Source organism: Numenius arquata, chromosome 14 (assembly GCF_964106895.1).
Source record: "Numenius arquata chromosome 14, bNumArq3.hap1.1, whole genome shotgun sequence".
NCBI classification, from domain to species: domain Eukaryota; kingdom Metazoa; phylum Chordata; class Aves; order Charadriiformes; family Scolopacidae; genus Numenius; species Numenius arquata.
This window is the reverse complement of record NC_133589.1, coordinates 7432241-7719607: the sequence shown is the minus strand read 5'-3', so window position 1 is coordinate 7719607 and position 287367 is coordinate 7432241. Positions and strand designations below refer to the sequence as shown.

Genomic DNA, 287367 nt, shown 5'->3' with positions numbered 1-287367 from the left:
GCGATAGGACGAGAGGTAGTGGTTTTAAACTGAAAGAGGGGAGATTTGCATTAGATATTAGGAAGAAATTCTTTACTCTGAGGGTGGTGAGGCGCTGGAACGGGTTGCCCAGAAAAGCTGTGGATGGCCCATCCCTGGAAGTGTTCAAGACCAGGTTGGACAGGGCTTTGAGCAGCCTGGTCTGGTGGGAGGTGTCCCTGCCCATGGCGGGGGGGGATTCTATGAAGAAATGGGCCACAGCTGCATGAGTTACCTGGGGCTCACCACTGCCTCTGCCTCCTTCCTGACTTCGCATTTTTGGATCCACTGCCTTGTCAGAGTGGTCCAGCCAGCAGCAGCACGACATCTCCTCTGTCAGAGACAGGCTCTTCTCATTTTGCTTTTAAAAAGGTGGTCAGTCCTGGGCGAGACTTCAGCTGGAAGCCAAACCAAGCCTACTTTGCATGTGTGCTCTGGGAAGAAGTCACGTAGCCTCTCTGATGGTTACTTGGGGGCAGTTTGGGCTGCCAAAGAGCTGAGCTGTTCCTGCAGGTGCCTCTGTGCCCTGACCCTGCAGGGAGACTGATCTGCTCCCCAGTGTACTCCACATGCCTGAGAGAGGAGTCACGGGGATGGGCCGGAGAGGACGAGCACACAGCATTCCCTTCAATTATTCATACGCAGAGCTGGATGGCATGCAATTTCCTATGCTGGGACGTAGGAAACACATCTAGGCTGACACCATGACTCCAGTGAAATGTGTCACGGGAACTGTAATGGTAGGGTGGTTTATATCTCACCATAATGATGCAGTAAATTACTTAGAAGACTGTCTGAGGTTTAACAAGATGAAAGGTCTTTCCTGTGAGACCTTTGAGGCCAATAGCTTCATGCCCACTTCCAGCTGCAACCAGACTGTGAATGACGTGGCCCAAGGCCAAAGAAGTCCCTGTCCTACCTGCTCCCCATAGCAGCAGGGCAGAAGACTCAGCATGACTGCATGAGCTTTGGACAGACAGAGCTACCTGTTCCCCTGCAGTTCGTCTGGTATTTTGCTTTACAGTCAAGAAATCAAGCCCAAATGCTCAGTGGGTCTGAACGATATAAATTTATAGATCAGGCATACGCAAATCTCCCCACTTCCTCCTGGGCAGGAGAGATGTTTTGCTCCAGGCACCCAATGCATTAAAAAGCTGCATCATGCTACTGATTTTGTGCACGTCAGCTGAGGGCACAAGTTACCTGGAGATTAGTTTTCAAAGAACACTAATTTAAAAATGGTTTTGTCATGATTATTTAAAATGCTCCTAAACACGCCTGAAAATGTATCTATTTGCTGTGTCCACGTATCAGTGCAGAACAGCAGAGACTCGCAGTATGAGACATTCTCCAGAGTCATTCTGATAACAGAGAGACCCGAGGTCTCTTGCTCTGGACCGACACTGACGTCTCTGCCTTCCCTGTTACCAGATGTGCCCTGCATGAATCTAATTCATTCCAAGCCTGTGTTGACTTGACGAAAATTGCAGAGTATATCCCAAGTATTTAATTAATTTTTGTCTATTTTCATTTACATCTCTTACAAAAGGCTTATTTTTTTTTTCGCTTGGGCTTTTTCTAAATAAGCTGCTCTTGGTTTTCCCTTTCAGTTTGGTTCTGAGTGTTACAGACTTTCTAAGAGCAAAACTGAAGAACTCTTCCTTTTCCACCACACTGCAAAGCAAATGCATTGCTTAGAGACAGGCTGATGTGAGGTTTTGAGAAGTACACCTTCAGTTAGCTGTAAATGCTGTATTTTCACAAAACCAGATTGTTTTACCTTATTAAGACTATCCACCTTAAATCATTGAAACTAAAAAAAAAGTAAAGACTGCTCTTAAATTCATGTTGTTTTTTTTTTTTTTTTTTTTCGGATAAAACTAGGGCAATTCAGGCTCGTTCCACTTGGACTGTGATGGTTTCTGTTAGCAGCTCTTTGGGTGCTGGAGGATGGCAGCTGGGGCAGTGCAGGCTGGGTCCCCAGGAGAGCCCTCCAGCATCCCCCAGAACTTTGGGCTCCTCTCCCGGGGCTGGCAGCCCACCCGCACCACTCCAGCTGCCATGCCCAGCACCGGCCCTGTGCTCCCAGATCCTCCTCCAGACCCTCCCAGGGCTGGAAACCTTCCTCATCCTCCTCCTGCTGCTGGATAAACTCCCTGCAACCAGTGTCACAGGACTGGCAGCCCAGCTCCTGCTGCCTTCCAAGGACACCTTTATCAAAGGACAGGCTGCTCCTGGAGACATTTTATTTCTGGACAAGGCTAAGATATGCAGCTTCTGCCCTTAACAAAGTCTTCACTGTTCTCCTGTCATCCTCTTCTTTTCCTCCTGCCTCACTTTGTGCTTGGAGAGCGTGCAGGGAGGCCCCGGGGAGAACCACGACCTCAGCAGTGGCACACCATTGCACCCTTTTGGGGCCCCCTTTTGTATCCCCTCCCAGCTGCCTCCCCACACCCTGGGGAAGGTTCTCCAAGAAACCAGTCGTCCAGAGCCAAGGACAACAGTGCCTGGAAACGAGGGTCTCCGCTAAACCTGCATGAATATACCTACGCATGCAAGTGCCTACTTTTGGATATATCTTTGCACACTTAAGCAGATGTGTAATATCATCACATTTTCTAAGCCTTGAACTCCCCTAGAAACAAGGATGGATACTGCAATTAACAGATCACACCCTCCAGCAAGTTGGCTTCAACCCTGCCTCCCTCGGCGGGAGCAGCAGCCACAGGAGGGAAGGAGCAGTGAGCTGGTGACAAGGTCCTGGCTTTGGGCTCCTTTTTCACTCCAAGCAACTTTTTCCCCAACCCAGGGCTGGGATTTCAGTTACTGGGCTCTGCAGTTCAGCAAATCCAGCTGTATCTGAACCTCATGCTGTGAAAATGACACATCTGACTGGGAAGGAAAATCTCAGGTACACCTAGATAGCGGGAGAGAGAAAGAAAATGTCTCCCCCCAGCTCGTTCCTGCCTGTCTGACAGACTGCAGCTGGTGCAGACCCATTTTCGCTGGCTCTGAGCAGGGTGATCTCCAGCCTGGGGGGCTTTTCTCCCAGCGCAGGTAACAGCCAGCTCCGCCGAGCAACCGCACTTTGGCTGGGGGGGGGGGGCGAGAAGAAAAGCCAAGAAACAAAGTGTTCTCGCCCCGATTAAATCACATATATTTCTGACCAGCTATTTCACCAATAAAACAAAGGCTGCTTTGAAATGGATGCCTGGCCTGGCCGGCTGCCAGCGCCGAGCAGGAGACAAAGGCTGGGAATACAAATGCGGTGCTGGAAGTGACGAGCCAAGGATGCCTCTGCGGCAGGGAGAGCGCGTTGCCATGGAGACCACGGCGGCCAAACTGGAGGAAGGAAGGACCTGCACTGGGATGGACTGGGAGCCACCGGAGCTGAGAGACAGGGGCAGTGGTCCCTCCAGCACCCAGCTGACCCCCCCCCCAGAGAAGAGGGTTACACCGAGGAGGCAGGACCAGATGCCAGCTCCTTGTTGTGCGGTGCCTGGGACACAGGCTGTCCTGGTGGGCGAGGACAGAGAAGGGGGGGTCTCGGAAAGCACATGTGCTTTAAACAGAAAGGTGGAAAGTTGGGGGTTCTTGTACAGCTGCTGAGCACCAGGTTGACCCCATGAGGTGCCCCATCACAGTCCTCATCCATGCTCCCTGCACCAAGGGATGAGGCAGGAGAACAGGGTGGCTCGGCTATGAATAGGTTGATCATAAAAGATCAACAGCAGCTCTCACCTGAGCAGAACAAAGCAGAGTCTCAGCTCGGAGGAAAAGCGCTTTCTTCACACTCTGTGCAGCTCTCCAGGTGTAAAGCAGGGAAGCGAGGCTGCTGCATGCCCGCAGGAGAGCTGCAGCACTGGCTTTTCGAAGATGAGAGCCTTAGGATGGGGCAGAAGAAGAGCAGGTCAGGCAGCAGAGGGGCCATCCTCCAGGGAAGCCCGACTGTGGGCAGAAAAACTGTGGGAAACAGAAGGTGAGCCCTGAACCCCCTGAGGATTGTGACCAAATCTGAGTTTTATACATTCAGATCATTAGAAAGGCAGGTTTTAGTCTCTGTTGTAGCCGTGGGTTAGATGGTTATTAGCTTTCCCCCACTGCCCACAGCTATATAGACACACCTTCTGACTGGGTACTCAGATACCACGGGGAGAAGTAAAAAGGGCAGCATCCTTACAGACTGACCGAGGGAGAGCTTCCCAAGGGTAAAGTGTTTAAAGGTGAGACAGAAACTCTATGGAGAACTTCCCCGAGTAGACAAGGGAGCTTTTCCAAAACTTCACGGAGCCCACCAAGGCCCCTGCTGGGCTGGTCTGACTTAGGTGGGAGGGAGAAGTCTTCCCTGCCTGGAAGGTGCTTTGACTGGTGGAATTGGCCATAGAGGTACATCTCAATGCTAAAATCACAGTCTCTCTCAAACACAGCAGAATTTGTCAGTGCATTCCCAGTGCTGTCTTCATCTACTAAGGAAAGCTCTGTGCTGCCCAAGGAAATTAGAGCCAGCCCAGGGCAGACAGATGTGTGTGCTCCTACAGCTTCCACAGCTGCTGAGGGTATGTGCTAGTCTAAGGAGAGGACAGGCAGAATGAATGGCATCCTTCAAGCAGACCGTGAAAATGAGGGGGAGGGGGGAGATACAAGGATCTTCCCCCCTCATTTCATCAATGCAAAAGCTGTCTGGGCGGGGGAGGAATTGCTTTAATCGGTTAATGCAGCAGGCACAAACCCCGCTGGACTGGACCGGGTGGCAATACAGACTGAGCAACCCACTCAGTACATCCAGCCCCTGCAGAGCTCTCAAATTATCTGAAAAAGATGTAACAGTCACCATGCAGAATTATTTCAACAAATTTTGGCTGCTGGGCTGCTCATGAATGGCTTGTGGTGATGAACATGATTTCTGTGCCTGGTGCAGGGTGATTTATCATTAAAAACACAGGAACTGCTCCCATGTCCTGTCTGAATAGCCTGCAAGTCCGCGCAAACAGCTCCTGCATCCTGCTGGCATCTGGGCTGAAGCACTGGCCAGTTGGAAAAAACATTGTTTTCCTCTGCTTTCTCTGGAAGCACACCCTGCCTTCACTTTCTGCCTGCCCGAGGCTCACATCAGCCAGGGGCTAATGCCAGCAGACCAAAGTGTTTTTGGGGCCACCAGGGCCACCAGGAGGTCTCTGCTCCTCAGCAGCACCCACCACCAAATCTGTGACAGCAGCATCCCAGGCAGCAGGGAGAACTCCTGGACATCATCCTGCCGAGCCCCTGTGGCCAGACCCCCCCCCCTCTGCCGTGGGGGACGGGGTGGACCCTTCACTAATGGTAACTGGGATGTGAATGGGAAAAAAAATCCTGTGCACTTTTCATAAATCCCAAAGTCCTCGCCGGCTTCGCAGAGCAGGTAAGGGAGCAGGAAACAAAACATCATTTTTTAAGCAATGGGAGGCACTCAGGTGCTGCCGTGATGAGGGCTATATAAATAGCTAGAAAGACAGATTAGACAGAACAGAGCACACTGTCAGCACACGACAAATAATAAACGAAGGATAAGAATCCCTAGGGAGGCACTTTTCTAATAAATGACATTTTGATCTATAGCTTTAACAACTCATCCCAAGCCATCATGTACTGAATTAGGAAAAGGAAACCTGTAACCCGCCCTGTCAGTCCTGAAGAGGGTCAGAGAGGCATAAATATAGCTGTGTGGAAGGTAATGAAGACATTTACTGCACTCGCAGAGTGCCCATTCCGCCAGAATTCCTTGTCAGCTTTACCGCTGATAAAAATAACCAGCTAGTTTTCTATTTTCAATATTGAGCCGCTAATGCTCCTGCAGCCGCCCTGGGCAGAGGAGCCAGCTCAGCCCTGCCCTGAGATCCTTTTTATTCCTGCCCTCTGCGGTCTCTGCAACGCGCCGTGGAACAACAGCAAAAGCAACCAGAGTGTCTTCACAGCTTAACTGTAATTAACTCCTTCTGGCAGGCTAAAATCTCGAGGCAGGTATTTTTCCAGTCCACGCTATCTCTGCAAACGTCACCCCCATTTCCAGGCGGTCGTGATAAACCAGGATGTGATTGGAATGGCTCTGAAGGCCAAAGAGCCCCGTCCCCACCAAATCAATTAGCGAACACCTTCTCCCAGCCCTCTCACTAGCAGCCTGTGATCGGCCATCTCTGGGACTCATTTGTTCTCGTGTAGCAATCAAAACTTCATTTATCTTATTTTAATTAAAGCTAAAAAATTCAGTAGCCTTCCATTTCTCTCATTGCTTTGCAGGGGAAAAGAAAAAAAGCCTGGAGAATAAAGTGACGGAATGGAAAGAAAGGCCTTTGAAATAAACATGTGCCGGTTCTGTTGGCTTTTATTTAATATGTAGCCCTTTTCTTAAAAGAAATAATTATGTTTCAAAACCTCCTTTCCCTGTTCAGAGAGCTGCCTCTTTCCACATTAATGCTATTTGCATGCGCCATCTCCTCCTACCCTTCAATAATTTAAACCTTCATTTTTTATTCACTCAGTTGTCAGATTCATTTACATATCATATATCTATATTTAACACTGAGTTCGCTCGCCTTTTATTATTTTTTTTTTTTTAAACAGGAAATAGATTTCCCTTCTAATTTAACAACATCTCGGGGAACGGCTTGGCTGTGAAGAGAACATTACTTACATGCGTGTCAGTTAGCAGCGATGCTAAACTCCCATTTGATGGGAGGCAGAAATGCTGAGCGGGGCTCGGCAGCCTCCCGCGGCCAAGCCCGGACCTTCCTCTTCTCCACAGGAGCTCGGCTGAAAGCGCATCCTCCTCTCCATGTGCACGGGGAGAAAACGACCTCGTTGCCTGCCGCGGGCCGGGGCCAGGGGAACGCGTTGGCAGGGGATTGCTCCAGGCTCCCGCTCAAATATTTGCTGTGGTTTGACATCTCTGCCTTTATTAATAGCGCGATGGCAATTAACGTGATTGCTGTTAACACTTTGTATTAATTGTCGGGTTTGTGGCATGTGTGGCTGCCGGCGGGGTGGAGGGGGGGCATGCCAGGAGCCTGCCCGACTGGAGTGAGAGCTTTGGCATCCCGGGAGCCATAAAACCCCTCGTACGGGTGTTGATCCGGCCCCGGCTGCAGCCTCGGGGGCTCCGGGAGGGCTCACGCCGGGGGGTCCTGCCTCTGCGTTTATTTAGGGAAGGCAGCGAGAGCTCAGTCTGACCTTCAAGGGCATCCAGCCAGGTCTGGCACAGGTTTGTGCCCCGGCAGACGCAGGGGTGATGAGGAGATGGCAAGCAGCCCGCGGGGATGGCTGATGGCCCGGCTGACCCCACGGGTGGTGCTGGGGAGGGATGAGCCTGGCAGCGAGCCCCGGCGTGGGGCAAGCCTCGGGAAGGCAGCTGGGTGTCTGCGGGGAATTCTGCATCCGCACAGCTCGGGGCTGGTCGCCTTGCAAGGGAGGGGTGTCCTTCAGCCGTCCCTACTGTAAATTCACTCAGAAAACCAAGGGAAATCACCAAGTAAGGGTTCAGCTGACCTCACAGCTTCATCCAGAGAACAACTGGCACCTTACCACATGAGCAGTCGTGACGGAACTCTGGGATCAGCTGTCTCTGACATTTCGGAGAGGGCTCTGCCTGCTGGCTGCCCGCCATGACCCCGGGGAGCAAGGGAAGGCAACAGGGTAACACCAACCAGGCTCCTGCAGAAAACCACGGAGCGAGCCCATACGGCAGCACCCGGCAGTGTGCTGCGCCCAGACCACGGTAGATTCGGGCATCCACCTTGGTGAGCCCAGACCACGGTGGATGGTGACATCCACCATGGTAAGGGTCAAGGCTGTGACAGGGGCAGGGCATTAAGCCCTGAACCCCACCATTCCCTGGCCCACTGACAGCAGCCTTTGGTTACTGAGACAGGTGAAGAGCCAAAAGCCCCCTTCTCCACCCTGCCCAGGCTTTGGTCTCGGACCATCCTGGCCTGACCATGGGTATCATGGGCCCATTAGAAAGCATCCCTGTTGTGCTAGGATAAAAAAATATGTAGCAGCATCTGATCTGTCCCATAAGCACAGTATCATGGGAACAAAGGGTTATGTTCCATGTGGATAGACTTAAGACCTATGGAAAATAAACAATATTAAAGGCAATTTGAAAGAGAGGACATGAATGTGAAAGGGGTAAATCAAAGAGTCGGTCACTGAGAAGAGGCTCAGATCCCCCTCCCTCATTTTCCACATTACTAGAAAAAACAGTGAACTGATATCAGACAAATGAGCCCTCTGGACCCAATTTTTCAAGTTAATGAGCTCCCCTTACAGCTCTTCCCCAGAACAGAGACTCCCAGCACCTACCCTTTGCCACAGCCTCTAATGAGCAAAGCCACCGTCATCTATCTCAATATCTGCAGAGGAGATGGCTTCCGGCTGATGCTCAGGATTTACACACCACCCTCGGCACGAGCAGGGTGAGTGTGCGGGGGAGAGACACCCTCTCCCCCCATCCCACGGTGGGCAGCGCTGGCAGGGCAGGCACCGAGCCGGGAGCCTTGAGGGACCTGCAGCACCTCCAGCTGGGAGCTGACACGGTGCCTCTCTAACCCAGGGACCGCATTTTGGCTGGTGGAGGGGTGTGCTGCCCGGGGAAGCTCTGCAAAGGATGACACAGGGACCTGGGACCTGCTGGCATTTTAAAAGCCAGGATGTTTCAGTGGTAGCTGCCTTCTGGGTGGGCGCTGACAGCTCTCCTGGCAAGCCTGGTGCCTTCCTGCCTCTCCCAGGCTTTCAGCATCAACCTTCAGCTGAATCGGTGTGTTTGCTTGGTTCAAAATAACCTCTTGTTTCAGGAGGAAATTGCTTTTGCTTGCCCCCAGGAACCTCTTTGCAGTCTTCGTTGGGAGATTTCAAATGGACTTTAGTGTATTATTAAAATTCTCCCTCGTAATTGCCCTTTGCAAGGCTGCGGAGAGGGAGGAGTAGGAGGTGCAGGACGGGGCTCCCACACTCACATCTCTCTCCTACTATTATGCTTAAATTAACAGGGATTTTTTTGTAAATTGAAGACTAATTTTCTCTTGGGAATAGATCATTAAATTACAGAATACTAATGAAAATTTACAGCATCTGGAGAAGGGGCCAGGGGAGGGGCAAAGGGAGCGTTTTGTTGTTTTTTTTTTCCTTTTTTTTTTCCTGGCCCAGATGGCCATGGCCAAAGCCAGAGGAGGGGAGCTGCAGCATCCCGGTCCAGGAGCAGAAAAGCTGGGAGAGGAGACAGACATATCCATGGGGGCTCGGAGGACGGATCCAACAACCCTCCCAGCCCACGGAGGACACACATCGAGGCTGGGGCTGCCATTCTGCAGACCCTGAGAAAGGCAGTGACAGGGGACGAGACCCCTCCACCCTCTTGTGTCGGCAGTGGGAGCTCGGCTGCCCGCTGCCATCCTCCCCTGCGGCAGCTTTGCTCCCCCAGCCAGGGCTGCAGGCAGCGCGGGGCTGCAGGCAGCGTGCTGGCAGTGAGGGGCTGCCTGGGCCGGGGGCTCCTTCATCCCCACACCGTGCCCATCACCCCTCCTCAGGCCTGCCCTGTGGCAGCGGCAATGACCATCACCCTGGCAACGGCACTGGCTGGAGATGCAATGCATCACGGATTTATTAAAGAACAGCGGTTGCACTTGACGGCCGTATTTTTCCAGTCGAACTCAATTTCTTTGGAGCAATGAGGCTCAATAGATCTGGGAGTGTGGAAGCGAGGAGCTGCCTTTTGGGGAGGGGACGCTTGGGAGCATTATGTCTGGGGGCTTGGAGTGAGGAAATGCAGATTTCTTTATTGCTTTGATCATACATAATTTAAATATTCAAACTACTCTGGAATTCATTGAATTATACATGAATTGCACAGGCAGCATTTTTGTAACTCCTGAAAGGCATTAATATTTTTTTTTTCTCTCCCGTCAAAACCTTGTCTAACCTTAAAAATTTTTTTTTTAATTTTTAAAAATCCAAATCAGCCATATCCCAAATCACCTTGAGAACAGCTCCTGTGCCAGCCAGTAATTCCACCGAATTAATGAGTGATTTGGTGATCACAGTTTGCCGTTGGCTGTAATTTAATGTATCTTGCAGCAGTGTTTAGGGTCGGTCTAGCACAGTGAGAAAGCTCCTCCAAGTCTTACCTTCCCGGCTGGGTGCTCCAGTATCAGCCAGGGCAGCAGCCACCACGGATCCCCCTCCAGCATCAGGGCTGCACCTCGGATCTTGCCCTGGCTCTCTGGGATTATTTTGGGACACAAAGCTTGTGGAGCACTGGTCACACAAGAGGCTGAGCACCAGGGCTGAGACCCTGGCCCGGCTGGTGAGGCCAGAGAGCAGACCCCAAACCAAAGGAGGTTTGGGGGTGACCCTAAAAGCAAAACTCCTCCTGCTCAGGTAGCCAGAGCTGGGTAAACTAATCCCAGGGCTGGGCATGGATTCATTTCTGCCCATACCAATGGGAAAAACATGGGCTGTTTATTCGAGGCCAGAAGCATTTAAGATGGGCTCACAGGGGTGCTGTGGCTCTGGCAGGTTCTTCACACTCCACCGAGAGCTGTGAATGGATCCAAAATGACACCGCTGCCCCCACTGCCATGCCCAGCCCGTGCCCGCCCTCCACTCACTGCTCCTGCCCTGCCAGCCCCTGCCTCCACCAGCACAGCTGCAGCAGCAGCTTTTCTGGGCAGGAGGGTGAAGCTCAGCCCCGCTGTCACCAGCTGGGGGAAAGGAGAGACTCCACGACAGCGGAGCAACTGAGCATCCCTCGCTCCTCCCTGCACACACCGTCCCTCTTTCCTGTTCTCATTTTCCATGGCACTCTAAACCAGGAGCGCGGGACGTGCTGCGTGCATCTGGCCCTCAGATGGCAGCTTGTGTCTGTTAGCAAGCCAAGCGGCCAGATGTTTCGGGGCGGGAAGGACCACCACCAGATGTTGCTCTGCAGATTGCTGTGAACACGCTGCACGGCTGACAACACAGGCACGGCAGGGCCATGAGTGCTGCTAGCAGGAGCCCGTTGCCTTGAGCAGGCAAGGTGGGATGCAGGGCTGAGATTGCTCCTGGGTCTCACCAGCAGCCAGGACCCAGCCTGCTGCGTCTCCTCCAGCCCAGAGCTGGATCCGCTCACACGGAGGCAGCAATGCTGCTCTGAAAAACATGCAGGGTCTGGCGAGAACTAGGACTACAGAGAGCTTTTCCTCTCCCGCAGGAGGTGCTGACATGCAAACGCTGAATCAGACATCACTTTTCTTTTGCACCTTGTTTTGCTTTCGCAGGTCCTGCCTGGTGCACCATGTCATTGTGCAGCTGCTTCCTGGGAAAGCCTCATGGAACACGGCTACAGGTCCTGTTCAGCTGGGACTAGACTGGGACGTATGTCCACTGGCTAGGAAAACACAAGGTGTACAGCACAGCCAGCCAAAACCTACCCTGCCACTACCAGAGTTTGCGACACGGTGATTAAAGCCTGAATGAGAGACACTTTCTCTCCCAGGCTGGACTGTGAGCCTGCCCTATTGTTTCCATTAGACCCAGTAATGAACCTCCCAGGCAGGGATGAAACCAGGCAGCACTTCTGTGGCACACAGGATCCTTGTTTCCAGGGAGAACATTTTCCAGACCCAGAAAGCTCTCTGGGGAGCAAGCAAGAGCCTGGAAGAGAAGCAGGGATACACAGAGCCCTGTTTGCAGTCTCTCCCTAGTTAACTCACTCTTCATTATCCTTCTCTACCCTTTTAATTTCTCTCTAAACTCAACCAGCTATTGCTGTTCAAACTGAAATAATTAATTGGAACAAAATTGCCACTGTAGGAGAAAAGAATGATTAAACCCATCCCGCGGACAATGGGGCAATCATAGCCTAAGCATCTAATTACAGGGTTAGAGAGTGTGGATGCGGGGATAATAACAGAGCCTTTTGTAAACTGTGGCTGGATGAGCTGGGAGGAGGGTCTGTGCTTGACTTCACTCCAGGTTTAGTGCATGATTCCTGGAGTAGAGATACAAATGCAAGAATAAAAGATCATTAGGGAGTGAATACCCAGAAAGGTCTGCTGGAGAAACAAGAGCAGCGGGAAGCACAAACACCTCCCTGCGCAGCTCTGCCTCGGCCGCACGCATGGGACCTGCTCGAGGTGTGAGCCATTGCAGGATGCCCAGGGAGGTGGGTCACCAAGACTCCAAGTTGTAGGAGCACAAATAATGGTGAGTTTAACTGAGGAAATTGTCAAAGCACATCGCACACTCATGCAGGTGTGGCCCATTTCTTCATAGAATCATAGAATGGTTAGATTTGGAAGGGACTTTGAAGATCATCTAGTTCCAACTCCCCTGCCACGGGCAGGGACACCTCTCACTAGACCAGGTTACTCAAAGCCCCATCCAGCCTGGTCTTGAACACCTCCAGGGATGGGGCATCCACAGCTTCTCTGAGCAACCTGTTCCAGTGCCTCACCACCCCCACAGTAAAGAATTTCTTTCCAATATCTAATCCAAATCTCCCTTCTTTCAATATAAAACCACTACCCCTTGTCCTATTGCTACTCTCCTTGATAAAGCATTGCTCTGGTGGTCTGGGAGACCTCCCCGCAGAGCAGCTGGACAAGTATCAGGGCAGAGAAACAGGAGGAACTGTTATAACGGGACTGCTGGGAATTTATGGACTGGGAACAAACAGAGTCGCAAAGAAGGGGAGTACCTGCAACATTGCATGGGCGATGGGATGCACACCTGAGTCCCGGCCTTTAGGGATACCCAAGCCCTGCGCTCTTCCTGTCGTCCCCATGACTTACAGCTCTGCATTGAACCAGCCCATCAGCTGCGGAGCAGAGGCCACCTCCTCCCACACCTGCTGAACCGTGAGGTGGTGGAGAGTTCAACAGGCCACCTTGCTGGCCCAAAGTAAATGCCATCAACCACCTTGAGATGGCCAAAGCAGCAGGAAAACCGTAGAGAAATCCTTTGTTTGGAGTTACTATGCCCTGCCAGGCTCCTGTGGGAGCTCCGTGACCAACGCGGCCCTCCCCCCCTACACTCCATCCTGCCCTCCCCACTCACATTAAAACACATTTAGCAGCCAATCAGGGACCTGTGACTTCCCTTAATAAAGACATTTTTCATCTCCCCAATCTCAATGAGAGCGAGTTTAAAGTGGTGTGAAATTGCAAACGGTCACGGTGGGCTAGTGGTGGAGGCTTCCCCAGGTATCCTGGCAAATGGAGTTCCAGCTGCCCAAAGCATATAAATCTTGGGCAACTCCAAGTCACTTTGAGTAATAGTTCATTTTCTGATTTAATTTTGACTGTGACCGGAGCTTCTAAAAGGCATTTTCAGGAATGGGCTCATCCCAGGGGAAGGGCGGGGGTCAATCCCAAGAACTAAATGTAGAATATAGGAGGCTCCTCCCTGGTTTATGGCTGGATCCCTGGGGCAAGACCGTCTTGGGAAGGTTTTACCTCATGCTGAGTTCCCCTGTGCCTTCCAGGCAGAGCTGGGGAGGAGGACGGGGGGGCAGATTATCTTCACCATGACCCAAGCCCTGTGCTCTGACACAGGGCAGGGCACACACGTCTGCCCAAACTCAGCACAGGTTCCCCGGGCAGAGAAAGGCTCCCTGTGGCATCATTTCCCTCCCAGTGCATCCCTGTGTCAGAGAGGAGGTGTGTAGGGCTCAGAAACACAGCACAAGCTACTTCACAGACCTGATGAGAACCACAAATGCTGCTTTTCTCCATGGACAATACTGTGCCTGTAATTCGGAAAGTCTCTCCTGGATGCAAAGAGTGCCCTCCGGGGTGTCCCCTGCACCCCATGGCCACTTTCACGTGGGCTGGCACAGCCCCCTCGCCATGCATGGGGCAGGACTGTCGCCTTGGTGCTCAGTCCCACTTGCACCAGCCATCCTGGCCAGAAGGAATAAGGAAGCCCCAGGGCCACACTCACTGCTAGTGGAAACTCCCAGAGAGTCACAGCCCCACATAGTAGACACCAAGAGCCCAGGGCTGTGGCACCACCAGTGCCTTCGCCTGCTGGAGACGGGATTCCCAATCCCCATAGCTCAGGGCAAACAAATAAATGTGCAGCAGCAAGCTCTGAAAAAAGAGCTTGTTGGTCATGAGCCTGGCTACTCTGTCCCAACCTGCCCTCATCATGCCTAATTTATGGCCAGCTCTGCTCCATTTCCCCACCGAGGCCACGCTATGGCCTCGCTCCCCCTGGGCTTCCCGCACCCCCTGCCCCGGTACAGGGGGATGAATGCGGTGGCCACAGCGTGGGACTGGCACAGGTGGCTTTTGGCAGCGCCAGGTGATCCCACCACCCCGTGCCTGCTGCATCTTTTCTGCCATTTCACTACAGCCACACTTAGGTAGGTTTCTGCACGCCAGCACACAAGATAGCAGACCTTTCCTAGTGTACAAAAAGTACGTGCTCCATCCCCAGAGCTGCTGGCAGGCTCTCTCCCCTTCTCCCACGCTGGATCAGCGATCCCAGCGGATGCACACTTTTGCCAGCACAACAGCCCCTACACCAGGGTTTTGCTGGCCGTGCCAAGGCAGAGGTGATGACCCTCCTCAGCATCGTGTGTCTGTGCTGGGCTGGGAAGTGTGGGGAGCCCGAGCCCGATGGCTGCAGCTCTAACGATGGCTGCAGGGAGCCGCAGACAGACAGCGCTGCTGCAGAGCCCTAACAGCGATCTGGCAGGGATTGCACACTTCAGGCTGGGTGCCAACTGCAGCCATTGGCATAATTAAATCAAGGTCCCGCGCAGCCAAACAGCCGCAGCTGACCCGTAGTGTGTCTGTGCCGCTCTCCGCCTTTGTGTGAAACCGTGCAGCAAAACATCCCCTCGCTGCCACTTCGGCTCGGAGCCAGCCCACACAGGGCAGCCGGCCAGGGACGCAGGGAGTGGGGACTCTGCCTCCCCCAGAGCCCACCAAAGCATTGCGAAAGGTTTGGATTTCACCTCCAGGTGCAGAAAGACGCTTCAGAAATGCCAGAAACTTTAACGGGTTCGGGTACCTGCTTCCCTCTGCAGGCAAGGATGCAAAGGGATCACCTGGAGCAGCTTCTGCTCACCTTGATGACACCGGGTTGGATCCTGCACCCTGCCAGCTCTCGGTCCCCCAAGGCGCACAAGTCACACACTTCCAGTCAGACAGTAAAACCACGCAGAAATGGCATCCCCCAACCTGCCCTCAGCCCCAGGTTGGGTGCTTGCAGGACCACCGGTCAATGGAGCTGCAATTCAGCCCTTGCCCCTTCAAGAAGGGCTCCCAGATGCTCTCAGAGGGGTGAGTGAGGCTCCAGAGAAGCCAGGACTACCCTCCTCCGGTTCCTGTCATTCCCACTGAATGAATAACTTGATGGGAAAATTGCAACTCGAGATCTCGAAGCATCACTGGGAGGACAGGACAATACCCCATCAACGACGTGATTGTTTGTGTGACTGCCAGGGTTAAATTACGTGAAAAAGCAAAGAAACAAACCCTTGCAATCAAACTCGTGACAAGAAGGAAAAAACCGGCTGGAGTAAAATCAATGTACATGCAATCAAGCAGCAACCATTCAGGAAGAAAAAGCAGCTGCCTTACTGTTCAAAGTCTTCTTGCACCAGAGGGTGGAAGGCCTCTTCTTGGCACTTAAAGGACGATGACTCTTCTGTGACCTTTTGGAAAGAAAAGACAGAAGATGTTTCAGCTCCGCTGTGATGACAGGAGCAGAGTTCTGAGAGCAAGAGGCAGAAAAGGCAGCACAGGTTCCTCTCGCCCCGCGGGAAGCCTGGCAGAGCCCGCATTTTGCAGAGGTTTGGTGATGCTGAGCTGGGGGACCACAGACTTCCCGGGTCCCATTGCCAGCTGTGACATGGGCTGAATCCCCAATGCCGAGCAAAAGCGCCCAGCAAGCTGGGGAGGCTGCTGCTTTTGTCAAAAATCTTTTTTTCTCTGAATATTTTCACACTGCAGCAAATTTGTCCTGTCTTCACACCGTGCAAACTGACAACTTATCAGGATATCGCTTGTGACAGTTAAAGCCACTTTGTGAACCTGACCCCCACAGATGGCGTAAGCCAGAGACCCCATTCAGCACAATTTAGATCCCGTACTTTGAGCTTGTAAAAGGAAAATAAAAATGAGTTACAGGAACAGCTTCATTTATACACTTTTTAAGAAGTTCAGTGAGAGCAGACGAGCCTCTGTGATTTATTTTAAGTGTAATTCACCCTTGCAGTGCTAAAAGCGATGCCAGCACGGTCCTGGGCTCTGAGACACCGGTGGGAGCCAGCCTGGGTGGTGTGATCCTGGCTGCCCCCGTGTGCGGGATGGTGAGGGCAGCTCCAGGGCAGGATTCAGCCCCTCCAGCCCATTCATCATTGTCCTGCCACCACCGAGGGTGTGCTGGTCCCCAGGAGCTGATGCTACAGCCTGGCAGCCAGCTCTGGGCAGCATCTCAGGGACCGGCCACAGCCAGGAGAACCCCAGCAGCACCCATCCATTCCTGGGATCAACCACCCTGCAACGGTGGCTGGAGACAGCCCTGCTCCCCTCTCCCCCGCTGCCTTGTGGCTCCCTGGCACGTGAAGCGCAGCGTATGGAGTTGTATTTTTCCCCCAAACGCTCTGGAAGAGAAGGAACGAGACCGAGTCCAAGCTACAGATTTTGCTGCCTGCTCTCTGAGCCAGCCACTTCCATCCAAGAACAAACACAGCAACAGAACAGGCCCGCAACTGTAATATATACAGCCTAATTAATCACATTACTCATGAAAATATATTGGTATAATTAATAACACAAGGCATCTATATTGGCCTCTGTGGCGCAGCAAATTATGAGGCAGTAATACTTGGACGTGTTGACCTGGATTTCATACATAATCCATCAAGCCATTCCCGCCAGATCGGGTCTCTGGAGACACGAACAATATGAAAATGATAATTAAACAAAAGCAAGATGGACAGCAATAGTGTCACATTAATCAATCCCAATATTGTGGGGAAAGGATGGGACACCCTGATTTTGTCCGGTGTATTCTTACACTTTTCTCCATGCAGGTTTTGGTAGTTTAATAGGACCAGAAGGGGTTCTATTGCTGCTCATCGTATGTAAGAACAGATTGCAGTTTGGTGAGAGAAAGCATATTGCGGGGTCGTTAGCTAGGAGCAGCAGGGAGGAGAGGCTGCAGCTCCCCACAAGGATTCAGGGAATGGGCAACATGTAGGGACAGTGTGGTCACCGGGGAGGGCAATCCTTAACGCAAAGGGAAGAGAGAGCAGCTCGGAGGGAGAAGGGAACCCGATGGTCTGGGTGAAGGGAGGAAGGAGCAGTCAGACGTACACCCGCAGGGTCTGTGCTGGAGCCTGAGGTATTCCCGAAGCCACCAGGGATGAGCCAGGAGAGGGGCAGGAGGTGCAGGAGTGATGCAAGGCTGGTGAAGGTGCCCGGGTGAGGGCTGGAGGGTGACATGCACCTGATGGGGAGGTGACAGGGACGGGCCAGGGCAGAGATACAGAGTAAAGCCCAGCAGCGGCGGCCAGAGGAGCTCTCGCATTGACCCTCTGCTGTCAAAGGGGAGACAGGGTTTCCTGCTGACCCCCCCCAAGGGCAGGAGGCTGCTCCCAGCACGCAGCTCACCCCGTGCACCTCATTCCCCGTGCCAAACACATTTACACAACTGGACTCCACCACCGATGCTGCAAGTGCCACCTGAAGTCCTCCATACTGACACACATATTGCCTATTAATGCCATTCCCCCTGTCCTGCTGCAAATGAGCGATCCCCATCGAGGAGATCCCAACCGCGGTGATGCCACCTGCCAGCCAGAGCCGACTCCTGCCCTGTGCCCGTGTGTGGACCAAGAAGGGTGAACGCCGACATAAAGCCACCCCAGGTACCAAAAGAGGAGCAGGGCTGAGCAGAGTCCTGCTTCACTGGCTGGGAACAGCGGTTAGTAATTACAAAAGAGTACTGCACGCAGGGATGCGAGTCCCTGCCGAGCCACGGGGGTTGTTTGTCAGGCCAATCTGTCTGACTGTCACTGGCGGCTTCGGCTCAACAGCAACACAGCAGCCAGGATATACATGCCTTTTGTATGGAAAAAGAGCTGCTGGGAATCCTCGTGCCCTGACATACCAATGATATTTCGAAAGTAGCACGTGTTAATAATAACAACAACAGTCTTGAACAGTTAGATTCAACTTTTTACAACTATCTCGTAGGCTGTAGCTAATTTATGCTCTCTAGACCCAGTCAACTAAGCAGCATGGCCTGCTGGAGGACTGGAGCATGGGAAAGCTCGGCAGCTTCCCAAGGCCACGAAAGGAGGTTGTCTCAAGAGTGGTTCGAGTGGATCCCGAATTCAGACCCCATCATCATCTTGGTCTTTCACATGCGTCTTCCCCGGCCTCACACCAACCTTGCAAGACTTTTGCTCTGCCAGGAAACCACCTGGGGGGGAGAGCTCACACCCCAAAGCGGTAAGGGCTGCAGGACAGACTCGATGCTACCCTGAGCTCACGCCTGCAGCCGCGGGCACGTGGACCCCTGTCCCTGCTCAGGGACCACAGGGCTCTGCCCGCTCGATGCCTGCTCCCCGCATGGCACAGCACTGCAGTCGTGCTTCGTCCAAATTTCAGCCATCCCGCGCCTGGTACCATCCCTTACCCCAACAGCCTTCCAGCACTGAATGCATCTTCTTTAGAGAGGTCCTCAGACATATTTCACTGGCTTTATATTTCATTACTGTTATCAGTTCTTGAAAGACAAATGCACGTTCAGAGGGAACCCTTTGATGAGCGGTATTGGATAAGGTATGAGGGACGTAGCTGGCTATTAAGCGAATCTGGATTTAGTATCCCATTAGTGAGATGATATTTGGCAGTGCTAAGTAAAAGCTTTGTAGAAAAGATACAAAAATATTTTCAATTAAAAAAAAAAAGGAATCCTCTGGTCAAAACAAAACAAAAAACAATCATTTTGCTTAATTCAAGAATGACAGCAAAGACAAAATGACAGCATTTGCAGCATGGAGACTTAGTGCACAGTCCCCCAAGGCTATACCTGGGCTTGGGAGGGCTCCCATCAAAGCTTCACCTACTAAATTAGTTTAATCATGTCTGTCATTAGTCATCTTTGTTCGAGCCCTCATTTGGAGACCATTTAAAGGGGATTAGAGAAAAATCTCCTCTCTTTATTCCTGTACAATAGTGATTAACTCTCAGGACTCACAAGGCATTTTCATATTGATGGAAAGAAGCGAAATGAACTCATAACCACAAAAGCCGGTGCCCGCCACCACGAACCAGGACTCAAAGCCAGCATTAGAGGAGGAATTATTGGGATGACACCTGGGGTGCTAATTTATACACAGGGGAGCTGCCAGTACAGGGCTGAAGATTAGAAGGCTTAGGGAAGTGCCGGTGCAGTTCAGCGTGACAGGAACCGATGTCGGGCAGGATCCCGCACTCTGGCAGGGGACCCACGCCAAGCAGGTGTTTTCCTGGTGATGGTGCCGCCTGGTCCCTGCACACCCGGTCTCAGCTTGCCCAACTAGTGGTTTGGGCAATGTCTGGCCATCCCCTGAAAGGGCCACCACAGCATCACCCCCTTCTATTAGCTGCCTGCTTGGCACTTTGCTGCCTGTTTGAGCACCTGTGCTTGTGCAGGGCTGTGTGTGCGTGGATGAAAACTGCTCTTGCTGGAAAGTAAAAAAGACAGTAAACATATTTTCTTTAAAAAAATCCAATAAACAGAAAGATATGCAGAAATATAACTCAGGATTAATCTGACTGCAGCTACTCCAAAATCCATCAAACACTTTGAATTACATGGAGGAAAACCTTTCGCTAGAGATGCAATTCATGTTTTTCCAACAAGTGAGAAGTCCTGCAGAGGAATCCTTTCCCTGAGGAGGGACTCGGCTCCCCAGAGGCCCCCGCAGGCACACTGGGCACTGAGCAATTACCTTCTAACACAAACCAACTCAAAACAACATGTAACAAAATGTTCGGAAGCAAATCAGGTACACAGAAGGCCAGCAGGACACGGACACTATGAGCCAGGGCAAGAGGCATTTTATTCAGGCTGGTTCCTTTTCCCACCCTTCGGTTGTGCCCCGGCAGTGTGTGGCTGAGCTGTGCCAGCAGGCAGCTGCCCGCCACAGTGCCATGCCTTGCCTGCCATCTCTCATCCCTGCCTGCATCAGCCCCTGCCTGCGTCGACCTCTCCTGCCTTGCAAAGCCAAAGTCAGCCAATCTGAGTGACCAGAGCCCGGCCAGCATCCCTGCCGCCCGGGGCCGGCTACCTCCTCCCTTTCACCAAAGAAACACCGCTGACACAAACAGCCTTTTAATGTTATTTACAGAGCCACTGTCATAAAGTGTGTTTGCCCCTTTGCCCCTCGCCACGGTGCTCTCGGGAGCCCCCCGGCCCAGCTGAGCCTGTGCCGGCATCTCCGGCAGGGCAGAGCCCCGGCTGAGGCACGGCAATCCCTTCCTCCGGCGGAGAGGAATGTGCAGCGCTGCAAACAGCCCGGCGCACAGAAGGGACCCTTGTTTAGAAAGCTCATTAATCTTTAACAGAGCGTTTGGGTTAATTTGAAAGGTTACTCACCCGTCAGTGCGAAGGGATCCCGACGGGAACGCTCCTCCAGCGAGCACCGCAGCCTTCGTGGGAAAGAGAGATGGGCAAATGAAACCCTTTTACAAGAGTACAGTGGCACTTGCATCCTTTGCCTTAAAATCGGGGGTGGCCAGAGGTGTTCCTGGCACCCCGGGCAGGGGAGCATCCTTCTGCCCTGCAGCCAGACCCCACCGGACTGAGAGAAACTCCCCCCCGGCTTTCATTACCTCCTCCCAGGGCCGGATACTGACCTTTCCTTGGCTCGGCTCCAGCCACCAGCGAGCTCGGGGCCCTCGGTGTGGCGTGGAACGAGGGGTGCATGGTGGGGGACACGGGGGCTCAGCGATGCTGCCGCGGGCTCTTCCCCCCCGACAGGCAGCCGGCAGCAGCAGTGGGGCTCCCCGGCAGCACGGCGGCTCCCCAGGCTGCCGGCAGCAGCTCTGCCGTCTCTCTGCCTGCGCTAGCCTTTGCCATCCCGCAGCCCGGCTGCCCCGCCACGCTGCAGCGGCCCCTCGCCAAACATATCTTAAATAAAAGCCACCGCCCGTGCCCGCGTTTGAGCCGCTTTCCTGACTTCAGCGACCGCTCCGGTTTTGGGTTTAGCATCTACTGAGACAAGTCCTCCGTGCATTCTGTGTTAAATAACTAAGGTTAATTTGATTTGATGCACCGCTTCATTATCATAAACAGCTCACAGTATGTCAGTCCTCTGTAATTACAGTTTCCTACAGCCGGCATCTTGTTCATTTTCCTTCATTGATGGTGCTTTCCTATGATCACCTCACAGCTAAGCACTTCTGCGTGAACTTCCCCGAACAGTAATTAGGTGTCATTTATTTTGTAGCTGACGGTTATACTAATTTACAAAAATAGGGGCAAGGATATTAAATTTACTTTTCATTACAGCCACATTTGCCTCTGATGACTGGGATGAGGCTGCATGTGCAGGAGGGCAGGAGGGGAGGAGAAGGGACCTTCAGAAGGAAAGATGCTTCTGGAGAGAGTGATGGCACAGCCAGGGTCTCCTGGGCTCTGCCACCGGCATGGAGGCATCCAACAGCCCCAAGTAGCCCCAGCGTAAGCAGGTCTGGCTCAGCAGTCCCTGCAGAGAAGCAGAGGGCAGAGCACGGTGCCAATCTCCACACTATGGCTGGTGGGCCCCCAGGTGGGAATTCTGCCAGCTCGGCAAAGCGGCACTGCTCATGCCCACGGCTGCCAGGGAGGGAGGTGCTTCGCCACCACCGACGGCAGGAGAGCAGAGCCAGCATGCCAGCACATGGCAAAATAAATATGCAAAGCCATGGTAATAAACACCCTTCTCCTCCTTGGCCCTTTTGGCCACCAGCCCCTTTTCCAAGATGGGCACTGCCATTCTGCCAGCAGCAGCACCCCGCCTGCCAGCCCACGCTCACAGGGGTTCTCATTTCCCCCAAACACTACGAGCCTGTGGATGATCCTGCCAGCCTGCTGCCCCTCACCGGTATCCCCACAGACCCCCAGCTGTGGGTCCTTCCTCTCCCAGTTAATTCAGATATCGGCCCCGGCCATGGCACCTGGCAAGGAGCATCACCCGCAGAGGCAGTGCTGGGTGTGCGGGGGGGTGAATCTGCCGCGCTGCCTGCCTCCGTTTGGGTGCCCGCAGCAGCGATCCCAGGCAGACAGAAAAGCCAGGGCTGAAGCCAGCGGTGTTTTAGAATCACAGAATCATACATGGTAGTGAAAAGCCGTCCCCGATAAGGCACGTGAAGTGCTGTGGGTCAGGGCCACCGCCACCGAGAGCAGCTACAGCCAGGCAGTCCCTCCTCCCCCTCGGCCACATCTTCCCATTAGAGTGAAGAACCAGCTGGGAGTCAGTGACGAGGAGGGACACTCCAGCCTGTCACCCCGAGCCCTGCGCTGCTGGAGCGGGGAACGGACCTCCCCGTGTAGCCGGGGAGTGGGGGGGAGCTGCTGATCTACCCTCCAAAATGGCAGCGCTTCCTCATTGTCTCAAACTTAATTACATCCTCGCACTGGAGGTGCAATGCTGGAGATGTCTGCCATTGATTTTATTTGACAAATGACTCTGGTGTTTGGTGTCCTCCTGATCCGCAGCTACAGAAACACGACCGCGTTGGCCCATCCTACAGACACGGCAAAGCAGTTGGTGGGACAAATCCCACAGCACCACGCGGTCAAAACAACATCGGCCTGCTGGGATGCAGCAGAGGGCTGTTAACCTCGAATTAATGATGCAAAAAAACCTTCAAAGAAACACACTCTGCCTATGGGTAGAGTTGCAGATGCCATGAACTGCCTGACCCCCCACGATGGCAAAGGTTAGAAATCCTAATGATAAAGCAGCCCTGCCCTGGGCCAAGTAAAGCCGCTCCCAGTGCCAGCACTGGAAAGTGGTACGCAGCGTGCAACGGGAATATCCAGTACGGAAGAGGAATACCCAGTACACAAGAAGAATATCCAGTAAATGACAAGAATACCCAGTATACCACAGGAATATCCAGTACACAAGCAAAATACTCAGCACACAAGAGGGACAAACAATACAAGAGAGGACTACTCAGTACACAAGAGCAACACCCTGGGACAGCCCTGTCCCTCGTCCCCCCAGCTGCAAGCTGGGCTCCGTTTGCTCCTGCTGCCCTGGATAGCCGGTGGCAGTGACCGCAGACCCATCCCCAGTGGCCTGGCTGCAGCAGGTGGGTTCCCCTGAAGCCACCCCCAGCCTGGCTGCCCCCAACCACCGCTCTCCTGTGCCGGCCACCACCACAGGCTCCGTCCCTCCTCACTGAGCCGTGCTCCACGGCGGGATGCTCCGCAAACAAAGTGCTCACCCAGCAAAAGCCACTCTCCGTTATCTTTTCTATTTTTTTTTTTTTAATTGAAATATCCACAGAGCTGAACTGATGGTGTTTCCACTGACTGCAGAATTAGTAGGGTACTAGACTGTAACAATATAAAATATATATTGTTAAAAGCCACTTAAGACTTTCTCTGGAAGGGTTTGCTGAACCTTTGAACAAGAGCCCAGGGGACAGCCCTTTATTACCACTGTGACCAGGTCAATTACTCTAGAACTGAGCAAATTATTTATGAGGTGGTTGGCCTATTAAAACATTAACACATCCATCACTTAGCTGCTGATCTGGCTCCTGTCTTTATTGCACTGGTGTTGGGCTTGGGAATTTACTGGTATTTTATTTGGTTCAAAGCTACATTTACAAGAAAAAAAGAACAAACCCAAAACAACTCACAGCTCTTACTTTCGCAGAGCCGGAATTACAGAAGGACCCTCTGGTTCCTCCAAACTCATGTGAACTGTTTTTCATTTTGTTTTTTGTCTTTGTTCCTGTTGCCTTGTTGCATGGTCTAAGCAAAGGCACAATTGCAAGTCTTTAATTTGCAGAGATACTTCAGAGCATCAAAAATCAAATTTAGGTATTACCATCAGAATCTCTATCTGCCCTTTAAGTGTAAGTGCTTGCAGTGGGAATGCATGATGAACTAGCTGAGCTGCTCCTTTGAAAGTGATAAAGCATCAAATCTTGAGAATAAATGGGCTGTTACAGCTGTGGGCACCCCGTGGTTACAATACAGCAAGGAGAGGCAGATAGTGCTTCACAGGAAGAAGGGGCATTTATTTCTGTCTGTCAAGACACAGGAAAGATGGAGAACATACAAGGGATGGGAATTAGTGTCTTAATCTACTACGTTTACACTCTTCCCTTTTTTAAATGCCTTTTGGCTAGTCATTTTCCTGCATCTGATATTTTATTATCACGTCTTTTATGACATTTCCAGAGACTTATTAAATCAAGATGGAGAGCTCTGCTTTGTGTGCCGGCTGTTTGATGGGGAACCCAGAGACCAGGTTGGAGCCGACAGGGACACTTGGACACGAGGGTCTGGATCTGGCCATCCCCTGGCTGGTGGGGTGCTGTTGGGGGGTCTAGGGGCAGAGGACGTGGGGCTGATTTTGTGGCTCCAAAGGTATATCAAGGGGACTGGCAGGGGCTTAAGACAAGATAGAAAGTGCTTGGAGGGGTTGGGGCACTGCAGCAGGACACACTGCCTGTTGTGCAGCTGGGCAGCGGGAGAACTCAGCACCAGGGGACAGGGACCCTCCTCTAACAGAACCATGGATGAGCTTCACCCACACGGGCTTAAATCCATTCCTATACCACGTGGCACTGCATCCTGGGAAGAAATGGATCCCTGGGTTTTAATCCAGCACAATCCCGGCAGCGCAGAGGCTCAGCACAAAGTCTGCGAGGGGGGTGGCTGCTTCCTCCACCTCCACCTCCGAGCTACTCTCGGGTGGGACACATTTCCCATACGCTTGAGGTTTTTCTGCTCTGGCCTCTTCTGAGCCTCTGGGCTGTCCCCACGAGGACACAGGGGTGGCAGTGCTGGAGCTGGGTACAGATGTGGCTCCAGGCAGCTGCTGGCATTATGAATTGTGCCTCGCCCCGGCGTGCAGAGCACACAGACACATGTGGATGCCCCACACAGCCACCCTGAGGCATCACCACGACCCCACCGTGGCTGCAGTGGGGCTGAGCTTCTCACCCAGAGCCTCAACCAGGGACCCTTGCATACTCCTTGCCACCCACCCCACCGCCACTCGATGGGAGGTAGCACTCAACGATGGGGGGCCCCTTCAAAGAGCAGCTGCTGGACTCGGGAATGAAGCAAGAGCCTGTCAGAGGGCTCTGGTGGTCACAAATGCCTAGAGCTCGGGTATGGAAAGGGCAGGCACAGCAGGATGTGCTGCCGAGGAGCTCTGCCTTCCTGCTCGGCTCAGCACTGCACCACAACCAGCTTCAGGGGATGCGCATCCAGGAGTGGGCAGCAGAGAGGGGGCAGAGGGGAGCTGGGGGCGGTTGGAGGACGGGGAACAGGGTAAGAGGAACAATCGTGTGAACTGCGCTCATTTGCGCTCAAAGGAGCAGGAGGAGAAATATAACCATAGTCCAAGAAGTGCCAGCAGATCCTTAGCTGTGAAACCACCTTTGGTGCACCCTGCTCCCGCCTGCTGCTCGTCTCTCCAGCAGCACACCCCGCTCCTCTCGCCACAGCTCCTCCTGCAGCTGGGTCCTCCTTGCTCTGGCTTGGGTCTTGTCCATCCATCCCTGTCCCATGCAGACAGCAGAGGCCATATGAACTGTCCCCAGAGCTGGCTGCTATCCCAAGGGCTGCTCAACCCTCTGCAATGGACAAGGAGCCGCTGCAAAGAGGGATGGAAAAAGCTGCTCTTGGTGTCCCCTGTCAATAGGACGAGAAGCCACAGGTGTGGATCTCTGTGAGAAAATTCAGCTTTAGGTGAACAGATTGTGCTGACTCTGGGACCACCATCATGGTCCTTCTTCCCGAGGCATGAGCAGCGGTGAGGCTGTCTGCCCCATGGACTCCTTCCCCCCGTGTCAGCACCCCACAAGCATGTCTGCACGCCTGCCGCAGCAGGACACACATCCCAGGAACACCTCCCACTCACCCTGACCCTGACACCCTCCCACCAGCCTCCCCGGGGGGCTGCATGCAGTAAACTCTCCATTTGTTGGTGGCCACCTTAATTACTGACCATTTGTTAGCAGCCTTTGGTGAATTAATTCTTAATTCCTGTTGCTAATGGTGGAGGGCTGCTCTCTGGTGGTTCCTGCTGCTCTTGGCTGGGAAACTCTGGAGCCTGGACAGGTCCTGGGTCTCTCGGCAGAGTTCTGGTGTCCTGCAGGGTTTCAGCTCTCACGTTTGAATGTTTAATGTCGGCAGCACCCGCAGTTATGAAGCAGACTCAGGAGCAGAGCCAGCTGTGGGACCCGCGCTGTACGAGATCCATGTGGATGGAGCACCTGGGTGAATCGGAGTGTAACAGTTGGGAAGGTCCCAGGGGCCGGTCCCTGGACCTGGGGGAAGTTCCCTGGCGCTGGTACCTGGTGGCTCCTGGAGGGTGGCTGTGTCCCCTCTTGCATGGGGTATCTCTGCTGATCTGCAGCTCTCTGAGCTCCTTAGGAGAGTAATCTGCATGTGACCTGCTCTGGAAGGCAGCAATAAAGCCTGGAAGAAAAGCGTGCGTCCTCCCTGGGGAGCTGGGCACAGAGAGCAAGAGCTGGCCCCAGCAAGAGGGGCTTCACTGTCAGCCCCCTTCAGCAGCCCCAGAGCTGGGAGGGAGGTGATGGGGATGAGGAGGGAAGGGAGGAAGCTGGTCTGGCCAAGCACAACTGGTGCACAGCTGGAGGTTTGCACCCAGGGGTGCAAATGTGGTCACCTGAGCACAGGGTCTGCAGCCACCCCATCCCCGACTCAGGGGTCCCTGCGGCACAGCTCGCTGCTGCCCCAGCTGGAGCCCCCAGGACCCCGGCATTCAAAACACCCTTTTAAACCGAAAAACACCCGAACACGACTTCCCGCGTCCTCTCTCTTTGTGGGGCTGGTGGCAGCAGCCTCGTGGTCCTCGCAGGAAGCACAACCTGGGCTGTTTCCCTGAAAACATCGGTCTCGGCAACCTGTCGCATCCCCCGTGCCAGCAGACAGCGGGGGGCACAGCCAGCCCTGCCACCCCGGCCGTGCCACGCACGCCTGCGCCGGGGCCCGTGCAGCTGACGGGGATCAATTTTCCTCATTACTTATCTCCTTCGTACCACAGGGGAACGCTCACATGAGCAGGTTTTGATGGGAGCAGAATTGCTTGCCACGAAACTATTAAGGAGCCAATTAAACGGAATAAAAATACAGGGTCTGAGGAAACTGCTACGGGGAGAGCTGGAGAAATGAGCCGGGGGATGGCGCGGCGCGGCAGGGCCCGGGTCACTTGTTTGTTTGTTTAAGTGCTCGTTCATGGGGACAGCTGGCTGCAAGTCAGAAAAAAAAAAAAAAAAAAAATCTCTACGAGCAGCAGAGAAAAATTATTCTCAAGCAGCGACGCCGCGGAAGCCGCTTCCTCGCGATCAAATTAAAAAAGAGTTAGACTTGGGAGAGCCAGCAAATGTGAGAAAGGGGCAGGGCGGACATTCGTGCCAATTAAAAGCTTGCATAGCTCATTCCCCCAGACGGCAAATCCCGACTACAAACACGAGCCCGTATTTACCGAAGCCGCCACCGCCGCCTCGCATTCCAGGCGAGCACAAGAGAGCCGGCGCGGGATGCCGGGTGATTGGCAGCCGCATTCAGCAACACACAGAAATCCCTTTTTTTGTTGTTTCTGCAAGCATCTTTAAAGATGTCTCTGAAACATATGGCTTCCTTCAGCGGCACAAAGGGGCTAATGATCGCCCGGGAATGCTCCCAGTATTAAATATGGGATCACTACAGTTACAATGCCACACCAGAATGGCAATTCATATTCCATGTCAGCTCAAAAGATCTTTTGTAGATAATTAGTTCAAGGAAAAAAAAATAAAAATAAAACCGGTTACCGATGCTTAAAACTGCGGTGGCTGGCGCGGCGCGGTCCGACCTGCGAGCCGGGCTCGGCCCATTGTCTGCCCCACATCGTGGGCTGCGCCTGAGCCATTTTACTTTTTTTCTCCCATTTCTCCTCTGACAATGCACCGGGAACAAAGGCTTGTGCCTGAACAGGGGCAGTAATTCATCCGCACCCTTCAACGCCTGCAGGCAGCTGCCCTCTTCCCAGCACGGCTGCCAGCCGTACCAGACACCGATTCACCCAGCCCTCCTTTCCCATCGTCTCCAGGGAGATGGCGATGGACCTGCATCCTAATGATGGGCAGCCGGCATCGCCCGCGCCTGCCGACCGGCAGCCGGCTTCCTCCGGCCCCTTCCAGGCTGGGGCTGCACGGTGCCGGCACCGGTGCTCCCAGCATTACGGATTCATCCCCTGTTCCCTCACGGCGGCTCGCAGGGGAGAGAGCCAGCAGCCCCACCCCTGTTGGGGACATCGCCGGGGAGTGCCGAGGCACCGGCCGAGCGCCGAAATAAAACCCGCATTGTCTGAGAGCCACCACTTCTGGACCGGCAACCCAGCATCGGGTGCGGATCACCGGCGTGCGAGCACCCGGCACCAACCGCCCCTCGGATGCGGAAGGAAAGGCAAACAGCCCCCCCAAACCCACCCCACCCAGGAAACATCATTTCTTAAATCTCAGCACGGAGGCAGCAAAAACCGGTGGCCGTGGGGTGCCTTGACCCCCAACTGCGAGGAGCCCTTTGTGGAGCATCGCAGTGTTCGCAGGGCGGCGGGAGGACAGGGACACCGACACACGCCAGCGAGCCCACGCGTGACCCCCGAGCCCCCCACGGAGGGCAGTGGCCGTGGTCCATCGGGGGCCGGCGAGCGGTTCCCGCGGCAGCATGAGGCTGCACGCGGCGGAGCGCCCGCTCGCGCCCTGCATGCTAATGAGCAGTGCCGGCAGAGCCGCGCCAATTAATTGCTGGAAGGATCTGTTAACTTACCAAATGGGGAGCCGTGGTGCCAAATTGGAGGGCAGGGTTTCGCAGCGCGGCGGCGGCACGGAGCTCCCCGCGCCCGCCGGTCTCCGGGCGGCAGGTACGGCTCAACCACAACAGGGCAGGTGAAGGCAGGAGACAGACCTGCTTATATTTTTGTATTTAAATTCTTTTTTTTTTTTTTTTTTTTTTTTTTTTGAGCTCACGTAGCATTTAGGGTCACATGCTGCCGTGAGCATCGGTCGGCACCGTCACGTGCCCGGGGTCAGGGCTCACGTGATGAGCAAACCTGATGAAGTGCCACCACGACCCATTTCACATCGACCCTAAAAAACTTAGTTGTAAAAAATCTAATTTCTAAGGGGTTAATGAAATAATTAATTTTTGAAGTAGGCTTCTAACCTTTAGAACCAAATAATTTCGGGGGGGGGGGGGGGGGGGGGGGGGGGCGGGCGGGAGAGCGAGAGATGAGAACGAAATGCCAAGATTTCGATGAATATTTAATACACCCTCCGCGCTCCTCATAAGCTCCTGCGCCTTGGAGCCGTGCCAGCGCCATTTGAATACCATCCTTTGTTAATAACTAAATTGACGCCTCTGTTGCTATTCGGTGTTTGCGGCTCTATCAAGCTGTAATCTGTCACAGCGAATACTGGGGGAAGCATAACTCAATGAGCGCCCGCCCGTCCCCGCCGCGTCGCCCGGACAAAGCCCGGCGGCACCGCGCGGCACGCAGGGCGCTCCCCCACCCTTCCACCTATGTAGAAACCCATATATATATGTATATATATACACACACATACATGTATATGTAAAAATACATTATATACGTATTTTTTTTCCAGCCAGAATTATCGACAGGAAGATTCGGAAGGCTTGTTCCAGCCGTATTAACTGCAGAATTTCGCATTATTTGAAATTTTCTTAATTTCAAGCAGAAAGTAACAGGGCACGTACATTTCTGTGATTCCACAAATAAACATCTCTTTCCCCCTCCGCCTGACACGACCTCTCCCTCGACGCCTGCGGGACCAGAGGGGGCTGCTCCTGCTATCGGCAAGGACAGCAACAGTCGCAACACCCCCCGCATGGAGGGGGCAGGGACCGCGACCGCCTGTGGGGCCAGAACCACCACCAAGGAATGTGAAATTTGGTGAAAGGACTGGGCTACAAACCAGACACACCCCCGTTGGGCATCGACGGGCTGAAATTAAAAATCTAGCTCTGTGTGCGCACAGAAACACAAACCAGATAAATAAATAAGAAGATTTTCCCCATGGAAATGGAGCAGTACAACAAAAACAGACACCTTGGCTCCACAGAGAGGATTCAGGTACGGCCCCGATCCTGCGGTGGGGCTGGGTCTGTGCCGATGGGGACACCGCGCCTGCCACAGGGCACCCGGGACACCGGATCCCTGGTAGCCCTCCGTACTTCGCAATTAGTTTAACTAATTGGGCAACAGCTCCAGCCTAATTCACTTGATTCCCCCAAACCATTAATTATTCCGCATTCAGGACAAACACGCTCTGCAGTTTGCTGCGCGCGGCGTGCCGGCAGCTTCATTGGCATTCCCGGCACACGGCAGCCGCTGGGAACGGGTGTCTGCGGCTGTGCTGGGCTCTAACGAACCGCAGCGAGGGAACACTCGATTGGCCACACACCGGAGGAAAAGGAGGGGGGGAAAGAAGAAAGAAAAAAAAAAAGAGAAAAAAAGAGAGAGAAAAACAAACCCAATTTTCATTTCGTATTTGATCAGCTGCCTGCGTGGCGGGGAAGCGGTGGCTCCTGCGCAGGGGCGCTGGGTGGCCGCAGCTCCCGCTCCCGGCAGCGAGTGTGGGCAGGGCGCTGGTGGCCGTGCCAGCACTTTGCCACACACGAGGGGGCCGGTGGCTCATTTCCATCGTGGGGCGTATTCGGTTCTGGTGGCTAATTTGGCGTGTGCCGCCCCCCTAACAGGCGCTGGCTGCGGTTCCCCGAGCATCTCGAGGGCTTTGGGCTGGTGCAAGAGGAGATGAGTCTCCTCACGAGGAGGGAATCAATGCCAGCACCGTCCTCCTCTGGGGAGCCAAAACTGGTGGAAAACCACTGGGATCAGGCAACTTGCAGCCCTTGGCACCCATGGACCAGCTCTGCAGTGCCAGCCTGGCCCATCGTGCAATGGTGGGTCCCTCCCCGAGACACCTTTGTCACTGAAAGGGTGACCTGTAGCCATAGCTCCCGTCTGAGAGCAGCTCATTCCCGCACGCTCCTGCTCGGGCTGCTCCAGTCCCCATGTCCTCTTCTCCCTGTTGGCACCAGCCAGTCAAGGCACAGAGAAAACTCAGCTGGTCTCATGGCCATGCTGCTGGTACGGGGTGGGAAGGACGAGAACCCCCTGCCTCCCTCTGGTGCACCATGAAACCCCCCCTCGCACCCAGGCGTGAGCGTGGCACAAGTGCAGCAAAGTGCTTCACCAGTCATCCCGAAAAACATCAAGCTGTCCCTCACGCCGCCACGTGCTGAGATCACCGTGAGTCTCTCCTTGGTGCTCGAAGGCCCAGGAGGGCAGGATTTAACAACGCTGGTGCTGTCAGCATGGGGGTGAGTTGGTGTGGGGGCAGCCAGAGCCCATGGAGCAGGGTTCCCGGGGTGCTGCTCATGGCCTCCCTCCATGCACGGGCTGTGGATGGAGCAGGAGCTCCTGTGCCGGTGCAGGTTTGCAGCCTTTCTCCCCATGCTGCTGCTGGGATTCCCAGGACGTGGTGGACGCAACCAAAACCAAACGCTCCTGTGCTCAAGCCCTGGGCAGCCATGCTGGCCTCCCCGGCTGCACCCTCTGCCCCGCACCGGGATGCTTTGCTGATGTCCTGCGCCGCATCCCAGCCTCTTGCTGCAGAGCCATGGCATCGCTGGGCCCCCCGCGCCTGCTGGGCCCCCACTCTGAAACCACAGGGCGGGCAGCAGAGATGGCAGTGGCCACCATCCCCGGGGAGCGGCAACACCTTCCCATGCCTGCCTGTACCCCACGGGCAGGTCACCGGCAGCACCGCTCCAAAAGGGTGAACATGGAGCCAGGGCAGGGAGGACACCGGGATGTGTGGGACAGCAGAGCAGGGCACAGCGGGCACGCGGTGGCAGGAACACGGCAGGGACGATGGGGACATCTCACCTACCTGCTGTGCTGGCGGAAGGGGAAGGAGGCGAGCGTGCCCTCTCCTCTGCGGGGAGAGGGGACCCCGTGTGCTCGGCCGGCGCTGCCCCCGCACGAAGCGACCCGGGCGGCTGCCGGGTACCGGCTCATTCGTGGAGGCGAAAGGGAGCGGCCGGCTGGAGACCCGGCATTTTCAGGAGCTTTTCTTCCTTCTCAGCAGAGATGAAGGAGCGCCCCGGCTTCATCTGTCACTCCAGCGCTGCCGCACAGAGCCGTAGGCGCCGTGTTATGTCCTTGAGACACAGACCGATGCCATCTGGGCAAAATGCCACGAGATCCCTGGAGACCGAGGAGTATCGCGCTGCATCCGAGAGCCGCACAGAGCGCCGAGCACGCCGCCGCGATCAACAAATATTAACTGCTTTGTGGCTGGGGCGAAGCGTGGGGGGGAGACGGCTCGGCAGGGAGCCGGGGAGCTGGCATGCTGTTAACCCCGTGTCGGGCATCTCCCACGCATGGGCCAGGGGACACCAGGCAGGTCTCGGTGGGGCCAGCAGGACGCGGAGCACTGATGCACCTCGAGGCTATGGGACACAGATGCTCAGAGTGCCCCATCACCACCGCTGTGCCCTGCGGGGTTTCACAGCTCTCCTACGAGGCCGTCTGGGCACACAGGGCTGCCCGAGCATCCCCTCCCCACAGGCGGTGGCCACGGGACCACCACAGAGGGGAACTCAGATGAGGGCTACATGCACTGGTCACGTTGTCACAGGGGAATCAAGCACCCCAACATGCCCAGATGAGAGCAGGAGCCAAGGGGCACCCAGAGGGCTTGTCCCTGGCTGCGGGGGTGTCCCTGAGCATCAGGCAGCAGCTGAAGGGCAGATACCCACCCCCTGCTCCTCCTCACCTTCCCGTGGCAGATGTCCTGCACGTGGTGCCAGCCGAGCCACTGCCACAGAGCGCCATGGCTGCAGGTGACCAGCAGGCACAGCCACAAACAAGCAGCTCCAGTGCACAGGTCCCCACCAGTGTCCCAGCCACAGAGAGATTAAAAGAAAAGCCAACCGAGCACCAAAACTGAAGGAGGAGTGAGACCATTCAGCACAGAGGGATGACCAGTGCTTTTCCCGAGGGAAAGGGCAGTGCCAGCAGCTCTGCCAGTGTCCCCAGCGCTGGCTGTGCCCTGCACTGGCGCTGTGCCCTGCACTGGCACTGTGCAGCCGGGGCAGGGAGCTGCGTGCTGCACAAGGCAGGGCCGGTTTGCAGGGACACCCCGCTCCCTTCCTCCCACGAGACGTCCAGGTAAGAGCAGTCTTCCCTAATTTAGGGATTGTAAACCCCCCCAGGTTCTGGCTCCAGAGCAGGCACCGGTGAGGCGGGCAGCTGCACAGCCATGCGTTGAGAACTCTTCCTTACAGAGACCTCTACATTTTGTTACTTGGCACCGAAACCTCAGTAGGAGATTTTTACAGTTGTTGCATCCTCCCCACTCTTTGGGGAGGAAAAGCTCCAGAGAAAATTCCACTCCCACTGGCCTGCAACGCGGGTGCCAAGCACCAACTGATGAACAGACTCAAATCCCCATCAGCCGGCTTGAGGATCTCAGGCAAAGCAGAGCGGCCACGGTGAGAGCCGGGACCAGCCATGGGCACATCCTGCTCCCCTTCTTGTGCGACGGAACAAACCACCCCAGATCAGTCCCCTGGTAATGAAGCTTCACAGCAAATCCCACCTTCAGCCTCTCCTGGGCCAACCCTCAGTCACTGTTTGTACCTGCCAGGGAACTGCAGCCCATTAAAGGGGGAGACCAGAGGAGAAAAGGCCTGACCCCCTCAGCTGCCGAAGCACGTGCTCAGCATCCCCGCAGTGCGACGGGTGGCCACGGGTACAGCAGGAGCCCAGCAGCACCCGCTCGCTCTGTGGGACCACCCAGCACAGCGCCACGAGCGACACTGGTGGGGCATGAGGCAAATTGCATCCACATTTTAAAAAAGAGAAAATTCAATATTTGGGGGGAGGAAGTAATGTAAAGATAAGGAATAGTCCTGGCAACCCTAAAGCTACTTCAGGCTCCAGAAGAGCCATTATTCAGAGCAGACTGGTTGAACGTCTGCAGAGCTGAGTTATTGCTGAGACAGACCCAGCTTGTCCTTTTAACATATTCATTCGTTTTTATGGGTTGATTTGTACTAGTTTCTCTTTTTGTTTATGAATTCGGGCCCTCCCTGGGAGCAGACAGCATCATCCACCCAGAGGAGCCACAGGTCTGGCTGCCTTCACCCAGGGATGAAAGCGGCAGGAGGGTCTGTCTTGGGGGTGCCCGCAGGAGCTATCTCAGCCCCTGCGACGCCTGAGCCAGCTGCACCCACACCCAAAATCGTTCTTCACAGATGACGTGTGCCCCGACTGCCTTCATGTGAGGCTGAGATCGACTTTAAAACCAGACTTCAAGCAAATTGCAGCCAAAGCAGCCCTGTGCCGTCCCGCGCCGCAGAACTCCTTTCCTCCCTCAACATCCCGCGCCCAAGAGCTAGAAACTAGTCCAACACCAGGGCGAGCGGGCAGAGGAGCTGCCACAGCGAGGAGGATGCTGCCCATGGCCCGGTGCAGGGACAGCCGCCCCCGTGCAGCTTTGACCTGGAAAAACGTTTTTCTGACCAAAAAGGGTTTACGGGCGCTCTGTGCTGCGGGAAACCACGTCTGCTCCCAGCAGCTCAGGCTGAGGACGGGCTCAGATCACACCAGGCTGCAGCCAGCACAGGGCATCCAGCCAAGCCTCTGTGTCCCCTGCCTACCCAGGCCCTACAAGAAATAGTGATGCTGACAGAAGGGATTTCACTGTATTACCCTAAATTAGAAAGGTTTGGAAGCAAAACACTTCCACGCTTACTTTCAAGAATGGCACTTGAGGTGGGAGGTTTCCTTTCCCTTGCTCAGCACCTTAAATCCCGACGTTTTATGATAAGACAGAAGAAGTGAGATGTTAAGAGCACTCTCGAGGGATGGGGACATGCACCCCACAAGGACCCAGGAGCTGCCGGGGGACCGGGCAGCAGCAGCACAGGGGTGCCAGGCGGGGTGACCCCCCCCTTTCCTGCCCATGCAGATGTCTGTCTGCCCGGCCAGAGACCTTTTCTCACTCCACCACCTTCCCGACACAGGACCCTGCCCTGCCTGCATCTCGCACTCCGTTAGTCACCGCAGCTGTGAGTTGGGCACATGGAGAATTTGCTGAAGCCCAGGAAAGAACCACTGCATACAATTAAAATGTACATCCAGTTAATTACTGATAATAGTGTATTTCCCTCTCCAACACAGCTTCTAGAAAAGCTTTTGCTGAGGACAGCAAAGCAGAATGCTTTGTTTCCAGTAGTTTTTTAAAATGAAAAAGGCTAATTTGTCTTAACATGACACCGAAAGCCAGCAAAACATTCTTCGTCTCCAGCCTGCGCTCACTAACAATATCTGTGCAGTCACATACCAAGGAGATTCAATTATCTGGCAGAACATGTCCCAGAGGCATTTAGATAATTGCAAACATAAGTACAAAATCTGCCACTAATTATTAAAGAAATACCAAATAAGGAGACCAAATGATAGAAAAGTGGCGTTACTGGGTGCAAAACCCATTCACACACGCTGGAAGGGACGGTGTTTTCACAGGGGTGCGTCTCTGCCATGCTGGGAAAGCCCAACCCAAACCCTGCGGAGTTGGGGGAAAGGCACCACTGCCACCGCAGCCCCTCGTCCTGTCCCAGCCCCGAGCCTGGGGGGGGGGGGGGGAGCTGCGAGGGGCAGCCCTTATTGCCTCTTCCTGCACAAAACCAGCTAAGCTGAGCAAATCAGGACAAAATGGTCCGAGGGATAACGTGAGGGATGGGGGACAAGGCTGCCTGGCACCACAGCCTGGAACGCACCTTGGGGTGAACTCCAAACCCCCCATCTCCCGGGAAGCCCCGGCTGCAGGGCAGGTCCCGGCGAGGCAGCCCCCAGGCACTGAGGTCCTCCACGCAGTGAGCATCACAGTGGGATTTACCTCCTCTTCTACTTAGATTCGCTCTGTGTTTTCTTTAGGGCCGCACTCTCTTTACATCAAGATTTTGGGAAGCAAGAGTTCCCCGATGGGAAATTCAGGAGCAGGGAGGGGCTGGCAAAGCAGCTGGAGGCTGCTGCTCCGCTGCTGCCTCCCTCCCCTTCCCAATTACCTCTCGCACAACGTGATGCAGAGACAAGAACCGCATTCTGTGGTACTTGCACTGACATTTCCACTACCTACCCTGCAATAACAGCAATTACGCTGAATATAGGTCACAAATGATTTTTGTTGAATATTCAGCAGCTTGAATCAGAAAACACTCACATACAAATGGGTGGTTTTTCCTATCTCCTCCGTGTAATAGCTACAGATTCCCTTCCAATACACCAGGCAGCGATAGCAGAAGCATACAAGACGCTCATTAGACGACATCAAAACATACATCAGAGCTTCAGTGTATCCCACACTGAAGAGCAATCCTGACCGGGGAGGAAAGCACTGCTTTGCTGCAAACATGCTCTCATACCAGGGCTCTACTTTTCTTTGCAGCTTTTTAAAGAAAGGCTGTTTCACTAACCTAATGCAGGGCTGCTGGGCTCTGTCCTCTGAGATTCCCAATACCTTCCTACCTGCTCCTTCCCTTCAGCCTTCCCGAGCTGCCTGGGCCCTCGCAGTCCTCAGGGACACCAGCTGACATGCGAAAAGGACCCCGTTGTCAAAGAAGGATCCCAAACGTAACCCTGGCCCCTCTCAAGTCAACATAAGTTTGGATGCTGAGCTGAGCAGAGGCAGGAATTCATGCTATCTGCCTGGGACTGTCCTGCTGTCCTGCCCGTGGCACGATGGAGAATTCCCCCTGCTCGCCCGCTAAGGGGGTCAGGATGCCAGACCCGGGTCCCTGTGGAGCATTGCCTGCCTGGCTCTGTCCTGAACCACAAGACGGCAAAGCATCAGCGGTAGGTGGAAATTCACAGCTGTTGAGAGGTGGTATTTCCAGCTCCAAAGACAATTCAGGTGCTGTTTGACTGTGATTTAAAAAAAAAAAAAAAGAGACAGAAGGGGAAAAAAAAGGAATGAAAACCAACCCCACACTATGATTTGAAATGAGAACATGTCCGCTTATAATTCAGTGCAAGTGCGGGTTATTGTTGCTATCTATAATTACGGGCTGCTTTTCATCCCTCGAGGTTCAGCTTTCTTCCCACCAGTCCTCTGAGTTCAGCCATTTACCCTTCCCGTGTTTGCAGATGCCCTTTGGATCTGTTCTCCCTTCGCCTCCCAAACTCCTCAAGGCACACCAGGGTCTGACCGGCTGCAGGACATTCACTGCCGAGACCTTCAGCCCTGCCAGCCTCCAAGAAGAAACACTAAAGGTCCATGTGGAAGCATCACAGAGTTCCCATTTGCCCTCCTGGGGCCAGGAGGACTGTCCCTCAGCACAGAGCCGCGCTCCCGGCCGGGGAAGGAGCAGGAGCACAAATGATGATGATGCTCCATGCGCCACCGAGCCGAGAGGCTTGGAAGGAAGCCCATGTTTGAGGGCTCCTAAAGGGAAAGCAGCTTCTCCGTGACAGCATTTTGGCAAAAACAGTGTTATTTAAATACAACATTTTTTTCAGTCAAAGTAAATAATAATTAAGTAAATCCAATTAAAATCAGGAACGCTCAAAAATATTCTCAGAAGTGTCTGAGTGTTTGACACGGCTCCTCGCTGGAGGAGCACGGGCTCGTTTCAGAGCTGGAGTGCTGGGGACGTGGCCAGGGACCACCGAGCACCAGGGCTGGGCACGGGATGCAGGAGGGCAAGAGGTTGGAGGGTCCGGCTGCAGGTGGGATGGGATGGGATGGGATGGGATGGGACGGGACGGGGGTGCCTCTGCCACCTCCCCACATTGGGACTGCTGCGTCCCAGCCCCTCTCAGCTTCCCAGCGCAGTTTGCTTCTGGCCCTCAGGGTGGAGGATGCAAACTCTCACCACCTGAGAGTGGTCAGCCTGACCATAACCAGCAGAGGAGCAGCTCTGGGGGCACAGCCCACCCCTAGCATCCAGCTTTCAGGCCACCCCACATCCACAGGGCAGAGCAGGAGCTGCCCTGGCTCCCCCCCCGCCCCTGGGGGTCTCTGGGTTAGAAACAGCTGCGAGAGATTTATAGGAATCAGCCAAAACAGCCAGGGAAGAATCTGGATGAAGATGGACCCATGTGTGTCCACCTCCGCCGGGCTGCAGGGCAGGGGACACTGCGAGAGCGTGTCTATCCACGAGGACATATCCCTGAGCAGGATGTATGTCAAACAGAACATAATTATATCTCGGTGGTGACTATTTTCCACCATGTCCTCATTTCCATGCCGTCCTTAAAACAACGCAGAGTGTTTTCATCTGTGACACCGAATATTTAATTTGCTCAGGTATCCTTTTGTCAAAAAAGCCCTCTCCTTTCATTGGCATAATAATGATAATTAAAAAAAAAAAAAATTAAATCAAGCTCTGCTTGAGACTATCCTTAAGAATCCCAGGCATTTTGGAAAGAGTGGTAGTGCTGGAGCATCACTCGGAGCAGGACTGCAGGGCAGAAAGCCTCCCGCCTCATTTAGTCTCTGCTTTGGTTCTCAGCTTGCAGAAAATTGATGAAGGCTGCTGGCTTGGCACCTACAGACGTCAGCTACGTTTGCAGACATCTTTATTTATTTTCCTGCGAAAACATCACGATGTGTCTATGCTGATGGCAACGCTGAAAACAAAACAAAACAAACAAACAAAAAAAAAATCCCACCTCCGGCAGACCCCAACCCGAAGAGCTGGGGGGGGCGATGCCAGAGCCGGCCACCCTGCCCAGCTGGGGACCACCGAGGGCACGGGCTGAGCCCCGAGTGGCAACCCAGACCCCGGGCGGGCAGGCACCGCTCGCACCCACGGCGGTGGCCGGCAGCGCTGCCGTACAAAGGCAGATCGTACAATCCTCTGCTGGCCTCGCCTTTACCAATCAACAGTCAGCCAGCATGACAAATAACTGTTTGCAGCTGTCATTAGCTGAAAACAAGGCGAATCTGCATATGCTTAATCTTAATTAGGCAGACTTGGCAAGGAGCCCTTGCTCGTTGCTACCAAACAACCGTTTCGCACACAAAAAGGGCGACAAAAGCCCGAGCGTCTGCATGCACACGCACACACACACACGCGAAATGTGGATGGAAAAACCTCCTGCAAAAGCCTTCTCCTGCCCCATCCCGCGGAGGGGTGATGGGGTGGGACGGTGCCCGGCCAGAGCTGCCCCCCGTCCTGCCTCCCGCCACCAGCCCGGCCCGGATGGGAAGCACGACAGCGGAGTGGATCTAAATTAAAGCCGAGGAATTTCGCCACCGAACGCATCGTTGCTAATTATTCAACTCTCGTTTACCTCTCGAAGGAGCTGGCGTTGGCGGACCTCGCCGAGGCATTTCCACTGGCGGAGGAGGAGGAGGAGAGGACTGTGGCCGACCCGCCGGGGCGGGCTCTGCCGGCAGCCTGGCGCTGGATTAGGACTTTGAATTTTTGAGCGAAGCCCTCGCTGCCTGGGGAGGGAAAGCGGGTCAGGGGCTTGGCAGCCAACGTGTGCGGCCCCCCCGTGCCCGGCGGTGACATCAGCCCCGCTGAGCTGGGGCAGCTCCAGGGCCAGGTGTCCCCCGTGGGCCAGCAAATGCAGGTGAAGCCCTGGACTCCTACTGGGCACCCTGTCCTCCACACAGCATCTTCCTCCTCATCACCATCCTCCTCCAAAACCTTCTCACCGTCTCCCCTACCCAGATGAGACTGGCATGACCCAACGGGGTGTTGTGTTGCTGCCGCACAGATCATGAATACAGCTGTGATGGGTCTGGGAAGGTGTCCTGCCCCACGTGCCATGGAGCTGGGACCATCTACGAGGTCACCGTGGGTCACCTGGCACCTGTACTGCTGGCACTGCGTGTCCCAAATGTCCACCCTGGGTGAGGCAGTGCCAATTCATGCGTTCCATGCACCAAGCCCAGGAGGAAGAAAGCCGTGTGAGTCCACCTGCAAAACACTGGCCCCGAGTCGGTGCCCTGAGCCCATGAGCTCTTACCTGGGAGCTGGTGGGTGGCAGAGCGAGCAGAGGCACCCGCACAGCACATTAGGCAGGGAGATGCTCGCCGGCAGAAACAGGGAGCCGTCAAGGCAGTTTGAAGGTGTCGCTACACAGAATCCGCGTAAAAAGATGCAGTAACTCAGACCAGGAATGGGAAAATACGTTTCCTGCAAAAAACCACTGCGCTGATGGGAAACAAAGGCGCTCCAGAGCTACGGGAAAGTCTCCCCGAGATGACCAGGGTGACCATGGGACCTGCATGAGCCGGTGCTGGGCTGGAGGGGCCTTGGATCTGCGGCTGGATGGGAACAACCAGCTCACCCAAGCATCCCAGTGTGCCTCTCCAGCCCCCGCCGGTGGGAAGGGGGTACCGGTGCCTGATGGAGGCGGCCGGCCGGGTTGGTGCCACTGCCTTGTGCCCTGGTTTGTCCGGGTTTGGTTTTGCACTAGGGAAGAGCCAACAGGATTGAACACTGCGAGAAAAGCAGTATAACGTGCGTAACGGTAAATGCTTGGAGACCCACCCAATATTTAGCAAAAAAAGCCCAACAAGGTACATTTTGGACAAAACCAAGCCCACTATTTTATAAACTCCCCCCCTCCTCCCCCCCCCCGACAAGGCAGCGAGAAGCGCCTGCGCTGGTTTTGCGGTGCCTAATTTTATGCTTTATCAACTTACAGCATATTCTACACAGAGGGGAATTAAAATAAGGCTGGGAATCATCAAAACATTTCACTTTTAATTGAAATTGACTCCAAGATTATACATTAGGGAGGCTAAATGAAAGACATTACACCCAAGCAAACTACTCTACCTGCTGTCTTTAAACAAATGGCAGCGTGTCAGCTCGCCGTGCCGCCCCGACTCCGCGCGGGCATCGCCGTGGCTGCGGGCAGAGCGCTCGACAGGCGCCGAAACAACCTCACCAACAGCTATAGTTCAGCAAAAAAAAAAAGCACAGAGGTTCAAACATTTAAAGCAGAAACCTCCCAGCGCCTTAAATAACTGTAATTAATATATTCCACGCGAGTGGTGTCAAAAACTAAGAAGTGACGGGTAAGGAGGAGCCCCCAGCTTCCCCTGTTTGGCATCCAGAGAGGGAGAAATGTCTGCAGACATTTAAAACATGAAACGTATTTCAGAAGAGGTGACGACTGCTGTATTATTTTATTCTGCCCTCACGTGGGAGGTATTTTTCAGCTAGAGAGGAACAGATAAAAATGAATGCACGTTTCAGGTGTAAGAGCCCATTGTACAGATGGCAGCCCGTCTGCGAGGACCACAGCTGCGGCAGAAAATAAACAGAGATAAGGAAGAGGTGTTATCTTCATAAAATATTTCCTATCAGATTATATTTACGAATAATTCAAGCACACCGGAGGGGGTTGGTTGTGGAGGAGGACAGTCTGGACAATAGAAACAGATATGGAAAATAGAAAATGAGATGTGAAAATCATAATTGGAAGTAAAGACCATGTCCTTTCTGAAGTTACAGGCTAAGACACATTAAATACGTGCCCCTCTCAGGGCAGCGTGGGAATTGGAAAGTCTGAGCTGTTTTTCTCCTGTTTCTCAGGTATTTGATTCTCTGACATTATCACAAAAGATTTAATCAATATTGTTGCTGAAAATCGTATAAAAACATAGAATTAAAACCCAGCTCAGCAATATTTTGTCCAGGTCGGTAAAAACAATTTAAAGTACTGGCTGAGGTTCCATTGAAAGGTAAATTGCAACAAAAATCCTAACTTAATCATTTGCAAAGCAAGACTTACAACAAAATAAGGATCTTACACACTCGCTCTATACGCAGAAGCATTTCAGGGACTGACTCTGCCCAGGCAAATTCGAGCAGCCTTCACAAAGCTGCAGAGATTTCTCTTGTTATCTCCGTGGAGGAACCCTCCAAACCCATGAATCGCTCATGCAATGCAATTACTCAGCTGTAAATGGAGCTAAATAATTTAGAAATTAAACAGTGGATGGAAAAAAAAGCCCTACAATTTCCCAAACACACCCCTGCCTCATCCCCAGAAACAAGCCAGGGTTGGGAGGGTCAGGGCTGCCACATCCCCACCTGCCCTCCCCCTACAGGGCTGGGACAAGAGCTTTGCCCCAGGACCGCCCATCTCCGTGCCTCCATTTGCCAGCTCCATCCCTTGTTGCCAGCCCAGCCGGACTTCCTGGGGGCTGGTACCCTGACATCCCACAGCCACCTTCCCAGCCGGAGCCCAGCTTCCCTGTGCAAGCCCTGGATTAATCATCTTGAAGCTGGAGAGCAGGTGAATCTGTCCTCCAACTGGCCATGAGCTTTACTGAGTGTTTCTTGAAGGAGTTAATTACTCATCAACCCCGGGCAGGAGTCCAACTCCACTCTCCTGCCCCAGCCACACCGCGTTGGGACCCTGGCTGCCATCAAGCAGCAGAGTGGCTACGCGAGGGTGATGGTCCCAAAGCTCAGCAGAGCTTCCACCACCCCCACCACTGAGCACTGCTCTCCCTTTTTAATTAGGGAGTCTCCTCCCCCCAAAAGGTGCACTCCCCCACCAGCTCACCCAGCATCCCCCAGCCCAGCGGGACTCCTGAAAGCTCCAGGCCTTGATTAGCTCTTCCTTTTAATTAGTCTCACTCAGAGGTGTTGCCTCCTTCAACCTTGGGCTGCCTTTGCTTTCTCTTCCTGACCCGTTAACTGAACCTGGGGGCAGCAGCTGCCTCCCCCCACCATGGGCTGGTGCCCACCAGGAGATGACCTTCCCTGCCAGGTCCCCTCCTCACCAGCCACCCGGGGTGTGATCACAGCCCAGACCTGGCTGTGCTCCCACCCTCTGGCTGCACTGGCCACCCTGCTCACGAGCCACCGTACCCCAGAGCTGCCCCATGGCCAGCTCCAGCTGGCTTGGCTCACGGAATGGCTTCAGGGCTGCTGTCATGCAGGAGTCACACCGAGCGGCCGGCCGAGCTCTCAATATGATTATTTTACATTAAAATTCTTCCTCTGGAACCCAAGTTCCAGGGTAACAACGTGAAAAGCAAATCTCAGTCGATCCCATTTCGATATAAATCCCAGCCTCTAAAGAGCGAGCCCCTCGGCCGGCCAGGAGAGAGCACAAGAAACAATTTGGCCACCATTTCTGTAAAAGCTGTGCTTCTGCCTGGCTCAGCCGGGAACTTATAAAAAAGTTCAGTGACAAACACTACGGTCTTGGAAGCTGCCAGGCCGCACACAGAAATTAATCTCTGTTTCCCTCCTTCCACAAATAACCAACATTTGACCTAAGATGATGACCGGGGTTAGCTGCTTGTCTAACCCCTTTAGGGTAAAGATCATTTCACAGACTGGACAAGGTTTTGCTACCTTAAGAAAGCCTAAAAGATACTAAATAATATATAGTAGTGCCTTTAACTATGGCGACCAACCCACACGGGGACTGCGAGGTACATCAAGCCCCCGACGGCCAGATGCTTCTCACCCAGAGTAAAAGTCAAGCTTTTATGGACTCAGACCCTCCGTAACCCATCTCAGTGTCCGGGTTTGTCTCGGCTTACACAGAGCGAGGAGGGACAGCAAAGAGCAGGTTCTGCTCTGGCAAACTGCCCTGCGAGTACGGCAGAGCCTCTCCCTTCCATCTCCTGCTAACTGGGGGGATTTGGGAATTTGCACACGACCATTTCTTTTTCGTTGTTAATACCAGTCATAGACACAAATTACCCATTTCTTTCTTTGCTCCGGGGCAGATCAGATGCCCAACACGTTTGTCTCCATCACCTGTAAGGAAGGAATCCTTATGCTTCCTACAGCATCTCCCTGAGCCCGCTGTTCAGTTGTTTCCCATCAGACAATACAACCCACGCGAACAACTGACAAACCCACCACCGCCTTCTCCATAATCACACCGACAAACCCCATTTTGTATCAGAAAAAGCAGTTGGCAGAAGCTGCCAAGAATGGAGCTCACCCAACGACCCTCTCCCAGTGCTCCCAGTTGACCTCCCAATCCTCCTGGTGGACACCTACCTTCTGCTTGGCACAGGAGGGTCTGCAAGAGTCGGTGGACTCCAGCCCAGTCCTTTGCCCATTGCTATTGATGGCTACCCCGAGGTTTCCTTCCAGAGCCTCAGGCTCAACGCTTCCATGTCAAAGCCCAGATTCACCCCTGCCCCATGGAATGTCCCCACTGCTCGGGCGCTCCCTCAGCTCCTCTCAGCTCCCCATGGCTCTGGCTCGTTCCTTGAGGTGCAAGGAGCCACACAGCTCTGAACCTTCAGGCTGAGGGCACAGACTCCAGACCTCCAACAGCCCAGCCAAGCCCCACCATTCTGAGGCACCATCACCACCTTCCCAGGTGTGTTCCACCATGAAGCAGCTTCACCTTCGCTTTGTGAGGAGCCCATGGGGCATTCCCAGAGGGGTCAGCACCAGCACAGCGGCCTGCCCCATGGCCCCACAGCCAGATGTTCTCACCTGCAGCACAGCTGGGGGCCCACCCCCTGCTCTCACATCCAGTCTGGGTAGACAGGGCTGGGTCCAACTCTTGTTCTTCAGTCTGCTAAGGACTGTTCTTCATCCTATTAATCTGTGTGTTTGTACACTATATTCAGCCAAATTTGGGTTGATGTTACAACAAATAAGTAAATACACTCCAATTCTTTTCCCCTTTGAAGGTAGGGAGAAGGTTTGCTCTTCAGTTGTGATACGTAACACCATCCCTCAGTTTAAAAAAAGCTCTTTGGCCAGTAAGTACCCTGACTATTCACGCAGAAGCTTTCTCTGAATGTTAACGCACTCTTTTTTAGCCCATGATCCTTGTATTTTTCTAAACTGAACTGCCCTAAAGCTGGTTACAATCAACCTTTTCTGGTGAAAACTCAGGAAAAGCGCATTTGCCGTTTCAACCACCATTTCTTCTCTCTCATTAAGAAACTGATAAAAGCTTTTCCTTTACTTTTAAAATGCAACACAATTATTTGGAGTTCTAAGATTCATTTTTGTGTCCTCGGTTTCCTAATTTTCACTCTACCCGCGCGTGGCATCGCCATGCACCTCATGCCCTTGGTCTTTTCCACACCGCTCCTTCCTTTCAGAGCTGTGGACGGTCACCTGCGAGTCTGTCACCCACGGTGGGGTAGTTTCTGTTTGGTCATTTACACTTGGATTTTCCAACCGCCTTTTTTCCTGCCCGAAAAAAAAACATCTGTTCAAACCATCCAGAGCCATTCCCATGGAACGGGCCACACTTACCTCGAGCAATGACCAAGCGTTAAGCATCCCGGAAGGAACATACTACATTTAGTCCCTGGGACAATGTCTCTTTCTTACGACTGAGCAACGCTCAAAGCTTGTTTTGCTCCACAGGTGCCTCCCTTCACTGGGGGTAAAACCATCTTCACCGTATCTCACCACCTCATGTCAAAAGCCCTTCCAGGAGCGTTCACCCTCCCGCAGAGCCCCCCCGTGGGGATACACAGCCCTTCACGCTGCTGCAGGCACCGCATCCAAACCTCAGAAGTTCAGTCCTAACCACGACTGGGAGTAACAATCACCAGCTCAGGGCTGTGCGTATTCCGGGTGCACAGAAGGCTTGGAAAGAAGTTATCATAAGAAACTCCATGTGCAGAGTAAACTAAACTCACAGGAGACTGAAAAGTCATCAGTAATGCAGCTACAGCGCTCTGCAACAGGAAAGCTTAACGGAGCATTAAGACAGGCATTGGCTACAGCTTTTTCAGCACAAGGTTATATAAAAATACACAATTTTGCCCGTTTTTATAGAGCTATTCCATCAACTTCCAAAACTTTACTTCCATGCAAGTTTACTAATTATCCCAAACCTCGATAATAAAGCACACTTAACACATTCCAACTCAAGGCACAATCGCCATTTCACCGAGCCCTAAATTTTGTGTCTTTCATGCAGCCAAAGGGTGCTCACAGAGAACGGTGTAAAATAAATCTGGAGTTTTCCCTGGCCCCATCCGCAGGAGCACAAACCCTGCAAAGGGAGAGCCTGAGGCCGCGTCACGTTCCCACACATCTGGGGCTTACTCTGGTGACAGGAGTTCCCTGCATCCACACAGGAGATGCTGGATGAGCATTTTTAACAGCCACTATAGATGTGCTTTTTGATTCCGGGAAATATAAATGGATTGGTTTAATTGGAAATCCTGCTGTACCTTGTGCAGAAAACACCTAAAATCCACCAAGAATGCCCCGACATGAAAAGGTACAAACTACTGGCAGGGAAATCCAGTACTAATTCTGGTTTGTTCTTGTTCAGAAGTACAGGATGCTCAATCTCCAACCCAATATTTAAAATGTGATGGTCACCCCCACTGAAAAGCAAGAGGAATTACTATTTTTCTATTTCTGTACTGCTAAAGTCCCCAGTAACAGCACCTATAAACAATGGCACTTTCTGAACAAAATAGTCTCTGCAAGCAGGGAGCCCCAAAATGCTGCTTTAATTTATAAGCACTTCCAAACAGAACTCTTTTGGGGTAAATCCCATAGCCAACAGTTGAGGGCTGTCACTCCTGGATTCAATTGTCACCGGGACGTTATGCCCTTAATGCCCAATGAGAAGTATTTCTTACCAGGCTGGCTTTTGGACACGGCAACACCCACCACTCCCACTTTTTTTTTTTTTTTACACATTACATCTGTCTTAAAGTTATCAAGCTAATTAAATTTACATTTTCTAGCTTTCCTGTTGTTGTTCAAAGCAGATGCCTGCCTTTCAAGTGGGCCGCCTTCTGCCAAACTCATTTGCTGAACCCCACATTTAATGGGTTAGTTCTGTATCAAGTGGCACCAGAGTATGAAAATCCTAATAATAAAGCTTCTATTTAAAAAACACAAACCTCTTGGTGGTCAGCATTGTTGAGAGGAAATACAGATTACAGGGCATCCTAAAATATGTGTAAATGTTTGCTGGCGAATGCCAACAGCTTTCTGAAGCCACTGGAACAATGCTGAAAGGTGACAGCTTCCTACCTAACGTTAGTTTAGAACGGTCAGTACCAGCTTAACCAGTAGCTCTATTTGCGGGGCCATATATTACCTATTACAATAGAAAACCAAGTCCACTTAGCACATGAAAAAACCTGGCTCTTGGCAGCACCTCCCCACGTTCCATCAGTTCAAAAGATTTAAAGTCCTACCAGGCTTTTCAAAATCAAACCTGCCGATACGTTATTCTTCATCCACGTTAGCGATCAACCGGCCTCCATGGGCAGCTTTTTTTTTCCTACGACTCCTCTTTTCCTTGCTGACGTTCAGCTCTCACTGGAAATCTCATCACATTGGATAGTTTACTGAAAACTTTTTTTATTGTAATCAAAAAAGTGACATAACAGGGCTGTAATGTATTCTGCAAATCATTCTGCTGATATTTTATAACTGATACCAGCTTCTTCTGCCAGGCAATTAAAAAAAAATTCAAATGTGAAAATTTTCACAGTACAGTAAACTCCACCCAAACTAATTAACGGTGGTTAAAAATAAGATGCCCCAGCAAAACCTTTCATGTTACATGGTCACAACTCACAATTCTGTACAAAATGTTCACTTTTATAAAGCTCTGATGTAAAAATCAAATAATCAAGCAGCAATATTTTAAGTGCAGCACAGGGTCTTTCATGTCATTATTTACAACGCTTGAATTCGTTTACATTTTAACAAAATTTAATACAGATGACTTAGGAATTAAGTCATTTTTCTATTATCTGTCATTCTATGTAGGGACAGATTTCACTTTTTGGTCATCTTTCTCTTTATCTTTGCTCTTCTTCGATTTTTTCTTCTTGTGTTTGTGTTTTTGGCTCTTTTCCAATTCCGTCTCGTTCCCAACGTGTTTCTTATGCTTCTTGTGTTTCTTATGCTTCTTGTGCTTCTTCTTCTCTTTCTTCTTTTTCTTTTTCTTGCTGTCTTGACTCTCTCCCGAGCTGGCGCTGCTGCTGTGGCTTCGAGTCTGACTCTCGGAAGGGCTTTGACTGCGGCTGCGGCTCACGCTGGGGCTGCTCTGGCTTTGACTTCTGCTCGCTTCAGGCTGCTCGACTGCCGCAGGGGCTGCCGTATCCTCCTTCACCTTATCAACAGCCTTTTCTTTCGGTTCTTTAGGAATTTTTGCTGCGGCTTCCTCATCTTTTGCAGATACATTACTCTCACTGTCACTTTCGTTGTAGTCTGGTACAAATGCAGCCTCGTCAGTCTCTCGAGTTAGATCAGAGGAGAGCCGGGAGGAGGTGCTTACCTGAGGCTTGGGCTTGACAACATTTTTATCGTTTTGCCCAGTCACGTTGTTCTCTTTCTCATTTTTTACTTCTGGTGATTCTTGTTTCAAAGGTGGTTTATTAACAATTGGCTCTTTCTCTTTATTGCTCTTTACTTCTGGTACATGCTTCTCTTTCTCTTTTCCTGAATTTTTATCTAGAGGTTTGTGTTCCTCCACCGTACGCTTGGAATCGTGAGCAGCTTTGTGATCAGTCTGCTTCCGCTCCCGCGGAGGGCTGTAGCTGCTCCTTTTGGCGTCTCCAGCGCCCTTTTTGGACGGCTCCGCTCGTTCCTCTCTTGGCTTACTCTTCTGTACAGACGTAGATTCTCTGTTTCGAGAAGGAGACTCTTTTCTCCTTGCTAATTCACTCTTTTCATCTCTACGCTTGGAACTAGAGTGATCTCTGTTGCCATCGTGGTCAGATTTTTTGTCTCGGTTAGGAGTAAAGTCTTTAGCAGTGGAGCCACGGCCAGTATCGTGTTTCTCTGAAGATCTGCTGTCTTTGGAAGATTGAGAAATATTTTTTCCATTTCCTTGCTCAGTTGCACGTTCCGAGTGGTCTTTTTCTGGCTGAACACTGCTCTTTCTCTTCTCAGAAGTGTCCTTGTCTGACAAAGAATGATCCCGGTCTTTGGTTTTTCCTTTTTCATTTGACATCGAACTTTTTGAACTTTTTGCATCATGCTGGGAGCTTTCATAACTCACCTCTTTTGTAGTTTTCTGTGTTTTCTCCAAAGGCTCCGTCTCTTTTTCATTGTGTTTTATGGGGTTTGGCGGCTTAGCACTCACATTTTTTATAACACTCGCAGGTTTTCCTATGCTTGTGGGCACCTGGGTAGATTTAATGTCCTCCTCTTCAGACTCAAAGTCATCTTTATCCCACTTTGACTGAGGGACTTGGATCATAATAATGACGTCTTCGGCAGGGGCTGTTATATCATTATTATACTCCTCCATGGTCTTAATGACAGTTCGTTTTGTGTCTGGCTTTTCTTCAGTCTTTCTAACGGGGCTTCCTCCAGTAGAACTAGTGCTAAGAAAAAAAAACCAGTGTGCATGAATAATGGGGGAGATAGACACACCGCCCTCTTTTGTAACATTTCATAAAATGGCTTTTGGTTCAATTCTAAATCTTCAGCATTTTTTCAAAAAATGTTAAATTAAGGGAACAGACAAGAGAAAGGATGAGTCCACTAGCTAAGATTATGAGCAATCAATTAATTTAGTATCTTGCTACTACACATTTAATTAACAAAGACACAAGATTATCAGATTGGGGACTGTCTGATCTGGTAATTCCTTCATGTCCTATTTCTACCAATGGCAGATACATGTTGAAACAAGAATGTGTACCTAATTTAAGCAAGCAATTATGGGGAGGTAAACACAACTGAAGTCTTAACCTCATGTCCCAGCATTGTTCTTTAGAAGAATGTATGTTTTAAAAACTTTTTAGAATATCAAGACACCACATTAAGTCTCCAGCGATGTCTTAAATGTTTTGAGTTTGCTTTTTTCTTTTCCTTAGACGCTTAAATGTAAGCAGTAACAGCCCCACACTAGATTACTGTTTTTTTTTTCCTCACGTCACACAATAGCATATAGAAGAGAGATCTCCAAGGTAAGTGCCAATGAAGTTGGCGCTGAGCTGGAAGCAGTGCAGCTCTGTCAACATGGGACTGCGCTCACAGCTAAAATCAGTACAATATACTGGCAACCAAGCTGCTATTTCTGCAAGGTATAATTTCACATCATACTGACAAAAGCATATCATTACAATTTTTAAAATGCAAAATATTGCAGGGTATAGGCATGCCTGTTATCCTTGCCTTTAGCAGTAAGCTGGATTTGAAGAAAGACATAGAGGGGACTCCTCAAAGAGTCAGCATGTAATGAATAAGAAGAGGGGAAAAAACGTCCCAGAAGCAAGGGTGAAATGCATCACCAATGAATTAACCTGATTACCTTTCTGTGCAGTAGACTGCTTGCTTTCTTTAACAAAATTTGATTTCCACCCAAGCACAGTTTAACAGAAAAGATCAGAGCTTATTCACTCAGTTAGCACAGATTTAGCTGTTCCTTTCATTTGTCACCATAAATAATTTTACAATTGGGGGAGGAGGCGGGAGGAGGAAGAAATTAAAAATAGGAAAAGAAATTATGAGATACCTGGTGTAATCTACAAGAGTTGAACTAGATCCATCAGCTGCTGTTACTTTTCTTCTCACTTTTCCCTTTGCTTTTTCTTGTTTAACTTTGCTGCTGCTTGGCTCAGGTTTCTCAACAGGTTCTTTTGCAGGTGGCACATTTTCCCCACTCACAATCTTTTTGCCAGTTTCTCGGTTAAGTTTAATCTTTTTTGCGGGGTTGTTAAGAAAAGCAGATTTATCCTTTTCTGGAGTTCGCTCTCCTTTTTCACCATCAGGCTCAGTCTTCCCCTTTGGCGATGTTTTCGACTCAGCAGGTTCTGGTTTCGAGGCCTTTACAGAAGTGGCTTCATGTTCTTTATCAGCCTTTTCATCTGCTTTTCTTTTTCTTTTTTCAGGTTTTGCATCAGAGGGTTTGCTTTTTTCAGCAGGTTTTTTTGACTTGTCCTCTTTGTTGGAGGCCTTCTCCGACTTGGTTTCTTTTGGATGGTCTTTCTTTGCCTTTTCATCCTTGGCTGGTCTTGTTTCTGGGTGATCTTTCGTCACTTTTGGGTGAACTTTCCGTGGGGTACCAAGAGCCTTCTCATCCTTTTGAGAGGAAGATGTTTTAACACTCTCTGTCTTTGGCAACTCCTCCTTCACTTTTTTCACAGGAGGTTCCGTTCGAGGAGATTTTTCACGATCCGCATCCACCTTCTCTTGGGAAGCTTTAGCTGGTTTTGTTACATTATCTTTCTTGGGAGGAACAGCCGCTTCTACTTTTCGCTTTGTCTTGTCCACTTTTGCTTTTGGCTTATCCTTCTCTTTTTTCTCCTTTTCAGACACTGGTTTGAAAGCAATAGAATCTGCTTCCATAGGTTCATCTCTTACAGGGGTGGCATCATCTCTGCTTGGCAGCATGAACAGAGAGTCCGTTTTAACGTCTTCTGTTGTAACTGGCTCTCTTGGTTTTCTTGCACCTTCTAACAACTCGGCATTAGGAAATCCTTCATTTTCATCCCCTTTTCTTCTCTTCCGATGTTTTTTATGTTTATTTCCCTTGCCATCTCCCAGCGGATTTTCCACCTCCTTCTCTTTTGATTTTGTAGGATCTTTAATGCCATGGCTCTCTCTTCCAGAAGGTTTTTCAGGATAGTTTCCTGCTAGATTACGATTTCTGTGGCTCTGTCCACCTGGATAATCCTCCCTACGTCCCCGAGCATATGGTGAATTCTCTCGTCTGGTCCCAGGTGGACAAAACCTATCTGGAGAAAAGTTCTCTCGATTTACTGGAGGTCGAGGTTGAGCGCCGACAGCATAGCCCTTGTAAAATTTTTCGTACCATTCTCTATAATTCCTTTCCCATTCTCTGTATCTTTCTTTTTCAAATGGATCTCTAAAGTCAACTGATCTGCCATAGTAAGCTTTAATATCATATGGTGGAACTTCTCTGTATCTGTTAAAATACTCCCTTTCTCCTTCCCCTTGGGGTATTGTCCGTTTAGTGGGAGACTGGCCTCTAAATACTGGAGACCTTGACCGTGAATGGTACCTCCTGTATGGGGGTGACCTTGACCTTGACCGGTGATAACCATGTGACCTTGACCTAGAACGATAATTACGACTCTTCCCTTTGCCTCTTCTTGGATACGGCGGTGATCGTGAGTAGGAACGAGAATGGGAACGGCTAAATGATCGAGAGTAGGAGCGAGAGCGGGAAGAACCTGATCTTGACTTGGAGTAGGTATACGAACTTCTAGAGTAAGATGATGCACTATAGGGGGACTTGGACCTTAAAAAAAACACAACACAAAAAAAATAAATGAAGTTAATTCAAAACAGTCACTCTTCCCAGTTTTTTTCCTCCCAAATTTGGTTTGGTTTTTTTTTTTTTCCTCTCCATATGCTTATGTCAAAGCTTCTTTCAGCTGCTGACATAATGCTACTGCAACTTGAAGAACTTGATAACATGTAAAAGTTTCTGTTTACAAGACAGAACAGCTGCTGCTTTGTTAGCGTAAAAACATACAGGAAGGGCAAGTCTATTTCCACTCACTTCTATCGCATGAACTACAATAGCTATTGATTGATTTAGGACGGTGTATACTGTCCTCTACTGGTACGTGAACGCGCACATTTTTCACTACTCGGCAACCATGAGCAGTGCGAATCATTTTTGTTGCAGTAAGATGCAAAGAGAGCAAGTCTGAATGGCTACAGTATGGTATCAAACCAAGAAAACACAATTTATGCCACCTTAAAACGCTAATGCCATCTTAGTCTATTTAATTTCACTACTTATTTGGCAATTTGTACAGGATGCAAAATACTTGTACTGCAGTCCTACAGACAGTACTATTCAATCAACACTTCTAGCCAGATGTCCCAGCAAAATTCTGCACGTACCTCTAGCTCTAACCAAGGGTAGTGACCACATTGCAAGAATTTTTTTATCTAAAAGCTACTAAACATACTCTCTGGTAATATGACTCAATGCCATTACTCTAGGAAAGATACTAACAGCATTACTAAGAGAGCTATTCAGACTCCTGCCCAAGTGATTTTTGGGGATAGAAAACATCAGCTACCCCGAGTCTGTTCTTCACAAGTTTTTCTTTCATTATATTTTAAAAACCATTTCACATTATTCTGCATATGTTCATTAGCATCACTCTTCCTCTCAAAGTCCTTCACCAATTTAAGATTTCCTTAAAAACAAGTCTGATCATTTAATTCCTAAGAAAAATTTAACAATGTCAACAAAATCCTAGCAAAAGCCATCAGTTTGCAGTCCAGGTTAAAATCTCTCCACATGAGATAACTAAAAGAGGAAATGATGACAATTTCTCTCACATATCTCCTTGCTTTGAGGTAATGGTTACAATCAGAACAGGGAGACGCAGAAAATCCAGCAACTACACCCATTCAGTTTCTAGCCTCCTCACAGCTGTCAGGAGGTGAAGGATGTCATTACAGGGAAGCTTACTTAGTAAGAGACGCCTGTTCCTTAATATCTGCTGCCAAATTATAACTATCAGGCAACTAATCTCTGCCATTTTTGAGCTAGTAACCTACATATGAAACTCCTATCACTGCTAATCCCTTGAATCATCCAATCCATCTAATGATAGAGAGGTGGAGTGGAACTCCTCCTGATTCTTCTAGACAATCTGCTTCTCCATTACGGACATGTAAAGCAGTTACCTGGAAAACGAACGCCTACGCTCCTTTTGAATCTTTTTATATTCCATCAATTCCTTAGCAAAATCATTTGTAAACTCATCAAGTTTGGACTTTTTCTTTTCCCTGTTAAAATAAGTTTGACCTTTATTACAATTATAGTTTGACCTTTATTACAAAAAGACATCAAGAAACAAAACATGGCCAATATGAGAAAATGTATACTGCATGCAAATGCAAAAGGTGAACATCCTATTTAAGCAAAAACAGTTTAGAATTCCTACAAGTTTTAGGGAAAGTTTTAGAATTACATTTGTCTTGTTTTAGTTTTGCATGTTTACCATCTCCAACGAAAAAGTATATTGGAAAAAACACTACGTCATTTTTGCTTATGCCAGATGCACTTTAGTGTAACTGCAGCTATCGAAATACAAAAATGAAAAACAACGCAACTTCATTGAGCCAAATACTTACTCCTCTTTAAGTCTCCGTTGTTCTCTGTAAAACTCCTCCCTAGATAAGGGAGGTGCTTGTGTCGTTGGGATGGCATTTGAATGAGCCGCTGGTACTGCTGTTGGTACCCAAGCTGATGACATGTTTGCAGGAGCTGGGGGATATCCTGGAGGGGGGACAGAGTACCCAGCAGATGGAGGTTGACCAGGTGGAAACTGAGGAGGAAACTGTGGTGGTGGTACCCCCGGTGGAAGAGGAAGTGCATGGGGTGGTGGAGGATACAAGGGAGGTGGAGGCACAGGCACAAAGACTGGTGTTGATGCTGGTAGTGATGGGGCCTGAGTCCTTTGGGCACGGTCACTATGCGGGCGTCCTCGATTTGCACTTCAAAAGAAACCCAAAAACATGTGTCACTTTGTTACACTCTGCCCTGATTTTCAAGAGGAAAGCGAACAAAGCAGGAGCATGGTGGCGAGCACTTCCTGTTCTCAACTTAAGCGTTTTTCCTCCTGCTTTCTGTTCATCAGAGACTACACTCATTTCCTTACTCTCCTATTTGCCTTCCACATCCTCACCCCCAAGAGTTCCCTCGGCCTTCTCCCCTTATACTCAGCTTTGCAATTGTGGACGGAGACTGCTCATGCTTAAAAGAGACTCTCATCTCCCATGTGCCCACTGCTCCTCTGCCACTCCTTGATACTTCACACTTCTCATCTTCAAAGTACTGCACAGATACTAAATGATCTCTCGAACGCCCTGTAACTCCTCCCGCATACATCTCCTATGTCGTTCCCTCATGATGATGTATTTGGCCTGTTCATGTCCCCAAACTGTTTTTGTCTCGCTTACTTAATTTGAGATTTTAGGTAATCTGTGGGATGGATCCTGGGTTTTACCTTTAGGATTTTATGAACACAATGCATCCTTACAATCTATTTGTAACAAATATATAGCAAAATGAAGGACGAAATTGACACTGCAATAACAGATAAAACAGACTCCTCTCTCCAACTGAGAGCAAGCAGCTCGGCTATTTGAGACGACTAAACTGAAGAAATTCAAAATCATCATAAAATAACAGCGTTGACTTTTCCAGTAATTTGCTCAATTGGTATCAACTAAGTTGTTAAAGAAAGAATGTTGGAGGCTGATTTCTATTGGGAAATCAATTTCTTCAGCCCTATTCATCAGCCAGTAATCAAAAGGGTGGCTTTCCATCTGATGTTTTAATTATATTTAATTTTTATAGGTAATTATAGTTTCCTCAAAGTGTGCATTTTTCAGAGTCCTCTTTTCAATTATGTACTGGAGTTTTATTTTAAATAATCTTACTGCAAGCACAGATCCCCTTTGTTAAAGCTAACTCAAATTAAGCCATTTAAAAATTAATTACCACTTGTATTCTCCACAACTATCTGCACATATTTACTTCATTATAAATCAGCTGTTGGATGTTATGTGTTATGGCCTAATTTAACAGGTTACAAGTAGCAATATATTGAATTTCTGTAGAATACTTACAGCTCCCAGGCTGGTCTGCCACCTGCTGAGCGAATGGTACTGGCTCTCATTGGATGACCTTTTGAAGTGGGGAGAGGAAAAAGAAAAAAACCATTCAGTTTATCCAAAGATCATTTTTCAGAAGAAATTCTTAAGCTATAGTTACTTACCAGTTGTGGGTATTGATTGTCCTTGGGGGCCCAGAAGACTTGGCAATGCTGGTTGTCTTAGCACAGGAACCTGATAGCCCTTGCAAATAAATGCAAACAGTTAGAAAATAATTTCCACTAAAATACAAGAGTCATTGCATATGCTGAAATAAAACTTACCTTCTCTTCCAACAAACTGGTGATTGACAGAGGGGAAGATTTAGAAAGTTCCGCAGCAGTCACGAGAGCAGCGGGAGGTAAAACAGCATCAGCATCACTACAAAAAACCCCAGATTTTTATCACTTCAAAACAGTTAGAATGATACTTGGAATATAAAGTCCAAGGAGAGAAAAGGCTGACTACTGTAAGTGGAAGAAAATAAAGGAAACATCCTCCCCAGATTTACAAATGTGAAGCTGGCCGATTCCAAATGAAGCATTGATGAGAAGTCTATTTGGACTACTGGCATTTAAAGAGAAAGCTCACTGGAAACATTTTATTAAGCTAGTTGCTCATGAAAGGATTAGGGTATATATAACCCCCGCACTGAATCTCAGTTTTGGAAGATACAAGAACTGAAATTCTATTAAGAAATGTTTATATGCTAGTTCAGAGGCTGCCCTAGATGTTCTTTTGAATAGTGATCTTTTGTATTCAACAGTACATCTGAGCCTGACAGTCTTCTGGACAGAGTGGCTACTTGCATTCAAGGCATAAAGTTGACAGGATATAAGCCCTAAACAATTTTTAAGGTTTGACATAACTAAGTGATTAATTTAGGAATTGCTAGCCACTTAAAATCAAAGGCTCCTGGGGAAAAAAAGGTTCCTCATTCAGGGTAAACCTGTACTGAATGACTGATAAGGGAACCAAACAAGAAACACTTCTGAGAAAACTCTTGTATGAAGCACACTTCCAACTATCAAAGAGTCCTCACTCAAAGTAAACACAAAAGCCAGAACTTCCACAATTATCTGGAACTGTCAGTAATGATATATAAATTGCTAGCTGAGAAGCTCAAGAAGAATAATCTGACTTAAGCCTTTTGGTGTCTTTTATATTCACGTTGATCTACAGATTTACTTACCGAAAAGGTCCATCATGCTTTTCACCTCGGAGAGATAGGGACACTGCTGGAGGAAGATCAGAGACAACAACAGAAGACGGATTTACTGGCAGCCCAGACTGACCAGGGCCCAAGGATGACAAAGCAGAACGAGAAGCCAGAGAAGCTAATGGTATCATTAGCGGATCCTGCTGTCTGGCAATTGTTGGCCGGAGCAGAGGCTGCAGGTTGCGTGTTATTGTTTGTCTCATGAGGGGTGGTGGAGGTGGTGGTGGTGGTGGAGGCTGTGGCTGCTGCTGTTGCTGCTGCTGAATTTGCTTACGGAGCCTTTTTGTGTAGCCAGTTTCATTTTTGAAGTTGTTCACAGCCTAGAGGCAGAAAAATATTTACACAATGGTAGTATGAAACTTCAGTAGATATACAAACAAAAGCCTCCAGAGTAAAATTACTTGTGCATTCCTGTAAATGCTATTAATCCTAAAGAAATCAACATACAGATATACGAACACATCACATTAAACACCGATATTAATGACTGGTAACTGAGTATCTGTATTTAAAGTACTTTGGTGTTAACACCGAATTTGAAAGTAAGGCAATCATGTTAAACAAGCGTGAACTGAATTTTCCAGGTTGTCTCTCAAGAGCTGTAACAATAGGCAATATATTTAAAAAGTAAATTTAGCCTTATTCAATTTAGCCTTGCTTAAGGAGATGTAAATATTTTCTTCCCTTTCCACTTTTTACAAATAGACTTTTCTTACAAACAGTTTACATAAAAGTAATGGTGTTACCTGGCGTAGGAACTTATTGGCAATTAAAGCATCAGGAGAAACATCTGTCTGATGACATGTTGGGCACGTATGTTCCTCAGATTCCAGTAATGCTGTTCTAATACCTGTGAATAATTAGAACAATTGAAATAGTTTTTAGCCAAACTAAGGAATTTTTTTTGGTTCTAATCAATTATAAAAACATGTATACAATTAATGAGTGAACATGGTCTTGAATTGAGAGCAAGAAGCTATAGATGTTGAATAGTGTAAAAAATTTCTAGTATGCAGGAAATAACCACACAGTTTTGGTATTTCACTATTGTAACATTTGAAGATGTAGAGCAGGCTGTGTCTCGATGTTTCACAACTAGTCTTTTTTCCAGTATCTAGTACAGTGAGAAGTCAACAACCTCAAGGTTAATGAACAAAACACATTTAAAAAAAGCATTAGCAGATTTGAGTTCAGAAGGTTTTAACCAACTCTCCCATGGAGAAGTGGATTAAAAGCCTAACTATCTATTTGTTGCAGACCACACTAAGTCAACAGAGTTGGACACGTCATTTTGTATGAGAGAAAGGACTGTGGACAAACCAAACGCATTCAATATCTAATACTGTAATCACCTGCACAATTATCACTTTTCTCTTACTCATCCTTCCGCATGTAGAGCAGATTTAACTAGATACACAAGAAGGGAAAAAAGCTTTCTGCTTTTTTTCTTCTTTATATGAGAAGAGTCCTTTCCTATTCAGGGTATACTCAAGCGTTAAATAGAACTGGTAACAAAGTGATTTCGTTATCTCCTATTTCTGCTCTGAGAAGATCAGATTTGATGTTTTGAATTAACAAACACAGGACTAACACTTACATTCGTCACAATAACTGTTTCCACAGCAGGGAATTACAACTGCATCAGTCATTATATCTTTACAAATGAGACATAACAACTCATCTGGAATAGGATCATCTTCTTCTGAGGAAGACGATGGGTCCTCTGGTAAAAAAGGAGGCTTTTCCTTCTTTCCTATAGCATAAGCTTCCCTGGAGGAGGCAGAAGGAAAAGAAAAAGTTAAAGATGGGCAAGAGAAAACTTTTGGAAGCTTTGGATTTTATCAAAGGAAGATAATAGATGGAATACTTCACATTAGCCTTCTAAAACATCTTTTCTATAGCCACAACAGTAGAAGAGGGAGGGGGGAACAATTTTCCTTCTGCAGAACTCTCCCATTTGTTGGATCAACTACAAAATTAGCTCAGACTAGAAAAATATTTTTTTGACAGCTAGAAACCAGGTGAAATGAATCCCATCTCTCCTTTGCCAGAGGGTAAATGTAAATTGCAGGCTCAGGATAAAGCTAGTCTCTGAGTAATTACATTTTATAAATGAAAGAAGACTTATGTTACAGCTTCTACAAAAGGAGATCCACGATAGGAAAAACAGAAGTGCTACCAAGTGCATTTTAAACAGCCACTGTTCTCAATACACAGTATTATTTTCTTAGTCTATAGCAACAGGGAAAATTCAGTCAGGTTTCACACATGAGATCTGATAAAAATCTCAGTCCAGCAGCTATTTGTTAAATTTTGCAAGAAGCCTTCGAAAAATAAAACAGAAGCAAAATGAGCTTTCAAGGAGAATGACTCCAACTACAAACACTACCGAAATGTTTTGCAGAAATACAGATTCTTAGCACACCACAAGTTTAACCAACTTCCAGGGGTATGAACAATAAGACCATCCTTTTTTAACATTAGAAAGCATCACAGATTTTAAGGTTGAGATACGATGACAAAGCTTCCTCTCCTGTAATTATGGACGCTGGCCAACTTGGTTGCATTTCTACTCAGGCATTTACACATGGTTTCTCTTGGTTTACTTTTCGGTCAGTCCGATTAATTCCATACTTACGCATCAATAGTTGGTATCGCATATTTTCCAGTGTTTGTCAGCATAGCACCCTTTGTATTGGGATCTTTCACCTCCATCATGAAACTCCTTGGAATTCCTGTGCTCTTTTTAATTCTGGGAACAGACTCAAAATTTTTGTCCTGTTAAGAAAAGAAATGCAGATGTAGCTCATTTTAAAACCCACACTTAAAATGAGATTTCAGTGATTATTTTCAATAGCAAAACCCTTTAATCCTCTCCTTTTACCTAGTGTAAGGGCTGCTTGGATTGCTCGACTAAAATACTTATTTCCCTAAATGAATAAAGCCAGGATGTTCCACAGACTTGAGCAGTGTTTTGAATTCAAAAGACATTCTTTGGCTTCACTTCAGGTTCCTTACGGGTGAAATATCCCTTAGCTCACCTCTACACAGAGGAGAGGCACAAACTTGCTGCTCCTCCAAAGCACAATTCAGAGCGAGAGCTTAATTCAGTGATCTCAATCACTCGCTGGAGAAACTTATATTCACCATCTACATACCAAGGTTAAATTCGTATCTCATGCCTATACATTCAGTGACTAATATTAAATAGCAATTTATACTCAAGACTTGTGTAACTAAAACATGCAAATATTCAATAGATGGGGTCAACAGAAACATCATCTTTTTATATGAAACATTAAAAACTGTGAACTGTCATAAAAAAGAGTTAAAAGGAGAGAAAAAATTCTAAGAATACTGAAATATATCAATATATATATGAAAGCTCACAGGGAAAGATCTAGACATGTTTAATGCCCATGACCTAGAAAAAAAAGAAGATTTTGCATTTAAAATTCCAGGTTTCCCTTGAATTTGAAGGGCTTTGCAACACTCCCCTCTGTATTTCACCCCAAGAGGAACAACTCCTAATATGAACATTCATGTATTTGTTAAGTACCTGCCAGGGTGAAAAAAAATTAAAAACTAACCAATACCAGAAGTTCCCCATAATCTTACCCCATTTGTTGGGCAGTTCTTTATATAGTGGCCAGGTTTTCCGCAACGAAAGCACGTGTATGATGGTGGAGGTGGACCCAAGGGTTTCTTCATGTAACTAGAAGTTTTGGGGGAAAAAGAGAAAAAGGTATGCATGTGTGTCTCTTGTTAAAACAAACATCTCTTCAATTTCTTGATAATCTTCAAAGAACAGATTTGACATTATCAACACTTACTTGATTGGATCATATTCATGGCCAGACTGTGTCATCATAGCTTTTATTTTATCTTCTTCGGAAGCATTGGCTTCAGCCAGATTGGCAGTCTGTTTAACAGGTAATTATTTGACACACACATTAGAAACACATTTAAGCCCACACAGCCAAAGACAACACCACTCATCCAATCCTGTAAAGAGCAGCACAACACTAGCTGAGGTTGCATGAAAACAGCTGCTTATTTAAAATATATTTGTCCTGAAGATGTTCTGGGGAGTCCTTACGCCATTACATGATGTTTATGTGCCTGTTAACCTACTTGAAAAGAGCATTCTTGGGCACTCAAAACCTTAGGCTCTGTTTGTACCTTACATAAAGACTTGTGTAACCAATCCAATTTTCTTCAAAGCGGACTGAAGCTACGTGAAGAAAAAAATAATACTATCCAGTATTTTTAAACTGATTTTTAAGCTCCAGACTATTTGAAGGAAAAGATATCCACTGTACATTTAATTGAGAAATACGTACGTAACTATCATTATTTACATTTTGCAGCATTAAAAGGACACACAACTTAAGAGCCAGGGAAGTTGTTCTTGCTTGCTGAAATCCAGCTTCTGACACAGAAGCATTAAACGGAATCAAGCTTTTTACAATCCCTCAGCAAGACAAACCATTTTTTACCATGTGCTGTTGGCAGAGCAAACTGCCTGTTGCCCCCTACTAGCTTCTTCATATTGTGATTTAACTACAGTAAGCAAAACCTGCATTTTTCTTTTTTTTTTTTTACAGTTGACTGTGTCCTTTTAACATACAAATTGTAATATAAACCTTATGCAAACTAGATCTTCAAATTATTGAAGCCAGCTGATTTTTTAAGTAGTATTTGTTAAAATGTTTTTATTATACACTAGTCCAGATACAAGCAGGGTCTAAGGGAGTGACTGTAAATGATTTGGACCTTCAAGCACCTATCATTCAGATCAACCACTCGTGTTTTTGTTTTTATATGCATTCATTCACAAAAGCAACCAACTAGTTTCAACATTTTATTAAATGGTTGTTTCATATACACAGTTTTTTCTCAACAGTAACATAATCCAGATTGACAGCTAAGAAATCATTTCCATTAACATTTACAGAAAACTTTACAGATACTTGACTAATTTGTTTGAACCCAAACGGTTTACAAAACACATCCAAAACCCACAAAACATTAGTAGGAATAGACCAAAATTCAAATATGGCATTTAATACATAGTAATAATAAACCAGAAAACTGTTAACACATTGCCTCCATGCTAAGCCAGTCTGCACTAAAGAGGTTAGAGTAAGTAACAGTTTTGAGCTGCTTTATGTTATGTTCCTGTATTTTTTCTGAAATGCTTAAATTTTCTTGAAAGCTTAAATGTGTACACCACCTTGGACAGTTTTTCACATTTTAGAGTAAAACTTCACGAGTTTACAGAACCAAGGACACGTTTAGGGACAGCACTAATGGAGACCAATTTCTTTTGGTGGCTACCTTCCAAACCATTTTTTCCACCCCCCAAGAGTACACAATTTAATTTCTGCAGTGAGAGAGGGAAGAAGTTATCAGTGGGCAGAGATTTCTCTTTCTCAGAAATGAACTCCAGCCTTTATTTTCAGAAGAAAGAACTAGCTACTCTGCATTAGGTCCTGCCTTCTCTAATCTTTGTAACTTTAAAGACTAGAAATTTAATTGGCTAGCACTATGCCTTTTCACAAAGTGCAATCACTAGTGCTTTCCCAGACAAAGTTACACAATGTTTAGCAAAAAATGCAAGCAGTTCATAGCAAAACATGGCATTACAACAGTTTCAGAAGGTCACATCTGCTAATATGCCACACATACACATTGGTATATTCCTATAAACAATTAGGTACATTTACACAATTTACACAGTCTGCGTTCAAACAAATTAGATCATGTCGTCCACTGTATATATACTACAATTTATGAAATTGTGCAGCATTCAAAGAATGGATCTGTAACTGTAATGTCTAGAAATTCAAAAATAGCCATGCAATTGTCCATGTTACAAAAAAAGCTTCTATTTTGGCTGTTGCAACCCCCCCTGGAATGTCCATAACTTACAGCCAATTAAATTCTTCTGCAAAATTGTGTTAAGTTTCCAACGCAAAATTAACGAAACGTATGAAAAAACGGTAAACAGCTTCTGAAGAGCTTCTTCTTTGTGTCTTGAAGATGAGTAATACTGCAACATTATGTTGAGGCTGATAAGGTACTCCCCTTCTATCTTCCCAAACTGGGAACTACTCTTTACAGGATAGTATCAAAATATACACACATTTAAAGTTAAAATAAATACTTTAAATTATTAAAAAATATTTTAAAATTTTGTTCAAATTACAACAGTTATCCAGCTATAGATCACAGTATAAATTTAAAAATATGAAGCAAACACTTTTTTTTTTAAAGTATTTGACAAGAATATATATATACCTTAGTAAGCTGGGCCAGAGAAATAGATGCAGAAGAGTCATCAATCTGTTCACAAAAAATTAAACACATATTCAAGTTCTACAGTCAAAACATAGCAATAGTTAACCTCTACCCTAGTCTGAAAGTCTGCACTATATCCTCTGAGTGTCACCGAGTACAATTTGTATTTATTCAAAACAAAGCCCAAATCTATGGTAGCTTAAGAGAGTGCCTATGTGGTTAATAAGAAGAAACTAAAATAACCTCCTGAGATCAACTTATTGCTCCAGAATATCTCAGAGAGGGACCCTTCTCAAATGTTCACAAGTGCTTAAAAGTCAAAGGGGTAAGGAAGTTGTCAATTCTCAGCTAAAACAGATTGAAAGAAAAATATATTTAAGTTTCTCTGAGAAGGAAGCATCATTACAGGAAACTTATTTTCAGTGTATTTTGTAAATTACATGATTTATAAATGCACATGGTCATGCTTTTATGAACACAGTAGTTGCCTGTCAGAGGCACAGGCATATCTGCCCTTAAACATGAACTCTGTCCCTCTTGTCAATAAGTTTAAAAATGCCAAACTCACCATACCCCACAAAACCCACATAAAAACACCAGTCTAAAACATCAGCCATAAAAGTAACCCACCACTTCATCTAGAAAAAAAACAACTGCTTAAATTATTTAAATAAAATGTGTTTATCATGATGGAGTAGCCTATAAAAACTAAGAAAACTGATTTATTGATGATTTTCTTCTTAGACCACAGGCCATACTATCCAAATTAGTTTGGCAAGTGTGAGAATTTAGTAACTGTTTCCTTGCTATCCAAAAGCAGTTTTTAATAGCAGCCTAGTACTAAACAAACAAAAGCAAGAAAGTGTAAAGCATAGTCTTTATGATGAAAACATGGATTCAGAGCACAACTTCGTGATTTTTTTAATCCATTGCAACAACACTCCTCCCTCCCAGCTACCTACTGGAACAGCTTGCAGGAGTGAACTCCCTAGGCCACTAGCTAGAGACAGACTTCCGTGTTTATTGAGAACTAATACCGAAGTGCAGTTTTTCCACAAGTAAAAAGGGTAACTCGTATCTTGTTCCTTTTCCAGTATATTGAATTATATTATGCCACAAGCAGCAATTAAGCTTACACTAGTAAAACATCATCAGAAAGACACCTGAATCATGGTTATTATGTCTTAAGTTGCTCAAAAATTTAGAAAAGCTCTCCTCAAGAGGTCACTAAATTGATCAGAAGAGAGATTAAAATTCTTTAATGGAAAAAGAACTTGTCCTTCATTACCTAATGCAGTGGAAGAATTCAAGGGATTAGCTTTAGCAGAGTCTGGGGCAAAAATATCTACATGCAGGAGACGATTCCTCACTCCAGTTAATCATTCCTTCTCTGTATGTTCAGGAAAGCACATACAACATTACTGTATTGCTAAACTAAAAAGTTATTGAAAATGTGCCTTTGGAGAGGAACACCCCAATCTGGAAAGAGAAACCTTCTTTCTGTTGCAAATTTTACCAGAAGATTCAACTTTCCTTCTTTTCAGAACATTTTGTACCTAGTAATGTTAAAAAGGAAGTCTGATCAAGCATTTTGCAGTGTCATGCTCCATATGCCACTCTTTTTAACATGTGGAAAAACAGGCCTATGTTCTCTCAGGGCAGGCACAACCACTATCGTTTTGTGGTTTTTCAGTAGCAAACACGAAATTAGGAAAGCTCTCTACTGGAGTCTAGCGTTAAACCACCTAGTACTGACCGATAACTGAAACATAACAGTTAATAAACTATTAATTGGCTCTTGTATTTTTTTAGGAAACAGTTATTACATGGCCTGCAGGCAACAGTCTAATTTCTTAAAGGAGGCGATAGCACTCCTTTCTACTAAACAGTTATCAAAAGTAGCAAGTAGATAATTAATGTACTATTTAGTACGTTTGCCCAATGGCCATCTTCCAATAATCCTACATTCTTTTGTCTTTTTTTTCCCTTTAAATTTCTACTGAAGTATTTCCTGCCAGTACCTCAAATCAGTCAAGCAGAAACAACATCTCCATGAAACTTGTATACAACTCTAAGATAATACTGCAAAAGAATTGGGGAAAGAAACCCAAAACCCCCAACCCAAAATCCCAGAATTGACAGTCAAAGTATTAGCTCCCATTTCAAACAGGAGACTAAACAGAAACCATCACAAAGGAAGTTGACAGAAAATAGGAGGAAAAGTCTAATCTCACTGCTGGAGTACTACGTTTAAAGTGGTTTCCCAAAACCCGATAGCTTGGCTAAACTAGAAGTTTAGCCAGGAAGGATGACAGTTGTGCTTGATGGCGCTAAAACAATGGGCACGACTCTGCATTTCTGCAGCCTCTAAGGACAAATACCAACACGAGATCCTTGCAGCTACTGAAATGGTAATACTAAACCAAAAAGAATCCCCTTTTCTGATTTGGCTGTAGTAACAGTAGGACAGCAGCACAGATTTGGAAGTGTAACATAAGAGCAAGAAAATGAAGAAATATTCAAAGTATAAGCTTCTGTGCAATCTTTTTTTAAAAAAAAAAAAATTAACTGATTTTAATTTTGCTGCTTTACTGTTCCAACAATAATTGGCAAACTTTCCAGCGATTTATTCCTTCCACACTAAGATCCAGGTTCTGCTGTGAGATACATACAGAAATGTGTATTTAAAAAAAAACCACACAAACAAAAATCCCACACTTTAGGCCAAGGCTTGAGTTTGCTTTAAGAATAAAACTAATTGTGTCTCCAACACCAGACGCACCTGAAACTGCAGGGTTTATACAGTGAGAGATAGACAGAGGACTTGTAAAGAGAGATGCAAGACTTCCACCCTCCCTATGGCTACCCACAACCCAAACCAGGTACAGTCAGAGCAAACAGGAGGGGAATGTTTTTGCTTTGCCTTCCATTTACTTTAATTAGTTCTAACTAAGTCAAGTCTTCCCTCCCGCTCCAGGATTTATTTTTCCTTTTTTTTTTTTCTTTCTTTTTTAAGACATCTATGTTAGCTTATGGTAAGATGCTACTTAGAAATGCAATACAGACATGCCAGGGAACACACGAGGCTAAAAGAATGTTAACTTTATTTATGAAACATGTGATTTGTGTTTATACACATGCTAGTAAACAAAAAGAAAAATAACTGTTTTCAAGAAATAAAAACCCATCTGAATTAGATCAAGTACTATAAATGTGGTTTACATAAATGCATTACATTAACTACTAGGGTCACTGGGCCAGTAAAACTAACTCAAACTCACAATGAGAGGCATTCATGTCCAAAAAGGAATTCAAATCAATCAGCAATATAATTACGGATGCAGATTTAGACTTAGTGTTTTTAGACCTACACACAAAAAGTTTTCAATTTTAAGTTGGTTGTATACCATTCCCAAGAATCAGAGGCTGTATTCTTCACAGAACACAGACCCAGAGTTCATGAATTTCTAGATTAAGTTATCCTAACAGCTTATCAAGTCATCAGATCCAATGATCCAGGGTTAGTGTAATGCCTCACACCATTCTAGTGAAGAAAAAGCAGTTATACTTAAAATAAAGATGGAAAATAAAAAACACCAAATAGTAATTTTTATACTATAAGGACTATTTGGAAATGCATAGTTACACATATTATTCGACCCAAGTGCCAAATCAAGATCTAGACCATCACCAGTCAAGTATTTCCTTGTGTTACTTATTTATATTCTAGCAGCAGAACGACAGGGTTTTCAAGCCTGAAGAAAAATGCTGCCCCTTTTCCAAGTGTAAATTCAAAGTGGTGGTATACTAAAGAAAGGCTTAACCTTTGGGAAATTAAAGCAGCATCCAACTCTGAAGTCACCCAGATCCAAAAATGTACTGCAGGCAGAAGTTAAGAAAAATAACAGGAATTTTACCCATAAATGCACCAGGCTCTGACCTTGTGCCAAAATTTGTACACTGGGTTTTAGGTATTTTCATTTGCAGAGGAACTATTAAACTAAACTGCTTCAGCAGATAAAGTGGAAGGATCAAATGCAGAACTTTAGAATACCACTTTGTATAGCAACGATATTTAAATTCATGGCAATCTATTAAAGACATTTATGCACTCAGAGGGGCCCAAACAATATCACTTCAATTATACAGTTTTAGGAACAAATACCCAAGTATTTAAGGACACAAAAAGGAATCATTTAGCTGCACAGAACTGTCCTCAAAACATATGGGATATGTTGGTTTTGGTATTTGTTTGAACCCCCAAGTTGAAAGTAAGAAACAGTACCAAGTTTAACAATAATGGTTTCTCAGTGGTTTTTGATAACATTTTCAAAAACCATTAGGCAAAAAAAGTATTTAAAAACAAAAGCTAAGTGATACAATGTGAAAATGGCAAAAAATACACTCCAAACAATTTTTATTGCAAGAAACAAAAAGCACACAACAACCTATACAAACATACATATCACTAGCTATAGACAGACAGATGTAGAACATGGCACCGTGTTCAACTGAGCAAACCTTGAACCTACATGATCTAAAAATGATCATACATTATCTGTACAACACAAAGTCATACAGGAAATATTCTAGCATATTCAATATGAAATACAATGCATTACTAGGCACAAATACCAATATTCACATTAGAACTCTGCAAATGATAGCATTACTCAGTTTTTACTATGCTGAATCAAATACATTGTATTTACAACATATACTATGTTTCACTAGAAAAATATATTAAATTAATGTTTGGAAAATTATTAAAAGGCTACATTGTTTAGAATTAAGTGCAGTGTGTAGAAAAAAGTGTGAGATTGTGTTTTTACATACTGCTTTTGATGTTCCACTCACTGGCTCAGTTCGACTTCTAGAAGAAGAAACAGAAGTGATCAGAATTTAAAATATAGCACATGTACCCAACATAAAGCATTAAAAACACACTGTAAGACCTAAACACCAAAACATTATGTTCTGATAGTCTAGTGAATGTGGAAATTTATTTGTATACATAAAATTGTTCTCTCTTGGTGCATTCAGTGCAACTAAAAAACCCCCAAAGTCACATTTCTTGTTTGTCACAAATTATTCTAAGACTTACAGTTAAGAACACAACAGTGCAAGAGGAAGTCCTCAGGTATTTAGGCTCTGCTATCAAAAGTAGAGTATCCAAAAGTATCAAAGTATCAAAAGCATTAAGTCTGTACTACAGTTTTGTGTTCTTAAATAATCAACAACCTAAATATGAAGGTAGCTTTAGCCAATCTGTATACCCTTAGTCTTACAAATAGGTACCAGATAAAAGTACTTTTATTTCTAAGAAAGAACAGTGATAAGTCTAGACACTTTGAAGTGCAAGTTTACTTAAGTGAGAAAAATCAGTTCTCTGACAAAGGAGTAACATAAAAATGTCAGCAGCGTAGTCTTTAGAACTGTGTCTCTTTGTGGAAGCCCAAGCACTGTGTTCAGTTATCTACTAGATTTAGCCATGAAAGTGCCGAAATACTAAATGTGTTACATATGCTATATTGACTAAAAATAGTAGTAGAAATGTCACCTGAAAGCAGTTTCTAGGATTTTGTGCGATTTAGGAGTCCTGTGACAAAAAAAAAGGTCTTAATTGCCAGAATTTGATTTAAGAGCATCTTGAAAATGCTACAGTATTTTAGGAAATATTTATTACATTTGAAAACTTGCTGAGATTCCACATACTCATTGATCTGTATCTGCATGCTACTCATTGTGAATCAGACATGCAACCACTGATATACTTAACAAACAATTCATACATCATCCAAAGTGTCCCATGAGCAGAGGCAATTCAAAGGCTGCTGTGGAATTTATGTACAACTAGAAAGGCTCGTGCTTCCTGCCACTATTAGAACGCCACCAGGCTCTCAATTACAGCCACGTACCTCCTGAAGATGAGGAAGTACAAGGAAATACTTTAGATTACCACACAATGGTTTCTTCATACATCTATCCTAAAGAACATACTACAAGGCCAGTAAAGCATTTTTGAAGGCCTCCCCACCATTACAGCGTACAGTTATAATTCCCAAACATTAACCACTCTACCAGTTGTTTCTACAATGTTTCCAGCTACAGGAATAGAAAGCTAACCTGTCTGGTTAATTTTCAACATTAGAACAGCAGTGCCATTCTTTGCTTATCCCTGCATATAGGTATTTATTTGATCTTTGATGCTAGCAGCATCTATACTCTCATTTTAGGGCAGCAATACCAGAAGAGGGTGCCATCCAACCAGAAACAGAGGATGCACTGACAAGGCAGCACTAAGATACATACTGAAATGAACCCCCAAATCAAGGCCATGTTTGTAAGCACAACGCTGCAGTGTCCAGAATTACTAGGGTGTGCCTGAAAGCAATGCAGCAACTACTGCAGTAATATGCCTCAAGTTTACACACAGAGCCACATAAATTCATGGTTTTTTGCTTGCAAATGCTTCATGAGTACCAGGATGCTGCTGTACTGTTTGTTGGATACACACTGTAACTCATCAGTATGCTTTATTTATTGAGAATCAGCATGAGAAAGACATGGCAAAACCAAACACTAATAATATCTACTAATTGTGGTAGAGAGGCAGATCTTTAAGAAGCCTGGAAAACATGACCATTCAAACAATGCTAATGTAGCTGACATAGAACTGGACCGTATGAATACATAAGTGATAGCAATAATCCTGTAGTTGGGACTGCATTTGGATATCTTTAATCAGTACATCTGATTCTCTGTCCTCCATAAATCTTAGGAATACGGAATTAAAACCTGGAGCACAGGTATCAGCTTAGGGGAAAAAAAGAAAGATAACTAGTAACATTTGGTAATGTGCTAAACTGCTTAATCAGTTTCAAATTTGGAATGGATTAACTGTTCCTTTACCACATTTGCACAAAAGGCAATGCACTTGAGGATATTGTTCTTTTTCTCTTGTCTGAAATGGACATTGTCTTCAGGAAATTGACAGGAGTCACTTATGAATGAAACTTCTTTGCATGGCTCGCCACCTGGCAACCCTTGGTCCTTCCTCTATAGCTAGTATGCAAAAACCCCAGATTTGGAGCTTAAGAATAACTGTCATATCCCACCCACCCCCAAGTGCAAGAAATAGTCAAGTACTGGGAATCAGACTCTTCTGAGACAGTAATAAATTATAAGTTTACACTGCAATGGATGTGTCTTTACTATACAAGCAATAAAAGCAAACACAATAAGGAATCTCTCCATGTAGAAGAAAGAGATCATTACTCGGGCCTCAGAAAAATCAACCCCAAGAACAAACAACAGAATCATCTTAAAAGTTACCATAGCTGGGAGTTTGAATCCCATGTCCCAGTAGGCCCAAAAACCTAAGCCTACTTTGGGACAGATACATTAAAATCTACCCCATTACAACAAAAACTAACAGCAGCTTTAACAAGAAAGATAGAACCTGAATGCCTCTGTAAACTAATAGAAATAGAAAAAGTTAACACACTGAAACCCCTCACAAAGAATACAATGCTTTATGGATACTTACATAACATATGTTTTGCTGGTAGCTTTAACTCCTCCAATAGGGATTCTTCTAACAATTACCGAAGAGTTCTTCGGAATCAGGGCATTATCATCTGTGTATTCTGAAAACAACACAAATACAGGAAAAAAAAAACATTAGCCGATTCATAAAAATGTATATTAGTATGTAATTACATAGCACTTCAGAGAAATCCTTTACAGATACAAAGGCAAAATTTTATATGTAACATCGTTCTTTTATCATCTCAACACACGAACAGTACGTTTCAAGAAATATTCAGGTTTGATAATCAAATACAAGCAGCAAAGTATTTTTATTTTATACCTTCAATGCCAACAGTAAAATGGTCTGAAACGTCATTAAAGGAGAGTCTGCTAATACACGAGGTTCTTCCCTATCTAGCTTCAGTTGCTTTTGCTTCTGTTAGGCTACAAAATCAATAGACCTTTGGAGAAAAACAAACTGCAGCAAAGTCTCACATGCATAAATCAGATTCTGACCAGCTTGCCCTGCAACAAAACAGGCACTTAGCTAAAGCATGAAAACTCTGAGCCATTGCTTTCATAGCTGTTAACTAAAAACGATTCATCTATGCTTCTAGTGCTTGAGGCTGACAGAACCCAGAGGAGAGCCTGCCATCTCTGTCTATTTCTTGGAGCTTAATCCCTCAACCACCACATTTCTCAGCTGCTCAGTGCTTTACATTTAAATAGAAACGAAACTGGCAGTGCTAGAATTTGGATCGCAGAAGTTTTGGGGGATTTTTGAGCTTGCTTTCACAAGTAAGGCAGAATTAGCTCAAAATAAAGTGGTATAACCCCTCTTAAGCTAACCATCTAGTTTAAATTAACCGAAGGGACGAGAATTCTTTCAATTCACTTTTTGCACAGCAGAGAGAATCAAATGAAATTACTTATGAGGAAAGCCTTTACAAGCCTTTAGAAAACAGTGTGTGCCTGAAGCTACCTACGCTTTGCCTTGGCTTACACCGTTAGTCTTTCAAAAAGGAAGAAAGCCTTCTGACCTTTTACATAAGGCCCAAACAAAAAACCCCAACTACCTGAATATTTTGATGGAGTAAGCTTAAAATGCAAAGATCTCTCCATGAAAATGGATTTTATATTGTACTTATGCAAGCTGGATATGACTAAATATTTTAAAGCACTATCAGCAGCCATTCCCTGTAATCTGCCTACAGTTTTAAATATTAAAAGCCTTTACCTTTGCAGACCCAATCAGAAAAACAGTCTGAAAACCAAAGATGCTGTATATCTAGTCAAGCTCTGTCAGGGTGGTTTTGCCCAGTGACGACAAACAAAATATGAGTATTTCACAATTTATGCTCCAATTTTCAGTATATTATTCCCGCAGGCAGGAACCTCCCTTCTACCAGAAGACATCATTTCAACGATGAAATGAAAACTTCACTTCTATTTCCAAATGACAGAATGATTCCTCAGAAAACTGAGAAATCATTTAACTGAAACTAATTCCTGATCTTCACCCCTAGGGAACCGAACTGAAGATTCCTCTGGACTTCAGAGTAGTTTAACATTGGAGGAGAAAGGACTAATGTCAAAACCAGAAGCTTTTACAGAAGCCACATCTTGAAACCAAACCCTAGAACTCTTCTCAAAACGAAAACCTAACCATTACACAGCCACCTGTCAAGAAAGGCTTGCACTGGGACTTTCTGATGGAGAAGGAGCTCAAGCAGTACCAAGACAAGTAACTAGAAGATCACAGCAGCTGCAGTTCTAGAAGCCCAAAGCAGCTGTTTCTACCTGCTCATACAGAGTATTCTTTCTGGTCCACATCACAAACCGCTAGATTGAGATTTCAGAGACACAGGATAAGCAACAGTATCTCCACAAAGAGGCAAGAGTTTGCTATGCCTGTGCCAAACTGAGGATTGCGGTGATTCTGCAGAAGATTACAAGGGCAGCACCTCTCCTAGAAAGAGACTGTATGTACGAGGACAGCAACCAACAGATTTATTCACAAATTGTTCAAGCCTGCAAGGTCAATCTGAACATGAACAACAGGTATATGATGCAAAAAAAGATAAGTCCTCTTTTAGCACTTTGCAACAATGCATTGACCACTTGAAGAGAAGCACTAACATCTGCCTTCTGAACTCCCTATCCTTGCATGTATACATCCATAGATACATGCTTGTTTTCAGGCCGCTTGTTAAGTGCACAGTGAAGAGAGCTCCAGCCATCTAATAATAGACTGATATAAAAATGAATCCACCTTAAAAGTCAATCAGTACACATTTAAATGGATCAACTGAAGAGTGTCAATAGCTTGGTGAAGTCAAGGCTTCATTTGTATAGGACACATCACAGCACATATTTGGATTTGGTACTTAAGTATCTCACTAGTTTAGTTACCATCTCAGAGAACATGTGGAAGCGTTTACATACAGCAGAGTACATCGTTAAGTTAGTTCTGCGAAGGGACTTGATACCAGTTGGCTTTAATACATTTATTTTTCCTTCACCTCAATTAATTGAATTCATTCTGGTGATGAAATTTTATTAAAGGTGAAGTCAAACAATAGAGACTAAAAAGTTAACTTTTTTTTTTAATAGGAAAGGACTAAAGCTGTAGCACTATTCCTGAAGTCCCTGGAAGTTTGGGTTTGCTTGATCAGCAGATGCCAGCTTAGTCTACCAGCTCTCAGACTAAACTAAACTCCGAGCAGGAACCTGTTCCCCACGTGCCCTACATCCCCTAGCACAGACTTGGCAACTACCAGAGCCGCAAAGCAGTGACACTCTGCCTCACCACATGACTCGACATCTGCAAAGCGAGCAGTGACACCATGCCCGACAAGGCTACTTTTCACATTTGATCAAGCAGAGGTCCAATAGAAATTTTTAACAAAGCTGCACATAACAACATCGTTGACTCCTACTCCCTTACAGCACAAACTTGTTTTACTGCCAGTGATGTCCAGTAAGTGGCTAATGGGCTTTTGTCAATCTGACTTGTGATTAAAAATTAAGGATTCAGTTAACTCAGAAAGCTTGCAAAAGCAAAGCAAGATTTGGGTGTTATATTAAAATCAAGACAAGAAGAGACATAAAAGTTCTAAAACTTGCTATCTATTCTACAACAAAAAAAGTATGCTTGAAAGAGTCAAAGGAAAGAAGTGTTTCAAGAAATGGAGACAGACAAATTAAACCATAGCTATATTGACTTCTGCCTCATGCTGACTTAGAAATCTTAAATCAACAATTGCATTAGTGTCCACCACCTTCTTCCTGCAAAAAAGTACAAAAAGCTCAGGTTATGCTCTGAAGTTTATACTGCTTTGCATTTAATGCATAATTTAAAAACTCCATTTTTAAATTCCTCTACAATTCTGGAAATCTGCTTGTTTTAATAATTTGTGTCATATGTACGCTATAAACAAGTTACTGAAAAAAGTTCCTATTTTACGGCCTGCTTTAATCCACCATTTTGAGTTTGACAGCATTGCAAAAGCATCTCTCTGAGCTTTTGCTAGAGAAGTACTTTCATCAAGATAAATTACAACAGCTCATCAAAACAGAAGTCATCAGAAGGCAAGCCTATATGTGAAACGCCAAAGAAAAGCCTTTATTAGGCTTAGATGCCTTGCTAAACAGCTGTTATGGTACTGGGGGAAGGATCTGCAGAGTAAGACGTGAAAATGATTACAAACATGCCAGACTGTCTCTGCCAGAAAACAGTGTAACTCTCAAGAACACATTTTCTCCCCAGTGCTTAAAAATATGCTTTCTCATTATGTGATTTTTTTTTTTTTTAAACTCTGTTCTAATCAACACCACTTGCACGCTTTGTGACAAACAAACCATCTATGTAGCTGGTACTTACAGCACTGCCTCAAAACATCCCGATTAACAGATTGGACTACTATTTCTGGATTTTCCGCTTCCACCAGAATTGGTTATCAATGATTTGATCTATGACTTGCATACCATAATTTCTTGAATTAGCCAGTTCAGTAGGCCAAATGGTTCACGGAACTTTCATTTGCATTATTATTATACAGTACTGTGCTCCAAAAGAGCACCTATATTGCTTTGAAAGGATGAGTTAATAAAATCTAACATGCTTTCAATCATTTCAATCTGATTATGCAGACTGCCTGATGCCTTAACGTCTTATTGACTCTGCTTGCCATTTCAGTGCGTGACTGGGAAAGAGACCGCCATGCTGGAGACAACATGGTAATGAACCAAACCGAGCCTGCCCCAAGCATCTGGCCAAGGGACATTAACTATCTGACAGCACACCCCTGAGAGGTCCCAAACCTGCTGGTCAAAGTCAGCTGGTCAAAGCAGCTGACTCCCAGACAGGTAGCAGGTGAGCTCCACGATAACATAACAGTTTTTGGATAGGTACATGGCTTACCCTCAATTCAACCAGGGAACTCCACACCCTTTCCCAAAGCTCTACGTAGTAAGGCTGCACGGCAGCCCAAGAACTAATTGCACTCAGAGGTGTACCCAAAGTAATCCCCCAAACTAGCAATGCAACACAAAATGGCACTGTGAAGGGCAAGCTTTAAAAGTCGCTTAAATGTCTTCTCTAAAAAGACATGTTTGCACAGTGTGGAGGACATTCCAGTAGACAGACAGATGTCAGCCAAATGATTTCATTCAGTTAGCATGAGATGTTTTGCAGACATCGTGGCATTACTAAAATTCCCAAGTGCATGCTGCAACACTGAGCTCAAGCAAATTCTGAGTGCAAGAGACAGCCTTATAAAAGCAACGTTCTTCCTTAAAACTATTCAACCAGTTCAGAGTGACACCTTTGGTTTTACATTTTTTTGTATTTTGCCTGATAAGCAGAACAACACTTTCTCCAAGTGTTTTGAGTAAGAATGTTACAGGGCAGGAGAGAGCAATTTAGAAACCTCAGTTCTAGAGTTTGCAGTTCTTCCACAATACTGTGAGAATGTCTATTATAAAGGACAGGTCAAGAAATTCAGACCAAATTAAAAGAAAGTAAGTCTAAATGCACCATTCTTGAGTATAGGCTTTTTGAAGGGAATTCTGCCTTTATAGAACATGCCTCTATAGTAAGCATAGACGAGGACACATCCCCCCTTTTAAAAATAAGCCTCAACCATCCATTTTGCCTTCTCAGCATCTTAAGAACAGCTCATCATATCATTTTTTCCCCACTGATATTTAAAATCCTGTTTACTTTTAGCTTATATTAGCATTGCTTCTGTTACTAGGTTTTCATTCTGAAAACTCACAGTTAGTGAACAGTAAAAGATTAGAGTACTCTGAAAAATCTGAACAAGTAGGCCATCTGCATTCAACTTTCACTTTGTTCTTTCCAAGATCATTTTAGCCTTTAGTCAGGACTCCTGCACAAACAAAGTTATAAAAAAACAGTATTTTATGTCCACACGTAAGAATTCCAAACATGCCATTTAGGCAGAATACCCTCGTCTAGTTTTTCTTCTTTATCTTCTGAAGGTGAGTTTAGGCATCTACATCTGATTAATAAAACATGAAATTCATGGTTATGTGTATAACCCAAAAATCTGGCATATGTATGTATTCCACTGAAAATGTATTCTCTAGCTTTGCTCTGAAAACTACTGGGGGATTTTCGTATTTTCACAGGAAAAGCACCCTTATGAAAACTTCTGTAAGCATCTGTGTAAAAAATACATAATTTAAAATTTTATACCCATTTTACAAAGGTCAAAAATGCAACACAATCTACCTAGAGAAGGATCTTGTCCCTGTTAAAGAGTGATGCTCTTTAAAGTATGAAAGATACTCCTTCTTTAACTTCACCTTTAGGCAACAACACATTCAACATAACCTAGTGAAGCAAATACAGATGTTTCTTTACTGGATTCTGATCATGTATGAAAACAAAACAACACACTTTGTAAAACTTATATTACATATATTAGACTAACACTTAATGAGATAACATATTTATAAGCATAATTTTTTTCTTCTAAACACTCTGCCTTCTGTTCCTCACCTGCTACAACAGAATCCACGTTCGCCCCATTTCAAAACATTTTTTTCTTCTGGTGATAATAACTGGGCTCCATCACAGTTTATTACCATCCAACATTTTGGTTTTAAGGCTCTTTTTTACACAGACCCAACTATTACATTAACGACATCAGCTGGTTGGCCATTCAGCCTGCTAGCATTTGTGAAGCTGAAAGCACATTAGAAACTGAAGGCAAAAATTCAGAGACCCTGCTGCAGCAAAGCCCTTAAAGCAAACTAAACGTTTTTCAAAAGCTTTTGATAATTTTATTCAATATAACTAGAAAAATTCAAGACTTCTGAAATGTATCTCTACCTACTTATGTCATGCAACCCAATGGCATCCCTAAGACCCCAACACGGTACCGGTAAGTCTCTTCACAGACATCCTCCTGAAAATACTTTTAAGTATCTGTAGATAAACAGTGTGCTTTAGGTCCAACCACTTTAAAGGCTAATGCTGAAGTTACAGTTACCATAGAGTACGTATTATTTTGTTATAGTTTTAATACGTGAAACAGGAAGAGGAAAAAAAACCACTAGTACATATTTTAAAGAAAACCTGTTGTAAGAGTGTCACAGAGCCACAGGGAAAAAATAATTAAGAAATGAAAACACTTCACAATTCTTTTTATTTCTGGAAAGTCACATCCCAAAGTCTTTAATCACATTCAAACTTAAAGATGGCAGATTACCAAACTGAAGTATTACAGTGATACAAAGCCATTATCATCCCTGAGAATCAAGCACCATTTATTAGATTTAGAAGAATTTATGACTTCTCTAAGAACATTTCTTACTTATATTCACTATAAACGTTCTGCCATAAAACTTCAGTATTGCCCTGAAATAGTTAACATGTAGTACCAGGAAAAAAACCCACAAAAGGTTAGAAACGAATGAAGTGATGCTCAATAGCATCTGAATGACAGTGTCTTTTGTGTAGAAAAGAAGTTACATTAACGAGAAATTCCACAGTATAATTTAGATACAGAGAACAGTCATGTGCAAGACGGCTTGAAAGGGTCTACATAAATCGTGAATTCTAACTCAGATACACTCTTGATCTAAAAATGTTGCTAATGAGCAATTTCTGCAACGAGCACAAAATCAGTTTTCAAGAAAAGTGGGGTAAAAGAAGTCAAAGACAAAATTAAGTCACCAAAACCACCATCTTCAAATTAGCCACCTGTTCTATTTCTATCGCTTTCAGCTTTCTCTGCCAGATTTCAAAGAAAATGTGGCAAACTTCTTATTATGAGATATCCTCCCACACTTCCTTATCATTTTACGGAGAAGAATTCCAGGAAACCAGAACTTTTGTAAGCACTGTACGTCGCACATCAAACACGTATTCTTCTACGCCTACCTCCGCGTCCAAAACACAGATCTAAAGGTAGTTGTCAGAACAGCAACTACAAAAGAACAGCTCTGTGAGGCCCCCAATACAAGTCACGGCTACCGATGGCGGCCGAATCGCACTCTCGCTTCCCACCCGGCGCCGCTTGCCCTCCCGGTACACCCCGCACGCCGGCGGGATGGGCCCCGGGCTGACTCACGCTACGTCGGGACGAGCCACAAAGAGCAGGCCGCAGCGGGGCGGCCTGCGACGCCGCCAGCCGGGCGGTCCCCGAGGCCCCGCGCCCGCCGCCCCCCACGCACCTTCTTTGGTCTGGGCGTTGGTGATCTGCAGGTCGCAGTCGGCCGCCTTCAGCTTCTCACGGCCCATGATCTGGCGCTTGAGGTCGCACAGGGAGATATGGAGGCCGTCGAAGGTGACCGTATCATAGTTCAGCTTGGAGGAGAACTTGTAGTGTACGCACGACATGGTCGGCGCCAGGCGGTGCCGGTTCCGGAACAGCGGCTTCCGCGGCGGACGGCGTCGCGGCCTCCGCGCCGGTTAAGGCCGGCGGAGGCGCGGGGAAAGGCCCACTGAGGGGGCCGGGGCAAGCGGCGCGGGCTGAGCTCGAGCGGGCCGGCGGCGCTCAGAGGCCGCGGCGCTCCGCCATGGCCAGGCCCCGCGGCCTGAGGCAGACTCGGCTGGCGGAGGCCTCAGAACTCCATCGCGGCGGCGCTGCGAGGCCCCGGCCCCCGCCCCCGCGACGAGACTCCGGCCCGCGGCGCTCAGCGATCGAACTGGGCCGCGGCGGCGCCCGCCCGGCTCCTCCTCGCAGCCCGGGCGGGCGGACGACGGGGAGAGGCCCCCCCACCGCGGCCCCGGCTCGGCCTCCGCTTCCTCTCCCGCAGGCAGCGCTCCGCGGCCCGACCGCTGGCTATGGCGACTCGGGCGCCCCTGCCTCAGCCTGCGCCGAGGGGTTTCCCGGCCACCAACCGCACGGGCCGCCGCGAAGCGCCTCACTGCGCAGGCGCAACGGCTCACGGCGCACACCCGCACGCCCCACGTGACTCAGCGCAGTATGACAAAAGGCCCGCATCACGTGGACGCGGCGGTCCCGCCTTCCCCGTCCTGGCGCCGGCGCCCCCTAGGGGAGAGTGGTTACCGGTGGGCGTCTCCGCCCCGGGCCGATGGTGTCGCTCATGTCACCGCCCGGTATCCTGTCACGGCCTGGTATCTTGTCACCCACCCCCACACGGTGTGTGGTATCCCTCCTGTTACCCCCCTGGCCTGTCACCCCCTAGTATCCCTCCTGTCACCCCCTGGGCCTGTCACCGCCCAGTGTCCTGCCATTCTCTGGGCCTGTGGTGTCCCTCCTGTCACTGCCTGGGCCTTCACCACCCAGCGTCACCTCCTGCTGGCCCCAGGGCCTGTGGTGGCTCTCCCAACAGCCCTGGGTCCATCACAACCTGATGTCCTGTCACCCCCTGGGCCTGTCACTGCCCAGTGTCCCGTCACAACCCCAGGTGTGTGGTATACCTCCTGCCACCCCCTCGGCCTGTCACCCCCCGGTGTCCTGTCATGCCTGGGCCTTCACCACCCAGCATCACCTCCTGTTGGGCCCTGGGCCTGTGGTGGCTCTCCCAACAGCCCTGGGCCCATCACCGCCTGATGTCCTATATCCCTCTTGGCCTGTCACTGCCTGGTTTTCCTCCTGTCACCCCCTTGGCTGTCACTGCCTAGTGTCCCCTCCTGACAGCAGCCAGACAGGGCAAGACAGCCTGGGGGAGATGCAGTGAGGGGCCAGTGAGGGGAAGGGACATCCCTCCTGGCACCGCCTGAGCTTTGGGGGGCTTCCACCTCCCGCCTCGGTGGGAAACAACAGTGGCTTTTCCCTGACTTCCTAGATTAGTGAACAAACGACACCACAGGTCATTAGGTTTCCATTTCTGCTCGGAGGGGGCCACACCAAAGCAGTGGCTGGGTAAAGCCCCCCGGCACCAGCCCAATGCCCAGGTCAGAGGAGTGACCCCCATGCCACCCACGCCACCGCCCAGCAGGGACAACAGCACCCAAGTGGGGAGAGGACCCAGGTGAATGGAGAACAGGTGGGAAAAATGGCAAAACAAAATCATGCTATTGTATCTTTGTGTCTGCATCTCAAAACATCCCATGAAAACCCAAATGACTGAATCTATAAAGTAGTTACGCCACTGACACGCAGCTGAGCATCACCCCAACATCACAGACAGGTCTGACAAGGCTGACTGGAAAACCAATTGAGAGCAGATTTCAAAAGGATTAGATATGTTCTCATTTTCAAAGGGAAGGATGGTTAGTCTGGACTAGAAATTAGAAAGAAATTAATTAGAACAGGGAACGGAACTTGAGCAGAAATAAGGAAATTAAATGCTGTGTGTAAACAGCAAAATAAACTGCATGAGGACAGAAAAATCATTATCATCTTATAGTTTTCATTATGCAGGCAATGACTGCAACTTAAAATATCTATTAATGTTTCATTATGCAGATTATTGCTTTTTAGTAAAGGAGCTATTTGTTATTTCCACAAATCTATGATGCAGACTTTATTTTCTTTCCAGGCATCTAAGTCTTTTACAAGATCAAGCAATTTATACCATGTACATTTCTGTATGAATCCTCATTTTTCCTTTACCAGTTATTTGCCCACTAATATACTGCAGAAAATTAAATTATACAACTAGTATTAGTAACTTTCTTGTGGATTTCATATTTTTATTAATGTCATGATTAACCCCCCCAGCTGTTTAAATTTTTGTACTGGTTGCACATCCAACCCGCTTATTCAAACTTACAAAATACAATCTTTCACTTTAAAAATACTTCTCTGTACTGCAAGCACAGAGAAAACCTTTTGAGTATCAGCTGGCGTGGTGCTATCTCAAAGAAATCACTCCAAAGACAAGTTTGAGCAACCTGGTTTAGTGGGAGGTGTCCCTGTTTACGGCAGGGGGGGTGGAACTAGATGATCTTTAAGGTCCCTTCCAACCTAAACCATTCTGTGACTCTATGATAAGTACATTTTAATAGTAAAAATAGTGAAGACTAATGGACTTGGAAAAAACACATCTAAAATTTTAGGCTAGGAAACCTCTGATATCTGAACCCTACAGGTAACATTTAGGGATTTCATCCACTCCAGAGCAAAAAGGATCTACATGAACAAGGGGACAGTTAGACACGTAGAGCCTCCAAACTACATAGGTTCTGTGTAAAACAATTTGTCTCCATTAGAGATGGGGGAGTATATTATCTTTGGTTTAGTTTTCCGTAATTAGAGAATGTCAGCATACCCAGATTACCATTTTTTAGACCAGCTTCCACCTAAGTACCAGATCTGTGCATTGCGGATCATCACCGGCTGTATCGACTTGTTCTGAAGCAGGTGTGGGCGCAGTGGTACCGTGCTGGTACCTGTAAGGTATCATCTGGGTAAGGTCTGCTTGGACAAGTTTACCTCTTCAATAAACTTCAGCAGAGTTTGTGCCAGGTCCGCTCACTGCATCAGGTTGTCCCAGCCCCTTTAATCTGGTGTTACGTGTCCTAAAATCAATGCAATGTCTGATGAAGCCCAGCCTTAGGGTCTGCTCACACGACAAAGAGATGATGTGTCCGAGGTGGCCGATGTCTTTATGCCTTCCAGCTCAGCCCTGCCCTGCCCAAGATTAATCCCCCTCCAGAGCCCAGCAGAACCTGCTTGGTGGCTACCTCAAGCGTTTCGGCCCAAACGGCCTGACCTGGTGATGATCTGCGGCTCGGGCTGTTCGAGTTACGGCTGATCATTTAGACTCAAGCAGGTTAAGGGATGCTCCCGTGAGCAACTGAGCTGTGAGATTGAGGGAGTAACCTCTGGCAGGAGGGTGGTGAGAGGAGTTACAGACTGCAATCTGGGCAACCTGGGCAATCTGGGCAGCGGCCAGACAGCTGCACCCAGAGGAGGATGTGAGACCAGATCCTCACTGCCTGGGAATGCTGCCGGATCTTTACTTAGACAAATTCACTTACACAAGAGGTTCGACATGCCGGTTAAAGGATGTTTACCACACTCAACAGAAACGCTCGCGTCATAAGAAACAATTAGCTTGCTGTTGCAACCCATAAAGTATTCTCAATTACCCACATTTATAACTTCAAAAAAACGAATCAGAACCTCCTAGGGAGGCAAGCAAATACCCCTTTTCAGAGGGAGTTTCAGAGGGAGCTGGGTTACCTTCTGAAAGTCATTCAAAAAGGGGAGCATTAAGGCTTGGTGTTCTCTGTACACGTGTTGGCATCAAGACTATTTTTTGTAGCTTTAAATTACTTCTGTAACTCTTTTGCTTTCAAATGCATTCAGCAGTAAATTGTTTTTTAAGTTCTGCAAAACAACCTAAAATGTAAGTTACCTAAGTTTTGTCACCATTTTAGGTCATACTCACACATTAGTTAAAAAAGGGGAATAAAGAGAAACTATTTGCCTAAAAATGTAGTTTCAGTGTTTTACCATTACAGATTATTAGGAGCTGTGTAGGGAACTTCATCTCATTTACCACTTCATTGATTTAGAAACAGCTTGTCTATGTACAGCAGTGCTGCGCTGCACTGAGCACCTTTTGCTGAGCGCAGTTGTCTGTGCTGCTTTAATTCTGAAATTCTGAGGGCTGCCTGGGACGGAATTGTTCTGGAGTGTCTGCAAAGTACCTGTCGTACAACTGAACGATACAAAAAGAAGCAACCCCTCCTGTTAAAACCAGAAAGGACAAACTATTTCTAATAGCTTCCGAGCTGCAGGAGCAGGTCTGTTGGAAACGGACACGCAAATAAGCAGGTTGGCACAGGGAGAAGGAATGTATTTGCATTTCCTTCTTCAATTTGTTTCATCAGGAGCAAAAACTCTACTATTTTTTTTTATTTTTTTTTTTAACTTTACCTGTGAGTTCTGTGCAAGAGAAGAGGATGTTGCGTTGTCATGTGTGCTCGGGGCTGGAGTGATCCCAGAGCCCAAATCATCGCCTGCAGAGCCCAGCGCCCACATGGCCAGTTTTGCTGGAATATCCACATTGCACTGTAAGTCACAGTTCCTCAGCTTGGTGTCATCAGTCCAGCTTCCGAGGCAGCACAGCTGCTCTGAGCAGGCACTGGTTAAAGCTAAGCTTTAATTAAGAATGACAATGTCATTAACACACTTAAAAAACCCCAAACCAAAACATAAAACTCTGATTCTTATCTGCTCCTGCTCTTTTCTACTTGCTCCTCTACACCCCGTGTGCACACACCACAGTCACACTAAACAGTGTCTCACCACCACATCACACCAGCTTATTACCATTGATAAATTATCACATTTTGACCACAATGATCAAAATTTGGGGCCTAGAGGGTGGCAAATGAAGGCATCTAATTAGACAAGAGGAATACCATGCAAATGTCTGCACTTTTGCATTGCTGAATAAAGGAAGAAAGCAGATCTTGGAACCAGCATGCCAACATCTGTGCACAGTCAGCAAGCACGTTAGGGATGGCAGCATATCCCGTTCACCAAATTTCCATCTTAGTCTTTACATCCATAAACTATTTATGTTTATTGCCATAAACCGATGTACTCCCCAAGTGTGGCACACACACACCCACAGTTGCTTGAACTCTCGCTGTCTTTACTCAAATGCTCACAGACTTTAAGACCAAGAAGCAAACCATCATAATTTAGAATAATCCTCTGCATGCTGCATTAAAACTCAGCGCAGTGGATGAGTCACACATGATCTTGACCACATTCCTCCACCTCTAAGCCTGGTCCCTTAGGCATGATGAGGATACTTCAAAGATTCCAAAAAGGTTTTGGCGCTACTCCTTTCCGAAACCAAAGCCAGCACTCAGATATAGCATTGTGGTCTTCTGGGAGGAGGTACTCACTCGAGCTGTATTCACCATTTGCTGGTTCTAATTCCATATTTTAGCTGTGGGATTTGCTATCTGTTGATTTTCCCTTAAAACGCTGATCACCCTGGATCTAAGCCAGTCTCATGTCGCCAGGCTCTCCTGTTTACAGTGGAGTCCCCAGCTGTCTGTTCAGCACACCTTCCCAGCGACAACGCACAAAAGCAGACAGATGAGGATCTTTCTGGCTTTGTTTAGGAATTTTAAAAACAATTTTTTGAAGGGAGAAAGTGAAGAAGATTTTGTCACATAAAAGACGAAGGGGATTTTGTCACATAAAAGACGAAGGACCACTAACGTTGGACCACACTCGGCTGATTAGAACAGGAGGAAGGATAATCTATCTGCAGAGGGAGAAGAGATCCTGCTTTCTCTGAGCAGTGCAGAGCCCCCATCACCTGCTTGCACCTCACTCTGGCACCTTTCTGGGTTAGGAAGGAGACTGAGGATTCCCCGTGGGCGCTTTTAAACCCCTAAGATATTTTCCAGGAGGAGTCACTGAAGCTTTCTAACTTCCAGCTTCATGATTCCCAAAGCTTCCCAAGAGAGAAATGCCTTTCCAAGGGCAGAGGGAGAATCCCAAATGCCAGTGCAGGAGGGGAGGCACATGCCCTGGGCTACCCACCCCTCCAGATTTCTTTCCTAACACAATACTATCAGCTGAGAAAGAAATCCAGACTTTTCCTTGTCTTTGCCACTGTAACTAGAAGGAACTTTGTCAGAATCAGACCAAAGCTAATCAGAACACATCCTCTTGTTTTTAATAAATATCCTGTGTCATTGTTCTGATTCAAGACTGAAAAATGGAGTTTGGGGCACTGCCTAGCAAATACGTGTGAAATGTGCTGGTCTGATAGCCCAGCTGGGGAGCTCTGAATCCTCCAGTTATTCTCAGAACAATACAGAATAATTATGGGATGAAGAAGCAGAATTCTCTTATTTTGTCCCTGCCAGCACCCCTAATTGAATCATTTGCCCTTCTGCTGGGAGAGTGAAGAAGCAGCTTGGCTATGACATTTGTACCCACGTCTGGGAACTGGAGAAGTTCCTTCTAGCCCAGAGTTACAGTCCCCCATGGCAGCCCAGTGGATTGCCCAGCTTGGCCATTATCTACTTGTCTGAATTCAAGCTACTTACCCAGAGGTGGAAGTTGTTTTTTTTTAAAAAACTCCTCAGAGCTTTCTCACCCACCAGTATCTGCCTGCCCTCCCATAAACTGTCCAGTTACTTTTTAATGAAAAAATCCATTACAGATCCAGGACAATCCATTAAAGATGAGGATCCATCTGAGTTGTTTGTAATGGTCAGGGCTGCACCACCAGCCAGCCATTTATAGTTGGAGCGACAGCCCTGCATGGAGCACCACATCAGAGTTCTAACGCTTGCATGATGTATCAGCATCATACATCATCACGCTACCATTGCTCTGCTAATATATGGCTTCTGGGGTGGCACTGGCTGGGAGGAATGGGCCCAGGGGGCCCAAGTAACGTGTTATTTATTATTTTAAATGCTAATAAATATTATAGATATCTGTGAGGAACTGTTCTGCAGTTTATGAAGTGAAAGGGAGAAGAAATATTTAATGGGCAAAGGAGAAGGACCTAGAGATCCTAAGACATGGAATAGCAATTTCATTTCACAGGACTGTCTTTGGTCTTTTTGGAAATGCCATGTATTTCCCAATGTGAATGAGGGATTTAACTCTCCCCACAGATTCGGTACTGCTCTCACAGATCATCAAAAATACTCAAATGGTTTGGGATCACTCGGCCTTGTAGCTCCTTTGCAATGTAGCCCGAACAAAACCACAATGCCTCTGCTGAAATCTGGCATCCCAGGCAAGAACAGGCACTCATTTTGGCCCAGCTGTGTTTTCATGGACAGGCCACGTCCCCGCTGCAGGCAGGCAGCCTCTGCCCCTGCTTAACACCCTGGTGCAGGAGAAACTTGTACTCTAACGCACGTGTGCCATCAGAAGACATTGAGCAAAGCATCATTATGGGTCAGGCTTCTTCCTCACTGACCTGTTTTTTGGGATTATTACATGTTTGTGCTTTTCATCCGTAAGTTGCTTCTGAAACATTAATTAAGCCTCAAAGCGCACTAGAAGACAGGAAAGTCTGTAACTCCAGAGTTTCTGAGAGGCACAGGTGTAAGATGGCAGTGTCAGACAGCTTCAGAGAGTCCCCAGGCTCTGCATCATGCCTCCCTCAGCACATAAATTGGGGGTCCTAATTCCCTGCCACCCTGTGTGGCACCGGTACTTTATACCTGTGTAAAACAGCCCCTGGACGCAGAGAAAATTACACTTTTCTTCCCCCCGCTGCTCCTGCTTGACATCCCCAGGGAACACCTCTGCAGCCTCTCCCTTCCCCAGCCCTTGCTCCTTTCACCCAGGCAGCTTTACCAGCTGAAATGAGACCCATATTTTTGTCTTGGCTTCCTCAGCTGGAGGATTCGGTGAGCAAGTGGCCCATCTCCATCCCCAGCTGGGCACAAGTTCCCATCTATGGACCAGGAAACGTCTGAGCCCTGGGAAGTGGTGGTGCTCTGGCTGGAGGTGCAGCCCAGCCACCCACTGGGGAGCATCGTGGTGACAATGTACCCAGACCTCAGAGCCAATTGCTCCCATAGCCTTTCAGAGACACCCACCCCCTCCCAGGTGCCCTGCTCAGAAAACAATACTTTGGATTTTCATAAGATAGTGGTTTTTACTGTGGTTAATGTCCTGTCCTGGTTGAAGATGCTCATGGGCTCTTCCTGCCTTGCTCGCAAGAGATCCAGAGAGTGGGACGGACTCAGATGCCTTGGTGGCACTGTGTCACCTTCTGACAGTCTCTGTGGAGTCAGGATCTTCTCACGGACATGGAGAACCCAGGTTCTCTTGTCACTGCGTGGCACGTTCCCACCCGTGGTCTGGGAGCCCTGCAGCCAGGTGAGACCTGGGCTTGCCCAGAGCTCCTCAGAGAGCCCAGAGCTCACTGCCCTGCAGGGTGCTCTCAGGATAGACCTGTGCAAAGGGTTTAATTATATTTTTTTTTAAATATTAATAATAATAAAAAAGACATTTTGTCTTAAGTTAATAATTTAACCTTAGACCATGTCATTGTGGCAGAGACAGGCATGTACTACATCTCTTTGCAAAAGTCACCTAAATACCATAGGGTTAGGAGGCAGAAGAGGCATGGAGCCTCTCAGTGCTTCAAATGTGAGATCAAGACAAAGCAAAGACCTGCTGCGGTGCCGAGCCAGCAGCACACACCGACAGCACCTGAACAGGGAGGGCATCGCCCAGCCCAGTCACCCCGTGATGCCCAGCCCAGGGCTTACACAGCCAGGCTGCCTTTTTTTCTTAGTTTATGCTTTGGCGTCTTAACAGAGTCCATGTTTTATGCATCATTCCTGTCTATTGGTACTGCCCCATACTGGGCAGGTGTTTGAACCCCAAATAACAGGAGTTCAGGGAGAAAACCAAGGCTGCTGCACGCTGCCAGCCCTGATACCTCCCCCCTGGAAGGAAGGGAGGCCTATTACCCCAAGGAAAAATCCTAGAAATACATTGAAACACAGAACCGAAAGATCACCAGCAGTGGAAACCTGACCACAGCAGCCGTCTCTTTGGGGAGAGCATGTCTGGGTGTCAGGGTCCTGAAAAACTGGAAAATTCTTCCAGCACAAGTCTGCAAGCACTGGCACAGCTCACCTGCAAGTGGTTTTCCAAAGTTCTCTCCCAGTCTGCAATCTACTTCAAGTTTCTGATGTTTGCCAGCTCCCTTACTCTTGACGGACTTAGAGTTAAGGGAAACTACGAAAGTTGGGCGGAAATACAGAAAACAAATCCAGAGACCTGCTTTTACATCATGAGAAAAAAACAAACAAGCAAGTAAAGAAGCAAAAGCCCAGCCTGTATGTCCCGGGAGCTGCTCCTTCCACAGCTCCACTTACACTCCCAACACACAGCAAACCCTACATGCCTGTGTAAAAGGCCAGCGGACGTGTGTTGACTTGGTTTTAGTGGATGTCAACACTGGGAAGTCCTGCTGTAGCTGGGAGGAGTGGTGGTGCCAGCGCCCGGGCAGACGATGCCATTGCTCAGTCCCGGGTACCAGCATAGCCCTGCTCCCCTCCAGCTGGCCAGTTTTGGGCCAAGCCCCCCTGAGCCCACCCCAACCCTGGGGGGACCATGCCTTTGTGTTCATAGGAATATAAAAGTATAAAAGCCCTAGATGCAAGCCATGACAGATAGAAGTAAAACAGTGAATCTCTCTAGTGCAAGGATGAGCAATTTTCAGTCTGGGCATCCTTTGTCATGAATTTACATGGATGTCTGAATTTATTGCCTTTAATACTAAGGTGAAGAAAATGGACCCTATCAACTAGTCAGAAAGAAGATGAGAGCTCATTCCTCATCAGGGTTTTGCCATTGTCACAAAACAAATCAGGAGAGGTACAGCAAGACAAACAATTCCTTCCCACGTGAACAGTATTCTGGAGTAAAAGTAACTTTTTCTGTAACAATCAGAGCTAATTTATCCAAGAAGTCATAAAAGCCATATAAAGAACTTAATCAGTAAGTTTCCCCCTAATGAGCCTGCCCTGGTGGGACCACTGCTGCTCACGCCTGAAAGCATGCAAGGCTCACGGACACCGTGTGCACCCCACAGCGGAGCCTGTCCTGTTGGGACGGCTCTCTCCCTGGGTCACGACCCCAGGTTAAAGCAAGATCTCCTCTGCAGAGGTTTTTTCCTTTGATCCTATCCCAAAATGGTGCCATGAGATGAGCCCACCTCTGGGTCTGGCATTGCAGACTCAGTCTGAAAACAAGCAGCACCAGCATTTCTTGTGAGGCTGTCAGAGTTCAGCCCTCCCGCTGGCTCATTGTGCCCCGAAATTTCAGGCGCGGAGAGGGATCACGCTGCTGGTGGGGACGTCTCCCCTTCCTCTAGGGAATTCGCTGGCTCTGGGGAGACGCTGGCTCATTATCTCTTCGTCACCAATGCTGCTTGGCACCACCTCTGAGTCTCATCCCTACTCTTAGTGTGAAGAATGCCAGGGGTGACCTTGCTGCTTAATGAATCTCGAGTCACTAATTATTCTGCTCGGTGAAAGAAAAGACAAAACTAACTCGCCATTGCCACCTCGTGCAAGACGGAGTCTGCCACTTCACAGCAACAGCACGAAATGGCGCCGGGTTTTGCAGATCCACTGAGCCCAGGGGATGGTGGCCCACAGCTGGGAGGAGAGGACTATTACTTTGGATCTGCCTCCTCTGTGCCCGGAGGCAGGACCTCTGCCTGCTCACCTGCACACAGAGCTTTGTCATGGCTCTGATGGAGGGAAAGCCCCACTGGTTGGAAGGTGATGTGCTAATGAAGCTCTCTCCTAGGCGTGGAGGAGCCTAAAGGTCCAGAGTACAGGTTCCTGGGCTTCTTCCATAAAGGACCATTACAATGCAACATTCAGAAGATGTAGATAGCCACCCAGAGTGTCCTCAGAGTGAGGACAGAACAGGCTGGTGCTACTCAAGCAGATAAACATACTCCAAAATGCTCCTCAGCAAAACAACCAAGAGCCAGTCCCACCACTGCCAGTGCCATCAGTAGGCTCCAGAGCCACCGTAGCACTGGGGCAAATGGTTCATGGAGTTGGTGTTTCTGTAGGGTCCCAAACCTGGGCAGCAGGAGAATTTCCAGAGCAAATGGAAAGCAACGGAGAGGGGGGTGCGTTCGCGCTTTGGGCTTTTTTTTTTAGTTTTGGGTTTGTTTGTTTGTTTGTTTGTTGGTTTTTTTTTTAGGAAAACGAACTTCCCCTCTCCAGCCTCCCCCTCTCCCGGAGCCAGCTCGCCGCGGGCCGGCCCGGTCCCCGCCTGCCACTAGAGGTCATTTTAGCACCGGGATAGGGACCGGCGGCGGGCGGGCGCTGCGGGGCTCGGCGGCGGGAGGGAGCCCCGGTGCCCTACGGGGCAGGGCAACCCCCGCAGGGGCTGAGCATCCAGCGAAGCGCCGTTTCCAGCTGCAGAAGCCCCAAGACTCCGGGTGGGAGTTTGCTCCTGGGTTTCTGTTTGCTGGACACCCGTGTTCTTCAGCAAACCCCTCTGACTGCCCGAAACACGGGGTCCGGGGCGGTGGGTCTGCAGCCCCCGGCGGTCCCTGCGAGCAGCTGCTGTAGCAATAACTGCTGAGAAAAGTGCTGGTGCCTCTTATGGGTGGTTGTTTCCTAAAGGAAAGGCACGAAACATCCCCTTGTGAACACACCGAGTCATATCTAGTAGCAAAATCAATAAGGGTTTATGCACAAGGCAGCCCTGCACACGTGGCCTTTCCCAGTGTCCTCGTTCAAGTGTGCACGGAGAACGTGGGAGTCCTGTTGGCACTGGGCAGCCGTGGCCTTGCTGCAGCATTAGAGCCCTCTGTGCAGGCAGCAAACACTGCAGGGCCACAACCGACCAGGAACTCCTCAGCTTCTGCACCATTCTCCAGTGCCACCACACTCCTCCCAGGCTCCCCAGTGGGAGCACAAACACGTCCCCATCGGTGCTGATGACCCCTTCCGTTTCCAGGTCCTTGCCTCAAACCTTTCCTGCCCCTGCTAATCTCTGCCCTCTGTGCAGCCTCTTGGCCGCATCCACCCACGCACATCAAAGCAACCCCAGCTTTCCTCCTAATTCTTAGCTTCATAATACATTTTGAATCAGAGTTAATTAGAGGGATCAAAGGCCCCTTCTCTGTATCCTCTCGAGCCCTCCTTTCCCAGCCCTGGCCAAGCCTGGTTGGCTGTGCATGGCAGCTATCACAAGATACAGACACCAAGTTTCAGGAGACGGAGAGCCAAAATGGAGCACTTTCCCTTTGCAAACTCCCTGCACGATTGCACTAATCACTCAGGAGACGGTGCTGAGTTTGTGGAATTGGCTGATGATGGGACCGTGGTGGTTGACTTTATCCCTTGGATGCTGCCTTTCTTTGAGTCATCTTAGTTCTGAGTCACCAGCAGCTGTTAATCCCTTAGCGATAACGGCCTCATCCAATTCTTTCTATGCAGGTACTTTTGCCTCTGCTCTTACACTTCAAAAAAGGGAATAAATACTGGGCGAGCTGAGGCCCTGGTGGGAGCACTCCAGGACACGCTGCAGGGTCACTCGTCACGCCAGCACTTGTGTCACCTTGTGAAGCCAGCACTGCAGAGCCAGGGCTCATGGTCACCCCTGCTCAGTGGGCTTGGGGGCTCCTGCCCCCCTCAGGGAACTGCCGGTTGTGTGGGGTTTGGAATGGGAACAGCCCTGTGGGTAAACCCTGCCCAACCCTGCACCCCCCCCAGAGGCACAGGTCTCCTCTCTCCCCCAGCATGGCTCTGCACCACCAGAGGCAGGACCACACTGTGCAGACCCACGAGCGTCCCCTGCAATGGCTCTACCACCTTCAGCAAGGGCAAGCTGAAATTGAGCATTATTTGTATCCTTCATTTTAAAGCCTTCTACGCATCCTTCTGCAAATTGTTCCCAGGTTATTTTCACCCTTTGTTAAAATGAGTGCTTTATTTCCAGCTTGAATCTGTCTCAGTTAAACAACTTGTTATACCATCCATTAGCAAAGACTTCCCCACACAGGTACTTGGAGACCACAATCAAGTGATTTCCTAACCCTCTCTTTGACAAAATACATAGGCTTACCTCTTTAATCTTTCTCTGTGGCTGATTTTCAGACCTCAAGCAGCTCTCAGGGCTCCTGCCAGGACTCTGCAGTTTCTTAACGCCTTGCTGGGAGTGCAGACACCAGCACTGGCCACAGGATGTTACTTGGTCCCGCTGAGAACATCCTCTCTGTGGGTATTGCTTTGGTATTTCCCTGTTGGTACCCAAGAATCACATTAGCTGCAGCATCACACTGGGATCACGTGCAGCTGGTACCTGCCCTGTGCCCCAGTGCCTTTCACTGAGCCACTGCTTTGCAGGACATGCTCCTCTTTGCCCGGTTCCTCTCTCCTGGATGCGTGCCCTCACTCCTCTGCCACATCGACCACAGAGCACAGTCAGCAAGGCAGCTCCTGCCTTACACCCACATGGGTGCAGGGGGCACTGACCCCTCAGAAACACTCTTTGGTCTGTTTTTTTTACTTTTTGGTACCTGCATTTACACATGAAGCATCTGCTGTTTTCAGGAGAATATCTCTCTTTTTAATCTCACCTGAGACCCAGATGCAGGAGAAAAGGCTGCAATAAGAAACATGTGAGCATCAAGAACTGTCTGACCTGATCTCAGCCCATCTGTGCTCCCTTCGGCACCCCCCCAACCCCCAGCAGTGGGCTCAGCACCCCAGCAATACTGCTCTGCTAGTCCCCAGCCTTCCCAATCAGCCTGGAGGGTGGAAAATCCTCCCTTGCTGGGGAAGTTCCCTTGAGCTCAGCTGGGCTGCGTTGGCCTCACCCAATTTCTCAGGGATGGCTTTCTCCAGCTGTGTGATTCTCTGTAATCCAGGGAGTGGAAGACACATTTGTATGCAGAGTTTAAGAGCAACTGGGCAATTAAATTGAATTTTAATTATTGTATATTGCATATTAGCAATTTCTACCATGCTAATATTAATTGCTAACAAGACGATAAGACGTATCAGGCAGTCATGATGGAGCATGCATTTGCTTGCTTGGGAGTGATGTGTTGAAAGCAGAGTGTCTGGAGTGAGATGCAGAAATCGCTGCAGACATGGATATCCGACAGCTGGGAGCCATTGCCTGGCCTGGGAGTGCCGGGGTTTGGCATAAACCTTCAGCCTTTCCAGGGCTGGAGTTCAAAGTAGACTGAAATTTCCAGTTTTCAGGCTTGAGTTCCTCAAGAAACGGGAATATTTGCAAGGTCACCCTGTATGCAGCTACAGACTGGTTATGTTGAAGATGTGCATGGGCCCTCCTCCCGGTGTCAGGGTGTTTGAGTGTATCTTGTTGCACTTGTGGAAAATTCAGTCAAAGAAGCCAATGACCGGTTGGTTCTCAAGATGCAACTCACTGTCTCCTGTCCAGAGCTGATCTCCCAAGTCCCAGAGATATCCCCCAGAGATATTGCTCCAGACAGTGACAGGGAGGTGGCAGGATGGGCATGCGGCAGGAGACTGAGCTCTTTGTCCAATGCCATCATGCCTGTCACATTTGAAGCGGTTGCTGTAATAACCCTCACCTCTGCCAGGCTGGTATCACAATTAAAATGCCAATGGTGGCTGTGGGGATGGACACGGATGTTCAGCTTCAGCTCAGTAGTGGGGCTGATGTTCTGGTTTAGCAGGACCTGCTCTGAGCTTGCCAGAGATGCTCTGGCAGGCTCCGGGCTGCCAGAAAGTCCCCACCCTGTCACAGCCAACATGTTAAACAACCTTACATCACACAGGGAAAACCAGAGAGATCAAAGCTGAAGCAGCTGGAACAGCCTCTGTGGATAAGCACATCCCTTTGGAGAGTTACTCAAGGACAGAATGAGCCCCAGCAGCTGTGAAATTAACCCAAACAGAAGTCTTGAAAGGGCCTGTGGGAATGGAGAGCTGTTGGCTTTGCAAGGAAACCCTTCCCAAGGAGAAGGGCTTGGCTACTGCTGCTCGTCCCTCAGTACCCCCGGCAAAGGCCAGCCCTGGGGCTGGGCTCGTGGGGGCTTTCAGGGAGGAAAGCCGGCCAGCTGGGAGCGTGGGGATGTCCCCGATGGCCAGAACAGCAGCTGTGATAAAATCCTCAGCATGTTTCTGTGCCAGGAGGGAGGAGCTGCTCTGGAGGCAGATGGAGAGGACTGTTGTGCAGGGGCGGCTGCCAGCACACGTGCAGAGCCGAGGCGAAGCTCGGCAGGCAGAAGAAGGGCATGGGCTCCTCCGAGCATCCCCTCCAGGACTTGCATTTCCACGTCACTCAGCCTGAGCCCCTCCTGCCTTGGGTTGTGGGAAGCTGCCCAGAGGGAGCTGCCTGGAGCAGGCTCTGTTCACCTGGAACAATGATGATTTAATATCAGTTTCCTTTCAATGAGGTAATTTTGTCCCAAGGGTTATTTATCTGTCTATTGAAAAAAAAAGAAGCCCTGTGTGAGTCAGACAGCCTGCACTACAAACCCGTGATAAATTACATTTGGACATATGCTAAATGACATTTACCAATAAATTTATGCAGATTTCTCCTGTAATCCTTCTCCTCCATCAAAAGTAGTAATACTTTCTCTAATGCAAATGCACTGCTAGAGCCTCGCCACATCAAACAGGAGCTGTGCTGAATTGTTAAGAATTCTAAATGATAATCTTCATTGTGCTCATGAATAATCATTTCCTATAGATGATTATTTAACAATGCCTTGGAAGAGCCTGACAGCTCACGCCTGAGCCTCCTTCGAGGTACGGCTGTTCCGGCTGCCCAGGTCCATCAGCTCTGACGAACCTTGCAATCAGATTTCATGCTCATTTCCCTTCTTGCTTCATGCATTACTTGTGTAGCATAAGATTTAATGGGCTCCACTAATGAGCCCAGAGAGGGAGCGGAGCAGCGTGCTCCGTGCTGCTGCGGCAGATTCGCAGTCGCCATGGGCCCTGGGCCGACATCTTCTCTCCATCCAGCCATGGCTGCGGCCCCGCTACCAAAACCTTCCCATGTAAACCCAGTCCAGCCTGCGAGGCTCCATGCAGGTTCTGTTATGGAATCACATTAATTAAAACTGGGAGAGTCCAATACCCGGCTCAGACCACAGCTATCCATGTTCTTGGCCAAAGCTTCTGACTTTTTCTGGAGACCCTGCAGAAATGCGGCAGCTGCTGCTTCTTCAGCTTCTAATTCAATCCTGTGCTTGTTGGTCAGATTACAAGGAAAGGCTCCCGCTCTCCAGTCCTTTCTTGGAGCTGCTTTTTCTGGAGAGGGCAGGAGAAAGCAGGTGGGAAGGCTGGGGCACTAGGCAAGGTCTGAAGGCTCAGTGTCACCTCAGGCATGCAGGGCTGAAAGCAATGACCTGTAAAGCTACAGGGTGTCCACAAGTTGGACGGACCAGAGATCACAGTGAAAAATACAGGGTGCCTGTGGATGACACGCTGGAATTGAAAAGGCCTTTGCCACTTCTTATCAGTGGGGTTTATATTTTTAATCATTTTTAAAGATGATTACATTTTGAGCAGCAATGATCTAAGCTAATGAGCAGCTTGCCACTTTGTGGCTCGGCAGGAAAAGTCATATTGCTGGAGTTGTGGTTTTCTTCCTTCAATCCAAAACACAGACTTTATGGAAATAAATGATTTCTTTTCACAGTTGCTTAATATAATTTTCTCTGTGCTGAGTTTTATGAGATGCTGCAGCTCATTAAAACAATGATCAGACCTAGGAATAGGATACAGGCGATGAACAGCAGCTGCAGCAAGTCCTGCGTATGTCATGTTGATTTTACAGAAAGGCTTTGGCTCTCTTGGTGCTCAGTGCTTCTGCCACCAGAGCGCTCCTGTCCCTGGCAAGCAGGAAGTTGGGCTGGCCACTGAGGTCTCCCTGTGTCTGCAGGCAGTGGCAGCACCGGGACCCCGGGGGGAGTCCCTGACCCGGAGTGGGGTTTGTAGGGGACCAGCCACCTCACAGGCAATGGTGTCTGTGGCTATAACTCCTCTGTCCTGCTATGAGTCCACAGCTCATCCCCCCTGCCTTGAAGTCTGATGCCAATTAGTGGATGACTTGGCTCCTGGAGAGCGAAAGAACAGAATAAGCTGCTGATCCGTAATTCTGGCGGTGGAAGGAACCAGGACTCTCATATTTCTTTGGTCTCCTTCTTGCCCTGTTTCCCTGGGAAACTGCTCTTTGTGGGAGAGTTCAGACACGTGCTGGACAGGGGTGTGCCCATACCCTGGGAAAAATCATTAACAGAGCAACTAGAATAAAACGATGAAAAACGTGCAGGCTGCAGCACAGCAGTTAGAGGCCCCCATCTCAGGCGATAAACATTAATTGCGCACCATAAAGATGCATTTCATTATTATCCACAAATGTTTCGGAGCCAGTATCTGCTGCCAGAATGGGTTAAGGAGCACCACCGGTTGGGTGCTGCTGGTGGAGGGGCTGGGATGCCAAGCCGAGCCTTCACCCACAGACCACAGCTGAGCAGAGCTGGACTCACGCACTTGGGAAGCTCCTCCTGGGCTTCTCTGTGCAGCCCCATTGGGGCTGGGCCAGCTATTTGCAGCCTCTTGATCTCTGCTAGTCTTAAAGCGTGAAGGCAAATTGTTGTAGTTGCAGAGATTGTAGCCACAATCAATATGCGCTTCCAGTGCAGTGGCTTTTCATTGCTTTGCACCCGAGTATCTCAGCCAAATCCCCAGTCCTTCTCTGCTGTGTGTCGCGGGAAGATGCTGTTGTGCCCCTTTGGTGCCAGTGCTCCCAGATGACACTGTGACTCCAGCCACAGGGGACCCGGGGAGGCGAGCGGGTGCAGGGCAGTGCTCTGCAGAACCCAGCTATCACCTATCAGGGTGCCAGGGGAAGCTCTGCCAGCAGGTTTTCTCATCAGAGCCAGCACACTAGTAAGTCTTCCCAAATTTGCTTTTTTTTTTTTTTCCTGAAGAAACAGCCTAAATACACCCAGTCTGGGAAACCAATGTCATGCTTGAGGAGAGAGCAAGGTAAGGACATGACAGCATGTGCAAAAAGCACCCTCCCCCTCCCACTGCTGGCAAAGCAAGACTCCTGCCTGCTCTGCACGGCTTCTTGCCTGCTCTGCATGGCTCCCTGCCTGCTCACTGTCCTGTCACACGGCTGGTTTGGTACCCATCCATCACTGCTGGGACCATCATGGCGTGTCGCAACTGTCCTGGCATCCAGGGGGTCTCAGTTAACCCAGGGCAAGGAGCAGCTCCAGCATCTCAAAAAGTCCCCTGCTGCTCGAATCAGCAATGAGGAATGGGGAGGAAAGCAATGTTCTCCCCGCCCCAGTATGGCACAGCCAGAGCAGAGGATGCTGAAAGGGTCACAGGCAGCAACTGGCTGGGTCACAGGCAGCAACGCCCATCACACTCCAAGGGATGGGCAGAGTGGCCGCAGCCTTGTCAGAGGGCACTTTTTGCCTCTTTCCTTCCTAGGCTAAGAAAAACTGCCCAAAAAGTGCCTTTCTGTGTCCAGCAGCACAGACTGCAGGTCTGACCTGCTGCTCAAAGTCCATTCCCATTTGTAGGAGAACTGGGACGTCTGGGACCTCTTCCTTGCTGTTTAAAAAGATTATGCTTTATAAAACACATTTGATCCCTCCTTTTAAGATGTTCAACCAGCACCAAAGGTGTTCCTGTATCCCCAGGCAGACTTCATTGAAGGTTAGCAGCTTGTTGTTGGGCTGTGAGACACTTAAAAGACCTCACAATAGCAAGCCAAAGAGTTCCTGCAGGGTTTCTGTGATCTGAGAGGTTAAAAGGCGCTTGAACGCTGAGGTGAAAGCCTCTGGGATGCACTCTGAGAGTGATATATAGCTTCTCCACCTGCCCAGAGCCAGCCTGCTTCCCTTCTTCCACTTCTGTTTATTTTTCCTCTTATCACTGTGAAATAAGTATGAAAAGCATTTAAAATTCAGACTCTAGCAGCAGACCTTCCTGCTGCAGGGTAAGCCACAAAGCATGGGCAGGCTCAGAGGTCCGTGATTTTACAGCTTTCCAAATCAGGAGATATACTCATATTACCTGCTCTGCCAGGTAAATTCCTACCTGCCAGCCACGAATGAGGGGTCTCAGTAAGGCAGAGCTCCCCCAGAGCCAAGCTCCTCAACTGCGGCTGCAGCATGATGCTATCAGCTTTGCACCTTTCAGCCTTCTCCTGCTGCTTCTTGGGCATGGGGTGAGCTGCCAGGACTGTGCTGGCCAGGGCTGTAGTCACCCCTCCTGTGCCCTGAGCACCTTCAGGGCACCGGGGAAAGCCAACAGCAAAGCTCAACAGCAGTGAAAGCAGAATTAAAAAAAACAAAACAAAACAAAAAGCAACAACAAAGAAGAAAAATCCTGTGAAAGCAGCAGGACGAATTGCCGGAATGGAGGAGCCGTGCTGCAGTGAGCTTGCAGAGGAGCAGAGCTGGTACAAATCAAAGCAGCGCTTGAAGTACTCTGAACTGGCCAAGTTCACGCCTCTGGAGTTCAGCCAAGCCCTGCTCCCCTGGGAGCTAGGATGAGTGCTCTACCTACCCAGACTATCCCTGAACATCTCCCACTGCAGATTTACTGCTGCTCGTACAAGAAGCCATCCCCAGAGCTCCCAGAGCACCCATGGGAGGGCACACCCTGGCACCGAGCCTGCCACCCAGGGCTGAGCTACTGGGGCATGCCGGCAGCCCTTGGGAGCTGCTCCAGGGACCTCTTGCCTCTGGAGGAGCATTTGGAGACAACTCTAGACCCATAGAGGTGGAAGCAAACATCCAAGGGATGACAGGGCCAAGCACATCCCAGCTTCACACTGGTGACAGGTTATTTCTTCCTTGTGCAGTGTCCATAGAAGCTCAAGCTGCCTCAGCCAGGAGCCATCCCGGCCGCCCAGATTGTGCCTGGCAGCGGCTTGACCCTGGGAGGAGCTACAACAACTGATGCTGTCCTGCATCCTCCAGGCATGGCGGCTGGGTGAGGGCTTCCATGCTACAAAGCTTGTGGGGCTGCTCCAGGCGTGCTGGGACATGGTTCCCCACCATCCCACCACCATCCCGGGTCCCCAGCACCACCTGGAGAGCCACAGCTAGCATCTATCCAGTGACAACTTAACCCATGCTACTGCTGTCTTCAAAAAGGAAGTTTTTAAAGATGCAGGCTATGAAATATTGGCCTTTGTATAAACATTTTAATTACAAGTTTCCGGGACTTCTTTCCTTAGATAAACACATTTTAATTGCAAATTGCTTCTGCTGTCTTTAACCATCCCCTAATACTGCGAGCAGCTGTTGTTTTTAATGTTTAATGAAATTGTCTTTGGGATGGGCTGGGATGTGGCAGCAGCCCCGCTTTGTGGCGCAGGGATGGGCTCCTCCTCATGCAGCGGGGAGCCGGGTGACACCAGAGTGCCCTGAGATTGCACTGGGTGAACCCAGTCTGGGACACAGGAGCATAGCAGATCCTTCATCATCCATAGCTAGGGAGTGACCCTGGCACAAGATACCTGTCTCAGTGCACAGTAGCTGTGACATGTGCCCCTGCCAAAAGGGACGGGGTCACCTACAGCAAGCGGTATCTCACCCAGTGGGGCTCGGGGTCTCCTCTGCTTGCAAAACCCACCGGCAGGATTTCTGTCCCAACCTTGCTGAGCAGGAGATCATACACCCCGTGTCCCTCCAGCACTGGGAAGGTCTTTCCAACCTACTGTGTGCATGGACACGGCAACAGAGCACTGCTGGAGACCTGCCCAGCCCACAGCAGAGGGGCTGGCCCCAGCCCTGACACCCACTCGGGTGCTTGGGGGCTCTGGTGTGATGGTTGCCCCATGGCTCCGAGCGGTTCCTGGGCTCGGCCATGGCCACTCACATCGGAAGGGCTGGGCTCAGCTACCTCCCTGGGCAGTTCCCACCGAGCAGTGCCACGGTAGCAATGAAGCAGCCACAAACGGAGGCACTGCATCTCCTGTGCCACTGCTGCCCGTCCCCGGAGCCACCAGGCGACGAGGAAATGCAATTAGCTGTTACCGTGTGGCATTTCACGTGCCGCCGCTTGTAGGTCAGGTCTCTGCGGCGCAAGACTCAGCCTGGCAGATCCAGGCCTTAATCCTCGTGTCTCGCAGCCATCAGATTAGCACAGAAAATTGCTCCAGCAGTGACGAGGGCTGGATGCTGTCTGACGCCGAATTTCACTTTTAAGCACTAAACCTCTCAGGGCTGAGCAGCTTGTGCAGGAGAGATGCCCCTGGCAGGGGTAGGGTGCTCCTCCCCCCCTGTGCCAGCACCAGTGCCATAGGTGCCTCTCCCCATCCCTGTCCCCATCCTATCTCCTCCTCTCTGTCCCCTCCTGGCTAAGCATGTCCCTGCCCCACCAGCACCATGGATGCTCGTCCCCCCACCGAGCTGCTCCAGTTGTGTTCCCAACCTGCATCCCACCAGTACCCAGCCCCTCTGCCCCCAAACCCCAGACACCTGAAGGGTGGGGGGGATGCAGACATGGGGCAAACTCCATCGCCTTGTCCCTGTAGCTCATTCAGTCTGTGCTGGGCAACTTCCCCACTGCCTTCAGTGGCCCCTTCGCACCAGCCGCAGGCTTTGCACACACTGGGGTGGCACCAAACCTCACCCCAAATCCCTGGAGCTGCAGGGTGCCAGGACAGGGATGGGAGCTTTGCAGCTGGAGTGGGACACCTTGAGGCTGTTTCCGTGACAAGGACAGGGGACGTGACCCAGGTCAGAGCTACGGACGGCAAAGGACAGGAGAAAGGCGCTGCTTTTGCAGTGCCGCCCAGGCAGTGAGGACTCTGACAGCAATAAAAAGTAATTAGCTGGCTACATATTGCTGACAAGGGGCAGGAAATAGAGGCTAATTAAGACTGGGAAGCAAAAGGAAATCACCTACCTGCTCTGAGCTCCAGGTTGCACAAGAAAAAAAGCCCCCCATTAAAAAAGAAAGAAAGGTTAAAAAAAAAAAAAAAAAAAAGAGCCTGCAATTTTAAATATTTGCTGTTTACTTGGAGGTTAGAGAACACTCGTTAGCCTTTTCCATTATTTTTGCTGGTTTGCTGCTAGGTTAACTGGCTTGAAATTCTCTGTGAAGATATATGATGCATTTAAAGAGTCTGAAAAGCTCGTCTCCGCTCCCTGGGGCGCTGGGGAGAGCGTGCTCCTCATTCATCCCGGCTGGTGATAGCGCTGCTCATTGTGCTCTCCCTGATTGTACAGGTTTGAATAACAACCCTTTACCTGCTGCCAATTTCTCGCTTTTTTGCTGTAGGCCTGGGTGAGTTAAACTGGCACTTTCCGCTCAGCCACGTCCCCAATACCGACAGTGCTTGCAGAGCTCGCAGCGGGGGCGAGTGGGGTGACCTGGGATGAGGGGGTGTCCTGCTCCTGGCACTGGCTCCGCAGCAGTACCCAAAGGGCTGGTCCCAAGGGGATGCAGCAGGCTTGATTCCACCTCAGCCCACGGGGCAGGAGCTGGTCCCAGAGCTCTGGCTGAAATTGCTTGGTCTGCCCCCCGCCCCCCCTCCCCCCCGCCTGCCCCAGCCCCTTGCTGCAGCTGCAGTCAATACTGCCCCAATTATCCCTCCCACCCTGATGCTGCTATGGGTCCTTGGAGAGCCCTTTGCAGCGTGGGTGGTGGTGCCAGGCTGGGGGCGACACCCATATGGTGACCTTAGGACAGACTCCTGCTCAGCTTCAGCTGCTTGGACATCCCGTCTGCAGGCTGTCCCCAGACTCTGTCAGACACCCTTGTTCCATGTGGCTGTGCTGGCAGTGTGCTAGCAGCCATCAACGTGGCACAGGGCAAGCACAGCTCTGCTCCCCGCACTGCAGGCAGCTTCCCACATCCCCATGCCTGCCAAGCGATGGGCCACCCCACAGCCCTCCCGACCAGTACCCTTGGGCCATCCCGACCCCTGATCTTGGCTGCTGCCTTGTCCCGGGAAAAGGCTGCGAGGCTGGAAACTGCCTGTTGGTGTGCACCTGACTGAGACAGCCCTCCCGGAGCCCAGAGCTGCTGGGACAAGCATTTAGTGAGGCAGTCATTAATGTAACCCACGTCTGCCCAGCTACTGCCCTTCTCCCCAGCTGGAGTCAGGCGTTTCCCCCGCACCATCACATCCCGGCGCTGGCTGCCCGTCCCCGGGGCTCTCACAGGCTGCGGGCTCGCTGCTCAATTCCCATTCAGCCGCAGAATTTATGCGGGAGTGTCGGGATCTCCTGCCAAGTTTCATTACTACATATGCTCTTTTTTAAGGCTGGTAATAAAACACAGCGGTCATAGTTTTCATCGATATGCAGAGGACATCCCCATCACACAGAACTGGGCTCCTGGGGAGGCTCTTCTCAGCTGTTTTATCTGTTCCTCTGTGCTGTTAATGAGTAACTGCAGCTGGAGCCGCCGCTGAGCCGGTGGGATTGCTCCGTCCCCGCAGGCTGCCAACGTGTGCAAGGGGACGTGCAGCCTTTACACACTCGGCAGCGCAGCACTGGCTCCCCGGGCAGCCACCGAGGCACCCTGATCCCTTTGGGAATGGGCCATGGATACTCACCACCCACCCGGGCCTTGGCGAGGAGTAGATGAGACTTTAAAGTCTCATTGGAATATTTACTATTGTTTTTAATTGGTGAAAATGGATGATCCTAAATACAGAGCTGCGATGGCATTTATTGCCAGCCTGCTAACGACGCAGGGATTGCTAGGAGTCACTGGGACAGAGCCAGTGATTAAAGGATAATAACCGCTTTCACGTTTATAAATTATGCCCTTGATATGGGAAGAGGAATATTTTTAGATTGGAAGTTGGTGCTGCGAGCTCCGGTGTGGGAAGGGCTCTGCTGCTCCGAAGGGAGCATCCTGCAGCAATTACCCCTTTGCCAACGCACAGGAGGGGCTTGGAGTGGGGACCCAGCCCTGGCGGATGCTTTGCGAGGTGCTGGTGTCTCCTGCTGCGGTACTGGGTGCTCGGGCTGCTCTCGTTGGACACCTGGGAGGCTCTGGAGACAGGCTCTGGCTGCCTCTGTGGCATCATCTGCAGTACACAAGCATTCCTCGACACAGCATGCAGCCCCTTAGTGTAGCTGCCCGAGGGGTTTCACCCTGCCCGAGCCCCCAGCAGGACACGGGGCACGGCTCTGCCCATCAGTGCGGGATTCTGCTCTGGCACGGAATGCTCTGCTCGGGGTGCATGGCCAGCCCCCCGCCTTGCTCCAGCCACAGAGCTCCTTTACTGGCTTGTTTTGCTTTAAACCCAAACTGCACAGCCCCACAGGCACTGGGATCTCGCGTGGGAAACCAACTGAGCACTCCCAACTGCTTTGCTCAGAAAGCGGTGGCAGCGTGCTGCCTTTTTTTTTTTCCTTTGCTTTTTTTTCCCCCTCCTTTCTCTCTTCAAATCTTCCTTTGAAACCAAAACTTCCTGTAGTTTGAAATGGACAATCAGGACACTCCGGCAGCTGCAGCCCAAGAGCTTCAGCTCTTGGCAGGAGGATCAGAACTACAAAACTATTTCTTTGAGGCAAATTATGCATTCATCTAGCTCATTTGAAACAAAATATGATTTGCAATTTAACTTTCCATAATGAGCTCCTGCTATTATACCGTTTCCATAATGGCTGGTTTCATTGGAACAGATTGTTGGTGCACATGGTTTACAAAACATTTTCAATGCAAGCCCCGTTTTTTCTTATTTTAAATAGCAACAGCTGCTAAGCATGATAATTATTGTATTTCATCAAAATAAACTTACCAAGTTGCTTCTTAATGCTACTCGTTGCAGTTTTCCAAAGGACCTGTGGGTTATTAAAGCAGCTGAAACTTTAGTTCTGCAAAGAGAGAGTGGCACCACAGACGTGAACTCGGCGCCTGAAGGACCGGGACAGGCAGGAGCCAAGTCCTCCCTCGGGAATGTCAGGGGCTTCACCAGTCCCCCTGTCCTGGTCTCCCAGGCCAGCAGAGCCTGTCCCTGCAGCACCCCTAGCAGCCTCCAGCCACAAGATCTGGCATCCTTGCCAGGGTTTTGTAGCACCGGTGAGATTGCCACGCTGTCCTTGCTCCACCCTTGCCAAGCGCTTGACTTGGCATCGCATCCCAACCCACTTGTGCTTGATGTATGGCCACCAAGCAGTGGCCACTGCCACTGTTCCTTGTAGTAGCCAGTGCAGGCATCTGCCAGTGCATGAGATGACACCCTGTCATCTCCAGCTGCGGCTGCAGCCCTGGGCTGCTCATCCCCTTGACTGCAAATTACACAGTTTAGTCCCTGCACACCCACTGAGGCTGCTCAGGTCCACGTCCATCACTGGGCAGCCATGGGGGAGCCCTGATGTGGTCCTACCCGCACTGATCCCATCCCACCCGTGTGCTTGTCCCTGTCCCTGGGCAGCCAGGGGCTCCCATGGCTGCTGTCACTGCCCTGGTGGCAGCAGCTCCCTCGCAGCTGCAGAGATAAAGCGCCCTTTTCTCCTCTCCTCTGCTTCCAAACAGCTTCTCAGCTCCCAGGAGAACTGCACACATCCCCCAGCCCCAATTTGCCATCACAGGCCAGAGGTCCAGAAACCCATTAATTATATTCTGGTTGCAGGCTGGTTGCTGGAGCCAACAGTGCAGCACACGGGTGACGGTGCTATGAAGCCCCTGGCGCTGGAGGGTCCCATGGTCCTGAGGGTAGGACCCAGCCCCATGGGGACCTGCCGTGCTGGAGGGAGTATGTAGAAAGAAGCAGCAGCATTTGCTGTGCACCGAAACAGTGCCCGGGCAGAAAAGCCAAGCCACCATGTCCCAGCTGCCCCCAAGCACTGCCTTCACCGGGCAGCTCCAGCCACCGCTGCTCTTGTGGGGCAGAGAAACACACACCCACAGAGGCAGAGGCTTTGAAAAGCGGGCGCTGGGGCAGCGTTAATGAAAGCACAGGCTGGGCGAAAGCCCTCCAGCTCCCCAGGCTCTTCCCAGAGACATTACATCCCCCGGGGACTTTTGCAACAAGGTGGACATGGACGCCCATGCTCTCCCCTTGGCAGGTCGGTCCCAAGGTGAGGGGACACGCTGGGCTGGCGGTGGCCACCCCTGCGGGGTCCGGCTCTCCCACTCACGGCTGCTGGCACTGCCCGAGTCTCTGATGGCGCGGGAGACAGCCAATGCTGTGACAGTGGTGTGAATGCTAATAAGGCTGGAAGGAAGGAGAGTAACTAAGGAAACCAAAGAGGATGGAAAGAAAGTTGCTTAATAGGAGAGCCAAAACCCACTGCAAGTGGATAAAAAGGGAGCACAAAGGTGCAGCCAGTTGTCCTTTGGGAGGAGGTTCGTGCAAGCGAGGAACGGAGTCTTCCACTCGCTTCCGTTACCAGTAAATTTGATCCTCTCTTCATTTAGCCACAAACTTTGCGTTCTACAGCAAACATCAGCTGCCAGCTCACCCAGGGGCTGCAGCCACTGCCAGGAGCAGGCAATAAGAAGCAGCAATAATTAATTATTAATTGCACTTACCTGCATCGCTGTTTCCCATGGCGTTCCCAGGGTACCCATCAAGAAGCACCATGGCGGGTTCCCCTGGCTCTGGGGCAGCTCCAGAGATGCAGCCACAGGCACAAAGCACCTGTCTCACACCCTCTTAAAACACCCCCAGCTCACAGAGACCTTCTCTAACACTAATTCAGGTGGGTTGAGGAGGCTTTTCTCCTCTAGTGACTAGAGGAAGGTTAATGACAGAGAGACAAGAGTATATTAGCAAAGAGACTTTACTGTGCAAGCAGGTGAAAGTCTTGTATGTTGAAAAAATTCTGGGGATCTTTTAAGAGCTGGGTTTAGTGGCTGTGGTCAGCCGAAGATTTATGGGTGCGCAGGCACTCACAGCCGACCATAACGATGCTGGAGAAGCTATTCCAGCCCCTGAATGAAAGGCTGCCCTTTAAAGCATCTCAGCGTTTGGATTTAGATGACACATAGTAATGGCACCACAGAAGCCATTACTGTCCATCAAGTAAATAATAAACATGTGATATAAATTTCTTGGACTTACCTGGGCTTTCATGAGCTATTGCAAACAGTAAAAAAACCCCAACAAATCAAAGGAAGAAAGGGCAAAGGACAACACTGAGAAATGAACAGCCAAAGGGGCAACTGCTCTGCAGGAACACAGACGGAGGGAGCTTCCCTTGCAGCAAACCATGGTGAAGTCGGTATGTAGGTTTGGACTTGGGGAAAAGGGGTGAAAAGAAAAGCTACCTGCTGCAGACACGACCCAGCTGACATCTCCCCTCCACGGTTCTTTGTGCGAGCGCCAGCATCTGCGGGCTGACAGCAGGTGGTTGGCCATTGGGTTTGTGTCTGTTACAGCACCAATACAGCAATTAAAAACCTCCCTTGAGAGGTAAACAGGAACGTAAGCCCACAATGACCAGCAAATGAAAGCCCCAGCAATGAGTGGAAAGCCATCTCCAGTTCCCCTTGAGATAGCTGGGTCCCTCTGCACCTGCAGGGATGCACCCAGCACCCATCAGGGCTGCACCCAGCCGTGTGTACATCCCCCGCAATGCAGAGTCCCGTTTTTCCCACCGTGAGCTGCAAGTAACCCATGGCGACAGCCACGATTATATTTGACATTGAGACACCAGGCGCTGACCTTAGCGGACACGTTTGCTGTAGTACCATAACTGGATACGTGGTCTTCGTTTTGTCCGTCCAGCGGGATCGTTCCAAGGGCAATGACTAAATTACCTGAGTTCTTCTCCTCCAGCCAGAGGAGCCTACAAGCTTCCGCTCATTTTGTGCTATTTACAGTGATCACACGATGATCTAAAACTGCATAAAGGCATCGTAGGATAAATACAGAGCACTGCAGCACCCTTAGATCAGGCTGCTCAGAAGCAAGTGTAGGATTGGGTTCGTTTCTGTGATGTGGGACCGCTGGCACTCGGGCACATCTACACATGACACCCGGCCCCTTCATCACCACCCTGGGTTGCTGTGCCCACAATGGAGGCAGCCATGGGCATTGGCATAGGGATCCACGCCCCAGCTTGCCCTTGCTTGTGGGATGGCATGGCTGGTGTCGGGAACGGCGCTTGGGCGAGGCGCCAGGAGCCACGCAATGACAATGGGCTATCATATTGTTTATCAAGGTCTGGCGGAAAGAAAACAAGGTAATGGGGCATTTGCTGATTCAATTCGTTGAATTTGAACAAATCTTTTTAATCTTCCTCCCCGAAGGATTGGAAAGGTCAGGAAATAGGCAGAATGTGCACTTTCAGGTATTGAAATTAAACTTGTTAAGAAATCCATATTGATTTGCACTTCTCTGAAAAATATTGAAGCCTCCAGATTTAGCCTGGGTATTGATTTTCTCTTCCAGGGGAAAGACATCGGCACGAAGGAAAGATATTACACGTGGCAGTAAACACTTTCAATCACCGGCCGCCCACTCTCCCTTCATAACCAAATGGCCCCGCTTCGCCCCAGGAGGCTGCAGACTGGTCCCAGCCCTGCGACACAAAGGTGCTCAGGCAGTTCTACAGCTGCAGCTTCCCGGGGGCTGCGGTGCTGCCAGCCCCCATGTGAGAGTGCCCCTGCTCCCTCCCCTCTCCCCAGGCTGGCATTGGACACTTTGCCCAACTCAGCTGTGTGCCATCGTGGAACAATTTCATGATGAGCACTGCGGTCCTGGCCATGTATTGCCCGGTCACTTGGTCCCCTCTGTGTGTGGGACTGTGGTTCTCTGCAGCTTCCTGAGGAGGGGGCATGGAAAAGGAGGTGCTGGTCTCTTCTCCCTGGTATCCAGGAACAGGACGTGGGAATGGTGCAAAGCTGCACCAGGGGAGGTTCAGACTGGACATTAGGAAGCATTTCTTTACCGACAGGGTGGTCAAACACTGGAACAGGCTTCCTAGAGAAGTGGTTGATGCCCCAAACCTGTCAGTGTTTAAGAGGCATTTGGTCAATGCTCTTAATAACATGCTTTAACTTTTGGTCAGCCCTGAAGTGGTGAGGCAGTTGGAGCAGGTGATCGTTGTAGGTCCCTTTCAACTGAAATAATCTCTTCTAGTCTACTCTAATCTATTCTAACAGTTCAGTTCAGGAGCTCCTGACGAGTCACGCAGGTTGGAACCAAAGGGCAATGGCACTAGAAGGAGCAAAGGCTGGAGTTAAGCTTGCCTCAGAAACAGACAGCTTCAGGTCATAAATTTAGCCTCAAGAGAAAACTGTTTGCTGTCTGACTCCCCGGCACCCGCCTGCCTCGTGGCACCCAGCACGGCACAGCCAGCACATGTCCTGAGGCACCTCCTGCTTCTTTTCAATTACTTAAGGGATAACTTGGTTAACTTCAGAAAAATCAATCCTCTCTTTGAAACGAAGCAAAATCCTTTCCCAACTGATCTCCTGCCTCACTGGCCCTCAAGAAAAACACTGGCACCACAAATTGCCCTGAATGTGGCTTTAATGACACAGGCACAGAGTGCACAGGACACGGCACAGCAGCATCCCAGTCCCTGATAAACAGTTGCTCCGATTTACTGCCGCGATGGCAATAACTATATAGCGATGGCAGTATTGATAATGATAACACTTTCAGTTGTATTATCAACACTTGCCATGCTACAGGAGTTAATTTATCTGCAGCTGGTCAGGCATCTTCCTGGCAACTGCTGCATGGATGTCAGGAGCCAGTCCTGCCCCAGGGACAGGGACAGATACCCGTCCTGCCAAGGAAGACTCAAACCCCACCGGGCTCTGCACTGCTCTGGGGCAAAGCCCACCGCCCAGACAGGGGGGTTCCTCACAGCCAGGGCTTTGCTGCTGCTGTTGTGGGGTTTGGGTTTAATTAAGAAACACACTGTGTTCACGTGCTTTGCTTTGCCTGATGGAGACAAACAGGGTTCCTTACTTGCAGCATTCAGTGACTCAGCCAGAGCCTGCTTTCTGGAGATTTAATTCTGAAAAAAAAATATACGTCTGTCCTTTAAGGCATAAAGTGTGCATGTTTATAAAAACTAGAGGTTGGTGATGCCTTTGCAGCCAGGCTCCAGGCAGGGGCTGCTCAGCACGGTGTCGGAGCAGCTGGAGCAAGACCCCTGCCTGCAGCACCATCACCCCTCCCGGGGTCAGCACCGCTAGGGCTAACACCGCTGGCACAGGGGGACAGTAAATTAAGGTCTCGGTGTGGCTTTCATGATCAGAGTCTCTAACGATCTGCTTAAAAGCTCTGCTCCACACGCATCGATCCCGGCAATCAGCCCATCAGGGTTTCCCCTGCGAGCATCCCTCCTTCCCTGGCCTGGCTGGGAACCGTCACTCCCAGGCCAGGTCCCCACCGTCCCCTCCCGGGGAGCTGCGGAGCTGGGCTGAGCGTGCAGACCTCCCTAGCAAGATTGACGGATTAATCATCGGTAGGGATTTCATTTCAGATCTTTGTCAAGGACAGTCAGAGCTCTGGGGTGTGTTAATATGTCAATAAAGCAAACCCTGCCATTTGCTCCAATGCTGTTGTCACAGGGCAAGCCCCTGATGGGAGAGGCTGCGGGAGGGAGCGGGGCAGGAGCCCTGGCCAGACCAGGTAACTTAAAACGCAGCTTATTCTGTATTTTACACAGCCAATCCTTTCACTACTTTGTTTTTAAATATTTCCCTAAGACCGGAGTGCTACCCTTCCTCAACTGTTTTTAATACATGCAATCAGCAACTATGGCAATTAAGAGGTCTAATTAGCATCTGAATCAGTCTTCTCACACAAACCCCGTTCCCAATAGTAGCAAATAAGCTGTAACAGAGATGAAGGACCTGCACACAGTCTGCAGCCAGGACTTGCCGAGGGGCAGATGGCCCTTGCTGGGGCTGTTTGAGGGGTTCCAGGAGGGATTTCACTCCGGCAGAGCTCCCGCACCAAGTTTCCCACAGCAACCTGCCCGTTATTCCCAGGAAGTAGGACATGCCCCACGACCAGCCATGCTCTGGCTTCGGATGGGAAACCCAGGGCAAGGCTGCTCAAAGGAACGCACACCAGGCACCAGATGTTTCCTTTCTGCAGAGAGCATGAGTAAATGAGAGCTCCACTGGCCCCAGATTACCTGCGGCTGCCTAATGAGCCCCCCCCCAGGGACTCCGTGGGAATCCATCACTTTTGTTAGAAGGTTAAATAAGATTTCAATTAAGTGACATGTCAAATTGTAAGGCCGGCTACTTCAAAACCGCCTCCATTTAGACAAGCTGTGCTCCAGCGGGAGAAGGCAGCTCAGCGTTTGAAGCCAAACCTCTGGCTGCTCGCATACGCCTTGGCATTTAAAGACTGATCTCCTCCCTGCCAGTCCATGCCGTCCCCTGGCTGTCACACCACGCAGGCAGCTGGCATCTCCCCGCCGAGCAGCTCGGAGGGAACAGGCACACGCTGACACCCAGCAGGCAAACGCCCAGAGCAGGCACAGCTAGGAGAGGTGTCCCCATGCAGGGCTGGAAGTTGGCTCCAACTCGGCATTTCCCTGGCAGAGTGGTCTCGCCACGACTGCCCCAGGATGCCCGGCTGCCCCCAGCAAGGGGATGTCACCCCACCATGGCACCTTCTGGGGGAAATGGCTTTCTGAGCCACCCTCCTTGTGGTGCTCAGTGCCCAGGCTCGGGGGGCTATACAGAGCCCCCACCCCGCAGTGCCCCATGCACCCCACCAGCCACCCCGCTACATGAACCAGGGCAGCACCACCAAGGGCAGGAGAGCGAGGTGGGGGGCTGAAGAGGGGGCTACTCCCCCAGACCCCCTGCAGCCAGGGACCCCCAACCCCAGGTACCCCATGCAGCTATGGGAGACATAGAGGATGCCGTGAAACACCCGGGGGACACAGCATGCGGTTTTCCAGCTGCCCGCAGTGGGGTCAGTGCGACCTATTCAGCCAAGTAACTTGCTTGCCAAACTGGACGATTTTATTGTTATTTTTCTCATCGATCTCCCAGCCATTATAGAATCATACACCATCCGCACGCAGCCGGCGGCCGGCAGCCCAGCCATCAACCCAGCTTCTCCTTCAGTACCACCAGGTCAAGCGTTGCCTCCTTGGTTGTGCCCAGACAGTAATTTGTGATTGCGTGTGTATTAATTTTAGGGAATTAATTCATTTTCTCGCAACATTAGAGGTTAATTAAATGCTGGCTAATTGCTACCAGTCATTGGAGGAATTCTGCTCCTGAGTCCTTTTATGGGCTGAATGCACCAAAGGAAGAAAAAAGAAAAGAAAGAAGGAAAGAAAGAAGCCCTTTCAAGACCACAGAAAATTGCAAAAGGATGTTTCTTCCAACCCGACATGACAAAATTGAATTCCAAGCTATTTAATGCATGCACGAAACGCCATAGAGAAACCCAGCCCGAGCACTCCATCCAGCACGACAGGGAAAGGGGTTTCGTAACACGAGCACTCGCTACGGCACCGACTCAGTGCTTCAAACTCCGGACTTCCAGGCAATTTCGCTTAAATGTAACTACCAGATTAAGGATTCTCACAGACAGGGCTATCGCCAGCATTTCCATGGGACATACAGCTAAGGTAACACTGCGATTATGATCAACATTAACGATGGAGACCTCGGGAAGCCACTGTCCCGGGTGGTGATGGAAGCCCTGCTCAGTCTGCAGGGGCACCACGGCCAGGGTCACAGTGCAGCCCCCGTCCCCTCCCCGCCGGGGAGGGAGGTGCGCGGGGGTCCCCGTCCCACCGTGGGCGCAGTGGCCTGGCCCGGCCAGTGGCATTTTGGGAGTGAAAAACCAGCCCCGTGGGTAGGGGCACGGGGAGCCATCTGGGTTTGTCCTTAAAAACAGTATTTCACGGGTTACACCGTCACGAGGATGATGTCATGCAGCCTGACAAAACGCCCCTGCTCGCCTCAGACCGGCGTGGTTCGTCTGTTGGCCGGGTTGTTGTGCAAAGACTCCTTGAACTCTTTGGGGATGGAGTTATGGACCTGTAAAAAACCGTGGTCCCGCTCCGAGTTGAGCAGCGTCCCCATGGTGACCTTGGAGGGATCCCTGGAGAGGGTGAACATGGAGATGTCGGTGGAGGGGATGGTGCTGAACCCCTTGCTGACGGGTGACATGTCCCGGGACCGGGGCTCGGTGGAGCGGGAGCTGGACCGCCGGCGGAAGCGGTACCTGTAGGGGGGGAGGCGGGTGAAGGCCGACTTCTTCAGCAGCTCTGAGTGGGACTTGGCACGGATCTGGCGGTGCTTCTCGATGTACATGTGCACAGCGATCACCCCCACCATCTCGGCGATGATGAAGGACAGGGCTCCAAAGTAGAAGGACCAGCCGTAGGAGTAGCTCTTCTTGGAGTCGCTCTGCCCTGGGTCCCCCGCGTTGGCTGAGATGTAGACTATAATCCCGATGATGTTGCTGAGACCTTTAAGGGAGGACGAGAAGGAGAGGCACTTTAAGGGAGAGATGAGCGGCAGGAGAAAGATGGGGGACAGCAGCACCCCGATCCCTTCCTGGGAATGGAGGGACACAGGCTGGAGGACCCCGGTCCTTCTCCTGCCCACCATGACCCGCAGGGCACCCAGCAGGCAGGGAGGGTGCTGGAGGCCATGGCCAGATCCCCATGGGGCACCACCACCACCTACCAGCACAGCAGGGCCAAAACCCCCTCACAGACATCTGCTGCTGTCTCCTGTATACATCTATATTCACGTGCGCCCAGTATATATGTATATTCATGTATACTGAAGGAGCAGGAGGAACAACCACTATTTTGTTTAGAAAGGGGACATTTCAAGAGCTGGTTTTCCTTGACAGAGCTGCTCTCTAAGCAACAGGCTGCAGGACCCCAGCCAGTGCCGGGACTTTGGCCGGAGCAGAGCCTTGGGGCACAAGGGGGTTCTCTCCAGCACAAACCCCAGCTCACCGCAGCCCAGAGCACAGGGGAGCGGGAATAGCTCCATCTCTTTTCATTTCTGGTGGAGGTTGGAGGCTTTATTTGGGATCCAGGCAGTTTTTGCACCACCAGCAGCACAGTGGGGCTGTACTGCAGGGCTGGGGAGCGGCTGATGTATTCCTGGATTTACTTAATGAATCGATTATGTTCTTTCTGTTGTTTTCTCATCTGCATCAGCAGCTCCTGCCAGCCGAAAGAGGGAGAGTAATTTGTCTCTTTGTGGGGAGAAGAAAAAACACAAAATAGAGCAGTTCCTTGAGACAAAGACATTGTCATACGATAATCAGTGAAAGCGTTGGGGAACAGTGCACAGAGAAATGAGTAATCCAGAAGGAACAGCCTCTCAAGAGAGAGTGATTTTTCCTTGTAGGACTGCAGCAGCCCCTCTGCCTTCTGCCCGGTCCCTGGTGCTGCCCGTCAAATGCCTGCCCTCGCCTGGTCCCAAGACCTGCTGCTTGGCAGTGATGGAGGGTAGAGCTCCCCAAAACCTGCCCCAGGGCTGAGTGCTCCCCCAGTGGGACGGCTGTGGTCTGGGAGCCCCTCCTGGGCTGCAGCGCCTGCAAGGAGACTGCTCAGGGCAGAGCAGGGTGGATACTTAAGAGTGCTGGCTAGCACAGTGACAACTTGCCAGAAACCTCTGCTGGTTTTCCCCTGTGATGAGGATCTTTCCACTGGGACGGGACAGCTCACAAACCCCAGAATCCCTCCATGCCAATGGCCTGGGAGAACCCACAGCCCATCTCCAACTCCCCCGTGTCTTCCCAACACTTCCACACCAGGAGAGCCACCCTGCTCCCAGCACCGTCAGGCAGCTCCTACCTGCAGAGACGAAGAAGATGCCAGCGCTGAGGATGACGTTGTGTTTGCTCTTGTAGAACTCACTGGCCGCCACGCACAGGCCCCCAAAGAACAGCAGACCCACGCTGAGGATGGGGAAGATGCTGGATGCTCTCACAGCACCTGTGGGACAGGGAGCAGGGCAGGGTTGGTCCCTGACATCGCTCCTGCAGCAGGGGCTGCCGGCACCTCCCCCACCAACGCCAGCACCTGGAAAGAACTGCTCCAACGCCATGCTGGGCTGCTGCCACAAGGGATGGGGGCAGACCCAGCACCAGCCCCTCTAAGCATCCTCTGCCTGCCCCAAGCTGCTCTGCTCCGAGCTTGCTCTGGAGCCCAGCATCAGCCCTGCAAACCCTGTGATTCAGGCCTCCCATCACCTGTCACAATAATAGTTTAACACCTGAATTTCCTTTTTTTTTTTTTTTTCTTCACTCCAAGGCTATTTCAAGGATTTACTTCTTCCAGTCTTGTCACACAGTCAGCACTAGCAATTTACCTTCCCATTACCAAACACACCACCCACAGGTTTAGGCTATGGACATGACTCTGGAGCCTAGGGATTGCAGAACCCCCCTAGATCTCACCAGCCTGGCGAGGAACAGTACTGCCAACCACAAGGGTCCCCAAACTATCGCAGTTGCTTTGAAAGTCAAGAATTTACCAACTAACACACTCAAAGTTCAACAAAAGAGCTGTTTGCTGATATAGGGGAGGAACACTATAAAAATGAACACAAAGCCCAGGATCCTGAGCCCACCATATGTGATGCTGCGACCACAGCACTGGACTCCATGTCAAGGGGATTAGCTCTGGCAGGACCTGTCTCTGCAGGCTCAGCAGTCACTAACCAAGAGCTACACAACGAGGGGTCTTTTCTACATGGCCTATCAGAAGTTCAGCTTCCAAAATGACATTAAAGAGTAATTAATGCAGCAAATCACTACCTGCTCCACTGAAAATACACTGTGCCTTGGTTTGGGCTCTCATCCCTCTATTAGGGCCTTTATTAAAAGCACAGAAATACAGAGAAGCCCCATTAAAATGCCATTCTGGGGGCTTTAAAATAGACTTTTTGTTTTAAATGTGGGAGGGGGTGGGAGAAGAACTTAAACGCTAATCTGCTAAAATTGCAAACCAATTCCATTAAAGACATTCCCCTCTTAGATGGGTGAGCAGAGCTAATGGCTCCCTGCAGAGTTCGAAAATGGGGAGTTCAGAGCAACATCTGGATGAGCAGCAGCTGCATCAGGCGGGGGTCGCTGCCCAGCCCTGGGACCAGGTCTGAGCACAGGGCGATGGGCTCTGGATGTCCCTTTGCCCCCAGGGATTCCTCCCAGCCCCAGCAGCTCAGAGAGCACCCAGAGACGCCAACGCCACCATGGGGTCCTGCAGCCTTATGTTCTTACTTGTTTGGAAATTCAGGTGTTCACATGAACCCTTTGGCCGTGCAGTCTGTCACACACACATGCATGTTTGCCAACATGCCAGCGGTGCGCGCCTGTGTTGCTTTGCATGTCAGGGTGTGCATCGTTTGCGTCCAGTGTCTGTCACGCTGCGGCTTGGTGCCCCAGTGCCCACTTGTGCACGTCTGCAACGTGCTCAGGGGACGTGTCTCTTATCTGCAGGATCATCCTCACCCCAGCATTGGTTCCCCCCACATAAAAACCCTATGGGTCCTGCCCAGAGGGTTTCCTGGCCCCCAAGAGCAGGAGGACCCCACTTTTTCCACGAGATCCACCGGCTCTATTTCTATTCCATCTCCCCACATCTTCTAGCAGAGCGCACGGCAGACACTTGTCATGCTTTTCCCACGAGTGCCAGCAAATCCAGCCTGGCTGTGGAGACTTGGGGACCAGCACAAGCACAGACCCCCTGTGATGCCACACCAGGGTCCCGGTCCCTGGCTATCCTTGCACCCCAACAAGCTCGGGCTGCGCAGCAGCTGCTGGGACCAGCCAGGGGACAGCGAGTGCCAGACAAATGTGCCATTAACGCTGCTACAGTGGCGTGACATGGCCACGCTCGGGTAATCTGGAGGGTCACCCCTGCTGTGCAGGGAGCCTGGGGAGGGAAGGGGGTGGTCTGCAACCCGTTGGCAGCTTGACAGCAGTCAGGGGGAGACCTGCTGGGTGAAGCTCTTGGTGCTATGGGATGGGGAAGGGGCTGCCAGCACAGTGTGGGGCCAGGGGGCTCCCCAGGGAGCGCGCACAGCTCTGAGGTGCACAGGAAAGCAGACTCACGGAGGAGATACTCAGCCGTGTCTTGCTCGTAATCCGCATCCTCGGGGAAGTGGTCGATTTTCTTGCACACTCCTCGGAAGGTTCCTGGGGAGACACAAGCCAGGAAACCTTCAAATCCCTCTGCGCTGGCAGCACGGCAGCAGCCCCCACCACTCAGCCTGGGGCTGTCACCGACCCCAAACACTGCCCTTGGCCCCCAGGGATGGTTTGCTCCCTGAGTGCTCCCGTATCCTCTGAGTACTGCTGGTTCTCTCTAGATCTCGAACCAAGCCCTGCCATTAACATCACTGCTGAGCTGGGAGGAGATGCCCAAGCTGCCCTGATCCCTGCAAAGCCCCACGGCAACCATGGGCTGTGCAACGTTGCAAGGATGTGCCAGGAGCTCAGCACCGCCTCTGCTGAGGTTCTCTCCCTTGTGTGCACCCACGGGCATGGCAAGGCTTGTCTGGCCCCCATTTTCTCCAGTGAAGGGGAGGCAAAGCAGGGCAGGCACTCGCTGGCTCCCAGCACCCACCCACCCACCCAGGCAAACCCCTCCATCGGCTTTGACAGAGAATCGATGCAGCTGTAAATAAACCTCCTGGCCTTAGGGGCCGAGCAACACCTCATTCATATGCACTGGGGAAAGTGCCCCACGGCTGCACCCCTGGGATGTCGGGGTGATGTGCTTTCACATCAGATCCCTGCTGGGGGAGATGACAACGGCACCGGGGTGAAAGAGGCTGCACAGCACAGAGACCAGCCTGGGCCTCCCAGTTTAGCTCCTCTGCTCCAGTCCCTCAGCTGTGTGAAAGCTTTGATTTACTGCCACAAATGCAGGGCACAGGCTGCCACACAGATGAGGATCCTCAGCACGTTTGATAAAGTAACATCTGGGCTACAGCTTAGCTTCCAAAATGCCTTTTTTTTTTTTTTTTTTGGAGACACAGATGAGTTCATTGAAATGACCACAAAAAGTTTCTAGACTGCTTACCCTTTTCTGCTGTTTCTCAGCCCTGCTTCGTGCCTGGGACACAGGCAGCTGGGGCAGTGGCCACAGGAGGCAGAGAGTCACCAAGACGGCCTGTCCATACCCATTTCCCTGCTTTCATGCGTCCCCCACAGCACGCGAACACACGCACACCCCCATGCACGACTGTGGATAAGCACCCAGTGCCACAGGTGGGCATCTCAGCTGAGTTTGGAACGGGCGGGAGCACCACCCACTCCATGGCACAGTCCCGCCAGGAGCCCCGATCCCACTGGGAACTCAGCACATGTCACCTTCCCCCTCCCACTCCTGGGTCCCCACAGCATGACTTGGGAGTGGGGGCGAGAGCATCGCCACCACAGTGGGCACTGGCAACACCACCTGGAAGGCCTGGAGAAGGAGGCAGATGCTCTGGCATCTGCTGGCCTCCCACTTAGCATTTGGGGGAAAAAAGGCTCTTTTTCTGTGGCTTTCCCCCCCCCCCCCCCCTCCTGTCTCTGAAGAAAACAAATGCATTTTGCCTTTAAATGCTTGCCTGTTTGCTTTGGCTTTCTCCTCGTTGCGCTTTCAGGCTCGGCTCTTTCCCGTGCCAAAGCTGCGCAATTGTGCCATGAGAGGAAAAAGCCAAGGACGAGTCAAGCTCAGGTAGGTGATGTTCTGGGGACTCAGTTACACTTTGGAGGTGGCACTTTGGAGGAGCTTGCCAAGACACCAAGCACCGCACTCAATATCTGCTGGGGATGGCTCAGAGCTCCGCTCGTGCCACGGTGCTGGACGGGAACACAGCTCCTCGGGACCTGAGGCAGCAGCAGCCACTTCTGTCTGCAGGATTCAGAGACATCTTCTCCAAGGCAAACAGTGAACGGTAATGTAAGCGTATTCATGATGCTTTCTCCGTAGTGCCAACAAATGCTGTCCTTGGTGTTATAAATGGGGAAACTGAGGCAGAGTGTGACTGCTCTGGAGTGTCAATGGGCTGGGCAAGGTCGGAATAATTCCTGCAGTGTCCCCCTACACAAAGAGCAGCCCTCTCATGACACCAGTGCTGGAGGGCATGGTCAGGTCACACTGGGTCTGTTTCCTCTCCTGTGGGACCGGAAAGGACATGCCACCAGGAGACAGGGCTCAAGGCAAGAAAAGCCAACCCGCACGGTGTCCCGCACAGCAGCACACTGTCAGCCTGCACTCTGGCTATGGGCTCGGGGGAGCCGAGCATCGTGACAGGCATCAATTAAAGCCTGGAGATGTAGCTCTGGAGGTGGCAAGCTGTCATCCAAGCGGGAGACGGCATCTGAGGGAGAACCGCCTGCTCCTGTTGCTTTGGGAACTGCAGGCGAAAGGGAAGCTAAGAATGGGTGCCACAAACGGGGCTGAGGAGGCATTGGGCATGGGGAGGATGGCAGCTGCACAGCACAGCCTCCTTCTCCTCCTCTCAGCTTTCAGGTTTCCACCCACCTTCTCTGACCTTCTCCCAGTACCCACCAGCAGGTCTCTGTCCCACGCACCCCAGAGCTGCTGATGGGACAGATCTGCCCTCTCTGATTTTTAATGGTTGCAAAGCTGCTGTCAGCCAGGGATGCCCATGCAGCGTGCAGGACTTCGCAAGAGCTTCTGCAGAGGCACTGACTCCTGGGCAGTGCAGGAACGTCTCCCTCCGCAGCAGCCTCCTGGGCAGGGGCGCAGAGCCAGCGTTCATCATCTGATTAACGAGGGAAACTTTCCCTTGGTGCCACGTGGAAAAGGAGTTTAGAGTCTGAGACAGCCCATCAGCACAGCACGCAAACAGCAATACTAATTTTCTTGGGCTTGAGCTCTTTGAAGTTCTTCGAGGCTCCCTGTGCCGCTGAGCCCCTACCAGAACCCAGTGCTAGGCTGGGGGGCGTGGGCACCCCCTGTCCTGAGTAGTGTCTGGATGAGCCAGGACCCCCAGTGGCCTCCTTTCTGGCATACACCATGTCTAAGGCAAATCTGTAACCGTGAGGGACAACAGCAAGCCTTGGAATAGGAGGCTAGTGGAGAGGATGCCCTGTTCAGATGCAAACACCAGGATCTGTAGCCTCTCTTCGTCCCTCAGCCCTGCCTGTCCCGCCCCAACGCCTCCCTTGCAACAGAGATGGGATGGAAAAAAAAAGTATAAAACAAAATAATCAAGTGACTTTCTCAGGGAAAGGGGCAGAGTTTTAGCAGGACTCAACACCAACTCCTTCCTGCTGCGGGGGGACCACCGAGCAGCCCCAGCGAGCGGCATGAGGGAGGAAGCACGGCAGCATCACTAAGGTTTGCGGATTGCTCCGACACTGTGGCTCGCCCTGCACCTTGCAGGAGGTTTAGTAAAATCTGCCCCCCCACAAGGCAAAGGGGGCCGCAGCCCATCCAGGGACAGGCAGGGCAGCACCATGGCCCCCCACACTGGGAGGGGGCAGATGTTGGGGGCAGCCCCGCTGCCTGCCCGCACTGCCTGGCTCCATCGCATCTATTTCACGCTCTGACATTTATTTTGGCTCCTTTACTCCCTCTGTTCATTAACCGATGCTCGTCACCATGGCAACCGCTGAGTCACCTGACACACAACTTCCCACCCTCCAAACAAATACCACAACAAGACTTAAATCACAAGAAGTCCCCATCATCCCCCCGCCGTCCTGGCACCCAAAATGCTCCCTGAGGGTGAAGGCCTGCCCCGGGGAGGTGCGGCTGGAAAAGGCTCTGGGGAAGGATGGGGCGGCCGCTCCTGGCCCTTGCTGGGGGCTCATCCCCCCGCCGAGCAGCCGGGCTGCACACACTCATGCCCCACACAGCACATCCTGAGCCACAAGGTCCCCGTCCCCCAGCGATGGCAGATGCAACTCTAGGCTTTCCTCTCCTGGATTTATAGCTGGGCCCTGGTAAAGGCAGCATTACAACATCACGGGCATAAAGGAAGCGGGTTTTGTCCCAGTCCTCCCACTCTGGAGCCTCCTTAGCAAGGAATGGAGGCAGAGGCGATGCCGAATCACCTGCTCCCCAGCTGTCTCTGACCCCCTGCCAGAACTCAGGCCGTGGCTGTGAGCTCAGGCACGAGATGCTCCCAGCTCCTGGGGCTCAAGCCCCCGACTGCCCGACACCAGTGCCGGCTGCACGCAGAGATGAAACTGGGAAGGACTGGCCAGCACAGCACTCATTGGGATGCTGGCCTGGCTCGGGTACAGGCTCAGCCGCTTGCTCAGGGCACTCAAAGCCTCAGCTCCTGCTAACGCCTCGCCTGGGCAGCACCGTGCCCCTTGCCAGCACCCAGCTGTGAGCCCTTGTCCAGGGCATGGCACCCAGAGTGGCTCGTGCTGCACGGAGAGGCTGGCCAGGGGGGTGCTGCCTCCCCCCACATCACCGTTGGTCAGGGTCCTCTCTGCGCAGGAGGAAGGGCAGAGCTCCCACCGGCCAGGAGCACACCAGGCTGCTGCTTTCGGCACATCCCAGCCTGCTTGCGAGTAATTTCCCCAGGTGATGCCCATGCCTGCAACACAACTCCGCGCTGCGTGCATGAGTCACACCACCTTGGGTTTAATTCATCTGCTGGCCGGGAGCGCGCCGGCAAAGGCAGCGTGCTGCTGCGGTTATTCATTCCCCGCTCAGCTGTCTCTGTGGTAGATCTGGGTAATTTTCTCTCCCTATTAGTGTGAATCCTGATTAGCCAACTTAGCTTATCACTGCACTTCCCTGCCCGGAGCCCGACGCGGCAGCAGCCGGCTCTGCTCACAGCAGCTCATGCAGCCCCACTCCAGAGCTGGGAAGCAGGGCTGTGCCAGCCGGCATTGCCTTTCCTCGCCCACCCCAGCACGGGACAGCTTCTCCCTTCACCTTTTCCTTTACCAAGGAACCAGACCTGCTCGCCCCCTCCTCCAGAAGGGTGCTGCTCGAAAACACATGGGGCCCATCCAGCATGCATGGCCGTCTCCGATCTCGGCCGCCCCACACGAGCACACGCTCTGGGGTCCCCCAGATGCTCAAACAGGCAGGGACGGTGCTCGGCCAACAGGCACCAGCAAGGAGCCACGGAAACAGCGGTTTGAAGCAGCTGGACGAGTGCCAGCCACAAAGCCTGCAAGACAATCCTTTGTCATGTTTCATGGCCCCTCTGTTTCACTTTCCTCCCTCTTCCCCAGAGGAGCATCCATGGCTGCACAACCCGCTGCCGCCTCGGTGCTCTCCCCTGGCCGATGCAGCTTCCAGCCCCAGGGGGCTGTGGGGGCAATGGCAGGGCAGCACAGACCCACCGGCAGTGGGAAACGCTGCTGCCGTGCCCAGGGAGGGGAGGCATGGCCCTCCACGGGCCAGTAGGTTGAAGTCTGATAAGTCAGCCAACACAGCAGTACCATCAGCCGGCGTGAGTGCCCGGGTGGGACTGACCGAGCCGGCGGGACGCAGGGAGCTGGGGATCAGCCATGCCCTCCTTCTGTGGAGGAGGTGCTCATGGTGGCACAGGGCCATCCAGGACGAGCATGTCCTTCGAACACTCGGATGTGCAGAGCGGCACCGCGCTCCCTGTCCAAGCTGGATTAAAATCTCTGCCACATAGCTGAGCACCAAGCAGCTCCCTACCCTCCTGTGGCTGCGGACACAGCCCCAGCACCTTCCACACTGATCGCCAAGCTGGTCCTGCGCAGAGGAGTGGCTGGAGGAGCCCAGCTGGGAGCCAAGCCTTCCAAGCCCTGTAGGAAGCCTCTCCCTGGCTCTGCTGCTTTGGTGGGTGCCAGGAGCACCCTGCCATGGCAGGGTCAGCATAAGTAACCCAAGCTCTGCCATCAGTTAGGTGCCATCTCTCTCCTTGTCCTTCACAGCTGCCACAAACCCTTGGCCACCAGCAGAGCAGCATCCATTCACCCTCTGCACCAGTCTCAGCAAGCTTCAGCTCAAGCTCTTGATTTAATGGTCCTGCTTTAATCCAGGGGTACCCCGAGTGTCCCCAGGCACCACAGGAAACTCTCATTTGACAAATCTTCCAGGGCATTTTCCACGTGTAAGCACTGTACGTGGCAATGGGACCATCGGTGATGCAGTGCCTGCAGGGTGTCCCTGCCCGACGGCTCCAGGCTCGCTGCAGCAAGCCCTGCCTTTTAGGTAACATCGGATTTAATTTGGAAGAGATGAACTCATATAACACATTTTGCATGCGTTGGTTCTGTAAAGGCATCCCTTCCCCTCCCGCAGGGCTGTTTTTCATCCCGCGCTCCGCGTGATTCTTCGATCCCTCTCATCCCCACCAGATCAGAGCATCCCTGAGCCGCACGTTAAATAACGTGACTAACGCCTGCCTCCCGCGAGTCACCCCTTCTCCCCCGGCCACGGGCTGCCTTACACAGGGTAACGATTCATTTCAGCAGGGTTTTGTCGCTGCTGCTTTAGTTCATTCGTATTTCGATGTACGTACTCTCTGCACTGCATTTATTGGAGAATGCAAAGGCAATTAATTGATTTGATCTCAGGTCTTTTTCCTCTCAAAGCTCTTTTCCCCAGGGAGTGCTGGGGGGGTGGGGAGGGGTTTGTGGGGGAAGTACAAGTCTCCTGACAGTGGAAATACGGCTAAGAATACCGATCCTAACCCGGAGAGCCAGAAGACTAAAGAGCTCTAGTTATGGTTTTAACATCTCATTACTTTTCATCCAGTGGAACAGTTTTCCAGGGACTATTCTGATTGTTACTGCTCAGTGTGCAAACTAAGACCCAGGCTTGGGAAGATGAGCTAATGCTGTTCTTAAATAAGAACAAAATTCCTCTCTTCCTTCACGTTGGTTGGCTCAGCCAGGAGAAGTCCTGGGGCAAGGTCACATTTCAGCCCTCAGCTCTGCACCCCCTGATAAATTCCAGTCAGTTATCTCTTCAGTTGTGGTTTACAGTAATGGCCTTCCTAAAGACACCTTGTCACGCCAAATCTGTTTGGAGGAAGTGGTGGGGTCATTATAGTTTAAGTTCTCTGAAAAAAATCAGTATTCATTGGAGAATCAGAGGTCCAAGCTTAGCTGGCAAGTGCTGGGGTATGAGCCGCGGCACATCCTCAGAGATGCTCAGGCTCTGCACTCCCTTGAGTAACAAGAGCAAGATACCTAAATATCTCCGAGGAATTATAACTTCAGGGCTCATCTTTTTTTACCTCCCACCCACCTCCCAGATGCTTGGAGAGACGGAAAGAAATTCATCTTTCCCTTCCCCAGCTTCATGCTCTGTGAGGGATCCTGAGGCTCTTTGCACAAGGTCCCCAGTGTGAGATTGCAAAGCTCTGGGGTTTCAGGTCTGCATTAGTCCCAGCCATCACCCAGAGACCCACAGCCACCACGCAGGGCTCAGCTCAGCCATCAGGGGAGCACTGGCAACGAGCAGCAGCTCTGTCTTGTGTCCCTGGGAAGGGCTGCTGGAGTTCCAGCCACCCCCCAGCATCTTGTTCATCTCCCACTTCGCAAAGTCTTTGATACAGCCCAGGTTCAAAGACCACAAAAGTGTCAGGGAAGGCTGGTGGCATGGCTACAGACACCCCAGACTCACAGCTCAGAGCAACCCAGCTGGAAGAGCTGCTCGAGCCAGGAATGCTGCCCAGTGTGGATGCCTTGGGAAGGGGTCTGCTCTCCTCCCAAAGCCAGAGAAATCTCAGGGAATCATGTGAGGAACCACTCCTTGACATCAAATTGTGACCCTTCAGCCCACAGGCTGTCACCGCTTTACACATGCATCTGTTTGCTTAAACTCCACTGGAGAACAGCTAAATTATGGCAAAACTTGTGCATTGGTTTAACCACCCCCCTGCTCCGTGTTACTCTCCGTAGCCAGCAGCTCTCTCCTTGCTGGGATGGATGCTGGGCTCCCCACCGCCTGCCAGCAGGATGAATCCTCCTCCCCAGGACTGAGTTTTCCTCCCAGCACATCCCCATCGCCCCAGCAGCCCCACACCAGCTTCCCACCAGGGTACCGGCGTAATCTGGCTCCATCTCTACTTCACACTCTCTCCCCCTCTCCGCGGTGGCGGTTTGTGTCTGAGCAGAGTCACCTACACAGATATGCCTTTTCTGAAGGATTTTTTTCCTGTTGTAAAAAAAAAAAAAACAACCACCCCACAGTGGAAAAACCCCAAGTCAAATGGAACGAGCGCAACAGTGAGGAGGTGGCAGAGGTGGGCTCTGCGGTGCCGGCTGGACGCCGAGGCCAGCGCTAACACGCTTTTGAACACACGCCCAGCAGTGTGTTCAAGAACTGAGCCCCCACCTGCATCCCCAGCAGCTCGGTGGGGTTTGGGGAGCAGTGCCCAGCTCCATGCTGCCTGTGATGGGCATCCCCACAGGGGAGACATCGGGGCAGTTGTGGGCACAGCCCAGGCACTCACACCCATGGGTGGGCTGGGAGCTTCTGCCAGTTTTAGCCTGTGAGGTGCTGGCGATCGGTGTGTGTCACTGAGATTTTACTCCCTCAGCGCTGCTAAATGGAAAAAAAAAAATAATAAAAAAAAATAAATCTACATTTTGACAGTGACTCATCATCTCCCATTCTGGAATCTGTGGGGTTGTTGCAACCTACACAAGGCAGTTCAGAAAAGCAAAACAATTCTGGATAATAGAGGAGGAAAAAAGTTTGAAAATGATGGGTAATTTCTAGCACTCTGCTTCGAGGGTTTAGCTTTGTTTTTCTCATTATAAGAGTAATCAGGTAATGCACGGGAGCTGCCTTCCAGGGTCTCCCCCTGCACTCCCCTGGGCTTCCTTCATCCCTCCATCCTTCCACATCAGTGGAGCTCACAGCAGGGAAATGCTGTGAGCTCTTCCTGGCTCCTTGGAAGATGCTGGGCTTTCCCAGCCAGGATGGGGTAGAAAGGCTCAGGGGGTTGCGGCAAGCCTGGGGGCCCAGGGTGGCCCCTTCCCTGCAGGGCAGCCAACACTGCCATCCCCCGTGTGGGACACCGATGGCAATAGGCAGCCAGCCACCAATGTTGGGAGCCCTCAGATCAGGCTGGGGAGGAGAGCGCCCATCAGCATGTCTAAGGAAACCGTTTAATGTTTTATCTTTAACAGTGAATAAACATTGATTTTTATTTTAAAAGGTAATTGACATTCCTATGATAGCAAAATGAGTGCTGGAGCAACCAGAATCAGTGTAAATAAGCCATGTGCTAGAAATTAATGAGCTACACTGATTGAGTTTATCTGTTTAAATTAATACAATTCTAGCAATTAAAGAAAATAATCTTTTGTTTGTTTGCCTGCTCGAAGACATTGATGGTAAGAGATGGGGCAGAAGCAGGAGCTCTGGCCCCAGCTGAGCATCCCCCGTGCCCGAGGCACTGGGACCTCCCTCTGCGCAGACGCACTGTCAGGGCAGGATCCCGCTTCTCCTTCGCTTAATGAACGTTTTAGATTCACTTGGGTTAACTGATGAGCTTCTGGGAAGGGTTTGCCTTCCAGCCTCATCTTGGGCTATCAGTAATAGGGGTGGCCAGCTCAGCCCTGGGAGATTCCTGGATCACAAAGCTTTTTACTAACAGGACACGCGGAAAGGAGCTCTGTCCTGCAGCGTGGGTGCCTGTTTGGGAAAGGTAGGCTTGGGTTATTCTCATTCCCATCGCTACTGAGGACTGGTGCAAGCAAAAGCTCTCTGCAGGGATCTCACCATGTTCCCCCAGATGAGCGTTTTCCTCTCAGTGTGCATCTTTCCGTCCTTGTCCACAGCAAATGCCATCAGCCACTTTACCCTCCAGCCAGGCTGCCATGTGGTCCCCACCATGGACCTGGCTGAGAAACCCCATCCTCTGCTCTCTGTTGTACTCCTCCTCAGTGCTTGATAACCTTTTGGGCAGAGCGTGGGGAGGCCCCCGCTGGCACCTTCTGCCAGCATCCCCTGCCAGAGCTGAATGGGTACGTGCAGCCCCCAGCCTCACCCCCTGTGAAAATCTGAAGTTTCACAAATCTGCCCAGACACAAAGGGACCTCACGTTGGGGACAGCAGCATGGACCTGCTCCCATCCTGTGACCTTCCCAAATCTCACTTTTCCCTGAGCATCCTGGGAACGTGGATCCCTGAGCCACAGTCACCTGCCAGACACCCACACTACTGCAGCCGGGGATGTGTTTGAGAGTAAAGATTTTATTATTGCTTTTTATGCCTTCAAGTTGTCCTTCATGATCATTTCTGCCTGCCTTGTAATGCTTCCTCATTAAACTTGTCGAAATTCATGCCCTTTTCCATTTCTTTTATTTGGACACAACTTCCATGCATCAAATGATGTATTTTTCTCTCCTTTGCTCTTTCACTATAGTGGTTTTCTGATCATCTTCGCTGCTGGTGTACCTCTAGCCTGGCTCCGTTGTGTTGGCAGCCATCGTACCCCACCAGACCACTCTGGTCACCAGATAATCTCATGGATGTGGGACGCAGGACTAAACCAAGACTTGTGTCCCTTGCCAGAATGCTGATCAGCTCCTCAAAAAAAGAATCATCCACAGTGTCTACAACTCCCATTTCTGTGTCACATCTCAGGGTGCCCTTTCTGCAGTCTGTGGAATAATGAAGCTTCCCATTAACATGGTCCATCTTCAGCCTCCGCAGCCTCTCCAGCACAGAGCTGTTTTATGGCAGCAAACCATCAGCGGGGACTCACAGACAGCTAAACTTCTGCTGGGAAGAGCAGCAGCTCCTGAATCCACCCCGTGAAGGCTGGAGCAGGAGGTCACCGCTCCCGGCAGCAGACGGGCAACATGGAGGCATTAAACCAGCAGAAAAAGAGGAGGGAGGAACCAGGGAACAACCCAGCCCTTCGCCAGTACAAGGATGAGATGGTGAGAACAAAACTCACCAAGAAAGCAAAAGGCAGTTGTCTGCACATCCCAGCCACGAGCTTGGATAATGAACAAAAGGATCCAGACTCAGGCGTTTGTTAGAATGAGTTTGACCCACGTGCCATTTCTGAGCCCTGCAGAGACCTAAATGGCCAGAATGCTGAAAATTGATGATAAAACCTGCCCGGAAGCTACGAGGTGGAATAAGTAAAGGTCAAGAGTGTAAAAACCTGAGATCCTCTCGTTAAACAAGTGGCCAATAATTCAGACAAAGATAATCCATAGATACAGGCTGCTCTGGTGTCTGCTTCAAACCCCGAGCTGTGCCAGAGGCCAGATCATACCAGAGGCTGCTTAAGCACCTATTTATAATAAGTAGGAGAGAAAGCTGCATTATGATGGGAAGCTGGAAGTTTCACTTTGCCAGTATTAAAATGTCCTCTGAATTTCTAAAAACCTATAAATGACAATTTCATAGCTCTGAAGCGTGGCATCTAGCACAGGGGAGTGCTATTTTAGACTCTGTGTTGACAGCTGAAGGGGAATGGATCACAGAATTAAAAACTAGTTGCTGCTCAAGTCCAAGCAATCATGACTTGATTACGCTTCTTATGGGCAAACAGAGCAAATGCAAGGCACCAGCACATATTCTCGGTGCTTTGAAAGGTCAATTCACAGAGCAGAAAACAATTATAAGCCAAATCAGTTAGGAGAATGGATTTAAACATAAAAGCATGACTATGAATAGAGAATGATTTAAGAGTGTTTTACCCCAAAACTCATAACCGAGAGAGGAGTTTGCATCAGTTTAAAAACTGCCTGGGTAATATGTAAACAGCTATAAAAATAAAAACATGCCCAACAAAAAGAAGAAAGGAGATATTCATAACTCTGAATATAAATCAGCAACTAGAAATTGTAGAGCACTGATAAAGGACGCAAACAAACAGTAGAAAAACCATCAAAACATCTTTCCCTGATGCATTAGGATGAACAACAAGAAGAGAAAGGAGCAATGCTATCGCCCGTTACCAAACACAAACGGCAGAAGCGTTAGTCACAGGACCGAGAAATGTTAAATAACTGTTATTACAACTGCGACATTTCATATTCAGCATATTCACATCCCAGAGCTTAAAGAGACACGCTGAAGGAGCCGACTGAGCAATTAGCAGGGATGCTTAATGCCTGGCCAGGAAGTTCCCTAGAAGGACGAGGACGGCGATGCTCCCCAGCAGTGGCGTGCCTGCTGTTCTGCTTCCACCGCCCCAGGTGCTCGGGCTGGTACCCGATGGCATAAGAAGGGACTCAAAACAAGGGGACAGGCCACGGACACAGAGCGACGAGGTGGCTGGTCACCAAATGAGCGTTGGTGCAACCAGCAGCAGGCTGCGGGAGTGCCAGTGACAGGGAAATCTCATGCCAGCAAGGACAGACAGCCCAGCAGGTGATGATGAGTGTGATGGCCAGAAGAGCTAACCCGGTGCTTTGATGCACAGCAGCCCCGAATAACAGCATCAAAGTTTTATTCCCTATTTCAAGGTGAAGCAGCTGCTCAAATTTGTGACTAATACCACGGTGCATTTTCAAGGAGGACGTTAATAAAACCAGGGAGGGTTCAAAGAGGCAGAAGGCTCAGGTGAGGAGCCCGAGAGGTGGGCAAGCGAATCCCTCCCTGCCCTCTGCACAGCCTGATCTCAGCCCAGTGCTGCAGATGCCGAATTGCATCGAGGGCTGCAAAAAGCAAATCATTTTCCAAAGCAGCCCCACAGTGCAGAATATAAAGGCTAAAAATATGTAAATCGCCACGGAAAGCGCTGTCAGAGCTTCAGGAAGACTCACAAGTTGCCAAAAGGCAATTTTGAATTTCCGAGCTCGCTGCACGAGGCATTAAAAAGGTCACTATTTCTGAAATAAGGATCTTTACAAATAAACACATTTGCTGAGGACTCAGTGAGTCATGCTGGAGCGGAGCACAGAGCATTTCCAACCTAATGCTTTTGACAGGCCACGAGCAGGGTGATCTTTTCATGTTTACAGTTCATCAATAGTTTTTACAGCTGCACAGTCAATCTTTAAAGCACATTTAGCCTGGGAGGAGGCTCGGCAGGTTGTTTTCCTTGCAAAAGTGATATTAAATTTATTTTTTTTCCTTCTTCTTTTATAACATTGATTTGAAGGTAAGTATTTGAACTTCAAATACAGGACTGCCACTCAAGCACCTGCCTTTTATATATATATATATACACACTTCTGTCACATCTTCCTAACGATATAAATATTTGAAGTTTTCAGGTGATGTGCTAAAAGGGACTTGATCTATCAAAGCGTATTTATTTCAGGGAATTCAGTGGGCATTGTGATGTGTGTTTGCTGGTGCACGACGGGGGGGATGCTGGCAGCCTGCAGCTGTAGGGTCCCCACTTTCCCTTACCCGGCTGGCCCCAGGCTTGCTCCTCTCAGCATAACCCAGGGTCGGGGTCCAGTCCAGCTCCGCTCGCTCTCACAGGAACCAGAGCACATCCAGCACCGACGGATTTAGCTCTCTGCCTGCTGGGAGGCAGAGCTGCCTCCTCACCATCTGCGGGAGGGGAAGAGAGCCCCAGGAAGCCGGTTCCAACGCCCCAGATGGGGAAAGCGATATTCAGGAGTAGCACCATAGTTTCACTCTTGGCTTTTTTTTGGGAGAACAAGAAGGGACTATTCTATAGACTGAGCATTAGGAGAGAACTTTGCTGGTGAACAAGGGAGTGACACCAACCTTGCCTTCCCCCTCCAAGAAATAAAAGATGCCTACCTATGCCCTGGTAAGCTTCCCAGAAATTCAGAGCAATTTCCATGGTGCAGCACTCACTCTGCCCCGCTGCCTTCGGGAGAGCTTTGCCATTGGCAACCCCTTTGTGCTGCCACCCAGGCAGTGTGCTCCCTGCCCATAGGCAGCGCTGAGAACTGCCATAGGAGGATGGGGCATCCTGTCTGTCATCCATCACTTCAGGATTTCACAGCACCGAGAGACCCCAACACATTGCAGCCAGCTTCCCTCGGCCCCTGAAACACTCTCCTACCCACAGGCAGCGAGTGGGACTCCTCTATTTAAGGCTCTCTCTTCCCCTGCCCACGCCACAGCCCCAGCACTGCAGGCTCTGTGTCAGATAACCTCGGGGCAGGGAACAGGACCGTGGTCCCAGCTACAAACCTGCTCCGCTTTCCCACAGGTCAGAGCTGGGCAAACTGCCCCGTGGGCCCCCCGAGCTGCTCACACCATTACCTTGGCCATAAATTGACCTCACCTTTCCCCAGCTGCCCAAATCTGACTCAAAGCACAAACCCCTTTGCTATAATAACTCTGAGGCTTTGAAACAACCCCAGCTCCCACGTGGCTCTGCCCTTCCCGCAGGCAGCAGCAGCCGAATAAAGATTTGAAGGGGGAGAGAAGACAAATGTAAGACCCTGAGATGGATGGGCAAGTAGATAGCTTCACAGCTCGTGCCAATGCTTTCCATCTCCGCCCTATTTTGCATTCAATCACACTGAAGAGCCCATCCTGCTGCTGTTGAAGCCAAGCGACGTTTTGCCATCAGCTCCAAGGGCAGCAGGGCTGTGCCCCATGGCACAGCACAGAGCCAGAGGGGTTGTGCCTGCCAGAGGCACAGGACTCCCCCAAGGATGCAGGAAGCCTCCTGGGACACACAGGCTGCTGGCACTGCCCTGGCTCTGCTGGCACCAGCTCTCCCAGCCCTGCTGCCTCCCTCCTAGTGCTTACCTGGAGCTGGTTCCATGGGTTCCTTCCCTCATTTTCAACTCAGGCTCATGCCCAGGGTCCATCACTTTGCCCTCACCGCTGCTCAGCCCACAACACACATCCCTGCAAGGAGAGCAGTGCTCCCTGGCAGCCCTTTTAATGGGTCTGTCCCAGCTGCAGCCCCCACAGCTCCAGCCTGGTTGATGCTCACGGGACACACCTGCCTCGCTCTTGATGATGCACCCACAGTTTTGGCCAGAGGAGGTGATGAAAGCTGCACCTGAGGGCGGGACTGTGGGGATGGGGCAGTCTGTGCAGCCCCCGTGTATGTCGGGTTACCCCACTATTTGCTTTGTTATGGCTTCCCATCCCTCGCCAGCTCCCACTTCTGCCAGCTCCCTTGGGCAGCTTTGCTTTCTGCTGGAGCTGTGTTTTTATCTGTCCTCGGTGCTCAGTGTCCAGCCCTGGCGTCATTCACCTTGCTGCTGCCAAGAGAGAGCCATTCCCGCTCTGTGGCCTCTCCGCTCGGCTCCGGCAGCACAGGAATCATAGAATCATAGAATGGTTAGAGTTGGAAGGGACCTTAAAGATCATCGAGTTCCAACCCCCCTGCCATGGGCAGGGACACCTCCACTAGAGCAGGTTCCTCAAAGCCCCATCCAGCCTGGCCTTAAACACTTCCAGGGATGGGGCATCCACAACTTCCCCAGGCAACCTGTTCCGGTGCTTCACCACCCTCACAGTAAAGAATTTCTTCCTAATATCTAGTCTAAATCTCCCCTCTTCCAATTTAAAACCATTGTCCCGTCGCTGCACTTCCTGACAAAGAGTCCCTCTCAGGCTCTCAATGTCTCAGAGACTCCTCCAGCAACGAGCCGGGGCAGGTGATGTTATCCCCCGTTTACAGATGGGTAGTGGAGGACGGGAGAGATGCAGCTCACAAGCGTCTGCTCGTTTTGGGTGCTCAGCTGGAGCTGCGCGGAGCTCGGGATTTCGCAGCCCTCGGCACAGCCCTGGAAATAGGCTCTGCGCGGGAGGTGAGAGTGCTGCCGCCCAGCCGGCCGAGAGCGCTGCCAGAGCCTGCGCCGCGAGCGGGGCTAATTACGACGAAACCCAGACGCCGAGGAACAAAGCTCCCGGATAGCAACTGGAAGTTCTACCTCCCTTATTTTCTGGAAGACTTTTCCTCATCCTAGCCGGGGGGAGATCTGTCCAAATTGACACCGCAAATAATTTCTGAATGTGTGACTGAACTTACACATCTTGAAAAGCCCTTGCTTAAGACAGGGCTGCTTCCGAGATCCTCCGGCGAGCGGCACAGACACGGTACCCGACGTACACACCGAGCTGCTGCAGTTTTACCTACGCTGAACCGCAGGTGATGGAGACCAGCTCACACACGCCAAACGCCCGTTGGCAGACGTGGCCCCTGTGTGTTTGCATTCTGTTGCGGTGGTCCCACACCCCAGTTGTACCCTTCCACACCCCACCGCTCGCCGAGTGCTCGCCGCCTGCAGACGGGCTGCGCCGCGGGAGCGCGGCTCAGGGGCGGAGGCGCTGACACGTCTGTCTCGCACTTCAGCCGCGAGCGAGCGAGGACAAGCAGGAGAGCCATACGGCACACGTCGACAGGGATGCGCGAAAGCTCAGCCAGGAGGGTGCCTCTGCCCCAGGGGACGAGCCGGTGACCCCTGCCCGGAGCGGGGACCTGCCCTTCTCCTGCTTCCAGCTGAGGCTGGGGGGCAGCGGCAGCTCTCACGCTTCCCACAGCAGCGGTGGCAATCGGGGCAGGTTGGGGCAACATGCAGAGTAGATATTACTTAAAACTATTATTTTTACCTAAAGTTATTTAAAACATACACACCACCTCCCCCTGGCCTCACTGCCACCCCTGCACCCCCCCTGGAGTGTGCTTGGACGGCTCAGTGATGGAAGGAGAAGACCCAGCTCCCCTTTCTCCCCCAGCTGAGAGGTGTCACACCCCGCGCTGCAGCTTTCCTACTTCCTATGAAAGGCGTAATCACTCTTGTCCTTCTTCAGCTGCTCACGTTGGAGGGGAGGCCAAAGACTAATGTACAGAAAACACTTTCATCCTTGGCTGAAGCGTGCTGAGGAATGACAAGAGACTCTCCCGGTGTGGAGAGAAGGAGCCTGGGGGCTGTGAAAGGCTTCCAGACCCGCTGCCGGCTCTCTGCTGTGCCGTGGGCTGGCAGGGGGGAGCGGCAGGTCCCCATCCGGAGGGGACCCTGCTCCGCTGCCTCACGGGGTCCCCGTGCCCCCAGCCCGCTCTGCTCGGCGGTGAAGCCGTGCGGCAGCTGCTGCGCCGCGATAAGGTTTGCTCGGCTGAGAGAGGCTGGGAAGGCAAATGGAGGATTTGGCAAGGATGCTGAGCAGCCTGGCAAAGCCGACTGCCTCGGCTGGCTGGTACAGCAAAGCTGGAGCTGCTGCGGGCTCAGGGAGGCAGGGAAAGTCGATGTGAGATCGCAGGCTGTCTCATGAAGTGACAGTGACCTTCCCTGGCTGGCCAAGCAGCCCCCAGGGTCAGGGTCGGGGTCGGGGTTGGGCGGGAGGCAGCCCTGAGGGAAGGCAGCCACTGACTCTTGCAGCCTCTTGCAATTGCTCACGTGATGACGTCGTGTGATGCAACTGATGATGCTCATGTATCAAAGCACTCTGACAGCTGCAAAAAACAATTCTAAGTTGGTCTTTAACATCCAGCCAAACATCAGCCAGCCTGTCCCGAGGGGTTTCTGCTCCCTTCTCAGGAGGGAGCCCAGCCTCTCCAGGGGGAACAGAGGTGCCATCCCTGGGACCAGGACATGAGCGGCAAAATGTAGGTGCCAGCACCATAAGCCAATACTGATTTTAAGAAGTTAAAATCAGGAATACTTCAAAAGACTAGTTGCTTGTCGGTAGCCTCTTTGGGGGTTGCTTTCCCCTCCCCTTGTGATTCCAGGCACGAACTGAGAGTAAAGGTATAATTAGGGGACAATTACCAAATCACCGGCGAAATTGGAAATGCGAGCATTCAAGAGGCACAAACACAAACGTCGCCCTCAAATGCCACCTTTTGTCACTGCTTTCCACCGCCCAAGTCCCAGGGGGTGTATTGGCAATGCCAACACCCCCAAAGGCTCCCAGCGGCCCCCAGAAAGGCTGGGGGGGTTTGCACATCCCCTTCCACTCCCTGTGCCTACCCTGGGAGCTCCCGTCCAGGCCCAATTCTCCTCCTTCAACACAAACCGCTTGGCAAAAAGCAAATGCAGAAAGCCCCCAGTGAGGGCGGTGGGATGGCAGTGAGGTGCTGCTCCTGCTCCCACGCCTGCCCTCTGCCTTCCCTTGCCTGCCTTATCGTTCCTTTATGATTCTGTTCGTCTCCGCACGATAAAACAACACAGTTCCTAATAACCTGATGTGGGAACGGCTAAGCCGTCCTCTGCAGCCCGACAGCGCCAGGTTTGTCTATAGATGGCGGTGTCAGGAGATAAGAAACAGGCAATATCTGAGAAAATCGTCATGCAATATCACCCGTCCAGCAGCCACAATCATTTCTCCTGCCTCTCCCCATGATGACTACAAAAACCCCTGGTGTTTTCAAGCCTGTCAAATGCAGTCACTCAGGGTTAGGGAGACAAGCAAAGCCCAGGGAGCAAAGGGAGGAAAAACCCGTTGCGAGAACTCCTTTCCACCCCTTCTCCTTAAGGCAAGCAAGCTGTGGCGTGGCAGCAGCCTCCACACAGGGAGGGCAGTAGCAAGAGCACGGCCAAGGCAACAGGGAAAGGTGGGATGGAGGAACGGACCGTGACAGTTTTAGCATTAACATCCTTGTAAATCCTTGGAACTGAGACGGTGGTTCAATGTTGCCCTGCTGCTGAGGCTGCCTGCAGTGGAGCGCGGCAAGGACGGAAAACCCGCCTCTGGGAGCCTGATTACCAGCGATGTGCAAACAAATGCAAAACATCGAGTTGCCATAAGAGCAACTCAGTTACAATCTGGCCCTTTTGCCGGCGCTAGCCCAGAGGCTGGCCGGCTTTTCTGGTCCCACCAAAGGACCTCTGGCCATGGAGCGTGAGCTAACTCGAACGCAGAAATCCCGTTTTGTCCTCGTGTTTCTCTGGAGACCACAAAGCGAGCAGTTTGTGCCAGCAGCTCTGCATCCCTCCCCACCTTGGCCAAGCAAGAGACCCGACCAGGCAAGTGAAGCCATCGCTCAGCAGCTTTACCTAGGAAAGCCCGTGGCCTGGCAGAGGTGTGCCGCTTGTCACGCAGCGTGCCTCCAGTCCAGAGAGTGACACTGACCAGTCGATGCATTTCTGTCTCTGACAGAATCACTCCAAAGGACACGGGACAGTTCAAAGCACAAAGCATACCCTGACCTGAACTTTCCATTTTGAAGAAACTGTTAAATACCTGCTGCAAGTAGATGGTTAAAAGATAACACAAATGTAAAATAAGAAAATTTCAGAAAGCATCCCCGAGTCCCCAGGGCTGACCCCCCAGCCCATGACACGAGGGGTGTTTTAGGCTGGGGGTTGTGTAACCGATCTGCCGAGCGGTGGAGCGGTGATGCAGCCGCTGCTCCTCCTCGGCACAGGCTGCGGAACCTCTCCTCCCCGGAGCCGCCACAGAGCTGTCAGCGCGCACGAGCCCAGGGAGAAGACACCCGTTGTCACCCCGGCACTGTCATTCTTTATCACAGCAGGTGTCTTCTTAATCAAAGACGTATCTCGAGATGCCCGCTGCTGCGGTGTCCCCAAGCAAGCCATGGCTCATTACAGCCCGAGCAGTGGGACTACGCAGAGCGAGCGGTGATGGATGCATTCCCAGGGTGCCTCACCCCAGAGAAAACCTACAGAAAACCTCTGGTGCTGAGCCTGAAGTGTCAGCCACAGCAAACCCACACCTGAACACTTCAGAAGGGATGTGAAACCACCCTCTCCACACCAAGCACTAACTCAAAATGCAGTCAAACACCAGCTTCAAGGAGTCTCCTTCCAAGTGTCATTTTAAAAATTGAAGTTTTAGATGTTGTAGCCCTTACTGATGGGGGAGCAGGGCAGCGGGCAGGGCCCGGTTCCTCTAATGTCGCAGGCGCACGGAGAAAACCCTCGCCAAGCACACAGCCATGCTCACACCCCGCTGCCCTTCCCTGCTCGCTCCCCATCTCCCCGCGGGCCTTCGGAGTGACTCAGTAAACGGGGTGGGCACCTTTCCCCTTGGATGTCTTTGACTAAGTCACCCTCAGCACCTATCAGTGCTGCCGTGCGTTACTGACAGCGGATACGTTGCATCTGTGCCCTGCCAGTGCACGGCCCTGAGTCAGCCACAGACACTCACACGCAAGGTGAGCCAGGGATTTAACCCCCCCACCCCAAGCCGGACCCCTCGGGCAGTGGCTGAGCAACCCCCCTATACATATGGTTTAGCACATTTGTATCATTTTAAGAGCAGTTTTGATTTTCCTGAAAAAGGAGGTTAATGTCTATTTGTGAAGCACACATTGTGTTCATTAAAAATCCATGGTGAAATCCATGTGAAGAGTAACCACCGAGATGCGAGAAGCACTGAGGAAGTTGAACACCACTGTCTCACCTCATCTCATCCCAAATAGCACGGGCAACTGAAGAGCATCACAGATCTCCACACCTGGACCATTACCCTGAACCAACAAGAGGTGGCCCGTGGTGCCAAAGAGCACAGCGTGGTCCAGGCAGGTTGTGCTGGTGGCCAGGGAAGGGTCTATACCCTGAGGACCAGCAGTGTGCCTTGCCAGGAGCCGTATAAGAGATGAACGCTAATGAATCCACCCAACCCCACATGACAAAAAGCAAAAAAACCTCCTGCAGAGAGAAGGGAAGTGATTTACCAAAGGCCATGTAACTCTTGGCGGCAGAGCCAAGCATCTCTCCCCGTTCCCTGGCTGCTCTCAGCAAACATCATCCGCTGGCACCTCCCGGCCAGCCCGTGCCAGCACCCCACCTCCCTGGGGACCAGGGAGAGGAGGATCCAGCACCAATCCATGGGGCATCCTCCCCCAAACCACAGCAACACTCCCAACCACCAGCACCGGGGCTTGCAGCCTTCATTAGCCATCCCTAATTATTTACAGCCGTAATGGAAGTAGTGACCTTGCATGGGAAAAAAACCCACTTGAGCCTCATTCAAATTCAGACTTCCACCTCTATTAAACAGTAACAGCTCTTGAGATGACAGACTCTGCACCACGCCTATGCAGCAATAAAATGCCTGTTTCTGAGCTGTTCACAGCATACATTTTACTCATCACGTGCTGCTCACAGGCAATGTGGGAACCAGCTCTCTACACCACCCTAGAAGACGGGATTTTTGTCCAGATAAATGCTGCAGCACCCCAGGAGGGTAAATTCTGCGCCCCCTGTTCGAAGTGACAGTTTCTCAAAGCGGAGCTGGTGGGAGCGAGCTGAAGCACGGCTCCTCTCCAGATGCCTTCCAAACAGCAGCGAGATCCGAAGGCACGGCTGCCTGGAGGCACAGTCCTGGCTGGCAGTGGCCAGGGCTCTTCTCTGTCCAGAAGGATTTTTTTATGGCTCTTGGCATTTGGCCACGTGCCACAAGAACATGGGTCTGGAGCAGACCAAGGGTCCAGCTAGCCTAATTTTCATCTCTATCAGAGGACCATAATTAATGCTTATTCAATATTTCCTCCATCAAATTAAGGCTCAGGGATTTCCTAAGTCAGAGGTTGTGCCTGGGGCGTCACGTGTGACACCCCGCAGAGCCCCATGCTCAAGGCATTTGTTCAGTCCTGTTCTGACCCCAGTGCCGAGAGCGTTGCCTGCCCCTCCTCAGTGCTGTGCTGGTGGAAAGGCTTGCTGGGGGTGGAGAGGAAGGGTTCTTAAACCTGCTGCACAGTAATTACAGCAGATATTCTCAAACAGGTAACTGGTGCCTCTTCACGTTCACCCATCACTATCATCTCAGATGCCTCCATCTTTCCCTAGAATCATAGAATTGTCTAGGTTGGAAGGGACCTTTAAGATTATCTAGTCCAACCATCAACCTAACTGATAAAAACCATCACTAAACCATGTCTCTAAGCACCATGTCTACCCATGTTTTAAATACCTCCAGGGACGGTGCCTCAACCACTTCCCTGGGCAGCCCATTCCAATGTTTAATAACCCTTTCAGTGTAAAAATTTTTCCTAATATCCAATCTGAATCTCCCCTGGCACAACTTGAGGCCATTTCCTCTTGTCCTATCACCTGTGACTTGGGAGAAGAGACCGACCCCCGCCTCTTTACAACCTCCTTTCAGGGAGTTGTAGAGAGCAACTAGATCTTGTATAATGAAGAGCAAATAACCCCTCCCCACTCATCTCCCCAAACCTGCCATGCCGTTACAGACCTGTCCTGTCTCCCCCTCCACCACCTCCAGCCCATGCTGATGGTCCCCCATCCATATGGCTGTCATCCCAGGGCTCCCCTTGGTGCCGGAGCTGGCGGACATCCCTGGGACAGAGCCGTGTGGGGTGGCAGCATTGGATGGGGCTACTGGGTCGGTGGGCTGGAGCGGCTGCCTGCCAGGGAGGTCAGCATGGTTGCGTTTGGAGAACTTGGCAGCCACACAAGAGACACCATCACCGGTGCTGGCAGCACCGCGGAGCTGGACCAAGAGTGCCGTGGAGAAGTGTTCAATTGTGAGACGGGTTGTTGATGAGAATCTATTACAGACACCAACCAGACAGAGGAACAGGATGAGCAGCTCCTTAAATACCTACCTATAATGAGTAGCGAGAAAAAGTGCTCTATCATGGATGATTGCAATCTCAGGGACATTTGCTTGGCGCTTTTAAAAATTAAAGATAATAACTTTCTAACAGAAACAATATTGCTGTCACCTTGGGGAAATTCTCTGCTTGGCCTCACTCAGAAGGACTGAGAGGAGCTGAAAGCAGGGGAAGAGCTGGTGGCTGTCCAAGGGCAGCTGCTTCCAGTCCAATTTAATGTCTTTGGTACGAACAGGCTCAGCTCTGCAGAGCCAAAAGCAACCACGGACAAAACCAGTTTGGGGAAAAATGTAAACGCAGAAGCACGAGTGTTGCTCAGGAGCGAGGGCAGAGTGCTATCCTGGTGCCCCAAGGCCTGCCAAGAGGGGAACTGAAAATTGCAATTAAAACAATTAAAAATCAGGAATTTTGGTATTGCAAATAGCAGTTAGGACACGCACGCGGCTGATAAGAGAAGCTAATGGGATCAGTTAAAATAAACCTGCAATCAAAAGGCTTAAGCAAAACCAGGAGGAATTCTTTAGTCACCTTAGAAGAAAGGAGCTTTACCACTGATGTAAATCACTACCAGATCATGACTGTGCAACTGTCAGTCATGAAGCAGAAGTGACACACAATTATTTATTCATCAGATACTTCTGTTCTGTACTTGGAGACAAATAGGTTCCTGTATTCCTCCAGGAGTTAGGGAGGATGCTAAACAGCGACTATTAAGTGTAAACATGAAATTGGTAGGACTAGAGAACTTTCTCCCAAGAGCGTTCAGAGAATAGGCTGAGAAGTTTCCTGAAGATCTAAAATGGATTTTAATAAATCTTGGCATTCTGTTGAGTTTCGAGAAGAGAGGAGAAGCTGGTTTAATGTTTAATCAGACTGTGCCACGAGCGATGGAGCTGGGCAGCGGTAGGAGCTGTGTTCCCCTGGCATCGCCTGTGGGTTAGCTGAGGTGGGCAGCGGTGGGGAGGAACCAGGGGATGCGATAAATGTCAAACAGCCTGGCAGAAAATAGATTTATCAAACTTCATAATTTTTTCTTGATGTGGTTACAAATTTAGTTGATAAAGGAAATCAGTAACATAATGCATTTAGAGTTCCACAAGGTATTTGATTTAGCTCTCCTGAAAAAGTAAAAGACCGGTATTATGCAGAATCAACAGTGCTTTATTAAAGGGACTGGGAGGCAGATTGCAGAGATTGTACATTGTTATCCGATGGGATATTTCTACACGGGATTGCCTGTTACCAGAATAGTGTTGAGCTGTAACAATGTCTTTATCAAGAGTATTAAAGAAAACATGAAATGATTGTGGGTAAGAGAGGAAAACAGCAGAGATTATTTCTTATGTTCAAAGTAAGTTTGAGGGGTTCGTTTCTTTTCCCAGTACCTAGGGACACCGTGGACCCTGGCCTAGGGACACCGTGGATTCACCCTCAGCTGGAGCCTCCAGGACTGAGCCGAGCAGGAGTCACAGGTCAGGTGTAGAAATGGCTCAGCAGGGTCCTCTGGGCTGTATGGGTCAGCTGACAATACTCCCCATATTGAGTTTTAATCTAGAGAAGATCCCCCCCAAAAAAAAGACCAAAACCCAAGCAGAGCTCTGGAGGTTTGGCAGGGAGGAACTACCGGCTTGGTGAAGGCTGTGTTGATGCTGCTGTGGGGGACACCAGAGTGGGGGGACCGAGACAGCTCAGCTGAGGAATGGCTCTGTGTCCCTGCATCCTCACTCAGCCACAGGCAGACGTGTCCTCTACAATCCACCCCGTGTCCTCTACAATCCACCCCATGTCCTCTGCAAACCACCCCATGTCCCCTCCCAGCTGAGGATGCCTCAGAGGGACAGCGGGACACTGTGCATCCTCCAGGATGGCAGAGCAATGCTTGTGGTCCTCCAGAAATGACAGAGCACTTTAGTCTGATGAGGGAAATGAAGGAGGAAAGGAAAAGTACCACATCACCTTAAATATGGTATTTCAAGCAGGCTTGGCCAAATCCTCCTGCTACTTCTGCCTGTTCCAGCTCCACACGATGCCGTGGAGCCAATCCCAATCTATACCACACAACAGGGAGGAAAAGGAGGCTCCCTGCGTTTAATGATGCTGAATTTAATTAAGTTTGATGAAAACCAAAGTTCTTTTACTTGCCTAAACCCAACAGAAGCCTTAGCAGCTATTTCTCAACCTCAGCTCCCTCCCTGAAGTTCTGTGCATTTCTCTACCTTTCATATAACAAAGTCACAGAGGAAAACAACTGACAATAAGCAGCCACAGGGGACACAAACTGACAAACGCTGGTCACGTTTGAGCGGGAAGTACAAGAAGACACCCACTAAGTATTAGCATATTGTAAAATACTAATGATAATTAGCACTCAAGCACTGCAATTTAAAACCGAGGCTATCCTAGCACAGCAGTCTGGGAACGCCTGCCTGGGCTCCAGATATTGAGTCAACCACTAATTTGTGTTTTCCAGCGTGGGTGTCTCTACATAGGTCTGCGGTGGCTTCATTCAAGATTTATCCACTCTCGCCCATGGGCTTTTGACGCTCACGTGGTGCGAGCGGCTCCCACGCAGGCGCTGCGCGCGTGTGACTGACATGGATTTAAAGAGCATCTGCGACGGAGCGTGCACCCAAGCGCTCACGTCGGTCATGTTAATAATCTGCCACGCACACTCAGGGAGACGAGCCACCGGCGCTCGCCACTTAATTCCTCCGTCGTTACACACATTAAACCCCCGTTAGTGGCAGAAAGTTCAAGGCCGAGGCGCTTTGCGACGGGCAGAGAGCACTGCTCAGTGCTAAAAGCATCTTCCGCACCACAGGAGAAACGGCCCTTTCGCCTGACTGTATTCATTCCTAGGCACAGGATGATAAAGTGCAACCTGTGTCTGTTTTTCAAGCTAGATACAATGAGTGCACGGAAATTAGAGACACAATGAGGCCCTGCCAGCAGGAATCAGACAGGACCTGCTGCATGTAAAAGTACTGGGTGCAGGGGCTCAGCACCCAGTGCTCCCCTGGCGCAGGGCACGCTGGTGGAAGAGCAGCCGAGAGGCTGCAGCAGCGACCCTCAGCTCCGGGGGGACGTCAGCCCCCGCTGCAGCACTGTCCTTCCTCCGCACGGAATGTGCCTGAGCTCTGCACAGCTCGGCTGGGCGAAATTTTCCTTTCCCAGCATCGCATCAATTAACAGCCAGTGAGGCACCAGTGCGCTTCTCCAGCAAAATCCAGGAGGGTGATGAGCAGTCCTGCTGCATCCCCCACCCCCAGCACCATCGCAGCCCCATGTGCTGACCCCAAGCACCGGCTGGGACCCTCCCTGTCTGGCCGCCGCCGCGATGCTGCATGCCCACCCGCAGCCCCCATTGCCCACCCGCACTGTTAGGCGCATGCAAGGGATGACAGAGCCTGTGCCCAGCACGATGCCTCGCTTGTGCCACGGGCACGGCCGAGCAGCAGTGGCACAGCACCGCGCAGAGCCACCCCGCTCCTGCTGTGGGACCACCAGCCCAGGGGGACAATGTGCAGCAGGGAGTGATGACCCCACGGTGTGCATGTGCCCCACTGCTCCCACTCAGGGCGACAGACTGTGATTCAGCTCTCAGCTCTGGCACGGCACCGTTAAGCCCTTTCCTGAGTGTGCTGTGCCCAGGAGACCGGGGCCTCACTGGCTCCTTCCAAAGCAGTGATTTATCGCAGTGAGGGAAACATAAAACATTCGCTGAAAAAAAAAAATACAGCCAGCAAACCCAAGAATTTTGGAAATTACTCATGCCTCCAGCGATCCCATCTTTCACAGCCCTGGCTGCTGCCTCCTCGGCTCCCTCAGCCCAAGAGAGGAGACAGATTATCTCAAATTATTTATTATGGAATTAGAGCATGATCCAAACCCTCCTTGAATCAATAAGAAAGCTCCAACTGACTTCACTGGGTTTAGGACCAAGCACCGGGAACAGACAGGGTATTTCTGCATCCACGGCCGTGACTCACCGAGAACTTTCCAATGTGGAGGGAGCAGCTCGGCCACCGTGGCTCACTTGCCCCCACCGTCAGAGATGTCACTCCTGGGTTGGGGAAGCCTAATGCCCCTGGGGCAGGACAGTGGGGCAGGTCCCCCTGAGTACACCAACCACTGCCGCTAATTTCAAAAGTTACAGCCTAGTGTGATTCCATCGGCCATTTTTTTGCTGTGCAGGTACCAGCACCTGGCTCCACTCAAGCTCATGTTTAAGCACAGCCGGTTGTTGCTCATATAAATCTCAACCAGTAGCTCTGGGTCAAAAATTGCCCCCAAAGCGTGGCCTGCCCTGCAGGAGGGCAGGAGCTGCTGTGGCCTCTGTGGCCGGATGCTGCTGCAGGAGTGAAGCAACGGGGCGAAGCGGTAAGCCCAGCCGTGGGGCAGCGTGGAGCAGCAGCCCAGCCGTGGGTCAGCCAAGGCAGGCCGTGGGGCGCAGTCCCTGAGGGATGGACGGACAAGCTGCAGTGGGGCAGCAGCAGCACATCGTGCCCCGCTCTGCTGTTCAGAGGGGAAGGGCTGGCACTGGTGATGGGGCTTGGCTGTAAAAACGCCGGGTGGGTGCGATGGGTTTCCCTGTGGCGGGGACACGGTGCCTGCGGAACCTCGGAGAGAGGGGGAGGCTGAGGGGCTTTGCTTGCTGAGCGATTCACATTAAAGCAGCCCCTGGAGCCGGGAGAGGGACCTGTGGCCTCTCATCCTGAAGCTTTCCCGTCTCCCCGATAGCAGGCACACGCACCGCGCTGCCGGGAGGATGCACAGCGCGGCTGCCCACGGACGCGCCGGTCCCCGGGCACGGGGGACCCCAGCACCCTGCGGCCGCACCCGGGGCCCGGCCCCACCCGCACCCCGCGTCCTGCGTGCAACAGCCACCCGCGAAGTTTCACCCTCGCCCGTGGCGGTGCCACAGCAAGCGCCGTCTCCGTGCCCGGGGAGAGGAGGGCGACGGGGCCGGGAGGGATGGGATGCTCCGCTCGCCGGCGGCGGGTGCCCGGGGCTCGCCGTGGGCCCGGCTCTGGGGTTGGGGGGGGGGGGGGGTCCCGGGATGCCCCTGCCCTCCCCCAAACTTTTGGGCAGGGCCCCCCGGCGGGGCGGAGGGGGGTGTCGGAGGTGGGGGTCGGCGGGGCGGTGGGTACCTTCCAGGCAGCACGTCCTCCAGAGCCCCGAGTGGGTCATCACCTCCTCGTTCTTGCGGCTCGTGTCGTTGTCGCTGGTGGACTTAGTCCTGCACACGCCGCGCGAGTAGAGCCAGTAGTCGGTGCCCACGGCGATGGTCATCAGGCTGAAGGCTGCGAAGGCTCCCACCGTGGTGATGAGCATCTGGACGCCTCTGTCACACATCCTCATGCTGCTTCATCCTACGGCGGCGGCTCGCAGGGGAAGGGCCGGCGCCGCCGCCCGCCGCCGCGCTCCGCGCTCGGCGCCTCATGCCCCCGCGGCCCGCGGCGAGCCGGGCCCCCCCGGCGGCGGCGCTGAGCGGGGCCGCCGAGCCCCCGGTCGCCCGACCGGCATGGCCCGAGCGGCGGCGCGGGGCGCGGAGCGGCTCCGCCGTGCGCCCGCGGCGGGAGCGCGGCGCCTCTCCCGGCGCCTCCCCCGCGCCGCCCGGCCAAGGCATCCGCGGGGGGCGGCGGGGGCGGGGGGCAGCGGAGGGCGGGCCGCGGGGGGGCCGCCCCGCTTGGAAACCGCCCCCCCCACCCCCCGCCAGGCCGGCAGCGAGGGCACCGCCCGGGGATGGGGACTGTCCCGGGGGGGAAAGGGGGAAGCGGGACGGGGAGCCCACCCTGGGATGCCGGGACCGGGAGGGGACTGCCCCGGAGTGGGGGACCGGGACGGGGCGGGGACCGGGACCAGGCGAGGGACCCCACCCCGGGGGGATCGGGATTGTGACTGCCCCGGGGGACCGAGACGGGGCGAGGGAGCCCACCTCGGGGTGCCGGCACCACCCCGATGGTGCCGGGCTGACACTCGCCCCCAGCCCCCCCGGTACGGGGCAGCCCGGCTTACCCGGTCGCCGCCGGGAGCCGTGGAGCGCGATCTGCCCCGGCACTGGAGCTGCTGCCCCGGTCGGTACTGGGCTCCGAGCACCGGCTGGCTGCGAGGGGCCGCGCACCGACACAGCCCCGGGCACCAGCAGACCCCGGGCGGGGAGGGGGCACGGCACCAGCGGCACCGGCGGATGCCCCAGCACCGGCCCACGCTGACCCGGAGCCCGCGGGCACAGCCTGCCCGAGGACACCCGTTTTTGTCACCTGCCCAAGCGAGAGAGCAAAGCCGACGCAGGTGCCAGCAGGCAGATGCTGTACCTTGGGGTGTTTTCCACATCAAGCTCCTTAATTGTTTGCCGCCAGTTAAACCCCCTCAACCCTCTCTCTCTACACCTCTCTGCTGTCTCCTCATCTCTGTCAAAAACATTTTTGCAGCCATTTGGATGAGCTTATGACTCATGCGACCTTTCGAATAAGCCCTATAATATACCCACCTCTTAAATTAATAGCTTTTTAAGGGGTACGGGTGAGATAGTGAGGCATATGATTTACCCAATAGCATGTACTTCCACAGTTCTCATTTGTATGCACTCACATGTAAATACTAGTTATTTACTCCCGAAATGCAAACAGAAAATTCTGAAAGTTACCAAAAAAAATCAGGTACTGAGAAATTAAGAAGTGTGAAAATTAAGTAGCCTCCTCAACCTTAAATCACCTTCTTTGTGCATACTCATTAGGCAGGGCATACTGATTGCAATGCTGTGCTACTTCTTCCCCAGCTCCACTGGCTGCCCAGCTGTGGATCACCCTGATTTATTCCCCTGCTTCGATATGGGCCCTTTTCCGGGGTTACTGCCTCTGTTCAGAGCTCAAGCTGGAGGCAGAGGTAGGTCTGCCCAGGCTCTCCCGGGTGCTTCTCCAGCATTTCCACCTGGAAACCTGCAGTGCTCGATGGACTGGGGGGTGGACAGCCCTCTCTGATGAGGGTGAGGATGGAGACTCAGGGATTGTGGTCTGAAGCATCCATCCAAGCTGAATCACGGGGCTTTTTTTTCTGTGAGGTTTGTGAGGAGGGGTTATAGTTGCCCAGTTTCTGCGATTGGCATGGGCAGCGGCACACGATGGTCACGGGTCATGTCTTGGTGTCACAGGCTGGACACCAAGGTGAGCCCCGTGCATGGCTGCACTGGGATGGCATTCCTGAGCGATTGGATGGGTACCACGCAGGTAGCGCCAGGCAAGGTGTGGAGAGGGACCGTGCTTCTCCAGGACAGCTGCCTCAGCCATGGCATTAAGCTCCCCCATCCTGCCACCCCCACCGCTCCCACCGCCTGTCACCCAGCTCCTGCGGCGCGTGGGGCAGAGCCTGACACCAGCACCCAGCCCGGCCCCCATCCTGCGCAGAGGCAGGCGTCCTGGGGAGGAGGCAGCAAAGATATCTCACACCTACAGCGAAGGGGCTGCAAATTGCATTCTGAGTGGGGGATTTTGCAGCCTTAATTGTGTTATTTTAACATAGTGTGTGTAGGTGTGTGCAGAGTGCACATGTACCGTTTCCTAGGCTTTTAACAAAGCAAGCTCAAACAGAATCAAAGTCCATGTTGGATCACGTTGGCCCTTGTACAGGTTGGTGGCAGGGGCACCCCTCGCCAAGCCCTGCACCCCTCTTACAGCTCGTTGCTTGGAGTAGCCATTCCCAGGATTGAGTCCGGAGCTCTGCCACCCCAGGAGACATGCAGGGGGGTCACGAAGATGTGCAGCCAATAAGAATTTGGGGACCTTGCCACTCTGCTTTGCAGCTCGGACTCTGGAGAGCAGTGTGCTCAGGTGGTCACAACCCGGCACCCTGCCCTGTGCAGCCTGGGCTCCTCCAGCTCTGGGCCCGGTCACCCTTTGCTACTCACTGCTTTATCCATCATCACCTACCTGCTCACCAACCTGGACCCTTCTGAGTTGGGCAAAGTAGAAACAAACAGCAGAAACAAACTAATGCTGCAAAAATTGTACAACTTGTGCAAAAAAACCCCTGTCCTTGCAGGCAAAAATGTCCTAAACTGAGATCTGTTAGGCTTTGTCCTTCCAAATCCAGCGATGAAAGCTCTGCTGCATTTAAATTGGCAAAGTGACAGAAAGTAAGTAGTCAGAAATAATCCCTAGCTGGATTAGGTTTTTCCCTTGAAGGAAGAGAGGCTCTGATACAAGGCGAGTTTAGGTCATTAGCAATGCAGTGAGACGCTGAGCTCCAGCCTTGCCTAGTCTTCACTTCATTTCCCTGCTCCCGGGGGCTGCAAGGGGATAAGGACTCCAGAGCCTCTGGCACATGTGTTCATCCTTCCCCACTCCTACGAGGGGATTATTTATATCTGCACATGCTTTGGAAATGCTGGTTGCAAGCTACTGGCTCTAACAGGACTCCAGTGGCAAGGCTGGTGTGTCCTTATGTGATGTGCTACTGAGTTCAGGGAGGTTCTCCTAGATGTGACATGAGTGAGCGATACCATACGTGCCACCAGCCCAAGTGCATGTGACACGAGCCGGCTCTCTCGGTGTGAGCGTGTGTGGTTGCCTACCAGCTCTGCAGCCCCCCGCTGGACTTCCGACAGTTTAGTAGCAATAAAAGCAGCAGGGGAGAGAAACAGAAATCCATCCTTACTAAGCCTCTCTATTCCAGGAAGATGCAGAGGGAGTGCAGGGGTGGTCAGGCATGGGCTAGCACACAGCTTCTGGGGAGACGCGGGTGAAGGCGCTTACAGCAGCCGCATGTGAACGGCCACCTTGCTCTGCCCACACTTCTGCCTTCGCACGCACCTGCTGCACACACTGCCGTGCCCCTCCATCGCCTCTGCTTTTTTTCCCTCTGTACCGATACCCTGGGTAGACAGAATCATAGAATGGTTAGAGTTGGAAGGGATCATCGAGTTCCAACCCTCCTGCCATAGGCAGGGACACCTCCCACTAGAGCAGGTTACTCAAAGCCCCATCCAGCCTGGCCTTGAACACTTCCAGGGATGGGGCATCCACAGCTTCTCTGGGCAACCTGTTCCAGTCTCACCACCCTCACAGTAAAGAATTTCTTTCTAGTATCTAATCTAAATCTCCCCTCTTTCAATTTAAAACCAGTACCCCTCATCCTATCAAATAAATATAACAAGATAAAGCAAAGATAAAAGAAGTCCAGGAGAGGGAAGGGGATGACACGGGACAGAAAACATCACACCAGTGCCACAGGGTTCCCCCAGATGCTCCGTGCTGGCTCTGAGGGTATGGGGTGCTGTGTGCAGTTCAGCAGTTCCCCATCTCAGCAGCCCCACAGGGAACAGCCCAATCCTGGGCTGCAGGAGGGAAGGTGAGGGAATCTCTTCCCCAAGGTCATACAAAGACCATGGAACAGGTCTGCCTGGGATGGGTGGGAAAGGAGGAAGATTATCAAAGGGATTCTATGAGGCAGTGGTACCACAGAAGTAATAAAAGAACAAATAGCAGTAGATTAAAAGATATTTTGTAGTCTGAGTCCAGCCGGACCATGCTGAGCCACCATAAAAGGTTTGCTGCTGCTCCAACCCACCGCAATTTAATTGATTTGATTTAAATTCTTTGAAGAAGAAGTGGATAACGAATAACGAGGCAAACAGGATTGTAATGCAAATGAAAGAGATGAAAGATGGCTTCAGGGAGACGGCTCTTGAAGGTCAGAGTCTAACGCAAAGCTGCTTCTGGTCACTCATTCAAACATTAATGAGGCTGTGTTCCTCCTGATGTCTTTGATGGATGGAGGGATGGCTCGGGAGGCAAACGCTGTGCTGATGCCTGGCCTTTATTCTCCTCTCTCCAAGCGGATCATCCCCTCACAGCGGTGGGGAGGATTTTACCTGACGTGTTGTGGGGACTTGGGTTTTTGCTGCCCGTGTTACACTGGGTAAGCAGACTTCTTAATCGGGTTTTTCTAGATACTCCGATGGAGACTCTAACTTCAGAATTAATTAACTTCACTATCAAAAGCTGAGTCATTTGTCACAATGGTTTTGTCATTAGCACCCATAATTAAGGAAAGTGTCACAAAACCAAATGTTTCACTTACACAAGCCAGAATATCCAAGGCTCGGAAGTATTTCTGACATGCTGGGAACGGGCAAATCAGGGGACCTGGAGAGGGGTTTGGCCAGACACCCTGAAACCTTGTGCTGGGGCCACAGGAGACCTTCCGAGCATGTCCCCATAGAGCACCCCATCCTGCAGCTCACCTGTCCCGTGGCCAGCAGCAGAGGCTGCTGCTTGGGGAGCAGGGTGACAGACCAGGACTGTCCAGCCTGGAGGAGAGATGCCGGGTTACGCAGGCAGTGCTGGGGCCAGTCAAGCCCTGCAGTTTTCTCACCCCCATGCGGATCCCCAGTGACCACCAGCCACCCCACGTGGGAGAGACAAGGACTTCTTCTTGCTGAAGGCTTAGCTGAAATCCCCAAAGGGAGAAGGAGATGCCCTTCCTAACATGCTCACCAGCTTTCACAAGGACAATTCCTGAAAAAGCACATTTCCTCGATGGAGAAAAACGGGTCTGTGCTGTGCAGTTCTCTGTGCAAGCGAGCAGAAAGCTGCATAATGGTGTGCTCGGCGAGGAAACCCTTTGTAGCTTTGTTAGGGCCATGTGCCGATGCTGGAGGATGCTCAGAGCCCCAACCCTCTGATCCTGCTGCTCCTCTGCACTTGCTGCAGTGGCGGGGTGACACCACGCCATGTGCCCGCAGAGGGTCTGCCTGGCACCCCACTTCCGCAGTGCCAGGGTTCACACACACACACACCCCCTGCAGCCCCGTATGAGTTATAGGGACTGGGAACCAGCATTCACTGGGTGGTGGGAAGAGTGTCTGCAATAGTGTTAATTAACTCATTTTAATTAGCAATTAACTCATCTTAATTAGCGATTAACTGAAGATCCAAACAACCAACACCTTCCCTCCCCCTTGGTCTATACTGTATCTTTAAGCGCAGTCACAGCTGCAGGTTTCCAGCCCAGGACCTGTATTCAGGAAGGCTCTGTTTGCTGGTGTTCCCCACCTGTACAGATACGTATCTCTTCTACAGAAAAGCTGTGACACCTCAGTGTTTGCTGCTGTAACAGGGCTCGGTGGGTCCCCTCCAGGTGACCAGCAGCCAGAACCAGCTGCTGATTGCCAGGATTCCATGGCTCTCCCCCTGCACGTCACCGGAGTCACGCGGGAAAAGGAAGTCAAGCTCTCAGGGTTTCTTTAAAATTATATATTTTATTTTTTCATACATGCAGCAAATAGAATAAAGAGTATATGCCCATCTAAAAGGAGGTCCTTATGAGAATCTTTTGACAACACACAGCAGGTAGTCTAGGATGTAGAAAAGTCATCAAATACTTGCAGGTGAAATCAAATTCACAAACACAAACTGTTCAACAATAAACATTTTTTTTTTCTTTTTCCTTGTTTTAATTGCCACTTTGAACGTGATCAGAAATAAACAGCTTGGATGACACTTCCATGCATGGAGCAAGATGCTTGTTGCTTCTGCTGCTGCTGCAGGAGCAGGGGCTCACCTGCTTCTGCAACAGCAGAGAAGCTGCAGCACTTGCTAGTAGGAGATAGGTCCACCCTCCAAATGTAAGCCCTACCTTTTGAACAGCTAGATCTTTGCACTATGCTCTAGAAACAACCCTAGTTCTTCACTCGTATTCAGGGATTCACAATCCTCCTGGGATTCACAATCATCAGAGCTTATCTACTGCCAGAGCACTCGTGCATCTTCCCATCTTCAAGACTACCTTTGTGGGTTGGCCACTAAGCAAACTTGCATTTATTTATTAAATGGATCAATAACTCCTTTGGTGGTGGCTCTCTTATCAAGAGAACGCTGCTCAGATGTCCAGCCAGGGGAGACAAGAGCAGCAGCAGCAGCAGATCCCCCTTGCCACGTGCAAATGGCATCGCACTGAGGCAGTCCCCTGGCACCCACTGGCCCAGAGCAGCTACGTTTGGGTCACTGACAGCCCTGGCACAGACAAACCCTGATCTGCTGTGTAATGGCTGGGTCGGGACCAGCTGTGTCCCCAACAGCCATGTGCAGCTGCAGGACAGCAGAGTTGGAGCGGGTCAGGGTTTCCAATCCTCCCTCTCCTGCCCACAGCCCCACAGCCCCGCAGCTCTGCCCCTGACTTCAGGCAGGTCCCTGCTCAGGCTCTCCTCCATTCCCTTCGCCCCTCCACTGTCCCCAAGGCTCTCCTGCAGTGCTGCATCACTGCAGGCACCTGGTGGCCTCCCCACCGCTCCCCAGCTCAAGCTGGGCTGCGCTTTAGACCTAGAATGAAGAAGGCCTGGAGAAACAGCCACAGTCCTCTCTCCTTTCCTTTGGCAAAATGTCCAAGTGAAAGATTAGGGCACACCCAGGGAGCACCGGCATTTGCAGCCCGAACATCCCTGCAGACAGGAATGGGAATCTACTCCTGCACCAAGGCACCCTGGCGTATTTCCAAATACTGGTGCTGGGAAAGAAATCCTTAGCCAGTGGGTAAATGCAAGCAGTCATTTCTTCACCTCCGGGAATCTCAGCCCTCCTGCCCCATGTCTTCTTCACACAACACGCCGACTCCTTCGCAAAGCCTGTGCTTTGGTGCAGAAGCCATGGAGGTTCTGCTGCCCGCCAGCAGCACAAGGACCAACACAGCCCCTGAGGGGGAGAATGCCTAATCCATCCTGCCCCACCAGGAAACCACCTGAGGACCCTGAACTCCACTTACCTGCAGCGTTCAGGTGTAATCCAGCCCAGGAGGGGGGGAAGAGTGAGAACTTGACATTCTTTGTGGAGTGGGTGACTATGTCCTGCCTCCCCAGCTCCTTCTCCCGCCTCACCTCGGAGATGCAGGGCTCTGGGTCCTTCCTCTGCCACTGCTGGACCCCACTGCCCATCGCACCACAGCCAGACTGCTCACTGTGGGACAGCCTTGCAACTGAAGTCCCTTCCAGCAGACAGGCGAAGGGTCAGGGTGCATCCTGCAAGCCCTGGGGAATTTTTCTCTCCTCTGTAGCTGCAGACTGAGACGTCTCCTCTTTCCCCCCCTTGAGCACCCTTCTCCTGCCTCACCCACTGCTCGTTCACACTGTCCCCTTGTCCCCTGGCACTGCACCGCTGCACACAGCGGTGGGTGCACTGTGTCCTGGCAGCATGCTCACATCGTTTTATTGGGCTTTATCCGTGCATCAGAGCACCCGGGGACTGACTAACAGGGCTCTCCTGGAGCCTCTCAGCTCTGAGCATCTTCCTGAAGCTCTGCTTTCCCCATCCAATAGTGAAGATTAAATCATCAAATTACACCAAACAGTGAGTCAACCACTGTCACTCTGCCCTTCCTTGGAAGAGTTCGTACAAATCTCAATGTCTGTGCAGGGCCAGGCATATCCCATTTTACGTTTCCCCACAGAAGAAACAGGTCACCTGGAAATAAACCTTGAAATAAGAGTTTTGCAAGTAGCAGAATGGACAATGTCAGAAACACTCAAGGTAGGAGTCCTGCAAACAGGACCTAGCCTTTGCCAAGCTCTCCCTGGAGCATGGAACTTAACCCTGCAGATCCTGAAGATGCCACCGAAGATGCCTGGTGGCACAGCAGAGCATGGCCACGTGCCAGCCCAGCTTCCCGTTGGGACCCATCCGAGGCTGCCCAGCTCGCTCGGCGATTCAGCAACGCCTGCTCCATGCAGAAGTGTCACCCCAACACATACAAGTCCCAAACAGAAAAGACATAACTCCCCCCCGCAGCAGCCCCTACGTGTAACGGCAGCCCCGGGGTGTCCCCTGGCACCGGAGACCTTACAGCAGCATCCTGGCCAGCCCCTGGGAGCAGCTTCAGAGCTGAAGACAGGGAAATTAAAAACATTCACCACTGAAGTAATACTAATTCTGCAGCAACAGGTTTGGAAGTTACAGTAACGTACATGCTCTGAACATCAGCTGTGGTCTGCAGAGGATGGCGAGACGTCTTCTGAAACGTGTGCTGGAGTTACGAGAACACTCATCAGAAACCAGCCCGCGCTCCAGGCTTCCCTGGGCTTCGCCCGATGCAGTGTGTCTCATAAACCCTCTCGTCAATCTGGCACAATTTGCAGTTTTTCTGGGGTTTTGTTTTGTTTCCTCCAGCCCAGGTCCGTACCAGAGACCATGGACTCACAGCTCACATCCCCCACACGCACAGGGCACTGCCTGCCTGCAATTTAATAACGGGACAAGGACACCCGGCCGCCCGCTCCTGGGCAGGCGGGACATCAGCTTTAGCTGCTAGCAGCCTTTTTTTTCCTCAATGAATCATTAAAAGAAGAAAATAATTTCAAAAGGTAGAGTTTGATGTTTATAAAAGATCTACAAACCAGAATTTCCTTTATAGGATTCCTCGTGATTCATAAAATTCCACCCCCATTTTCCCCTATAGGCATGGAGTAATGTGTATTTACATTAGAAGTGGTAGCGGTTCAGAAAATATACATATGGGTTTGCTTTTTTTTTTTTTTTTTTGCAAGCCAACCGAACTGGTATGGAATAAGAAAGGGATAACAGCCAGTGACTCAAAGGATGCTCACACTCGGGGCTCACCCTGCTGTGAACCCAACAGTGAGCGAGAGTCGCCCCCCCGGCCACCGATGGGCAGCTCCTGCCTGCCCCTGCCTGCCCCTGCCCTCCCGCACTGCACTGCCGCTGCAGGCACGGCACGGCTCTGCCTCACAGACAGCTGCTGGAATTGTCTCTTCCGATTCAGAATTTTTGCAATGATGCAGAAGGTCCTGGGTTACTGAATAAAACCCCCAGGAATTTTGGCTGAGATCAGGTAAATCAAGATGCCTGTAAAATTCATGGGTTTTGAGCCTTTAAGATAATAGCAGAGGGTGTAAAGTAGAAAAGTTACCTTTATAAATAGCCCTCAGTACAGCCCTTTTGTAGCGGGCGTATTTTCAGTTGGTAAATTGTAAACCGAGAATATAAATGTGTTTTGTTTTGGTAGAATATTAATATCCTTTACAGAGCTGTTAAATTTCGCCAGTGTCTGTGAAAAAAAACAGGAGAAAGATTTATGAGAGCGCTGATAGAGTGTATCAAAACTGCAAACTGTTCCAGATGTTAAAAAAAAGAAAAAAATTCCCACCTTTCACTTAGAAAAAGATTTGCTCTGATTTACAAGAACTGGCATGGAATTCGTTTGGAGTCTTAATGCCTGAGTGTAGGAAAGGCCGTATGGCGAGGCGCAGGCTTGCGGGAGGCGAGGGAGGAAGACGGCTTCGGTGAGCCAGGCTGACGGTATATACAATGCGTTTAAAAATATAGGTCTATAAGCAGACTTTTCCACACTGATCAAATGTATCCATGTCTTGAACAAAAGGCTCCTCTAAGACAAGCTCACAGTCATCGCAAGCTTCAGCACAACGGTTTAAGATATCAACCATGCTTAGCATTCAACAGAAACGGTTTGTGGGTAGCTAGGGTCACTGGAATCTCAGCATCCGATTTCAAAAATTACAAAGACTGTAGCAATTTGGTATATTTCTGTTTAAAAACTCTATTAGTCACCACCAACTATAGCTCCTAGAAGTATTACTGACTGTTAACTCGAACCCCAAACACCTCCAGCTAGGGAAACCAAGCTAGCGAGTGACACAGACATAGGAAGGCCTCCTAAAACAAGCGGTCGGCGTGTTTTCGCATGAGGGTATGTATGTCTGCACTGCTAATCCCGGAAGACTAGTGTCGGTATGTACAAGGCGATCTGGAGTTTCGGACTGCGAGGAGAGGGCGGGCGGCGGCGCCGCGACTACACGTTAATGACAAACTCGGGGTTAGTGTAGGAGAATCCAGCAAACTCGTTCTGGTCCAAGTTCATGATGAAGAGTTTGTCCGTGGGCGTGAGCTCCACCGGCTGCCGGGTGAACTCTTTGTCGAAGTTGGAAGTGTCTCGTTTGTCTTTCTGTTAAACGGAAAGCACAGAGTTAAACCCGGTTAAAGGGGGGAGCGCGAGCGAGCGAGCGGTGGCAGCACCCAAGGGTGTGTGGCCGGGAGAGCTCTGCTGTCCCCAGGGGAGCTCTGCTGTCCCTGGGCTTCCGTCCCCGGCATTCCAGATCTCCACACCAGTTTCTAAAGCCACCGCTGCCGAAGAACACACCCTCAGACAGGCTGCGGCAGCCCCTCTACAATAGAAGCAACCCCACACTGTGGGCAAGAAGACAAGAACACCAGTGTAACACCTTGAAACACACAACCGGACAGTAAAGGGACACGATGAGAGCACGGGGCGTCGGGGAGGGCTGCGGTGCTCCCAGGTCGAGCATCCCTCCTCTCCTGGCCGCTGCGAGAGAGAGTAACAGAGCAGTTTCTCAGCATGCAAAACCGTCACTGCAACCACAGCCGCGATACACAGGAGGAAGGAGCCTGGAGGAAGCAACATGCCTCGAAACGGAAGTAAACATTCAATGCCATTTCAAAATTTGCACAAAATAATCAGCTGTAAGAGCTCATTTTGCTTTAAGCCTGATTTTTTTTTTTTAAATTATGCTATGATATGGTATTGACCAGCACAGCGTTTTATTGATTTGAGGATGTGATTTGCTCCAGGGTTGTATATAGAAAATATACAGTAGTTCCAAACCTCAAAGAACGGAACTTCCACATACGCAACCTCTTATCATTTTAATTTCATAAGAAGAACAACTTTGCAGCTACATCCAACCCAAAAAAAGAAGAAAAAAAAATAATAATAAAGTGATTGTCTCGATTAGCGCTGCTAACCTGCTATTGGCACTGCAGAGCCCATCAGGCGGGAACGCTTGGGCCATTCTTATAAATGTGTGTGTATATCAGAGATTGCCCAATTAAGGAATATTCTGGCTGCAGGAGGTTATTGTGCCTTGGCTGAATGGAAAACCAGAGTACTGAAGACACAATATAAGAACGCAGGATCCTTCATCAGTAAAGAAAGCCAGCGGAGGGATGCCCCACTCCCCGCCGTGCGGCAGCGGCGTGAGCAGCAGGGCAGCCCGCGGGCTGGGAACCTGCTCTGCTTCCTCTCGTTAATAAAGCGAGCAGGGACAAAAGACTTTCCCCATCTCTTCTTCCGTGTCTTTATGTAGGAGCTGGAATGAGAGGGGAGCGCAGTCACTCGCAGTCCTCTCCCAGCGCTTCCATCTCCCAGCTCAGGCTGTGCACAGGGCACGGGGCTGGGATGCTGCTGGGAGGTGATGGGTGGGAGACCCACAGCATTGCCCCAGGGCTGGACGAGCCTCACCGCAGAGCACTGCACTTTCCACCCCTTTTTTTTTGGTTTTTACTGGCAGGTGCAGCCACCCCCATGCCCTGACTCTGTGCTGGAGGTGACCTTCCTGAAGGGTAACTGTGGGAGATCCCGCCATGCTCACACCTGCTGCTCCATCACCGGACACACGGGTGTCACCGTCCATTGGAGGGACCACGCAGGACCCATCTGCATCCCTGCCCTGCTCCTCCCTCCCGCTGCGGCCATCCTCCCCGCTGCTCTGTACTGATGGAGCACCTGGTGGGCAACATGTTGTGTCCTCACGGCAGCACCTCTCATCCCACCATCTGCCACTGTCCAGGGATGCTGGGACAGAGCCATCGGTACCTTCATGCCTCAAGCAGGAGACAGCCAGAATACAGCCAAGAGACAGGTCTTCCCTGCCCTCCTCCTGCCAGCCCAGCCAGGCCAGGAGCACCACATCTCAACTGCAGCTGGATCAAACCTCTGGAGATGAGCCCTGATGCCAGCAGTGGACCAGGACCTCCATGGCCGCTTGGAGACTCCACTTGCTGCAGGAAGCATCCTGTCGGGACCGCTTCAGCCTTGGGGAAGGAAGACCGGAGAGGAAAGAGAAGCCAAGGACTACTGAGAGGAGACGAGGTGGGAAGAAAAACAGGGCTGGAGCTCAAGGATCAAAGACAGAAAGGCCAGGAGAAGAGCCAGGACATGGTTGTGCTGTCAAGGAAGTGAGGGTTTGAACACCTGGTGGTGCTCAGGGCACTGGTGTCCCAGCCTGCTGGTGCCTGCAGGTCCCAGCCTGTCCCAGCAGGAGCTGGGTCTCTGCCTTCGCTTTTGGACAGTGACACTCAGGAGGTGGCAGCGCCCCTGCAGGGCTCCTCTCCCCAACACAGAGGAGGAAGAAGAGGTGGATTTGGGGGCACAGAGAAGGAGTGGGGAAGGGCAGACAGGGTGAAGGAGCCAACTTCAGGTGCAGAGTTCTGCCAGGCAAAGGGTGAAGAGGTTGAAATGCAAGTGTGAGCCCACCTTGATGGAAGACAGCATCCCCCCTGGGATGAGAGGCTGGTGTGGAGCTATGGAAGAGCAGAGGCACTGCCCTTTGCTGCGAAGAGGCTGTTTTGAAGCAGTTGCACAGAGGCTCTTCTCTTGCAGTCCCAGCATGTGCAGAAGGAAGGAGCTGACAATGGCACCAGGCTCCTGCTTCACTATCAGAAGGATGCTGAGCCGACCAAATGGTTCCTGAAGGCCACATCCACCCAAACCAACGTGTGCCAAGACACCACCATCCTACTGAGCCAGGAGCTTCCTCCGAGCAGGAATGTGTGGGATGCTGCAAAGGGGAATGAAATGTCCACATTTCCTGCCAATGCCAATGGCCACCGCAGTTCCCAGCCCTTCGGAGCAGCCTCTGCTGATGGCACCAGAGAGGGCAAGTGCTCAGCCTGGAAGCCCTCAGGTGAGCAAAACCTCCTGCTGCTTTTCAGCAGCAGAAAGCTCTGGCAAAGGCTGTGATGTGCTTGGGAGGGGGCTCAGGGCAGCCCAGCTCCCCCTGCCCAGCATCCTCCAGCAGCTTCCCCCTCCCACCCCTCCAGGGGCTGGGCAGGAAAGGGCAGCACCAGGAGGGCCCAGCCGTAAGCACAGTGAAGTGCGGTTTGCTGATTTCTTACCTTGAATTTTGTCTGAAATTGGTGGCAATTTGGCCTCTGTCAAAGATGATGAATAGCCTGGGAGCAGGTAGGGAGCGGCTACGTGGATCTGGTAAACAGAGAGAGGGGAAGGCAGGGGAAATTCAAGGCTGAAAATGCCTCCAGCAAAGGGCTAATTGACTCTGGAAGGTGACAAGGAGCACAGGAGGGACGGCGTGGCAGAGGCACTCCGGGTTCCCACATGCCCAGGGCAGTGTGCCTGCAGGGCACCTCTGGCCCAGAACAGGATTTGCGCCAGGACCACAGAGGATGAGGATGGCCATCCTCCCCGGCCACTGCCTCCGAGCCCCTTCCCCGCGGCAGAGGAAGCCGGGGAGCAGCTGCTGCCGCCGGTGCTGCCGTTTGGTGCCTTTCGGAAGCATCCTGCAGCGTTCAGAACCGCAGTAATTCGGCAGAAGTAGATTTCCAGAGACAGATGGGAAATTCTGCATGCGCTCGGGAGAAGGGAGGTTAACAGGAACCTGTAATCCCTCTTTAGCTGAAACTGCCAATTGCTTTTAACAACTGCTCCTCCGAGAGCGCCCGGGCAGGGTGATGAGTCACCGACACACGGCGCTGCCTCGCCGACAGCCTCTGCAGTCTCCAGAAATCCGAAGCGCATTCCGCAGTTGTCTCTGTTGAAGGCATTTTTAAAGAGATCCCCAAGCGGCAGAGCTCTGCTCGCCTCGGCAGGGCCGTCCCGACACCTCAAATCATCCTTCCTCCAAGGGACACCGGGGAGAAACTCTTTTCCCTGTTGATGTTCGAGCGAGCAGGGTCTCCGGCTGCGCAGCATGAGCCGGTGCAGGGGACACGCAGGCGTTCACTCTCCGCTTGGAAGATGCTTCCAGTAGGTCACACCTCGGTTTGGGGACAAACGCTGCAGAGGACGAATGGGCCACGGTTCCGCCGGCGGTGCTGGAGGATGTGCTGCTGCCTGCGCTGCTCTCCTGGGCAGCTCCGGGGACCCGCCGTGCCCCCCAGCAGCCGGGGCAACTTCCAGCCCCGACTCTTGGCGCTCCTGGCATCTCTGAGCCCAGAACTGTAGAAACTCATTATTTGCCAAACACATGCAGGTTTCTTTGACATTAGTTCTCACTTTTTATTTTATAATCAGTATTGGAGAAAAAAAAAAAAATAAAATTGGCACATTACAACTTAAAGCAGATTGATACAGTGACAGCCCACGAACATCTGCAGGATAGTATAAAAAGAAGCTGCATGATTGTTATTGTTTCAACAGAAATTCATCCTTCCTGAAACTTTTTCTTTGATGCCAGCAACAAAACTTAGGCTATTTAAATATCTAGCGGCATTTTTTAAAAGTAAGACTATTAGTTGAAACAAGTTTCTTTACAAGCTTCATATCGGAATTCACAATACTGTTTGAAGTTAAATAGCATCCCATTTGTGTTAATACCATTTTTTTTGACACATTTAAAGCGCAGGTAACAAACTCAATCAATTGCTTTGGCATTTGAAAAAAAAAGAAAAAGATTTGCTATGATTCTATGATGCTGTGTGCTATTTACTAGGGTGACCATGGATTTGAAAGCATCTGCAACAGCTCTTTCAAACTTCCCATTTACAACTGGATACGTTGCTTTTGATTTAAAAAGTGCTACTTAGAAACCGCACAATCAGGAGAAATCTTTGCAAACGGCAGACCTGGCTTCCCCAGTGATTTATCACTGCTGATGAAGACCCAGCGCAGAGAAACACGGCTGCCCAAAGCCGTGTACGTACCAGTCTATGGCGGCAAGGGGTCCTGCGGTGGGTTTCAACAAACAGCAGGACAGAGCTACAAAAAAAGCCAGAATTGGCATTTTAGCTCTCCGGAGCAACTGCTTGGTTTTGGGAGGAGCTGAGAGGCTCAGCTGGCAGCACCCCTGCTGCGGGGTGTGCGTTCTCATGGGGAAAGGATTCATAATGTCACTTGCTTGCCAGTAAGGCTAAGAAAGCTAAATATTAAATTTTCATGATTATATTAAAAGACCAGGGAAGAGCAGGAATCAAAGCATGTGCTGAAGAGATTTCTCTTAATTGTCACGGCCTGCACCTCTTCCTTTTACCGCGTTAGCCAATGAACTGTTTTCATTTCCTACAAATAAAATGTCATTAAGCGCTACAAATGTGCTCTTCTGCACATCATCCAGCCTTCAGGCACACCCCAGATCACGTGAAGACACTTCTGGCTTTGAAATATGGTCACTCTAGTAGTAGTAGTACTAAAGAAAAACCATGAATGCAAGTTTTGCAATGGGAAAATGTCACCACAACAGCAGTTGGGACTGGATGACAGAGATGCGGGGATGAGATCTACACAGCTACTTAGCTCTTGGCTTCAGGTTTAAAAAACTCAGAGTTAACAAAGGAAAATCCTTCGAATTCTGACTGGTCAATGTTCCTGATGACTTCCTGGTCAGGAGGTGTTAAGACGGGTGGATGGCGAGTGAAAAACCGGTCGAAGTTTTCAGCATTGCGTCCACACTATGAGAGGGGAAGAAAAGAACGTATGGTGGGTGGAGAAAGAAGCGGGTGGGCAAGGGCCGCAGCCACCCCCCAGCCTCACCACGCGCCGCCGCCGCTTATCTCGGCGCAGCAATGGCAGACAAAGTAAAAATGTGCAAAATATGTATGAGCTTTGTTAGTGGCGAGGCGATGTCATCTCATGGCGCAGCCAGAGACCGGCCAAACCCTCCGGCTGCGCCATGGCAAGTAATTGCAGGAGAGGAATGAGATGGGAGCGCAATTACTTGCTGTCAGTCCCTGCCTACGGGCAGCACTGCACCTCCTCTGCGGCTACGCCACATACATGGGGGCTTCTTCTGAAAGACCCCTGCAGCTTCACCTGCTCCGTCATCCCTCCTTCCCTGCAAAAGGGGAGTTTTCATCATGCCTGGACCGCTCAGAGGCTTCTCTCTGCATCTGCCCAAGGAGAGGGCTTCTCACCTTCAACTCCTGCTGGCTGAATGCTTAATGCAGGCACTTGTGCCTGGGAATTTCCAAGGCTGCTCTGTCCCTTCCCAACAGGTCAGACAGTCCACGCCGGTGCACAGGGTGCCACTCAGCCAAGGTAGGGAGCTGGGGTACCAGGGTGCTCCTGGCTGCCAGCCTTCTGCTGCGTGAGAGCCAGGTTCTCTGCACAGCATCCCCAGAGCTCTCCACTGCAACTGGACAAGGCTGGCTATCCCTAAAAACCCTGCTCACAGCGATGTTTTCCTCTTTTACTCCTGCAGGCAGCCAACCACAACCCTACTTCATGCAGGGCAGGAGTCCAAGAGCACCGGTGAGCTCTCTGCAGCCAGCAAAACCAGACAAGAGAAGAAACCAAAAGCTCTGGAGTCCAGGCAACCACTGTCCTGGCTGGAATGGCACTGTGGGGCAGGAAAACATGGGGCCTGGAAAGCCCTCCGAGAGTGCTGGACCCTCACGGAGCAGGTCAGCATCCGTTGTTGCTGGGCTGCTGTGGGGCAGGAGGATCCAGCTGGCTGGGCTGCAGTCTCGGCAGCGAGAGGGGAAGGTCAGGAGCAGGGAGACATGCCAAATGCCTTATTTAATTTACTTAGCAATCAAAACAAGGGTCCTGTAACTTCCCATGCTGCAAGTGATGATTTAATATAATAATAATAGCAATAGCTAATAACAGGTGGATACCGGGTCACTGCAGCAGCTACAAATTGTGCTCAATTACTACCTATCACACACATGTCACATCCCTATGAACTGCACGCAATGACTCTGCTCTAATGGCTGGCGAAGTCTCCCTCCTATCGGAGCCACCACACAACTGATGCTCTCCTGGCCCTCCTGTCTCCCAAGAGATGCAGATGCCAGCACCTCTGGGTCCCTCAGTTGTGTCCTTCCATTTCCCCCTGGAGAACATACGCTTCAAGTGCTGGGACAATTTTTCCTGGTATTTCGCTTTCATTTGCTAAGGAAACAGATTTACATTTTTAATAAACGTCAGACTAAATATAATAAAATATTAAAGAAAATACATGTAAATGTCAACATTTCCCACTTCCTTCCCCTGCCAGAGAGGAGGTTTCAGGAAAAACAACGAGAACATCCATCAGCCTCCAATGGCATGTTCCTTTGGCAGCTCTTCTATGTTTTTACAGCACCAAGTGAGACAGTTATTATCCCCAAGTCTCTAAAAAAAGTTCAATGGGTAACACTTGAGTTGAGTTAACTCTAGCCACAGCCACACTGACCACCTGCCCCTCCAGTTTCTGAAACCATCCTTCCACATCATTGTACCTGTCATATTTCGTAAGGCCACGTCTTAACCTACAACACATTTCTAGTCTGATTTTGGTCCCAAATGCATCCCCCGTCCATGACCACGAGCTCAGCATGGTTTCTAACTCAGCACTCAAGCTTACTCAGGGACCTCGGATGCACTTTTCCCCCATCACATCTCTTCTGGGCTCTTCTGACACACTGCAGCATCAGCCCCGGTGAACACAGCTCCTGCCTCTGGCCCACGGCTGAGCCCACGTCTGAGCCAAGGCAAGAGCAGATGCTGCTCTCTATGTGGTAGGTTACAACATGGTTGTTTCTTTTTCAACTGCTTTGATGCAAAAATGAGTTGGTGCCACCCAGGGGAGGAGTTAGGCAAAAAAAAGAAAAAGGGAAAAAAAAAATCCAAAAAAGGACAAACAAAACACCTCCAAACCAAACATGCAAATACAGTGTGAACCAGTTCACCAGGAGGGTACCCAAGATGAGAGTTTCCCAAAATGAGCCTGAGAAGCCTTTTCATGCAGCCTACGAAAAGCATTGCACTGGTGTGGGAGAACCTGCCCCAGCTGCCCTTGGCCGTGGTTCCACCACGATGCCATCCGCATCATGGCCCTCCAGGAATGACCTTTTGGAAATCTCTGATTTCAAGCACAAAGACCCAAATGGAAAACATCCTCTCCAAAGAAAGGGGAAGGGTCTCCGCACAGAGAAACAGGTCGAACACAGAGCCCAGGTCAAATTAACACCGGAAACCCAGTAAGGAGATGGAGAATGAAGACACAAGCACAGCGAGCAGACTGGCAGACACACAGCTCAGTAGCTACTCTCCATAAAGAGCCCAAGTTCTTGTACCTTGCCAATCCCTGACTGCTGTTGGGACCCCATCCTGAGGCAATTCTCCACGTTTTTTTCTTCTCTCCGAGCACCTGATTCCTGGGAGCAGCAGCTGGGTGCAAACTAACAAGGATGTGCCCGTCTCCTGGGCTGGTGGAGGTTCCGCATCACACAAAGAAGTGGCCAAACAGAGACCTTCTGGTTACCTTCCCCTCTTGGTTACTCCAGCTGTACCTGTGTTCCCCTCTGCAGCTCTGGTCTGATCCCAGCCTGCTGTCCCTGCTGAGTTGGGAAGCAGTTGGGAAGCAGCCCCCAGGCGTGCTTGGGGACAGAGGTGAGGGCAGCCAAGCCCCCGGACCCTCTCCTCAGGATGCTTAGACCAGTCACCGCATCGTCAGAGGGCTCAAAGGCTGAGAGATGCCCCCTCTCCAGAGCAGCAAGTCAGCAGCGAGGTTCACAGATGTCCCAAAATGAAAAGCAAGGTTATTTCCAGACGAGCTGACAATTCCCACTGTAAGGAATCTGACCAAGATCTGTCACAGCTCCAGTTTTTTGGGAAGAGCTGGTCACTTCTCCAGACCATGTAATCAAGCATGGCTTTAGAGTCTTGCAAAAGTATGTTTGACAAGTCAGCATCAACCAAATGCCTTTCTGAAAGCCATTATATTAACATCAAAATAGAAAATAAATTCCCAAAATTGAAGTTGCCGGTTCCACAAAGCCTGGAAGCTAAAGTCATGAGACAGAGACAGGGGCTTTTCTAGGCCACATTGTCACTAGTCTTCCCCCTCAGCACCGAGATAAAACAAACCATGAGCAAGATTACTGGGAAAGTCTGCAGTGCTTAAGGTTATCAGTGCAGTAACACATAACATAGCAGGGTTTACCTACTAATAAGCCGCTCACCTGCAGATTCTATCAACTCCCAATATACAGTGAAAGCCTTACAGTGCTTTGAAAATATAGCTGTCATTGCCTATTAGCTTCATGAGATCTTGGTGGAGACATGCAAGGCAGTTCATGTGAAATGTCTGACAGCACTCGCCTTCTTTTTGCTATAAAGAAATGTGCTGGCTCTTAAAAAATAAAAAATAAAACAAGAGCAACCCCATCAAAGATTTTAAAAATAATCCTTACGAAATGCTTCCAGTTATTGGGATAGAAAATACAAATATATTTTTAATATGTACATTGGCAAGGAATAATTCTCATCATAACGCAACAAGGCAAGAATACTTGGATGTAAAATTTTAAAAGTTGCATCTATCCACAGTATTTCATGCCCAGCTTTGTGAAGTTTGCAGACTTTCCGTTCATGATGCATAAGAACTTGTCCTGGTCAGCAAACCAATCAGCGTATCCTCCTCTTGGGGAACTTTCACATGGATAGAATATATACTGTAAGGCTGGAAATTGTCTTTGATTTATAGGAGCCACATCCAAGGCCAAACCCAAGGTCTAAGGGCTGTGACCGTGCACCTCTGCTGTGCTGCACCCATGGTCTGAGCCACCCCTGTGATGCTGCAGGCAGCCACTGGCTCCTGGCAACATGGCAGCTTTTATTCCAGTGGCCAAGGCCCAACGCTGCTGGAGTTTCAGACACAAGGTCTGGCGTGATCAGAGAGAGCCACAAGGATCCACGCCGCTCCAGACGGCGAACAGTTGCTATCTGCAGGAGCACCATCTTTAAATCTTCCGAAATTAAGTTCCTCGTTAAAGGATGGGAGACATGCCGTATGAATTTCTGCATTTATCTAAAGCCACGTTGTGAAAAATCTGCCTCATTTTAGGACTATGTTACCGCACAGGCATCACTCCATCCTGACTGGAGAAAGGGGGAGAGTGGGAATTTATCTTACATAAATCCCCAATGTGTCCTGTCTAATATTTATAGCCGGCACAGAATGGCTTTTTTTTTTTTTCTGGCTGCAGAAATAAAACTGTCAGCTTAAAAGATAGCCTTTTTATTTTATCAGTTTCTAGCTTGATTTCAAATAGAGACAAAAGGCATAATAAAATATTTTCCATTGATCCCCGAGATGCAATCAAAGATCATAAAAAGCCGAGGATGGCTCTTCTCCTGCTGCGACGAAGCTCTCGCTCCCAGCGCCGAGGAGCGGTGGGCTGAACACGCCCTCGACTTCCCAGTTTTTTGGCCCAAACCAGTGGTACGGCCCCAATCCCGCCTTGGGCATCTCTTGGGCAAGCCTGACCTTCCTGGTGCTGCTCCGGGTCAGAAACCTGGCTCCTTGCCACCCGAGGGAGGATCAGGGCTCTGGGACACTTCTGGCAATAGATTCATTGTGTTTGGGGGAATTTGGGTCACAGCATGAACCTGGGGCCACACCAAGGGCTCCTTTGCGCTGTCAGGGGGAACGATGGTGCTTTTAGTTCGTGCCTGGTTAATGACCCCAAACCCCAGCTGAGGATGCTCCAGTGCACGCTCATCTTTGCTCCAGGCGAAGGCTGGAAGCATTCACTGTTGAGGGTTTTCTGATGTAGGACCCTGGCTTTCATCTCTCCCCTATGAACAAAGCCAAGTTTCTGCCTAACACACTGAATGTATGGCCGTATAATCAGAGGGGAATCTCAGAGAAAGCCTTTACAGGACCCTGAGGCTACCAGAGAAAATCTTGTCTCAATTACGAGAGGAGATGTTTAACCTTAACACATTCGGCCGCCTCCCCACGGCACGCTCCCGCCCACCGTTGGCCCCCTCAGTCCTTAAATTTCATCTAATTAGGAAATTACTTATGCAAACATCTGAACTCACCTTGTAAGGACTGAAAATAAGGCTACAAAAATGTACATGCAGGGGAACCAGAGTTTTTACAAATCCAGGCCTATAAATGGCATTTCAATATTAATTAATTCAATGCAGTTAGAGGAAAAATAATTTATGCAATTAAAAATTATTAGATTAAAAGCAATTTTTAAAAAAAAACCTTGTCCTGTTGTGAGCAATCCTGAGCTGTGCCGTGTGATTTCAATGCTTTTAAAATGAGGAGACTTTTCAAATCACTAGGCTTTATGTAAAGTAAAGGAGTAATTAGATACCAAAAACAGTAATTATCTCAATGAGAGACGGAGAAAGCAGGCAAGTGTAAATACACTTCCCGGGGTAAATCCAGACCCACGAAAGGAATTGTTATGTACAAGCCAAACCACGGAGCAGCCAAGCGCAGCCCCATGTCAAACCCGCCGAGCTCCTGCACAGCAAAGACAACCCAGACCCTGATCTGTCTCGTTACCATCTCCGTGATAAAGGTTAATCAAGCACAAAGCATGAAGCAACACATGAGCTCTTGGGAATCTATTTTCAGCTCCGGGTACGTAACACTCAAGCCAGGCAGAGGGCTGAAGTGCTCGTTTTTCTGTTGGTGTAAAATGCTGCAGGTTTCGGGGAAGTGATGTGAAGCCCTTCCCGGCAAGGAGCCGCTGGGAAGGCACGGAGAGCCCCTCACTTGTACCCACACTCATTAAAAAAAAAAAAAAAAATCATAGAAATGTGGCAAAAAAATCGTGGGTGCTACAGAAGAGTAGTTTCTGCAGAGACTGGGGCCACCCAAGCGGGGAGAGGTGCGGAGCTGCCCACCCGGCTGCTTCTGATAAGCGGAATTTGTTGACACGATGCTAAAGGCAACGTGGACCAGCCTCCGCTCCCCCCAAACTTGCACTCAGGGGGGCTGAAGCGCTCAGGCACTACGTGGTGCTGGAGCACTGTGGGCATTTGTGGGCAGTTACCGAGCCCACATTTGTGTATTATTCCATATTTTGAAACTTTGGCCGGCAGAAAATCTCTGTAACCTTATCTTTATAGACGCTAATTTAAAAAAAAAAAAAAAATTAAATTAAACAAAATAGACTTAAGCCAAGGTAAAGAGCCAGGCTAGCACAAATCCCCTGCTCCAGCAGGCACTCAAGCCCCGCATGAACGGCTGAAGGTCAGAGCAGTAAGCAACGTCTCTCCTCGTGACCCACCCAAGTACATTGTGAAGGTGCCCAAACCCGGATTTTCGTTTCTATGCTGCTCTGATCTGCGCTCACAGCTGGCATGAAAGGAGCAGCATTTTCCAGCACAGATGCACTGCTGTTGAAATATCAGCTATCAGCAGGCACCTGAGTTGTCTTAATCCTACCTAAATCCTAAATCTACTGCGCCTACCTTTCTATTAATCTTCCTGTCCTATCAAATGGTGAATTTTCCCCAGCACCAGCCGTTAGGTGAGATGCGACAGACGGCGGCTTACCGTCCCCCTCCCAAAGTCCGGCATCAAAAGGATTTTCAAGGAAATAAGACATTTAAAGCAGGACAGAATTTTCAGGTTTTAAAAAGTAGAAACAGTAAGAAAGCACTTTTGGCAGAATTCAGTTGTTTTTTAACTGTAAAACACCAAACAACAAACAATGCTATGCAACAACCCATGGCAAAGAGCATCACTGGGGATCTGCTCGGGAAGAAAGGGCAGATGTAGAGGAGGGACGCAGCAACCAGTTCGTTAGCAAACAAACACAGAGGTGGGAAATAGCAGGAATTATGGATTTCAGGAGAAACAGGCTCCTGGAGAATAAGACCCCCAAAGCCCCAGTGGCTGCTCAGCCCTCCCGATGGGCTCTGGGTGTGGAGCAGCGTCCCCTGCCCACACGTGGAGCTCACAGCCCACCCCATCTCACGTCTCAGCATCCTTTACACAAAGGTCTGATTCCACCCTAAGCCAGCAAATCATGGTGTATACAAACAGCCCTAAATACTGTAGTGCTATTATACTTTGATATCAAAGTTAATGCCCTCCTGGTAACGCTCTTCCTACATGGTCTAATGGCTTGAAGATGCCATTCCTTCCGAGGGAAAGGAAAGCAGGCAGCAATTCAGATCTCTGTGCTAGCATCACCAGCAACCTGCATCTCCACGTTTCTGAGACAGGCAAGGAGAAAGGGACATTTTTCTCTTTGCTGATGCAGAGGGCAGCCCGAGACCACACTTAGCCACGGGCATTGAGGTGAAAGGCTCTGAGGTACCCCACAGCTTCCCGCAAAGGCATCACTGTGCAGGAGTTACCTTTGTAAAAATATTCATCTGAAATTAAGATAAGCAGTGCTGAGCGCACGCAGGGTTTCACTGGCTGACCTGGGGCAAAGAGCAGACCTCCCGGCCAGCAGCCGCTTCCCATCCATGCTGGATGTCAGGAGGGAGACGCGGCTGCGGAGGCTCCCGCCAGCCCCAGCTAATGGGCGGTTTATTCATATTTGATCAGTCAGGCAAGGAGCTGTGGAAGGGAAAAGGCTGCTAGAGCAGAGAGGCATTTGGAGGGAGAAGAGCTAAAGGAGCCGAGCACTCTATACCACATGGACTCCCGCTCCATGTTTTCCCTGAAAGCGGAGTTTTTCCAAGCACTGAAGGTGTTCCTTAAAAAGAATAGGTTTACTGTAAAGCAGAGGAAAACCAGAAGTGTCCAAGGTTGTTAAGGGCAGTGGGGAGGTGAGGAAGCCTCAGGAAGGCTCAGTTAAATACACGGAGTATCTCTGGACTCTGAGTTGTGATCCATGGTGATGGATTAAGAGAGCATGCAACGTTCCCAACTCCATCACTGGGCATAAATATCAGTCCATGTCAGCCATGTAAATCAGATTTAACACAGTTTTCTGTAAAACACCAGTGCCCAACTAGGGCACAGCAGCTAAGAGGCATGCAGGAGGTGGAAACACATGAGTAAGAGCATGTCTTAAAGACCTGGACCACCGCAGAGAGACTCAGACACAGCTGTGACCCTGGAGTTCCAACAGTGGCAAAGAGAAATCCAGGGAGAGATGTCCCTGTCCCCGAGTCTACGTGGTCACTGCTGCCTGTGCATCCTCTCTTGGGAAGGGCAGACCCCAGAAGCAGAGAGAAGCACCAAACCGACGTGCCTGGGGCATAGGGAGCAGCCCAAGCCCCACAGGCTCCTGCCCTGGCGCTGCTTCAGCACAAACCCTGTAGGCAGCAGGTGATGAAACCCACCCCGTGGCTCCAGCTGCACCCCTGCCCTGGCACCGGCATCACACGGACAGAAGTCACCGCAAAGACGGCCGGACCCAGGGGTAGCCAAATAGCCTCGTCTTTTTTGACAAAGAGCTTTCAGATTACTTATGTCCCCACCTCAGCTTCGCAGCTGGGAGCTCATCTCCCCCTACAGCCGTGTGTGCCACGAGCCTCGCGCTCCCAGCACACCCAGCATCTCTCCCGCTGGCAGAACCCAGCTCAGAGCAAGGCAGGGATGGCAGAGAGCAGCCAGGGTCTCCTCACTGCAGAGCTCCTCTCCGCCTGCGAGCCAGGCTCCAGCCTTCCACCGCTTTACCTTGGAGAGAAACTGTTGAGTGAAATACAGGTCCATTGCCAATTCGGGCAGACTATGGTGCTGAGCTAGAGGTTGAAATAAAGTTTAGATTAAAAAAAAAAAAAAAAAAAGAAAAGAAAAAGAGAGACCTGTTGAGCTTAAGAAGAAGGGAAGAAAAAAACCAACAGAAGGACTGACCCTTGGGATAACAAACAGACAGTACTGCAACACAATTAAATCCGTGAGCTAAACGCGTGGTGTTTCTACCCCTGCAAGCCAGAGCGAGACAAAGCGTCTGAGAAGTTCTCCTGTCACAGCAGTGGTTTGACACGTGCCACATCTGAGGAGACACGATCTTCTCAGAGGACAGAGACGTGGTCCCTCCACGCTGTGGGCAGGAGGAGCAGCACCTGCACGTACAGCCATGCCTGTGCCCCCAGGAGCAGGAGAGACCAGCAAGAGAGACCTGGCTTGGGGGAGTGCAGGGGGGGGAGAAACACGCTTAACGCAGCCACACTTACAGCCTTTGGCTTGAAGGGAGGCTGGATCTCCTTGCGCTCCAGCTTATCCCAGTCGATGTAGCGGAAGAACGCGTGCTCCTTGATGTCCCGCTCGCCTTCTGGGCCACATCCCAGTCGCTTGGCAGGGTGCTTGGTCATCAGCTTGGGGAGAGGAAGAGAAGAAACAGTTACAGAGTGGCCAAGCGCTTCACAAAACATCCACTTTGAGAGGTCCCCAGGGTGTTGCGATGCCCGGCTGGGCAGCCCTCACCACACGGCTGCTGCCCTGGGACACCCCACATCATTGCCCAGACCCCAAGAGGGGCTCCCATCTCCTCCCCCAGCTTTTGGTGCTCAAAGCAAAGGACAAAGGGAGAAGCAGGAGCAGCTCCAGGGACAGGGAAGGTTGGTAATGGCTTACGACAGCAGACTAAGCAGATCGCAGGCACAGGAGTACTGGGTGGGATGAGCACATCCCCTTTTCCTCTGGGAATGAAACTGGTTCACCGAGAAATACCATCAGGGTGCTGACAGACCCTGCACCACTGCAGTCTCAGCAGCTACAACAGGGGCAGCAGGATGCCCGCAAAGCTGCTTAGCAGTCCCTTTGCTTGGTAGCAAACTTCTCAACATCTGCATAATTAATTTTAAAGGCCACTGCCCATTTAAGATGAACAATCTGCCCTCAGAAACTTTCATTAGCCCTTGAAGCAGAACCTCCACTTGTCTGGAGCTGCGGCAGCTCAAACAAGAGGCGTATTTCTAATGAAAGAGTCAATTTTGAGAAAACAAGCACAAACAGTCCATTAATGTTGTTTATCATCTAAACTTCTCCTCTTCACTGGCTCAATAAGAAAAGTGAAACAGGCCACGGGAATTAAGGGCGGCTGTACAAACATTAATATCCTGGGGGCATTGTTTGAGCTGTGTTCGGAGATCAGATGGAGATTCCAGAGATTTGTAAGACCTTGATAAGCACAGAGAATATGAGCCGTAGACCTGCAACAAAAGGACTACTTTATTAAAAGCAGGGCAGTTAAAACTGGCCCCGGAGCTGTGCAGAGGTTGCAGCAAGCCTGACTCCGTCTCTTGGGGCTGTGGGTCTGCAGGAGACCCCCACTGCCCTCCTGGGACCCCCAAAGCTCTGCAGGGAGGTGCTAATGCTCCCACTGGAGAGCTGAGGAACCTCCCCACCCTTCTATTGAGACCAGTCCACCCTCAAAAGATGAGTTTTTTTATAATCAAGCATCTTCTGACAAAAATAAACACATCAGCCCAAGCACCCAGGGGGTGGGCAGCCTGCCATGCCATGGGGGGTTCATGAGCCCCCCCACCCAAGTCCCACATCCAGGCAGAGCTCCCCTGCCCCAAGGTGTAAGTATTTTGACACAAGCCAGCCCCTGCCATCCATGATTGCACAAAACAAACTTGCTCGGGGAAGCTGATCTTTAAAAGTAATGCAACAACAGGGAGCTGAAAGCAAGGAAAAGCCTCCAAAAAAAAAAAACCAAACCAAAACAACCACAAAATAAAAATAACCCTACAAATGTGAAGTAAGAGCAGAGTTGCTAACCACTCTGCTAGCAAATGGCACTACATCCATGGCCAGCCAGCTGTGAAGGCAACCTGCAGCTGAAAGACTGATGAAGCGAAGCTTCCTCCAACCAGCAGCACCCCCTGGAAAGCCCATCTGCAGACAGCAAAGGCCCACCAGGCTTCCCAAGCTGGACAAGTGATTTTCCAGATGGTGAGACCTGCCTTTCCTCAGGGCAAGGACGTGACTGGCATCAGCATCATTCTTGCAGAGCCTGCTCCCACGCGAGGAATCCCGCTGGAGCTGTTGCTGGTGGGCTGGAGAGGGAGGGCCATGGGGGTGCGAGGTGGCAGCAAAGACAAAACCCAGATTTTTTTCTAACTCGTGTTTTACTTTTTTTGGTAAATAACACAGTTTCCCTCAGTATTGCAGCGTGCAGCTCTTTATAAAAAAAAATAATAAACCCCAGTGTAAGAAGACAAGACGTTACGTGTCTCGGTCTCTTGAATGAGCGTGGCAGCAGCCCGGACAAGCAGGAGGGGCTGGATCCAAGTCATTGTCCCCTACCAGCAGAGGGAAGCGGTGCCACCAGGCGCTGTGGGCAGGTGGCCCTGGCACGCAGGGAGCCCCACTGCAGGCTTGTGGTCTTCCTGCTGCCAAGGCAGTACAGTGAAGTGGGCGACCTGCTGTCCCTCAGTGCCACCCGACAGCTTTCACATCACCCTAGGCACACGGATGGGGTGAAGCTGTGCCCCGCTGCACCTTGCCATCCCTCGGCTTTCACTACATCCACTTCAAGTTGACTGGTTCAGCTAAAGAAGAGGATCTTTGCATCTCCTGGGCAGGCTGTGGACAGCATCCTGACAGTTCAATCAGGTCCCGCTTAGCTGTGCTACAGCAGGGGAATAAAAAGCATCCTGCGACTCAATAAGGTTTTCCTAAGGCAGGTCTCCGACACAATGTGAGAGCCTGAAATGTGCTAATAAACTGATTTAGTGATTTGGCTGGCACGTCAAATGGCTTAGTTTGCATTCAGCAGACATGAAAAGAAATCTGTTCATGGGTCTTTGCTGGTGAGTGCTGATCCTGAACACACTGACAAACCTCCAGCTCTTACTGCCAGAGATCATTTGGGGCAAGGAGGGAAAGCGTCTGCAGGATCCGCACCTCCATCGACACTAAAGCTCACGGATACCTGCACATAAAATGCAGCTGGGAAAGCATCTGACAGAGCGAGCTGGACAGATGTGTGGCCACCCGTCTCCGGCTGCCTCCCAGAGACCCACAGGAGATGCCAAGGCTATGCCATGCCAGGGGTGCCCCCAAGCAGACCCTCCCCTGTGCGAGAACGTGATCTCCCCACCTGCACCCAGTGAAAATGTCCACGACTCTGCTCGCACCACGCTGCCCTGCAGGCACTTCATACACACACACCACTAAGGGCACTCTGTGCTCTTATATTAATTAGCTTTTCCAGCCAGAGCCCAAGTTCTTACCTGCCTTCTTGTGCTGGAAGCTGTTTTACACACACCCGCCCCCCAAATTGAAGTGTCGCTGTTAAACCCCCGGCCTCCTCAGCCGAACACAAATGCACATCAAATTCAGCAGCTCAGCCGATTAATGAATCGTAGAAGATTTTCTACTTCATGTACCTGCCTGTAAAGCTGAACAGAGCTGTGGTACTGTGCAGTTATTCAGTATTTTCACTATATGCATCCAGAAATTAAATTTTCTTGTTTTCCTATTGTGCTTTTACTCATGTGAGCACGAAGGCACCATCTGTTATTGATATATAGGACCCCATAAACATGCAGATTGATTCTCCTGGCTTACGTAGGATAATCAGTTAGCTTTGTTTGTATTAAACAGGAACAAGTTGATTTAATCCCCGTACCAAGCCAGCGAAAACCCTTCAGGCTTCTGCAGATGAGGAAGGATGCTTTAGACCAAATCATCTGTGATGGTACGTCTGATGTTTGGAGCTCAGATAGAGCAAAGTCCAAGTCTGGACTCAACTGCTTTGCTAAACTGCAGCTTTATTTTTTGTTGGTGGAAGGTGAGCAGATGCCGCGTGTTCGTGGGCTTCATTTAACAGCGGCACATTTTGCACCAAGAGGCAAAGCTGATCCAGATGTTTGTCCTCGTTTGACAAGACCACACGGCTTACGGACAGTGGTCATCACTGGGACATTCCCACCAGGGCACTGGTCCCTCTGCCACCCTGGCACACAGCTGGGCTCGCTTCTGCGTGGCACAGCACATCCTGGCTCCATCCCAACCACAGCCCAGCGTTTTCAGCCGGAGCCAGAGGCAGCAAACCCCTTGGCACCCAGGAGTGCTTGCCATGCGTGGCCTTAAAATGGTCCCACCTTCCAGCCACCCTTTTCCTAACCACGGCCACTGAGCCGTGGCCACATCCGCACCTCCGAGAGGGCTGTAGCACAGCACTAGGCAGCTATTACGTGCTTTCCCCAGGCAGCACCACCAGTGGAAATACCACTCAAAATACAATGTAAACTTTAATGTGGAAAGACATGCCATTTTATGCCTTTGCTACCAGGCAGAGATTAAAGGGGGAGCTTATATTCGCAGGCAATCTGTTCACCTGGAAAGGGCTGCTTTGCTCAGGCGCAGTCAAACCCCTCCATATGGGACGGAAAACGGGCGATGGTTTGTGCCAGTGCCCGTGTGCGTGCGCGCACACACACACACACACACACACACACACACCCATTCCACGGGTCTGAAATGGGAGCCTGGCTCCCGATAACCAAACCAGAGCTGATGAGAGCACAGCTAAGCTACCTGCACCACGGACACCGCAGCTCCAACATCAACCCTCGGAAAAAAAATCCGAGCTGACAGCAGAGGAGGGAAATGCTCCATTTGATCTGCTAATTGATGCTGACTGTCGAGTCAAGGAGCTGTGTTCTGGTTAACTCTCCATTTTGCTTCCCAGCCAACTATCTCTGATTAACGCTTGTTTCTTGGCTCGGGCCGATACAAGGCTTTCAGGATCAAATGCTTTTCATCTCCGAGCTGTGAAACAGCAAGCGATGACTGGCACCGGCATGCCGGAGTGAAACCGCGTGGGAACAACAAAATCACTTTGGAGAGCACGGCAGTGAAATACCAAACCCTTCGCGTTTAAGAGCAGAGGCTTCTTTGCTCTTTAGAGCGATCTAAGGCTGGGTTTGTGCCCTCCTGGAAGACCTACCACGTACCAACACAAACAGCACGGCTCCGATGCCCCTGTGGTTAATTGAGACATATTTTACTGTATTCTAGGGGAAAATGTAAATACTTTGTTTCCAGCTTACTGAGGGTTTGTAAATACCGCACATATTTTTAATTAAGCTTTCTGGTGTAGCAGTTTGGTGGCGGCAAAGGATGTCTGGAGTTTTTGTGCACTTCCCTCAAACAACAGTTGTACAAAGGGAACCACCACTTCTCTGCAAAAAAAAAAAAACCAACCCACCAGGAATTTATAAAGAACCAAGCTCTCCATGCATGGCTAAACGTCCTCCCATGCAGCCTCACATTTCCAAGAGTGAGAAAAGCCATTACAGCTACACCCAGCAGACGTTTCAGTCATGGTCTCTTCTCGTCTATTTACAGCATCCACATTTTGACTGATGCAACAGCAAACAAAGCCGACAGTGAGATCCATCCCTGTTCCAGCCTCCGCTCCCTCGCAAGCGCTGTTCCCTCGGGCACCGGGGGGATAATGCTGTTCAGCATCACAGAGCATATTCCCTCCCTCCTGCCCAGCCAGGGACACAGTGGACTTTCCCCTTATGTCCCAAGCAACAACATTCTGGAATTCAGCAAAAGGAATGAGAGAGGGTGAGAAAGTTTGTGGAAATTCCCCCTTCGATCACCAGTGCCGTTTCTGAATTAATGACTCGATTTTATTACATTCTGCTGAAGGTGAGTGCCAGGTGGCCCGGATGGCATCCCTTCCCTGTGCCCTGTTCCCGGCAGGAAACACCTGCAGCAGCTTTTCCCCACGGGACAAGCGAATTCTCCTCTTTAACACCAGCTCTGAATCCTGGCAACACTGGGAAGAGGCTTTGAAATGCCGCAGTGGGAGCGTTAAGCACAAGATGTGTCATTTGTAGATAGAAACACTATTTTGAGATATAGAACATTCAGATATTTTAAATATTAACTATTAAAAGCAAACATTTTTTAAATTCCTACACAAACACATATTTATAGCACTGTTTGACACTGGCTGGCTGAGATGAGGCTCAGTCCCAAGCAATAACCATATGCACAGCGTCAGGACCCAGCCAGCCTTTATTCATCACAGCCCAAATTAATTCAGGTTGCATTTAAGCCTTGCCTAGGCCCAGTCCATGGAGAGCTCAGGACACCGGGCACTGCAGAGCTCCACTGCAATTTAAGAGATATGATAATGAAAATATTGCCCTGACCCAACAGAGACACACACCAGCACGGAACTTCAGGTGGCCCTAAAGGGGGACTCATCAGAACTAAACGGAAACCTCTGCAGGAGGAAGCCTTTGTATCTGATCTTAGGAAAACTATTTAGAAATCACATTCATTTTCTCTAAGCATCTTTTTTTCTTTTCAGGTAAAGATGCATAAAGCTCCCCTGTCGTCACCTAATGGGGAGGAGGGGTCTCAGATGCCCTCAACTCCCACAGCCCATCCCAACACTCCAATTTTCTCTTGACCTTCACCTGCGCAAAAGACAGCTCAGCCCTTGAGTCCTACCCGTGTTTCTGCTCAGCGTAGCGTAAGGGCACAGAAAGGATCTGGGTGTTATTTTTAAATGTCTTTAGTACATATACACAAAGTAGCACAATGGCACCAGAACACAATCGAATTTTGTCAAGATTCCCCCCACGCTGGGAGGCTGCAGCCCGGAGCAGAGCGAGGAGGGCGAGGGGGACACAAGGGACAAGGAGGGGCTTGGGTCCCCTGCAAGTGAAGGACAGCTGGAGGTGCCCACCGGCTGCACTTCTCCCAGAAATCAAAGGCCAGCCCTTACCCCTTTGCAGATGGCCACTGCCTCCTTGGACATGGACTTGGGGTAGGCTACGTTGTGCTCCATGATAGACTGGAAAAGCTCATCCTCATCTTCTCCCTCAAAGGGAGCCTAGAACAAAGCAAACAAAGGTTCAGCGGTGTTTCCTTGCTCTTTGAGCTTCCGTTCGCTGCTGTGATCCTCAGCCATGAAACCAGCCCCGTCTGCTGACTCGTGTCTCAGCATCACAGTCCCCGGGGCTGCATCCACAGCTTCATCTGCAGCACCGAGGAGACGGCACCCCACCGTGTGCCAGCAACAAAACGCATTACACGTCAGCATATGTTCACAATGGAATTTAACACGATCCCATAGGAATCAATTAAAATTCAATTACCTGGCCAGCTAACATTTCATAGAGCAGGACTCCAAATGCCCACCAATCCACAGACTTCCCATAGGGCTGATAAGCAATTATCTGAAAACAACACAAACAGCAGGATTACACTCCCATTTTTAACCTGTTGGCCCAACGCAAACTAATTTCAAGCTGTAGTCCGCGTCAAAAGGACCAGGTTATTTACTGAGACATTAGTCCCTGAATGGTGGGAAAAAGCAATTATAAACAGAACACACAAAAGGTAAAGGATTCAGTAACTTTAAAAAATCATCAGCTCTCAAATGTGCACTAAATATTAGGAAAAAAACCCAGAATATTCACTGTGATTTAAGACAGATTCATTCTGATTCAGACAAAATTTTAGCATATTTGTTGTGCTTTTACAGACTCATCCCAGCAAGGTTCATTGGAAAAGGAGCAGCAGCCGTTCTCGCTTACCCTGATGTACTTTGGGATTTTTTTTCCGCTGACTTCAGTGCAGTTGGTTTGAAATAACAACACACTCCGTGGATGGTACGGGGCCCTTTAAAACAGACTTGTAGCATATGGGCAGTCAATACCCTCTGCATGCAAAGCTGCCAGTTCGCTTTCTATTATTTATTGCAGAACATCCCTTACAAAATAACCTAATAACTGACGGCCCTACCCTTATACCTGAGCAATGTGTTAGGATTTTACTTGGGAGTTAGGATATAACTTTGGGGTTTGTTGGTTGGTGGTTGTTTTTTAATTTAAAAATATAAACATTTATTTTGGATAAGGCACCAAGACATGAATTTTTGTATTTTTCCATGATTTACTCTGCAAAATCTGAAATACCCTAAACTTCACAATCATACGACCCTGCAGCAGAGCCACCCGGCCAACCTGCCTCTGTGGAGCAGGTGACCTCCCCCCGTGCGTGTCGGTGGCTTGGGGCACCTACAGCTGAACCCAGCGAGGGGGTCGGTCCTCGCTAGCAAGACCCCACATACAAACAAGACAAGCAGGTGGTGGAGAAACGGACCCAGCCCTGGGTCCCATGGCACCTCTGCTGCTCAGCTCTCCGTGTCCCTCGGCTCAAGCACGCAGCGAGATGCCGGGTTGGCACCCTTGGCCGGGGGCTGCTGTCAGAAGCCAGCCCCCTCCTTCCTTCCCTTCAGCATGGGGGTCCCTACAGCCCACCCGGTGGTGGCAGGAGGAGCAGGTCCAGCCCAGGGACCGCAGAAGAAGCCAGGCTCCCACAGGCACTTTTCTGCTTTGAAGGGTCTCTCAAGCTCTGGTTTATTTGCCGGTTGCTGCTGCTGGGTGTCATTTCAGTGTTTGGGGTTTGACAGGCCTTGGGCTTTGCCATCTGTTACTTAATGCAAAACAATTACACAATTTATTCATCCAAATTACAGAATTCTATTCTGCAAAGATTCCTATGCTTGAGTACAAATGCAAATCATATGCTAATCACAGGAGAATGTACACAGCAATCCAGCCCCAGAGGTCTGCTCCTGCTGTTGCTACCCCTGCTCCTGAGCAAGGCTCCGCTCCCGCGGCTCTGAGCAATGCCCGCAGCCTCCAGTGTCCTCATGTTGAGCCGTCCCTGTCCTTGCAGAAGACCTCTGCAGTGTCCAATGGGATCTGACCAGGAGGTATACGTCAAGATGCAGGTCAGGTGCTGCCACCCATCCCAGGAAGAGATGAGGTCCATCCCGTGAAAGCATCAGCACCAAGGCACGATTAGAGAACAAGACTGATGTCAGTCTCCTCTTCTGTCCTGGTCCTGGTCCAGCCACACATCCAAACATGGTGACACGACTCTGAGAGCCTTGACAGCGTCCTGCGGTGAGGCCTGACCCTTCCCAATGAGACCAAACGTCCAGTTTCAGCTCTGAAATTCCTCGACCGAGTGCACTTGAAGTTCCTCCCACTTGTTCCTTAGATGATTTACGAGTGCTCTGGGAAATTTAGGTGTGAACTCTTCACACCATAAAGGCTTTTAAAAGAAAATAGTACTTAGAAGAAATCCTTGCAGAAAAGCAGTCTCTGTAAATGGAAGTTGATGACTACACGTAAGGGAAGGTCAAAATCCAACAGCTGAAGAACATATTTTGTTCAGAGGAAATTACACACACGGGGTCGTTTGCACTCAGTACCTGTCACCTTGGCACGCAGAGCTGTACCTTAGAATAGAAAAAGCCCTAAAAATGGGTCAAGCAAATCACAGGACGTTTTTACCCTGAAGACATGTTGGCTTGAGAACACTGCTGCTTCCTAACGGGAGGAAGCACGGTCCAGCAGAAGAGCCCTGGAGAGGAGCTACACGCAGGGACCCCGGCTCTTGCCACGGGCTTGGCCACCCAGCGGGAGACCATGCCGGAACCACATACCCCCTTTTCCTATTTACAAAGTAGAGGATGTATATATTCACTCTTTTGAGACCCCCTGGTAGCAGGCGTTAACACCATTCCCGGGTAACGTAGTGATTTGCATCCTTATTTCCCATTTTCTGTTTTTCTTTTGGGGGAAAAAAAAAATAGAGCAAGCAGAAGAAAATACGAATTTAAGTGATAATGTTCAGGCAAATACCAAGAGAACTGGTCATTTGTCCTGCTTTGGAAGAGAATTAATCACACACAGCAACTGAGCTATGTACCAACAGGACACCAATATTAATCTTGGTAGGATGAGGATACGTAATACACATTTGAACGAGTAATTAGAAACCTCTCTGGCTGCAGCAAAACACAATGTAGTTTAGCATACAAGCGCATCTAACTATGTCCTAGCAAAAAGAATCTCTTTCTCTAAAATATTTAAATGAATAAATATTAATCTCATCATTGAAAATTCAGCAGAGTGAGAAGATTTTAGAGGGATATTTTTATGTTAAGGGAACAGGCATCTGGGAGTAACTACCTACCTGAATTTCACAAATCTGACATTAAATTGCACCCATATAGCACTTCATGTAAGTGTCATATGTGTCTCCGTCACATAAGTAATAACCAAATGCAAAATAATTTTGGAGTGATCTAGAGCTGTAGATGGGGAGCCTCTCCTCATCACGCACACAGCCCTTTGCTGCAAGTGGCAAGCTGGAGAGATCTGAAGATTTCCACTTCACATGGAGATATTATCCACGAATAATTCATTTTTTTTCCCACTGGTCACGTTGTGCTGGAAGCGGCTGTCACATGCGGCAAGGGGCAAAGCCGAGCTCCTGGGCTCATCTTTTCCAGGAGCAAGGAAGCGTGCGAGGAGCAGCCTTTGGTGGGTTTGAGCACACCAAGGATCAGACAGGCACAGGGATGCCGATAGCACAAATGTGGGAAAAACAGCAAGAAAGGGAAAACACACTGCAGGGAGACCAGCATGGAGGATTTTCTGTACTTTGAGGCCAAAGCAGGGCACGCAGCCGAACAGAGAGGTGGATCCAGCATCACTGCTTCCTTAAAGATAACTGTAGCCTTTGCGGGGATGGACAGCACTGAGGGGATGAACTTTCTAGGCTGACAGTAAATTTGTTAATAACCCTGTTTCTCTCAAAAAGCTGCCCAAAGCGAAGTCATCCCATGGAAAAGAGCATCAGACAGGCTGCTGAAAGACCTACGGAGCATCTACCACCTTTCTCCACCTCCTACCTCAGGTGCAATGTAGTCCGGAGTGCCGCAGAAGGTCTTGGTAGTCACCCCGTCCCAAATGTTCTCCTTGCACATGCCGAAGTCTGCGATCTTTATGTGCCCCTCGCTATCCAGCATCACGTTGTCCAGCTTCAGGTCTCTACAAAGAGAAAGCAAAACAATGACACAAAACAGTGACACAAAAGACCACTCATGACGCCACTCATCAAAGACAGGTTTCCTGACTCCAGGTGCTGTCCTAAGAGCTAGCTCTGGCTTCGTCTCACACCCAGACTCGTTGTAGGATAACGTTCAGGGAAATGAGCAAAAATAAGTCAGAGATCTGTCAGGATGAAGTGTTTATTTCACTTTTAACCCACAGGAACACCATGCTGGGCAAATCGCTTTTAAGTGTACAACAGAAAACTCTCTCATCTAGCAGGGAGACAGGTTTAATAGATTATTTTTTTTTTTGTTCCTATGAAAATCAAGTGAAAATCAAAGCTCACCAGCAATGAAGAAGTACCTACTCAGCAGAAGCCCCTGCATCACCTATGCTACGCTCCCCCATGAAAATACAAATCAGCCATGTTTCCCTCTGATCCGCATCCGCAGAATATCTGTTAGTTATACCCAACTGCAGGAATTTTGCTCTTTAGCACAAATTGTGGAGACGGTTTCAGCTGTAGAGCTCCCAGTCCGGCACCCAGCCCTGACCAGCCTCTCCAGAGGTGGGTGCTCCAGCCTGAAGGAGAGTTTTGTAGCAAACACTCAGTAGTTCAGGTCCAAATTACACATTACCGGCCATGTAATTACTGAGCAGTTCTGTGATTCTGTGCCACTCCTGGCTTATGTGCTCTGCATTAACGCATCACTCAGAGGTCTCCACTTCAATATCGGAGCATGTCTGCAAGATTTCCCTTGACCCAGGGTGATATTAGGTGACAAGGCACGTGACAGAGCGGCACATGGGTGAAGGCACAAGCCGTGCTTTCCCATCGGCCAGGTCTCTGCGGCTCTGCCAGCTGCACACCTCTGGTCTGCAGGTGAAGAGCAAAGGCACACGGTATGATCCGGAGCTGGCAAGAAGGTCATACCGTCTCTGTGTGACCCTCTTCTCAGAGACCCCCGTTTGAAACACCCCACTGGGAACCGCCTGCTCAGCAGAGCCATGGGGCTGCACGGTGCACGAGGCTTAACTCTGTTAAGTAAGAGCCCAATTAAAGCAACGGTGTAATTTACTACAACTTGCTGGGTTTTAAGACTGTTTTTTCCAATTATCATGCCACTGCTTAGAACCCTGACAGGCCAAAGGCAGATGGACACGAGCCTGGATTTGGATTTGGAGGAAGGAAGGAAGAAGGGGCACTGGGGACCGGCAGACCTAAAATCTCTCTGTAGCAGCTGATGGCAAAAAACATCCCTCACGTCAGGTTTGCTCCACTTCTTTCATCTTCGCAACAGTCTTCAGCATCTCATAACTTCAGTAGCACAGCTGGCATTTCCTTTTGCAAAGCAGTTAATGGTATCTGACACTCATTAGGATGCTCTGCTCTACCTTGGGCTCTGGGAATACTCCCGAGCAGGGAAAAGCAGTGGTACACAAGTTTCAGCGCTTAACCAGCAGCCTCAGAGCCCGGTCCGGCACCTGGCAGTAACTTGGCTAACTCTGGATGCTACAGTCGTATTGCGACTGGAAAAGAGGTTTTAGTGTCTGTACCAGAAGTGACAGACTTGCACTGCAGATCTCAGAGCAGGCCATTCATAAGCACTTACTCTAGTGTTAATGGTAAGAAAATAGTGCCCTGCGGCAAAATACATGGCTCAGAACTGGTCCATGCTGCCAGTGAGCATTTGTATCGTACGGCAAGAAACGCATAAAACAGAGGCAAGAGAGGAACCAAAGCTGCCTTCCTTTCAAACGGGAACAAAGACAAGAACCTTCTCAAAAACCAGTGACACGAGAGAGGTGGTGGAGTCTCCTTCTCTGGAGATATTCAAAACCCACCTGGATTCGTTCCGGTCCAACCTGCTCTGAGTGCTTTGGCAGAGGGGTTGGACTAGATGATCTCCGAAGGTCCCTTCCAACCCCTACCATTCTGTGATTCTGTGACACTATGAGGGTCCCAGCCCCATTTTGGGTGTGCAGACCCAACAGGCAGCTGCTGGAGCCCACCCATGGCACTAACGGGGGAGAGCCCCGCGGCTGGTGGCTGCTCTGCAGAGCAGGGCTGCAGAGCCCTGCCGAGCATCACGGTCCTTACACCGCTCCAGCTCCAGCCGGAGTTCTCTGGGGAAGAGAGGAAGGAGGAACTTGCTCACCTACCGATAAATGATGCCTTTGCTCTGCAGGAAGAAGAGGCCAATGGCTATTTCTGCCGCGTAGAATCTGAAATGCAAGATTTAAAGGGAAGACTGATAATTAAACGAGATGAATCAAAATGAAAACCTTTCAAAACCAATCGCACTAAATGAAACGCGGTGGGCATACATGACCAAAGGATAAAGACAGCCACAACATAAAAATACCAGACAAGAATCACATGAGAATGACACAACCCGCCCTCTGCTCATATTGGGTAGGGATGCGATCCGGTTGCTGTGGGCTAGCAGGGGGCTGTCACTTCTTGTTACACAAATTCTCATTAAGCGAGAGCTGGGATCTACAGCTGTTCGTTACTGTGTGCTGGCAATGCGGCTTGAAAAGTTATCTGTCAACTCGGGCAGGCCAGGGAGATAATACGCATCGCCACCACTTTCTTTAAAGAATATTCTGGGTCCCCGAGGTCTCTGCCAGAGTGCAAAACACCAGTTCAAACCCACCTGGGCTCTGCTCACTGTTTGTGTTTTTATTTAAGCATATGAAGGCCTTCACGAGCACATTTTACTCTGTCCAGATTACAGGGAGCAGGAGCCAAATGCCACCAGTTAACACTGGGGTTGGCAACCCCAGTAGAGGAGCCAAAGACCCAACGTCGCTGTTATATCCTGGGGAAGGTCATGGGGCAGAACAGAGACACGCTGGCAGCACACAGGTGCTGCCGGTGTCTCCCAGGAAGCCTCCACATCTCCCTGCCTGCTGCTTTTATGAAGGTCAATTATTTACCTATCAACAAGTGCTGTGTATCCCAAAGAAGAGCTGAAGGCACCAGCATCCTTGGCACCAGGCAAAGAATCACCCTGCATTTTCTGATTCCTGTGGCCTTCCTTTCCCCTTCCTTTCTGTTCAGGGCTGGCACCACAAAAGCCTGTGGCTTGGACTGTATTTGCAGCTATATGACAAAGGTACATCAAATACCTACCCTGAAGGTGCCAAACTACAGCTACAGAACTTACACAGCATGTGGCTCTTTAAACCTCCCAACCTGCTGGATCTGGTACATTAAGTCCCCACCATTCACGTATTCCATCACAAAATACAGGCGATCCTAAAGAAAAAAAGCAAACAATTAGCAGCAGAATTATTAGAGCAGGGAATCTGCAGGGATCAGAAATAAGGACCAAGGCAACTGACAGCTCCAGTCTATATTTTTCATGGCAATACAATTATCATCACTGCCCTCCCCAAGGGGTGCAGGTGGAGCTCCGTAAGACAGATGTACTAATTCCTTTGCAACGCTCTGGATTTAAGCTCCGCACCTTTGCAGATAGATCTGATGGAGAAGCCAAGTGGAGGAAGAAAAAGAGATTTTTCACTTGCCATTAATAAATTTGCTCTCATTCTTCACTGAGCCCATTTTTCAGGGTGTTTGATCCAACAGCTCCTTGCTGGTGGTTCCCCAGGCACTGCACGGCTTCAATGAAGAGACACACAAGAGAGGCTAGCAGTTCCTATGGGGACCAGCATCCGTGCGTGGCAATGACCAGTACAACTTGGCCAAGCAGCAGGAGGGACGTGTGACATCCCCATCTCACCAGTCTCACCCTCTCCCTGGGAGCAGCCAGTGGCAGTGCCGGGGATCCACACACCCCCAGGGCATGCAGCGGCCCCCTGTCAAGCTGGGGAGGCAGGAGAAGGCTGCATCCCCTCTCCTCACTCCTCCCAGCCTGGTCTGAGGGTGCACTTGATGTCACACATGGTTAATTAATTAAGAAATCGGTAAGAGTAGAACAAACAGGTCAAATCAGTAACTTTGAATCAATTAAAACACTTGCTAGTAGGTGCAGTCACAGCCACCTATAAGCACACACTGACGTTGCCTCTAAAGTATAAAACGCACTTTGCTTTCATTAATTAAGACTCTCCGGATTAAAGCACCCCTCCTCTTCCACAGCAAGGCAGCCACATAGGTGCGGAGCTAAGAAATTCATGAGATGTATTTTTCTCTGGTCCACGCCGTCCCCGGGGACACTACCCCACACCAGCGACACCTTTACCCTGGGGAATCCGTGCCCTTGAAACGCCACTTTCCTCTGATGATTCACAGCTCTTTTTTTTTTTTTAATAGGAAATGGCTGTGAAGAAAATTGTTCAAGACTGCCAAAACCACCAACCTAGACAGTTTCTCAGGGAGGGAGAAGCAATGGCTCCAGTCCATCAGAGTGCATGCAGGAGCGGGACACAGACTGCTGTCTGAGTGGGTCTTCCCTGCCAGCAGACATCCCTGCCCCGAGCTGTGTGTGTGTCGGTTATGGATGGGAACAGCAAAGTCCTGCGTGACACCAGCCCTGAGTCACCCTTCTTACGACCGGCAACTTTCTACAGCCTTCAAAAAACAGTCGTGGGGCCTCGACGCTCGGGAGCCCGAAGACACCCCTGGGCTCGCCCCAGCCCTCGGCCATGAAAGGAAAGACACAAAGGTTGAAGCGAGAGATTCAGGTTCGCAGTATTGTATAATAATTCCTAATATTGTCCATTTTTCATTTCCTCCTTAAATAAATCTTGCCTCGCTTTTAAGATAGTAAGGACTAGGAGCCCAGAACATATGCAAATGTGAGCATTACCATAATAAGGGCTACGGAGTAACTTGGGTAATCAGCTCCTCCACCCCAGGCGCAGCACAGCCTGGCGATGCACAGCGCACCCTGACAGCGGGGCGGCCTCAAAGGTAATTAAATACAGTACCGAAGGGGCAATCATTTTATGTAAAACATGTGGCACTGATGGGATAGAAAGAGATTTCAGCTTATCAGATGACTGGGAATTTTGGAGCATACCCCTCTGTAAATGACTGCCTCTGCCAAGGCGTCAATCCAGACGGGGCAGGCAAAGTCACCTTCAGCAGCCACTGTCCCACTAGTCATCCGGTGACAGTAACTGGAAAGCAAAGCAATATTGTGCTCATTTGCAGCTGTTTCCTAAATATATCGATCAACTTCAAGAAGGAAGAATATTAAAAAGATGGTCTCTTGAAACAGCCAGCTGAGCTCTAAAAGCAGGATTTGAGCTTTCCTCATTTGGGTGGAGAAGAGAATGCTGGTGCTTCAGAGAAAAAAATGTCATGAATAAAGCAGCAGATGGCTGGCCAGCCTACAGGCTGGAAGGGAAGGATGGATACAGAAAGCTGTCCTGGCTCTTGTGTATGGCAGAAAAGGACAGGGTCTGTCCAAGTCTGGAGCATCCAAACTCACCAAGTAACAGCAAGTTACAGATATGTAAATACCCCCCGCAGAGACTTGCATGGAGCTGGTAAAACACACACCCCCGTTCCTTGGGCAGCCAACGTACAACTCCCAGGGCTCCTTCCAATGCCTGCCGCCTTCTAATTAACCACTCGTTTGGTCCATCTCCTGCCTGACTCCCCGCTGTGAACAAGAGTCGAAGCCAGGACAACAGCTGAGTTCCCCATCCACCCGTTATTTATCATTTCTCACTGTCACCGCCGCTGCTGTGCCCTTTGCTGCAGAGCCCCACAGGAAGGGAGATTGTCAGTGAAGGCATGGTTCACCCGGGGACACTTGGGGACACCCAGCTCACCCCCCGACCCTGGAGCTCGGGCTCTGACCCAGGATCTTTCTGGGGCACAGCAATCCAAAATCCCTCAGCCGCACCAGCACGGGGGCTTCTTGTCCTTCAGACCCACACAGAAGCTCTCTCACTGCTCATCTTAGCTTACTCTTTAAAATGCAGATTTTGGGCTTTTCTCTCTCCCACCAGCGGCTGAACTAAGAGCCCTGGCTGAGAAGTGTGCTCCGGACTGTGCTCCCAGAAATCAAAGTGCTTTGTGCCAGTGTTTGATAATACACCCTGCTATACATTTTGATTACATTACAAATACGATTACTATTAAGCTACTATAGGTCCGCCAGGAATAATCCTGCGCTGACTCACTTCAGATGCCAGAGAGATGCTGTGTGAAATAGCTTCTCCTGCCACATTTTGATTACTGCGCTGCAAAGCCGGTCCGCGGGCTTTAAATACACTGAATGTGTTTGGTAAATGAAATTTCTGGGATAATATTAAAATGTAATCCTCCTGGATAGCATTGTCATCGTTCTAAAGGACTCTGCTGATTCCCTCTCCCTGCTCCTGCTGACACGTACCTGGACATTTTTATTCACAGGTTGCCCGGCAGCTGGGCAGAGATTGCTTTAAATGTCCCCTGTCCCCTTCCCCACTCCCTCTCCTGGCTTCTGATTCATAAAAACTCAATCGCATGCCCTCTTCAAACTGAATTTCCTGCAGTTTGTTTTAGGTTTCACTCTTTACTCAGGTTTTTGACCATAAGAATGAATCCTGAGAAAAAGTGCAGCACTCTGCTATCAAATCTCAACAGACATCATGGGCTGGGGGGGCACCGGATGGGCTGGGAAATCACGTCTAACGCCACCAGCAGCTCCCTGATGAAAAAATCTCAGGGGTGCAGATATTGTACATCACCGCCTCCGGTTTAACGCACGCACATTTTGCTCATGGAGTCACTTTTGCAAGCAAATTAGACAAGTTGTGACGTTGCCAAGGCAGAAAATACACGGCTGCTTTTGCAAGTGTAGTGATGTATACCCAGAAAAGAAACATGAATAAAAGCAAAGGCCCGTTTTAGAGAAGTTACAATATGTGACCAGGGCAGAAGTCCCTATAGCTCTGTCCACACAGCTCCCGGGTGCCTGGCAGCCACCCAGAAAGGCACAGATAACTGTGACATTGGGTCTCTAGAAGAGGGTTTCTGCCCACAAACTCACCACTGAAGCCAAGTGACTAAAATCCATTTCACCAAGTGTCAGACCCCTCCCTGCTCACGCTCAGGGTCCAGCAGGGTTCCCAGTCCACTCTGCCCTTTGCCCAGGGACGGGCTGCGGCACTGGCACTCACCATCGTCTGAAAGCAGGAGTGGAGCTGGGTCAGGAATGGAGGCTTCCCGGAGAGAGCCAGGACCCGTTTTTCAACCATCGTGCACTCTACGTCATCGTCCTGGATAACAACGTCCTTCTTCAAGATCTTAACGGCGTAGAGTTCGTCCGTGCCCTTCCTCTCTGCCAGCATCACCTGCACGAGGGAGAGGACACAGGCAGGATAAAGGAAAATGTGGATCTGTGATGCTTCTAGGTTGCCACAGCCAACAGTGCAAAATAATGGTTTTCTTATTGTCCTGCAGCTCCCTTTATAGCTCTGAAAAGAGAAGATTTAGGTGCCAAATGATGCAGAAAGCCACCAGTGGTATTTCCAAAAGTATTTAGGAACCCTAAGTCTAACAAGTAATGTATCTACTTCCTCGCCACCTAATCACCCCAAGGAACCCAGTCCGAGGGGTTTGCTGATGTCTGAGCCACAGGTCACCCTTCACCACCTTTCATTCCCAAGTTGGGCCCCGGTTCGGCACCCTCAGGGTGCAAGCACCATTGGGGGATGGCGTGAAGTATTTGAACACAGAGTCCATCAAATTATGAAGTGGCGAAAACTTAAGGTGGAAAAGAGTCAGTATACAGCCAATAATAGGAAAAAACAGCAAGATTTTCTCTGCCTCGCACACCCCGCCACAATGTGCACAGTGATCAAAACCCAATTACGTGCTGGTCCATCGCCCAGCCAAAGCCCCTCTCATCCAGGAGAATCCATCCAACCTCGCATTTTAAACCAGTTTCACCCATTTGCAAGTTTATTTATTACAAGAAATGGGATGCACTGCTTCTGCTTGTGCAAATTTCCCTCATTAATCCCATCAGCCCCAGTGAGGATCCCCAGGCTGATCCACCATGCTCCATCAGCATAAGCTGCTCCTCGGGCTGCCAGCAAAATAAACGGACTCTGAAACCACACTTTCCTTCCCATTTTCCCTCCTCACACTCTCTCATCGTGTTAGGTTCGAGCACTCAGTGGAAATGAATTGCTTTCCATTTGAAAGAGTCTGCAGAAATCCTCCAGTCACATCAGGAACAGGAGTTTGGATGTTTTGAAAATAAATTACGAGAAGTCAACATCAATAGGGTGGAACTGAAATGCATTTCAGACTGTGGCAGATTGGCAGAGGAAAACGCGAGCGGCTCTCACAGACCACTTCTGAGACACTAAGGAGAGCAGAATTAACCCTCTCGTCAGCCCCAGGCAGACGACACAGGGCTGGAGCCCCGCGCTCCCCATCGCAGCCTGCCCAGCTCCCTGCAGAGCCCCCAGCCTCCCCGGGGAGCCTGATCTGGGGCAGAGCCTGTCCCGGGGCAGAGCAGCCCTCTCTGGGGTCTGGGGACAGGACAGCCCCTGCCAGCCCTGGGGAAGCAAGGCAGGGGACACAGACTGAGAACTGGGGACAAGGCAGGGGACACAGCCCAAGGACTGGGGACACATCAGGAGACAGACTGAGGACAAGACAGGGGACACAGCTTGAGGACTGAGAACAAGACAGGCAACACAGCCCGAGAACGGGGGACAAGGCAGGGGACACAGCCTGAGAACTAGGGACAAGGCAGGGGACACAGCTTGAGGACTGAGAACAAGACAGGCAACACAGCCCGAGAACTGGGGACAAGGCAGAGGACACAGCTTGAGGACTGGGGACAAGGCAGAGGACACAGCTTGAGGACTGGGGACACAGCCCGAGGTCTGGCAGCAAAGCAGGGGACACAGCCCGAGGACTGGGCACACGGCAGGGGACACAGCGCGAGAACTGGGGACACAGCAGGGGACACAGCTCGAGGACTGAAGTCTTCAGTGCCCACCCGCTTGTTCGAGTGAAAATAACAGCGCGACGGGGAAAAGTGCTTTTTGAAAGGATGTGGCTCTGGCTCGTTGCAGGCGCTTGGCTGCGGCCCTGGAGAGGCTGGCTGTCCTTGACACGCTGCTTGTCAGGATTAGCCGGGAAAGGCATCGGGGCTCCTCCGCGCCAAGTGCTTTGGAGAAGCCACTGACATTTACATTTTCATCAGCGGGGCCGGGATCGCAGCGGCCACACGCCACGCTCATCCCTCGGCAGGGCTGAAAAGCAGACAGACAGCGCGCCAGCGACTTCAGTAACTGATTTATTTACTCGCTGGTGTTTGAAGAAAGCTCGGTGTGTGCTGCCGTGACGCAGCCCAGCAAAGCGCAGGAACTGGGACCAGATTTGTGCTTCGTTTGCGATTTGTGTCTCGCAACGGCCCTTCGCACGGAATCGAGGAGCTCAACGCCCAGGGACAGCCCGGTGCAGCCGTGGGACGGGGTGGCACCTCTGCCCTCCCTTGAGATTCTGCCCAAACTGAACCGTTTCAGTTCACTGCCTCCGTTTGCCTTCACCATTTTTTACACAGGTTAAGATTTGCAAGTCACCACGTGCAGGGGCTAAAAAAGGGGGCTGATTTTTAAGTGATAAAAGCAGATGGGCTTCAGAAGTTCAAAATTGGTGGAAAAGCGACCGCTCCAAGAAGACAGTTTGTGGGAAGATGAAGCCTGTTACCTGGGAGGAAGTAGTTTATGTGCAATATCAATTATACACAGACCTACCTTGCTATCCATAACCCTTTCAGAGGAAAAGTAACTAAACCAGGGAATCTCCTGAGCCTGGCATCTTCCACTGCTCCAAAGGGACAGCTCTGGGGAGGGGGTGGCAGCAGGACACCCCTTCGGATGAGAGCGATGGCACTGCCAGGCAGGTTTCGGGAAGCATCCTGGTGCTTCTCCAGACATTTTGCAGGGGAGAGAGCACTGCTGGTGGAGCACGTTCAGGGAAAAACACCCCGGGAGACTTCCCTGGGGGTACACACAGGACCAGAGGAAACGGTCTGAAGTTGCGGCAGGGGAGGTTTAGATTAGATATTGGGAAGAATTACTTTACTGAGAGGGTGGTCAGGCACTGGAATGGCCTGCCCAGCAAAGTGGTGGAGTCACCATCCCTGGAGGTATTTAAGAAACGTGTAGACGTGGCATTTCAGGGCATGCTCTAGTGCCTGAGATTGTTGGGAGGTCTTTTTTGTGTGTGCATGGTTGGACTCGATGATCTCAAAGGTGCCTTCCAACCAAGAAGATTCTGTGATTCTGTGAAATGTAAAGGTAAAACCAGCTGCTGGCAAAGGGGATTCGGCTGTATCAAATGACCCTGAACTCCGCCAAGGCGATGGGAGCCTGTCCTGCATGGGAGAAAAACCCCCCGAGAGCGGTGGGTGCCACCGAGATGTCAGCGTACGATTCCCACCCGTCCAAGGATGTGGCTACCACCACCCCAGTGTGCTCAGTCCCTGCAGCACAGCAAGAGGCATGGCTTGGCTGCTCTACCCCATTAAATGCAAAAAACCACTCTAGGGCATATACGGACTGTAAATGTTTCATGCCGTAGCTTCCCAGTGACACAGCAATCCCGAGCCACCGCTGAGCCAACCAGCCCTGCTCTACTGAAACGTAAAAGGCAAAAGGACTTTGCAGCTGCCTAAAAATCAGCTGCGCGACACCCTCAGTGAAGAGGCCAAGTGCGAGAGCATGTCTGGGGGAGCACAGAGGGATGCTGCCACGCTACTTCATTTCTCTCCCACATCTGGGCTGGCAGAGCGAGCAGCTCCAGAAGTGCACATCCAGACTAATGCCGTGCAGGATGAGGTAATCGCTGCGAATTTGCATATGCAGAAGAGATTGCAGGCTCTGGTCTGTGGCCAATTGAGAAAATACCTTCTGTACCCTGAGTGACAGGCATGAAGTCTGCACAAGCACTAGCAGACTTGGCCTGTTCCCCGAGCAGGAGATGGGGCTGATCGCATCCTGGGAGGTTTATGTGACCATCTCCAATGCCGTCTCCCTCCGACCCTGCTTGGTGGTGCCGGTGTGGGGCTGCAGCCCATCCAGCTCCGCAGAGGAGCCTGCTCCGAGCTCCGTACTCTCAGGGCTGGCTCGGAGCTGGCTCCAGCACGCTGGCATGGCAGTTCCTATGGTGACTGCAGCATGGGTACAGCTGAAATCTCAGGAGAAGGACAGCCACCGATGAGCAGGCTTCAGCAGCGGCTGATAATGACAAAGAAAAAGACTGGGAGCCATTGCACCGTAAACACAAAAGGATTCAAGCAAACGAATGCACCCAGCGCGGTTGGGTAACACCCTGAACACGACGCACGTTGGTGCAAGGAGGGAGCGGGCACCCAAACCTCACCACATGCTCAGGGGCTACAGCACAACTACAGCACAAGTCCAAGTCCAAGACCAAGTCCCTGCCCAAATGCACCAACTACCAGCCCTTCTGCCATGCTTCATACCAAGAGAGGAGAGGAAAGCATTTTACAGCTTGAAGATTACCATGGGACATGAAAATTGTCCCCCGTTGCACTCGAATCCAAAACCGCAGAGGCAAAAGAATCAGCCCCACTCGGAAAAAACACCATAAAACCCCCAGAAAAGACTGACAGCTTGATAGCATGACAGATTGATTAGCTGCAAAAATATGAGCAAGCCACATAATTTAACTTTCCTCTATTTATATTACAGCAAAGCAAACCCAGGGTGGGCTGTGCCAAGTGCTGCCTTCTTCAGTCAGGAACATCTCCTTTCCCTGTGCCAGCCCAGCGGGGGATTGCCACCAGTTACAGCTCCCAGTGGCTCCTACGGACCCCCCGGCCAAGAAGACCCGAGACCACCAAGGAGCACTGAGGGTCGCCCTGTGTCCTGGGGCTGAACACGCCGAGCCAGGACCATGCACACCCGAGCCCCTGTCTCTGAGCTATTTTCCACACCAGAGCTATTTTCCATCCCTTAAACCTTGATGCCTGGCTCTGTGGGGACCTCCATCTGCCAGCTCACTCTCTGGAAAGTAGACTGCATTCTTTTTCTGATTTTTTTTTTTTGGTGCAGAAAAAGCTGATATTTAACTTGATTTATTCCTATAATATAGAGTATTTGTTTGGGAATGCTCCAGCATAATAACTGGAGATATTTTGATGCTGGATGTAGAGAAAGCAAGTTTATTAAACTCCATTGAGGCCAACACCTAGGTACTCCTGACCCTGGACAGCTGTAGTGGTGGAGAGAGAAAAACACTAAGGGGTAAATCTGAGCTACTGATGCCAAAGGGTTAATAAGCTTATTCCTGAGACAAAGACTTGCTAAGACAGTGTGATTATACTCCAAGAGCTCTCACAGCCTGCTTGAAGGAAGCAGCAGGGGCTGGGAAGAGGGAGGCTGGCAGCTCACAGCCAAGCAGGGGAGCAAGCAGTGCCAGCCCTGGAGAAGGATGTCGGCCACGGACACAACCAGCTGCTCGGCACGCCAAGGGCAGGGAATCTTCTGTGCACCTCTGCCTGGCTCCTGCCTCTCCTTCGGGTCCAGAGGAGGCCACGAAGATGGTCCGAGGGCTGGAGCACCTCTGCTGTGAGGACAGGCTGAGAGTTGGGGTTGTTCAGCCTGGAGAAGGCTCCAGGGTGACCTTATAGCCCCTTTTAGTACCTAAAGCGGTTACAGGAGAGATGGGGAGGGACTCTTAATCATGGATTGGAGCAATAGGACAAGGGGTAACGGTTTTAAACTGAAAGAGGGCAGATTTAGATTAGATATTAGGGAGAAGTTCTTTACTCCGAGTATGGTGAGACACTGGCCCAGGTTGCCCAGAGAGGTGGGAGATGCCCCATCCCTGGAAACATTCAAGGTCAGGTTGGATGAGGCTCTGAGCAACCTGATCTAGTTGAAGATGTCCCTGCTCATTGCAGGGGGGTTGGACTAGATCTTTAAAGGTTCCTTCCAACCCAAACCATTCCATGATTCTATGAAACATCTGGCACCTCCGTGTACTTGCACAACAAGCAGGTAGCAAAGCCTCCTCTGCAGCAGGGCCCTGCAGCCAGACACCCTCTGCCGTGCCACCTGGGTGTCCCCACACCACCTGGGTGCCCCCGCGCTGGTGGGACGGGCAGCGGGACAGTGGGGAGGCAGGAGGGGACCTGGGGGAGCGCTCCCCGGCCAGGCGCAGGCACACGTGAGGCTGCATCTAACCGTAGGAACCAACATGCTGTTTTAATAAGCACTAATTAGCATATTTATAACATTCTGTTCCAGGGAACAGTTTCTGTCACACATTCCCTTATATAATCCACGATGCCGACTGAAGAGTTTGCTAATGTTTCTCAAATTAAAAGAAAGAAGTAGGGGAGGGAGGGGGGAAACCACAACTACAGAGTTTCCAGATGCCAGGCAGAGACTTTAAAAGGGATTAGGTGTTGGGAGGGAGAGAAAAGGGGGTAAAAGCAACATATACGTATCCCTGTTTCTGTGTTACTGAGTGACAGCAGCATGGGCACAACGCACAGGGCTTTCCTGCTTCCCCCAGGCTGCCAACATGCAGCAAAGATGCGAAACACAGAGTAACGGCAGCATCGCTGGCAAGGGAACTGCAGGTTTATGCTCTGGATGCTGGGGACCATCAGGAACTCCCCGTTCTCCTCCTATCATAGATGCTTCAGTGGATCTCTAAGCTCTCCGCTGCCAGAAAGGGAGCAAACACCCATCTAGAGAGGCTGGGGCCTCCCAGAGGCTGGGGGAGGGAATGGGTACCAGCTGTGGAAGGCGGGTTCACCCCTTCTGCTCAGCAAGCCATGGGTGAACATCGCTCCCCTGGTATTCTCTCCTTGCCTCCGCTGCCCGCCCAAGAGATGTGCCCAAAGGCAGAGCAATATTCCCTGCAATTAATGCAATTATCAGTCATCAGAGCAGCCTCAAGCCACCCGTCACACCAGCAAAAACAGCAACAGCAGCCCACCTTCCTGCCTGCTCTGGGCTGTGAAGCCCCAGCCGCCACCTGAGGACTGGAATTTCTAATGGAAATCATGACAAAGTTGGCAAGAACCCAAGAATAATGAAGGCTCCAAGTCACATAATTACTAGAAGAATTAAATTCAGTTACCACTTATAATCGGTCTGGAAAGTTAATTAAAATGTTCCCGTATATTTGTAATTATTAGAGAAAAGAAATGGTCAAATAAAGAGCTTTAAAGACACAGCACACACCCTGCTTCCCAAAAGAGAGCGTCTGTTTTTTGTGGTCTGATCAGACATCTCAGATCTTCATCACTGTGACACAGCAGTCACACACTCCGAAAGGGAGCCAACAGACTGGGCTCCCATTACCGTGACACCAGTGCCCCCAGTCAGAGCAAGGACAGATCACACCGGAGTAGCCACATGGCGGCAGCTCAGAAATACTACAAACGTACGTTAAATACAGAAAGTGCAAAGGGGTATGTTGTACCACACCTTCCCAAAGCTTCCTTTTCCCAGCACCATCAGGAAATTGAAATCCGAGAGTTTCATCCGATCTCTGCTCCCGTTGTTGTCGAATTTGGAAATGGCATTTGTTGTCTTCTCATCTGCAGCCTTGGACCCTGTTCCAATCTTGGCTCTCTGCAAAGATGGAGATGGGGCGGGGAGAAAAGAGGAAGAATTATTGAAAACAGTATGGAGAAAGGTCACTGTAAAACCAGCCAGTGCTCCTGAAACCCCACATTAATCAGCTCTTTTCCAGGTCAAACCCTACCCTGAGCTACGGGAATCTTTTCGGTAAGTGTGACAAGGGACGGCACCAAGAAGGGCACTGCAGATGTTAGCAGCCCCAACACATTGCGCTGTTCGACTGGTTCCCAGTTAATCTTTGAGAGAACAACTGGGAACCGCATCTGCCCATTACCCCGCTAGCCCTCTCCCCACAGTCAGCGTGCCCAGGGAGCTACCCCGTAACATGCTCTAGGTCATCCAAAGTATAAAACAGAGGCTTAAATAAGCCTTTTCTTCTCAAAGCTGACTCCTGTCTCCTCACCTCACCAGAAAAGGACATATTAAGGTAAAATACAGGACTTTTTATCCAGCTCCACCTCCATTACTATCTGATATTGAAGAGCATTGCACTTCCGTGCCAGTTCAGGATGAACGTAGGATGCTACAAATCCATTTTGAACAAACCAGAATAGAAAGCACTCCTCCTGCATCCCCAAGCAATCGCACAAGCTGCTGCGATCACAATTGCTTATTAAGGAGCCTCACAAAACCCCCACATTTTTAAACACAAAATCTCATCAGTGGCTCGGCACCTCCTCATTGGTCCAGGGGCTATCTAATTTGCTGAACCAGTTTGTAAAAGCTATCTCAAAATTTATTCGGTTTTAATTTTTAGAAATATGCGACAGTGTAAGGCTTGCACTGAGCTCAGTCTAGCATGAAATTCCATTAACCCGATTCCAGCAGTTCAATTTGGCTGCTGCTCGCAGCTCCTCCAGATAGGAGCCTCACAAGTAATCTCCCAGCCTTTGCTGCTGCTAATTGGTTCTTCCAAGGCTCCCCGTGCTGTAAAATTCTCCATTCAAGGTCACCTGCAGCACCTACAAACATCTGAAAGACTCCTGCGCTGAAAATTAGAGGAACGGTCTCCAGGATTTACAAACATCGTAATTGCTAATGCAGCTCTGCCCCAAGGAGGAGGTTGAAACCGTCCAACAGCCACCGGGACCTGCTACTGCCACCAGCAGAGCCACACACGCGGCACACTCGCTTTCCGATGGGGAAAAGTGCATACGTTGAGAAGGAAATAAAGTCACCTCTCCTGACACACATGGGGTTTTCCTCATTGTAACCTTCAGGTTTTTGCAACATCCCCAAAAGAAGGGGGTACCCAGCCTCGAGCATTTTACTTCAAATCAGCTCAGCTTTAGGGGCCTGGAGCATTTCTCTTATGAGGAGAGGCTGAGGGGACTTGGGTCTTTTTAGTCTAGAGAACAGAAGGCTGAGGGGGGATCTGATCAATGCTTATAAATACTTAAAGGGAGGGTTTCAAGAGGATGGGGCTGGTTCTTCTTTCAGTGGTGCCCAGTGACAAGACAAGAGGAAATGGGCACAAACTTGAATGTAAAAAGTTCCACTTAAACATGAGGAGGAACTTCTTCACTTTGAGGGTGGCAGAGCACCGGAATAGGCTGCCCAGAAAGGTGGTGGAGTCTCTGTCATCGGAGACATTCAAAACCCGCCTGGACACATTCCTGTGCAACCAGCTCTGGGTGGACCTGCTTTGGCAGGGGGGTTGGACTAGATGATCTCCAGAGGTCCCTTCCAACCCCATGTGATTCTGTGACAAACAGCAGAGTCCTTGCTCCTTTGATGCTCGCCCCACCGTGTGGTTCAGCGTGGCAATCTCCAAAATCTTACCCAATAAAGTGAAAAATACCATCATCCCCAGTCAGAAGAGCACTCAGCCTCGGGCACTCAGCGCTTGACCCTTTGCCATTCACGAAGCCAAAGCCTTTAGCCCTGGCACCGACTGAAAGCTGCTCGTTGAACTTGGCCCAAAAGGGATCTAAACGTGGGCAACTGAACAAGAGCAGCCTCTGCGTCTCCACAAAGCCAGCCCTGTGTTGTGTGACTTTGCCTTCAGCAATTCTCATCCTATTGTATTTCAAAGCTATCTCCAAAAGAAAAGTGTACTTATCAGCAGGCAAAATAGTCATATTCTGTGAAAGCTTCCTAAATACTCTATCACAGCTGAAAAACAATCTTGTCAGATCAGATTTGATACTAAATTAACCTCTGTGAAAAAAAGCTGTAATAAAATTCAAGGGCAATATTATGCTTCCATGAAATGACACCCAAAAGCACACCTCTGCATTTCAGACATTCCAGACGAGCCCATATTCCTTCTCCCGTCAGCTGCAGCCCAGCAGCACTGGGGCCGGCCACGGGACTCACTGAAACACTGGCCATAGCAGGGGAAGGCTTTCCATCCTGAGCAGAGTGGAAAAGAGCAACACAAAGAGGGAGAAGACAGAGGATTTTCATTTGCCTCGTCCCAGAAGCACCAGCAGACACCTGGGCGAGCACCCAGCACCTGAGTGTGAGAGCGACTTCAGGTCCCTACAGCTGCTCCCGAGTCGGTGTTTGAAGAGGGGCTGCTTCAACCACAGCCTGTCTGGCACTTGACCTGAATTTGCAGCATCACGGTAAGTTCATAGGAGAGAAGATGAGGATATAAACACAACGTGACCCCCCTGATAAAACAGGTTCTTGGCCAAGAGGAGGAAAGGTCTTTCCAGAAAAGAGCCCAAAATAAGAGCTGGGGATCGTCACTCCCAAGTGAAGTGTCTTGCTTTTGCTGTTGAGTGTCTCTAATGTCTATCTCTGAGCACAAAAGTCCTTTAACCCATTTTTAATACACTCCTGATGCTCACATAATCTCAAGACCTCTTTAAGGTTTACAACTGAAGCGTGCCAAATATCGCTCACCAAATTTTTTTTAAAAAAAGCACTTGACCTTCGTTATCCAACTCCATTTGTCATAGTTAATTTACTACATCTGAATTTATGCAATAGCAGCTGACGTTCGCATCTATCAAGCTGTCCCAGCAAGCGGCTGATAAAGACCGAGCAGAATTGGCAGGCGATGTAGTGCAAGGCTTCACGCTGGGCTTTTGTCTCAGGACACTTTCTTGTCAAGCCCGGGACGTGTCTGCTGCAGACAGAAGGCTGCAGGAGGTACAGCAGCAGGACCTCGGCCAAGGATGGCTCCAGAGGCTGCCAGGAAGGGGCACTGCATCCATACGCCTTCTGCGATGTCCAGGCTGACACCTCAGCCCTTTCAGCTGGGTGCTCTTGCAACGCTAAGTCCTCTCAAAATCTGACCCCATCATACGCCTCTCAACTTTGTCCTATTGATTGGCGCTGCCCAGGAACTGGCAGGATCAAGCAGCACTAATGCAGATCGATTGGAGGATCCTTTTTAGTCCTTGCCGTCTGAAATGCCGTGGCAGCACCCTGACTGATGCAGCACAACCAGGCTCCGGGGCACTCCTCGGCCCTCGGGATGCCGGCACAAGCCATCACTCAGCTGGCCAGGGGTTTCTTTCACGGGAACATTGACTCGCTCCCAAAGGAAGATGCAACAGGGGAAGAGGCAGCGAGGTGAAGGTACAGATGTAGCCTGGCAGTGTGAAATGACACCTCTGGACAATGTATTTCCTGATCTGTAGGCAACTCATCATCTGACTTTCAACATACACACCATTTAAACATCACAAAATGCAACAAAAGCGGGTAGTTAGTTCTTTACAGAGCTGACAACCATTGGTGTATGCCAACTATTGTATTACAACTGTCTTATTTTTGGGGATATTCAAGAAATGTATATATAAATGAGGTAAGCGTGAGACTGAAAAAGGAGAAAAAGGAACTAACCCCTCAGTCCTGTGCTACAATTATGGAGTTCACACTGACAACCGTAAGGGCAACTATTTCATTTTATGTATGGCTCATTTCATATAAGTCTCCAGATGTGCTACATTCATTCTTAGGGTTCTGGGAAGACTTTAGCTATACTGACAAATGGCAAAGACCTATTAATTCAGCAATGTCTGGATCAATCATTCAGCAAGACCTTCCATGGTTTATTGAGTAGTAAATAGGCATTTCTCCTTGAATCCTCCTGGGGAGTTGGACCCAAGCATCACTGAAATATTCCAGAGACTGGCAAGGAAATCTCACCTCTGTGCAGATCCTTGGTGCCGCCACTGCAAAGCCCTGATGCCCTCGGATACTGACAGCAGCTTACCGGGGCCAGCTCCTCGGGAAAGCCCAGGTGTGACACGGCTCTGCAGAGCCTTTCTGGCTCCCTGAAATCCCATATCCACAATCACTCAGAAAAGCCCATCGCTTTTATGTCCTTGGCTTTTCACAGGCACCCATATCTCTTCGCTTGGCCTTATCAATTAGTCTGTATCTCAATTAGCATAGGCTCCACTCTTAGTTCATCAGATTACCCCACTATCTGGGCTGAGAGAGCAGTGCTACACACCACGGGAAGGATGGATTACCTATGTTATTGAGAATTAAATCACTGGCTCGTACGTATTGCCCTAGTGTTCCAGGCTCACAGCTCCACAGCCCCAGCAGTGTCGGTAACGCCTCGGTGCAAAGCGCCGTCAGGGATCGCTGGTACCCAGCGTGACACTCAGCATCACCCTCTTCAAAACCCAGCCTGGTCTCAGTGCACAAGGCAGGGTACAAAGGCTGCCATGACATTTAACGGCTAAGAAAGGGTTTCTTTCGGAGATTAGCTCCAAATCCAATTATATGAATATCTTAATTTATCTTAGTTAATTATATTAATTCATAATCAGCAGCATGACAGAAAAAACAGACGAACAAATCCTATTATATGGCACCTCAGAGCGCGGGTGGAACTGCTGTACCAACACACGTGCTGACAGCAGGAGCACGGTCGCGTCAGGTCATCCTGGGACATCCAGGATCTTCACCCCTCTTTAACTGGAATATAGTGTTGGAAATACATTAAGTGAAGTATCTCCTCTTCCAGCTATGCTGTACTCATTTTGACAAACTCTCGCTTTTGGCAAAATACTTATTTTGAATTATGTGATCCTAACAGAAAGACAGACGTGGCCCAAGACAATGCAAATGAAAGGGTGTTTGCTATCTGCTTTCTTTGCAGTAAGAAGAAACGACTTGTTCGAAATGATGGGATTTCAGACTCCTTCCTACCCACAGGTAGCAGAGACACAGAATCAAGCCTGCTCTTAGTGGAGCACAAGGCACGAAGCAACCATTACACAAAACTCTGCACTGCAATATTCTCTGTTGTATTTTCATCCTGACATAAATGCCAAAAAATCATTTTCATATCTCTCATCTCCTCATCCACCAGAAGCAACTGTTCCCTTTCCCAACTAATCCACTGCCTGCTTCTACCATGAAGTCAGACACACACGTGTGCAGGGAGGTCACTGTGCTTTTAAATTAGAAGCGAGTATTCCAGAAGGCCGAGATGGATGGCTCATTCCATGTGCTCCAATTAAAAACCATCCTGTCAATCCCATCAGAAAATTGCATGCGAATGAGCCTTACCCTTCCAGCTCCTGGTGTATCTGAATCCTTTTGCCTTAACTTGCTCTTCTGCAAGCCGCTACAAAATGACTTTGGCCCATCTGTCCCAGCTCCCCACCATTCCCTGGACGCTGTGCAGTTGCTCCTGGTCCCCCGTGTGCCCCGTGCTGGAGAAGCTGTGCAGCTGCAGCCATCCAAGGAGTGGACCAGAGCCCTGCTGGAAGCACCCACGGTCTCTCTGGTCTCCCCTGCCCTGGAAGCACCAGCCTGACGTGATGACATGACCCAGCGCTGCACCAGCGAGGCAGGGACTGCTTGTGGGCACATCACAAACTTCCCAATCCCAGTGGTAGCCAAACCATTGCTGGAAACCTTCAAATCTTCAGAGTGACTGTTTTTTGCTAAATGTAACCGAATAACTTACTTTCTGGAAACCTCACTCAAAACTTGTGCTCTCCAGGTGTGCCACGGAGAGCCTCGAGAAGGACTGGCCAAGGGCACGAGTCCCCAGGAGTGGGTGGAAAGTGGGGAGAAGGAGGAGTGATGGGCCGTACCCTGCTCTGTGCTCCCAGTGCTGCGGGGGAAAGAGCTGGCAGTGAAAGCCCCAGCAGGGAAAGCCAGGCAGCGAGGAAAACCCCTGAGTTCCCAGGAAAAATCAATTCACCTCAAATTTCTGCCTCAGCTCCTCGTTTCCTTCTTCTCCCTCAGGAGGCACCGGGACGTTGAAATATTCCCCCTCTTCCTGGCTCAGCAGCTTAAACCTGGAGGGACACGGCGAGAACGTCAGGTCAGGATGGCAGGCAGGACCACGGGCGGGCAGGATCGCACCTCCTGCTCCAAACACAGCTCTGCCTCCACTCTACTGGCCTCCAGGTGACCCTTCCCCAAGGTTAGAAGGCCCCCCCCAACCTCACATGCCCAAATCATCCCAACTCGGCAAGCTCCCAGTCACACACCCCAGTGGAGGGTTTTTTCTAGGGTCCCTCGCTGTACTGGTGACCCCAGGCACCACAGCCCAGGAAGCACATCCGCTCTCTGCTGTGGTGGACACCACAAAGCACTGACGTTTCTTCCAAAACACGAACCTGACCCCAAACCCCTCAGATAAAGCACATCTTCCTTGCGATGGCCATGTGTGGGCAAGCTCCTTCCCCATCAGCTGCCCCAGGTGCCAAGTCAGGCCGGGCTCCTGTGCAAGAGCACACGGAACATGCCAGTGCCAGGCTGGCACCACCAACCCTGAGCACAAAGCCAAGCCGCTCACCACAAAAAAAAAAAAAAAAAAAAAAGGAAAAAAGTTTAAGCAGCAATTATCAGAAATCATGGAAGTGTCATTCAGATCTGAGGTATTTCACACAGCCGCGGGCAAAGCCTCGGCTCCATCGGCAAACCCTCCCGGCAGCCGGGGGACGGTTATCAGCTGGGTGTTATCTACAGAGGCTGCAGCAAACGAACAAAGCGCTATTTACATAATATAGGGACAGACTCTTCCTTTGAGCTTGTTTTCTCCATTAACTGCAGTTGTTTAGATATGAAATATACATCAGAGCTCCTTCTAGAGTTTATTCTAGCCAAATGCTGTGACAAGGAAAATTACTTAGATCTCCACTTACATGATTTTTAAAAAGGCTGGGGAAACGATCAGACTTAGGGCTGCGTCAGAAGCCGGCAGCTCCCCAGCCCCAGCTGACACACACGAATCCTTACAGGTGACTGGAAATTTGGGGGGGGGAGTGACAGTTTTCTGCTGTTTTCCAGAAAAGAAGCTGCGCCTCAATCAGGGTCTGGTTTGTGGCAAGTGAGGCTCGCAGGCTGAGCCCCGCCGCACGCCATCCGTGTGACAACACGGCCAGACCCTGCCCACAGCCCCCCGAGGAGTGGGTTTTCCTGGGGGTACGGCACACATTGCACAACCCGGCATCGTGCAGCCCGTCTGCTAATTCCTCCTCCTCTCCGTTCTCCGCTTTAAGGGAGACACGTACAGCATCCACGGTGGGAACGACAGAGTCTGGGGCGTTGGCTCAACTCACAGAATGCAAATTAATAGCATGCAGGTTTTGGTTTCCAAAAGACATATAATATCTACTTTCAATTATTACACTTCACATGGAAAGGTAACACAGCTCTCAGGCATCAGTGGCTGGGGAAAAAAAAAAAAAAGGGAAATAAGGCAGCATGTGTCCTGCTGGGGGAGATAAAATGGAAATGAAGAGACCCATTCAGTGTGGGTGTTACAGACCCACTGCGTTCATCTTTCGTATGGTAACGAGCGATGGTAATTACACACTTTGGTAGCATTCCTCCTTTTATTGAGCGGTGTCCCTCAGCACCCTTTCTGCTTCTCTGTGTGCTACAAAGCGGCTGCCCCTGCCACAAATCACCATTCAAAGCGTGTCCCCCCCAGCCCTTCACCCGCTCTCAGCCTTGCTCTCCTGCACGCCTGACAAAGCCACCTTGCCTCCCCAGTACAGAAACTAAGGGAATCCAACCAGAAAACACTGGAAAATGCTTGCTCAGCAAACGCTTCCTCCTGAAGCCTATGTAGCAAGAGCCCATAGGGAGCACTAGCCCCCCAGGCCATGAACCCCAGGCACAGCATCCCCATCTCTGTGCCCCATGGGTGGCAAAACTCCCCCGAGCAACCCTGCAAGGGTACTGGAGGACGCAGAGGAGGTGACACAAAGCCAGCCCGTGCAGGGCACTCAGACGCTGTCCTGGCACCTCTGGGTGTCCCGTGGGACACTTCACAGCCCACCACAGCACCAGCAATTCTCACCAGCCTGAGAGATGGAGCAGCACCTCACGACGGAGTCAAAAGACCTGGTGGTCCTTGAACAGAAGGATGCTGGTAAAGTACAATGGGCTGCCACATCTCCCACTGCGTACGAAAACATCAGGACTGCTAAAAAGCCCAGAGTATTTTCAAAACCGTTGCAACTCTTACCATCCATCGACTCCCGACTTCTGCAGCTCGGAAATCCCGAAGGACAAGGAGCCCATGAAATCATTCCTGCTGGTCAGATCCCAGTCCCAAATCTCCACAGACAACCGCCTGTCTTTGTCCGCCTCTTTCAGTTGGCTGGAAGAGAGGAGAGAAAAAAGAGAGGGTTTTATTCTGGAAGCCATCGCTATACCACTGTGCCCTCCACACTCCATGGGTGCAAAATGAAGGGATGGTCTTCAGTGACCATTCAGCTCTTGAACATTTAATTTCCCGACTGCATCTGTTTCAAACGGATAATGCAGAGTTCCTGCCCTGAAACACTCGGCTTTGATCAGGGGTCAGGGCAGAGGTTTGAGTGTTTCTGAGTCACACTTACAGGACTGAAAAGAATTATTTCTCAGTTGAATCAGCTTAATGTCTCTGAATAATTAAATCAGAGCAAATACAATCACATTAATTCTTAGGGGTGAGAAAAATGAGTCTACGAGTTTAAACATTTTTCTTGTACTTACAATTTGAATGTCTCGTTCCACTCAGGATTCAGGGAGCACTTGATAGTTTTGGTCTTCTGTTTGCTTTCGTTTTTGGGGTCAGGGATTAGTTTAAGCTTCACGTAGGGATCTGACAAGCCATTAGGATCCATAGGAACTAGGTTTTTAGCATCTCTTACTGGGGAGGAGAAAAAGGATTAAATTCAGTATTCAAACTATAAAAATATCCAACAACGGGCAACTTGCTTGTGTGCCCGCGGTCAGCGTGAAAGAAGTGATTAAAAACTGAGTATGTGCCTACACGGACATTACATGAGAAACAGTTATCAATGCAAAGTAAACACAGCTCTAATGGACAAGGGAGGCTGAAGGATCAACTCAAGAGATTATTTTCACTTCCTAATAGGATGATTTGTTGTTTGCTCTCAGTTTTAAACAATTCAAAGCTGTTTTGTTTCCTCTTGCACCTTGGTAAGGAGAATTGCACTGATTTGCATCTTTTGTTTGGGCGACGTGAGAGCCCAGGGATGGTGCTTTTCATCAAGGGTGGAAATAGCAACAAAAGAGCTGCAAACAGGGGAGGGCAGGCACCAGAAAGCACCAGCACAGTGGCCGGATCCAGAACAGAGCTCTCCTTTAGGGTCCCCTCAGGCTCAGCAGCCACTTCCCCAAGGGACCGGGGCATGATGGCAGCAGCATCCCGGCGCCAGGAGCCAGAGCGTCTTCTCCAGGGAGCAGGAGAAGAACAAGGAGCAGAAGAGGGGAGAGCAAACCCATAGGCGACCTTGACTACTGGTAATTGGGTTGCAGTTTTGACAAATTAAATTCAAGCAGGCTGATCTAAGTCTCTTTCCCTAGATTAAGTCAAAAAGGGTCTGTCTTCTGGGAGCAGGGTCTTATCTTCCCTCCAGCCCAAGCAAAGATATCAGAGATGGAAAGTCTGATGGGACATGATAGAGCACAGATGTAACCAGGGGGAAAGCTGCTTGCCAGAAAATCCAGAGCAGCGGTGGGGGCTTCCCTCCTCCCAAAGGACTGGAGGGAAGGAAGGAGCCCCCTGCTCCTCTTTGGCAGCCGGCATGGTGCCTGCCAGCAGCCCCTCGGCCATCACCTCCCCAGGTTTGGTGCACACCTCAGGGATCAGGCCAAACACCGATTGTGCCACATCGGGAACAGGGAACTCAGCGCTGCCTGAAATCCCACTGGATCACAGTAGCAGCTCTGCCACGAGGTTCACCGGGGGCACAGCTTCACCCCATAATCCTGAGGAGGAGAGGACTCCAGCTGAGTGTGTGGTGCTGCAGGACATTAGAAGATGCTTTCAGTGAGTAAAAAAAATTGCTGGGTTCCCAAATCACCAGTGAGGCGTTTCTGATGCAAGCTTGGGAGCCAGATAGTTTTGAAAAGCGCATTAATGATCCAAAATCTGCAGCCTATACTGGTGTCCTCCTGAAGCATCGCCCAATTTCCAGCTCCACGGAATAAAACTCGTAGCCAAAATTCGAATCTGCGTTTATAAACTAGCTCATTTATCAAACGTGACACCCTTGACAGCAGCTTGCGAGACAGAGAGAGGCAAACCTGCCGGGAATCGCCTGCTGCCCAATTACAGGTGCCTGGGCAGCCCTATCGATTCAGCAGCACTAGACGTTCTTCAAGACTCCTGAGACGAGGCAGCCATGGGAGCCAGAGCCACCTCCTGCCCCTCTGGCAGAGGGGAAGGAATGACTTCATTACTGACAGCCCCAGAAGCAGCGATATACGGCGACCTTGCCGCGGATGCCGTCATCCCCAGGACAGGTTGGATCTCTTTGCGGGGAGGCTGAGACCCGCCAGCCGTCGGTGGGGTCAGGGATGCAGATGCAGTAGCTGCTCAGCATCGGCATCCACAAACAGCTTTCTGTGCTCCTGTGCAAGAAGCGGCTTTGCCGTCTGGAAGAGGAGGAGGACACGTTGCGAGGCTCCCGTCCCTGGGGCAGTCCCCTCCTGCAAGTTGTGTAGGCAGCAACGGTCTCGTTTTCCCAGCAGGGATGAACACCAGGACCTGGGGACCCTACACACCGCTCTGAAACCTGTCATCGTCCCCAAGGAGAGTGCTGAGGGGGCTTGGGGACGCCAGAGCATCCTAAAAGCGCTCCTGAAGAGATGCCCAAGGAGGAGGATTCACCCTTCCTGTACAAAACAGGATGAAGGCTTGAAATTTCTTTAAACAGACAACAGGTATCTCCAGAAGACAATAAAATATCAGACCTGAGCAGCTTTCAAGCTTCTCAGCTTATTGCCACTTCATTATGTATTACACAGGCTGCTCCCTGAGTTCGGGCCAGCTTTGCACTGGGCCATCCCTCCACGGCCCCCGTACGGACAGAGATCCACAGCAGGGCCAGGGCTGGTGGAGCAAGAGCACCCGACGTGCGTTACCTGCTCCGCAGTGACCTCATCATCCTAACGAACCCACGCGGCCCCGCGTCCTGTGGGAGCAGCCCAACAGTCACGCCTCCTTCCGCCTGTAACTGCTTGCTGTGACACAAGCAGCATGACTTCATTTCTGCACCGTCCTGACAATTATCTTCACGTGCCATTTAATAAAGGAATCTTTTTTTTAAAAAAAGAAAAAAAAAAAAAAAAAGTTTGGACATAAATACCAGCTCTGCACTTCAGGGGATGCACAGTAGTTATTCTGTGGCTTAATTTGGACTCTCGGTCAAAATCTTCTGTGGAGAGCTTTGCACCAGCCAAGCAGAAAGGCCTGCAATCTGCTCTGTGAAATCTTTAAGTAATGAGTTTAATTTCCAAGGGCCCCGCCAAGGCTCTGCACTGATACAGCCGGAACGCCTTCCTCTCCCTCACCCCTTATCAGAGGAGAAGAACACATATTTTCTCATCACCGTTACAAGCTTTTATCTGTGCCTTTTTGATAGGAAAAAAGGCAATCTTTGTAACTACGTTCCTGAATTATAAAACACAGAAGTTTATTAGAGAAAAGTCCCGCGATAGGTCCTGCCAAGGCCCTACCTGACTGGCAATGAGCCCGCAGGGGAAGAAGTCTTCTCAGGGTTTGTAAACAAACAGCAGGAATTCCTTTTGCTGTTTGCAGACATGGGAAGTGCCTTGTACGGGGATACCGGCGTTCCTGTCCCCCTGTCCCCCAGTCCAGAGCCCCGCCAAGCATCCCCCCCATCCCGTACCCTTTGCACAGCTCCATCCTTAACCCCTCAGCTGGACCGACCACAGCTCCGACCGTTGCCTTCACAGCTGCAGGCAACCGTCCTGCTCTGCCGCAGGCTCTTAATACCCTCCCCCTGCAACTCTGCTGTGCTTTTACTACCTGCCATTACCTTTCCTGGCTTTGAAATTATTATGAAAACATATTTTCCATGACCCTGACCCTTCGCAGCACAGGGAGATGTCAGAGCCTTGGGGGAAGATCTCACCTCCACGTCAAAAGGAGACAGCCCACTGCCACTCGCTGTGGTGCAGGACCACTTAAACCTGGGGGGTCATGGTACTGGAGGCTGAACGGCACCCAGCCCCAGCCCAGGTCCTGCACCGAGCAACCAGGGCAGGCATGGTCCACGCTGGTGACCATCGCTCTTCATCTGCCCCGGGGGGTCATCAGAAATCCCCGGGGACTCCTCACCCCACAAGACAGAGGGCAATGGCCGCTGTGGGACCAGCAGAACTAACCCAGGAGCTGGAAGGAGCTGCGCGCTCTCAGGACTCAAACCGGACGATGATCCCTTAGAGAGAGAGAGGATGCAAAATTATGTCACACTGCATCAACGTCCTGACTTTGCTTCACGTTTCCCCGTCCGAACGGCCAGAGTAACATCCTCTGGAGACAAATGAATAAGGCTTCGTCATTTATCAGGCTATTGTTCACTTCTTTAAGGAAGAGGAAAAATAATTCCTGACCCTCATAGTCAATCAGTTTATGCCCTGAAGCATGAGATTTGATTACTTCATGTTATTATCTCAGCATGCAGACCTAAAAATTTCATTAATGGGAATAATTTTATCTATTCATTTAAAAAACAAAATACTTCTGCTTGACCTTAAGTAACTCTCTGGCTTTTCAAGTAGAAATCAACAATTAAGTGAAAGAAAAATAAAAACCTCAAGAAGTGTAGTAGTGATACCTCGTGTCGGGGGAAAAGTGCTGTTCTCCAACCATTTATGGCGTTTCTTTGACAGTTAAATTTGATGTAAAACAGTTTTACATCTGTCATATCCTGACAGTTTTGTGCATCATTAAGAAGTAGTAACATCATTATTAATAGTGATGAGTAAGAATATTATGACCCCATTTAAAGCAGCAGGTCTTAAATCACTTTGGGTACCAAGCCCAGCTACAGCTCCTGATGACTGTGGAGGAGAAGCCGCCCTGGGTTCAGGCTACAGTCAGGAAGACGATGGGTAAGTCCTGGACTTCCCTGGCTTTCGGGGGGGATTTGGGGTGAGGGCAGCGCTGGCAGTGCCCACATCTTCCTCCGCACACTGTGGGTGCCTGGGCATGCTCAGAGGGGACACGTGGGTGTGCACACGCGTGTGCAAGTGAATGTTTGACGCAGGCTGCGGCTCGGCAGAACCTGATGTGCTCCTTCCTGGGTGCCCACAGCACCACAGGCACGGGAAGCATCACTGCACCAACAGCCGGGATGCCCTCACGGGGGCTGGTCCAGGCACCCTGGATGAATAACCCTGATTTTACACCAGTTCCTTCCCCTGCTCCCCCTCTGGATGCGTTTGCAGAACATCCCACCCCATCACGCTGGTGAAGCCTCGGCAGACCAAGACTAGTGGCCACAGCTCCGGCTGCTCAGCTGAGGCTCTGCACGGGTGGCAATGATGCTCGTGAGAAAGCCCGAGGGACACTGCAGGGAGGTGTAGTCCTGGTGTGGGGACACCACTCCACTGCCATGGGAACGAGATGTCACCCGCTCCACCTTGCAGGGCCAGGGCAGGTAGAGCTGGTTGAACAATATTTGAATAATTTATTCTGCAAAATTTGCTATAGTTTCCAAATAAATTATTCAGACAACATCTTTTAATTACTCAGTCAGCTGTAACTGCAGGAACAGGCTTGGGAAGAGACACTTATTTCAGACACCCACATCTCCAATGGAAAACACGGGGAGAAATATCACTGTAACGAATACCCAAAGCAAGAGGGAACACAGCCTTTTCAGGCAGCTTGTTTTGGCCACGGAGGTCACGGCCAGAAGCTGCCAGTGACTGCAAGAGCAGCACAAGGCCCTTTCTCCAGCTCCAGTGAGAGCTGTACCCTGGAGATATGAGCCAGGAAGGTCTGCAGCAGACAAATGCCACAGGATCTGGGATGGATGCGGTGCTCGGCATCCCCTCCCTGCCTGGCCCAGTGGTGTGGAGGACCCCTGCAGGTCTCCACCAGGAAAGACACCCTGGAGACCACTTCACTGCCAGTCCCACCACCACATGGCATGGCCCTGCTGAGCTCTGCTGCCAGCCAAAGGGGTGTCAGGCACGAGGGGATGGTTTCTCACTCTCTGCTCCCAGGATGGTGTTTCACCTGGGGTAGAACCAGCCCCACATAAAGCAAAGGAGGTTGGTACCCCATCGACAGCTCCCCAGGGAAGGCAGCGGCTGATGCAGACCATGGCCCAGCTCCAGGTCTGCTCCCTATCTCCAGGGTGGTTCCAAAGTTACGCTGTCCCAAACAGCCACGCTGGCCCCACACTTTGGGGCATGGGAGATGCTGCACAGCCCTACATGAAAGGGCAGCAGTTGACCCCATGGCCCTCCTGGGGTCGTGTATCTGTTCACAGCTGGTACCCAGGTTTCCATGGGAAGGCAAGATTAACATTCTGGGTAGATAAAGACCAGAAAGTTCTTTGCTAAATATGCAGTGCCATATGGGGGTTCACTTTTATGTTAAAAAAAAAAAAAAAAAAAAAAAGAAAAAAGCCTACAACAAAACCCACTCCTACCCGGCTCTTAAAGATCTTAAAGACAGCTTACATTGGCTGCCAAATCCTTTACCTTCATCTCTGAGTAAGGCCATTACAACATATAATAATATGTGCAGATAATTCTACTTCCCATTTCCCAGCACAAGGAAAAACCCTTCTGAAAGCCCTGCTCATCGCAAGGAGAGGTCAGAGCAGAGCTCAATCACCTCAGCCCAGCCCAAGCACCTCAACCAGTAAACCGTCGTGCCGTGCTGGTGACACCCCCTATTTCACACCTCTTGGACAGGATTTTGGAGAGGGAAAGGCTCTTGGGCTGACCCACAGCACTCATCTTCCTCCCTCCACCGTCCTCAGCCAGGAGTGGCTGCATTCCAGTGAGCACCCAGCTCTTGGATTAACACCCTCGTGTGTTAAAACATTTAATTAATGCTCTGCAGAAGAATATATTTGCACATGCTTATACAATAGAAAAGGCACAGGACTCATTATGGCTGCATCTTCCTGGGCCGGTGATTATTAATTAACGCACTTCCAGCTCGTTTATCTAATCACAGCATAATTGGTTTCAGTTTTGGTCAATGTTTTACTTCATCAGCTCAGTAAATAGCAAGGCTCCGGTCCCGGCAGCCTCTGCCAACGCTGCAGGCACAACAGGGCTATCGTCTGTAACCCTGAGCTGACACCATGTCCCCACGGGTCCTAACAGGGGTCTCAGCCTCGCAGGAGCCACCAGGGACATCAACACGCTGCCAAGACTCCCAAGAGAGAGGAGGGAACCCGACATTGTCCCCACGCTCCAGCAGCTCTTGCACGAGGACAGGGCACACTCCACTTTCACACACACAGAGGTCAAAGTCACCTAAACACGCTGAACATTCTCCATCTCCCATATATACCCCAGAACTTGCAGCATAACCCTATCATGTTTTTTCTGCATTTTAATCCCTGTAGAACACTGCTTCCCTGAGATCTGTGATGAACTGCCCGACCCCCAGCTTGGTGCAGGGAGCATCCCACTGGGGGACACTGACATGCAACGGGGGACACCAACACACGACAGGCTACAACTCCTGCCTGAACAGAGCAGCAGGAACATCCAGCTCTCAGCCATAGGAGAGGAGCAATCCACAGGCAGAGTCTTCCATGCAACTCGCTGTCTCACCATCTCGGAGAAGCAATAGATTTAATGGAGTCCAAGCCCCAACCTTCATATTCTCTCGCTCCTCCGTTTCCCAAACTCAAATATTCATGTCCCTTAATATGACAGGCTCAGAATAATCTGCATTGGGAAGCTTTCCTATTACGGAAGCAAAAATGTGCAACGCCTTGATGACATTTTAATTTGCTACAATTTCCCCACTTTATTCAGCAGTCTTTTCCCACTAATAAGATACTTGATCAAAGCCCAGAGCAGAACACAGACTGTGAATATATATTTGCTCTTGTCCAACATCAGCCAAACGATGCGCTGCCACACTCCATCATGTCTCCCTCCCACACGAGGTGGTTCAGAGACCCACACCCCACGTTGGTCCCACTCTGCAGCATCCTCACACCACATCCCAGCCAGACCTCACGCCGTGGTGGGTGCGGATGTGCCATCCTGTGTGCTGGGATTGCCGTTACGTTCACAAGCCTCTTTTTTTTCCCGGTTTCCTTCAAAAGAAACTGTGATACTGTCAACCCCAAGGTCAGGGGAGAGCGGCACCATCCTCTCTGCATTGCTGCCCTCGGAGCTGGCAGGATCCGACTCGTGGACACAAACCAACACAAACCAGCTCTGGGGAATCTCGGCACTGGTGAGGCCCCACCTCAAGTACTGTGTCCAGTTTTGGGCCCCCTACCACAAAAAAGATATCGAGGTGCTGGAGCGGGTCCAGAGAAGAGCAACAAGGCTAGTGAGGGGTCTGGAGCACAAGTCTTATGAGGAGAGGCTGAGGGAGCTGGGGTTGTTCAGCCTGGAGAAAAGGAGGCTGAGGGGAGACCTTATTGCTCTCCACAACTACCTGAAAGGAGGGTGTAGAGAGGCGGGGGTCGGTCTCTTCTCCCAAGTCACAGGCTACAGGACAAGAGGAAATGGCCTCAAGTTGCATCAGGGGAGGTTCAGGCTGGATATTAGGAAAAATTTTTTCACTGAAAGGGTTATCAGACATTGGAATGGGCTGCCCAGGGAGGTCGTTGAGGCACCATCCCTGGAAGTGTTCAAAAGACAGGCTGACGTGGTGCTGGGAGACATGGTTTAGTGATGGTGTTGCATTTTGTTGTTTTGTGGGTGTTTATTTTTGTCAGTTAGGTTGATGGTTGGACAAGATGATCTTGAAGGTCCCTTCCAACCTAGAAGATTCTGTGATTCTGTGAATCCTCTCTTTATATTTAAGGCAAAGCCAAGAGCTGTAACAATGTCGGAGCAGGGAATAATAGTGACAAGTATCTGCAGACTTGCTGGGTATAAAGGACCAGATTCCCTGAGCGACTTGGGTAAAAACTGCCCAAGTCAATTAAGCATCTTTTGAGTAAACCTAGAGAATTAACTTGCTTTGGTAACTTCACACATCTCAGAGCACTGCTAGGTACCCACATTTTGTTCACCAGGCCCAAAAGACAACTTCTCTTTTGTCGAGCAGCTCAAGCTAAACAACCCAGCCCACGCTACCTACTTAGTATGACAAAGCCGCGGGCAGGAGTTTGCTGTGGTTTATGCGGTGGATGATGGAAGCAGAGATCTCACTTCGCCCCTCGAACTTCCATCCACCCTTCCAAAAGTGAAAGAGACTCGCATTATGGAAATCATGGTATTGATGTAACGAAGCCAAAGAGCTGGAGAAACTTCTCCCCAAATGGCCTCCCAGCAGCTCAGGTCGCTCGCTTCCGAGGACACTCACAGGACCCGCTCTGGTGATGCTGTGCACAGCACCAATTGCCAGGATGCTTTATCGTGATTTAAAACAACGCAGTTAGCAAGCAGAGCTGCTAAATCCTGCCATTTCTAGTCAGCTACTCGAGGTTTTCAAGCCTCACGCACTCATTCCTTGGTGTCTTGGTTTCAGCTGGGATAGAGTTAATTTGCTTCCTAGTAGCTGCTGCGTTTTGGATTTAGCATGAGAATAATGTTGATAACACATACTGTTTTAATTGTTGCTAAGTAATGCTTATATCAGTCAAGGACTTTTTCAGCTTCACGTAGAAGCTGAGAGGGAGCACAGACAGGACAAGCTGGCCTAAGGAACGTTCCATACCATAGGCATCATGCTCAGTATAGAAATGGGGGCTGGCTGGGGGGCAGGAATCCACGATCGCTGCTCAGGATGGGCTGGGCAACCAACCCTCGGGTGGTGAGAGCAACTTGTGTTGCATCACTTCGTGTTGTATATTCTTTTACCATTATTATTATTACTATTTTCCTCTTCCATTACTGTTCTATTAAACTATCTTTACCTCAACCCACGAGGTTTTTTTCTCCTTTCCTCTCCTTTTCTCCTTCTTCTCCCTACCCTACTGGGAGGCGGCCAGGAGTGAGTGGTCCTAATTCCTGGCTAGGGTTAAACCATGACACCTGGATCTGGTCTGCTCAGCAATGAAGATAAGTGCTTTTAACTCCAGCCAGTCCAAGAGCACAGAAATGCTGGACCTCCAGACACATCTCTCCTGCTGCTCAAATCCATCTCGGCTAATTAGGCTCTGAGCCAAAGCCCGCCTCCCACCCAGACGCTGCGCAGGACAGTCTGCGCCAGGGACCAACAGCCAAACCAACCCTGTAGGAGGAGAGTGCCCGGGCCAGGGATGTCACCTGCAGCTGGTTGTCCCCTTGCACGAAGCAAAACCCCTAGTATTCCAGAGGGGATGCAGTGAAGGGTCGGGGCTGTCCCAGCATTGCTCACAGCCCTGGACTTTCGATGATCGCAGTCCCCGCACAGCTCACATTGATGCTTCAGAAGAGAAGTGCTTGCTGAGAGCACGTATCTACATGCTTCGCTGGATGAGATGCCAATTGTTTTGTGCCCTAATTAACAAGGCCCTTCGAAACCTCCTGTATTTTGGAAACCACCTTTGGCTGGTGGAGCTGCGAGCCCCGTCCCCAGCACGGAGCTGGGCAGACACTCTCCACAGCCTCACTATGCCGAGCCCACGGCACAAAGCCACAGGCACTAGGAAGGTGCCGTTTATTTGTCCAGGTGCCCTATTATTAGACAAAGCCACACCTTTTTTAATCACTGGAAACACCAATAAATCCCGGTGCTTCAGCCCACCCCCGAGCAGTGGGGGACAGTGGCAATGCAGGACTCTGATTGCAGCGCGCAAAGCTGCGCTCCCGGGTGCACCCATTATACAATTACATCCAATGTATGGCGTGAAAGGAGCTGTAACAGAGCCGCTCTCTGAACAAAACGGAGTGATTAACACCACAGACCCAAGAGCTGGGAAGCTAATTAGGAGGGGCAGCTCCACAGGTTCCCATTACTGTTGCTGCTCCGGGCACAGCCCTGCAGACCAGCAAAGCGGTGGCTGTGCCAAACCCCAGCCCTGGTCACCCCTGGTCACCCCTGGTCCATTGCCTCGGCCAGCTGTACTCAGCCTCGCAGAGCTGCACCTGGGCTGGTCCCACCACCAGGCTTCTCCCCACTGCTCTCCAAGCCGGCATCAGCCAGGGACAACACTGCCAGCTTACTAAATCACACACAGTGGAAGTCAACCCCACTAAGAGCCAGCCAGGGCTGTCCTGGGCACATTTTGTTGATTTTGAGAAATCTGGGATTTTGGCTACTGAATTTCAATCCTCTGCCTCTCCAGGGGCTACCGCCCAAAGCCTCATGGACGCCACAGGAACTCATAGAGATGCTCTCACCAGTCTCCTGCCCTATAGCTCTGAGGTTCATCCTGGTTCTTCAGAACTAAGAATGGGTTAAAAATATTGAAATTTGGCTCTTTCTCATGTTATTATTATAATTTTTACAATCTCAGTATCTGGCAGACTGTGCCGTAGGCAGGCCCACGCTGTGCCAAGTACTGTAAAAAAGCAAAGTGCAAGCACAACCCTTGCTGAAGGACAGCAAAACCTACGGCCAGCTCTGGGACTGCTCTGTCCCTGGAAAACACCCACTCCTTCCCTACACCGCAGCAGGGTTTGGGGTCAAAACTGCACCCCATGGCAGCGAAGTTCACAGTGCGAGTTCATGTTACATTTAAACACACTTTCTTCTCTATTGGTTTTCACTTTGTGAGCTGAAGATGGTGAGCATTCTCTGCACTGGTGGCAGCAGCGTCTCCTCTCTGGAGAGGAGGTCTCACACAGAGGAGGTCTCCTCTGAGCGTGACGGGGGAGAAACACTGCTGGGGCAAGTCACGGTCATCTTCAGAAAGGGGGATGCAGGTAGATGCAATTTTTCAGGTTCCTAGCTAACCAAACAAGTCATTTCTAACCAAAAAGCTGTGTTTTCTACCGGGAGTAAAAGGTTATCTTTACAAATAAAAAAAAAAAAAAAATTAAAAAAATCGGAGAAAGAGAGAGAAAAGAAAAACATGCTGCTGAAAAGCATATGGCAAATTCCTGTCAAATTTGTTAACCTGATGAAAAAAATAAAAGCATTGAGTTGATCATCTGCATTGGCCATGCCTGTGCTGCCACCTGCAGGCACTTGTCCCAGCCAAACGCTGCCTGCTCCTTCCAACAGACAAGCACTTAGGGACCTTTCACGTTTAACACTATGGTTGTGATGCTCTTTGCCATGGGAAAGCTTACTAAATTTCTGGGCAAGGGTCTCCACACCTGGTGGGACAGAGAGAAGATCTTGTTCCAAACACCAGAACCCGCATTTTAGCATGCAGCTGGGACAAAACGTGCCCAGGCACCTCAGAAAGCCCCTCAAAAACAGGGGCTTCGACTCTTGGGTCAGGAAACCCCACCTGCAAGCTAGACAAGGTCCATCTTTAAGTTCGTTTCTTATCTTTCTGCTCAGACCCGATCTCCTTGCTTTGTAGAAACCTCTTCCCCCTTTCCCACTAGTCTGTGCCCATTTGTGTTTCAACAATTAGTTGCCAGAGGACTTCTCCATCCCAAACAGCTTCCAGCCCCACAGCACCTGCTGGAAGGGCAAGCAGGCGGGTGAGCAGCCTGGCTTCCACCTGCAACCCCAAACCTGAGCACCCCACCTTGCCCCTTAGCAGCTCTGCATCCTCACCCCTCTGCCACCTACCCATCCATTGCTGTGCTTTCGCTCCCACCCTCAACAGAAATCCACCCCCTGCCCACCCCAAACTGAAATTTCTGCAGAAAATGTGGAAAGGGCATTTTCCACCAGAAATCTGTTCCAGCAGAAGCCTGCCCAACAGCTCAGCCCACTGCCGCCACATGCCAAGATGGGTCCCTGTGGAGCCATGCCCCCACAGGCCACTTGGGGTGACAGAAAGCAGGTCATAGAATAGAACCATAGAATGGTTTAGGTTAGAAGGGACCTTAGATATCATCTAGTTCCAACCCCCCTGCCACGGGCAGGGGCACCTCCCACCAGACCAGGTTACTCAAAGCCTCAACCCACCTGGCCTTGAGCACCTCCAGGGATGGGGCATCCACAGCTTCTCTGGGCAACCTATGCCGGTGTCTCACCACCCTCATAGTGAAAAATTTCTTCCTAATATCTAATCTAAATCTACCCTCTTCCAGTTTCAAGCCATTACCCCTTGTCCTATCACTAAAAGGTCCTGCAGGAAGAGATACTGGTGGCAGTCAGTGGCACAGACCCCCTAGAGTAGCCCAACACCCTGGCCATGTCTGCAGAGCGGCTGCCTTCCAGGCACAGCCGTCAGCCACGCCATGGCTCTGCTCTTCCAGCCCAGCCGGACCCCTAGTACCACCCTGCAGGTGAAGCCCCCGGCCACTCAAACCTAGACCATCCCTCTGCCATGCTTTGTGCCACCTCTGCAACAAGCCCTGGCCACAACTCAAGGGCCAACTTTTCAGCATCCGGCCTCTCCCTGCCAAAAACCTGGCAATACAAACCCAGTTGTTAGAGGGCTCTGCTTTTTTGAAGCAAACAGTCGCTGGGGGGAATAGAAATCTCTGTCGACCAACTGGAGAGGAGCCAAACCAGCAAACCACAGCTCCCAGCCTGTGGTCTGCACAGCACATGGCTCCCACATCTCCCGAGGGCTGGGTGCTCATGTTTACTTTGGGTCCGAGCAGACCTTTCCAACTTCCCTCCAAGTTCTGGAGAGAAAATAATCCTCATCCCCTCACCTGCCTGGAGGAGCAGGAGGGAAGGCAGAGCTCCCCACCTCGGCAGCCAGCGCGCAGGCTCTCCTCTCTCCAAGTGCTCCCACTCCTTCATCAGCTATGCGGCAGAGCTGGAGAGCACAGTACGTTTCCCTGCCTTTCTGGAAAAGCCAACAGATGACATGTTTTCACCAACACCTCCATAAAGGGCCAGAAATAAAACAGTCTTTCAAACCCAGCTGAAAAAAAGAAAATCCAGCTGCACAGAAAAGGGCCGGGGGAGTTTCTCTCCTGCCTTCGGAGCTATGGGAACACGGCTCCGGTGCCAAGGAGCCCTTGGTGCCAGCAGGAGGGAGAGCTCTGTGCCCCGTCGGCCTCCGCCTGGCCTCTGATGGGAGCCTGGGTACCAGTCCCGCCTCATCCCCTGGAGGGAAGGTGCCTGGGAAGCAGGACTTCTCTGAAAAAAAGTTCTATGTGATTCGTTGAAGCTCTCATTTAAGGACAAATAAAATAAAAGCAAAAAAAAAGCCCAAACAAAAAAACCACCAAACCCCAAACCCACAAGTTTTCTTCAATTTTTCATTAATATTTTCAATAACTTAGTGATTTTCTTGAAAACATTTCTGAGGGCTCTCTAGGCCAGAAAGGACCCTGGCTCTTCTCCACACTCCCAGATCACATCTGAGCATTTCCTTATGCAAGGCTGGGGTCACTCATGTCACCACCTGCCCGCCTTGGGCACCTCCAAAAGGCACGGGAGCTGCTGTGTCCATCATGGACCAATGCTTCCCTTGGTCTCCCACCACCCTGGGGGGACCAGCTCAGGCCATCCCTTGCTGAAGCAGAGAACAGGCAGCCAGGACTAGAGCTCCCCCCGCCCCGGACCACACGTGTCTGTTCGGATGCACTCTGCCAAGCCTGTCCTCCCCAGCGAGAAGAAGCCAGCCCAGAGCGGCGAGATCTCAACAGCCCCACACTCTCCCTGGGGGATAAAGCACTTGTTAGAGTTGACGAGCACAGCGGGATGCCTCAGAGCTGACCCCATCCCACTGATGTGATCCCTGTGGATGTTGCAGCATCTCCTGCTGCCAGCCCAGCCACCCTGCAGGATGCTGGAAACCAGACTTCTCCAGGAGGAGCCAGCCAAAGCTGGTGGGATGACAGAGAAGGATCCGGTCCTTGTTATCAGTGTCATCAGCCTGGTACCCCCAGAGCCCACTCAAAGGGGCGGCTGACCTTTGCAGCGTGGGCAGGGATGTGGCATTTTACACCCCATGGTCTCAACTCATCCTGTGAATAACCGTGAACAGCTCGGCAGCCCCCTGCAGATACCGTAACCGCCCAGAGCTGCCTGGTTACCCAGCGTGGGCAGAAACCTCCTTCCTCAGCTCAGCTCCGGGCTCAGCCTTCGTGAGACAAACCCCAGCTCTCCCGCAAGCTGCCTGCCCTGCCTGCAGAGAGCTCTCCCTGCCTCCCACCCCCTGCCAGCACCCGCACCATGAGACGCCGGTCACCGGCACCCGACTGAGACAGTCACATCTTCAGTCTGATCTTCTCCACGCAGGGGACAAGAGGCTTTACAAGAACGCGGCTTATGTTTCAGGAGATGCTTACAGGTCATGGGGAAGCAGTATCTTCTGGGAACTCAAAATCCGAGTGGCAAAAGCCTTTAGAGCTGGGATAATCCTGTTTCCTGCCACAAATTGAGAACGGAGGAGTTCCAGGACAGAGGAAACCAGGATGGGGGACCAGGGGTTTCCCCTTGGGTGGCTGTAGGGTCCCTAGGACACTTGGAGCAGGGGTCTCTGCTGAGCCCGGCACTGCCCAGCTGCCTGCAACCTCCTCTAACCCCATTTCCCATCACCTGGTGCATCCCTGGAGGTGGATGCTGTGAGATGGCACTGCCACTCTGCGCCTCCCCTGGGGATGTGACCGCACAGGATGGCTCCTGCCCGCCACCCATCCCTGTGGTGGTGGGATCCACGCAGCCCATGGATCCATGCCAGCCCTGCAGCGAGCTGCAGCAGTTGGCTCTGTGAGTGCTACACCGTGCTCCAGCTCTCCACTGGGCCTGGGAAACAACAAGGAGACGTGAAAAATGATGGTTATATTCACCACGGCAGTGCAGAGGGGCTGATGTCCCTCTGTGCTCCTCAAAGTACAAACACATGGCGGGGACAACCTGCCCCAGCAGCCTCTGAGCACCACACAGGAAGGCAGCACACACATCAGATAGAGGGGGAAGCCGTGGTGTCTCCAAATTGGTGGAAACAGAATCATAGAGTGGTTAGAGTCAGAAGGGACCTTAAAGATCATCTAGTTCCAAGCCTCCCCTGCCACGGACAGGGACACCTCCCACTAGACCAGGATACTCAAAGACCCATCGAACCCAGCCTTGAACACCTCCAGGGATGGGGCATCCACAGCTTCCCTGAGCAACCTATGCCAGTGTCTCACCACCCTCAGAGCGAAAAAATTCTTCCTGATATCTAATCTAAATCTACCCTAGAAGGCTGCAAAACTCTAGTCAGATAAAAGGACCATCCGAGATTCCCACCAAGACTTGTATGGGCCTAGGTACCATTACGGGCATGGAAAGAACATCAGGAAACGGATGTTCACCATCACACAGACAGCACAACACAGGCTTTTTTACAAGGCAGAGCTAAAGGCAGGAACTTTCTGCCTCCCCTCCCCAGGATGCTGAAATTTTACATGATTCAAAAAGCAGTTTGAAAAGTCTGTAACTGGAAAAGCAGTTTAGTACAGATAGCCCCAGCCTGTGCTTGCCAGAGGGCAGGAGCGTGCCTGGAGAAGGCCCAATGCCTTGTCCTGCCTCACCTGCTCCTGACCAGTCAAACACTGGGCACTGCACTCCCTGGACTCGCCGAGGGGCAACCGGGCAACCCCGCGTGCAGGGTTTGTACCTGGGCTGCACACCTACCTACGACGGTGAGCACATCTTTCTCGATGTCAGCCCTTATGTATATCCGTCCCCGACGCTCGGTGTGGTCTGTCCCGCACAGACTGGGGACGTTCATCACGCAGCGCTTGTGCACGTTCATCATACAGGCTGTGGGGCGGAGAGAAAGAAAAGGACATTCAGCATTCCTGTCACCTCTGCCAAAGCTCACAGGGTGCTCAGAGGGGATTTGGAGGGAAGAAATTGCCCTCCGTTTAAATGGGGATGTTTGTGAGGGATTCTGGGATAAACATGGAGCAAATCAACCTTCAAATGCAGCTGGAGATTTCAGCAAAGCCCTGCCCGGACACAGGGACCCACCACCAGCAGCAGTTCTGGGTCCTGCCTATAGGGACTGCAGGGCTTTTAGCCCTTACTCTAATTACTTTGCTGATTTATCAAATTTCTCTTCCATCACACCCATGGGGCGATGCTGGCTTTTCAGCCAGATTCATCAGGAGCTGATAAGGGGCATTAGAAATTTCCTGCATATGTGTATACATATATACATGGATAAAAAATTTTATATATAAAATCAATAAATATAAAAAATTATATTTTAAAGAAATTCATTTTCACTTGGTAACATTTTAAAGGTGATAATGAATACACTGTTCCCACAACAGTCAGCAAGCTTCTATATTTATGAGAAAGCCAGCACATGGCGAGCAGCAGAGTCTGCTGTTCCCCGTAAGCATGGAAGCAGACGCTGTATATTCACAGCCCTTTTAAATAGGAATGTACAAGATTAACTTGGAAAATAACTGATCTCTCTCTCTCCATCCTCTCCCTCCTCTTTTATCCCCCATTTTCTCCTCTCTGTACAATAATTCCCCAGGTTCTTCTGTGCCCGAAGCCAGGCTTGTGTTCTGGAGAGGCTGTGTCACCGCAGCAGGCACCACCATGGCCACAGGGTGTCAGTCGGAGCTGGCGCTGCAGAGAACCCAGAACTGGAGATGATGCTGCCCGGGGGGATGCGGGTGATGCTGCCGGGGAGAGGTGGGGGGGGATGCAGGCAGGAAATCCCTCCCAGCCAGACGCCTTTCCTTCCCCTCTCCCTGCAGGACTCACGGGGTCTCCCCACGAGAGGTGAGAAGGTGCCCAACTCGTGCCCAGCCCCTTGGGTGCCAGCAGCACGCTCTGCACTGGTGACAGAGAGGACAGGCTCTCAGCCGCAGCTCAGGTGCGGTGGGAGCCCTGCCCAGGACCTCAGGGTGCCAGAGCCCCCCACTGCTGCAACTGCAGCCACCGGTTATGTCACTTACTGTCACATTTCATCCCCTGGTGAATGAGCCCGTACAGCAACGACCCACAGTGGTCACAGAAGGTGGGACTGGAGTACGTGTGGATTTTAAATTTGTGTTTGCTCCGGGGATCCTAGGAGGAAAATAAAAGATAAAGATTATAAACTTGCATCAAATATTGGCAAGGCATCACCGCTCTCCGCGTTTCACATGCCAGCTGGCTTCGGAGGTGCTGTTAATGGACTTCAGTCAACTGCCACCGACTGATGTGGACCTTTTCCAACAGTCGCCAAGATCCAGCTTTTTTACTCTTTATATGTGTTGCCATAACAATGAAAAAGCAACGCATTGGCTTGTCTGAGGATTTATTGTTTTTAAATAACTTGATCTTAGCATAGAAAACACCAGGTGAAATTGGTACGTAAGAACCAACATAAGGGCTGGACACTACTCAACTTCCACGTCAACCCAGTGGGATAAAGCAGAAAAAAACAGCCATTATTTCCATCTACATTAAGACTACCCGGTAAACATCTTTGTGCTCTGGCACCAGCCCCTCCCCAGCACACTCCTAGGGAATCAAGCTGCTTAGGGTATACTTTGATATTTTGAGCTTTCTTAAAACCAAGGGCAGACTTTTCTGCAACAGCAGAGCAGGGAAAACCAGGAAAGCCCAGTTTATCCTAGACACCGTTTGCAGTCTTGCACGGGCACCTTGCAAACAGGGCTCCGGGACTCCAACAAACATCTGCAGAAGTTAAAGCCAAACAATTCAAATGAGAAACAACTTCTCAACCGCGAGATAGGATCAACCATCGGAACAAATGGCTGAGGCAGACCAAGGACTTGGTATTTCTTGGGTGTCTTTCACGCAAGACAAGACAATTCTGAAAGCCCTGACCAAACCTCACTTATCCAGCCCAAAGCAGAGCAACTTTAAGACAACATAAAGTTACGCAGGGGAAGGGACTAAGCAACAGAATGTCTCCTGCTGTCCCCAGAGCAGCACGGACAGCACTGGTTTAAGTTGCTGTGGTTACTGGAGGAAGCTGGGGCAGCAAACCAGAGCCCCGGCAGCAGCCTGCGGCTCACTGACCTGCCCCGGGAGCTGCAGAAACCCCACTGGAGGGGCAGGGATGTCACCACTGGGACCATGCCAGGCACCCACGGCTCTGCAGAGGAGGGTACAGGGGCCACCAGCCCGGACACTCAGCACGCTCGGTAGCAGCACCCACACAGGCAAGGGAGAAGACGATGGCAAGTAGCAGCTGGCTTAATTTCATCTCAGGTTAATTGTTTAAGGGTTAGGAATGAGGCATTGCTCCCTGGCTCGGTCATTTGAGCTGACTGGCTTTTTAATGGCCTGGAAAGGTGCCCAGGCATTAGGAAAGACACCTTTTCAGGGCACTGAAGCTAAGTAAATAAATAAAGAGCGGAGTCAGAACTGAGCTATAACATAACTGCCAATACATTACCTTCCCCTGAAATTAATCTTCCTACTGCTATTACGTTGAAGCTTTCAGTTGCATTAATCACTAATATTGTGCATTATTTCACAGCATCCCAGATAACTTCAGCGATACTAGAAAGCTGGACAAGTAATGGAGCTTCATTTAATTCAATCTGTTAAGTGCAAGGGATTAGGTACAGGCTTCAGCAAACGTATTGTACTTGAAACCGAAAACATCTCGCGTTTAACCCTAAGCAAACCACTTCAAGACCCAAGACTGCAACACGCCTCTGTCTGGTAGCTCACATCAGCTGCGTCACAGGGAGCCTGGGAGAACGAGGGTTTACAATTAACCTGTCTTCTGCTACCAAAAAAGACAGTTCATTAAGTGACCTCGTGCTTAATGTGAAAGCCTTTTGCATTCCCCAGAGATGCGAGAGCACAGAAAACTTAAACCTGGATTTTAGGTTAGAAGGGGATGTAGGGGAGAACTTCCCCCCTGTGAAAGCCTCGGGCAGGCAGCCCGCAGGCAGCCAGGCTTGAGCCGATGGCACACGGGGTGCCGTGGGCAGGGTAGCACCAGGCACTGCTGCCCAAAGCACAAACGGACACCACCGTAAATCCATACACCTTTTAAAGAGGCTCAGGGGGTTAGGCAGATACTTCCACTCGACGTGTCGTAAGCCCTTACAAACTTACCCTGCTTGGTTTTATAACCTGAGGTCTGTTTGTACAGCATCTTGGGACCATCTCCATAAGCAGCTTTGCCTCTACCACACGGAGCTCGTTAATCACGGTGAACCAGCTCCCTGCATCTCCCAGGGACTGGCCCTGGCACCCAAATGCCTGCGGGCACAGGGGCAGCACCCACAAGCCCACCAGTACGCGTGCAGGAATGGCTTGGGCTGCTTCCCTGGAGATGTAGCACTCAAGAAAATAAAAAACTTTATTTTGCCACCATCCCGGGAGAAAGGAGGTCTCTGGCGAGCCAGTGGGACACTGAACCACGCATTCTGCAGGGTCCCCGGGCACCCACACCCCCCACTGCAGAGGAGGGCAACCCCAGGGATGCTTGGGCACCGGTCCAACACTCCCCACCCTCCGTTGGCAGCGGGACGAGGGTGGTGGTGGCAGGGCACGGTGGCAGCTCTAGCAGAAGCCACGTGCCAGTCAAACCCCAGCGTGTGACACGGGGAGGAATCGCCCCCGAGTGCTCCAGTTTCTGTGTTCCCTTCTAGAAACAGATATTCCTGTTTAGGCAAATGAAAGCTTTAGTCATTCATAAAAAAACACAAGCTTAATGCAAAATGAGACAACTTCCACTTCACGCGAAGGATTTTTCAATTCCCACTGGAACCGAGAGTTAGAAAAGCCAGAGATAGAAAGCAAAGCGTGCACTGAGCAGTGCTGCGGCAGCAGGAGTGGGCTGGAACGGGAACGGCTGCCGGTTTCCACATCGCTCCCTCAGCATCCCTGACCCACAACCAGGGACCCTTCATGTGGGGGGAGCCGGATCCCTCACGGGGGCATTTCAGGCTTCACCTCCTGCTCCCACCCCAGAGGGGCTGTTTTGGAGAGACCCGGTACCCAGAGGGCCAAAGCCCAAAGGGCGTGAGGGTGATGGAGGCAGCCGGGCGTGGGGTGTCAGAGCCGCTTCTCTGGCTGCCGGGGTGCCCGTTTCACCTTGACCGGTGCTTTAGAAAGTGCCAGAAACTGGAAATTCTGGATATCATTTTCGAACAAGGCTGAAGTTGCTTTACAAAGAGGCTATTTTTGTACCACGGAGACAGGGATGACGAGATCACTGCGTATGCAGATGCTGAGAGACTTAAAACAAGAATGGTTAAAAAGAAGTTTGCCAAGAAAAGAAAAGGCGCTCCTCCTCCACCCTGCCGGCACAGAGCCGTCCCCAAAGAACAGGACAGAAAAAGCTTTCTTTGGAGCAGAATTGAAAAATGCCATTAGGAGTGTTTTACTGCACTGAGAGGCTCTGACCTTGCTAATCAGTGCTGCCACGGATCTGTCATCCTCCGAGTGGAGGGATGTGTCTGTATTCGGAGGATGTGAGCCCAAATGAGGGAGTCGGAACACGAGGCAGGGGAGGAGAGGAGCAGCTGTTGACTTTGACCCGGTACCTGCCAGCACTGAGCCAGCTTCTGCTTCTCCACTCGGCAGCAGGTTTTCAGTCTGAAACACGGCACTGCAATATTGCACCCCTGACTTTCTGCATCCCTGACTTGTAGGGAAAACCTCGTAGCCCCTGGCCTCCCCAGAACCACACACACACCTCGAACTGTTCCTACCCAAGCTGCCCCCAGCCATCCCACGGTGGGCACAGGGGGCTGTGTGTGCACCCTGGAGCTCTGTGGGGCCGGGCTGACAGCAGCCCGAGCTCTCCTGCTCTCCCAGGAACGCAAGACATTTGATTGATAAGTGAGTAATCAACTCGTGGCCTTCGCGGCACTCTGAGCACAGCCCAGCCAGACCCTTATTCAGGCTCAGCAATCATCTCCGCCTTTCTTCAGGGTCATACCCACCACCGAGCTCGCCGAATGACCGCATCGATGCCATGTACGCTTTCCCGCTGAACCCTGATGGAGATGCTGGTGCAGGAGCCGCCGCTTACCAATTACGTGCCGGCAGGCACGATGCCGGTGGCATCGATCAGATTGACAATTTATTCACGGCTCAGGGTAGCCAGGAATCCGTTTGCTCTTTTGCGGCAGCCTGTCAGGGTGGCACTGGGCAGAGGAGAGCAGCGAGCCAAGGCGGGAGAGCGGCCGGGCAGCACAGCGCTGTCTGGCAAGCGAGGGCGTTTTGCTTCAGCTATTTCCCAGGCAAAGTCCGAGTCCTGGCAAGGGCAGCAGCCCTCTCTCGTGCCCAGAACTGCAAACACTGCACTGGGTGCCGCCTGGGCTTTTATATGCTTCTGCATTTAAATTCAGCTTTTCCTGGCTCGGAGGGAGCGCAGGCATCGCCTCTCCCTGGAGCAGGGAGGAGGCGGGAGGCAGAGGGAGGACCAGAGCCTTCCTCAGGCCCAGCCCTCTGAGCCATAAAGCATTTTTTAAAACATGTCCACCTCTCTTGGGTTCATCTCTAAAATAAGTCATGCATGAAAGGCGCTTAGGTTCCATCACCCTCTCCCAGAGCACCGCATCGCTTGTCCTTCAGCAGAGGCCAGCCGTCCCGCTCTCCCCGGGGAAGCGGGCAGCCCGGACCTACACCGATGGCTGATGCTATTTTAATCCTTTGTACCGTCAAAATTTCCTGGACTCTACAGAACAGGCACAGAGGTCTGATCCAAGATTATGCACCTCTGCTTTCGCCACCTGGTTGCAGAGAAAGCTTTAAATTATCTCTTCTGAAGAAGAATTAACACAGTTCATATGAAGAGACTATTTTAAAGTGAATTTCATAGCAATTTAAGCAGTGTATAGCCGAGCAAATATAACACAGCGGCAGCTAACTGTCTGCACCTAATGAAAACCAGGCAGCGGACATAAAACCAAAAACCTCACATTTTGTTCCCACGTTTCCTTGGTGGAAAATCCCCCCGGTACACAGGGAACAACCCACTGCAGAGAGATAGAAGTGGCCTAACAGCAACTCTAAAGGTGACGCTGGAGAGAAAAGCTTGTCGTTCCCTCCAGGGAAATAACAGTTTGTACCAGGATGGATCAGGCGCGGGAATGAGACAGCTCTGGGCAGCATCCTCTTATTGCTCAAGTCCCTGTTACTGCAGCCAGGAGGTGGGGGGGTGAGGGTGGGGGGAGAGATGAACTAAAGACAACTGCGGCCACCAGAGACAGGGACCCCCTGGCTTTTGGCGAGGACAGGCTTTTGGCAGTGCTCACCTGTTCAGGAGCTGCTGCCCTGGGGAGGCACCTCCTGCATCCTCCCACCTGCTTGCACAGGGCTGGAAAAAAAGGTTTTGGTGAAAAACAGCTCCAAGACCCAGCAAAAACCAAGCAAGGAAGTTAAAGAAGTGGTGAAAAGGAGTGAGGGGTCTTTGTTTCAAAGAAAAGGGCAATGATAAAGCATAGAGACTGCACTGAAAGAAGGTTACAGCAAGAGGAAAGCACAGGTCCTGTTCAAGGCAAGATGGCAAAGGTTTGGGGCTCGATCATGAAGCATCTTTTCTATCAATAACGTAACTCCTTGGAAATCTCCTTCCGTGCCACAATTTGAAGATGGTTTGACACTGCTGCACCAGTGAGTGATAATAAAACTATTCTTCTATCATTTGCAGTGTTACAGCCACAGAAAACCTCACACAGTGCAGGGCCCGAGGGCACAGCAGTGCAGGCAGCAGAATGGGAGCAGCTCCTCTGCCCGGACCTTGGCAGTGGAGGGGCAGCAGCCCCCGAGCACGGGCAGCAACACAACGACAGCAATGCCTCTGCGGGCACCAGCATCGCAGCTTGGGCTGCTTCCACGCCAAACACGCGGCCACAGATAAAACCTGCCCTTGACAGCTTTCCTTGACAGCCTCTAGCAAGTTAATACATTTTTATTGACAAAAGATCTCATCTGCTCGTCAGACAACTGCAGAGGGATATGGATGACAGTTCTTCTTCTCCTGCTGCCGCCAACACCAAATAAAATACACTCTCTTACTGAGCAGAAAAAAAAAAAAAAAAAAAAAAAAAAGCTAAACTCAGCCTTTTTCCCTGAGCAGCGTTAGCATCTCAACATCATTTAGAAATGTTTTTTATCTTTCACATGCCTTGAGAGTCATTTTATTACAGTGTAAGCTCTCCGTGAGAATGGGGCTCCCACAGCACCTTCCCTGCACCCTGCAGCTTCTGAGTTGCCTGAAACAGCTCAGAGACCCTGAAACACCTCTTGCCTGCAGGACACCTCATTTCTAGACCCCCCCCACCATTGCCACCCGGGTGGGCACAGGCTTCATTGCCCTCCCGATAGCTACGGTCTGCACAAACCCAGCTCAGACCCAGCCACCAGGTCTTGGGAGAGAGACTTCTTTAACCAGAGCGGCTGCAATCCACTTAACTTAATTCACTTCGTTAACCAGAGAGGCTGCAATCTTAGCAGGTGTAACTAGACACGCGCACGCCGAGAAAACCAGAGAAAAGCCTTTCAATTAGAAGGCTGAAGACATGTGCAGGCTGGCAGGAGAAAGAGCTGGGCTCCGGCAGAGCCAGGGAAGCACCAGAAGGTGCTGGGAGGGAGCACGGCAGATACATCTTCATCCCACGGGAACTGTCACCGGCTGCCTGTGCTGGCAGGAGCGGCGAGCATGTGCCCTCGCGCGAGGGGCAGATGGCACACTACGAGAGCTGGAGAAGTTAATTAGCAAGACAAAAGAAAGCAGCAAGTTGCAGCAAGGCTGTGAAGATTTGCTTACGCACTGGACCAGGGCCATCCCCGAGGTATGCGAAGAGAGATGGGGGTCCTGCTCCCTAAAGCAGGACCTGGGCAAGAGGGTGCTTGGTGCCTTCAGGAAGGTCCTGGCTCAAGGGGCACATCTGGAGGAAGGGAAGACAGCTGCGCATCTCACCTCCACCCTCTGACAGGCATCCCCATAATGTCACCCTGTGCAAAGGGACTACCCAGCAGCTGGTGTCCCTTCCCACCGGAGGAGATTCCAGAAAGAAGAAACTTGAAGGAGCTGCTAATTTTCAGGTAGTACAACCAGCATTTTCATTTGCTCTGCTGCCGAAATCTCATTCTAATTGCCAGCCCACATTTGCCCAAACACTCTAGAGAATACATCAAGCTTGGGGAAGTGAAGCGACCCTCTTTGCACCCTGCTACAAGTGTCAGCTTGGGATCTGGTGATGCTGTGCACGAAGGGATAACAAGCACATACTGATGCTGTGAAGGCAGCTTCTGACTCTAGTAACACCTGTACGACCCACAGCCTGTGCAGGTTCTCTCCTGTTCTAAAAAGAGCAGCAGCAGCAGCAATACTTACATCAGTACAAACACTCAACTCTGAAGCTTTTTGAGAAAGGAGGAGCCCAAGACAAAGATCAAATGGTTCTGCCTCCAGCAAATGAAGTGTGGAAAGACCAAAGGTGCCGTGGTGATAGCATTACAGAAATCCTCTCCTAAAGCTGCAAATGGCGGAAAAATTAAATGCAAAATCAAAACGAAGCTACATCGGGCTGTTACCTTCCTAGAGCAACTCCAATATTTATTAATGCATCCTGATTAGATGACCTTTAACAGGATAATGCAAAGAAGGTCATTTTAATGATTATTTTGTCTACAATTTAAATAATTATGCATTCTACTAATAGCTCCAACTATAATTAGGTTTGCCAACTGCATTACATTACACATGCCTGACTTCAGCTCCTGAAGACCTTGCCATATTTCAGAAAACCTCAGCAGTCACGCCAGCTCTGCCTCCTGCGAACAGGAGAGTGCAGGAGTCTCAGAGCTTGTGATGAAAACCAGCGGAGTTTAACAGTGGAATGGGTGGGTTTGGGCTGGCCATCCTCTCCAGAACACCTCACCAGTTTTGCCTTTGGGGATGGAAGGGAGGGACCGCCACCTGACAGCACATTGATGTGGAAGCTACGGGGAAGCTCAGAGCTTTTGGAGGAACACATGTCCACGCAGCCGTGGGAGCCCAGCTGTGCAGGGGAGAGCATGCAGCCCCCATCACCAGCGCTTCAGAGCTCAGCACGGCACACATTTGGACCCAGTTAGAGAAGTAACTGGTAAAAATGGCACTGCCTTCGACTACCGTGTAATAGACACACTGTCCTCAGCAATGCCGCTGCTCAAAACATAGACCCACTATCACATCCTTCAGCCATCAAAAACAAATATAACACCTGACGTGACTTAAGAGCAATCTAGCATGAAAGCAGCCCCGGTGTCTTCAGTGCCAGCGTTTATAGCTACAGCTTCCTTCTCTATTGCAAGAAGCAATTAATTTTTTTTTTAACTTAGAGGCCCTATCATTGCTGTATAATTAGTCCTCCTCTCCTAGATGGAAGATTCATAGCCGGTAGACTTTGCAAGGTTAAACACACACACACACTCTCTCTCTCCTCAAGGAGGTTCACACACAAGCAGATCAAACAGAAAACTGCTCCAAAGTAGGACTAGTCAATGGCAACAGAAAGAGACTTTGACATTTCACTGCTCTCCAGTTATTCCGTTATGCTCCAAAAAAGTGTAAAATGTCAGCCTGCCCCCAGGGTTATGTGCTTGATACACACACAAGCCACCATCCCAAAAGCACCTAAGCACATACTTAACTTTAAAGAGAAGAGCTTTATTTAAGTAACTAGTATTAAGCAGATGCTTAAAATTAAGCATCCATATATACCATAAGCCCTTTACAGGATGCAAAATGTTCTACTCCTTGATTGTCAAGTAACAACGAAGTACTAAAAGATACAGAGACCAAGGAGCAAAGTTAGAATTTTTTTTTTTCTTTTAATATATTTTTTTTTCCCCTGGGCTCCATGACTAGCACCCTGGAAAAGAGCAGCTCCGGGGATGAAAAGCAGCAGCCAGCTGGCGTGAGAAGCTCCAGCCCAGGCTGGGATCTGGCTGGAACTGCAGCATCTCTCATCTGCAGCCCCAGCCAGAGCAGCCTCTTCCAGCCGCCGCTCTGCACTGCCCCTGCAGATGCCGGGGACAGGGATGCCATCTCATGGAACGAATCTCTTCCCTCTCTGGCTCGGCAGCATCACGTGGCCCACTGTAACGGCAAACACACCGCAAGGTTTAAACAAATGCAACGAATGAATCTCAATCTTTCTGCAAGCTTTCATTGGATATTAGTATTTGTGAAAGGAAAGACAGTTACCAGATTGTTGCACCGACTGAAAAAATGCATAGCTATAATCGTTACAACCTAGATGCTGCCAGCGTTTGACATAATTATAGGTCGCTCTGGATTCATGCCGTGATTATTAGCAACAACAGAGCAGAGGAAAACTCGAGCTTTGCATCACTTCAAAATGAAGCCCCCATCCTCGGCTCATTCCCAAAGCAGATGGGGCATTGCTGTCTGGTGAAGGAGCTTTCTGTCTTCTGATTCAAAGCTCGTCAAGGATTATATTGCTGTAAGAAGCTTGATTGCCAGTGCAGAAGGAAGGAAGTTTGCCCTGCATACATCCCCCAATTACACCCCAGCTGGCACTTGTCCAGGGCAGAGTGTCTCCCAGAGGGCTTCACTAAATGGCAAAAAAAAAAAACAACCAGCAAAGAGCCATTTTTGCTCCCTGCTTTAAGTCCCAAGCATTTGCATTCCTCTCTTCATTTTCATAAATATTAAAAATTAATTAACACCAACTGGGAAGCTTTTACCTGTCTGCTCAATGAGCCACAGTGGCAAACCTCACCCAGCAATAACAGCAAGCAATGGAGAATTCGATCAAGGGCTTTTTGCATGCCCTGGTATCAAGTGGCACCTCTTAAAATGTGAGAATCTAGATTTAATTTAGACCTTTCCCTTCTCAGGCAGAGGCTGCCCACAGTGACCTACAGCCAGCCAGGCAGCCACAGGGTCAGGAGAAGACACGTGTGGGAGAAACCTGCTGGTCCAGGACCAAGGGGCTGCACTTGGGGAATAGGACCAGGTTGTCCAAGGGCTCCCTGCTGCTCCTTGCTCACCCCTTGGACAGGGCTGGTGGGAAGAAAAAGAAAAGCGTTGCATCCATCTTTGCCCAAAACTCTGTGCAGGAACAGGCAAAACATCTCACCGGTACCTGCCGCCTTTCCTGCCTGCTGCCAGCTGGTACCCAGATGATGAGCAAGGATGAAGAAAGCGGCGCCTGGGCGGGCAGGCTGCCCAGCACCTGAGCAAAGCTCCAGAGGCGGCATCTGGATCACAGCCATCCCTGCCCTCCCACTGCCAAACCTCATTTTCCTTCAGCAAGGTTAAGTGGTTTCAGCGTTTCCATCTCCCCCTGCCCCAATGGCCTTTGGCCGGCACTTTTCTGCCAGTTTTGCACCACCTTTTTGCAGCGCCCTAGAGTGCCCAGAGCGCCCTGCCGCTCCCACGGCCAAGTGGCCACATGCAGCTGTGGGGCTGGTGGCCCCCTCGCCGCCTGCCATCACCTTCTCTAGGTGCCCACAGTCATCAGCCCCCCCAGCCCAGCCAGGGGTGGGAGCCTGAGGGCTCTGCTCACACAGCAGCCCCTTCCCCAGTTACGTTGCACCTAAGTTACATTGCCTTATAAGAAAGATTTCATCTCTGCCTGCACAAATATCAAAATACTTATCTAAACATACATCTTTCTGCATATATGACATATACCTCTCATAGCCTGAATAGGGTCTGCAGGGTGCTAGATGCGCCAGAGGGTCTTGCTGCCATTTTCTTTAGGCATTTTAGATGACACAATTGAGGGGAGAAAGCGCGTCAGAGCTCAACCCGCAGGGCCAGAAGGAATCTCCCACCACGACATGACCTGGCAGCAAAGGTCCTTATCAAACTTCCAGCCCCGCTGGCTGCACGATGGGGGGAGCCCGGCCCACGGCATGCATGGGGCAGGCAGCAGGGGTGGCAGGGGCTCTTCATAAAGACTAACAGTCTGCGGGACCAGAGTATTTGTGGACGAGTTAGCCTCTCTCGGGTTGGCATCTCTGCAGCATCTCCTTTTCCCTTCCACTAACTAATTTTTAATGTTCAATAGCCATCAATACACTGCAATTAGCAGTAGCCCCTATGGAAAAGAAAGCCTTCAGTCAGGAAAGCGATAGTCACGTGCAAAACACCCAGGGACAGGGGATTTAAAAATCCATATAATATCTCGACTAATGGTCTGGTGGGAAGCGGAAATAAACCTGGGCATATCAAACTGGGCTCAAGCCCAAGCCTGAAAGCACCCCTTTTTGGGGCTGCTCCTGCAGCACCCCCTGCATCCACACGGGAGCAGGACCCAGGCGGCTGCGGCACCAACCTGGGCAAGCTGGAAGACACCTACCAGGGCAGCTCAGCCCGTGGGAAAGAGCCAAAAGCTTCATCATCAGCTCATTAAAACTCCCACCCTGCCAGGCATCCTCTCCGGAGGTGGAGGAGCGTTGTCAAGTAGGCTTCAGCAGGCTGGAGGCACCACGCTGTGCACGGGGGGGCTGCAAGCACACGCGCCCCAAGAAATCCAGCATCAGGGGGTCAGGGTTGAAACGGGGTTTTGCACAGGCAGGTCCTTTGGTCAGCCACAAGCTGGACACCGGGATAATGTCACCGCTTTGCTAGAGCCAGAGCAGTCACCAGGTTTGAGGGTAGCTCTGGGAACGTGGGGGGTGCAAGGTCCCATCCCGCCCCATCCCCTTGCCCGGCAGCTCTGCTATGGAGCTTCCAGGTTCTTTGGGAGCAAAACCCAGCTACATTTCTCAGATCCAGACAGAAATGCTCCAAACCTAGTAGGCTCAATACAGGAGGAGAGACCAAAGGGGAAGCCAGCAAGGCTGGAACAGAAACGCAGTTTTGGCAAAGGATCCCCAAAGCACCCTGACCCACATCCCCCACGCCCCTCCACAGCCTCTCCTTGCAGCCCCTGCCCAAGGCTATACACAAAAGGGGGCTGACCCCCCCAGCTCTGCCCTTCCCTGCCAGCCTCACCCCCTCCCCAAAAGCTCCCACGCACCACAATCACGGCACGCAGCCCCGTTTCACGCAGGGCGACCGACGCCGCGTGTTTAGCCTCCACCTTCAGCTGCGTGTTACACCGCCTGCTCCCACTGGTTCTATTTTTAAGGGTGAGAGTTGTGGTGCACTGCCGTTTCCCCAATTCGATCTCTTTTCTCCTAGCAGTTCCCCGAATTAGCCAGTTTCCACAGTAAAACACAAAAACTGCCAGACAGACCTGAAAGGCGCTGGCAGAACCGCACGGAGGAGCCTAAGCCAGCTCCCCTCCTCGCTCGCCCCCGAAAGCCCGGGGATTCACCGGGAAATTAAACCCTTGTGAAAATAAGGATGGGGACTTCGTCAGCGGGCGTTTGGGTGGTTTTACGGTTTTTAAAGACCGGCAATATTATTTTCCAGAAGTCACACCTAGACTGGCATAATTTTGTTGTCTTTGATGATGCTGCCCGGTCAGTTCTGTGTTTTCTGAGGGAGTGGGAGCAAAGGCAGCAACACTGACCATGATCACCACATGAAATGTGCCTGCGGGTTTGGTTTTTTTTTTCCCCATGAGAAAACCAAACATATATATCGGTTTAATTAAACCCTGCAAAATGATACACAGCAGGCTTAAAAAACCCATGCCTGCTATTAGCGAGAAGCCCCCGGGGTGAGGAGCAGGGATGCTGCAGCCGAGAGCCCAGGTAACACCAAACAACTGACGCTGAAATAACAACGTGGGGCAGTGATGCCTTTGGAAAAAGGGATGAGCTGAGGAGGAACAACGACAGGCACATTCCCTGGGGCTGACTCTTGTCTAGCAATATGGCAGGCATCTGTTAAACTGGTAATTCTTTCAGGTATTTCACTTGTGACAAAAGGAACCGACCAAGACCTGGAACTAAACCCTGCCAGACGAGAGTGCTCAGGGCACGCTGGCCAAAGTCTTAAAACAGCTTTTTAGCGCTCAGTGTGCCAGGTACGTTAATTAACCCCTAACCTAAAACCAGGTGGCAGAGCCTGGAAACGTCATTTTACCAATGGGAAAATTGAGGATGCGGCTCAAGGGACAAAAGGGAGACAGGGCAAGGCTGCAGACTCAGCCCCAAAGAGAAACGTCTCTGCATTCCCGTACGTTCTCCCTGCTCTGCTACGAGCAACTTATTGGATGATTTGAAAGTGGTTTTAAGTTATCCAAATAATATACGAGAGCCCACACAACTATGAATAACAATGAGTTAGAGATTCACGTGAAATAGTGGCACAGAAGTGTCACCAGCCAAGAAAGCTGGAAGAACACCACCTCCAAATCGCTGTGAAACAGCGTGATCCACCAGATGCCGTGCTGTGCCTTCGCTCGAGGCTCTGGAGCAGGTACTTACATCCGAGGCAGGGCCTTTATCGGCACCGGGGCAGGAGAAGGTAACGAACTCATGGCACCGCTTGTGCACGACGAAGCAGCAAACTGCAAAGAGAAGACAGAGACAGCGTCAGGGGATTGGCACCACGTGAACCCAGGGCTTAGAAAATAAAAAACTACTACGTCTGATTTATGAGATGACTTTACTTTTCCTTAACTAAACGTGTGGCAGATTTTTAAAACTTATTGAATATCGTCAACCGGACCAGGCATTTCAGTAAAACGCAGCAGAAGCAAAATGTTGAACGAACGTCAAAGGAGGGCTGGGAGCCCTTCTGTTCGCTTTGAGCTCATTGTCGCTCACTGCACACGCTCTGAGGTCACTGCCATGTATAAAAAGAGGGAGAATCTGGCATTCGCGGGTATCTGAGCTGAAAAGTGCATGTGTCCAAAAATGGAAGATTGTACCGATGGGAACAGGTGGGCAATTTTCCTCCCACAGTTCTGCTTTTCTTCAGCAACTCCACAGCCTCCATTTGCCAGACCAGAAGACACGCACGTCTCCCTCTCCTCACGCACGCATATCGATGACAAAGTCACCCTTCTGGGAACAGTGCAGGAAAATTAATCCCAACATATCACTGCCCAGACTTTCAAGCAAGAGTATCCAGAGCTAAATCCACATCCCTTAAACCACCAAACCCTTCCAGCACATGCTAATCTGAAGCTGCCGGCAGTATTTTTGCAGTCAAAGCGCTCTACTTAAAGGCTAATTTTTTCCCCTAAATACCAAATAAGCCCCTTACTTTCAGCGACAGACCTTAAAAAGACCTCTCAGCACTGCAGATAATTTCAACTGACAGCCCACGTCCTTCTCTCAGGGTCTCAGCCCACCTTACCCTGCAGCTGGAGGTGGCACTACCGCTCTGGGAAGCCAGGGTGCCCCAGGTTTGGGGAACAGAGGCACCACCTCACACCCCACGTCACCTCCTCCTGGGTGCCAGCCCCAGCAGATTCAACCGCACCCCATTCCTGCATCCACACCGTGCCCCATCCCGAGGGATGGGACCTCCGCTCCGAGGCACCACCGTGCACGAAGGGAGCCCCAGCAGGAACGGAGCAAAGGGAAGAAGTGCTGATTCTGTGAACAAAGCAAAGCTGCGCAAAGGCTGCCTTTGTCTGGGGGAAACCTGGGCACTGAACTCCGCTCTGTCTCAGGGGTCTCTTATTTGCCCCTTTCCTCAAGAGCCGCTGTTACACTACATGGAAGAGCAACTGGAAGATGAGATGCAGCCCACTGGGGTTCAGAGAGACTGAGCACACAGAACAAACTGAGCAGTGCAATAACGAAGCAGGTTTCAATCGCATCAATATCGGTCTTTCCCAAAGGAACAAGGAAAAGGCAGGTGACATTTGACATTAAACTCACAATCCCCCCTCATTGTGCCCTGCCACATCCAGCTTTAAACTTGTTTTCCTTTTCACATTTTTCATTATGAAAAAAACAAACCCAGAAGGTTGAAGAGGCACAACAGCTGCCAAGAACTCTCTCCTCACAGGACCTCTCACTTGCTTTTCTGAGTCTAACAAATAAACATTTTCTTGAAAACATTGTTCACCCTTTCTGTCCATTTGTGTACAGAGGCAGAAGCATCTGCGAAGCAGGAAGGAAGGAATTAGAACTCCATTAGCAAAGATTTGTCCTGAAGTGTGTGTATAAACTCAATAAGGCTCCGTGACACACTGGAGCGCAGGCGCTGTCAGGAGGTTGCACGCTGATGCCAATATCTAGGCTGTGGTGAGAGGTTCCCAGCGGAGCCGGAATAATTTGAGTTCAACAGAAGAAACAAGATTGTTACTAGGCTGAACTACCTAATGCCATTATTCTGTGCCATATAAAAAGAGCTGTTCAATGCAAACCTGACTGAAGGGTGGGGAAAGAAAGAAAAGCAGGTCCGTGGTGCTCCCTCGCCTCCTAAGAAGCTTTTGCACTTTGGGAGCAGCGATACCTGTTCCTACTTGGGGAAAGTAACCTTCCTGCCTTTGGGGTGACGGAAGCTGGAGAAGGGAAAGAGCAGGAGATGTCCGTACAGGTCCTCTTGTCAGTCACAGGTTACCCACGGGTGACACCCGGTTGCAGGAGACCGCCTGGTTCTGCTCTGCACGGTGTCAAGCAGGAGCTGGCAGGAGCTGCCTTCACCCGGCGCTGAGTGTCCCGCCAGCTCTGCCCGTGCTGGAGCCTTCCTCCGGCTGGATGCATCCAGGGAGGCCACCTCACGTGAGCCAGGCTCTGCTCTGCAGGGCTTTGGAGAACGAAGCCATCACCAATCTCTCCTAAAAGGCACGACAGCCAACCATCCCGCCCCTTCCACCACCGCAACCACTACCGATTTCCTTGCCACACTCTTCCCATCTCCCAAGCGCTCCTTCCTTCCATCTCCCAGCAGAATCCAGGGAATGCCGTGTGCTGCCCGTTTGCCACGCTGATGCCCATGGCAGCCCTATGGAAAGACCTGCAGAGCGCCAGGCAGCCCTGCCAGCACCCAGATGGACGATGCCAACCCTGCCAGCAGTGCCCATCCAGCTGAGCACACCCCACCAGTCACAGCACTGGGAACAGAGACAGATTTCCTGGGATTCAGGAGCAGGGAGAGGAAAGCAGCCTCTGGAGGAGCGCTCAAGGTATGATGGGGATTAAAAAAAGCTTAGTTTCTGTCTCTTGCACCAGTGGCTTCACCACCTCAGCTATTTCTCTCTTATTTTCTGCATGCACCTCCCCTGAACAGGGCAAGGGCAGGCTGTCGGTTTGGCTTTACTTTATGGAAAGTCGGAAATCTGACCTTTCTGTTTTGGCCCTAGCAGAAAGCTGCGATGCTTTGCTTTCAGAAGCAAGGCTCCCGGATCCCCTCCATGCCAGGCAGACAGGACCAAGGCCCGGCTCTGCCAGCACGTTAAGAGGGATGCATCGCTCCCCGCAGCCTGCATCACATAGCCAGGAGACACAGGGCATCAGCAGAGCTGTGGGTATCAAATGCATTTGACTTAAAATTTTAAAAAATAAAATTAAAAGTCAAAGTCTTAAGTTCTGCTGTGCACAAGTAGAATCTGCAGTGGTTTTCTACACTCTGCTCATTACACATTTAATTTGACAGGCGGAACTTTGGTGATAAGAAGAAACAAAGAGGGAATTTGAAGAAGCAAGGGAAAGGAGAGCACAGAGCCAAGCGATTGATCCTGGCAGACGTGCGAGAGGATGACTGGAGCAAGCGGAGCACACGTGTGTGCGCACACCAACCCTGGGTGAGCTGCTCACTCTTGCCTCTCCAAAGACACTAGGAAAGCAGAACACATTCATTTTACATGTGCAGAAGCAGAAGAAGTGAAATGCCCATTTCTAGTGGCAAGAGAGACTAGAAAGCCAATGTCTGAGAAGCTCAAAACCATCCCAGATCTTTACTGCAGCCTTTCCCCCATATTCTTTTAAGTTTTCACTGAAGAGTTCAATTATTAAAGATGGCATTAAATATATACACACAGGTAACACCTCCTGCCCTTTAAGCAGGAATACACTAGAATACAGTAGAAATGCAGTATTTTCTCTTCAACTGTCAAACTAATTGTCGTGTGTTCAAAAAACATTCATATTACAGTTCAATTAAGCAAATGATATCCGAGTCACTGCAAGTCATCTTTGTGGCAACTGAGTATTTCGCAAGAATAGTAGGCTCTCAGCATTAATATAGATTGTAAGGACAATCCATTGGAAGATGGTGAAGTGCAACGCTTCCATACGCATCCAAAGGAAACAAGAGTCTCTGCCGATTGCAGCAGTGTGGGCTTCACATCCAACGCCTCCAACGAGCCTTGGAAAGATCCACTCAAACACTCCATGAGTGCTTAGGTGAACAGTCCACCCATGCAAAAAAAATGGCCAACAGAATTAATCGGGTACAGGAGCTTACGCCAGTAATCCTGCCTTCATTCCTAAATTTGCATCCTACCCAACAGATGCCAGAAGATTTGATAGATCTTTCCTCCCGTGCCTAATCCGGTGCATTACGCTGGGAAAAGGCTGCTCGCTTTCCGGCAGGAGCCAGACTCTGGCTCTCCAGGAGCATGGTACCCAGAGAAGCAGCTCCATGGGTCTGCTGGGACGAGCGCTGCCGTACCACTCCTGGTTTCACCACACTTCAGCATCTTAAACCTGTATCTTTGTCAGTTTAGAAACTGCAGTACAAGCAGCAGCTTTCCCAGGTTGCTAATTAGACAGTTAATTTGTAAATCTTATTATATGGATAATAAAGTTATCAAATCCCACTAGTGAGCCACAAACGTCCCAAGTCATTTATATACAACAAAAATGAAACATTAACCTTTACTATTTGTTATTGAATAATGCAAGAATGTTTACTGGCCCTAAATTCTTCTTTAGAGCTATCTCCACTGCAGGGATCTGGGGATATGTCTCTGTCTTGGGGGAGTGAAGGATACAAAACCCCATAAAAGATATCCACAGGCTTACAAGACTTGCTGGAATGCACATTTTTAACAGCATCCCCAGCACAGTTTCTCAGATCTGGAGAATCTTGCACCGAAGTGTCAGGGCAAGATCACGCACCTCCATTCCCTGGGATCCTGATGCAGTTTTGGGAAGAAAAGTCTCCTAGAAGGTTGGTTTTCAGGGCCAAGAAACCACAACAGCAACCGGGCACCAGGGTATTTTCAAACCCTAGGAACTAGCCTTATTTTGAAGCATGGAAAGAGAGGAAATGCTAATGATATTGCTTAAAAAAAAGTAAAATAAACATACATATATATACTTAAAGGCTTCTTGGCCTAAACCACTGCTCAAAAATCCTTGAGAAAAACCATAAAGCATTTTCCCCAAACTGATCACAGAACCTGCCAACCAGAAAAACCTCATCAAAATGCGTTCCAAGAATAAGAACATTGCCGAGCACGTGTCCGGCTGTACCTCCAGCCTGGGAAGGGACCTCCTGGGGCAGCAAGGGCTGCTAGTGCAGCTCGGGAGCAGGCAGCACATCCATCAGCTCCCGGCTGCTGACAGCCGGCCAAACCAGGCTGCCGAACGCAGGGAGACAGGCCAGCAAATTAAAGCTTTATTCAACAGCATGCGGTCGGGAACAGTCGCACGTTTGTGTGTTTTGGAACAATGCTGCAAATCACTGCAGCAGACAGAAGCCCCTGGTAAGTCCTCGATGATGGCAGGAGGGACAAATCCACTGATGGCACTGCATGGAAATATTGCTGCAAGGAGCTGTGTAGAAGCTCCCTGATTGCTGAGGACTTTTGTCATCCCCAGACCCATGGCAGATGACCGAGATGAGCAGCAAGCTGAACACTGATCTTGGAGAGGACTTCCCTACAGGCTGCTGTGTCCTGCTCTAGGGGCAGGTCTTGCCCCCACGCCTGGACCCCAGCAGGTCTGGGAGTCAACGGGATGGAGTAAATAACAAAAACCTCAGTGAACGTAAAAAAAATGAGAGGACAGACCTTGCCATTAGCCAACGCGCAATTAGAGAAGAGGAGGTGCTTCCAGAATCGTGAAGCAGCCAGGCAGGTTTTCAGGTACATCACCTCGATGTGGGGGAGAGCCGATGGGAACAGCCAGCTCCCAGCGCTGTGTGCTCGGAGAGCTGCGCAGGGCTCTGGCACACCAAGTTATCAGCCGAGGACTATCCCATCACGAGCATCCAAGTTAGTAAGGTGTCAGGCAGAGTCACTAAAAAGGAATTTCCTTGCAACCACCAGTTTGTCGCTATGCTGTGGCCAGTCCTGTGGGAACACAGAGTCCCGCCATCCTTCCGATGCTCCTAGTAAAAGCAGGAAAAAACTTTTTGTTGGAGGGGAGAGGAAGAGATGTTGCAGCAGGACATGGTGGGATTTTATGCCACTCAAGGCTTGCCGGGACAGGCTGGGCAGGGGGATGCATCCATCCACCCCACGCTCTTGGGGGCTGCAGAAGGAGCATGGTCCCCCTGTTCCTCCCTACGCTGCGCCTGGAGCAGCCCCAGCCCATGATGCTGAAGCTGACCCACGTGAGGGGCTCCCACAGCCCATAGCTCTGCTCTTTTCCAACACAGCATTCCAGGGAGGAGCAGGAGCAGCCCTGGCCGTGCTGATGTCCCCCATCGATGAGCGACACGGGTATCGCTGCCTCTGTCTCACCAGGTTTGCTTATCGCGAAGACAGAGCTTGTTTGCTCTGCGTCGCCTGCATGTGCACCTTCCTTCTCCTTCAGAGTATTTTCTTTTCTTCTGTTTACCAAGTGTAAACAAATGCAAAAGAGTTCCCCCACCATATGCATCACAGCTCACCTCACATGCTCCGTCTCCATTCAGATGCTTTCCCAAAAGCAGACAATTGGGCAGTTTGCCCAAAGACACAACAATGCTGAAAGATTTGCTCTTAGAATACAAAATCCTTCCCAGTCCAGTGGCTTCTGCCCAGGAAAAAACCCTTTATCAAGGCTTTAAGCTCTTTATACCGGCATCAGGCTGCCCAGGGAGCCAGCCCTATGTGGGCACAGGTATTCCCAGGAATATGAAAGCCCGGGAAAGTCTCAGGGTTAGTGTTTTATTTGCAGACTCCAAGAGTCTGAGACTGCTGAGTCCATCCCAAGAGCAGCACAGAGCAGCAGACCCAAGCACTGGGACTGCATCTCTGCCCGTGCTGTTACTGCCAGGACACACATTTGTCCAATGCAGTGGCCAGCCCTGCTCAGAGCGGGTCTCTTGGGGCCGCGTTTCTCCAGCACACTTTGACCTTGCTCTGAATCAGATTTTTGGGATGCTAGAAGCACGTTCTAGAAGGAAAACTGCCTTGCCCCGTGCCCTGTCCATGCTACATGGATCCACTCCGTGCAAGGAGCTGGATGACTGCAAAGGGTCACAGATGCTGGAGGGCAAGCAGTGGTGTTGTGCCACCTGAAGCACCACATCTCCACACAGCCCAGGAGAACCCCAGAGCTGCTTCCAAGCCACAGCATCCTTAACACAAGCTCTTGGCCATCTCTATGGGGCCCTGGCACCAGCCCACAGCTGAGGGCTTAAAAAAGGAGAGCACCAACCTGCATCGTACCTGGCAAGCAGAGCAAGGCTGGCTCGGGATGATAAATCATTTCCTGACCCCCGCACACTATCGGCTTGGAGCCTGCCACGTGAGATCTGATTAGCCTCATCTCCCACATGAAACGTCGTTAGCTGGCAGGAAGGTATCCAGCCCTCCTCAAAAAAACCCAGACGCTGTGACAAACGACTTCCTGCAGGAATGAACCCTGCCTAGCAACTCCATGCTGCATAAAGCAGCACTGCCTTTTATTTGATCTCCATTTGTTGCTCTAATTTCATTGCGTGAACTCCTTGTCCTGATGTTCTGAAGAAGGGGCTAATCAATTTTCCCCCGAGTTCCTTCATGAAATGAATAATTCAGGGAAGTCACCTCTAAAGCTTCCCCCCCTGCCCAGTACATCTCTTCCCACAATACACATTCCCACTGCAAAAAAGCCCTTTGTCCAGCTCCGCTGGGCAAGGGAGAGGTCTGGAGGTACCAAGAACAGTCTCCGATGCGCTACGTCAAATAAGGCAGACAGATGGAGAGTTAACAGAGCCAGAAGAAGGATCAAGCAAGATTCATCTAAAAATCAAACCCAGGGAAGAGTTAAAACCTCCCCAGAGAGCTGACGGAGCCGTGATTTAGCAGATGGTTCTAATATCACGAAGCCTGAAGATTATTTCGAGCATATCTCGGTGTGTAGCTGCTCCCTTACAACCTGTGGAAATTCTCATTTGGATAACGTTTCCCCTTCCTAAGTAACAAGATATTCAGGAAACAGCTTGGAATTCAGATTATCAAAACTAGGGAAAACAAAATAACCACAACAAAAAAGAAAAGATTTATAAAGGAGCTTTGTGTTGATCCACCTACGCTGGGCAAACCCACGGGGTCAGATGCATTAGCCCGGCTTTGCCCCGATGATGCACTGAAATGCACCACAGCCAACAGTTGCCCACAATTTTTCCATTCCCACATTAAAAAAATAAGACCCGCTACATCAAACAAAGTCAGTGAAGCATGGTAATCGTAAAATAAGGGGAAAGAAGGTTTCCAGGAGGGGAAGTCCTAAATTTCTGACAGCGCTTCACAGTTTTTAATCACTTACAGCACAGAGAGAGAAGCTGAGCTAAAATTTGCGCTCTTTGGATTTAATCCCCAGCTTTGGTTAAAAGCTTTCTGGAGTTCTTACAACACAATAAATATCTTCAGCTCCCCATCAGACTTCAGCGGTTTTCCCCGTTGTCAGCTCCGGAGACACAGGAAAAACGATCTGGGATTTTTGGGCTGCGGTTCTCCTCTACGGAAACCTATTGGGGAACAGCTCGGCGGATTGGGATGGTGGGGGGGTTATGGCTGATGCACTGGTTCTGCGTGTGTTTGGTTCACTCACCAGACCCGAGGACGTAACAAGAAACACAAAATCCCCTGCAAAAAAGGACAGAAGAGCTGTTTTTCTTAAGGAAGATGTGGAAAAATTAAAAAAACAAAAGCATGAGGCAGCAGGCTTCTCTTCTGCGAAGTCTCACCAGCCTTATTTCTCTGGGAGACTGAGATTGCCTGAACAGCTACAAAGATTTTCAATCCAAGAAAGCGGTTCTTATTCAGACCAGTTAATTCGATGCTAATGGTACAAAGAAACCTTCATTACAGGTTTGAAGAGACCCAGGCTTGCAAATTAGCGCTGAGAAAGCTGTCATTCAGTACCAGAAAGACAAAAACTGCATTTCCTGGTATTTCTGAAGTAAAAGCAGCAGTATTTATTTTTTTTTAAAGCTATACAATCTTCCAGCCATTATAAAAACAACTGGCACTGTCCATTCTGCTCTCCGGCAGATCCCATCTGCAGATCCCAAAGCAGGGACTGCGTAAGACCCGACACCACGGGCAGGACTTTTCGCCCATCGTTACTCATCCCAGGCTGGGTTCTGGGATGGGATGGAGCATGGACACAAACACATGCAGGACCAGGGCCTGCCAGGGGCTCCACAAGCCATCCCCAGAGCTGGGCAGCCTTTTGGCCGATGCCATTTCCCCTTTCCTCAGGGAGAGGAGGACGCTCCTGCTCCTCCCGGCCCCTCAAGACCCTTCCCCAGCGCCGTGAGAAAGGCTGAGGAGCTCAGCGACAGGGATTACGTGCCTGAACGGCAGGAATCCTCTCTGTTGTGCAAATCCCTGTTAGGGAAAGGGCAGACTGAAACACCTGCATTTATTTAGGCTCCTCGTCTGCCTACACCCAGTACCAGTTCCAGGTTTTTTTGCTCCCATCTCCCATTTACTCTACAGGGAGAGTTCCCATTTCTCCAAGAACACAGACCCCTCGCTCTTCTGCTCACTTGCTCTTTTGGGAGAGGAAGAGGGGCAAAGTTAGCTTTTGAACAATGCTGTGTCTGAAGAGATCCAGGGTCCTGCAGGATGCCCTTCCTCGGAGCAGTCTCCCAAAGCCTGCGATGCCGATGGGCCGGCAGCGCCCGCCGCTCTGCACACCCACGCCAGGACTGACGGCTATTTCCAGAGACACAAAGACATTAATTTTACATTAGAGAGCCTCATCCCAGCTCGGAGAGAAAACGGCTCAGAATTTAAATACTTCATCAGCATTTCTCCCGTACCACGCTGTAACAGAGATTCACTTTCAGACTGAATAATTTAGCCCCGCTCCTGGCCGGCGCGGCACACGAAGCAGCAGCCAGGGCTCCGACAGAAGCACCAGCAGCAGCTTGGTGAGCCCCCCAAGCCCCCAGCCCCGGCTGCACTGCCAGAGCCCGTGGGGGCTTGGGGAGGAGATGTTTCTCAGCAGCAGCATCGGGCAGCAGAGCCCAGCCCACAGGACTCGCTGCAACCTCCAGAGCCGGGCAAGAGCCCGGGCTGTGCTAGCCCAGCTTTATCCCATCCCTGATTCCACCATGAATTACAAGTTTCAGGACTCCTCAGAAACGTTCCTGTGTTAGTGATGTCCCGGGATGGGGAGGAAAATGCACTCGGGTGCCGAGGGGTTTCGTGGACAGGATCCGGGCTGCTCCTGGCGCTGCCGCAGGCTGGGTATTTTGGAAGGTTCCTGCAGATGTCGTCATCTCCGCCCCTCTTCTCCTCTGTCAGTTCATGGATGACTGAGCCTTCCAGCTTGTGCTGTCTCTACGCTCTAGTGCTCGTCCGCATTTCGCCAGCATCTCCCAGCCACGGCTCAGCAAGGCAGCAATTCCCAAGACCAGGCTGGCTCGGATGCAGCCACCGAGCCCTTCCCTACCTCTGGCAGATGCGACTCTCTGCTGCCCATGCCCCTGGCCACACCACCACCTACACGACCACAACACGGGGAGGACATTCCAGACAGCTCTCGACACATCCAGGCAGCAGCATGACTACCCCCATCCCTCTCACATGCCCCGGGCTCACTGTGTGGCTACCAGCTATCTGTGCCCTTTCCTTGTGACACAGTTATGACTTGTTTACTCTTTGAGCTCCTCAAGGGCCAGCTGAACTCAGCAGGTCCCAACACGAGGGCGGCATCCACCCTCCCTCCTCGGGAGGGAGAGGATGTGGTGGGCGAAGCGGGAGTTCAAAGCACACTCAGCTGGCCGTGGTCCCCCCTCTGCAGCTCTGACTCCCAGCAAGGTCCCCCGACCATCGTGACAGTGCCCATCGCTCCCTCAGGGAATTGCACGTGTGCCCCCAGCGCAGCAGACTTTTCCAAAAGCTCCCGTTTCACCCCTTGGAAGGTGCTTGTGGTCCAGATTCCCCCCAACACACACCTGGAAAGCAGAACCTGTCTCTCCGTTCCGTGCAAGCACTGCTTCTAGGTACTCATTTCCCCACCTAATTTAGGGATTTAAGAAAATATAAAAATACAAAGAAAGGACAGCCTTGCAAAATTGTAAAAGGAAGCCTTGCTGCTCCTTTTGCACCTGGAGGGCAGAGAGACCCTATAGGAGATGTAGGGTCAAACACCTCCCTTGCTGCAGCAGAGCCTTCCTGGAGCGCAGGATCCCAGCCCAGCGATGGGGGAACAGCACTGTCTCAACGCTGCAGTGTCCAGGTGCTACAGGGGGGGGACAAGTGGCATTTGTGGCTCCTTGGGGTAAGACCTTGTCAACAAAAATCAAGTGAATCCGGCACCTGCAGTGTCCAACACGCAGAAGCAGCCCACAGCAGCTGCACCAAAGAGCAGGGAGAGAAAGGCTACTCTGCTGTTCGCTTCCAAAAGAGACATCTTTAATATTCCCTTTTTTTTTTTAAAGGGGTTAAATATTTTGAGCCCAGCCATGCACTTTTAGAAGCATTTGAGTATATACGAACAAAACATTCAAAAAAAGTCTGCAGCTTTTATATGAAATACCCGTAATGAATTGACAACATCCTCTGCATGACAATGAATGTATTGAAGCCAGGCGGGATGAGGAACATCAATCATCCACGGGAATATAATAGGTGTGGGTGGGGAAGGGGACGATGACAGCATTAGAGCTTGGATTGGGGGGGGGGAAAAAAAAAAAAAAAAAAAAAAAAAAAATCTTCATTCTCCCACTGCATGTGCCAGAGAAACACCTAAAGCCACATCCAGGTGGCAAGGGACAGGGGGCTGCCCAGGCAGAGGGTGGTCCAGGATGCAGCCCAGGGAACGCAGCTGGCCCCGCTTCTGCAGCTCTCGCTGGCACAGGGGTCACTGGACATGGCAGAGGGTGGCTCCCTCCAGCCAGGACATGGCCAGCATCCAGCTCCTGCTTCCTCTACGTATTACTTGGGCCAAAAAAGCTGCCTGAGAGCAGCAAACAGAGCACCCCAGCAGCCTCATCCCCAGCATCCAAAGACATCCCGCGGGAACGGCTCCTTTCTCCTCCCACCATGTGCCTTTCCCCCAGCCGTGCAGGTACAAAGCCAAGTCCCACCACAAAGCATGCTATAAAAAGACCAAGAAAAGCCCCTGGCAAAACGGCTCGCCTGCGGGAACCTTTACAGAGAGGTTATTTGCAGCGAGTGGAGCCACACACACCAGTGCTTGAATGGGGGGGGTCCATATGGTGTGCCAACACCACGCTGCACTGCTCGCCCGCCCTCCAAACCTAGCCACCTCCCGGGACCAGCAGAGAAGATCAAACCAATGAGAGCGAAGCCGCCAATATGTTTCCCTGCACGAAGCACACAGGAATCACAGACACCTTTCTTCTCTGCTCCTTTTTCCCTGTGCCAGGTGCCGCCACAGAGACCCACGCATGGAACCGGGGGGAACCGCACCAGCCGTGAAACTGCCCACACACCCGCCCTGACAGATGCCCTGAATGAACAGGAGGGAAACGTGCCATTCTCTAATCTTCAATTATAACCAGGTGACACGTCGCAGAAACACTAACAGGTAATTTTACAAGTTGGAATTTATTTCTTTCCCTGTTAACATCCCCTCTAACCCGTTTCTTAAAAGCCCAAATTACAAGCCTCGTGATACTGCACGCAGAGAAGTTCGTCACATCCTTGGGCAGCACGAAGGACACGCTGGGCTGGAGCGAGATGCCCCCAGCTCCCGTCCCCATCCTGAAATGGTCAAGGCAAGTGGGGATGGTGGCATTTCAGCAGCTCTCCTGGAGAGGAAGAGCACCCAGATGCTGGCCAAGAGAGCTCTCTCGAGATGCAGGACGGATGGACAAACTCAGTTTCTACCTTGGACAAATAGGACAGGCAGCATCGAGGAAAGTGCTGCAGCCCCCTCTGAGCCTGGTCCCTTTGCAAGGGGATGGGTCTGGGTCCCTGGGGACATCCCTGGGGACACCCGGGTGCCTGCAGCCAGCTCCGCTCACAAACACCCACGCAACAGCTTCAGGACCTGTCCCATCCCCTCAACGACACCTCCAGCATCTCTACCAGCAAGAGATGAAAAATAAGTACTCTGTGATTAATCAAGGCCCTGAGGGACCAGATTAAACAGTCTTGGCAATTAATTCTGGATTTCTTACAAAGGCGCTGGAAGACAGTGGAAAGCTGCGGCAGTCCCTGGAGGATGAGCGCCGAGTCCTCTTAAAGCCCAGCCTCGCCTGCACCAGTTACACAACTCACCGCTCGCTCGCTCCTCGGGCTCGCCGTTGTGATGTGTTAAATTACAGATGGTCTCAATTAAAAGTGCGGAGATGGAAAGGAGGCTTGGGAAAAAAAAAAAACAAAAAAAAACCCACCACCCCAAACCTGTACATGACAAGAAAGAAGATCATTAAAAACTTGGCAGCCTACTTTAACTTTGGTGACCTGGTAATTTAATATTGTAATTGAAACTCCAGGTCAGCCTCTTGAGAGGAGGTAGAAATATGGAAAGGTATCCCTGCAGGATCAGTCCTGCCCAGAGAACAAGTCAAACGTTTAGAAGAGGGCAGTCCCAGGTACAGATAACGCACCATCATCCCAATTATTACACTTGCATCTCAGAGCCGTAGAAGATGGCTGCTGGCTTGCTTTGAAGACACATTTCTTTTTGTAACAGCGTATTAATCCCATTTGAGGAAGATAAAAACCCATTCCCCAAAGCGCTAATAATATAACTCAGTTAAAGCTGAATTTTGTCACTTATCTCCAAGACAGAGAGGAGAACTTCACTCTCGTTTTCTTCCTTGCATCCCCCACCCCCCTTAAATTTTAATATTGGGAACATTGTCTTAATTCCAAAACCAGAGACCGAGGCAATTATTAAGTAGCAATGCTCAGATAACACTACCTTCACCTCCAAATAAGCCAGGCGGCTTCAGGGACAACAGGCTGGTGAAGGATCTTCCAGCACTTCACCAGTTCACGGTGCACCCATCAATCCCTGCCGTACCACTGCCACGCAGCCATGTCCCACCACCTCCCACAGCTTGTTCCATCTTGTCCCCATTAGGGCTCTCTTGGTGCTGGGCACAGCTGGCTGCGGACCCCCCACCGCTCCCTCCGCCCACCGTAAGACCATCCCAACCTTTGCAGCATCTAAAAAGCCATCCCGACCTCTGTACCCGTTACCGACTGCCCTCCGTTTCCACCATCGGTCTGTCTGCCCCAGGTCAATCGGGCGGTTATTTTAAAATCCCTTCATCCAACCACAATGTTGGTTTTTGTCTCTCTGCCCCACCAGCATTTCAAGACGCTCACCCCGGCAGCAGCTCTGCCAGGCTTGTCTGACATAACCAGGGCAACCTCCAGTGATGCTTTCGCAGATGGGATTTAAAATTAATGACAGTTTCTCAAAAGATGTCTTTCAAATGCTACAGACCCAGGATTAGCCTGTTGGGAGCATGAGGGTGTCAGACCGTGAGGAAAGGATCAGGAGATTCCCACAGCTGCTGGAGGGAGACGTTGGCTGGTTGCTTTAAGTTCCCTTCATGAACCTTAGCAGGACCTGCTGCTACTCAAAATCCCACGAAGGCAACAGCATCTGCATTGGCCCGTTTCAGGATCGTCATGGTTTCATCTGCCTGAAAGAGCTGGTGTCAGATATGCCTTGGTGGTGCACCAGAAGCCACGGGTGAGCAACCATAGAGGTGGCTCCAGCCTGGGAAGAGGGACACCTTGGTAAAGCAAACAGATTAGGGAGCCTTTTCTACAATTGGGAAGCATTAAACCAGTTCCCTGTATAAATCATGGATTCACATTCATTCAGAGCATCTCAGGGTGATGGGGTCAGGTGTCAGCCCCATGCCCACGATGAAGTTTTGGTAGGTGACACGTAACCATCCTCTCTCACTGGTGTCCCCGCCACGCCAACTGTCCCAAGGCACCATGATGTTGTCTTCCTCCTGAACTGGGAGCTCACTGAAACCCACAGATGGGAGTCAAAACAGAGTGAGAATTCCACTGTGTTTGTAAGCCTCTGGCCAAGACGCTTCATAATTCTGATATCAAAATTAATTTTCCATGGCACTGGAGATCCAGAGAGAGACTGTTTTTTGTTCCTGAAGACTACAACAAGAGGAATTTATGCTGAGCACACACTGCAAGATAAAGCACTCATTTCCTTTAGATAGCCTATTTAGGGTACAGAGCTAAGCCCATACACGGGTGAGAAATTTCTCAAGCACTCTTGGCCAGAAGTGTCATTTCTTCTTTCCTAGTTCCCCTCCAGGAGCACTCGTGAGCGCTTGTGTTACCTCCAGAAACTTGTAACCAGGTGAGTCAAGAGCTGGAGTTCAAAACTGCCCTACAAATGTGAAGAATTTAAGGTCTTTGACCAAGACAACATCAAGAGTAGACCACGAACACAGAGCTACTGCACAGCAAAGACTGGGAGGCATTTATGTACTGCTAAAAAGACAGCAAAGTCTGTAATCTTGTTCGCCTACATCCCCACGTATTTCTAAAAAACAGGCTTTAAATAAATCAGACTAATCCAAATTTGGGGAGATTTGTAAGGTAAGTCTATCCAGAACAATAGAAGGGTACAGATGTTTATTTCTCACCTCATTTATGGAGCTAATTTTCTACCTATTAACCACATATACCACCTAACATCCAGATCTGACACCGGTTTGCAGCAGGGCTCATCCCATCAGCCAGGATCACCTCCCGCTCAGCCACGTACCGGTCACACCGCCCTATTTCAGGAGAGACTTGCACCGGGTGGCCCCTGGTTTACATCCTCACGGGGTTTAACAAAGCGTGGCCATAACGCACCGGTACCACGAGCTCCGGTGCTGACCACCAAACCTTGCCGTTTTGGTAACTCCGGGGTGAGCCACCGGGTGACCCCTGTGACTTGAGCTGAAGCCCCAGCGTTGCTTTTCAGGAAGTGCAGGAAAAAAAAAAAATTAAAAAAAAAAAATCATTACTACAACAGCAACATTTTTTTATTGGCTGATATGAAGAGTAATGACTTCCCCACTGCTGCCTCTGGCTTATTTTAAACATGCTGCATCTTGGGAGTTTTTGTTCTCCGCGTACAAAGCGATGGTTGAAGGGTTTCTTGAACACCCAGAAATGGTAACAGATCGATTTAAGTACAACTGAAAGCAGCAGCGCGCCAGGGTCCTCCTAAGGTGAAGCTTCCTACATGGGATTTATTAAATGTTGCAATTGCGCCGTGTAATTGTGCCACAGCCCTGGGTTTCCTACAGCAAAACGCTGACCGTTTTCTCTGCTCTGCTGCTGCCTCACCACCAGAAAACTGTTTCCTCATATAAATAACCGAGTGCTCGCCAACACCAGCCCATCGCAGGAGCCCAAGGCACAAACCTGCCCTGACAGCACCATCAAACCAGGCACAAACGGCTCCTGGCATTAGCATACCTCCCATGCTTGCGATCTATCAAAAAGTGAACGGGAACATTCAAGATGATCTCAAGATACTTTTCAGGTTATCCCTGGCCTTTCTCTTCTGCAAACTGTTGCGTGCCACGTTCTGCCCCAGCTCTGCAAGCCACTGGCATGCTGCTGGGCACCTGTGCCTCCAGATGGAGGGTCAGACCACAGCGTGTCCTTCAGCACTTCTACTTCTGCCTAACCAACACGCAGGTCTCCCCACCAACTCATCCAGACGAACACCAGCCAGCACGTTTTAGAGCTTGCAAGCCCATGAGACAGCCACAGGACCTGCCAGATGGCAGGAGATGAAGCTCCATCCCAGCTCCTGTGTGGTGGGAAGCCAGAAACCGCTCCTACAAGCCCAACTTGCTCCCCCAGTATGGCTGGCTGTGGCCAGGCAGGGTCCCAGAGCACCCCCCCCCAGGAGGATGTGGGACCGTGCTGCTCTTCCCCCCCGCACCCCAGCCAGAGGAGAGAAGCCGACTGGACTTTATCTTGTTATTTCAACCACTTCCTCCCGCAACACACCAGCAGAAAGAAGGCTCATCTTCAACAGAGTCAGGGTTTCCTTTAGTTTTTGGCTCTCCCAGAGGACTGTGTGCCCCAAACCTCTGCAGCTGATGGCAAAGAGGAGGTTCAGAGGAGGGACCAGGGCAGAGGGGCTGAAGTCCAAGCAGGACACCATACACCAACCTCTGCGCCGTTGAGCCTCCGGCAGCGTTATCGAGGCAGCAGCTCCATCTGCACGGGCAGCTGCTGACTCACATTTCCTCCACACTCTGCACCTTCCCATGCCACCACCAAAGCACCAGCACCCGGCTGGAGAGGAGGGTCCGAGGGGTTGAGAGGGGCTTGGCAGCCGGCAGCCACCCTCCATAAGCAAGACTCATCAAGAAGTTGTTCTACATTCATTAAGTCTATTTTAAGATAGGAAAAAAAAAAAAAAAAAAGTTAAATTTGGTCCTCACTGTCTCTCTGCTTTTAAAAAGATCACTGATACCGTGGGCTGGAGCATCAAATGCCCCAGGAAGCCGCAGGCATGGGCAGGGCATCCTGCAATAGCAGGGATGCTCTCCATCAGCAGCTCCCACTGAAGGACCCCCACAAAGGGCCACCAGCAGCTATTGCCCCACCCACCGCAGTGTCTTCAAACGGGCAAATAAATGTCCATCATCAAGTGCAGGCAGCTCCAGGAGATGTTTGGTCCCCAGTGAGAAAGCAGCAGCCCAGGGCTTTGCACCATGGGGAGGAACGCTGGGCAGCCCTGGCGTTCTCACAGGCAGCTGCCCCTCTCGGGAGAGGGCTCTGCGTTGATGCTCACTGCGGGGACACGCGGGGGGTGTCCCCACCCAGGCGTCTCTCTGCAGGTGCACCAGACCGAAGCAAGGTCGCAGACTGCCAGCCCACATCTGGAGGACACGTGCTCCCCCCCCCATAGGTCAGCAGCCAGGTTTTGGGCTAGCAAAGGAGAGAGCACCAAGACACTGTGCAGCAGCTGGCAGCTCCAGTTGCTGATCAATTAGCAATCACCTTACTAAGGCTAACGAGCAAGCTAGCCTGTAGCTAGCCTTCAGCAAGCCAGTGAAAGCCACCCGGTGCACTGAGAGGACAGCAAAGAACAAGCAAAAGCTCTGCAGCCTCATTTCACTTTCGCTTGCCATCACGCCTTACCCGCTCACCCCAGCAGGCACTGCTAATTTGATGAGCTTAATTCTCCGAGGCCCTTTTCAATCCCTCTCTTGTGCTGCAGCGGGGGAGGCAGAGAAAGCAAACCTCCTTGCAATGAAGGCTGGATGAGGTGATGGAGGGGGAGCCCCTGCCCGGGTTCCCCCAGGCACAGTCATGTCCTGCAAGTCCACACAGCATGTGGCCACCCAGGTGCTTGAGACAGGACTCAATTTCCATCCCTCTTGTGGTATCCACCTGGAGGGGGCTCAGACCCCCCACCCACCACCATCCCTCAAGGGCTGCCACCAGCCCCCTCCATGAAGCATCACGGAGCACTGGGGCCAGTCCATGGGTCAGGTTATAATTAGCAAACGCAGCAGCAGAGCCCCAGCCAGGGTCTCCAGCAGCAATTGAGGCTCTCTACGCATACCAGGTTGCGTGTCTTGTCAGTCTGTGCTGTCAGGGTCTGTCAGTCTGGAGACAGGATTTGTCCTGAGCCACACGTTAGGTCTGTGGCGAAGCAAGGGACAGAGCTCGGCTGTCCTGGTACTGCACCAGCCCGACCACAGACGCCCCACGATCCTGCAGAGAGCAGAGGCATGCTCACTGCCCAGAATCTGCTGGGGAATCATTCACGAGAAACTCGTTAGGAACAAGTTGTTCTTATTTTCCAAATCCTGCTCAAACCAATGGCTGTTGTCAAACCTGCCCACCATGTCATAGAACCACAGAATGGTTCGGGTTGGAAGGGACCTTAAAGATCATCAAGTTCCAGCCTCCCTGCCACGGGCAGGGACACCTCCCACTAGACCATGTTGCTCAAAGCCCCATCCAACCTGGCCTTGAAAACCTCCAGGGATGGGGCATCCATAGCTTCTCTGGGCAACCTGTTCCAGTACCTCACCACCCTCAGAATAAAGAATTTCTTCCTAATATCCAGTCTAAATCTACCTTCCTTCAGTTTAAAACCATTGACCCTGTATGGTCAGGAGTACCTACCCTACCGGGTCAGCTGGCAGGCTTGTCCCAGTGATGCACCAGGCAGGCTCCAACCTCTGTGCATCACTGGGGTCCATGCACCCCAGGAGCCCTCTGCCTGCCCGGGCTCGGCTCCCAGCCCTGTACCACAAACCTCACCCCTGGTAGAGCTCGATAAGGACACGGCCACCAGCCAGCACCCTGGCAGATAGGAAGGATTGCTGCCGAATTTCAGGCTCTCCTGAAGGAGAGAGCATCCCTGATTTTACACAACAGACGCACAAATTGGATGTTAACAAGAAAGGACAACCTGGGGTATGAGACATCACGGATGAGGCTCCCATGAAATTGTTCTGCGCGTGCCAAACCTGGAGACACAGCCTGCCACGGGGCACGACAGCATCCCTGGCACAGCGAGCCATGGCCACAGTGTTCACAGGGGCAACTTGCTCTTTTGGAAACACGTTGCCTGTAGCAGGCACTCTGTTAACTCCATTGCACAGAGCAGACCCTTCAGCACACATTCCAAGCTGTCAGGGAAGAGGAACGAGGGAAGGGACCCCAGCTATTAGCAGCCCCCTTCGAGAGCCCTTCCCGGCCACACAGACTTGGAGCCCCATTCATGTTGTGAAGTGTGAGTGGGAGTCCTGGGACAGACGATTTCTTCAGAAAGCCTCAGAGCGCTGCTGACATTAAAACTTTTCCTCCCACCAGGAGGCCAAAGGAAAGCTGGTGAAGAGGGCAGGCAAAAAAAAAACCCAAAACAAACAAACCAAACCCACACAGAAAAGCCCCTAATAATTTGGAAAACTTCCCATCAAGTAAAAAAGCCATTTATCAAACACAGGGCTTTTCGCACGAGAGTAAAGGGCAGCGCCAGGGGTCAAGGGTAGCCTGGGCAGAGCCAAAGTCCAACAGACAGTCAGACGCCCAGGGGGGCTCCTGCCATGGGGAGGCTGAGTTCAGTGGAGTGGGAGCTCCCAGGGGACCCACTGGTACCAGACAGCCTCCCAGACAAGTCCTGCCACAAAGAACACAGTGATTTGCCCAGTTCTGGCATAAATCAGGCATGGACAGAGTTGCAAAATGCCAATTTTGCTCCAACAACTACCTGAGCCTCGCTGCTGTCGGACCTCTCCAAACGCATGCCCTGCACGGGGACCAGCCCCGAGGGTGGCGAAGAGCAGAGACTAAGGGATGGAGCACCCCAGCAGCGATGGCAGGAGCATCCGTAACCCGCTCTCCACCTTATTACAAGTCTGCTCAGTCCCAGACTCCACAGGGGAATTTTGGGAGGTCTCGCAGGCTTCCTGCTCCGTGTGTTGCCGATGGAGACGTGCTGATAAGAAATCCAGGCACTTCCTCTGCAGAAGGAAAACAGCTTTAGCAAATGGAGGGCAAGAGCACAGCAGCTCCAGCAGCACACGGTACGGGGACAGACAGAGGAGGATGCTCAGCCCTGACTCCTGCCTTGGCTTTGGTTCTCCTTGGTACCACTCGTGCTTGTCTTATCAGTGAGGCAGATCCTGGCTGAGCAGGGGTAGCACGGACTGGCACGGCAGGATGGAGTTAACACCAATTGACGGTCCGGCCATGGCATGAGGGTTTGCTCACATCGAGTCCCCCAGCACTGGACCCCCACGGGGCTTCGGAACCACCTGGCACGTGGCAGAGCAGGACATGGGGCACGAAGCTGAGTCTCGCCCAAGGGAGGATGCTCTCCCAGGCTTGCCTTGGCTGCAGCCGGGAGATGGATGCTCACTTCTCAGGAGAGGCTTGGCAGCAGCGCTGCAAACAGCAAAACCCCTCAGTGCTGACCCTCGCAAGACAAGCGCTACCACACTCCAGCCCCCACATGCCACAGCTCCGCTGCTGCAGGAAAGGATGTAGATTACACTGTTTTTTGGTGTTTTTCTTCCCTTGAAAACAGGCCATTATCTCATGACAGTTTGGAGCACTATATGTTATTACACAGCAACATTACTGCCTTTAAGACATTCAAAGGGCTGCAGCTGGCAAGATCTCTAGTGTACTTGGCACTCCTTTTGATGTTATACAGATAAGATATTAAAATAACATTCCCAACATGTAGATTTACTGTGTCTGCTCGCTCCTCTCTCTCCAGCCAAAGCCGTTCAGAACAAGTTTTTTATTGATGCTGCAAGACAGGCGGTGCACAGCGCAGGGCTGGAGGAGTCACCTTGCTGCGGGAGGGAGTGGGGCAGCTCTGTCCCGGGGATCCGTCTGTCCCTGCCCCAGGTTTCCACAGGGAAGGTCCAGGATTCAGCACCGGGTAGGACGCACTCAAACTTGTTAGACAGGATGGGGAGAGCCCACAGTGCAGGGGGGCACCAGCACTCAACCAAGGTCAGCAGAGAAAGCCTGAATCAGACACCACCTTCAGTATCACATTAAGGAAAGCATCTTAAAGCACTTTGTGGGGGAGGAAGACATCAGACCTGCCTAGTTTTTGGCGTTTTTTTTTTTTTTTTTTCTTAAAACAATTACTGTTTAGGTGAATTTTGCTTTATCTTTAAGTGGTCAATATGCTCGGCTTCTGCTTCACTAAGAAAACTTCATCGAGCCATGAATTAAATTTACTCTTCTTGGGCAACGGTCCTGTAAAATTACATGCCACTGTGCTCAATTAAAACATTATCTAGGCTGCCAGCTTTTAGAGGAGGAGAAGAGAAAAAGGGAAGAGTCGTTTTATTTACATCGAGCTCTGCAAAGAGCTTTCTTGGCTCACTTTCCACATCCACATCCCTGCTGGCCAATATGACTTTATTAATGTTTACGATATGGCCTACTTTTTAATGCGACCCTGTCCCAGTGAAAGAATCCATTTGCATTTTTAATGAAATTTGGATAAGCAATTTAGCCTATCCACCAGCACACTGGCCTCCATAACACTCGCACAAAGCCTGTGTGCTGTGAGTCTCTCCAAGCAGACCGCTGTGGCTTGTCTTCTGGAAGTCCAGGTGTTTTACGGAGCAACCTCTTTGCTGAAGGGGGTCATTTTATACAGAGTTTGTTCTTCTGCAGCTGGCAGAGCATCCGCACCGTCCTCAGCACAATAAATGCGGGCCATCACCAGCTAGCCCAAAGGCAGCTTTACATTCAGTTTATTTTAATAAAGCAATGAAGGCAAAAAACCCATACATAAGACAGTAAATGGAACAAGAAAAATCTTTAAGCTTGCCTGAGATTTCTCCCAGCTGTTCTGTAGTGCTTCATAGAAATGAAATAGAGCAAATTTCAGAAATACTGGGCTGAGTTTTGCTTGTCAACCCCCAGCAAGTCTCTCCAGTTCACACTGGCCTCTTCTCCTGTTTTCCCTTTGCTAAGCAGGATAAAGAGAGATAAACCTCTCTGCTGAGCCCTAAGAAGTTGTCTGCGGAGCCAGGGGGAGAATGAACAGAAGCTTCTAGTAACTCAGTTGAGATTTGCAGTTCCAGCTCACACAGCAGCCCCCAGCCTGCGTGTCCGCCTTTGCCAGCCTGACAGATACACACCGGCTCCTCCACGGCTGCACGCCAAGATCGTCGGTTTGATTTTTTGGAATAAAAACCCTATCTTCAGCAGAAGAGATGCGCACCCTCTACATGCTTTATAGGGCCAGGCCATCTCACCAGGCAGGAAAATGAGCTGCAGCAGCTGGATCAAAAAAATCCCACCCCACCTCCAGGCAATCTTCCCTTGAGTCATCCAAAGTTTCCCCTTCTCCTTGCAGGAGAGTACGGCGCAGCATCACTGCAGCATCACCCCCACCGAGCCATCACAGACATCCTGCAACGCCTCCCAGCACCTGCAGAGCCCAGGGAAAGTCACAGAAATGTCCCCAAAACTGCTTTGTACAGCAGCCTCTTGCATACCCTTGAGGGAAGAATAACGTTCCCGTGAGATTAAAAACCACCCAGAATTGTTGGTGCCAAACAAGGAGGCACCTACACAAAACCTCGACACTGGTCAGGCTGGGAGCTGGTGGGCAGGGACTGATTTCGGGCTGGTTAAGCGGAGGGAGATGCTACACGTGGCCACACAGCGAAGGATGCTCCCTGCAGCCAAGGGATGCTCTCCCACCGTGACGCCTTCAAAGCTCCCTGCAAAGCCACCCAAATGCTATTGCAAACACAAACTTGTGCCTGTTTGAAGAGTCTATAGTAAGAAAATCCCTAAAAAAAGGCGAGAAAACCCCTGAAAGAGGTGCCATTCCAACTAGATCTCATTTTAACCCCCAATTCACACTGCCTTCCAGTCTCCCCCTCGCACCTGCACCATGCTGGACCATCCTGAGGGTCCTCACCAGCCCACCCAGCTCCCTGGCACCCCACGGGGCTGGGCCGGAGGAGCCCCCACAGCCCGAGCTGCTCCCAGGACAGCATCGCTACTGGCCCCCAGCTGCTGGCTCCAGCCCTGCCATGTCAACAGCATCACAGATTCAGTCTCATCCGAGATTGGCAGCTGCTTGGGGGCGGCTTTCCATTTCTGAATGCACGGCACCCGCTCCGCAGCACATGATATAGTAATAAATATTTGGAAAGATTTATTATTTTTATATAAACAGTAACAACATATTGCAGAGGCTCAGTTAGAGAGCCTGCTCCTTGCTGCGAAGCTCTCCAGGAGTCCGTAAGCTGCTCCAACCCCACCAGCCCTGGGACCAACCACGGCCCCAGCACCCGGAGACGGAGCAACGAGGGATACCGGGCACAGGACTCGCTCATCCCAAGCTACAGAGGCTCCTGGTTCTTCCCTCTGGATCTCCCACCTGCAAACAGCCTCTCTGAGGCCCCCCCCGAAGTTTTGCCAGAGCATGGCGTGAGAATACACCTCCCATCACCTTCTCCCCTGCTCCGTTTTCCCAACACTCCCCTCGTCACGGGAGCCCTGTAACGCGGGAAACCACAGGCTCATCTCACCCAGACAGCGTGCATCTCCTGGCTGTTCCCATCTCCAAACACTGGGCAGCCTGTTCAATTTGTGAAAGACCCCAGGGACCCCCGCACCCAGCTTTTGAAGCTACAATAAATACGTTCCCTCCATAAAACACTGCATACCACACAGGCTATTTATTTGGGGATTTATGGCGACTACAGCTAGAGAAGAGGAAGCAGGTTCAGCCTAGGACAGCAAACTCATTTGCCAGCCGCCCCCAGGGAAGCACTTCTCTGCCCTTCAGACTCCGGGAACACGAAACGCACACCCACAAAAAGGTGTTTCCCAAAAAAATTCATCTGCTTGAGACCTTGCCAGGATTCTAATTTGCTGCAAATGTGGTTCTCAGACACAGCATATTTAGATGGTTGAATTCCCTTTTTTCACTGCATGTTTTTCTGTGTTCCATCATCGTTCCTCCTTTAGCAGCTCCAGCATCTTCCTCCCCTTCCATCATCGCTGGGGTACTGCTGCTTGGCCGTGGCCCAACATGACACTCGCCTGCCTGCGTCAGCCCTATTCCAACTTCAGTGCCATTAATAATAATAATTACATTATAATTCTATTTCATTATAATATTATTTTGGATGGCAAAGGCCGAACCCTGCATATTCGTATTGCTAATGGAATTACATCTCCTTCTGCAGCCCCGGGAGCTGTGTGCTCCTCTCCTGCACGAGAAGCCCCGACTGCTCGACCTGCTGCATCTCCACCTTTGACAGCGCAGGGACGAGAGACAGGAGGCTCTGGAGGCTTTGTCTTTGCTGAGCAAGCAGCTATTCCCACCCGCAGCGGCTCACTCCGGGCTCCTAACTACAACCTGCAGATGAGCCCTCTCGTGCCACACTCCCCTCTGTACCAGCATTGTCCCCACGGCTGCAGGGCACGAGCGGCCAAGCTCACAGCCACGCACCTGAAGCTCCATAGCACTTATTTATCCAGCCACCGATCCCTCAGTAGGCAGGCGACAGCTTTGGAGAGCTACAGGCTTACATGACCACCCAGTAGTGCCCAAAAGTAAAAAAAAGAGGTGACTAAAACAAGGCTTTGATGCTGCCCGAGACTCTTCTCCTCCGAGGTCGGTGTTCACATGCCCTCAGCCCCCGTTCCCCAGCCAGACAACCGCAGCTGCTCTTACTGCTGTCCCCGTTCACATCCCGGGATGCGCTGCAAGGAAAACATCAGCATGCAGGGACCGGCATTTCAGAGGAGCTCTTTGCTTATAGCTATAAAGTGATAACTCTTTTCAGTGCTGCAATTTCCCAAAGCAGCCAGAGCGAGCGGCTGAGTCCTGCCAAGCGCAGGAGGACTCGGAAGCTGCGGTCCCAAGAAAAACACCCCTGACTTTCATCACCACCTAAACAGGCCACCACCACTAAAGGAGATTTTGGAAAGCAGGAAAGGGTAAGCAAGCTCCCAGGACCAGAACAAAACAACTCCTCGGCACTGAAGGCTGATTCCCTTGACAGTATTATTCTTCTGAAGTTGTAGTGCCCGGTCACATGGGCCAAGTTCAAGAAGAGGCCAGATTATTTTCAGTTGGGCTGATGTAACTGAGGAACAGTTCCTCTGAAGTTACTTGCTCCGTTATAAGACCAGGATTTGGCCTACATAAAAACCCATTACTCCTTGAACAGGCTGCTGAAGCCCCTCTAGCAAAAAAGGAACATTCTGGACAATATTTGTTAAAATCCCCAAAGGTAAAGGAATAGCTAGAGTTTTGATCGTCGCCTCCATCCTGCAAATTACAGGGCTTGCTAAAGCCCTCCCCTTCTGTACCTGCCACCAGTGCACCTCACAAAGACAGCATTCCCAGCCCTAGCGTTTTTCAAGAAAAATATCCCAAATATAAATTGATTCAATATTGGAAGCCAAACTACTCTCTATGGCAACCTGAAAGGTCTTAATTATCCATGCAGGTGGCACAGCGAGCAGTCCTGAGGCACACGGAGCTTGTAAACTTTGCTTTTGATAGTAGGTATTGAGAAAAATTTAAAAAAAAAAAAACCTCATTCAATCCCTTGAGAGTTCAGGCAGCTCTTTCATTAGCCAAAGATATTCTTGAACTCCCCGCACAACCTGAAAAACTATTATATTCGCAACTTAAAATCCATCTGAGTGTCTTAACTAGCAGGGAGCGGGGAGGAGAAGAACGAATTCAATCAGGTTTCTAACCCAAGAATGCCCGTTCCCGTAGCAACGGCGGGGCTTACGATGGCTCCAGCGGAGCACGGGCGGATGGGTATTGCCGCATGCAGATTGCTGCTAATAACCCATCACCCAGAGGACCCGAGAAGCATCCCCACCCCACGGCCGGTGCTGCACCCCGGGGCTCGGGGGAGGCCGGCTGTTAGAAGGAGTCCCCGAGATAAAGCACAGCCTGATCTTGGAGGAATTTCAGTGCACAAACCAGCTAGTTTTTAAAGACGTTCTCCGATGGCTCAGAATAAACAGAGGAGACGGTGGCACCTGCAAAGAGGAGAAAGTGTTTAACCACCGCTGAACCGGTAATTTTCTCCAGGGGAAAAGCATCCAGGTGGGCAGACAAGAATCAAGAGTTACCAGCATATGATCATTTCCTTTGGGGAATTACCAACTCTCCAGTGAATTCCTGACCAGCCGGTAGGATGGTGCTTAGGCATCATTATTTATACAAAGACCAGAAAAAAAAACCCCGAACAATCTTAATGTTCAGCAGAATCAGCCTGAAGTCAGCTTCCAGGTGAAATTTGCTAGGTGACTCTGGAGCACAGAAAAAGCTCCTTTTTAATCCAAAAGTAATCATGAGAATGAAACACAACACTTCAGTCTCACCACTCCTCTTAGATTTAGGTATTAATTTTTCAACCAGCTCAATACAGAGAGTGACCCAACACCATCACACAGCAACACTGAGAAAAAACAACAAATATCATCCCACCGCACTTGGTCCTCCAACGTCTGCCACACAAGTAAGCGATTCTGGCTAATTTCTCTCTCAGGCAGGCAGAGCAGGTCTGGAAAAACCACCAAAAAGCTTCTAACAGAGTTAAGAATGAAGAGCCCAGATGTCCCCATATAATAAGGGCCGATCGCTATAAGGGTTTACAGCAGCACCCATACGGCACAGGGGAGCTCTGCGCATCCAAAGACAGGCTGCTCTACCTGCAACGGGGGCAAGCACTTGCCATAATTTTAGCACGGGCTTCTCAAACGTGGTCACGGGAGTTTCACTCTGTACGGCTGCAGAGCAGGAACCGCACCAGTGACACTGGCATGGTGGTGGCACCAGCACCAAGCTGGTCCCTAGCCACACCAAACCAAGCGATGTGCCAACGTGCTGCTGGAGTTGCCCTCATGGGAACCATCAAGCGCCACCAGCAATCTGATGTCGAAGGACTTGGTGGCTTTCCTTCTCACAGCACCCCTGTTCCTTGCAAACGCTTTCCACACAAGAGGGGACAAAGCTCATTGAAAAAGATTCAGAGTTTGTGCCAGAAACGTCTGGGTTTGGCATGTCTGATCACAAAGCGACAGGAGCACAGTTCTGCTGTGCTACCTGCAGCTCTGCGACAACAAGGAACCTTGGGAGCCCAACACCCCACCATCCACCCACAGCTGCCAAAGAGGCCACTGGAACCTTGCTTTGAGGACCAGCTTTAGCAGATTTGGGACTCCAGGATCGTACAAAAGCAAGCGAGCTCCAATCAGTTCAATGCAATGGACAGGAAAGATGCAGCAGATTTTAAGAGCTACAGGCAGCTTAGCCGGTGCAGATTTGGAAAATGTTCCTTCTGCCAGAGTGCTTGTGCACGGTGAGACGTGCCCATGGAAAGTCCTTGCTCAATCATACCCATCTCTGGGATCTGACAAGGCTCAGCGCTAGCAGAGCCCACCTGGGTTTGCATGATGCTACGCAGCTTTGTTACAGGGCAGCCCTGAACCACTGCTCCAGTGAAATCCGGGTTTCCACCTCAAAGCCCAGCGAGACTTTGTGCAACCCCAGATCACATACAGCCACCCACGCAGATGAAGGGAGCTCTTCCTGCTTACCCCCACACCTTCTACCAGAAAAACCTCCCACAAATTTCATTAGCGGTTTCTGGCAGCAAGTCTGGAGCAACGATTTCTTAGAGAAAAAAACAAAACAAACAACAACAACAACAACAAAAAACTCAAAAGAGCAAGCAGTAGTCAAAGCTTCCATCTTCATGGGGGCTGAAGAGAAACTTCCCCTCAAGGGCAGCATTTTGACCTTCCTTGCCTAAAAAGGGCTCACTGAAAACTAGTGCTGCTCAGCTGACATGCAGAAGTTCTAGAAAGTGAACTTCTCTCACCAAGCCTGGGCAGTTATCTCATCCTCAACACTTGAAACTTGGGCTGCTACACCAGGTTTTCCTCTGAAAAATGCAGCCTTGTGGGAGCAGAGACAAACACAGCAGCTGGTGCTCCCACCCCAGACCCCCAGCTGGAGGGGAGAGCCCAGGGTGGGCAGCCCAGCCTCCTGCACGGGTTGGGGGACAGAGGGACCCAGTGCCCAGGGACCGAGCATCCCACTCTTACACCAATCCCACCGCTCATCAGCGCCAACGAGAACAGTCCCGAGCGCTTCTCGCCCCCGCTCGGGAGGTTTCACTACAGCCCTTGCATCCTCCACCATCTCAAAAGGCAGATGGATCGCTCTCACGTCAAAGGAAAGACGGACCAAGTCAAAACAGAGAAGGATGCCTTTTAAATTGACCGATTGCGGGGAGAGTCCCAGCGCAGCTGCCAGGGATGACAGAACCAGGCAGCGTCCCCAGGGACGCAGCTCAAGACAGCTCTTCGCTCGCTCGAGTACAGAAGTGGGAGAGCAATTAGGAGGAACAGCAACGAGCTTCTCCCCCTTCCAGCCTTCCCACTCGCAAACACCTTCCATCATGCTGCAGTGCTGGGGAAGGGCTCCCCGCCGCAGTGGGCCCCCCCCCCCCCGCCCAATGCCAGCCTGGGGGGACTTGCTCCTTTGAGCACCACAAGAAAGATGACAGTCAAGAACTTCAGGAGGTTGCAAAAGGGCTGGGGATGGAGCTGCTGTCTTGCCGGTGGCCAGAGATGGGCCACTGGAAAGCTCTTGCTACCAACAGAAAAAGCAGCACAGCGACTCCGGCAAAGCATCTCTCCAGCCCTGGCTGCAAGCCGAGGGTCAGCACTGCAATCAACATAGAATCACAGAATGATATGGGGTTGGAAGGGACCTCTGGAGATCATCTAGTCCAACCCCCCTGCCAAAGCAGGTCCACCTAGAGCAGGTTGCACAGGAACTTGTCCAGGTGGGTTTTGAATATCTCCAGAGAAGGAGACTCCACCACCTCCCTGGGCAGCCTATTCTGGTGCTCTACCACCCTCAAAGTGAAAAAGTTCCTCCTCATGTTTAGATGGAACTTCTTATATTCAAGTTTGTGCCCATTTCCTCTTGTCCTATCCCTGGGCACCACTGAAAAAAGACTGGCCCCATCCTCTTGAAACCCTCCCTTTAAGTATTTATAAGTGTTGATCAGATCCCCCCTCAGCCTTCTCATCTCTAGACTAAAAAGACCCAAGTCCCTCAGCCTTTCCTCGTGAGATGCTCCAGGCCCCTAATCATCTTTGTAGCCCACTGCTGTACCCTCTCCAGCAGTTGCCTGTCCTTCTTGAACTGGGGAGCCCAGAACTGGACACAGTACTCATTTTTAAACTGAGCAAGTGCAGAGCAAAGAGGAAAGGCTGTACACCAGCGTGATGAGATGGCAGAAGAGCGCAGGACGGGGAAGATGTGGAGCTCCTGCAGGCTGCTCCCAGGGTACCAGCCATGACTGGGCCCTTACGGAGATGTAGCATCTTGGCTTATAAATCCTGAACCACTCTCACAGGAAGCTTTATCACAACAGCATAAGTCTAATTTGGCTCTGATGCCCCAGTTCAAAAAGCAAAGGAGGTGAACCCCATGGGACCGATGGGGAGGATCCACGAGAACAGTGCTCCAGCACGGAAGGAAAAGAATAGAAACTGCACATGGCAGCAAGGAGATGCTGAGCACAGCATGGAAGTCCTCTGTAAAAGGAAGGATCCTGACTGCTTGCCATGGGAATAACTAGGACCTTCAAACCTCAGACAACCACCAAAGAGCGAGCACGTGCCAGCCACTTCCCTTTTACTGCAGGATTTCCAGGAGCAAGACCAGAGAGCAGCTGGGCACAGGGTGCCCATGCTTCACCACGCTCACCAACTGCTGCCGTTTGAGACCTTGCCTGTGACCACCAGCGCAGCTACTACTCCCACCCCCAAAAACTCCTCCTCGGAGCAAGGATGAGCAGGACCCTGCGAAAGATGCACTGTCACACCATGGCGTTAGCGCCAGACACAAAGCAAGACTACAAAGTTCAAGCTGGTTAGTGAGAACCTCCAGGCTTCAGAAATAGCTTTGGGGAAGCGATACTACAGACGACGCTTCAGGGCACACACGGGGACTTCTTGGGGCGCAGCGCCTGGTGCTGTTCTGCTCTGGTGGCTTCCTGCTCTCCCACGGGGGCCGGCAGGACTGTGGCCCCAGGGCCAGCAGCACAAATGCTCAATGGGCAACTCGTCTCCCAAAGCCCTCACTGAGTCACAGCACTGCGTTTGCCCAGGGAAAGCCAAGAGCAAGCTGAACACCACATTTCTGGGCTGGTTGGAGACTGGAGACCTTTTCTCCACTGCTTCACAAGTCTGCGGAGCAGACACCTGCTGTTGCTGGACCTCCTTCACCTCCAGCCCGGTCCTGCTTGCCCTCTGCCCCAAGTGCTGCCTGAGCTTGGCTTCCCCAAAATGCAGCCCACAGGAAGAGCCTGCCCCAAGCCTGTGCCCTGCCATCTTCCCTTGTTTTAATTTCTGTTCTTCTGCCTTGATATGAAGTCATGTGTTGAAGTTATCAGAGAGCTGGAAGTGAGTCAGCACAGTAAACCACAGCCTAAGACTGTAACTAATTAAAACTATTCACTCAAGCCAGCATGTTCCAACATACTCAAGACCCTAAAACAAAGCCAATTGCATCAGTAGGACGCAGCACACAACCTCAGTACGTTGGCTCCTGTCTTCCGCAGCAGATTGTACCAAGAACGAGTCGTATACCAGTGCAAAAGTCAGGGCTTCGCTACCCAGGGACCGCATTCCTCAGCGGAGAGCAGGAGATGAATTTCGAGGGCTATACTCCAGCTTCATAGACTGCAGAAGTCATGCTTTGGCTGAGGGAACACCTCAAAAGCATTTCCAACCCACCAAGGGATGGAGAGCAGAGAGCAGCATTTGGACAAGACCGAACAAATGGTGACCTAGACACAAGAAGTCAAACCAGCAACAGAAATGAAGTGTAACCCATCCCCAGTCCACGCAGGATGAGCAAGGAGGAGTAGGTCAGCCAAATACCTTGCTACCTTTAAATATATTTATCCTCCCACTGTCTTTTGTAGACATAAGAGTGTAATCTTCTCACCAAGACTAAGAAACCCCGAAGTCACACAACAGAACAGGGACCTGAGCCCGCAGCGTTTCCCAGGTCCAGAAGCAACGCCTTAGCCCAGTCTGCTGCAACTCCCAGGGACCGGGGAGGACCTAAATGCTTCACTGTCCCTGAACGGCCCTGCTGGTGTTACGGAAATGCTATCCAAATAAGCACTGGGACATCCATTTGCAGAGTGATACCCACAGGGACGGGTCTCAAAGGCCAGGAAGAGAAGAGTGCTGCGTTGTAAGTGTTCATGGGCATCCCACGTACACAGCAGTGAGCAGGAAAGGGGCAGCCTCGGTCCTCCCCCCAGGGACACATAAACCAGGGAGACTCCCCCACCATGAACATCACAAGATGAGCAGAGAAGGCACCTTCTGTACACCCGCTGATGTCCACATAGGCTGCCATGCCAGTCCAGAGGCTCCTTAAACACCAAAAACACCTGCTCTGGAGCACAGGAGCAAAGCAGAGCGGAAGCATTTTAATCACTAGCTTACATGAAGAAAAAGCATTTAGTTAAAGACCTCTCTGCTGCAGAGAATGTTTCCTTTATGCAATTGAGATGGAGGATGAGAGCATGAAACCAAATCCAGTAAGTGCAACGGAGACGCAGCAGAGCTGCCAGCGGGCACCAGCTGCCCCAGGTCCCCAGAGCAGCATCCCCAGGACAGCGATGCCACCTGAACCCAGCACCGCACACACGGTAACAGAGTGGGGAAGAAGCGCAGAAGACTGATTTACGAGAACTCTGTAGCACCTTTCTACCATTAAAATACAGAAGTGCCGAGTGCTTTGTCCCACCGCTTGTCTCCCTCCCAACCAAGGAAGATAAAACAAAGATCCAAGGCCCTATAATGGATCTATTATTTAATAAACACAAGTATGCATCAAGACCTGGCTTATGTTAACAAACTTTCTCAGAAGATAACTAACCGTCCAGCTACGAGCGCTGCAAGAATAACATCAGGCAATTAAACAGCACTTCTAAAAATAGACCACCTGACCTGCTACCACTTCTGACTATCAATCCAGCCTTCCCTGCAGAGAAGCTGCTAAAGTTGAGTCAAACCTCAAAAAATACTACCTCAAAATAGTTGTTCTCGCATCTGAAGCGGTGCTGTGTCTGCAAGTGATCCACCCCTTCCTCAATTTAGATCGCTCAGAAACCTCCACAGAAAGAAAAATCACTACGTGTCAAGGCAGAAGCGGAGAGAGACGGATACTGGTTGCAGTAACAACAAAAGCTGTGGGAAAGGTTGCAAAAAAAATAAAAAAAAATGGGGCTGCAGCCAGCTGGGGCTTCGCAGCGAGATGCAGGCAGCGCCCGGGCATCAACACACGGTCGCCGGGGAGCTCAAGCCGCCCTTCGGGAGGTTTGTTAAGAAATAAGGAGCCTTTGAAGGAAATTTGAAGCCTTTGAAGTTTGTCTGTTAGCGCTTTCCATTACTTTTTGTCAGCCCACCAACACCAACGCACGCAAACCCGGCGCAGCACAGCCCCGGCCGCGCGGCATGGACTCGCTGCTGGCGTGGGCAAGGGGGGCTTTGCCGGCACCCACCCCACAGCCTGCCCCTCGGCTCTGCCAATTTCCAGCTCATTTTTTGGGAGAGCTGTGCTCCACACCGAGGAATTGCTCCGCAGGCCGCTGGGGAGCGAGCTCGGCTCTGTGCCACCACGCAACCGGCGATCCCACCTCCGAAATTGTGTAACGGCTGCACCACGTTGCTTCAGCCAGAAGACCGCACACATCTACGCCTGCATTCTGGCTTTCATGGAAACGGAGGTGAAGGCTGTGCCTGAGGAAGAACGTGTGGCTCCTGGTTTCGGAAAGACCAGCAGCAGCACCACGTGAAGGCGGGTACACGATCATACCGAACTGGCACAGCCTGCCATGAACAGCATTCCCGCGGGAAGGCAGGACAGTCCATGGAAGTGACCTAAACTACACAGGAAAAGTTTCTAACTGGGTATGATGACACCAGAGAGTCTGGATGTCACACACCCCACACCCCCTGCCCCCCCGAGACAGGCAGATGAGTCACCCCATGCCCCAAGTTGCCACCCAGCAGAGGAGGCTCCCCAATCAATCACATACATGCAAATAAACTTCAAAGAAATGACCATTTCACACACATTCTATACAAAGATCTGAAACACATGGTTTGATTCTTCATTTAAGTCTTTAGTATTTTATTATTTTTTTTTTTCAAAGACTGCTCTAAAACCTAAAGGGTGAAGAATGAAAGTGAAAACTTAGGTTCTTGAGCTGACTGCCGAGCCTCCAGCCATGACAGCCCAGGGACAAGGCTCAAGAGCTCCATGGCCACCAGCTGCACAGGGACACGCTGTGCATCACAGCCCACCCTGTAGCGCCCAGCCACAGCCAGGTACCACACAGCACAAGGCTTTGCTCAGCCTCCCAAATGCACGGGTACCACCAGGACAGAGGGAACATGGTCCCTGTCCCACCCAAAAGCAGAGAGTGACAGTGACAAGCAAACGTTTTGCTGGTGCATCCCGTGGTCAAAGCACTCACACCATCCTCCCACCGACACCCCGGGAGCCATGTGCAGCAATGGATCGGTGGCTCCAGGGGCCATCCGAAGCACACAAACACTATTCAAAGGGGGTCCAGTACAACCCCCTGACCAGACAAACTAGACCAGGATTGCCCCAGTTCTATAGAGAGACTTTTAAGCAGCTCCCCCAAGGCTACTCCAGCGCTCCCGAACCTGAAAGCTCTCCCAGGTTCTGGTCTTTAATCTTTCTGCTTACAATTTTAACTCCTCTGCCAGTGAGAGAAAGTAATTTACAGGAAGTTACTCTATGGTTTCCGTGTTACTTCAGCGCAGCCCTGCTTACAAAACCTCTGCCTGGGGCAGGGAGGTCTAAGATGTGCTCCAGGAAGGGACCTACACCAAACTTTCCTGCCAGGACATGCGGTCTCCTGTCCAGTTCACCAGCATACCCACAAGCTGTACTACAACTCCCACTCCCAGTTGTGGTCATCCAGAGGAGCCCCCAGACTGGTGCTGTCACCTCTGTCATTGGGCTGCCCTATGGACAGGACCTGCATGGACCAGAAAAACAAAGAGAAATGGGGGACCATCTCCCTTGCAGTGTGTCATGTTTCCCCAGCACAGCCCCCCCGTTGCAAAGCGTTATCACACTTCGGGGAGAGGGTGTGGGCCACCACATAGGGTGCCCCCCTATGGCCAGGGGGGACCACGGATGGCAGTTTTGAGAGGATGGACAGCGTTGCAGCAGAGCGCGGGAATCGGAGACTTCATAGGAGAAACAAGCAGCATCCTGAGCTGTTCCCCCCGCTCTTCCACACAAAACAGGGTAATTATCACATCCTTCCTTCCCCCTCCAAGAACAGCTACAAGGCAGTGACGGGATGTTATTTGACAGTGCAGCTGAGCTCGACTCCTCAGGAGGGGAGACATCACGGGAACAGCATCATGGCAGCAGCCAAGGAGCCCCGGTTCTGCCACGCAGAGGCCAGAGGTTCCAGCCAAGCTCTATCATTGGATACAAAGCAAACGCATGGATTTTAGCTGTCTAAGCGGGCTCCATCATCGGATCCAACTGTCCTTGCAGAGCATCAGCCCTGCTGCAGGCTGCCCCGCTTGCTCCCACCCGGACCTCATCCTCTCCAGCATCTGCTTCCCTCCACTGCTGTGGAAAAGAGGGCTGCTAGCTGCATGCCCCAAACAAACATTAACAGCCTCAATAACAGGGAAAAGTGGGGTTTTTTTCAGGACAAACTGCCACTTTCCTCAGCTATTTCAGCAGGGGTTTGTTAGTCTCACTGGGCACAAGCATCCCTCCCTGGATCAGCAGCAGCACCACCGACGCTCCCGGCCGGCTCTGCAGGAGGACACGCACGGCTCCCGCTCCCACCGACGCCATCAGCGATGCCCAGCCACAAGCCTTCGCAATTAAGCTGCTCGTTTCGGTGGAATGGCTTGGCAGTTCACAAACAGCAGGGCCTGGACAGCAAATAAAACCTGAACAGGACAAGACCTGAATGCGCAATAACCCGATGAAAGAGGAACAGCTGTCCTGACAGGCAGCCACCTCCAGAAGGCCACTGCAGAGCAATTAGGAGTCCAATGGTCTCCGCAGCAGTGGAAAAATGAGATACGAGTTCTTTATTAGACATCCATCGGCCCTCACTCATTAGAGGAAAAGCACATCAAAACCAATAGCCAATAAACAGGAATTTAAATGCGAGCAGCAGGGATCCATTTACAGACACCTCTGTTACTAAAATAACCGGCAATTACGCAGCAACTGCCCCAGCGTTTCCAGCACACAGGCACACGCTCCTGAGCGCTTCCACGTTTCAGGATCACGTACCTGCCCCAGAAATTTTATGAATAAAAGTGTTAAAAGAAACTGTTTGACCCTACCTCTCCTGCAAGTTCCGTTTTGGCCTTGTAACAAATGGATGGGTAATAACAGCTCCTCAAACATGATGGGATATTCTAACACGTAGGAGATCACGGTCCAGAGAGTGACCATCTCAAAGCACGTGCCCTTGTGAGGCCAAGATGCACACACCTCAGGTCTGGCTAGAGCCCACCAGCATTTTCCTTTGCTAACTGTCGTTCCTAAAGCCAAAAGCTTTAGCACCCCATACAAGTCAGCAGTGAGCTGACAGCTATTATTTTAGGAGTCTCCATATGGACCCATCGCAGCATCTTGCGGCTCCAATTTAGGGCACAGACTGACTTGGAGTGGATGCTGTTTCCATGTTTCCGCCCCCCAGGTCAACGGAACAACAGAGCATTTTCCAGCAGCGCGGTGCTGCAAGAGCTCCGGACCCTGCACACCCCATTTGTTAAATGCAAGGGGCTGCAGAAAGAAAAGATGAAAAGGAAAACACTGCTAAAGAACGTACATCTCAAAAATACATTCAAGGAATGAGTTTCTTTAGAGAGGGGGGAAATATTCTTCTCCTTGTGCTGAGGGGACCATCCTGGGGAGCCTTCCCTCAGCATCCCCATGGGAGCACAGTGCCTTTTTGGAGGGAGAAGGTGCTTCTTGCTCCCACGTGGAACGCAGTTTGCAGTCACACACATCACCCATCCCGAATGCAAGAAGGGGAATTGAAAGGGCACTGGCACTGCACAAATCCTCGCTGTGCAGTGAGAGCATCCCGCCTCCGCAGCCACGCACGTGCAGAGGGAGAAGCACCACGAGCAGACCAAGAGCTTTGAGCCCATCGTGTCCCCCCAGCAGCTTTGCCACCCATGCAGTGCAGAGGTGCAGCGTGTGAGTACAGCCGCAGCAGCCGAGACCTCAGCTGGAGTCCTCCTGTACAGGCTCACATCGGCCATCCTATGCCAAGGATGCCGGCCAGCAAGGGACAAGCATCGCTGGCCACCTGATGTTGAGAAGGGATCCTGCTCCAGAGACCAGTGGCCACCCCAGCAGCCAAACACCCCTGAAGAGGCTGAGGAGCTCTCGTCAGCAGCTCCCTCAAAGCCAGGAGACATCTGACAGCACCGCTTGCCCTGCTTCAGCAGTGCTGACCAGTGAGCAACGCAAACTGGTCCCACTGCCATGCCAGGGTGACCAGGTTCTGCTCTTGCTATCACCCACACCAGCCACTGTCCGCAGGCTCTGTGGGGGCACCAGCCTCTGTCCCCTTGTCCCGGCGCTGCTTTCCACACTAACCAGTTGCAGCCAGCACCGCCATCCAACTGGACCCACCACGTTTTCCCGAGCATCCCGGTGCAGGGGCGAGGACGGCAGCACAGCCTGACTCCTGGCAACCCTTCGCTTCCCCCTTCGGAAGTGACCAGATCGGCCACGTTATTTTGAACCCTCTCAAAACGCTGACATGCCACTGCCTACTCACATGATTTTCCTCTTGCTTTTTAAAGAAGTATTCTTGTTTCACTCTGACACGGTGGAAGAAAAACTACAGCCAAGCAGGGGGTGATAAGGGAGGAACTTGCAGCTGAGCTGCAGCATGTGCAGCACCCAGCCACCCAGGGACCCGATTCAGGAATAAGATAAGCCCCTGAGCCCCACAGCTAGGAAGGGGCCCCCAGGGCTGCCAGACAGCCCGGTCCTGGGGCTGTACCGTGGGCTGGGGGGGGGGGACACGCAGGGCAGCATCAGAAAAGGAGTGCTGCCTTCGAATCCCCACGGCCCAGGAAAAGGTCTAGAAAAGGGCAAGATGATCAAAATTACGAAGTTGCTCGCATGTGGAGAATGATGGATTGGGCTGCAGCCCCACAACCTGGAGGTGGGACGGATGATGGAAGACACCATAAAGCCTACAGAATCCAAGCTGGCATTGCAGGGGTGAGGACCGGCTGCTACGCCTCTTTCAGGGCAAGAGCTAGAGGCTGTCAAACGAAGCCAGCGATAACAAGGGCAAAAGCAAGTAAGAGAGGTGGTTGTTCAGGCTGCGTGAGAGCCGAGAGCCCCTTGGTCACCTCTGAAGCCCTCAGGTCAGGGGAACAGCAGAGTCACAGCACGAGCAGCACCAAACCACAAGCTCTACGGTCTCAAGTTCATTTTGGTGGCTCTGAAGTGGAGCATCTGAAAGGCAATTCGCAGGTACCCACTGGATTCAGTATTCCTTTATAAGAATCGCAGCCTTATAATTTCTGCAATTAGAAAGGCAGTTGTTCTACCGTGATCTAAAACAGAAGTTTTTGTCATAAATTACTAGCTTTCACTCCCCTCATACCTGAGCTTAAACTGAAACTTAAATGGAAATTTACAGGAGAATGAGAAAGTGAGTCAGTCTGCCCTTCCCAACAGCCGTTTATTTTCATCCTCTTGGACTCAGTTAATAGTAACACCAGAGAAATTAAGTTTCCTCCAAATTTACAAAACCCAGAACGGGGGAGGCAGTTTTGGAAGGGAACTTCGCCGTGCCACGGACCAGCAGCAGCGCTGGGACTCGCCGCCAGCCAGGGATGCCGTGCCTTGGCTCCCGTCCCCGTTCAGGCAGGTGCCCCAGGAGGATGGGAGAGCTTCTCACTCCATCCCACCTCCTGTGAGACCTGCCCCCCCACCCGACAGCAAGGAGTTACAGGCAGCACATTATGTCACAGCGCTATTATCCCATTTTTCCTACCCACGCAAGCGAGCAACTCTGATAGCAGCTCAGGGAAATGGCTAAAACCGATCTAAAAGATAAGCTTCTTGCCTAGTAATTTGCTATTTGGGCCAAACCGCAGCCAGGTGAAGGCAGAAGGAACTTTGTCTTCTGAAGTGTGGCACATGGAGGCTAAAAAAAACTGGAGATTTCTGACTTGCATTTGGGAAAGGAATGGCAGCCACTTGCAGCAAACCTTAGATCAAAGAAAAGAAGATCCTCTGATGATGCAGACCAGAAAGATCCTTGCAGAAAGCCTTCCTGCCAAGCTGAGGAGCTGCTGATAAGGAAAACCAGCCCCAGGTTCTCCATGGTCCAACTGAGCAGGGGGTCCCAGGGACAGCCTATGAGCCCCCGCCCGCTCCTGCCGCTCTCCCCAGAGCAAACAGCATCACTGGAGAGATGTCCTATGTACACCCCTGGTGACAGAGCCATTGCCTTCAAACACCCAACCTGTGGAAGTCGGCCACTGTCCTCCTCTGTTGGTTAACACAGATGCAGAGAGTCTGGAGCAACAGCCCCAAGGTTACGGAGGTTTGTTCTCTTTTTGGCACGGCAACACTCAGCGTTGTCTTGTGCAAGCTGACAACACAGGCAGAAACAAAAGTTTCCAGAAATGCATTTCAAAGCACCTCATTTTCAATAGCAGCAGAGCTGAGGTTCAGAGAACATGCTGCAAAGCTTCCTACCCCGGTACACGTCTCCTGAGTATTCAGGTCAACAGAGGGACTGCTGCTAGGGAAAAAAAATAAATCCTTATAGGTATATAACAAGGGAGAATTTAATTCTGCTCGAAGGTTGAGAAGCAAGCCATTTGTCATGCAGTATTTGATGACAGTACTTGTCCACAACCCAGACAAGCATTCGCTTCCCGTACAGCAGAGCGACAGCAGCAAACAAAGGAATTCAAACTCCCAACTGTTTGGCACCGAGACAGATATTCATACAGTTTCAGAGAAGGAAGAAATTTGAACGATATTTCGAAGTTATTTTAGAAAAATTCTCTACACGGGTTTAAGTGCTCAACCAAAATGCAAATCACCATCATGGTTTCCTAAGCAAATGAGCTATTGTTACATTTTTTTCCAGTCCAGCAGCATCTTGCTCTGAAGATCTAATAGCAGCCCTACTGAGCAGCAGCTAATTAAAGCCTTTCCTCCTGCCAAAACCCCAGATTCAGAGTCTCTAAATGACCCAGTAAGTGAGACTTTTTCCACCTCAGAAGCTCTAGGAGACTCTAGGTCAGAAGCTCTGCTCTCACCACTGCCGTGGCTGTACATCTGCCGTGCCCTACCCACCAATGGGCAGAAGTAATATGGGCAGATACCCGGCTCCTCTCCCTGCTGCTCCTCACCACATGGTGCAAGAGCATGGGTTCAAAGACCTCTCTCCAACCAGCATCCCACCTTCTGCAGCGTTTCCTACAAGGCTCCACAGTCCCCAGCACCGCCAGCCCTGCTCCCCAGGCTGATGGGCATCCTTCAGCCCATCCTACACATGGTGGCACAGAGCGGGTCCAGGCACCTGGAGAGACCAGGAGACCTGATGGTGAAGCAATAACTTTGCTGTTTCAGCACAGTTTCTCTTCCAGCAGCCAGCCGCCGTGGCACAGGGCACAGGCTCTTCCCCTCCAACTGGGAGGAGATGGCATCAAGGAGGTGATATGATGGTAGAAGGCTTCTGGGACAGAGACCTGCTGGCCTCCCAAGAGGACAGCTCTCAGGACAGGCTGCCAGGCCATGAGGGTGTAGATACAGATGTCCAAGGCAGGGAAAACCCCCAGAAGCAAACTCCGAAATCAGCTTCTCAGCTGCCACGAAGGTCACTTTGCTTTACCCAGGAGAATAGCTCGCTGCTGTTACAGACCTACAAGCCTCATTTCCAGAAGAGCCTGGCCCTGAGGCACCTCTCCATCAAAGACAAACGAGTAAGACAAATTTGGAAGTTAATGGACTGAGCTATTGGAGATGGTCCTTAGATGCACGATTACACAAATGTGAATTAGCTCAGTTTCGCAGCCATTCCCGGGGCAGGAAGCAGCAGAATCTCCTGTGGCAGGACAGGGGGTGGCAGGCAGGCAGCAGAGGTGTCCTGCTCAGCCTTTCTCTCCCCTCATGGGTAGAGACGTCCCCTCTTGGCAGCTCTACCGTCCTCAGAAACTCTCTCCACTAGCAATTACAGTTGTTGTTGCACAAAAGGGCACATTGTTCTGACCAGTTCCCCCCCAAAAAAGCAAGTTGTTCCATCAAACTCTTCAGAAACCAAGCGAACACTGAGAATTTTAGTCTCTCCCTCAAAGGCTGTTTTCCCAAAGCAGCCAGTAAGGCAGCAAAACCCAAAGCCTGTCGCAAAGCCAACCCCCATCACGACAACATGGCAAAGGTTGCTCCACAGCAAAGACGGTGTCAAGCTCTGGAGAGTCTATAAATAACCCATTGGGGGATTATTTCAAGCTGTGCATAAATCTTCCATCAGTACAGGAAAGGTGACCATGCACTGACTTATCCTGAGCAATAGTGACTGCTGGGGATGGGGGGGCTCCAGCACAGGGACGACCCAGCTGTACCTTCTGCTACTTGGTGGGGAAGATGCATCTGTCTCAGAGACCAGGGAAATGGTCTCTGAGCATTTTGCACCATTTTTATCACTTAGGTAATCTTTCTCCTCTTGGCTACTCCAAGTTCATGGCAAACTATGGAGTATTTCCAAATATTTTTTCCTAAGGCAAGCTAAAGTTGAAGTATTTAGTGTAATGAATGCAAAGAAATTAAAAAAAAAAACTGAAAACAAATTACTCAGCCTCTTGGGGTAGGCACAATATTAACAATCTTGACAAGAACCATCATTTTGCTTACAAGGCAAGTGCTAACGGTCCCCGCCAAGTAACACACCGAGATGTGATGATCTCTGAATCAGCCTCTCTCCAAACCATTGCGCTGATAAAGGCAACAGATCTGGAGACATGGTAAATAATGACTTTGCACTGCGTCAGGAGCTAATCCACTCAGTGATGCAAATTGAATTCGTGGGCCACTTCCCCCTCACTACAGCTTCTTAGTGATATTATAACACAATCTTCGTACCGACTCCTGACTTCATAGCGATGTCACCAAGCAAAGTCGCCTTGAACCATTCAGAAGAACCAAGATGACTTTCACTCCTCTTCACAACCTCACTTTCTCATTCTTCTGCTATAATTGGAAATCATGAAAATGCGTTTGTTCATGTGCTAAGAGTGTCAACTACTAAATGTGCTTGCTGTTCAGACCGTCAGAATAAAGGTATTTAGCTGTTCTCTCCAAAGGTGAAGCTATTACTGTTGCATCATTTCACATGGCAACAGAAGACAGGGGGGAATCTACCAGCATGATCAGCTAAAAGGCACCAGCGTCACAGCACGAGGAAGAAGAGGAGCGGCTGAAGGCTGAGATTTAGGCATCAGAATCTTTTTTAGCTTCCCTGCTGCTGACTAAATACCAAGTGTAGGAAGACCAGATCAGAACTGCAGGAGACTGAAGTTTTTAAACACGACCCCCAGCTGACAGCAGAGGCAGAGCCACCCCGAGCAGCCAGATATTGCCATTGCCCTCCAGAGCAGGCGTCCTCGCCCAACTCGCCCTGCCCTCCATACCCATCCCCACCAAAGCTGCCTGCCCCAGCGACTGTATGCGCTGCTCCAGCCCCACTGCTCCCACAACCTCCCTGCAGAGACACTAATTAGCACCCCATTTCTCCAGCCACCCCCAAAAAAATTCACCTGTTGTTTTTTTTTTCTCCTGCTTGGAGCTAGAAGCGTTTTCTTGCTCAGAAGATTGCTCTGGGGAGTGAACACTTCTACCCGAAGAGGAAAGTTCACAGTAGATTGACCCTCTGGAGAAACACAGATTTAACTGGATGCAAAAGAGCCAATTTCAGGGGAGTTGTACCATAACGAGTCTCAGGTTAGCAAGGCCAGTAACTTGCACGTACTGGAGCCTATTAATATTGGGTCTTTTGGCAGGCATTGCCTGTCCAGCTAGGATTAGCAGAGAGTATATTCTGCTTGTCATATTTAAACAAGATGTACAAATCTGGCACAAAAGCAAGACCAAATATGGAAGCAAAATATTTAAGCCACCAAGATGCACCTCAAATGCATTAGATACTCAGCAATCGATGCACATCAGCTGGGGCAGGAAGACTTGTGCTCCTGCACTACAGAAGTTAAATTCTGAAAGCAAGAGGCTAATGAGGTTACAGGTGTTCACCCCGAACACTTGCTGATTCAAGTGCCATGCTAGAACTGGGTTGTTATCTTTTCACATGACGGGGAGAGCAGGAGAGCTATAAACAGCCGAGGAAGTCGGCCCAAATCCCTCAAAAGCAAACAGCTTGAGCAGAGCCACAGTTATGTCCCAGGTCAACTATGAGCCACAAAGAGTTGGACAGCCAACACGCCGGCTCCTGACTGCGCACGCCATCCCCATCAGCCAGCGAGGGTCCTCCCTCTCGACTGAGACAGGTCAGCAGACAGACGCTGTGCAGGCAACTCAGCCGCGCCGGGAGAAGCGGCAAGGGAAAAGAATCACATCTTCATCTAAACAGCATTTATCAGCACCTAACAGCAGAGCAACGATTGCCACAGCCCAGGTCTGCCCAGCCTTGGACAGCTTCCAGAGAGAGAGAGAGGCGCTTGGTAAACAAGAAGAGAAAGTAACTGCCTTCCAGTAACCTCTTCGCAGGAAGATGACGCTGAGCCCTATTCCAAGCCTGCACTGAGCGTTAAAGTGCAGATGACACGGCTGCAGGGGAACCGTCCTGAAGCCATCTGCGTGCTGCAGACCAGCGTACGGCCAGCAGACAATGCCCGTGGCTGCCAGCAGATGCTGAGCTGAACAGCCGTGGCAGCACGCAGCCTCCTCGGCGCGGGGATGCTGCGGGAGCAGAGCTGTCATGTCTCATGAAAGGCATTTCCTTTTACAGGCAACCAGGATCAGCTGTCGGAAGCCATGGTGAGGGCTGACTTACTTCATAAAGTGTGACCCTGCAAGGACTAGTCCTGCTTCCTCTCCCTATCAATGAACAGTTAAACAATCCCGAACAGGAGAAAGAAAAAAAAAAAAAAGACTGCTGCTTGCAAGTTACTGTTTTAATTATACAGAATTCAGGTGGCCTACTCAGAAGAACATCTTAATTTATTTTATTTTTCCAGTGGAGGCTGGTCCAAGAACAGCACTGATAAATCACTCGCAGCCTATATGAAGGTAATCAGAACAGAGAGCACAGTGGTGCTAACACAAAACAGCCGTGGACCACGGAGATGTCCTTCTCCTCGAGGCACAGCCCACGTCAGCAGCACGCCAGGGCCGTGCACCCATCCCAATACGGCACAGCACCAGGCATCTCCAATTCCTGCTGCTCCCTGAGGAAGGCAAGGTTTTTGCTCAACCCCCTTCTTTTCATGAGCTACAAACTCACAGAAGTATTTCTCAGCTGGATTAGGAGGTGATGGCTTCCAGCCTTCTCCGTGCACGGACTGAACATGGAAAAGCCGAAGAAGTGAGCTCCGAACAGGAGAAAGCTGCTTGGCCAGAGCTACCCTTTCACAGAATGGCAGGGGGTTGGAAGGGACCTTCGGAGAGCATCTAGTCCGACCCCCCTGCCAAAGCAGGATCACCCAGAGCAGGTTGGACAGGATCGTATCCAGGCAGGTTTTGAATATCCAGAGGAGACTCCACACCCTCCCTGGGCAGCCTGTTCCAGGGCTCTGCCACCCTCAAAGTAAGGAATTTTCTCCTCATGTTGAGATGGAATTTCCTGTGTTCCAGCTTGTGCCCATTGCCCCTTGTCCTGTTGCTGGGCACCACCAAAAAGAGTCTGACCCCATTCTCTTGACACCCACCCTTTAGATATTGATAAGATCCCCTCTCAGTCTTCTCTTCTCCAGGCTAAACAGACCCAGGTCTCTCAGTCTTTCCTCATAAGAGAGATACTGCAGTTCCTTGATCATCTTTGTAGCCACCGCTGGACTCCCTCCAGTAGTTCACTGTCCTTCTTGGACTGGGGAACCCAGAACTGGACACAGTGCTCCAGATGTGGCCTCACCAGGGCAGAGTAGAGGGGAAGGATGATCTCCCTCAACCTGCTGGCCACGCTCTTTTTAATGTGCCCCAGGATGCCACCGGCCTTCAGCATTTTCAGTAGAGCCTGGGCCACGTGCAGCAGGAGGAGAAGGAGCAGGACGGCAAGCACTGAGGATCCACCGTAGTCAAAGCCGTTTGCTTCCCTGCAGCTCTCAGGTCCTTGGGATGGGACACAGCCATCCCCTGGGAGAGACCTCAAAGGAATCCCTGTCACCCCAGTAAAGCGAGCCAAGTGCTCCTGCTTCTGCTCTTGCGCAGCACTGGGAGCAGCTCTCCCCAGGAGCAGCTCCTGGCTGGGAACGCTGCCTTCCTGGGAAGGATTACAGCCAGCACAGCTACTTATGGGAATTGCTTCTGCTTAATAGGAAGCATTTGGCTGCTACTGAGCACCACACAACTGGAGCTTTCTTCTCATCTCCCCCACCCCTCCTGTGGCTTTTGTGGAAAAACTGACTTTTCGGTGACAGCTGCTCCAGGCTGGCAGGGCAGGGCCTCTCCCGGTGAGAATCCCTTCTCTGCTGGGGCAATAGCCCCTGATGGGGCTGAAAAGCTTCAGGGAGATTTTCATCTCCATTCACTGCGCCCATTCTACATCTCTGCTGGCACTAGCACCGCTCTGCCTTGAGGGACTCCTGGCCAAGGCACAGCGGTCACCAACACCGACCCACAGCCCTGGCTGCCTGGGTTGTGGGATGGGGAAGGCAGCCCTGAGCTGACGTACCTGCCTCCAGAGGAGACAAACCCTCCACAGCTCAGAGCAGGGCAAGCAGCAGCCCTTTCCCCAGGAAACACGAAACCCAAGGGATAGCCCTCGTTTCCAGACACCCTATCCCCATGTCTCTGCTTAGGTACAAGATTCCAGCACAAAGCCTCACTCCAGGGAGTCCTTGCAGGGATCCCACTCCGAGGAGTACAGTGGCTCTGGCTCCAGTAAGGGTTTCTGCCAAAACTCAAGGTACAGGTATGGGACGAACAAACCCTCTGCTGTGCTTTGTTTTCTGCAGCACCATTTGAAAAGCCTGGAGGGTCTGCAGAGCACTCTCCCTTCCCTCCTCCCCTTGCCCAGCTATCAGGGACAGGGTGCACACTGGCCATCAGCACAGCGAAGGGTATTCGTGCCAGCAACACACAAGGTGACACCAGAACACGGCAATGGAAGCCCAAGGCTGCATCCAGGATCGCTGCACAGGGACTCCTGCTTTTTTGGTTTCGTTTCTATTGCCTTTTTCAAAGGGCTTGTTCTTAGCAAGCCATCTTGAGTTGCAGCCCTTGAAGGACGCGAGAAACACGCTGCCCAGAAGATCTGCAGTTACCCCTCTCCTACAGGGAGCTTGTTACTCACCTTTTCTAAATGGCTCTAATTTACGGACTTTCAGAGTAATGATTCACGAAGCCACGCTGGAGGAATTAATGGCACAGCACTGCAAACGCCCTCCACCGCTGCTCTGTGCTGTCCTTCATGCTGGAGCCTTACCACATGCGGTCGGACTCTGGCAGGTCCGGAGCTGTGTTTGTGTTAATGTACAGCACTAATCCCCTGCACAGCCGGCTTCTGCGGGAAAAGTCCACCCAAACATTTCTCTTGGGCAAAATCCCATCCCACCCACCATTATAAGCGTCCCTTCGTGTTACCACACACATTCGATTCAGACCAGGGGATGGCACTTTAACGTTCCCCTTCCGATTGTACGCTTTATAATGATGTGTTCCAAGCAGTTCTGCCCGGAACTAAATTATGGGCACAGCTAGAAGTTAATTTATTAGTCACTGTGATCATGTAACTTATTTGGTGATAAATCCGAAGGGGACTGGATGGCACTGATGAGCATCTCAAGCTTTTTTAGATTTTTGCCTTTTCAAATGCAGCCAGAAGAATGAGGAGCTGTGTTTGCTGGTTGGGAGGGCAGCAAAGCCCATCAAAAGGGCTTGTGCAACTCCTCTAGCTTGAGCTTCTAGATAAAAGCCCATCAGTTAACAGAATTCACAGCAAGTTTTGAGAGGAGATTCAACCCCCATCTCCTGTTCTACATCAGATATCAAGGTCTTGCTCTGTTTTGCAGCCCCAGTATCTTGCTGAGACAGGTAAGCGTCCGCCCACAACTTACTGCTAGTGCAAGGATGTCCTACACACCCCTCCAGGAGCCCGTGTGCTGCAGGAATCCGTAGGATCACATGCGCGTGAGCTAGCAGACGTACAGAAATGCCTGTACTGTTTGCTGGGAAGTCTCCTTAGAGACAGCCCAGGCATTAAATTCCCTTGGAAGACTCAATACCCGCAGAATAATCATGGCAGAGGCTCATATACCGGGGTGGTTTAAACTCAGCAGTGGAGTCAGAGCTGACAGACACCAGCTAGACGTGATACAAACCCTCCTGCCACCCCCCACAAGGCACCCAAAACTCAAGACCCTCTGCCCAGCTTCCTATTGCTGACACCGGTCAGTGACAGATGCCCTGGGAAAGAAACAGCCCACCTCATTATCAAAGTCTAAGATCATTTTAGGATGACGGGTATCTGGGGAGATAAGAAAGAAAAATCTACCGTGCTCACTGCAAAGGGGGAGGGAAAAGAGAAACCACTTCCACTGAGAAACTCTAACAAGCTGTTCTACACTATAAGGGGACACTAACGGGGCTTAACATATCAAGTGATTCCTGCTGAACCCGAAGCACAGCCCCTGCACTGCAAGAGCCTTCCGCAGCTCCAGATTTCCTTCCAAAACAGATCTCCCCTTCCCCAGCTGCTCTTCCGAGCTGTGGGAATCTAGTGCAGGAAGGATCCGGGAAACCAGCTCAGGCTACAGCCTTTGAAACTAGTCTTTTGAAAGAGACTTGATCCTTTTGACCAGAACGCGAAGGGGCAACATCTTCCCATTTTCCCCCTGTCAACTCTGTTTTTATTCACAGTTCTGCAGAACCACAGACCATCTGGTGCAGCGCAGGGGGACCAGACCCACTTCCCCTTTCTATTTCCACCTGCTCCACCAGCGGCCACAGGACCTGGCTCCCACCACGCCAGCATCCACCATTGAGGGTTGTATTACCATGGCAAGGCACACACACACAAAAAAAAAACAAACCCTCCAAAATTATGTTTCCAATTTTTGCGGCATTATATAATTAGCATCGTTTGTGTTGCAAAAGTAATTGCAGTAACATTTTTAATTAGTCTATTTGAACACTAACATTTCTCCAGCGTGCATAATGTGTTGACACGAAATTACTAGGTTTGAGGCAACTCCGAATGATTGGAGTTTGTTTTGCTTTTGTTTCCCGCTTGCTTAATACAGTCAATAAGAGCGCGCACTGAACGCCGGCGTGAAGTTAATGGCGACAACCCAAAACCCCACAGCAGCAGCATCACCCCGAGCTGCAGCGAAGCCCAGAGCTGTTATGGGTTTCACTTCCGTCTGGAGGGCAGCGAAGAGATGGGGGAAGGAAGGGTGGGTTTTGAAGGCAGACAGCAAGAGAGAGAGAGAGAGAGAGAGATACTGGCTTGAAAGGTAAGGCCCGTCTGACATTTTCCAGCCGCTTCGTTTTGGTACCAAAGGTTGAACCACAAAAGCACGAAACAAAAGGAGAGCACTGGATTTGGAGGACTGGAGGGAAGAAAACCTAGAAGAAGGAATTATATTTGGTATAAAGTTTGGAAGAAGATTAAATCTGAAGAGTATCTTTCCTTACTGAGTCATAATCAAGGATAAGAAGCAAACATTTTCTCCAGAAAAGTTACTGCATGAGATCTAAGCATCCGTTACCAAATGATGCTTTTTTTTTTTTTCCCCCTTCTCCTCTTAAGGAATCAACATTCTTCTTTCCAAGACCTTTTCTACTTACTCTGTACACATGAAAGCAGTAACAGATGCAGGTTATTTTTTGCTCCAAGGTGAGAATCACGTTACGTGGCTCTTCACCTCTGCACGAGCACCTCTTCCCTCTGCCCCTCCCAAGCCAAGAGCCCAGCCCAGCCGCTGCGATGGAGACTCCAGGTTAAACAAACCCAGCTCTCAGCGAGGTGCCCCCCTCACCAAACCTCCAATGCAGCTGGTACTCTGGTCTGTGGAGGGACCAAGAACCACTTGGACATCAAGAGAAAGAAACCCCACGGATGGCAAGGAGGAAACACGAGCAGAAAAGATGAAGAGAAAGCTGCCAGTTCCCAGAAGCGGCATATTCTGAGAACGAGACCAAGAATTTCACTCTTGACAGCTTTCAAACCAGTTCCCTTTCCTTCACCACCCTCAAAGCAATTCTTAAGCTAGGAGAACCGAGACAGCAAAGCCATCAGCTGTAACAGCTACACATCGTTCCCTCACCAAGAGAGCCCGCAGATAACGAGATGCTGCTCTCTCCCTCCTCATGTATTCCCCGGTAATGGTATCGGACAGATGGAAACCTGGGAAGGGGAGAACACGTACACCCCTTTCTCTTTGTTATTTATGAGTTCACATGAGAGCTCACATACCTTCCAGCTACAACAGATCGTTACAACAGAGTTAGAAAGCCCCCTCTGTACCGCGGGCTGACACCCAGCCAGTGCACGACCAGCTTCCCCCAGGAAGAGCTTGTCTTTCTGGCAGCTCCAGGCACATCCACAGCGCTTCAGTCTTCCAACACCCACAATATATCGGTATTTTTTTGTTCACCTGCAAGAACCAGCCCTGCTCCTCAGGGCTACCTGCGCCCACACCTCCTGCTGCCCAGCACCGGAATGCTTCCTGGCTCCGAAGAAAGATATTAGCCCAGTAAGTCTTAAGATGCATACAAAGATAAGAAGGAGATTGTATGCAAGGATAAGAGGCCGATTAGCAAGCAATTAAGCAGCATTTGTGGTATCCATTAGTATTTCAAGCTACAAAGAGTCAATTTCTGCTAACTTCCTGCCAAAAGTCACAAGTAATGAGCTAATTAACAATCTAATTATTGCAAATGCCCTAGAAAGAAACCAGGGCACAGGTGAAAACCTACTTAAAGCAAGCACAGCAGTAGGAAACAGCTCAGAAACAAGACAGGCATGTGCCTTAGCTCCATTTCCAGCCATCCTACGGAAAAACAGGATAAAACAGTTGGGGAAGTTGTTAAAGTTGAATTAAAGCTGCATTTAATAAAGGGAGAGCTAAACGCTACAATCAAAGCTTACTGCAAGCCCTGTAGAGCTGAAGAAAAAGAGCCCCTAAACAAAAGCTAGCCCTGAGGGCTTTTCCTTCCATGTAAATACGACTTATTTACCAAGTTCAACATCAGCCACAGCACAACGTGTGGGGCACAAACCCAAAGCCTAGTGCTTCTCGCCAACAGAAGCGGTACCCAGCATGACCTGGCACTGCAACGGCTCTGGTGCAACGGCTCAACCCGCTCTGGGAGCAGGAGCATTGCACGGTGCCAGCCCTGGCACTCCGAGCTCTCCCCACCAGAGCCGTGATTTCAAAGCAGATGGCAGGCAGTAGTGACTTCTAGCTCGTGCTTGACTTTCCGACCTGGAAGCGCTCTGCATGAAGACACGGCGTGCCTTGCACCGTGGAGCACCAACCACATGATGCTTTCGCTGTAATGAGGATGACACCCACGGTCTACCTCACTAATGCGAGCACTTTCACCCAGGGACCTCAGGACCTCGCAGAAGGGGACACATGCTAAAATCGACATAAGATCATTGATTTTAAGATGGCATTTGGGGTAAAGATTGGTCTGTTCTACATACCGCAGTCTGCAAAATTTCCTGTTGCCATACAGTAATGAGGTTTTCATGTCTGTAATACCAGAATAACCTGGAAAATGATTTCTTAAGGCAGAAAGGTATGTTATGGAAGGTATGTTATGTTACGCACCTTTGGAGATGTCACCGAGCACAGCGTGCTACTGGCAATCCTACTGGTGTTCCTGCAGCCTCGTAAAGGCTCCTGCTCCAAGAACCACAGGACTGCACTGTTTAACTAGCTGGTGGAGGGTCTCCCCATTTGGAGGCCAATTGGTGTGCATTAGTAATGCCAAGACCACCTTTATGGGTCCCATTTACTGACCTCCCACCGAGGATTGATTTAATACTGGTTAAAAACATCTAAGGATAAAGCTTGAAACAAGTGCACAAATACAGGTTTGGACAGTAGTTCTTAACGGCTGGAAGAGAGACTTGAAAAGGCTCAAATTATCAGATACTGAGTGCTATAGGTAGAACTCAGCAAAGCGCTAGAAATGATAACAGGAAAAAGAAAAACTTTGCCCCACCAGCAGACGAGCCCCACAAGCCTTTTCCAACACACTTGTATCGGCATGTGTTTGCACAAATATGCCTGGCACGACGCTGCCTGCACAATAAGGACAGTTGGAGAATTAACGGCTGGGTAAGCCTGGGAAGACCCACAGTAAGAGACAGAAGCTGCACAAAACTCCTCCGAGTAACGTGACTTAACTGCCCATGTATGAAACCTCAGGTACCAGGGGAAGCCGTGACCTTGAGTAACACCACTGGGACATGTTTTAGCCCCCACATCTGCTTTCTGCCACTTGCCAACACCAGCCCAGGCCTTTAGGTGGGGGGCTGGGAGGCAGCGGGGAAGCTGCTTTTTGTATTTTAAGGTTTTACTCCTCAGGCAAGTGCTAAGGATGAGTAGCAACACCACTTAGATTGGGCTAGACTTACACCACTTGTACCAGCGTCTGCAGGGATGCTCCTGAGAGCGCCCAAGAGAAAACCCACCTGCCTGAAGCCACCCCAGCTGGCAGGCAGAGCAGCCCTCTGAGACTCAGACCCACCGCAGCACCTCGAGTTTTGATTCTGTGCCACGCTGTAACCCAGTGGGGGCTGTTTTCTCCTTCAGATACAATGAAGGCTGCCAAGCCGAGAGATATTGGAGCTACACAGTGGTTTTATTCTCGTGCAAAATACCTCAGCTTAGGATTTAGCCACCAGCCACCAAAATAAAACCCTGCCCAAATTATTCATAAGAGCAAAATTCCACTGCCAGCAACTGCAAGCACCAGCCCTGTTTGAATCCCAAGCCCAGACCTTAACCTCACACAGGTGTGACCCACACCATCGTGACCAGGATTAGCTAGGCTATCTGTGAGCATCTGCAACCTGCAGTTAGGGTAGCTAAACGAGCACCAAGCAACCAGATAAAGCCCAGTTAATTCATCCTAATTTCCTGAGGGGACATCGTAAATCCCTGATGAGCCCCTCCAGAATCCCAGCATTATCAGAACAAAGAATTCCGGTTGTAGTAACCCAGAAGCTACTGCAACATATTTTGTTATAAAGCCTCATTTTTTCCCCAGCAACACAACTAAGCCATTCAAGTTCTTCCAGACTGCATAGTTACAGCACCGGACTGCCACCAAGCCAGCGCGCAGCCTGTTTGCCATCAAAACACATGTTTTCACGTTAAGTACGTTAAAAACAATAAACTTCCCTCTGCCTTTTTCGGGGGGATTTATCTGAAGCCTTGGGCGTTTATCTCTGCTACCGAAACCCGACCGGCTTAAAGCACCGACCAGTTGCTCAGTTGATTAAAAATATGAGTAAGCTGCTTCCCCGGCCTGGGCACGGCCGTTCCCGGGGGGATGCTGCCCGCCAGCCCCAGCAGCGATGCTCCGCGGCCGGTCCCGGGGGTAGAAGACGGTGCCTGCTTCCTCTCCTACCCCCCCACCCCCCCGACCCTCTCCTCCCCCGGGGAGTGCCACACTCACCTTGACACTGGAAGCCCTGCTTGCCGAAGCCCCTGCGGGAGAGAGAGGCGGCGTGAGACACCGGCACCGGCCCCGGCACCGCAGCGCAACGACCTGCCCGGCGCAGCCGGCGGGAAGGGGCGGGGGCCCGGGGACAGCGGGCACCGGGGGAGATGCTGAGGGGAGCCGGGCAGGGAGGGGGTGCTCGGAGGAAGGTAAAGGGGAGTCTTGCCGGGATAGGCACCGCGGGGCCAAGTGAGGATGGGGGTCTCGCCGGGCTGGGTCCCGGAGCCGGTGAGAAGGGGTCCCGCCGGGCCGGGCGTCCCGGAACGGGTCAGGGAGGGGGTCCCGCCGGGCCGGGGGTCCCGGGAGTGGCAGTGCCGGCCGGCGTGGACCTGGGGGACGGGAGGTCGCTCGCTCACCAGATGAAGTCGGTGCAGTGGCTGCAGAAGGTGGGCTGCTTGAAGAACCGCGCCGTGAACTTGTGGTTCTTCACCTCGTGGACGTTCTTCTGCCGCAGGGCGCCTTTGCGGGCGAAGCGCACCGGGCCCTCCTCGCCCTCGGGGCCCGGCGCCGCCGGCGGCTCGGCCATGCTCTGCGGGGGCTGCCGGCCGCCGGCTCGGCCCGGTCCGGCCCGGTCTGGCTGGGTTCTACCCCGCCCGGTTCGCCGCGGTCCGTCCGCTGCAGCAGGGGCCGGGGCTCGGCTGCGCGCGGCACCTCTGGCCGCAGCTGGCGGGAGGCACCGACACACACCCGGCGCCGCCCCGCCCCCTCATCTACATAAAGCTTCCGCCCCGCCCCCCTCATCTGCATGGCAAGCCCCGCCCTCCGTTCGCGCCGCTCGGCCGTAGCCCCGCCCCTCTGCTTTGCATGATGATTTGCATAGCGCCCCGCCGGGGCGCCGTGGGGCGCAGTGGGCGGTGCCGGGAGAGGCTCCGCCCACGCGTCTCATTTGCATACAGCACCTGCATCCCCGGCCGGTGCTGCGGGGGGACCCCGGCCGGCGGCCCGTGGGAGGGGCGGGGGAACGCGGGGGGACACCGGGCCGGCACCGGGGAGAGCCCCGGGTCAGCACCGCGGCAGGGACATGGTCCTCGCCCGTTGGCACTGCTGCCCGAGCAGGCAGGGAGGGGCGACGAGCAGGAGGGTGAATAAATAATAATAATGGTGGTAACAGTGATGGTAATAATAACAGTAGAAAAAGAAAAAACAGGT

General features: G+C 50.7%; 3 protein-coding genes across 4 annotated transcripts; all 3 read right to left on the bottom strand.

Moving 5' to 3' along the window:
• Window positions 1-47612: 47612 nt before the first annotated feature.
• RBBP6 (RB binding protein 6, ubiquitin ligase) lies at window positions 47613-78803 on the bottom strand. The gene is made up of 17 exons (XM_074158574.1): window positions 78638-78803; window positions 70947-71046; window positions 68234-68270; window positions 63398-63442; window positions 60928-61016; window positions 60713-60809; window positions 59733-59872; window positions 58692-58864; window positions 57841-57944; window positions 57068-57414; window positions 56160-56256; window positions 56001-56079; window positions 55852-55909; window positions 54352-54714; window positions 53902-54003; window positions 50741-52489; window positions 47613-49604 (listed from the first exon to the last, which is right to left on the bottom strand). Exons 1-17 carry the CDS (start codon window positions 78801-78803, stop codon window positions 48032-48034), a joined length of 5319 nt encoding a protein of 1772 aa, XP_074014675.1. The 3' UTR covers window positions 47613-48031.
• Window positions 78804-111728: 32925 nt separating this feature from the next.
• CACNG3 (calcium voltage-gated channel auxiliary subunit gamma 3) lies at window positions 111729-143480 on the bottom strand. Its single transcript, XM_074158534.1, has 4 exons — window positions 143270-143480; window positions 115852-115935; window positions 113591-113731; window positions 111729-112240 (listed from the first exon to the last, which is right to left on the bottom strand). Exons 1-4 carry the CDS (start codon window positions 143478-143480, stop codon window positions 111729-111731), a joined length of 948 nt encoding a protein of 315 aa, XP_074014635.1.
• A 10455-nt stretch (window positions 143481-153935) lies between these two features.
• Window positions 153936-286928, bottom strand: PRKCB (protein kinase C beta). Of its 2 annotated transcripts, none has more exons than XM_074158700.1 (17): window positions 286575-286744; window positions 286174-286205; window positions 233872-233954; window positions 220500-220611; window positions 219217-219345; window positions 203139-203295; window positions 202627-202761; window positions 200347-200443; window positions 194061-194207; window positions 186747-186920; window positions 182831-182922; window positions 181821-181883; window positions 179516-179654; window positions 175899-175979; window positions 175526-175633; window positions 168993-169133; window positions 153936-154088 (listed from the first exon to the last, which is right to left on the bottom strand). In XM_074158700.1, exons 1-17 carry the CDS (start codon window positions 286742-286744, stop codon window positions 153936-153938), a joined length of 2013 nt encoding a protein of 670 aa, XP_074014801.1. The 2 variants fall into 2 exon arrangements, with proteins under 2 accessions (XP_074014801.1, XP_074014800.1); XM_074158699.1 differs by lacking the exon at window positions 153936-154088 and adding an exon at window positions 158166-159565 and having other exon boundaries at window positions 286575-286928.
• Window positions 286929-287367: the final 439 nt, after the last annotated feature.

Excerpts from the sequence above, each read along its gene's own strand:
- RBBP6 (XM_074158574.1), bottom strand. The coding sequence starts at position 78,803 with ATGTCGTGCGTACACTACAAGTTCTCCTCCAAGCTGAACTATGATACG. Across the intron at positions 63,443-68,233 it reads TGAGTGGAACATCAAAAGCA|ATTGATGACTCTTCTGCATC; the intron begins GTATGTAAAAAC and ends TTTTGTGAACAG. Across the intron at positions 57,945-58,691 it reads AAACAGTTATTGTGACGAAT|GTATTAGAACAGCATTACTG; the intron begins GTAAGTGTTAGT and ends AATTATTCACAG.
- CACNG3 (XM_074158534.1), bottom strand. The coding sequence starts at position 143,480 with ATGAGGATGTGTGACAGAGGCGTCCAGATGCTCATCACCACGGTGGGA. Across the intron at positions 115,936-143,269 it reads GAGGACGTGCTGCCTGGAAG|GAACCTTCCGAGGAGTGTGC; the intron begins GTACCCACCGCC and ends GTGTCTCCCCAG. Across the intron at positions 113,732-115,851 it reads CACGGCTGAGTATCTCCTCC|GTGCTGTGAGAGCATCCAGC; the intron begins GTGAGTCTGCTT and ends CCTGTCCCACAG.
- PRKCB (XM_074158699.1), bottom strand. The coding sequence starts at position 286,744 with ATGGCCGAGCCGCCGGCGGCGCCGGGCCCCGAGGGCGAGGAGGGCCCG. Across the intron at positions 286,206-286,574 it reads CACTGCACCGACTTCATCTG|GGGCTTCGGCAAGCAGGGCT; the intron begins GTGAGCGAGCGA and ends TCTCTCCCGCAG. Across the intron at positions 194,208-200,346 it reads AGCTGAGGCAGAAATTTGAG|AGAGCCAAGATTGGAACAGG; the intron begins GTGAATTGATTT and ends CCATCTTTGCAG.